General features: G+C 37.3%; 1 protein-coding gene, 2 non-coding genes and 3 pseudogenes across 11 annotated transcripts, besides 4 other annotated features; 1 reads left to right on the forward strand and 5 right to left on the reverse strand.

Annotated features, from left to right (window-relative positions):
• Positions 1 to 29,217: 29,217 nt before the first annotated feature.
• MIR1321 (microRNA 1321) lies at positions 29,218 to 29,296 on the forward strand. Its single transcript, NR_031710.1, has one exon. It is a non-coding gene; the product is annotated as a microRNA 1321 (primary transcript).
• A 13,384-nt stretch (positions 29,297 to 42,680) lies between these two features.
• Positions 42,681 to 43,598, reverse strand: SFR1P2 (SFR1 pseudogene 2; annotated as a pseudogene).
• Positions 54,618 to 240,996, reverse strand: CHM (CHM Rab escort protein). Of its 9 annotated transcripts, none has more exons than XM_047441793.1 (16): positions 240,922 to 240,996; positions 226,229 to 226,312; positions 220,929 to 220,995; positions 175,175 to 175,247; positions 172,205 to 172,329; positions 157,103 to 157,490; positions 152,299 to 152,415; positions 151,293 to 151,413; positions 149,591 to 149,816; positions 104,699 to 104,776; positions 94,522 to 94,626; positions 94,084 to 94,147; positions 87,626 to 87,722; positions 72,403 to 72,501; positions 66,490 to 66,650; positions 54,618 to 58,259 (listed from the first exon to the last, which is right to left on the reverse strand). In XM_047441793.1, the coding sequence occupies exons 6-16, from the start codon at positions 157,358 to 157,360 to the stop codon at positions 58,068 to 58,070; spliced, it is 1,518 nt and encodes a 505-aa protein (XP_047297749.1). In that variant the 5' UTR covers positions 157,361 to 157,490; positions 172,205 to 172,329; positions 175,175 to 175,247; positions 220,929 to 220,995; positions 226,229 to 226,312; positions 240,922 to 240,996; the 3' UTR covers positions 54,618 to 58,067. The 9 variants fall into 9 exon arrangements, with proteins under 9 accessions (XP_047297749.1, XP_047297750.1, NP_000381.1 ...); XM_047441794.1 differs by lacking the exon at positions 240,922 to 240,996 and adding an exon at positions 240,549 to 240,766; NM_000390.4 differs by lacking the exon at positions 226,229 to 226,312.
• Positions 97,074 to 97,145, reverse strand: MIR361 (microRNA 361). Its single transcript, NR_029848.1, has one exon. It is a non-coding gene; the product is annotated as a microRNA 361 (primary transcript).
• Positions 157,309 to 157,509: a silencer, noted in NCBI's record as "peak7401 fragment used in MPRA reporter construct". NCBI's record gives its function as "represses an SCP1 promoter by STARR-seq MPRAs in K562 erythroleukemia cells {active_cell/tissue: K562}" and the evidence as "EXISTENCE:reporter gene assay evidence [ECO:0000049][PMID:32103011]".
• Positions 181,890 to 182,090: a silencer, noted in NCBI's record as "peak7402 fragment used in MPRA reporter construct". NCBI's record gives its function as "represses an SCP1 promoter by STARR-seq MPRAs in K562 erythroleukemia cells {active_cell/tissue: K562}" and the evidence as "EXISTENCE:reporter gene assay evidence [ECO:0000049][PMID:32103011]".
• Positions 195,964 to 196,474: an enhancer, noted in NCBI's record as "NANOG-H3K27ac hESC enhancer chrX:85257530-85258040 (GRCh37/hg19 assembly coordinates)". NCBI's record gives its function as "activates a minimal SCP1, AML or CMV promoter by ChIP-STARR-seq in naive and primed H9 embryonic stem cells {active_cell/tissue: H9 hESC(naive and primed)}" and the evidence as "EXISTENCE:reporter gene assay evidence [ECO:0000049][PMID:30033119]".
• Positions 208,844 to 209,766: an enhancer, noted in NCBI's record as "NANOG-H3K27ac-H3K4me1 hESC enhancer chrX:85270410-85271332 (GRCh37/hg19 assembly coordinates)". NCBI's record gives its function as "activates a minimal SCP1, AML or CMV promoter by ChIP-STARR-seq in primed H9 embryonic stem cells {active_cell/tissue: H9 hESC(primed)}" and the evidence as "EXISTENCE:reporter gene assay evidence [ECO:0000049][PMID:30033119]".
• On the reverse strand, positions 259,665 to 259,906 carry NDUFA5P7 (NADH:ubiquinone oxidoreductase subunit A5 pseudogene 7; annotated as a pseudogene).
• Positions 277,734 to 279,836, reverse strand: STIP1P3 (stress induced phosphoprotein 1 pseudogene 3; annotated as a pseudogene).

Genomic DNA, 286,741 nt, shown 5'->3' on the forward strand with positions numbered 1-286,741 from the left:
CTTGTCTGAAAAGAATCTTATTTCTCCTTCACTTATGAAGCTTAGTTGGGCCTGATATGAGATTCTGGGTTGGAATTTCTTTTCTTTAAAAATGTTGAAAATAGGCCCCAATCTATTCTGGCTTGTAAGGTTTCTTCTGAAAGGTCCACTATTAGTCTGAGGTGCTTCCTTTGTAAGTGACCTGACCTTTCTCTCTAGCTGCCTTTAACATTTTTTCTATCATTTTGACTTTGGAGAATCTGTTGGCTTTGTGTCTTAAGGATGATCTTTTTGTGAAGTATCTTACTTGGGTTCTCTGCATTTCCTGAATTTGAATGTTGGCCTTTCTAGCTAGGTTGGGGAAGTTCTCATGGATGATATTCTTAAATGCTTCTTAAGTTGGTTCCATTCTCCCTATCTCTATCAGGAATAACAATGAGTCCTAGATGTACATAATATCATATTTCTTGGAGGTTCTGTTTGTTCATTTTCATTATTTTTTCTCTATTCATGTCTGACTGTCTTATGTCAGAAAGCCAGTCTTCAGTCTCTGAGATTCTTTACTTAGCTTGGTCTATTCTCCTATTAATACTTGTGATTGCATTGTGAACTTCTGGTAGCATGTTTCTCAGCTCTATGAGGTTGGTTACATTCTTTTTTATACTGGTTATCTTGCCTGTCATCTCCTGTATCATTTTATTGTGATTATTAGCTTTCTTGGATTATGTTTCAACATATTTCTGCATCTCAGTTATCATCATTCCTATCTATATCATGAATTCTATTTCTGTCATTTCAGCCATCTCAGCCCGATTCAGAACCCTTGCTGGAGAGGTGGTGTGGTTGTTTGGAGGAAAGAAGGTATCCTGGCTTTTTGAGTTGTCAGAGTTCTTGTGTCGGTTTTATCATCTTTGTGGGCTGCAGTTTCTTCAATCTTTGAAGTTGTTGAGCTTCAGATTTTTTTCTTTTATCCCGTTTAGTGACCTTGAGGGTTTTATTGTGGTATAAGGTGGATTCGGCCAACTGGCTTCATTTCTGGACAACTTTGAATGGGGTGGGGAGGTGGGGAGGCAATGCTCCACTTCCAACTCCTGGACTGTATTCTTTAATACTGAGAGACTTGTATTGGTCCTCAACTTTGTTCTCTGTCTCTCAAGTTTAGGAAACCACTGTGTTGGAGTGGCCAAGTTGCTCCTGAACCATTAGTCACTACACTCTGATGGGTGTTGTCAGTCAAACCATTTCATAGTGAGGTGGCAGCAAAATCCATCCTCTATTCACATGTGCCAGCAGCAGTGGGAGCGGCAGCCCAGCGGGGGGTATACTCTTCAGCTGCAGGAAGGTGCTATTGGGTGCCAGTGTGACTGCTTCTTTCCCAGAATTCACCATGGTGGCAGAGGCAGCATGGCTTGGGGGTGATGGGGAGGGGCTGCTGTCACGTGTGCACACAGTCACCCTGGTGGTGGTGTTAGCACAGGGGTGAGGCACTGGTGGGCACAGTTCTGTGTGCACTCTCTGTGCCACAGGCAGGGGTGGTTTCTCAGGGTGGGGGAGTGTCTGCTGTTCCCTGTGCCCAGTTTCACTGCCATGGCAGTGTTGATTCAAGGGAGTGGCACTGGAGGGGGCAGGGCTGGCTGGCTCTGTGCCTGCCAAAGCTGTGACTGCAATAATGGTCCAGCCGGGGTAGGGGGAAGTGGAGTGAATCCACCACCGCAGTGGCAAGGGAAGGTGACCACACACATGCATGCTGGTGAGGCAAGGAAGGCAAAACCTGCCTGTGGACACACGCAGCAGCAAAGTGATGTGGGGAATTCCTGTGAGCTCAGAGGAAGCTGTAGTATGGGAAATGAGTGGGCAGGCTGGCATATGGCTGTGGGGGCCACCCTGCTGGAGCTCTTCACTAGTCAAAAACAGTCCACCAGCACAGAAGCTATGATACAGGCCCCGAGGGCACCCAAGGCTTCCCTGCAAGCAGGCCCAGCCAGGCTAGGGCCCAGGGAGAGGCCAGCAGATCAAGGGGTACTCAGGTGGGACCGACCTCACAAGATGGCCCTGAAGAGTTCAGGCGTAACAATTCCCCTAAAGCTAAAGGAGCAAATAGAGCCTAGGGAGATGGGCTTTCCTGGCCTTACACCACTACAGATGCTCCCACACAAAACCCTCTGGGCTCCACCTCAACTGGCATGCTGCCCCTACCACTTCTCTAAGCACCTCTCCCTGCCAACTCAAGTGTTCATGGTGGTTGAGGGGTCTCCTACTGCTGAAATTCCAGAGGCCCATGGCAAGATTGGATTGCTCCTTGCCAGTTCAACTCACCCATTCCCAGGGGTCACTGGGGGCCAGAAACAAGTCCTGGTGTGGGGTAGCCCCATGCAGAGTTCCCAGCTTCCTCCCCCTTCAGACCAGCTGCTATGTCTTCCTTCTATTTATTCTCCATGCCTTCTCTCTGAATATATGTTAGGAGTGTACCAGTCATCTTGGTCTCTTGGTGGCAGCTTTTCCACCTGGCTGTATGTAGTCAGCCATCTCCTATTTCTTTTTTAAAATGACTTATAGCTTTGAATTTTCAATAAGTCTTGGGGCTTCCAACTAATTAGTCTAAACTAGTAGGATATGATTATTCAATAAATCAAGTATCTGTTGAGCAACAACAATGATATTGACTGGATTACAACCCAATTACAAACCCAAACATAATGGCTTCTCCTGGTATTAAAATTCAAGATGTCTAGGCCAGGCATGGTGGCACATGCCTATAATCCTAGCACTATGAGAGACCAAAGCAGGAGAATTGCCTGAGATCAGGAGTCCGAGACCAGCCTGGGAAATATGGTGAAACCCCATCTCTACAAAAATACAAAAATTAGCCAGCCTGTATTTCCACCTACTTGGGGGGCTGAGGCAGGAGGATCATTTGAGTTTGTGAGGTGGAGGCAATGAGCCAAGATCACACCACTGCACTCCAGCCTGGGTCACAAAGTGAGACCCTGTCTCAAAAAAAAAAAAAAAAAAAAAATTCAATGTGTCTAAATAAAAAATGGACATTATTCTGGAACTTTAGTGCACTTAATAATTACCTAAGGTGGTGTAGATTCCTAGCCAACAATCCAGATTCTGCTTCAAGAGGTTTAGGGTAGACCCCAGGAAATTACATTATTAAACAAGCATCCTGAAATAATTCTGATACAGTTTGTCCAAAGACTACAATGAAGAAAGCTTAATATAAGAAAGAAGGCTATTTTCTTTAAAAATGGGCAAACATCCCAGCTATACTTTTACACCAAATATCCAGACAATTATGATTGAAGTTATTTATTTTGGGGTTTGTTACATTCATGTGTGGCCTCATATCATCAGTTTGGAAATGTTGCTGGTAGTCTTTTGTGTTAGCTATAGTTTTGTCTGCTCAACGTGCTCCTCTCCCACCCCATTCCCCCTCTGGTAACCGAAAATTATTGTTGGGCTGACTGCTCTCTGTGACCATAGGAGTAGTAAGATGACTTAGACTTTTCAAATAGGAGTGTCCAATCTTCTTGGACAAAATGTTTAGTCCAGGAATGAGCAAGTGACCTAAGTTTCTCAATGAGGGAAGATTCTAGGACTCTTGTTGGACCTTAATAAATTTCTTCCTATCTTTGCAATTTGAGAGATGTAATGTAAGCCTGTACCTGCTACTACTGTGGGAAGAGATTTTTCCAGAGGATGAAGCACACACAGAGGAAATCAGAATAAAGAAGAGAAAGAGAAAGCCATTCCTTGAGGGTCTGGCATCAATTCTGCTTGAAGCTCTGAACCTTCCAACTCCACAAAACAAGATTTCTGTCTTCTTTAAATAGTCTGAGTTTGTTCATCTTTCATGAAACTGAAATTGTCATAACATAACTTACCTTTGACTAACATTTCTATCTGCTTCACTCACACTACCAGACCTATGCTCCTGGACACACACACACACACGCACACATGCACACACACACACATCCCTTTTAGCAGTTCTGGAAATAGCTTCTATTTAAAAACGCATATTGAATATCCCTTTCTTAGCTCTTAATACAAATTTATAAAAAAATATAATTTTAACAAAAATAAGTTATAACAAGTAATGTCCATATATAATTTATGCAAGATTAAAATTCCACATTTTAATCCAAACCCTACTCTTTTGAACGCTCATTATCTCAACTTTAATAACTGAAAAGTTAGGGAACACATTTGTTTCAGCTCCCCAATGTTCTATACTGTTTCTAGTGTTCCAAACTCTCTAACTTTTCTTAAAGCTCTAGTTGTTTTTGTTTCCAGCAGTCATTTCAGAACCTGAGGATATCCTTCTGAATTCTGGCACATCCTCATCTATTCTGAGTGCCTTAGTTCACACTATGATACTCTGCTTACAATACCTTAACTCTGGAAGAGAAGAAACAAAATTGTAATTTCTTTCTTCTTGTATTGCTTCCTTATTAAAAAGGCATGACTCCTCCCTAATCCCAGAACCTGGGAAGGCTTCTCCCATTCATCCATTAAAAAACCCTCTTAGTGGTAACAAACACGCTGATTACAGAACGAGTGTCCCTTCTTCACCAATCCTAGCTCTTTGCAGTTATACATTTACACACCCATGTGCTTCATTTCATTTCTCTTACTCTCCCTCCATTCTTATAGACACAAAGTTTTAGAAATAAGATGATTTGTCTGTGGGATTCGCTATTTTGCATGTTTACAATAATAGAAAAATAAATGTGATTCAATAGCATTCATTCTCATGTGAATTTCAGTTCATCATACTTCAAATTAATGAGAGCCATCTATGACAAACCCACAACAATCATCATACTGAATAGGCAAAAGCTGGAGGAATTCCTCTTGAAAACTAGCAAAAGACAAGATTGCCCTCTCTCACCAGTCCTATTCAACATAGTACTGGAAGCCCTAGCCAGAGAAATCAGGCAAGAGAAAGAAATAAAACACATCCAAATTGGAATACAGGAAGTCAAAATATCTCTGCAGATTATATGATTATATACTTAGAAAACCCCATAATATCTTCCCAAAAGCTCCTTGATCTAATAAACAAGTTTAGCAAAGTTTCAGGATAGAAAGTTAATGTACAGAAATCAGTAGCACGTCTATATAGCAACAATATCCAAGCTGGGAAAGCCAAATCAAGAACACAATTCCATTCACAAAAGACATAAAAAGGATAAAATACCTAGGAATACAGTTAAACAGGAAAATGAAAAATCTCTATAATGAGAATTAGAAAACACTGCTACAAGAAATCAGAGTTGACACAAATGGAAAACCATTCCCTGCTCATTGGTAAAAGAATCAATATTCTTAAAATGGCCATACTGCCAAAAGCAATCTACAGATTCAATGCTACTTGTATCAAACTACTGATAAAAGACTTAAGAAAAAATTACTTAGGCAGATAGATAGTGAGGGCACAAATGTCCTCAGTAATGTTTTCCTTTTAATGTAAAGCAGCCCCAAATCATTTTCTTTTCTAACAAAGAGCAGCCTGTAAAATCGAGCTGTAGCCATAGATGCCAGCAGCTGTGCTAATCATGTTCAAAATGGTGGCCCCAGCTTCCCTTCTCTTTATCAGCCACGTGTACAGTAAGGAGCAGAATAGATAGCAGTGGTCAATGGGAGAGTTCATTTGCATAATAAGAGTAGGGTGGGGCAGCCAGCCTTCCCCATGCACTATGTAAATGTCATAACTGATCAAACCAATCTGTGAGTCCTATGTAAATCAGACACTACCTCCTCAAACCTAACTATAAGATCCAGCACATCCACTGCCCACTGGTCCTTTCTGCTTGGAGACCTCTCTCTATAGAGAGAGCTGCTTCTCTTTCTCTTCTCTTATGCCTATTAAACCTCTGCTCCTAAACTCCTAATGTGTCTCTGTGTCCTAAATTTTCCTGGTGTGAGACAACAAACCCAGGGTATATACCCCAGACAACATATCCACTTCATACTGGGGGCTCGTCCAGGATATCAAGGTACAACATTCATCGTAACAGTGAGTAGAGGAGTAGACTTCAACTCTGTCTTTTCATTTTGAGATTCTTGGCCTCCATTTTAGAACCAAATCAAACCAAATACTAGTCCCCTTTCAGTCATTTAAAAATGATTAGTGTGGCTGCCAGCCTTACAAGATTTGGGGGACAGGCTTAATGGGGAGAACATGGAGAATTCCCCAGCACCCATGGGTTGCTGGGCATCTTGGCCATGTTTGAACCAGCTTCCTTTCATAGAGGAATTAGCTGTCATGTGGAGCTGGAAGAAGTCCTGAGGTAACTGAGGATTTCTGGCTGAGGCTATCCCCAGTGTTATCCAAAGGCTTCTGGACTGACCCCTGCCTCCAACTGCCTGATGGGATTTTGGCAATAGGATCTCCAACTTTCCTATTGTAATTACCTCCTTTCCTGTTTGCAACTGCCATATCTCTTATCCTCTCTGTGTATGCAATGTGCAGGAAGTTTTAGAGTTCAGGGAAGTAATCTTGTTTGGCAAGATCAGGGAATGTCATAGTAACTGGGGATATAGCTCAAGGGAGGGCACCTTTGTGATTTTCTAGGAACAGAGGGTCCCCACCCACCACAGTGAGCATCACTCTCTGCCCTTGGTCTGGAGAGCACATGGCATTTCAAGGTCAACAGACCCACCTAGTGGAATAGAGATCCTCTCCATGAGGCACATTTTTGGTCCTTTCCTGAAACACTCTAGCTTCCCAATTCTCCCTTTTTTTTTGCCCCTTTACCAGAGACCAGGTTTTATGCTGCTTCTGTGAACAGGAAAACTTTACCTTCAACAATTGGGAGTAAAATGTTCTCTGGAACCAAATTTTACTCTTGATACTGTCCCATCAGCAGGAAAATGGCCATTCAGCCCCTACATTTTTAAAGCATCTATTCTGCCTCCAATTTAAATGGTAATTAATAAATAAGGGCATTTAAAGTTCAGAAGTTAACCAGGACCATTCTCTAAGGGCAAATGCTTTAGCATGGGCCATAAAAGCAGGATATAGAGCTGAAACCAGCACACTTCCTCCAGTAAGGAGGGAAATGCAACTGTCACATAGTCTCTCCTGAGATCCATTTTTCAGGGAGTCAGGCAGGTCACACAAGTCTAAGAAGTCAAACAGAGATCACAGACAGATGACCAGAGCCACATGGGTGAGCATGACTAATCTTAATCACTTAGTTCCTTTGGTTCCATGGCTGGAGTTCATGCCTGCAGCCATGGGCAGCACATTTAACAAGGTGCCAGTACCCAGGAACCGTGGAGGGGAAACAGCAGGGAGGATGCCCCTGCTCTCTTCCTCAACACCCTGGGTCACACCAAAAGGAAGGAGACTAAAAGGACTCCTTTTTCTCACATCTCTTTCAAGATGGGTAACAGACCATCTTCAGCTTGCACTCCTGGAGTGCATTCTGAAGCACAGGAGCTCCTTTGACCCTGAGATTTTGAAGAAAAAGTGGCTCATTTTCTTTTGCACAAGGGCAAGGCCTTCTTACTAGACCTTTGTAAGCATTGCACAATCAACCCAGCTCTTTTAGCAGCCATATCAGGCAGACCTATAAAGAATGATTCACCCAAATTAGAGAAACAACTTCCAGGGGCACCATCTGAGGATCCCCCTTATTTGGGGCCCCATTGAGTTCCCTTCTCATTAAAGGACCTTGTTCAAATAAAGGGAGATTTAGGCCAATTTTCTAATGATGCTGATAAGTATATAGAAGCTTTCCAAAATTTAACTCAGGTTTTTGATCTCTCATGAAGGGACGTTAGGATGCTCCTAAGCCAAACCCTAACTGCAGCTGAAAAACCGGCAGCTCTGCAATCAGGAGAGAATTTTGGAGATGAGCAATATCTCTCCTATAGTAGGCCAAAAGGGAAAAGAAAAAATAGGGAAGGCAAAGAAATAGGAGAAACACATTCCCAATAGGAAGAGAGGCAGTCTTGATGACCCTAATTGAAACCCCCAGACTTTTCTATGGTATTTTTCCTTCTTTCATGGTTTAAAATGGCTTTATCTCCTTTCATAATGCTCTTCCAACCTTGGAAAAGTTAAATTTGCAAACCTTAAAATGCTTGGCTTAGAGTTGAGCTATGGGGAAGGGAACCCAGAAGCCTGACATGCTGGCAAAAGGGTAAAAATTTCTTACCAGTTGGCCTTTTTGTTTCTCTCTCCCTGTGAAAACTGGTAAAAGAAATAATAAGGATCATTGTTTATATTCTTAAGTTTTAATTGATGAAAAAGTATTTGCAAGGTTGTTCTTAAGCTGTAGCCAATCTGGTGTACTTTGTGTGTCTTTCTGTATGGTTCTGTCAAAAGAAAGGATACCTTAGGTTAGGATACAGGCGTAGGACTCCATAAACCTGCTGTTCAAGCCAGCCCAACAAAATAGTCAATAACAAACACGTCAACAGGTCTCCATCTTGTTACATGTTCTTGGCAAAATGACCTGTAACCACGTGGCAATACTTTATTTTAGTCTCTGCCATTTTACAATGGTGGCTGTCTTCTTGTGCTAAGTCAGTTCCTTGGGTGAGGACCATAAAATCAGATAAGCCAGTTTATCAATAGGGGAGGGGCCAGCTAATCCATCAAAGGCAGGGTTTACAAAATACCTTAAGCACTGATCTTGAGAGTAGTTAAGGGAGAGTCAAAATCTTGCAGCCTCCACCTACGTTATTCCTAAGCCACGGTTTCTAATCTTGTGGAGAGTTTCTTGGTCTGTTCCCCAGGCAAAAGGGAAGCTGTCTTAGGAAGGCGTTGTTATCACCTTTGTTTTGGACTATAAACTGTAAACCAGGCTCCTCCCAATGTTGGTTTGGCCTATGTCCAGGGATGGGCAAGCTTGGGGGCTGAAAACAAAATGGAATTGGTTGGGTCGAATCTCTTTCACTTTCTCAGTCACAATTTTGCAATAATGGTTTCAAAAGCTGCTTATCACCCCTTTGAAAATACCTCATACATTCGTGGTTAAGTCATAACCTAATTATGGCTTGTTGGTTTCACCGGTTAGGTTACCTTTTGTGAAGCTCAAAAGCCAAAAATCTTAACTCTCAGCATGGCTAAAGTAGAGTAACAAGGGATTTAAAAGGATTTTCTTAAAGAGTGCTCAGCTTAATTAAAAGTGTATATTCAAGTTGTAGGTATATTTAAAAGGCCTTTATGTTTTTCTCTTCTTGGATCTTGCTTTTCTGGAAAAAGTGTTTTTTTTTAAATTTTCAGTCAATTGAATTATTTTTCTCCATTTTTTGTCTTGCCACTCATAATGCACACAAGAGAGGTCCTAAGATAACTTCTGGTAGCCTGGGACTCCTTGGGAAACAAAACCCTATTTTCCTCATGAAACCCCAGGAATTAGAAGCAGATAATTCATTCTCAAATTTAAAGGCTCTGTTCTGTTTTGCATTGTGTTATCTAACAGTTTTGATAACTAGGTAGGAAATATACCTTAAGCGATGGCTAATAGTAGTTATGGAGGAATACTTAACTCTTTGCACATTTAAATCAGAGAAGCATGCTCTTGGTCACCAGAAGATATGGAAACATCCCTACCCCACACTAAGAGATGAGACTCCCACAGGGGATGGGCTGATTACAAAATAAGCCAAACTGGCTTTGGGTTGCCTTCCAATGAAATGCATGGTAGAAGCACTGCACTGTCTTCTCTCATGGTATCTCCCTCCTTTTGGGGATCCAAGATCCAGTATAGAATAGCACCCTTAATTTTGGGGATCTGTCTTTTGCTTTCAGCTATGCCTGCTTATTAGGCCCTAAAAATGTATGATATTCTGGCCCTGTTCCTCCAAGGGCTACACCCTGAAGCCAGTAATCCAATTAAGAAACTGGCAAATGAAACATCTTACAAGTGCTGAATCTTCTATTTGTGTTGCTATATATGCGTTGTGTGTAATGTCTATAAAAAGAGCTCTAATTGATTGGCTTAAAGAAAAACTAAGTGCTTAAATCAAATATATTTTAGTTCCCATTACTTTAATCTTTAAGAAATAAAAATAGTCTTAAGCATTATTTGTAAAATTCAAGTGTTGTCAAACTGCAAATAGGTGGTCTAAATCATACAACTTAGATACTAGGTTTGCTAAATGTTCCAAGGTTGTATACTGCCTATTTTACAAATAGGTAAGGCCTGGGACATGTGGGGTTAGACGTTGGAAAGAGTCAGACCTTACCTGCACTTCTGTTTGGGTTCTAGACTCCACACCTGGTACATAATTGAAATAGCTTACTAACCAGGTTTTTAATCAAAAGTAAAAGTGGCTAAGAGTTAATAGTGCAACATGTATTTGAGACCACTAAACAGGTTTACATGCAAGGCATATGAAAACAGGAAAATGTGGTTTTTTTAGTAAAAGATTATAAGAAAGCATGGAAATGTAAATTTTTCCAAGGGATGAGGGATTATCTTAGATTTAATAAGATAAAGCTAGAGGCTTAAGCAAGTTACAGAAATATTATAAAAATTAATCTCACAAAATCCCGTTTTTAAACATTAAACTCAAACGGGTATTATATGGTCTTTTCATAAATTGAGTATTGAAATAAAAACACAGCAAGGTTGTCTTAAGATGCTAATCTGCCCTTTAGCAAAAGGGGTTATAATAGGTTTGTAAACATTTCACCTCATGGTCAAATTGGTTAAGATTAGATGGAATTTTCTATGAGGTTTCATTAAAAGTTGGGGTTAACATTAATAAACTAAGGCAAGGATAAAATGTGGCTTTAAGCAGGATTTTTACATAATAGTAAAGCCTAATAAAAGGTTTTTTTTCTCTCAAGTCATCATTTTGGCAAAATAAATAATTTATGGAAATCTGGAATTCTATTTCATAACATCAAGTGTTTTAAACCTCTAACATTTAACAGGCTCCCAAAAATCAAACTTCAAAATTGTCTTTCCTCATGTCTGGCTTTCTAGATTGTTCAGAGGGCCCCTGAAACATCCAGAAAAGAGGTGAACAGGATTATTTGACATGTTATTTACATGGGATTGTCAAAATGATGTCCAAACTTAAGTTATATTTTAGTGAACAATACTAATATATGTTCCAAAATTGTATGGGACTTCTAAAATTCTAATGTCTAAGTATACACTATCAATCATAATTAAGGGTAAAGTTATTGTAAACTCAGAGATAATTAAACTTCTTTGTCTGTCATATTTTTAACTGTAACTATACTGTGAATTTTGTCATTCACATATGATTGTTGTCTCTCTTTGTTCCTTCTCAAAAGATGGTTTATAATCAAGCTGTAAGACTTTAAAGGTGTTCTCAAATGCAGGTTTCTAATAGCTTTGAAGATTGTAACATTGGAATAGAGAAAACATACACGACTCATGAAGAGCTGAAATGTTCACGAATGTAGAGCAAAACAAGAGTTAACTGAATAGACTGCACTCAGAAAGTTAAAGCAACCTCTTTTGACTTTTCATTGGAATATTGCTGATCCTTATTTTGTTTTTCAGAGTCAAGGAAACTTATTTTGAACTATTTAAAGCCTTCAATAATTAAGTAAACTATGCTTATGTGAACAAAATTTGGAGTATGTTTGTTTCGCTCTGCCTAGTTCCTCTAGAATTTGGAAACTATCTGTGAGTATTCTTAACTTATGGCAATATAATTTTTGCATCAGTGCAATAAGAATATATTTTTCTTTTGCAACAGGACACAGTTGGAAAGAGAAACTGGATATTTTACCAAGGCTTTGACTGGAAGTGTGTGTTTCCCTTTAAGGAATCAATCTTGACATGTAGAACCAATAAAATCCCCTTGGGGAAGACTGGCACCATACCTTGTCTACACAGTCCCTGTACAGAGTTTCTGACCTGTGGTCAGTAAAGAATGTCACTTTCTAACAGGTCCAGGAGCTCCAAGTTTATCTTGAGATCTTAAGAGAAAAGGCTCATGCAACTCACAGGTATTTGAGGATACAAACCCATGGCTGAGCTCCACTTTAAAAGGTTTTATCTGAGATTCCTTGTGGAACAGAGTTCCATCAAAGCTAACCCAAAAAACCCATTTAGAGATAATTATTTCTGCTGCACATTATGCAAATAACCAGACCAAGTACAAGACTGAAGTTTATTCTATGAACAACACGGTCCTATCATAATTGTTCTTTTACCAAAAATGAGGACTTGAGAGAGAAATTATGCTCCAAAGATTATCATACATTTGTCATTAAATCCTAGTCTCATTAATTGTTTTTAAGCTTTTTGCCTACATTTTAGACTAACTTTCTTATTCCTGTGAATTAAGTGGTGATCTCCTGCAGCTTGGGAGAAACAAAAAAGGGATGGGTAATGCAAATATCTGGATCAATATGCTAATTCTGAGCAATTATCTTGCAAGTTCTGCCAGGTAATGATGTCACACTCGTGGGAATGGCTATACTCACTCTATTTGCAGTGAGACCATATACTGTTGCATCTTCTAACTGGAATATCAAACAGAGAGTTTCCATTGCTGTAGTATTTTGCTTAATTATCATCTTAATAGCAGGGATAATAGTTACCAACATAAAGGAAGCGTGAAAGTTTTTCTATCACTTAGCCTGCTAGGACTTTTTATTGGGTTTGGTAATATGTCACACCCTGGCTATGCAAAGAAGGTTATAAAGGAAACAGAGTTTATATAAGAAAGAATCTTGTATGGCAGATACTTGCCCCAAACAGAATAGTTGGTTGTTTAAAAAGAAGGTTGTTTAGGACAAGTCGGAAAGTTTAAGCATGTTTGCAATGGTCTATGGAAGTCATGAAGGGATTAATAATTGTAGGAAAGATTTAGCCAAGGTTAATGCTAAAGTTACTTTAGCCACACAAATCCAATGCCACTTGTCCTGAAAGAAATGCTACTTTTATATTAATGTTTCAGCAACATCTGGTGGAGGCACACTAGTGTTACAACTCATTGGAATGGCTGACAGCAATCAAACTCCAAATGGTGCTGCAGACAGAACCACAAATGACCATGCCTTTCTCCTTAGGACCCTTAGATTGACCACAGGAGGAGCCATAGCTGCTGTTCCCCGCATAATGTCTCTTTTCAGCAGGAAGTAGGCAGAAAGAGTTGTCATACAATACCTCTCACAGCAGTAAGGGTTAGCACTCCACAGGGGGCAATGATACAGGAGTTAAGAAGAAATTACTTAGGCAGATACTGAGGGTACGAATGTCCTCATAAGGTTTTCCTCTTAATGAAAAGCAGCCCCAAATCATTCTCCTTTCTAACAAAGAGCGGCCTATAAAATTGAGCTGCAGACATAGATGCTGGCAGCTGTGGTAATCATGTTCAAAATGGTGGTTCCATCTTCCCTTCTCTTTATCAGTCATGTGTACAGTAAGGAGCAGATAAGGTGGTGCCAGTCAATGGGACAGTTCATTTGCATAATAGTATTAGGCTGGAGCAGCCAGCCTTCCCCACATGCTATGTAAATGTCATACCTGATCAAATCAATCTGTGAATCCTATATAAATCAGACACCACCTCCTCAAACCTGACTATAAAATCCAGTGCATCCACTGTCTGCCGGTCCTTTCCACTTGGAGACCCCCTCTCTCTAGAAAGAGCTGTTTATCATTCTCTTCTCTTCTGCTTATTAAACCTCTGCTCCTAAACTCCTCGTGCATTTCTGTGTCTTAAGTTTTCCTGGCACGAGACAACGAACTCCATGGTATACACCCTAGAAAATGTAACCACTTTACTACCAATGACATTATTCACAGAATTAGAAAAAAACTATGTTAAAATTCATATAGAATCAAAAGACAGTCAGAATAGCCAAGGGAATAATCCTAGGTAAAAAGAACAAATCTGAAGGCATTGCATTACTCAACTTCAAACTATACTACAAGGCTTCAGTAACCGAAACAACATAGTATGGTACTGGTACAAAAACAGGCACATAGACCAATGGAATAGAATAGAGAGGCCAGAAATAATTCCATACACCTACAGTCATCTTTCCTTTGACAAAATTAACAAAAGCAAGCAATGCTTAAAAGATTCTGTATTCAATCAACGGTGTTGGGATAACCGGTGTTAGCCATATGCAGAAAAGTGAAACTGGACCCCTTCCTTATACTATATACAAAAATCAACTCAAAATGAATTAAAGACTTAAATGTAAAACCTAAATCTATAAAACCCTTGGAAGATAACCTAGGAAACACTATTCTGGACATAGGAGCTCTCAAAGATTTCATGATGAAAACCCCAAAGAAAGCAATCACAACAGAAACAAAAATTGACAAGTGAAAGCTAATTACATTAAAAAGCTTCTTCACAGCAAAAGAAACTATCAGCAGAGTAAACAGACAACTTACAGAAAGGGAGAATATATTTGCAAACTATACATCTGACAAAGATCTAATATCAATAATCTATAAGGAACTTTAATATACAAGACAATAGAGTCCTGAAGATCATGACAGACAGGAGGCAGGACTAGATTACAGCTCCTACTCAGATGGAAAGAGCAGCTTATGGAGTCTCACATCATGAACTGTTGCTTCAGGACTACTGCAGGAATAATTCAGGAAAGCCAAGAGAACCCACAGACTCTCTGAAGAAAGTGGATTGCTCCTGCAGGACCTGAGAGATAACCCAAATACTGTGAGTGCCCAAACTATGGAAATAAGAAAGGGGGATTATCTGCCCCTGAACATACACCCTCGCTGGGAAACCTGAAGGTCTAGATCACAGGAGAAGATTCTGACCTTACCTGGAGCTAAGTCAACTTAGATAGCCAAGTGAAATACAAGGGGTAGAGAAACCAGCAGGAAAAGCCCTGTGGGATCTCTGGGTTCCCAGGGAAGCCATTTCTGACTTGTCTCACAGAGTTACCTAGAGAGGGCTGCCAGTGGAACTGGGAAAAGGCTACAAGGAGAAGGAAACCTCCAGCTGAACTTTGTAACAATTCCAACCATACGAGAAGTCTCCTGGCCAGAACTTGGGGGAAGGCATGAATCCGGTGTGCAGTCTCCACTGGCAGGGAAGCACAAAGCCCTACTTTCTTTTGCAGCTGGGAGGCAGGTAGCCTGGGACAAGTTCTCAGCCCTGCTTGCCCACTGCCTGGAAACAGACTCGGTGCTGCTGGGGGGAAGCATGGTGAGACCAGCCTTTGGGTTCTTGTGGGAGCTGGGTGAGACCTGTGACTGTCAGTTTCCCCCCATTTCTCTGACAAGCTGAATGACACAGCAGAGGCAGCCATAATCCTCCTAGAAATATAACTCCATTGACCTCAGAACCACACCCCCATCCCCCACAGCAGCCACACCAAGTCCTGCCCAAGGAGAGTCTGAGCTCAGACATGCCTATCCCTGCCCCAACCTGATGGTCCTTCCCTACCCACTCTGGTAGATGAAGACAAAAGGCATATACTCTTGGGAGTTTTAGGGCCCTGTCCACCATCTAATCCTCCCCATAGTACCACAGCTGATGGTCTCCTGAAAGTGCCACCTCCCAGCAGGAGGCCAAGAAGCACAAAAATAGTGCATTAAGCAACCAAAAACTAAGGACCCTCACAGAGTCAATTTCACCTCCCTGCCACCTCCACTGTAGCAGGTGCTGGTATCTACAGCTGGGAGACCCATAGACAGTTCACATCACAGGACTCTGTGCAGACAACCACCCGTACCAGCCGAGGGCCTGGTAGACCTGCTGGGTGGCTAGATCCTGAATAGAGATAACAATTACTACAGCTCATCTCTCATGAAACCATATCCCTAGGAAAAGGAGAAGAGTACTATATCAAGGGAACACCCCATCGGACAAAAGAATCTGAACAACAGCCTTGAGCCTTATAGTTTTCCTCTGACAGAGTTTCCCCAAATGAGAAGGAACCAGAAAACCAACTCTGGTAATATGACAAAACGATGTTATTTAACACCCCCAAAATGTCACACTAGCTCACAAGCAATGGATCCAAACCAAGAAGAAATCCCTGATTTACCTGAAAGAGAATTCAGAATGTCAGTTATGAAGATAATCAAGGAGGCACCAGAGAAAAGTGAAGCCCAATTTAAGGAAATAAAAAATAATAATACAAGAAATGAGGGGGGAAATCTTAAGTGAAATAAATAGCATAAATTTAAAAAACAATAAAAACTTCAGGAAACAAAGGACATACTTATAGAAATGCAAAATGCTCTGAAAAGCCTCAGTAATAGAATTGAACAAACAGAATAAAGAAATTCAGAGCTTGAAGACAAGGTGTTTGAATTAATCCAATCCAACAAAGACAAATAAAAAAGAATAAGAAAATATGAACAAAGCCTCCAAAAAGGCTGGGATTATATTAAACCACCACACCTAAGAATAATTGGTGTTCCTGAGGAAGAAGAGAAATCTAAAAGTTTGGAAAACATATTTGGGGAAATAATCGAGGAAAACTTCCCTGGCATTGCTAGAGACCTACACATCCAAATACAAGAAGCTCAAAGAACACCTGGGAAATTCATCACAAAAAGATCATCACATAGGCACATTGTTATCAGGTTATCTAAAGTTAAGATAAAGGAAAGAATCTTAAGAGATGTGAGACAAAAGCACCAGGTAACCTATAAGAAAAACCTATCAGATTAGCAGCAGATTTCTCAGCAGAAACATTAAAATCTAGAAGGGATTGGGGCCCTATCTTCAGCCTCCTTAAAAAAAAATTATCAGCCAAGAATTTTGTATCCAGTGAAACTATGTTTTATAAATGAAGGAAAGATACAGTCTTTATCAGACAAACAAATACAGAGAGAATTTGCCACTACCAAGCAAGCACTAAAAGACCTGCTAAAAGGAGCTCTAAATCTTGAAACAAATCTTGGAAACACATTAAAATGGAACCTCTTTCAAGCATAAATCTCACAGGACTTATAAAACAAAAATACAAATTAAAAAACCACACACACAAAAAAACAAGGTATACAGGCAACAAATAGCAGGATGAATGAAATAGTACCTCACATCTCAATACTAACATTGAATGTAAATGTCCTAAATGCTTCACTTAAAACATACAGAATTGCAGAATGAATAAGAATTCATGAACCAACTATCTGCTTCCTTCAAGAGACTCAGCTAACACATAAAGACTCACACAAACTTAAGGTAAAGGGGTGGAAAAAGACATTGCATGCAAATGGACACCAAAATTGAGGAGGAGTAGCTATTCTTATATCAGGTGAAACAAACTTTAAAGCAACAGCAATTAAAAAAAAACAAAGAGGGACATTACATAATGATAAAAGACCTCATCCAACAGCAAAATATCACAATCCTAAATGTATATGCACCTAACACTGGAGCTGTCAAATTTATTAAAAAAATTACTACTAGACCTAAGAAATGAGATAGACAGAAACACAATAATACTGGGGAACTTCGATACCCCACTGACAACACTAGACAGGTAATCAAGACAGAAAGTCAGCAAAGAATCAATGGACTTAAACTATACCCTAGAACAAATGAACATAACAGATATTTACAGAACATTGTACCCAACAACTGCAGAATATACATTCTATCCATCAGTGCATAAAACATTCTCCAAGATAGACCATAAGATAGGCCACAAAACAAGCCTCAATAAATTTAAGAAAATTGAAATTATATCAGGCACTCTCTCAGACCACAGTGGAATAAAACTGGAAATCAACTCCAAAAGGAACCTTCAAAACCACACAAGTACATGGAAAATAAATAACCTGCTCCTGAATGATTATTGGGTCAACAATGAAATGAAGATGAAAATTAAAAAAATTATTTGAACTGAATGGCAATAGTGACACAACCTATCAAAACCTCTGGAATATAGCAAAAGCAGTGCTAACAGGAAAGTTCATAGCCCTAAATGACTACATCAAACAGTCTGAAAGAGCACAAACTATATAAGGTCACACCTCAAGGAACTAGAGAAACAAGAACAAACCAAACCCAACCCTGGCAGAAGAAAGGAAATAACCAAGATCAGAGCAGAACTAAATGAAATTGAAACAAACAAAAAACAACAATGCAAAAAATAAATGAAACAAAAAGCTGGTTCTTGGAAAGGATAAATAAAGTTGATAGAACATTATTAGCAAGATTAACCAAGAAAAGAAGAGAGAAAATCCAAATAACCTCATTAAGAAATGAAACAGGAAATAATACAACTGACACCACTGAGCTACAAAAGAACATTCAAGGCTACTATGAACACCTTTATGCACATAAACTGGAAAACCTAGAGGAGCTGAATAAATTCGTGGAAAGATTTACAACCTTCCCAGCTTAAATCAGAAAGAATTAGATACCCTGAACAGACCAATAATAAGCAGCAAGATTGAAATAGTAATAAAAAAATTACCAAAAAAAAAAAATTCTAGGACCAGCTGGATTCACAGCTGAATTCTACCAGACATTCAAAGAAAATTGGTTCCAATCCTACTGACACTATTCCACAAGATAGAGAAAGAGAGAATCCTCCCTAAATTATTCTATGAAGCCAGTGTTACCTTAATACCAAAACCAAGAAAAGACATAGTCAAAAAGGAGAACTACAGACCAATATCCCTGATGAACATAGATGTAAAAATCCTTAACAAAATACTAGCCAATTGAATCCAACAACATATCAAAAAGATAATCCACCATGATCAAGTGGGTTTCATATCAGGGATGCAGGGATGGTTTAACATACGCAAGTCAATAAATGTGATACACCACATAAACAGAATTTAAAACAAAAATCACATGATCATCTCAATAGATGCAGAAAAAACATTCAGCAGAATCCAACATCCCTTTATGATTAAAACTCTCAGCAAAATCAGAATACAAGGGACATAACTCAATGTAATAAAATCATCTATGACAAACCCACAGCCAACATAATATTGAATGGGGAAGAGTTGAAGCATTCCCTCTGAGAACTGCAACAACACAAAGATGCCCACTCTCACCACTTCTCTTTAACATAGTACCAGAAATCCTAGCCAGAGCAATCAGACAAGAGAAAGAAATAAAGGGCATCCAAATTGGTAAAGAAGAAGTCAAACTTTTGCTGTTTGCTGATGATATGATTGTATACCTAGAAAACCCTAAAGACTCTTCCAAAAAGCTCCTAGAACTGATAAAATAATTTGGCGAAGTTTCCAGATACAAAATTAATGTACACAAATCAGTAGCTCTGCTATACACCAACAGTGACCAAGCGGAGAATCAAATTGAGAACTCAACCTCTTTTACAATAGCTGCAAAAAAAAAACAAAACAAAACAAAACAAAACAAAACTTAGAAATATACTTAGCCAAGGAGATGAAAGACCTCTACAAGGAAAACTACAAAACACTGCTAAAAGAAATCACCAATGACACAAACAAATGGAAACACATTCCGTGCTCATGGATCAGTAGAATCAATATTGTGAAAATGATCATACTGCCAAAAGCAATCTACAAATTCAATGCAATTGTCATCAAAATATCACCATCATTCTTCACAGAACTAGAAAAACCAATCCTAAAAATCATATGGAACCAAATAAGAGCCCACATAGCCAAAGCAAGACTAAGTAAAAAGAACAAATCTGGAGGTATCACATCACCTGATTTCAAACTATACTATAAGGCCATAGTCACAAAAACAGCATGGTACTGATATAAAAATAGGCACATAGACCAATGGAACAGAATAAAGAACCTAGACATAAACCCATATACTTACAGCCAACTGATTTTTGACAAAGCAAACAAAAACATAAAGTGGGGAAAAGACACTCTATTCAACAAATGGTGCTGGGAAAAATTGGCTAGCCACATTTAGGAGAAAAAAACTGGATCCTCATCTCTCACCTTATACAAAAATCAACTCAAGATGGATCAAGGACTTAAATCTAAGACCAGGACCTATAAAAACCCTAGAAGATAACATCAGAAAAACCCTCTAGACATTGGCTTAGGCAAGGATTTCATGACCAAGAACCCAAAAGCAAATGCAATAAAAACAAAGATAAATAGCTGGGACTTGATTAAACTAAAAAGCTTTCGCGTGGCAAAAGCAACAGTCAGCAGAGTAAACAGACAGCCCACAGAGTGAGGGAAAATCTTCACAATCTATACATCTGACAAAAAAACTAATATCCACAACCTACAACTAACTCAAATAAATTAGCAAGAAAAAAAACAAACAATCCTATCAAACAGTGGGCTAAGGATATGAATAGACAATTCTCAAAAGAAAATACACAAATGGCCAACAAGCATATGAAAAAATGCTCAACATCACTAATGACCAGGGAAATGCAAATCAAAACCACCATGCAATACCACCTTACTCCTATAAGAATGGCCATAGTCAAAAAAATCAAAAAATAATAGATGTGGGCATGGACACAGTGATTAGGGAACACTTCTACACTGTTGGTGGGAGTGTAAACTAGTACAGCCACTATGGAAAACAGTGTGGAGATTCTTTAAAGAACTAAAAGTAGAACTACCATTTGATCCAGCAATCCTACTACCGGGTATCTACCCAGAGAAAAATAAGTCATTACACAAAAAAGATACTTGCACACGTGTCCATAGCAGCACAATTCACAATTGCAAAAATGTGGAACCAATACAAATGCCCATCAATTAACGAGTGTATACAGAAACTGCGATATATATGATGGAATACCGCTCAGCCATAAAAAGGAATAAATTAATGGCATTCACAGCAACCTGGGTGAGATTGGAGACTAGTATTCTAAGTGAAGTAACTCAGGAATGGAAAACCAAACATCGCATGTTCTAACTCATAAGTGAGAGCTAAGCTATGAGGATGCAAAGGTATAACAATGACACAGTGGACTTCGGGGACTCAGGGGGAAAGGATGGGAAGGGGTTAAGGAATAGAAGACTATAAATTGAGTCCAGCGTATATACTGCTCGGGTGACGGGTGCACAAAAATCTCACAAATCACCACTAAAGAACTTACTCATGTAACCAAACACCATCTGTTCCCCAATAACCAATGAAAATATAAAAAATTAAAAAAGACAACCCCATTAAAAATGCACAAAGGACATGGACAGACACTTTTCAAAAGAAGACATACATTGGACAACAAGTATATCAAAAACAATATCACTGATCATTAGAGAAATGCAAATCAAAACCACAATGTAATACCATTTCACATCCATCAGAATGTCTATTATTTAAAAGTCAAAAAATAACAGGGGCTGGCGAGGCTGTGGAGAAAAAGGAAGACTTTTATACACTGCTGGTGGGAGTATAAGTTAGTTCAGCAGTTGTGGAAAACAGCGTGGCAATTCCTCAAATACCTAATAACAAAACTACCATTTAACCCAGCAATCCCATTACTGGGTATATAATCAAAGGAACATAAATCACTCTGTCGTAAAGACATATGCACACATACTTTCTTTACAGCACTAATCACAATACCGAAGACATGGAATCAACCTAAATGCCCATCAGTGGTAGACTGGATAAAGAAAATGCAGTACATATATATCCTGGAATATTATGCAGCCATAGAAAGGACGAAATCATGCCCTTGGCAACAACATGGATGCAGGAGAAGGCCATTATTCTAAGCAAACTAACACAGGAACAGAAAATCAAATACTACATGTTTTCACTTAAAGCCTAAACACTGAGTACACATAGACACAAAGAATGGAACAACAGTCACTGGGGCCTACTTGAGGGTGAAGTGCGAAAGAAGGGTGAGGATCAAATATCTACCTATCAGGTACTGTGCTTATTACCAGGGTGGTGACATAATCTGTAAACCAAACCCCCGTGACATGCAATTTGCCTATATAACAAACCTGCACATGTATTTCTGAACCTAAAAGTTAGAAGGAAAAAAATTATAAAACATAAAAAGAATGCCAATTCATTTGAAATATGCATAAAATGAATATTTTTTGAAAAACTTAAAATATGTATTTTAGAGTTGGAAAAATGTTAGTTTGTAAATATGACCTTTTTCAGCACCTGGTCATAAAAGAAAAGTTCACAGCCTTATCAAGCAAGAATATAATGACATTAACATTTACTCTGCTAGCAAATCATGTGCAGAAGTAAAATATATTTTAATAAAATGTCATTTTGTGTTATACTTTGATTGCTTCTGTTTTGATTAAACTCCAAACAAAGCAATGTTTTGTGGGTCAATAAAAGTGACTCAAAAAAATAAATATTAGTGATGGAAGTCGTACTTGTTCTGGGAAACATCTGCTGTTCCATCACGTATTATTACAATATATTTGATTTTCCACACAGAAAATTGTTTGCACCTGTCGTTAGCATTTTTTTCCAGCACATATTCTTGGCTTATCATTAACACTCCCTATTTTCTCTGCTAAACAACACTTCACACTGTGCTGCTATACATGTCAGAAGAAGATTATTTAGCCATTTATCACTGTTCTGGCAGCGCTTATGAACCTGCACGCAGGTATTGCAGTCAAAAGGCATTAGAATGGACTGTTTGCACTTAGTGTTGTCAATCAGGCTATATAATTAAATCAGGCAGAATAAATAATTTAAGTTGCATACTGAGACAATACACTTTCAAGGATACACTGACAGCAATGGCTACATTTTATTGTCACATTATATCTGATTAAAATTTAGAGCCATTTGAAAAACATGATCTTTATACAATTGTTTTGACACCACCAATTAAGCTTGAGCAGTGCCACTTAGCTCAAGTTTTATTTTTTGCTCACTGCCTAGTGTCTTTTAAGAATTGAACAGGGCCATATCTCTTGCATTAGGTGAGGAAGAATATAATCTGTCTTTCACATCTTGGATATAATCCAGTCTCCTTAGCAAACAACTTGGGCCTGATTGATCCAGCTTTCCTGTCAGGGCCCAGTTTTCCTGGGCAAGGTGGCCTGCTTAAGATGAGATTCATTTAATTTTGTTGAAATATTAGACCAGGCATTCATTTATCTGATGGTGTAGTAAACTCTGCACTTCTCTCTGCTAGTGAAAACTATGCCTATAAAACTATTTCTCAGCAGACTACATTATTAGACCGGAAGATTCTAAATATGAAATATGTTACTTTCTCTTAATGGAGGTCAAATAAGAAAACTCTGCCATGGTGAGGTTATAGACGGCCTATCACGGCATTTCTACTCTAAAGTTGTTGGGTAAAAAATTCTACAGAAATTGAGCTACTACAATTGTCCAGTATGTTGTACTTTAAATAAGTGAGAGATTTGCATCAGAATCAAACATTTGGATACTGCTCTCTCTTTTTTAGTTTAACCCCCTAAACTACCATCAAATGAAAGAGACAATGCAAAGTTAGTAGGGGAAAGGGGTCAGGGAATGTCGCTACTATGCATTCAGATTTATTTATTGCTTTTACAAGATCCAAATAACCAAAACCCTACGTGTTTTAATTGCCCTAGCTTTGGAATCAGATTGCTTGGGTTTACACCTTGGCTTTGCCACTGAATATGTGATATTGGGCAATTCATTTAACCTCTCTGTGACTCAGTTTCCTCATCTATAAAAATGAGGATTAATAGTGTCTGCATTCCTGGCTGAACTAATGTACATAAAGCATCTAAAACAATGCCTGTTCCAGAGTATGTGCTATGTGGGTGTTGGCTATTAGCTAATTATTAATTAGTCTTAGTAAATGATAAAATCTAATTAATAAAAGTTAAGCCTGTTTTTTAAACACACACACACTTGCCATTCTAAGAAGTTTCTTTTGCTTGTTGTGCTTTTCCTATTGATCTCATTTATTCAATTGTTCGATATTTCTCCTGACCCCTTTCCTGCTCTCAGATTGAGATGGTCCAGAAAACAAAACTCCCATTTTAACAGGTATCTTGTATCTACCTCTGAGCATGTTAAAGCAGAATGAGAGCAGCATTTGTAACATCCTGCCCTTGACCCATTAACTTGGGTCCATGCTGAAAGCTCCAAGTGCAATTTGGAAGCACTTTTGATGTTCAATTTTAAGCAGCTGTCTTCTTCTTAAAGCCTTTCAGTCTTAACAATACAGCAGAAACAGAAAGCAGAATAAGTAGAAATTTCCTAGCTGACAAAATGTATGAGTTAGAATCGTGTAATTTTCCAAATTGTAAATGCATGTAATATTTTTTTTGCCACCACACCAATCCTGAAACGATTCCTTATCTGAAAAAAGAATATTTTTATTAGTCCTATAATTCTAAGATTTCTTAATCAAAAACCGTTATGCTAGATGTTTCAAATCCAGGCCCCGTATAGCATAAATAAACTTCATTTCTATTCAAACCATTTTAATTTAACAAAATAATTTTTATTTTATTATAATTACTTAATTTTGAACTGAATTCTGAATGCACAATTTAATTACTACCAAATGTGTTTTGTGCTTTAGAGAAAATAATAGAGAATTTTGACCTGCTTTAGGATAATAAAGAAGTCAAAACTGAGAACCTCTCAAGGCTTTTCTCATAGTAGCAGTTTATTTTCCTTAAGTGGCATCTCTATTCTATCACAAAGTCATTTATTGACATATGAATTTGGGTTTGTTCTCATAGCTTGTAGACATTTTCTCTTTCTCATTCCAAGAAAGGAGACAAACTTCTGTATTCTGAGTTCTGAGCAACATTTTTCAGAGAATGGTAGTTTTTAGCTGATTTTGTGTTGCCATGGAAGGAAAATTGTAGAATGCAAGATATTGAAAAAACCTGAAACTGAAGCTTTGCTGAGAAGAGCAGATATATTATTGTAAAACATGCATAACCAAAGACTCAAAAGAACAAAACTCTGAAACTCTGAGATGACCGAGACACAGTTTCTGCTCTCAAATAGCTCACCAGTCTATTAGAGTAACCTGTAAAACTAGTCAGTGCCAATGTTAAGCAATGTAATGAAGGTATGGAGAATGTACCCTAATTTGGCACTTAACCTGGACTGGGGGTAACAAGGAAGGCTTTTGGGAGAGGTGATGGTTGAGAGGTTTTGTTTTTGTTGTTGTTGTTGTTGTTGTTTTGGTTTTGTTTGTTTGCTTGTTCATTTTTGAGACAAGGTTTACTCTGTTGCCCAGGCTGGAGTGCAGTGGTGCAATCATAGCTCACTATAACCTCAAACTCCTGGGCTATAGCAATCTCCCCACCTCAGCCTCCTGAGTAGCTAGGACTACAGGCACATTCCATCATGCTCAGCTAATTTTTTAATTTTAATTTTTTGTAGAGATAGGGCCTCACTGTGTTGCTCAGGCTGAACTCAAACTACTGGCCTCACACAATCCTCCTGCCTTAGCCTCTCAAAGCATTAGGATTACAGGCATGAGTCACCGTGCCTGGCTAACTTGTGAGTGTCTATGTAAGAGATATCCAGGCAGAGAAGGGCATTCAAGAAAGTAAGAATAGCATGTGCAAACACACAGAGGCAAGACAGAGCATGGCATCTTCAATGAACTGCAAATAATTCTAAATAACTGGAGCATAGGCTGCAGTGGGGTAGGGTACCTAGGGTACGGTAGTGGGGTACCCTAGGTGGAGTAGTGATTGAAAAGACATTAAAATATTTTTAGTAGAGAAATGATGTGATTATATTTACATATCTTTTTAAGAAAGATTGTTCTGATTGTACTGTGTTAAAAGGATTATAGGGAACCAAAAGTGGAGGCAAGCAAAGCAGACCAGTTAGCAAGCTATTCTAGGGGTCAAGCTGAGTGATGATAATGTCTTGGACCAGAGAGTTGGGATGGAAATAGGGAGACATATTCAAGAAAAATTTCAGAAGTAGAAATCACAAGGATTTGTTACCAAAAATTGATACAGGGTAGGGAAAGATACAAAGAATGACAGGATGATTCCTAGGATTCTGGTTCTGGTCAATAGGTTGGCTTCAGGTGGGTGTCATTTATTAAAAAATAAGGAGTAACTGAAGGAAGAGAAAATCTGAGAGTAGGAAGCTGTGAGATGTTGCTTTCTATTTTGGATGAGTTAAGTGTGAGTGTTCCCCAGGGACATTTAAGTGGAGATGTTCCATAGACAGTAAAATATGAGTCCTGAGCAAAGAGAGGATACCTGAAGCCATGGGAGAAGATGCAATTACCCCGGGAGAGTGTGTAGATTGAGAAGAGGGCATAGGGAAGAAGAACAGAGATGAAGAGATCTAACATTATGTATAATTGTCACCCTTCTAATTCCTTGTTTGTAGAGTGGGCTGATTTCTGGATTTGTAGGTTAGCCATGGCACTTAAAATTATCTTGGGAAAATATGACTTTTGAAACACTGGTTCTGGTGTAGGCCTGTTACTTACCCAATGAATAATCATATAGGGATTTCAAAAAACTTTCACACATGGTGTCCTATTGTATATTAATACACAATAGTTCCAAGAGACTTAAACACATAACCCTTCACATTAAAATACACATAAAATCTAAATTAAAAGCATTAACTCATTATAGGAAAGATTAAAATGTATGTTTTTACAATGATAAAATTAATAAGACTTATTTTTGATATATGTTAAATGTAAAAAGTATTAGCAAAATGTATCTGTCAATGGATGAGTGGATAAAGATAATGTGGTATATATGTACAATGGAATACTATTTGGCCTTAAAACAGAGGAAATTTTGTCATTTTCAACAACATGTATGAACCTGGAGGACATTATGCTAAGTGAAATGAGCCAGGCACAGAAAGACATATATTGCATGATTCCACTTATATGTGGAATCTAAAGAAGTCAAACTCATAGAAGTAAAAGAGTAGAATGGTGGTTGCCAGGGCCTCAGGAGGTGGGTGAGAGGGGAATGGAGACATGTTGGTGAGAGGGTACAAAGTTTCAGTTAGATAGGAGGACTAAGTTCTTGAGATCTAATGCACAGAATGGCGACAACCGTTATTAATAACATAATGAATATTTCAAAATTGCTAAGAGAATAGATTTTAAATGCTGGCACCATGATATGGTTTGACTGTGTCCCCACAGAGATAATTGAATCATGGGGGCGGTTTCCCTCATCCTGTTCTCCTGATAATGACTTAGTTCTCACGAGATCCGATGGTTTTATAAGGGGATTCCCTGTTCACTGGGCACTCATTTCATTCTCCTTCCTGCAGCCCTGTGAAGAAGGACGTGTTTGCTTCCCCTTTCACCACAACTGTGAGTTTCCTGAGGCCTCCCCAGCCATGCTAAACTGTGAGTCAATTAAACCTCTTTCCTTTATAATTACCCGGTCTTGCATAGTATCTTTGCAGCAACATGAGAATGGACTAATACACACCACAAAAAAAAAAGTTAAGATGAGGTGACAAATATAGGAATCAGCTTGATTTCAACATTGCATAATGTGTGCATATATCAAAACATCACATTGTACTCCGTAAATATATATAATTATTTTTCAATTAAAAATTTTCTAATTAACAAAATAAAAATCACTTCAAATCCTACCTTGAGTTTACTACTTTAATATGTTTCCTATAAGCCTCATTTCCATCAAGTATTTTTTCTTTGCTCATGTGTATGTGAACAAAATCAGGAGATATATACTAATAATTTTTTATTCTGATTTTTTGTATTTAACATTAAAGTATGTACATTGTCATTTTGATTGGCTTTCTTTGATTTGCTTACAGGGAACAATTTGGAAAACAGCACTTACGGACTGTAAAGACTTTTTCCAGGAACAAACAAGACAAGAACTTTGTGCTAATATATTACAATGAACCTAGAAACATTTTTCATATCACCAAAGGAAATTGCAACTGGGGGCAAAGAATACTCAGTATTGGCTACTTTCATGTCACATAATCACTCTTATCTGCATGTGAGACAGCGTCCATAGTAGATGAAGGCAAGGGAGAAGTGGATTCTGAATGGCTTTTGAGTAGTAAATATTCAGTGTCTGTCATATTAGCTCACATGACCTCACAGGCCTTCACTAAAAAAGTGTTTAAGATTTTAAAATACTGGGCCATTGCATTGTCATCTTTATTTATGAACTGTAAGCCTGTCACTTGGGAGCATTTTCAATGAAAACTTCTCATACCTTCAATAAGTTACCCTTCAGTGACTGTTTTTGTTATTGCTTTGTTTTGAAAATTATTTGGGGATAAGGACTACCATTAAATTTTTTCTGTGGTGGGTGTGTTATGTAAAATTAAAGGGTTTAATGCAGTTTATCTCAGTTGGTTTAACTCAACATAGATTGAATCCCTACCAATTGACAAGAACTGTGCAGATCAATCTAGAAATGTACAGTCTAATGTCATTGAGGAGTGCCAAATGATATATTTTCCAAGTAATATAGAGACCACATAGCTTCTAACCTCATTCCACTCACTGAAAATGATGGCTCTAATAATAAAAATTTTCAGGGGTAGACCACTGAAGTTTAGCAACTCCCTAGATTTGGCAGCAGACAGGAAACTGAGAGGGGCACACATTACACTTGAGTTACTTAATTGAAACCTTGCTCCTCCTCCTCCCTCTTCTCCTCCTTTTCTTTTTTCATCCTTTCTCTACACTCTCCCCTTTTTGCTTCTTCTTCTCTATAGAGACCTTGGTTCTAGTGCTTTACTCTCATGTAAAAGTTTGGGAAACTCAAATTTATTTATTAGAACATTATTATTCCAAACACATTTGAGAACATCAAGTTTCTCCCCCAAAATGATAATTCTATTACTTCAAAAATGAACAAGAGAGAAGAAGAGGGGGAGGGAAGAGAGAGAGAGAGAGAGAGAGAGAGAATGTCTGAACATATAGTGGATTAGAATAACTATTTATTTGGAGGAAAAAAGTAGAGTAACGTAATTAAACCCTGAATAATATTTACTGATAGTTTTGTTATATAAATGTTTAAAAATAGAGCCGTGATACCTATTTGGGATTAACAGTAGTTCCAAAGGTAAGAATATATAGACTAATAACATAAATTTCACAAATTGTTGCATTGTGACATTAATAATATATTTCTAAATGGGAACAATTATCAACCACCGATAAACAGTCAAAACAAAGAACCCCAATTTATTCAGAGATGTGTAAAGCTGGGCACACCTCATTCATAGATTTTTTATTTTTAGAATTCTCGACATATTAAATTTTTCTGAGGAAAAAATGTATATTCATTTATTCATACTCATTTTTGAACTAACATTTATTTAAGGTCCACAATATGCTAGATATTTTATATTATTTTTTGATTACTTAATGCAAATATAGCAACATTATGAAGCAAGTATTATTATCCCTGTTTTACAAATAAGGAAATAAACTCAGGGAGGTGAATGTGATCAAAGATAGATATATAGTTAAGAAAGTTAAAGAGACAGGATTCAAGCCTAAGTCTGTCTGACTTCAAATCTCTCTTCTTCCCACTATTTATTGCTCCCTATGAGTTTATATTAATGAAATCTAAAATCCCACTTAAAACCGTATAATGAAGAAATTAAGAAAACCACCTGAGATAGTGATATAATTTTTCTAATCACTAAATATTTTTTTCTTAGCTCTTCTTGTGGAACAATATACAATATGATTCTTGGGATTGGTTGAGCATGTCTGCCTTATTCTAACTCAAATTTATTTAAGATATGTGTTTTATAGTATTCTGCTACTGGAAATATTACAAATACAGTAATAAAATATATCATTTATTAAGTAAAATAATAAGGAACATGAGTAAAACATTTTGCCTATATTATGCCAGCAGCTATGCTATGCACTGGCAACACACACAGGCTTACAATGAACCCAGAGGTGGGAGCATCTATGTCACCAGGAGAAATTTAAGGATGATTTAACATTTAAAAACTATTAATATGGTTTATTACATTAATAGATGAAAGGAGTGAAAAACATGATCAGTGCTTAGCCCATAGTAGGCAGTCAATAAATAGATGCGGAAAAGGCTTTGGTCAAAATTCTAGACCCATTCATGATAAAAGCTCCTTAGCAAACTAGAAATAGAAGTCAGCTCCCTTAACTTAATAAAACCTACAATAAACATACACTAACGGTGAACTGTTTTAACCTTACCTTTTTCACAGCCAGGAAAATTAGAAGTATGTCTAGTATCACCACTTCTGTTTAGCATTGTATTGGAGGTCCTTGGCAGTTCAGTAAGACAAGATAAAGAGTTAAAATGTATAGGATTGAAAAGGAAAAATAAAACTGTCATTGATCACAGATTATATAATTATCAACATAGAAAACTAAAAAGAATTATAGATATATTATTAGTAAGAGAGTTTAGCAAGGTTATTAGCTACAAGATCAACATATAACGTTAATTTTTTTCCTATACATCAACAGCAAATTATTATAAAAGAAAAGTTTAAGAAACAGTATATGATGCCTTGGAATACATAAAAGATGGTCAAGACTTTTTAATTAGTCAGGTAATGTTCGCTATGCTGTGGTAACACATAATCCCTGAAATAGCCATGTTGTAACACAACACCAATTTATTTCTTGCTCCAGTTACAGTTAATGTGAGTCAGGTGGCTCTCTGGCACAGCTTCCCTTTAAGAGCTGACTCAAGATTCCTGGAAGCTTCCAAACTGTGGCAATGCCATCTGGACTACTAGTTAGTTATAGAAAGGAGAAAAAGGAATGCAAGAGGCAAACTGGCTCTTAACTGCCCAGCTACCTGAACTTATCTTCAAAGTAGAGTGGGAAATGCGGATCTGAACATGGATATTTGGTGGACACTATCAGTGTCTGCCAAAAGGTATAATATTATTTAGAAAACATAGTAAAAAATTAAATAAAATGAGTGATATACCCTCCCATTCATGGATGGGAAAGTGAAGTAATATTGAATGCAATTCCAATCAAACTTGCAACAAGGATTTGCGTGTGTATGTGTGTGGAACTTGACAAAATGATTCCGAAATGTATATGAAAGAGCAAAGGGCCAAGCATAACTAAGACAAAAAAAAAAATGAGGCAGAAAGGCTGACTCTACCAGGTATCAATACGTGTTCGAAAGTTACAGTAATTAAAATAACATCATCTTAGTATAGGAATTGACAAAATAGCAATAACATTGAATATAGTCCAGAAACAGATTTCATGTATAAGAATTTAATAATTGATAATGGTAATATTTCAGATTAGTGTGAAAAAGATGATCTCAAAAAATGGCATGAGGAAAATTGGATATTCATATATGAAATTTTATGTTAGATTTCTATCTCACATAAATCCCCCAAATAAATTTCAGGTCAGTTAAAGAGCTAAAAGTTTTCTTTTTTTTTTTTTTAAAGGTATTGTATTAGGGTTCTATAAAGCAACAGAACTATTAGCATATATGCATATGTATATGAAGGGGAGTTTATTAGGAAAATTGATTCACACGATCACAAGGTGCAGTTCCACAATAGGCCATCTGCAAGTTGAGGAGCAAGGAAGTCAGTCGGAGTCCCAAAACCTCAAAAGTAGGGAAGCCGATAGTGCAGCCTTTGGTCTGTGGCCAAAGGCCTGAGAGCCACAAATCACTGGTGTAAGTCCAAGAGCCCAAAAGCTGAAGAACTTGGAGTCTGATGTTCGAGGGCAGGAAGCATCCAGCACAGGAGAAAGATGAAGGCCAGAAGACTCAGCAAGTCTCCTCATTCCACTTTCTTCTGCCTGCTTTATTCTAGCCATGCTGGCAGCTGATTAGATGGTGCCCACCCAGATTGAGGGTGGGTCTGCCTCTCCCAGTCCACTGACTCAAATGTTATTCTCCTTTGGCAACACTCTCACAGACAAACCCAGAAATAATACTCTGCATCCTTCAATCTAATCAAGTTGACACTCAATATTAACCATCACAGGTGTTTTAGCAACATGTGGGACATATTTTCCTACTAATGAATTGAGAAAGACTCTTCTAAACAAGATGCAAAGTCCAGAGCCATAAAAGAAAATATTAAGTGAATTGTCTATATCAAAATTTAAAATTTCTAGGTAATGAATCACACCATAAAAGTTAAAATCTAGAATGAAAAAAAGATTTGCAATATGTGTAATGAAGTATTAATATGAAAATATAAAAAGAATTTTTGCAAGTTATAATAGTGGCAAGGGCATAAACTGAGAAATCATAGAAGAGGTAACTGAAAATTGGCATTGAACATATGTTTCGATGTATAAGGAGGGAAATGCATAGTATAACAATATGATACCATATTTTTTAGCTCATTAGATTGGCAGACATTTAAAAAGTAATAATATCTAGTATCAGTGAGTGGAAATCAGCTTTTTTAAAGTACCATTTGGCAGTCTATCAAAATGTAAAGTGTACATACCCTTTAAACCAGTAATTCAACCACTAAGACTCTATCTACCAGAGATATGCATGTGAACAGAGATATAAGTATGAGATGTTTGTTGAATCATTACTTAAAAGAACAATAAAACTGAAAACAACCAAATATTCATTAATAATTGTTGGATAAATAGATTTCATACCATGGAATGGTACGCAGCAATAAATAAGAGGGACGAACATTTTTATGTGCTATATTTTATGATGTCTAAGATATAGTTGTTGAAATAAGCCAATTACAGAACTATGATGTGAGCCAACTTATGTTTTTAGAAAACATTTAAAAAGACCCTATACCCTTATACTCAGTGTGTGTGTGTGTGTGTGTGTGTGTGTGTGTGTTTGTATACACATGCATAAGTGGAGAAAAATATCTGAAAGAACACACCAAACATCAGTTTTACATCTGGGAAGAAGTTATATTATAAATGGTGGTAAAGGAATATTTCAAAAAATGTAGAAAATTCAAAAGTAGAAAGAAAAAAGACTGTTCACAAATTCCCTCAATTCAAAGCTAACTATTGTTACCCTTCTGTGTACACACACATACATATATGCACGTAGATATCTCTAGCTCTCTTTTACACAACGTGGGATCCCACATACATGCTACTTTCATAACTTGCTTTTTTGTTTAACCATACACTGTGGATTTTTTTCATGACATTAATTGCCTATTTTATTTATTTAACAATAACTTATAGTGCATACTATATTCCAGGCACTTTCCCAAATACCATACATATACATAAATCTGAATTCTTTCAATGCTTTTTAAAGGTATTATTGTTACTGCTATAAAAGCATTATCATTTGTGTACGTAACATCAACATTAATCATTCAGATGAAGGAGAAATAAGGAAAGAGTGCCTATCACTGTAATGGAACTGAGAAAATTTTCAGAGGACCTTCCATGCACAGGTTGAGGCCCTTCTAGAGAATACCTGGAAAATGTTATTTGGATCTGGACCGCAACATGAAGAGAGAAGCAAGTTAATGACTCTTTTTACAAAACTCTATTCATATACACAGCACATTTTTGTTATACATCCAAGTAATTTTTTTAAACCACAAAGAGAATTACCAGTCAAGTAGCTCTGACACAAGCTTCCTTTGATTAGACCTCCCATGCTGGTAGCCACTGCAACTGCTTGGATCTTTTTTTTTTTCAAGACAAGTCCCATTTGCCACAGAGATTTATAGTATTTCCATTTCAGCCTGTATAGCACTAATCACTATTAGAATATGGGCAAAAAGCCTGTTAATAAATATAGTGATGGAATCCATAACAGATGCTTTTCTCACAATAAAAGCTTGAATTTCACACACCTCCTAAATTTCCTGTGTCTCATGACCAAATTTCAGGTATTTGGAAAGTTTGTTTGATAAAGTGTCACTTGGGGATAAGAGATGGGCCATTTCTCTTGGGATTAAACCTGAATATTTAGACTTCATTGCCTCTTTGAATGTACTCTTATAGATGTCACTTTTCAACTTGCAGGTTTAAGTATCTAAAACCACTAACACCAAGTAATGAGAAGGACTCTAGTCTGATTATACTAAACATCTCGGTTCAAGTTCACTAAAAATTCTCCAGCACATCTGCTGTTACAGTCATGGTGGAGAGAAGAGTGGCCTGGTAATTAGAAAACCTGGCTCCTAATCCTGGCTCTGTCCTTAATCATGCAAACAGTAATGCTATCTTTTCTTGAGTTCTATTCTACATGTCAGGTGCTTTGCTGAGTGCTTCACATGGATTTTGACATATTGACTCTTACAAACATCCTATGAAGTAGGTACTATCATTATTCTTGTTTAACAGGCAAGGAAACTGATAACTAGAAAGATTGAAATGATTTGCTAAGAGTTACAGCTAACAGCCCAGCATCACACCCATGAGTGCCCACGCATGTGGACAAGGGGCCTGGGGATCAACCCACTAGCTCAATGCCATCAGTGTCCACCCACATGTTTCAGAAACCTGAGGACAAGCCATTCCAGCCTGCTGGTGCCTATGCACACCAGCTGAGAGCCTGGAGATCAACCAGCCACACCTGCCACAGCCTGCATCCGTGTGCACCATCAGGAGCCTGAGGACAGGCTAGCTCTCCCTGGCACCACCTCCTCTAGTGCCCATATATGTCTTTGGGGGTTCTGGGGATTGGATTGCCTCACCTGCTGCCAGTGGTATCCAGAAACTCTTCCTGGAGGTCTGAGGATGTGCCCACCTGTCCTGCTACCACCACCACTGCCAGCACCTACTTGCATAAACCACCTGGTAACCTGGGGATTGGCCCACCCAGTTTGCAGCTGCCACTGCTGATGTCTGTGCATACCACATGAAGGGCCAAGAGCTGGCCTGCCACAGCTACTGCCACCATTGTCAATTGCTACACACCATCCAGGGACCCAAAGACACACTTGACTTACTGTTACCACTCCACTGCTGGAACATGAACAAGATACCTGGAGGCCCAAGGATCAACCTGCCTTGACCCACTACCACCAGATCTCACACACACTTTCATGGGGGCCCAATGACTGGCATGTTTGGCCCACTGCTGCCACCACTAGGGCCCAAGGATCAGCCCATCTGACATCCCTGTCTCCAGTAAGGCCCTACCACATCCTCCACTAACAACTTCAGCCTAAGCCACTGAAGAACTCACAGACACCATTTATGCTGATTGCAGTCAAATAAATCATACAGAGACTACAGAAAAGCGTGCACCCAGAATCAATGGAAAATCACCCAATCCAACCAGAACTATAGATAAATTTATAAGAAACAGTCTTTACCTACAAAATCCTATCCATAAAATAAGTGACTGCTACATCAGACATGCAAATATCAACATAAGAACACAAGAAACATGAAAAAACAAGGAACTATGACACCTCCAAAGAACATAATTCTCCCGCAATAGATTCCACTGAAAAAGAAATCCATAAAATGCCTGAAAAAATGCAAAATGATATTAGAGAAGCTCAGTGAGATGCAAAAGAACACAGATAAACAATACAAAGAAATCAGAAAAAAAAGATTTATAATCTAAATGAGAAATTCAACACAGATAACTATCATAAAAAAGAATCAAACAGAAGTCTTGGAGCTGAGGAATTCAATGGGTGAAATGAAATAAAACATATAACTGAGTTTCAACAATAGACTAGATCAAGCAAAAGAAGGAATTTTTAAACTTGAAGGCAGGTCTTTTGAAATAACCCAATCAGGCAAAAAAGAGGAAAAATAATTTTAAAAAAGAATAAAGAAAGCCTATGTGGCATATGGAACAACATAAAGCAACCAAATATTGAAATACTATGCAGCCATAAAAAATGATGAGTTCATGTCCTTTGTAGGGACATGGATGAAATTGGAAATCATCATTCTCAGTAAACTATCGCAACAACAAAAACCAAACACCGCATATTCTCACTCATAGGTGGGAATTGAACAATGAGAACACATGGACACAGGAAGGGGAACATCACACTCTGGGGACTGTTGTGGGGTGGGGGGAGGGGGGAGGGATAGCATTGGGAGATATACCTAATGCTAGATGACGAGTTAGTGGGTGCAGCGCACCAGCATGGCACATGTATACATATGTAACTAACCTGCACATTGTGCACATGTACCCTAAAACTTAAAGTATAATAATAATAATAATAATAATAAAGAAAAAAAAAAGAAATTGTGGGTGTTCCAGAAGAAGACATGGGCAAAGGCACAAAAATCTATTTAATGAAATAATAGCTGAAAACTTTGAAGTCTTGCAAGAGATACAGACATCTAGTCACAGGAAGCTCAAAGATCCCCAAAGAGATTCAACCTAGAATGGTCTTTTCCAAGGCATATTATAGCCAAACTGTCAAAAGTCAAAGACAGAGAGAATTCTAAAAACAGTAAGAGAAAAGTGTCAAGTCACATATGAGTGAATCTCCATCAGTGTAAGAATGGATTTCTCAACAGAAACCTTATAGGAAAGGAGAGGATGGGATGAGGTACTCAAAAGTGCTGAAAAGAAAAAAAAAAGAGGCCAGTCAAGGGTAATATAACAAGCAAAGTTCGTCTTCATAAATGGAGATATAAACTCTTTCCTCCACAGGCAAAAACTGAGGGAATTCATCAACACTAGACCAGCCATCCAAGAAATACTTAAGGGAGTCCTACATCTGGAAGCAAAAGGACAATACCTATTATCACAAAAACACACACAAAAGTATAAAGGAGATACACAAATGAGAAAGAGAAACAACTCAAATATTACCATTACAGAAAACCACAAAGCCATAATGATAAATGGATGGAAGGAAGGAAGAAACGAAGGAAGGAAGGAAGGAAGGAAGGAAGGAAGGAAGGAAGGAAGGAAGGAGGGAAGGAAGGAAGGACTCAGACACCACTTATGCTGATTACAGCCAAAGAAATCACACAGAGACTACACAAAAGCATGCACCCAGAATCAAAGCAAAAGTGCCTTACCCAACCAACACTATAGATACATCCATAAGAAACAGTATTTACCTACAAAATCCAATCCATAAAATAAAAGAGGTGACTGTTACATGAGACATGCAGATATCAACATAAGGACAGTTGATATCCTTTGATGAATTTCTCATTGAGATTATAAATCTTTTTTTTCTGATTTCTTTGCATTATTTGTGTTATTTTGCATATTATTGAGCTTCTGTAATATCATTATTTTACATTCTTTTCAGGAATTTTATGGATTTTTCATTGGAATCTATTGCTAGAAAATTATTAAGTTCTTTGGAGCTGTCACAGTTCCTTGCTTTTTCATGTTTCTTATAGGTTGTACAAAACAATCAGAAAATAATTAGCAAAATGACAGAAATAAGTCCTCACCTATCAATAATAACCATGAATGTAAACAAATTAAATTCCCCTAAAAGATATAGACATGTTAAAATGGATTTTTAAAAGTATGACCCAGTTATATGCTACCTACAAGAAACTAAGTTCCCTGTAAAGACATGCATACACTGAAAGTAAAGGGATGGAAAAAGATATTCCATGCAAACAGAAACAAAGGTAAGCAGGAATAGCTATACTTCTATCATATAAAAGAAACTTCAAGTCAAAAATAGTAAATAGAGATAAAGAAGGTCACTATATAATGATAAAGGGATCAATTCATGAAAAGAACATAAGAATTCTAAATATGTTTGCACCAAAACTCAGATAACCCAGATATATATAGCAAACATTTTTAGATATAAAGGGAGAGATTGATGCAAATACAATAATAGTTGGGGACTTCAACACCACACACTCAGGATTGGACAGGTCATCTATAGACAAAATTAACAAGGAAACAATTGTACTTTAGACTAAAATGGACCTAACAAATATTTAAGGAACATTTCATTCAATAACTGCAAGATACACGTTCTTCTCATTAACACATGGAACATTCTCCAAGATAGACCATACATTAGGACACAAAACAAGCCTCAACACATTTTTAAAAATTAAAATCATATCCTGGTCAGGTGCGGTGGCTTATGCCTATAATTCCAGCACTTTGGGAGACGGAGGTGTGATTGCTTGAGGATTGCTTGAAGCCAGGAGTTTGAGAAGAGCCTGGGCAACAAAGCAAGACCCTGTTGCTACACAAAAATTAATAAATAAATCAGTTGTGGCAGCATGCACCTGTAGTCCCAGCTACTTAGGAGGCTGAGGTAGGAAGATTGCTTGAGCCCAGCAGGTTGAGGCTGCAGTGAACCACACTCACACCACTGCTCTCCAGCCTGAGCAACAAAGCAAGACTCCCTTCTCTTTCTCTCTCCCTCAAAAAAAAATATTATGTATCTCCTCAGGCCACGATTACATAAAAGTAGAAATCAATAACAAGAGGAAACACTACAAATACATGGAAATTAAACAACATGTTCTTGAATAACCATTGTGTCAAGGAAGAAATAGAGAAGGAAATCAAAAATGTCTTGAAATAAATGAAAATGGAGGCTAGGTGCAGTGGCTCATGCCTGCAATCCCAGCACTTTGGGAGGCTGAGACAGGAATCTCACTTGAGGCCAGGAGTTTGAGACCATACTAGGCAACATAGTGAGACCTTGTCTCTACAAAAAATATAAAAAATAGACAGGTATGGTGACACATGCCTGTAGTCCTAGCACCTCTGGAGGAAGGAAGGAAGGAAGGAAGGTAGGAAGGAAGGAAGGAAGGAAAGAAGGGAGGGAGGGAGGGAGGGAAAGAAGAAACAATATACAAGCATATCAAAACCTATGGAATACAGCAAAAGCAATGCTAAGAAGGAAGTTTATAGCAATAAACACCATATCAAAAAAGTAGAAAGATTTCAAATAAACAACTTAGCAATGTGTGTCAAGGAACTAGAAAAGCAATAATAAATTAAACCTAAAACTAGCAGATGGAAAAACAAAACAAAGAACAGAGGAGAACTAGGCAAAATTCAGAAGAAAAAAAATACATATATATTTTACATATATACAAATGTATATGTATTACAAAAAATACATATATACTGTGTGTGTGTGTATATATATGTGTATGTATGTATGTGTGTGTATATATATACATATGTGTATATATATATATATATGTGTGTGTGTATATATATATATATATATATATATATGGGACCAACAAGACAAAAAGTTGGTTTTTTGAAAGATAAACAAAATTGCTAAACTGCTAGCTAGACTAACTAAAAAAAGGAGAGAGGACCCAAACAAATAAAATCAGAAATTAAAAATGAGACATTATAACTGATACCACAGAAATACAAAAGCTCATTAGAGACTATTATGAACAACTAACTATATGTTAATAAACTGGAAAACCTCGAGGAAATGAACAAATTCCTGGATACTTACAACCTACCAAGATTGAATGCAGAATAAATAGCAAACCTGAATAGAACAATAATGAATAATGAGATTGAATAAGTAATTAAAAGTCTCGCAATAAAGAAAAGCCCAGGACTGGCTTTACTGCTGAATTCTACCAAAATTACAAAGAAGAACTCACACCATTTATTCTTGAACTATTCCAAAAAACTTAAAAGGTGGGAATTCTTCCTAACTCATTCTACAAGACCAGAAATACCCTATACCAAAACCAGAAAATAATGTAACAAAAAAGAAATTATAGGCCAATATTCCCGATGAAGATGGACACAACATTCTCCACAAAATACTAACAAACTGAATCTAACAGCACATCAAATAGATAATACGCTATGATCAAGTGGGATTTATCCCCAGGATGCAAGGATGTTTCAAGATATGGAAACCAATAAATGTTGATGTAATAATCAACAGAATGAAGAACAAAACAATGTGATTATATACTCCGATGCACAAAAAGCATTTGACAAAATTCAGCATCCCTCCATGGTAAAAACTCACAACAAGCTACACACTGAAGGATCATACCTCAACAGCATAAAGGCCATTTATGACAAAACCACAGCTAACAACATACTGAATGGGGAAAACCTGAAAGCCTTTCCTCTAAAAACGGGAGCAAGACAAGGATACCCACTTTCACCAGTCCTATTCAACATACTACTAGAAGTCCTGGCCAGAGCAATCAGGAAATAGAAAGAAATGAAAGGTATCCAAATAGGAAAAAAAGGAAGTCACACTGTCCCTCTCTGTGGATGACATAATCGTATATATAGCAAAACCTGAAGGTTCCACAAAAAGCTCTTAGGATAGAGAAAGAAACTGAGTAAAATTTCAGATACAGAATAAACATACAAAAACCAACAGCATTTCTACACAACAATAAGAAACTAACTGAAAAAGCAATACCAAAGACAGGCAATAACAAATGCTCAATATCACCAGCAGAACCTGCAGAACAGCAAAGATTGCTATCTGTTCCTTCCTCTGGAAGCTTCGTCCCAGAAAGGCACCCACCAGATGCCAGCTGGAGCTCTCCTGTATATCTGTTGACCGCTGCCAGGAGGTGTCTCCCAGTCAGGAGGCACAGGGGTCAGGGACCCACTTGAGGAGGCAGTCTGTCCCTTAGCAGAGCTCCAGCGCTGTGCTGGGAGATTCACTGCTCTCTTCAGAGCCAGCGGGCAGGAATATTTAAGTCTGCTGAAGCTGTGCGCACAGTTGCCGCTTCCCCCAAGTGCTCTGTCCCAGGGAGATGGGAGTTTTATCTATAAGCCCCTGACTAGCCATACACAAAAAACTGAAACTGGACCCCTTCCTTACATCTTATACAAAAATTAACTCAAGATGGATTAAAGACTTAAATGTAAGACCTAAAACCATAAAAATCCTAAAAGAAAACCTAGGCAATACCATTCAGGACATAGGCATGAACAAATATTTCATGACTAAAACACCAAAAGCAATGGAAACAAAAGCCAAAATTGACAATGGGATCTAATTAAACTAAAGAGCTTCTGCACAGCAAAAGAAACTATCATCAGGGTGAATAGACAACCTAGAGAAAGGGAGAAAAATTTTGCAATCCATCCATCTGACAAAGGGCTTATATCTGGAATCTATAAGGAACTTAAACCAATTTACAAGAAAAAAACAACCCCATCAGAAAGTGGGCGAAGGATATGAACAGACACTTCTCAAAAGAAGACATTTATGTGGCCAACAAACATATGAAAAAAAGCTCATCATCACTGGTCATTAGAGAAATGCAAATCAAAACCACAATGAGATACCATCTCACACCAGTTAGAATGGCGGTCATTAAAAAGTCAGGAAACAATAGATGCTGGAGAGGATGTGGAGAAATAGGAACACTTTTATACTGTTGGTGGGAGTGTAAATTAGTTCAACCATTGTGGAAGACAGTGTGGCAATTCCTCAAGGATCTAGAACCAGAAATACCAATTGATCCAGCCATCCCATTACTGGGTATATACCCAAAGGAATATAAATCATTCTACTATAAAGACACATGCACATGTATGTTTATTGCAGCACTATTCACAATAGCAAAGACTTGCAACCAACTCAAATGCCCATCAATGATAGACTGGATAAAGAAAATATGGCACATATATACCATGGAATACTATGGAATACTATGGAATACTATGCAGCCATAAAAAAGGATGAGTTCATGTTCTTTGCAGGGACATGGATGAAGCTGGAAACCATCACTCTCAGCAAACTGACACAGGAACAGAAAACCCAACATCGCATGTTCTCACTCATAAGTGGCAGTTGAACAATGAGAACGCATGGACACAGGGAGGGGAACATCACACACTGGGGCCTGTCATGGGGAAGCTAAGGGAGGGATAGCATTAAGAAAAATACCTAATGTAGATGACGGGTTGATGGGTGCAGCAAACCACCATGACACATGTATACCTATGTAACAAACCTGCATGTTCTGCACATGTATCCCAGAACTTAAAGTATAATAAAACAAAACACACAAACAAACAAACAAATGATGGCAAGGAGGTGGAGTAAAGGAAACACTCGTATACTGTTGGTGGGAATGTAAATTAGTACAACCACGATGGAGAACAATTTGGAGGTTCCTCAAAACAATAAAAATAGAGCTACCATATGATCCAGCAATCCCATTGCTGGGTATATATCCAAAAACATGGTAATCAGTATATTGAAGAGATATCTGTACTCCCATGTTTATTTTAGCATTATTCACAATAGCCATGATATGGAATCAACCTAAGTGTCCATCAGCAGATAAATGGATAAAGAAAATGTGGTACACAATGGAATATTATTCAGCCATAAAAATAATGAAATCCTGTCATTTGCAGCAACATGGATGGAACTGAAGGTCATTATGTTAACTGAAATTAGCCAGGCACAGAAAGACAAATGTCATATGTTCTCACTTATTTATGAAATCTAAAAATGTAAACAATTGAACTCATGGACATAGAGAGTAGAAAGATGGTTACCAGAGGCTGGGAAGAGTAATGGGGGTGTGGGAAGGAGGTGGGGACAAAAAATAGAATGAATAAGACCTAGTATTTGATAGCACAACAGGGTGACTAGAGTCAATAATAATTTATTTTTATTTTTTAAAAAAATTTGGACATATGAGTTTAATTACCTGCTAGGTCATCAGATGGAAATATGTAGTAGTAAATGGATGGAAAAAAGGTTTATAAACTTAGGAGAGAGGCGGGCATTTTTAGACCACTTGAAATTTAGACATTCACCAGATTGGACAATTTTGGGCATTTAAAATAAATCATTTTGCCACAAAAAACACAAAGCAATGTATTAAAACTGGTTTAGAGAATTGCCCAAATGATTTTTTCAACATGATTTGAATTTTTTTCATATTACATTAAATGTCAAATTTTCTTCGGCAAATCTATCCAAATACTACATTTTCATTCTACAACTTAATTTATATTAATATAGTAGAGTGTCCTAAATTGATGTTCATCAGGATACCTTCCTCTAAGCCCTAATGGTTTCTATCTTCCATTTAAAATGTACAAGTATCTTTTAATTAAGTTGTCATTCTCAAAGATATTCTGGAGAAATGATTAGGAATTAAACACCTATAAATTCTTCTTCACTTCTGTTACAGTGTAGCAATTTATTATCTAATCCATAGTGGTCTATCAATTGAGTAGGTTTACTTTCTTGTTCTCTGCAGACATAGCTGACTACAACTCATAAAGCAACGGCTGGCTACAGCTTCTCTACTTCTTTATTAACAACTGTAACTGAGACGATCAACATTCTTTGATCTATATACATTTGGACAAGATTTCGCCTCCAAAAGAAAGTCTTCTTTCTCCTGAACCTGCTTCACCAATTTTGCTTTTTCTTCGTTTAATTCTTGTTTAGGAAGATTCTAATTCACAAACTCATTTTGGAGAGCACTGAATGACACAGAATCAAGTGACTGAGATTCACTCACATTGATATTCTTGAAGGTATTTTTCAAATATGTGATTTCTTCAAATTCACTTGTCTATGTGTTTAAAATTTTCTTGAAATTCCAAACAGTTTTCCTCTGTGGAATACGCTGGTTTCTCTGAAAAGTTCTGATTGTTTTCTTCATTCTCTACTTTAAGACGTTTTATCACATTGTAACAGGAATTAAATGAAGATCTTGTTTTCCTTAATCTTTCTTTAAGTGTTGCACTCATAGGTTGTTTTCATGAACTAGTTGTACGGGGAGATGATGGATTCACAAAGGCCTGTGGAGTACTAGGCAAAACCACAGCTGAGTCTGACTGACTTTCCATCTTGAAAATGAAATCTTGGTTTACCTCTCTGCTCTCCCCAGCATGAGCAGAAAGCACATGCAGTTGCAGCCATAAATCTATCCTGTGCCCAAGGTGGGGCCATGCGAGAGAGCTATAGTCAATAATAATTTAATTGTACATTTAAAAATAACTCAAGGAGTATAATTGGATTGTTTGTAACACAAAGGATAAATGCCTGAGGAGAAGGATACCCCATTCTCTATTATGCAATTATTATGCATTGCATGCCCGTATCAAAACACCTCATATTCCCCATAAATATATACACCTACTATGTACCTACCAAAATTTTGAAAAAAAGCAATCCCATTTGAAATAGCTACAAAAAGGTACCTGGGAATAAACTTAACTAAGGATTTGAAAGCCCTCTCCAAGGAAAACTAAAAAATTCTAATGACACAAAGTGAAGAGGATGCAAACTAATGAAAAGACATCCCAGGCTCACAGATCAGAAGAATTAACATCATTAAAGTAAGAAGACTGCCCAAAGCAGATTGAGTGCAATACTTATCAAAATGCAAATCTAACTGACGCCTGATGATCAGAGGTGACATTCTTTACAGAAATAGAAATAACAATCCTCAAATCCATATGGAAACACAAAAGACCCTCAATAGGCAAAGCAATCCTGAACAAAAGAACAAAGCTGGAGGCATCATACTACCTAACTTCAAAATATACTGTATCAAGCTATAGAAACCAAAACATCATGTCATTGATATAAAAAGACACATAGACTAATGGAAAAGAACAGGAAACCCAGAAATAAAACCACATATTTACAGCCAACTGATTTTTTGACAAAGGTGACAAGAATATACATAGGGAAAAGGATACCTTCCTCAATAAATGGTGCTGGTGTTTTACTGTCCCTTCTGTATGGAGCTTTGGACCTGAACCTTTTATGACACTTCCTAATCAGTATAAATGTAAATTTGCATAGTACACAAATGCATTCACAGACATACACATATAGACATGCATGAATAATAAGAGAGACCATTGATCAGCATGTTTCATGTTGGCCACTTGTGGACAGTGATTTCATCCAAAAAGAACATACGTTTTAAACATCTGAGTAGTTTAAGTTAGAAAAAAATGATGAAAGGAAAACAAGAAAACAGGATAAGTGTCCTCCAAAGAGCAGTAGCTGATGACCATACGTTGTAAACAGCCTGACTTCGACAGTGAGCGATAGGGGACATGTAATAAAGCCTGGTAGAACCCAAGAAATCCAGTGTGTCCACAGGCAGACAGGTGTATAGTATGGACCGATGTTTCTACAATTTAGGGTGAACCTTTCTGTCCCCAGTTAGTTGTGAAAATAGTTTTTAAAAACAGTTTTAGCCTTTTAAGAGTAATTTTCTAGTCCCTTCTGTGCTTTGAAATGTTAAGGATCAATTTTAGGGGCAAGTTCCCTGTTGGGAGATCCTTGTTTTCAGGATTTGAACATGTGAATGACTTGCACCACATACTGCCGGCAGATGGGGCACTTGCTCATGCGCTTGCTACACTTGGTGCAGGTGATCATGTGCCTGCACTCAAGCAGGTAGAGGAATTTTCAGAGGTTCTAATAAATGACATCTCCCAGAAGTGTGTATTTCGTTTAAACATTTTGTGTGCAAGTGTCAGAAATCCAGTGGTGTTTTCTGAACATCAAAGCAGGAGATTTGATTATAAGGATACAGGAGTGTATCACAAACCCTCAGGGCAGGAATGATACTGGACCTCCAGTATCATTAGAATTAGAAAGCTCTCAGAAACCAATTCTAGGTTCACCTGGCAGTTCTGTGTCTCTCATCTCTGTTTTTTCTTTCTTTACAAACAGATTTTCTCTGCTCTACTGTCCACCTAGTGGAAAATATGGCTGCCTATAGCTAAAGAGGTTTCATGGTACGTATCAGCCACCCAGCAAATTTAAAACTCATTATGGATCTCAATTTCAAAGTGGGTCAGGGGCCTGTCCCCACCCTAGGACGAGTCTACTGTGGCCAGAGGAGCAGGGTTATGCAGGTGATGCATGGCAATGAGTCAGGCATTGTCATGTGCTGAGGACACAAGGATGAATGACAGGGTCCCTGCACTCAAGTTGTTCACTGTCTAGAAGACAGAAACAAAATCAGAAAACTTAGAATCCAACGAAGTAAGTACTTTATGAACAGTACTGTGGGTTCCACAGAGGGAAAAGTAATTTTGCCAAAGTATTAGCAGTCGAAGTAACACTACATCTGGATTTTAAAGACAGAATATAAATTTGTTGTAAGAAAAGGGGTGTGGTAGTAGCAGAGAGAGGTTAGAGGTTAGGGCAGGGGTCCCCAACCACTGGGTCACAGACCTGTACCAGTCTGCGGCCTGTTAGAAACTGGGCAGCACAACAGGAGGTGAGTGGCAGGCAAGCAAGCATTAGTGCCTGAGCTCTGCCACCTGTCAGATCAGCAGCTGCATTAGATTCTTATAGGAGCACAAACCCTATTGTGAATTGGCATGCGTGGGATCTAGGTTGTGCGCTCCTTATGAGAATCTGATTCCTAACGATCAGAGGTGAAACAGTTTCATCCTGAAACCATCCCTGTACTGCTTCCCGTCTGTGGAAAAATTCTCTTCCACAAAACTGGTCCTTGGTGCCAAAATGGTTGAGGACCGCTGAGTTAGGGCATTTTAGAAAAATAAATGATATGTGCAATGGGCCAGAGTCTGAGGATAGTGGGAAGTTCATTGTGATTGAAGAATAGAGTGAGAGGTGAGAAGGGAGGTAGAATGACAGGAGATGAAGCAAGAGAGGAATATTTTGTATTTTGGGGAGGTGAACTCACATGTATACTGAAGAGGTCAGATTGTATTTTATAGGCAGCAGTTTTAAAGGACTGACATGATCAGGGCTCTTATGTGTTTTTAATTTTTAGGTGAAACTCTGCCACTGGTAGGACAGGCAGATGTAGTTCATTATGATGAGAAAGAACAGAATCTTACTATTTACTAGTTCATAAACATGTTTTGATGTGTACCAATTCAGAGGAGCAATCCAAGCCTTTCCAACTATGACCTTGGATGTCATTCTATCTCTCGGCACTTCAGTTTCCTCATCAATGTCCTCATCTATAAAATGGAGGATAATTACTTACAAGTTATTATGAGATTAACAGAAGAGAGCCTAGTACATAGTAGGCACTACAAGTGTTACCTGTAATTTTTTTCCTATCCTCTGAGCTATGCTCAGGGTCCCAAGCTCTATCTTGTCACAGCCACATATGGTGCAGGCTGGGGATACCTACTTAACGGCTTCATTCTTACATATCTGTGGTGTGTTCCTATGCTAAATGACCTCCTTCTCATAATGCGTAAGCAGAAGAAGGAACCAATGAGGTGATTTCTACCTCAATAGGTATTGGAGTAGACAGAAGAGCCTGGTGTCAGGATGACTCATTAGAATAGTCTGAAAGAGAATGATAACAGTGGGTCGTGGGAATAAAGAGGAGGTGGCTGTGATCAGGAAGATATTCTGAGATAAAAAATCAGTAAGATTGTGTGCCCAAATGCATGCGGAAATTGAGGAAAAGTGATGAATTGTAATTTACCATGTGTGTAAGCAAGATGAATAGATCTTTTGACTCTACTGGATCAACTACTTTGATTTTTAAAAATCCTAGATTTCAGTTGGCTTATTCACTTGTTCCATTGGTAGCACAAGTTAGACAAAAATAACTGGCATGATCTCCACTCAGCCCTTAAGAAGAGTAGGAAAAGAAAATTAGCCAGGTGTGATGGCGTGTGCCTGTTTTCTCAGCTACTCAGGAGGCTGAGGTGGGAGGATTGCTTGGGGCTAAGATGTCAAGGCTGCAGTGAGCTATGATTGCGCCATTGAACTCCAGCCTCAGGGACACAGTGAGACCCTGTCTCTAAGAAAAATAAAAATAAATTTAAAAACACAATAGATCTACTGCCCCATCACTGACAATTGTTGAAGGCAACAGCTACTAACAGTGAAACTATATTTATTTCTTCCAGCTTTACTAAGATATAACTGACAAACAAAATTGTACCCAAAGGATTATAAATCATTCTACCATAAAAACACAGGCACATGTATGTTTATTGTGGCACTGTTCACAATAGCAAACACTTGGAACCAACCCAAATGCCCATGAATAATAGACTGGATAAAGAAAATGTGGCATGTATACATCATAGAATACTATGCAGCCGTAAAAAAGGATGAGTTTATGTCCTTTGCAGGGACATGGATGAAGCTGGAAACCATCATTCTCAGCAAACTAACACAAGAACAGAAAACCAAACACCACATGTTCTCACTCATAAGTGGGAGTTGAACAATGAGAACACATGGACACAGGGAGGGGAACATCACACAGCGGGGCCTGTCGGGGGGTGGGGGGCTAGGGGAGGGGGAGCATTAGGAGAAATACCTAATGTAGATGACGGGTTGATGGGTGCAGCAAACCACCATGGCACGTGTATACCTATGTAACAAACCTGCACGTTCTGCACATGTATCCCAGAACTTAAAGTATATTAAAAAAATTAAAAAAAAAACACAATAGATCTACTGTGCCATTACTGACAATTGTTGAAGGCAACAGCTAGTAACAGTGAAACTATATTTATATCCTTCCAGTTTTACTGAGATATAACTGACAAATAAAATTACACATATTTATGGTTTAAGCATTTTGATACATGTATATATTTTGAAATGATCTAATGTACAGCGTGGTGACTATAGTTAATAATACTGTACTGTATATTTGAAATTTGCTAAGAAAGTAGAACTTAAGTGTTCTCACCACAAACATACAAACATAAAGGAAACTGAATAAATGAATATACTAATTATCTTGATTGTGGTAATCATTTCACAATGTATACATATATCATTTCACAATAAATTATATTTTTAATATAGGGCAAAGATTGAATTTTTTACTGGATAATTGGAGCATATATTATACAATATATATTTTCGGCTGTTTCTGAAAAAAATATTCAACAGATTCTCATAGAATAGTGTCACAAGTCCAAATGTGAGGCATCAAAAAGGTTTCATGTGTGGAAATTAGTAGCAGACTCCATGCTGCAACGTCTAAAGACTGCCTAGATAGAAACATTTTAGAGGTTAAAAAGCATTAACAATTTTATCATAGATTGGTGATAATAAAGTAGGCAATCTAAGTCGTAAGATTATAAATTCCCTCCACTCCATGGTACTCAATAATGCCATTTTCATTTTTAAATTTTTAACTAAGGGGAAGAGAGAGGGAGAGGGGCTGACTCTGTAAACATGTTTATTCTTCCTGACCTTGCCCTGTGCCAGTGTTGCTCAGCCACACTACCTCTTTCTCTTTCTTCCTCTGGCCTGGGAAGACATCAATCAAAGGTAATAAATTTAAACAGGTGATTTTTAGAGTCCCTGGTTTCAAAACATTATAAAACAAAGTATATAGGACTGAACTGAATCCTATAGGACCTCCTTTTCAGAAATAGTGGAGGGTAGTTATGTTGTAAAGGAAGAAACAATGTACAGGTAGGTTATTATTATTAACCTATATATTATTATTAACCTTTATCTGTCATTTAAAAAATTTACTATGAAAAATTTTAAACACAATAGAAAATACATAATAGAAACAACTCCCCATATATCATGTATTTAATCATTAATATTTTGTTCTACTTATTTCATCTATTTTTAAAATCTGAGATATCTTTTAAAAATTAAAATTTTCTCATTCAACACTATTAATATGAATTCCTTATATCAACTATCATCCAGTAAATGTTCAATTCCCTCTGATTGTCTCAAAACGGTCTGGATTTTGCTTTAAAAAAAAAAAAAGATGTCAGTCTGGGTGCTGTGGCTAATGCCTGTAATCCCAGCACTTTGGGAGGCTGAGGTGGGCGGATCATTTGAGGTCAGGAGTTCCAGACCAGCCTGACCAACATGATAAAACCCCGTTTCTACTAAAAATACAAAAAAATTAGCTGAAAAAAATTAGCTGGGCATGGTGGCCTGCGTCTGTAATCCCAGCTACTTGGGAGGCTGAGGCAGGAGAATCACTTGAACCCGGGAAGCGGAGGTTGCAATGAGCCCAGATCACATTACTGCACTCCAGCCTGGGCAACAGAGCAGGACTCCATCTTAAAAAAAAAAAAAAAAAAAAAAGATGTCATTTGTTCAAAACAAGGTCAGCATGTTGCAGTTGATATCTCTAAAATCTCCTTTAGTCTGTAATAATGCTTCCTCCATTTTTTTTCCTGTGCCAGTTAATTGTTGATAAAATTGGGTCATTTGTCCTGTAGAATTTTACACGTTGTATCTTCATGATGTCACTTAGCATGCTTTCCTGTCCCCCTCATGCCTGTAAGCTGGTAGTTAAAGCTAAAGGCTTGATTAGATTTAGGTTCATTTTATTTTTTTATTTTGGCAAGAATTCTTCCTAGGCAATGCTGTATACTTTCTATTTCAACACACAAGGAAACTTATAATGTCTGCCTTTCTACTTATAATAATTTTAAGATTGATCAGTAGGTTCGAGTGATGCCTTTCAACTACAGGTTTTAGCAGTCATTGATAATCATTGCCTAGGTATATTATTATACTATATTGAGTTTACAAAACAGTGATTTTTCTAATTCTATCATTCCTCATGCATTTATTAATTGTGATTCTTCTACAAGAACTTTCCTTTAACAACTATTTGGATATCCTGAAATACAGTCTTTACAGGACATATATGATAATTGCTTCCTTCTCTTTATTTATTAGTTTCTAGAACAAAGAGTGCCTTAGCAATCTTCATGGCTGGTCAATGAGGTTCGTTTGCTTTTTGGAGTATCATTATTCACTCTTGATGTTCAAATGGCCTTATCTGTGACCAATGGGAGTTCCTTCACATTGGTTCTTATGTTCTTTTGACATAACACCAGTAGCCTTTGCCAATTTTCTAGCTAGAAAATATATTAGAATGAAGTAACTGCATCTTGAGTGTATATTGATTTTTTTTTGGGGGGGGGTATAATTGAAATCCAAACACTGCACATATTTAATCTGTACAATTTGATGAGTTTGAGCATACGCATACACTGATCTGATTCAAACTAAAGAGCACAGGGTTTTTACTTATCTTTGTTTGTATATTATTTTCTTGTTCTAAATGTTAATAATCCCATCAACATTATCTATCACAATAAATATTAGCACTATCATCAAGTCCACTCAATAAAGTTTAAGATTTCTTTGTGTTCTCTACCCATCTCCATATCTTACAATATATACTTAAATACTATGCTTGTATTAGTCCACTTTTGCATTGCTATAAAGAAATGCCTGAGACTGGGCAATTTATAAAGAAAACGGGTTTTATTGTTTCACAGTTCTGCAGGCTGTACAGGAAGCATGATGCTGGAATCTACTTGGCTTCTGGGAAGGCCTCATGAAACTTACAATCATGGTGAAAGCAGAAGCAAAAGAGAACTTTTAAATGACCAGGTCTCGTGAGAATTCACTCTCTATCATGAGGTGAGTGCCAAGAGGACTGTACTAAACTATTCATGAGAAATATGCCCTTATGATCCAATCACTTCCCACCAGGCCCCATCTCCAACATTAGGAATTACAATTCAACATGAGATTCGGGTGGGGACATAGATCCAAACTATACCAATGCTTTAAAGTCACCTAATTCTACATACAGTTATGCCAACAACTCAATACATGGTTATTAATGGCTTCACATTTTACGGATTGCTTTTGGTTTCAAAGCCAAAACTATAAAACAAGGTACAAAGAGGTCTAGCTTCCATTCCTCCACCCTGCCTCCTCCCTTTCACAATAGATGACTATTTAAATATGTGTTTTGGAATGCCCCTACCTTTCTCACACAAAATGAAGATATACATGCACATTTGTGTATATTCTTCTGTCACTTAAAAGTGTATTCTGGTGATCACATAAGCAGTAGTTTCCTAATTCCATCTTACAACTGCATAGTACTCCATTGTAAGAGATGAATCATAGTTTATGTAACTAGTCACCCGTTGATTATTACCTTTCATATCTGAACTGCACTTTATAAAACATCAATGTAACCCAAAGTCTGAAGTCACTATTTTTGGAGGTCCCACATGCCACCTAAGAACTTGGCGTTGGATTACTAAACAGATTCAAATTTTAAATACAACAATACGTGAATACTTGCTAGTTATAAAAAACTGGAAAACTAAAACAATTATGTAGAATTAGAAGTCTTTTCATTCTCCTCCTACGAATACTAATCTCTTCCCAACATAACCAGTTACCATTTTAGTATGTAACTTCCCAAAAATTTTCTATGATAGGCATATATATGTAATAAACACAGGGTTTTGATTTTTACACATATATACTTACCATTCTGTGACTTGGTTTTTAAACATGTTGGAGATATATTTCATACAGATGCACCTCACTTTTCGCAGCTGCATAGTATTCTATACTATTAAATGCCTATATTAACAATTCAAGCCAGTCTCCATTTAATGAACATATAGGTTATTTCAAAAATTAAATAAAACCATAAAGCTATAGTGTGGAACCTTGTATTTTGTGCACATGTACAAAACATTCTATAAGCTGGGTTTTTAGAAATGAAAGTGTTTGGCCAAAGGCTATCTGTATTTAAAGTTTTGATAGGTTTTGATTTGCATTTCTGATGCCAAATAAATCATTCTACCAAAAAGACACATGCACTCATATATTCATCAATGTGCTATTCACAATAGCAAAGACCTGGAATTAATCCAGGTGCCCATCAATGGCAGACTGGATAAAGAAAATGTGGTACTTACACACCTTGAAATGCTATGCAGCCATTAAAAAAAAAAAAAAAAAAAAAAAAAGAAGACGAGATCATGGCCTTTGCAGCAATGTGGATGGAGATGGAGGCCATAATCCTAAACAAATACAGGAACAGAAAACCCAAATACAGCATGTTCTCACTTGTAAGTGGGAGCTAAACACTGAGCACATGTAGACATAAACATGGTAATAACACAATGCAGCCTACTAGAGGAGGGAGGGAGGGAGGGAGGGAGGGGGACACACATTGTAAAACTACTTACTGGGGTGCAGCACACCAACATGGCACATATATACATACGTAACTAACCTGCACGTTGTGCACACGTACCCTAAAACTTAAAGTATAATAATAATAAAAAAAAAACTACTTACTGGGTACTATGTTATCTGGGTGATGGGATTCATATCCCAAACCTCAGCATCATGCAATATTCCCATGTAATACTCCTTCATATGTACTGCCTGAAGCTAAAAGTGGCACTGAAAAAATTTGTAAATATTAAAAATAATGCCATTTTAATAATCTGCAAAAAAAAGTTTTGACAGGTTCTGCCAAATTGTCCTTTGAATATGCTGTAACCTACTTATGTACTTTCTTACTCACAATGTATGAGTGTCTTTTCCCCTACATCCTTACCACCCTGGCTATTATCAGTATTTGGGATTCTGCCAACTTGATAAACAAAACATATCTCCTGGGTTTGTCTGCATTTCCTTGATTGTTATGAGACTGGATTTTATTATATAGCTTTAAGATGTTAATTTCCAGAACTTTCAGGATGGTATTGACATATTAAAATGTGATTTCAACACAACCTTGGGCAAACTTATTTTACTTTTAAAAATAAGAGAAAAAATGCTATGTTAATAGTACACATAGAGCAGTAGTTTCTAACATATTTTAGAAATGGAAATGGAAAAATTAAGTGCTAGTATTTCACCTTTTCAAGTTCTGGAGAAAATGCTCGGCTAAGTTGGTACACTCATTCTATTTTTTTCCCCACACATAAAAATCCTGAATAGGACAATTCACTGAGGCTTCTAGATCAGTTACAGTGTCCACCTCTAAAGAATGTTTCTTTTAGGAGTCAACTGTCTCATTGACAGGAGGAAGATTTACACATGCAAGTCCTATTAATAGGAGTTACAAGCACAAATCCCCCTTCAACGATAGACCAAAAAGACCCTACAGTCTACCAGGATCCAGGTTCTAATGATTACCTGTCATATTGTCCTAGGAGTCATCATCACCAGAAAGAGCAGACATGGCAACTTATACCACAAGGGTATCTCATTGCAGCCCCAAAGCTAAATTGTGCATCAATGGAAAGAAAAGTAGCCTTCAAAATGTGACTTGGGATACTAAGTGTTAAACCACTTAACCAGTATTTTTAAACAGCCATCATTAAAGAAAATTCAAACATTTGGAACCATTTTTTTTAAAGTGTGAATATTGTATGAGTTTCAAGGTGCTTGAAGGATAATACAGCTATTTATTTAAAAATTCAATTAATCTTATCTTTCTTAAAATTGATTAATTAATAATCTCACAGATAAGCTGCCAGTTTTGAGAGTCCTGTTATCTTTTTAATGTCTCCTTACTGAGGAACTTTAGAAACTACTTGAAATTGACAAAAAGTGTGAGTCTGCTTTAATTATTTGACTCAATAGCAAATCATAGTTTAGTGTATAATTTCTGCATAAAAAGAACATCAGCAGTCTCTTGTCTCTTGCAAATGAGTTGCTGGGGACTCAAACCCCTTAAAGAAAAACATTTCAGGTTCTCATTTACAAAGCAGATATGAAAAACCTTTCAGATTCTCATCATGTAAGTGAGATGTGAAAACAGTCTGTAGGCAATCAATGTACTGTAAATTCACAGCCCATGCCGCACAGCCTCTACAGCACTGATTCCAAACAGAGAAAGGTATCATCCACCTTTGTTTGATATTGGCACTAATGTTGGCATCTAGAACAGTTTGCAAAGTAGCTCATGCCCCTATATTATTTCATTGCCTTTCTCACAAACTTAGCACAGTTGGCAGATGCCTAAAAACAAAACCAAATATACAGCTTGACAATTAAGTATTTACATACTAGACTAATATTAAAACATAAATCAGGTTAAAGGCAATCTTCAAATTCTTGGCATATATAAAAGATGCAAGTATTACAAAATATGACACCATGACTGAAAAGGATTTAAAAGTCTTTATTTCCTCTGAAAACTTACTGGTAAAGTATACAATTTATGAATAATCATATATTCATGCTTTTTGAAATATATCTGAATAAAAGACAAATTATTCAATATCAATAGCAGTAAATAACTTATTTGCAAGAAAATTATTACAATTCCTACTGTAAAGAATCACCAACCACTATTTAGCAATTAAATTTCAACACATTTTTTTTGGAACTCTTTAGGACTTTAGACAAAGGCTACCAAGGCTGACAATCCAGGTAACTATGGCAGTGACAGAAGTCAATCATTAATACTGCCATTATTTTAGACAAAGGGCTGACAATCTCAGAAACTAGTTCTAGAAATTATCATCAATGTGGCCATTTTACTATGGACAAATAAATATGGGAGATAGGGAACTTGTTACTCCATTTTCCTATAGAAAAATATATAAATTGACCTTTTATATATACACAGGTATGTATACACATACAGTATATGTTTTTCTGAGCAGGCACACCAACTAGGAAAAAATACAATAGCAACATAGGATTAGGTATTGCTTCTCATACTGATCACTAAACTAAATGGTATTATCATTTTCGGTTAATAAGAAGCATGCATAACTAAACAGTTTAAATACTTGAATCAAAATTCTTTAATAGCATTTTCTGAAATTTTAAATTAGCTACTGAAAATTTTCCACTATGTACAATATATTTTATTAATATGATTTCAAGCTTAAGGTTTTATAACAAGACTTTTCTTTTTGATTTAAAACTATAAGAACAAATATTTATTTGCAGTAATTAGGATAGCTAAAATCAAAGCTCTAAGAATAATTTCTGTTACATTTTGAGGCAACAGGAAATATATAAAGTTCTTAAAGTCTTTTATCAGTTGTATGATATTTTAATCATCATGAATCATGTTCAGGAACTTTTAAACATTTCAATCATATTTAATAAATGACCTGAAAGAGAGATTCTGATGCTAATGGATGAAACAGGGTACAATAATGGACCACAAACTATCTCCTCCATTGTTCTACATATAGGTGGCTGCAGTAAGGCCAATAGAATTTTTGTGGTTATTCTAGGCCTACCCTGATTGTCTGTTTACATGAATGTGCATGCTGCATTCAAGCGGCTTTAACTCTAAGACCGTAACAGTACAATATCTTTATTGGCACAATTTACTGCAATTGTATTCAGACTCAATCGTCTCATCTACTGGAACCTTTTATAATATATTGCTGATATCCAGGGGCAAGGCCAATATCCGGTACATTAATAAGTATGTATTAGACATTGAGTGCATATGCCCCAGCTGGGTTTCAGGAAACATGATTTGATATAAGAAAAATCGAATCCCTATGACAAAGTAGGTTATAATGTGATCCTACTGTCCCTGATTTGTGTGACATTATAAAAGGGGAAGTGAGGGAAAGGGGACTAAAGAGATGGGGAGGGGCTGTACACTGGGAGGTAGGGATAGGAGCAGCCTGAGAGGCTAGTAAGTTAAGTTCTTCCATTACTCTGGCTTGAACTATATCTGCAGTGGGTAGAAAGGTGAGGCAAGAGCTATATTCCTTGGTTCTTTCCATTTCCCATGAATCTGTGACCTGCCACAGCTGGCTTCCTTTAAGAACATCTCTGAAACCTGGTGAGGTCAGGGACCAGCTGCAGTTGAAGTATGTAAGAACTATGTACTTTACATTGGAGCCATGGCTTCCTGACAGACAATATAGGCCAGATGTTGTGAGAAAAAAAAACAAATAGTTCATTTGTTTGTTTATTTATAGGCAATTATAAGTCTCAACTATTGCTCAAATAAAGTAGACCATCAGAGCTTGGCCATTTGAGAAAATTTAAATATAGGCAACATCACTGCAGCTTAGTTTGCTGCCTATGTACAGCCCCCTTTTTTTTTTTTTGTGAGACAGAGTCTTGCTCTGTCACCCAGGCTGGAGTGCAGTGGCAAAATCTTGGCTCACTGCAACCTCCGCCTCCCTGGTTCAAGTGAGTCTGCTACCTCATCTTCAAAGTAGCTGGGATTACAGGTGCCCACCATAACACCCAGCTAAAATTTTGTATTTTTAGTAGAGACAGGGTTTCGCCATGTTGGCCAGGCTGGTCTCGAACTCCTGACCTCAAGTGATCTACCCACCTCAGCTTCCCAAAGTGCTGGGATTACAGGCAGCCCTAACGTTTTTATGTAGTGTATATTAGGGCTTACCAACTGTCATACACAATTTGGAGTCCTTGGTGGTTGCAGGTTTACCTACCAGAAAAGGAATAAAACAATTTATAGAGTGTTTTCCTTAGTAATATTTCAAAACCACAATTCTACTTGTTACTATTTTTACTGGTCTGTAAGACTATAAAATACTACTTTAAAAAAGAAATTTTCATTTAAAAAGCTTAATGCAATAAAAACACTGTGATCTATTTTGTTTGGAAGTTGACTGACAGCAAGCAATTATTTCCTGCGTGAGACTTTTGAGATTCATCAAGTCAATGGGAAAATTCTAAAACAATTTTCTTCTGGCAAACCGATTCTAAACATGGCATTGCATTGTCTTCATAACCATTCTCATATAGTAGGCATAGTAATACTATTTCCACTTTATATATGGAGAAACGTAGGCTCAGAAGTTAAACAATTTACCAAATATCATCAGTAGGACAGCCAGGATTAAATTAGGTCTGTAGACAATTAGCCTAATACTCTAGTTACTTGACAGACAGAATATTCAAATACCAATGAGCCTATCCACACCTTTCCTTCCATTCTTTCATTTCTTCATTATTGACCTTTCCCAATATGTAAATAATTTACAAACAAATATCACTACTGATACTAAAAAACACTACTGACTTATTCGTAAAAATGTCTAAACACCTTTATATTAGCATTTTCAATGCTTCTCAACATAGAAAGCAAAACAAACCTGTATTCCAAATACAGGCTTCTATCTAGATCATGATACTTTAGTTTTTCTATATGTTTTTATCATTATGTTATGATGCTCTTGTCCATAAAGAAAATAAAATTCAAATAACCAAAGAAAATACATGAGCTGGTTCTGAAAATGTGGCTTTCAAACAAAGATCCAAAGTGGTAAGCAAAATTGTCCTAAGACCATGGAATTATTAACAATGCATAGGATCACTTTCATATCCACAGTTACATTCCTGAGAATCAATTGATTTATAATTTTCATCTGCTAGTCACACAAGTTTGGTATTTAAAATGAGCAAGTCAATGTGCTTTATAAGTGTTGTGTGTTCTTGGAATGTCCTCTATAAGGAAAATCCCCTTTTGGATTTCTATTACCTATTTTGCCTTATAATTGCTGCTGCTTTCTAACATTTCTCAAACAGTCCTTCTATCAAGTAGACTCTGAGACCAGTCAGAATTTCCAAAGTTGGGTATCCAGTTTGGTGTATATCCATTATTCAGAGGACTCCTCTAGGTTTCCAAGGTTTGTGCTTTCCTTGAAAGTCTCCGAGTTAGCCTCTGGTATGGCACTGGATTCTGAAGCCTCTGGCTGTAAACTGTCTCCATCAAGGATAATGTCTTCAGGATTTGGTGGAGGGGGACAGAAATCTTCATTGGGGCAGATTTCCTGGAAAAGTGTTTCAGCCTGGCCAAGGAAGAAAAGATAAAATCGTTTTTGGAAATCGGTTTAAAATGTGTGTGCATTTCTGGCATTAACTAAAAAAAAATAAGTGTTTTATCCTTAAAAATTTGCTTAAACAGGCTACAGTACTTAATCAGAATACATGAACTTCCGTAAGTCTGTTTTCAGAATTCTATGACTTCTCCCTTTAATTCTATACATGTATTGAGGTCCACTCTTCAAGGATGGCAGTACCTCATCAGGTTCATTATCAAGTGTTCAGATTGTTGAGAACTGAAATACATTCATTCTATATATCAATAGAAATACAATTTCCTTAATATTGTTTATATGATTTCTTATAGAGCCTTGATATGGTTTGGTTCTGAGTCCTCACCCAAATCTCATCTCAAATTGTTATCCCCACGTGTTAGGGGGTGACTAGATTATGGGGGCGGCTGTTCCCATGTTGTTCTTGTGATAGTGAGTTCTCAGAATATCTGATGGTTTAAAAGTATTTAGCAGTTCCCCCTTTTCTCTTTCTCCTGCCACCATGTGAGATGTGCCTTGCTTCCCCTTCACCCTCTGCTATGATTGTAACTTTCCTGAGGCCTCCCCAGCCATGTGGCCTTGTGAGTTAAACCTTTTTTGTTTACAAATTACCTAGTCTCAGGTAGTATCTTTATGGCAGTGTAAGAGGCACTAGCATTGAGAATTGGTACCAGGAGTGGGGTACTGCTAAAAGATAACCTGAAAATGTGGAAGTGACTATGGAATTGGGTAACAGGCAGAGGTTAGAACAGTTTGGAGGGCTCAGAAGAAGAGAGGTAAATGTGGGAAAATTTGGAACTTTCTAGAGACTTGTTGAATGGTTTTGGCCAAAATGCTGATAGTGATATGAACAATGATGTCCAGGCTGAGGTGGCCTCAGATGGAGATGAGGAACTTATTGGGAACTGGAGCAAAGGTGACTCTTGCTATGCTTTAGCAAAGAGACTAGTAGCATTTTCTCCCTGCCCTAGAGATCTGTGAAACTTTGAACTTGAGAAAGATGATTTAGGGTATGTGGCAGAAAAAATTTCTAAGCAGCAAAGCATTCAAGAGGTGACCCAGCTGATTCTGAAAGCACTCAGTCATGTGTGTTCACAAAGAGATGCCTTCACATTGGAACTTATGTTTAAAAGGGAAGCAGAGCATAAAGGTTTGGAAAATTTGCAGTCTGACCATGTGGGAGAAAAGAAAAAACCATTTTCTGGGGAGGAATTCAAGCTGGCTATAGCAATTTGCATGAGCAATGATGAGCCAAATGTCAATAGACAAGACAATGGGGAAAATGTCTCCAGGGCATGTCAGAGATCTTCCCTAGGAGGAAAAATGGTTTAGTGGGCTGGGTGGGCCCCACTGCTCTGTGCAGCCCTGGAACATGGTACCCTACATCCCAGCTGCTCCAGCTCCAGCCATGGCTAAAAGGAATAAAGGTACAGCTTGGGCTGTTGCTTCAGAGGGTGCAAGCCCCGAGCGTTGCCAGCTTCCACGTGATGTTGGGCCTGAGGGTGCACAAAAGACAAGAGGTGAGGTTTGGGAGCTTCTGCATAGATTTCAGAGGATGTTAGGAAACGCCTAGATGGCCAGGCAGAAGTCTGCTGCAGGGGTAGAGCCCTCATGGAGAACCTCTGCTAGGGCAGTGCTGAAGGGAAATGTGGGCTTGGAGCCCCCACAAAGAGTCACCACTAGGGAACTGTTTAGTGGAGCTGTAAGAAGAGGGCCACTGTCCTCTAGACCCCAGAATGGTAGCTCCACTGACAGCCTGCACCATGCACCTGGAAAAGTCACAGGCACTCAATGCCAGCCCATGAAAGCAGGCACAGTGCCTATCCCCTGCAGAGCCACAGGGTTGGAACTGCCCAAGGCTGTGGGAGCCTAGCCCTTGTATCAGCATGGCCTGGATGTGAGACATGGAGTCAAAGGAGATTTTGGAGCTTTAAGATTTAATGACTGCCCGGCTGGGTTTTGGACTTGCATGGGGCCTATGGCCCCTTTGTTTTGTCCAATTTCTCCCATTTGGAATGGGGACATTTACCCAATGCCTATACCCCATCGTATCTTGGAAGTAACTAACTTGCTTTTGATTTTACAGGTTCATAGGCAGAAGGGACTTGACTTGTCTCAGATGAGACTTTGGACGTGGACTTTTGAGTTAATGCTGGAATGAGTTTTAAGACTTTGGAGGGCTGTTGGGAAGGGATGATTGGTTTTGAAATGTGAAAAGGACATGAGATTTGGGAAGGGTCGGGGCAGAATGATATGGTTTGGCTCTATGTCCCTACCCAAATCTCATTTGCAATTGTAATCCACAAGTATTAGGGAGGGACTGGTGGGAGATGAATGGATTATGGGGGCACTTTTCCCCATGCTGTCCTCGTGATAGTGACTTCTCACAAGATCTGATGGTTTAAAAGTGTTTGGCAGTTCCCTCTTTGCTTTCTTTGCTCTCCTGCCGCCATGTAAGACATGCCTTGCTTCCCCTTTGCCTTCCACCCTGATTTTACATTTCCTTAGGCCTCCCCAGCTATGAGGAACTGTCAGTCAATTAAACCTCTTTTGTTTATAAATTACAGTCTCAGGTGGTATCTTTATAGCAGTGTGAGGACAGACTAATACAAGCCCACATGTGATACTGGTATAGTCTAATTTAGCATATAGTAATTTTAACAAGTCACTGTTCAAATGAAGAAAACTCTTCACTGTTTGTTCAACTATTTGCTTTTTGATAGAATTTCCATTCCCTGGACTTTAAGGACTATAGCACTTGTTTAAGCTCATGGGTTTTGAAAAGATAGCCTCAGTAAAAATACTGGCTCTACGATTTAGCAGTTATGTGATTTGGGGAATGCTTTCTCAATTTCCGAGCTTTGGCTTCCTTATCTATAAAATATCAGAGATTAAGCCGACATATATGGTAGCTATTTTCATTATTACTAATAATAACATAAGTAAAAATGTCAAGATTTAAGCTGAACTTATTAGTATGACAGGGTAACAGAATAAAAAACCTTCAAGGGTATGTTCTTGGACATGCCAATTACTATAGACAATTTAAGTTTTTAAATACTTAATTGACAAAAAGTATATATATTTAAGGTGTACAAGGTCACTTGATATACACTGTGTAATGATTACCACAATTAAGTTAACACGTCCATCACCACTAATAGTTACCACTGTGTGTGTGTGTGTGTGTGTGTGTGTGTGTGTGTTTGTAGTAAGAATACTTAAAATCTGCTCTCTTGTCAAATTTGAATTGAAGAATCCTGTCATTTATGACAAGATAAATGAACCTGGAGGACATTATGCTAAGTGAAATAAGCCAAGCACAGAAAGACAAATATCACATGATCTCACTTATATGTAGAATCTAAAAAAGTTGAGGGTGGTTGCCAGGGGCTGGGGAGTGTAGAGCTGTTGGTTTAAGGGTATGAACTTTCAGCTATAAGTTCTGGGGATCTAATGTACAGCATGGTAACTATAGCTAACTGCATTTTTTATTATGGCTATTTGGAAATTAAACATTACAGATGCCTGTCTTTGCTCTCCATCCCGGAGACTCACCATACTCCTTTGCTAGAGACACGCAACCCCTGTAGAAGCAGGACCTAGATCAGACAAAGCCATTACCTCATACTTCCGTTCCCCTAATGGTCTTTTTGTCTTACATCTCTGTTTTTACTATCTGTAAAAGTTCTCCCTCCCTTTTATCTTTGGCATGCAAACAATCATCAAATTCTATCAATTTTATCTTCTATCTCTTAACTTCATCTGTTCCTTCCCCACTGACATAGCCCAGACATGCACCATCTTTCAACTAGACAACTACAATAGCCTCAGAATTGGACTGGTCTCCTTGCCTCTAGAGTTCCCCCATATAATCCATCTCCATGCCATCCTCAGATGGGTCAATGGAAAATAAAATTCTGTTTATTCCATTTTTGGCTTAAAATTCTTCAATGACTCCCCATCACCAATAGGATAAAATCCAAGATTCCTACTATAGAAAATAAAACCCTTCAGGCCTACCTTCTCTGATCTTATCATATACCATTTCATCTAGCCTCCATCTCTCAGACTTCTTGATTTACTAATACCTGTTTATTTGTATGAAACAATACACCATGATATTTATCTTTTACATCCTGGACTGGTACCAATGTTATTCTTCACATCCAGAATGTTTCAATTCTACTGTCTTTGATTTAGATGGAGAATTGCTACTCTTCTGTTATACCCCTCTCCGTAAGGTTCTCTGACTCCTAGATTGGGCTCATTTCTCCTTTCTGTTATTTCTAGACTTTGGATATATTAGTACATACGCCACACTACACTGTCATTTGTTTACATGCTTTTCTCCTTTACCTGACAGTGATTCCTCCAGGATGACAAATACTTTTAGTCAACTCTGGATCCTTAGTGCCTTGGCATAAAATAGAATGTCAGTAACATTTAATACAAATATTAAGTATAAATATAATAATTATTATTACTACTAATTCTTTTACTTCTTCTATGCTAGTTCCTCTGTGTTTGACACCTTGTCTCCCTTTTGCCTCCTCCCCATAGAATAGCTTTTACCCTAAACTCCAGTCTCTGTGGCTGGATCCCACACCACATACTTCCATATATCTTGTCATGCACCACCTGCCTCCTAAGATTAGCACCAGTTGCAGGTTGTCACACCACTCTTTCTTGTGTTCTACCTGCTTATGAAACTCCCACCTATAGCCCATCTGCCCTGGCCCTTGTTGATGCCAATTTCCAATAGCCAGACTCCAGCCCTTCCCAAATCTCTCCTCTCTCTAACTGCTGCAACCTCTTAGGGTCAACTGCCATGCTCTGGAAAGTGTATCTAATGCTTCTTGGTCTGCTGCATTTTGTTTGCCAACTAAACCTAGTTCTAAGCACAGAATAGTTGATTGGCAACTTTTCATCCTCTTCACCTTTTTTAAGCCAGAAGTTAGATCAAAGGGTAAAAAATTTCAGGTGGTTAAAACATTGGAAAGGGCTAATTATATTGTGACTTGGTGTGCTCACACTGGCAAGTACAGAGAGAACAAAGTGAATTATTTAAAATATTTCTATGTTTAGTTAACATACATCAACACAAACAAAATTAAACATTTCATCAATATAGTACTTTAATGTTTTTAGGATGTATGCCTACTCATAAGCTGAAAGTAGCATATAACACTGGGTGAGTGTACAAGCACTGGGATCCAAAAGAGTTGAGTTTAATTCTTGGCTCAAGAACTTACTAGCTATGGGGCCTCTGGACAAGTTATTCAGCCCCTTCAGGACTTAGCTTCCTTATCTATAAATGGGTATATCACAAATACTTATCTCATAAGATTGTTTTGAGGACCAAATAAGATAATATATATGAGATGCTAAGGATAGAATCTGACACACAGAAAGTGCTCAAATGAATGGCAGCTACAGAAAATATGACATCTAAAATTGCTCGCTCTCTCTCAAAGGCATGAGAAAACAAATGGCACTACCGTATGTGAACAACCTGATAGTTCAATCTATACAGTTAGCTCTCAACTTAATAATGGGCTGTATATCAAACGTCGTAAGTGACTGGCTAATCTGTCCATAAAACAATGCTCTAAATGGTGGTTAAGTTGCCTGCCCAGCCCAACATCAGCCAATTTAACTCATTTTATACTTGAAGTAAAATACAAAGAGTATGGTACTATTTATTCTTATTCCCATGGTAGTGACATCTCCAAGAGGGTGGGGCTCCTGAAGGAGTGAGCTATCAATGTCTTGGGAATGAGGACTATGGAACTGTCCATCAGTACGTTTGGGTAAATGGTACACAACATCTACCAAGAAAAGAGATATATCAGATGTCAGTTTCAGAAAAATAAAAACAAAACTGAAATACAAAAATGAGCAAGTCATAGAAAGAATCACAACTATCACTTAGGTTGGTATTGCGGTGGCAATAGAGAATGTCTTGGAGGCCAGGAGCACACAATTTGAACTTGTGGGTATTAAAGACAGATCACTTTATGTTTTCGGTGCATCTTCAAATCATAAATGGTTCCCTATGAAAACAAGAGTGTCAAGTTTACATTACTCAACCTCTATACATTTTACAAATAAGAAAAGATGTAAACCTGCCAACTGGTAAAATGAAGTATTTCATTTGCTTTTTAAAAATGAAGAAATCGGGCCGGGTGTGGTGGCTCACGCCTGTAATCCCAGCACTTTGGGAGGCCGAGGTGGGTGGATCTTGAGGTCAGGAGATTGAGACCATCCTGGCTAACATGGTGAAACCCCGTCTCTACTAAAAATACAAAAAATTAGCTGGGCGTGGTGGCAAGCGCCTCCCAGGTACCTGGGAGGCTGAGGCAGGAGAATGGCATGAACCCAGGAGGGGGAGCTTGCAGTGAGCCAAGATTGCGCCACTGCACTCCAGCCTGGGTGACAGAGCAAGACTGTCTCAAAAAAAAAAAAAAAAAAGAAGAAATCTGCATGGGCTTGTGTTGTCAACACAAGCAAAGTCTAGGTGATATTCTGAGAGCTTTTATGGATAATCTTCATTTGGAAAATACCAATCACCAGAAATCACCAATTAGTGACTGACATAATTACAGGCTGATACACAGGAATTAGCATGCAGTTTATCTGAATACACAAGCTATTTATAAACATTGTCAATGTTCTTTAAAGTAGACATTATAATATTTCCCCCAAAATTGATGAGATTAAAAGCTATACAACAAATTTAAAACTGCTTACATTTAATAGCATATATTAATTAGTACCAAAATTAGCACTATACTGTTTTCTACTGTATAGCATGTTACCTCTGAAGATTATATTCTTGAGAAGCAAATTACCTCATGATAAAATTATCCCTCAATTATAATCTTCTAGCATGCAGTTTAGATGTTTAGCTTACATTAGTACTTGTATTATAAGCCCTTACTTAAATTTTTTTGGTTAAAAAATATTAAAAGTTCATTCAGGGATAAAAATGACCTAAGCTACCTTGCTAAAAACTTGTTGGCAATTTCTACTTGCAAAAAATTAGAACATCAAGGTAAAAATGACTTGATCATTTCAAGCTATAAATGCAGATCTTCAGCCATCTTGGGTTCTTACTAAACTAACAGAAGGAATGATGGATGAGAGATGTGACTTCCTATTTTTGTTTGGTGTCACTGGCTGAATATGATTATCCAGGATCACCATCAGGCACTGAAGAAAATACACAAGAATTCTAGAAAAAAACTGCAGATGTCTGTATCCTCATGATAGACATAGCTTTGCTACAATGACTCAAAATTAGATTACAGGCTCAACCAGGACATTTGCTACTATAAGATCCTTGCCACTGGCGGGAATGAAAGTTCCATCTGTGGTCTTAGAACAATGTTAAATTACCCAATTATTGACTTAATGGACAGATGTGCCAGTTCTACCCGTGAAAAGTTTAGAAATGTGTCTCAAAAAATATTTTCTGTTTGTTTTCGTCCTGTCCAGGGCAAAGAAGTATATTTATATATACATATCAATATTCAGCTTAATGGAATCATGGCTCACTTTTAGCAGCTTGTATCAAACTGTGCCTCTTCATAGCCCTGACCGGGATGGCTATCACAAACTTCCACCTTACTTTACAATAGACCTCAGCAGCAGTAATGGTAGCTCCTGGGACAGGAATTTGTGTCAAAACATAAATAGAATCAAGTTAACTATGTAAAACTACGCTATAACTTATTTTCTATGATTAAAAAATGCATTAAGACTACTGTAAAATTAATTTTATAAGCCTTAGTAGTTACAACCTTCTTGACTGTTTACCAAGAAAAATAATTTATGTATTTCAAAATAATATAGCAATCGTCCAACTGTTTAAGTTAGAAACAATGTTTCTTTAAAATATTGGCATTATAAATTCTTATGAAATATGTATTTTTAGCATCTTCTATCGTCATTCCCACGATGGAACTCATAAAAAATCTCTGTAACTCAACATTTTATTCAAGAAAGTGAAAATACCTGATCCTGTATTTAAAGTATATTTAAAGTAGCTTTGTAGGTCATAGAAAAAACTTTTAGGGCAAATTACAGAAATGGTACTACTGAGAGATGCTTTTCTAGACTTCTCTCCTCCCAGAGGAAAAAATATTTCCCAACCACACCAACATCTTAATACAAAACTGAGAAACATCAAGAGCCTTACCTGTTTGACTGCATTATCATTTCCTAAACCACAATCTGGGCCAGAGCAGACATAAACGTTGGATGGTAAATCATTATAACAGCTCCTGCTGATGTCTGACGAATCTCTCATATTGAAGTAAAGAGCCCACAGAATTCTTGGCTTTTCTACTTGTTCATTTTCTAAATATAGAAATAAATTTTATTTACATTCTAAAATACAATATGTTTGTCAATTACTACACTGTGTAGCCTATTACCGATTAAGCCATGACTAGACATAGTAGGAAATCAGAGCTTCGTATGTAAACATTTAGTAAATTTGCATCTACACACTCTATTTTGATTAGTAAGTTAATTAGATTTTACTCCAGTCATGCTCCTTTGGACTTCTATTACTTCTTCTCACTAGTATCAAAGGGTTTATGATCACATTCATCCTAAAATTTTCCCTATAGAGAAGATAACATAAATTGATTTCCTTATGTTTCAAATGGACAAACCAACTTGATAAATTATATAGTTATTCAATAGTATATACACATGAAATATCCAGGATAAGCAGGAAGTGGGTTAGTAGGTTACCTAGGGCTGAAGGAAATTGGGGGCAAATGGGAGGTGATCACTAATTGGTATGACGTTTCTTTTGGGGTGATGGAAATGTTCTAAAACTGATGGTGGTGATGTATGGACAATTCTACAAATATGCTAAGAGACAATGAATTGTACACTTCAAATGGGTGAATCATATGGTATATGAATGATATCTCAATAAAGTTATTATTAAAAAAATAGTAAATACAGGATTAAAACTTTGTTGTCCTAACTCACATCCTAATGCTTTGTCTTATTGGATTAAAAAATTAATGACAACCAACAAATATCAAAAATGAAGTCATAACAGTGAATGCCATTTTGAGCACATGTTCTCTCATTTAAGAGCATGTGTCTTTTATGCGTGTTAGGCATTGAGCTAGGAGCTGGGGATATACACATGAAGTAGACTTAGTTCTTACTCTCCTTCCTTGTTTTTGGTTCCCTAATATAGGGCCTAGCACACGACAGATGCTCAGTAAATAATTTCTGAATTGATGTTATTGTATTTTCAGGTATGATCAAAGTACGATGTGCTTATAAAAAGGTCCAACATTACTAATCTCAATGCATAAAGCCTATTTCTTGCTAATTTGATAATCATTTATTTGCCTCTCTTCTTTAAAACTGTTATAATTAAATTTTCTGTTTGAAAACATAAAATACTGCTGTTGATACATTCATTGACTAGAGAGTTTTCTTTAGCCTGAATCTGAACAAAAGTTCAAATTTTGTACAATAATAATGAATGTTTATGAAGATTGCCCAAGACCATGAGGCACCTCATGAATAACAAAGAAAATGCTAAAGGCATAATTATCTCATTAATTACTATTATTTAATTGGTAATCAATGTAGAGAAATCTTCACCTAATAGCAGTATTCAATTAACAAGAAAGCCCTATTTCCCACATCAGGATAAACAGGATTTTATTATATTTAATTTACAGTATCTCCACTATAAGAACACCAAATAAGTTATTTTCCTAGTTCAACCTGAATAATCCATAATTATTAGTGGAATAGGATGAAGAAACTGAGTGGAAGAAGTGATCTCCTAAGGTGCCCCTTTCTGGTGCTAAGATCTACGAGTCATCTAAGATATTGCTAACTTCATGTAGGAACATATTAGGTGGCTAAATCTATTGACAAAATAAAGGAACATAAGGAATTCATATTTTATAGCTAACATCATATGGCTCTTAGTAAACTGATTAATGAGTTTAGTTACACGAATCTTATGGGAAGATACTTAAATGTATCTCCTATGATTTGGGATACCAGACTTGGGGAGCACTGCTAACAAGTGGGCTAAGGTCTGGAAAGTCTTTAATAGTGCCCAGCCCATTTCTAAGCATATACTAGGAGAGCTTATCTTGTATCTCATTAAACATCCAGCTCAAAGGAACACTTCACTTAATAAACGCTGGAGGAAATGAATAATCCAATAGATTTAAACTAATTTCATAGACGTTGCGCCTTTGAAAAGAAACCATGAGGAAGGTGAAAAACTGACATAGGCTGAAGATAAATGCTCTGGATACTAGGGCATTATCAGGCTTTGACCTTAAAACTTTAAAGAGATATATAATTGCTTCATCTTTCTTTGAGGTCAGCTGGAAGGCAAAGAGATAGCTAGAAAAAGAATATGCAGTTGTGAAGTGCAAAACTGTCAAAAAATATTAAAGTTGCTGAGCTTTGGCTAGGAGTGCATCACAAGTTGCCAGGGGTAGAACTGGTTTTCTGCAGTAGCTCATTTCATTCAACTTGATAGTAAGAAGGACTAAAGATGTAACAGGTAATTTAGAATAGGGTCTTGGGCAAATTAAACTGGAGTAAGTGTAGAATAGGGTAGGTAGAAGAAAAGCAACTATAGCACAACAATAACAAGAAAGCAAGAAATGGTGTCTACAGCTGCATGCCATGTTTAGGGATAGAGTAAACTATGTTAGTAATACCAGCAGAGTGGTGGAGACTGTCATAGCCCTGACTGAGTCTGGATACAGCACACACAGAAAGGAATTAAGACATTTGCTTTCACAGCCCAACAATTACTTAACACACTAGCTATGGACTTTAAACTACACCTATAAGGGAAATTTCTGTTTTTTTAGGCAGTGCTGCTCTTTGAGATAGAAAATGAGTGAGACGCTTCACTGACCATATGATTCTATACCTAGAAAATCCTAAAGATGCCATCAAAAGGCTCCTTGAATTGATAAACGACTTCAGTAAAGTTTTAGGACACAAAAATCAGTAGGATTTCTATACACTAATAACAATCAAGCACAGGGCTAAGTCAAGAATGCAATCCTATTTACAATGCCACAACAAATATTTACAAGTCATGTATCTGATAAGGGATTAATATCCAGAATATGTAAAGAACTCCTACAACTCAACAACAACAAAAAATCCAATTAAAAATGTGCAAAGGAAATGAATAGATATTTCTCCAGAGAAGACAGACAGATGGCCAATAAGTTCTTGAAAAGATGTTGAACATCACTAATCGCTGGGGGAGAAGCAAAGCAAGACTACTATGAGATACTACTTCACACGTACTAGGATGGCTATTATATAGATTTTTTTTAAAAGGTGACTAGGCTGACTTTCACTGAGGATTATGAAGCACAGAGAATGTAGAATTCAAAGACAAACAAAAAGAAAATATGCCCAAATAATGTTATTCCTTTGGTACATGTTTTAAACTAAAATATTTACAATGCAGTAAAGCATAAGGTATTATATGAATGTCAAATAATCAAAACATAATACTAAAAGCCATCAATCTGTGAAAATAGGGGCTTCTCCTACAGAGAAGAATGTGCTTTAATGTATTAGAAGTTCATATTGCTCATAAAGTTCCTTCTTCCTCATTTAGGCAGGAAAATGAATTGAGTTCTCTTCTCCAGGTGACTTTGCCTTTTTGACCTGCTATGGCCCAGTGCTCACTTTATCTGGTGATTCATTTTCAATAACTCCAACAGTATTTGTTCTGACATTTTAATTAAAATATGACCACTACCTCATCCTGATGATAAAAAGGCCTATGTGTCAGTGAAAACTAGCTTTTCAGTGCCTCAGTGCACCTGAGGACCCTTCTGAGCACATAGTTCTTATCAAAGAATTCCTCTCAGGTTCTAAACAATACATCATTTCAAAATGGGATCACTTTAACTATTAAGATTAATGTTTAAAAATCTAAAATGGATAGAGGATGCTAAGTAATGAACATGTAATTTCCCCCAGCTTGATTTTTTTTAAAGAAAATTAAATGCATTTAAAAAGTGAAGAGTAATGACATGATTCATATTTAGTGCATTGAGACTACTACACAATGAAATTACAATATAAGAATTATTTAAAATTTCAGAAATAATTAAGAAACTCAGGGTTTCTACACAAAGTATAGTTGTAGTTAAAGCCAAAAGAAAAAACTATGACTCCATATTAGATTTAGGAATATTATCATGTATTTTACCTTAGCAATCAAATTTTTAATAATCTAAACATTTATATGATACTTTCCAATAAAGAAAATATGTAACTTACAAATTAATAAATTAAAACTAAAATAATTTAATTTGTAAATTAACCCCCAAATTAAAGTGAAGTTTTCAAATACTTCATTTGGGTAGCTCCCAAAAAACATAATTGATATTAGCCTCTGAGAACATAACAGGTTCATTATGTTAAGTGAAATAAGCTAGGCACAGAAAGACAAACTTAATGTGTTCTCACTCATTTGTGGGAGCTAAAAATTAAAACAATGTAATTCATGGAGATAGAGTGTACAACGATGGTTATCAGAGGCTAGGATGGGTAATGGAGAAGGAAGAGGGAAAAGTGGGGATGGTTAAAGGGTGCAGAACATAAATAGAATGAATAAGATCTAGCATTTGATAGCACAACAGGGTGAGTACAGTCATTTACAGTGTACTTTAAAAATAACTAAAAGAGTATAACTGGAATGATTGTAACACTGAGAAATGATAAATGCTTAAAGTGATGGGTATCCCATTTACCATGATGTGATTACTCCACATTGTATGCCTGTATCAATATATCTCATGTACCCAATAAATATATACGCCTAGTATGTACCCATAAAATTAAAAAAAAAATTAAAGAACAGAACAGTTTGTCTTCTTATGTAAATAAACCCCCCTCTATGCACTATCTCTGCATTAAGAAAATAAGCAACCCACATAGGAAATGAGCTGCAAGGAAACAGAACAGGTATGAGTAAATAAATGGTTGCATGAACAAAAGTAACATGCAAAGAAAATAAAGATATATAAATCAATGGAAGAAAATGATCAAGATTCAAGTGCACATGCAAATCCTACAATAAAAATCACCTTCACTTCATATAAAAGAAAATGCAAAAGGCTTCTTTTATCATTTACACAGAAAATATGCCATATTTTCTCCATTCACAGCTGCAAGTGCTACCCTATTATGTAGGGGGAAAGTTTTAAAATGTGTTTCCCCCATGAATAAGTAGCATATACACTTTTGGGAGTTAAATATTAAATCACTAGCACACTATGCATTAAAAGACTATTAGAGGCTGGATGCAGTGGCTCACGCCTTTAATTCCAGCACTTTGGGAAGCGGAGGTGGGCGGATCACCTGAGGTCAGGCGTTCCAGACTACCCTGGCCAACATAGGAAAACCCCGTCTCTATTACAAATACAAAAATCAGCTGGGTGTGGTGGCACTCGCCTGTAGTCCCAGCTACTCAGGAGGCTGAGGCAGGAGAATTGCTTGAACGTGGGAGGTGGAGGCTGCAGTGAGCCGAGATCACGCCACTGCACTCCAACCTGGGCGACAGAGTGAGACTCTGTCTCAAAAAAAAAAAAAGACTATTGGATAGGAAAGGATTTCTACATCTGCCAATTAATATTTTAATCTGTTAGTTGAATCTTTTTTCCTTAAAGGAAGATACATTTCTCTGATAAAGGAATATATGCTTTTTGTACAACACTTGTAAAATAAAGAAAATTATAAGGAAAATTGCCCATAATCCCACCAAAATTAACTGATTTTCTAACAATCCTTTTTCTGTGTAACTATACATATAAATGTATATTTTTGTGCTTAATTATGTTTTTTTGGTGTGTGTATGATGTATATACTTCCTTTAACATTGTAGAGTGAACATTTTCCCACATGTTTAGGCAGACACTGTGCTCAAGCATCTTATCAAAACATGTGAATTGTTGTTGAATACATCCCATTTCAGTTCAGGTTGCAGAAACTTTCATGATATATCTAAGAAGATTATGATGGTTACATTACCTTTCCATCATGAGTTATCAATTATTTTTCTTACCTATCTCCATTTCAGTATATGGAACAAACAATTTCTGCACAACTGATTCTAAATCTTCTCTTGCTGTTTTAGAAGATGTGCAAGTCAAATGAACCAAATCTGTTAAAAAAAAAATATTTGAGTTCCTTGTCATCACAAATCTATTTTACTTATACTTAAGGCATTAAGCTGGTATTATGGATAATAGAGAGCTGAGCAAGTCATGGTGGTTACAACATTTGTTAACTAACAGCTAAAGGAAGTACCCAACAAGTACCCAAGAAGTACCAGTTGATGTTAATTTGATAAAACAGAGTAGAAAATCTTAGACAATCATTTATTCACAGAAAAGAGCTTGTTATACTTATGACATTCCTAAAGAATAACTGGGTAAAAAAAGGCTGAAAGTGAGGTATGTATTTACCTAAGAGAACACACTTCATATACTGCAGACAGAAACACCCATTTATACATGTTTTGCTGATAAGTTAACAACAAATTATCTACTAATTACAGGGTTATCTAAAAACCTTTTGGGAGAACACTGCTGACTTAGAATCACACATATACTTGAAAGCACATAAAACGGCATAGGTTAAAACAGTCTATAATATTTTCAGGAATTTCAAATTATTTTCCTTTTGCATTTACAGAGTTATGGGGCCTGAATCTTGGAGAATGTTTATGTTAGAGAAAATCACGTACAAACAAGGCCCTTCATGGAAGTAAAATATTGTAGCCTAACTCCGTTAAAACTCCTAAAGGCCTGTGCACAAAGGTGAAGAAAGAATAAAGAGTTCTGTGTTTTGCAATAAAGGAGTAAAGGGACCTCCAAATGACAGAAGTTCTTATGGTCCTGTTATTTGGGATGAGATACAATAATGGCAGAAAGAATATATTAGAGAACAGTAAGTACCAGTACCGAGAAATTCCTCCCCCCACTATATTAGTAGGGGGAGAAAGATACACCCACTTCTCTTCCAATAGTTTATTTCAGACTACTAGAATTTTTTTTTTAAACTCCAGGAAGATAGTTCAAATTTTATCATGAAAGCCAACATCAGAATAAGATTCTCATTATCAAAATTTATTCTACATTCAACTACTTTAAAATATATCTAAGCATAAATTGAGGGACTCTAATAACCATGGAACTAAAATCAAATGTTGTAGGTTTTTCCCTCCCAGGTCCACTAAAGGAAGTATATTTTCGGATGGTTCCTGAATTACTTATGGCCTAATAATAGGTCTACCTTATTTAAGCATTGTTTTCACATGAATTTAACAATGATTCTCATTGGTTCTGGGATACTGTAGGATGTATGGTACTAATTATTTCCAAAGATATAATGAGCTTCATAACAAAAATTATTTTGGTTAACTTTTTTCAAATGCTGTATAGCATTAGTTGGGATGAGACTTAATCCTCCTAGATAATTACTGAAGTAAACAGGGTATGCAGTTACAAAGGTCAGCAATCCATAGGAGATAATCTATCCTGTCTCTTATTTCAAAATCTCGTGAAATACCAATGCCCAAAGTTCTCAATTTTCCAGTTTTTTGCTTGTTTGTTAATGTTTATTTGGGAAAAAGCAGATGAACCTGGACATAAATAAGTATATTTTGGAAAATATCTTAATGGGTAAACTATTGGTTCTGTTAAACAGGACATATATTTTAAAGAGATACACTTAAGTTAGTATATCATTATATTTCTTAGCAACATAACAGACAGTTCAGGTTATGCTAGGAAAAATGTCTAGTAGTGAAGTAAGATTATCATCTCATGATTAATGAGTTTTATAACAATTCTTACAAAGACATTCATAAGCTGAATTATAATCCCTATACATTGACTTTGCTTAGAGGCTACATTGTTAATTGATCTATTAATACAAATTTAAGGTATGAATAACTACTTTTTCCCCTTACCGTTCCTGCTTTTCCTGTTACCTAGGTCACCTTCTAGTATAGATTACTGAATTCATTTTGGTTCTCTTCAAATCAGAGATTGCTGATTGTGCTCTTTTTAAAATTCATTGATTCTCAACATTTGTTTATTAATCTTAATATATCTTGTAAGTCCTTTGCAGGGGCAAGCTTTAGAGTCGATTTTTCTCCTTTTTGTTAAATACAACTTTTACTTAGAGTGGGTATTCAATAAATGTTAATTATAATTTGTCTCACTGTCACGGACAAACATCAAGTATTCCTGTGTTTAAATAGATATGCATTCCCATACCAATAGATCTATGTGTACATATTCATGGGGAAATTCTGATTAGTTTCTTGTATAAAATTTGGGAAATTATCTGATTTACCAGGAAAGAGGAAAGGGAAGTACCAATTGATAATCTCAAATTATTTAAATCTGTCTGAGAAATGCTTATAAACACATTAAGATATATCTATAAAATTCTCAAAATACATTTAAGAGAATATCTAGAGTTGACTGTACAAATAACATGCATGTGTTAGACACTATTTTAAGCATGCTACAAGTATCATTTCACTTTACTTGTGCAACAGCAAACTGTTATTCTCATTTTACAGATGAGAAAACAGGGATGGGGGGCTATGCAGATTTCCTAAAGTCATGCAATTAGTAGAAGGAAGGGCTGGGACTCAGAGCTCGAATTGAAGCCCATATGGCCTGCCTGCAGAGTGTCTGCCTTTAGTCACTAAATTATATTATGTGATTCTAATAATCTCCTGCAGAAGGCACAGTCAGTCACTTAAGTCAGCAGCATTCAAACTGGGATGTGTGTGAGGATACAAGAGGACTTTTCACAAGTTATATCACCTACAAGGGGGTTCTCATACAGATGCTCAGCTCCACCTCTCCTACTTCATTCAGTGAAATTTTACTTATTCTGTTTAATATTTATTTACCAAAACTGTAATATATTTATGACAGTTAGATTAATTCTGTAGAAATAATAATTGCATTAATTACTAAATCCAGAAGAAAGTTTTAGATTAGAAGCTTATTGCCCTAGAAAGTTTCAAAAAAATTCTATTTCCATTTATTTTTTTAAATGGGTGATGGGTATCAAATATCCCTGATACTTAGATTCCACTGAATACATTTAAATGACTGATGTTATAATTTTACTATAAGTCAATATTTACGATGTTAGAAATTATATTCTTTGCAATTATTTGACTCTTCTGATGAAAAACTGTGTATGTCAACTTGTAAAGGGTTCAAGGGATAAATGAGCAAAAAGTCTGAAGACCTTAAGGGTATAAGGTAAACTCAAAACCAAACATGTAGAACATGCTATCACATTTCTACTGAAATTCAATTATGTAAAATACTTCTTTGCATCTATGTGACTTTAATTCTTCTCCAAATAATGAACTTGCTCAATACAGGCCAACAACGACCACAAATTAGATCATACAGGGTAAATGCTTTCCTAAAAGTATTACGTTTCATTAGTACCAATTGACAACTATCACTAAGATTGTGGAAGATGCAATACAAGTGGAAACATTTCCCACAGGCACCATGTGAGATAACTGAACAAAAAAAAAATTAATATCTTTTTATAAACTATGCTCCTTTGACTTCATTTAGCAACTGCTTAAAGGCTTAATGAGCTAAAAATGGCCAAAGACTTAATGAAAAAATGTGTTTTCTATCACAATCCCTCTTTTGGCAATACACTTAGATTTGTATTGGCATTAAAGAAATCTTAGTGCAAAATAAGTTTTAATTTAGAAGTGAGAAGTAACAACACAAAACTAGAAATAACAACACACTTTCAGTTCTCCAAAACTGCCTTTGGAATGCTGATCGCTCTTACGAGTTGTTTTGAAACACATGAGAAGTAGGATTTCTGCTCAGAATGTGCACAATAATGAGCACATTTAAAAGTAACAAGTCCAATGTACAGTAGCAGAGTGACATACTATAGGATGATTACGTGGGTCTGGTATTACGTCAGCTCTCTATATCTACTTGGCCAAGTCAGTTTTTCTCTCTGGCTTCAGTGTCCTCATAATTAAAATGAAGGGGTGCAATTAGTCCATCTTTAAGACCTCTTCCGGTCTCAAATTTACGAAGCTAATTCCTTACTCACCAGCTACAATTCTTTCAATGATGACAGATTTTAAATCAAAACGGATGGCATTACAAATGTGAATGTAAAACCTAAGTAAATGCTTGCTGTAAAAGGTAGGAAATCTATTCCTCAAGCTTCTGAGGTTACCACATACAGCAGTCATTCACTCTATACAAGCAGGCAAAATTGTTCCAAATGCATTTAAAGAATCTTTATTTATAGGCTAGTCAGCAAGTAGGCTTTGTTGTGTAACCTAACTAGAAATATGTAATTAATTTACATAGAGATCAATGTGGCTGGTAACATATCTTTCATATAACTATAAAGGCCACATGTACTTTATGTAATATAGCACAAATGAGGATATGACTGTATCAATAAAACAGAGAACCTCAGAGACACACTTTCTCTATGGTAGCAAGTAAGGAACTGAGTTTGATGATATATGACACACAATTTAATTTTTTAATTCAACTATGAAAAAGTCTATAGTCGGCTTATACTTTCTCAGTAGAATTTAAGAACTCCAGAACATCACCTTAAGATCAGGAAGAAAAATTAGTTTACATATAATAAAATCAAATCTTTGTTTTGTGATAATACTAACAATAATAATTTGAAATGTCACATTTTCAAAAAGCAAATGAAAAAGGCACTGATAATTGTTTTAAATCAATATCTAACTCATTTTTATAAAAGGTATATAGCATTTTAAAACTAGGGTCACAAAAGCAGAAAAAGTATATAAACCAGTACCTACATGAAATTCTGGATTATTACATACATCATATATATATTTCACATTATATATTCACAAATATATAATCATATCACAGATAACTAACATCCTGTAACATCAAATCCCAGAATAAAACAGCTGTTATTGCCTGATTAGTATGTACGAAAAAAATTCAAAATGTCTAGTGTATGAGTAAGTACTGCAAAGAACATGAAAATGAATGTCGAATGGAAGGGCTGCAAAGATAATGTTTTGTTCATTTACAAATGACTTTAAAAGAAAGTAAATCTCATATTAAATTCACTTAGGATATAAGATGAATAGAAATAAATATATTGGGTATGTCCTGAAAGATGAACTCTGTGAAAAAAAATATGGCTTGTTTAGCTTTGAAAAACACAATAAACAAATACATTTCAGTTATTTAACAATCCCAGTAACTTGAACCAAATTAGCTGAGGGGAGGAAAATTTAAGTGGACTTATAGATTTTACAAAACATAACTTTACTACTTTAAAAAAAGATGCAATAACGATGCTAACCCAAAGTTGCTTAGAAAAACCCCTGCATTACTGGATAATCATGATTTCCTATCAGTCTATCAAAATATCAGCTTAAGTAACATTGATACTAATAACGGTCCTGAGGCAGATAGTATCATTATTCCTATTTCACAGATAGGAAAGCTGAGGCACATAGAAATTAAGTAACTTGCCTAAGGTTAGTCAAGTAGTTAGTAAAAACTGGGATTTGAACTTAGCCTATGTTCTCCACCACTATAAGGTAGTATGTTAATGAAATGTACCTCCCTTGTTTATTGAACTATTTATTTGCCTTTCAAGAACCTTTCATATATACTATTCCCATATGATGTGAAGGTAAACTTCAGTGGCATACGTATGATTTTACAAATTCTAAATCAAACCAAATTTAAGGCAATGTGACATCTATGAAAAGTCATTAAAGAGAATAAAAAGTATAAGTGAACTCTGAGGTAGTTTTATGTCTTAAGCACATTCTTGAGCACACACTTAAGACTACATACAGTACAGTATTTGCATAGCACAGGATTAAAAATAAAAAGTGTAAAAAGTGTGATTTGTATAAAGAAAAAAGTGGTTGAGAAGTTGAAAACACTGAGAATTATACATTTTATCTTATTACATGACATCTAAAACATTAAGATTTAATGTTTTATATATTATACGCCACTGTGACACAGTAATTAAATAATATTTAATATAAAGTGCCACAATATTAGTCAAACCTGATTAGTCAACACTAAAAATTCACAAATTTCTACCCCATGCTCAATGGGAAGTAAAAGCTTGTGCTGATTTAAGAATGGACGAATTTGAGTAGTAGATACTGAAGAGAAGTAAAGATAAAATGAGTATCAGAATTAGTTAACAAGTGAATACTTAATATGTACTTAAAGACAACAACATAAAACCTTCACTAGTTAAGAGTAGAGTACCCGTGACAAATTTAAACTTCCTCATCTGCTTGGATTTATCTATGTGGGGAAAATACCTTTAAAATCAGTAATATTTTTCAAAGAAAAATACATCTTCACATATAGATTGTTATGGCTAATGAATAATGGACAAACTAGATTAGACATAAATGAAATCCAGTGTTTAAAACTACAAAAAGGCTTAAATTTTTACTGAAGAATTCCCATAATTTCTCTAAAAGCCATAATTTTGTAATAAGTATGTCCAAGTTAATTTGCTCATGAATAATATATCTTTAAAACACATTCTTTGTTAAACAATTGAACTCTAATTAAATCACCAAAGTTTACATCATTTACTTTCTATAAAATTCATTTTATAAACTTTGAGGTATGCGTACAAGTCACAAAGTCTCATTGGTCTATATTTTGATTATATTTGATTTATTCAAGTATAACTAAATCAGTTACAGTACTTGCCAATATTTGTCAAATGATTCTTCCAACAGGAAGAACAATAAGTTTATTTCATGATTTCATTATTACAGCATCAAGTTTTAGGGCAAGGGAAGGCACTTGGTTCCACTCATTTAGCAATACTGATTACATGTCTGTCACTTATACAATGGAACCAAAGTTTAAATGTATAGATGTGTTTGTCCACTTATTTTAAGTAGTTGTTTGAAGGGAAAATAAGTCACAACAAAATCCATTTAGAGTTAATGATTTTTTAAAAATATAAAATTTACATTTAAAATTTATTCTTCTTAAACACGATTTTATTGTTTGATTTCTACAAAACCATGATCAAATGGATGATCACAAACATTTCAACATCATAATTACTACAAATATGAGAATTCCACCACATAGCTAATGTAGACATATATAAATAACAACATTCAGATAGAATGGTAAAAAGCCTTCCACCAAGAATTCTATTTGAAACAAATTGTTCTGAATATACATTTCTTTCCAATTATGAGTAATGTCAAATTCCACACATCCTTCCCCCCAAAAGTGGGATGTTATGGCATAATAAGCATATTTAGCATTTTCAGTTTTTGGTGCTTGACCAGGAAAATAATGAAATTATGTTTCTACATTATTCTGTAAAGAAACAATTATGTGAATTTTAAAACATGTTCTATTGTGCTCAGGATATGCTTTATTCAAAAGGTATAGGAAAGTCAAAACCCTTAAAAGAGATTTGGAAGTAAAAGTAGTTAGGAAAGAGAATGACTGTGTAACATTCTAAACTATATAATTTGCCCATAATTGGGGAGCTTAAAAAGAGAAAAATAAATGAGTTACGAACAGGTTTGGATACATAAAATAAACACAGGGTATATTTGCTTCTTTTTCTTTTTTCTGACTTGAAACAGAAAGAAATCAATAGAAAAGAAAAAGGTGGTTTAAAGCCTTCTATGAGATTATAAGGCTAGTTGTTTCAGAAGACAGACTGAGAACAGAACAACTTGCAACTATTTGTGACGTCAGTGACTCTCAATTAGGGCAGCAGCAAGAAAATATATCATTAAAGTCTTTTAATGTCCAAGTTACAAATTGCTCCTGAATGTCTATGAACAGGCCAAAAGCATTGAAAAAGGAGGAGAAAAAAAGAATTTAAGCTTTAATAAGAACAAGTGAATGATAAAAATATCAGTTTTATCTCAGTGTATTTCTTAAGTCTTGTTATATATTACACATTAACTCTATTATAGCACTACTACAGTAATGAATGTTATTTTAAAAAGAATGCATACTAGATTTTTAAATGAACATTAACTTCTCTTTTTATTGAGAACAAGGCATAGTATAAATAATAAATTGAAACTTAACTTTCTCAGTCAACCTTCCTGGTGTAAGCCTTACTATTAAGACTAAAAAACCCAAACCCAGTCCATTTGTCTAGTTTTGTACTGATAAACTGATTAAACTATGGTGATATGGTTTGGCTGTGTCCCCACTCAAATCTCATCTTGAATTCTCACATGTTGTGGGATGGACCCAGCGGGAGGTAACTGAATAATGGTGACAGGTCTTTCCCATGCTGTTCTTGTGACAGTGAATAAGTCTCATGAGATCTGATGGTTTTACAAGAGGGAGTTTCCCTGCACAAGCTCTCTCTCTTTGCCTGCTGCCATCCATGTAACACATGACTTGCTCCTTGATTCCCACCATGACTGTGAGGCTTCCCCAGCCACGTGGAACTGTAAGTCCATTATAAACCTCTTTCTTTGGTAAATTGCCCGGTTTCTGGTATGTCTTTATCAGCAGCATGAAAATGAACTAATACAGTAAATTGGTACCATTAGAGTGGGGCGCTGCTGAAAATATACCTGAAAACGTGGAAGCGACTTTGGAACTGGGTAACAGGGAGGGGTTGGAACAGTTTGGTGGGTTCAGAAGAAGACAGGAAAATGTGGGAAAGTTTGGAACTCCATAGATAGTTGTTTAATGGCTTTGACCAAAATGTTGATAATGATATGGACAATGAAATCCAGGCTGAGGTGGTCTCAGACGGAGATGAGGAACTTGTTGGGAACTGGAGTAAAGGTGACTCTTGTTATGTTTTAGCAAAGAGACTGGCAGCATTTTGCCCCTGCCCTACAGATCCGTGGAACTCTGAACTTAAGGGAGATGATTTACGGTATCTGGTGGAAGAAATTTCTAAGCAGCAAAGCATTCAAGAGGTGACTTGGGTGCTGTTAAAGGCATCCGGTTTTGAAAGGGAAACAGTGCATAAAAGTTTGGAAAATTTGCAGCCTGACAATGAGATTGAAAAGAAAAACCTATTTCCTGAGGAGAAATTCAAGCTGGTTGTAGAAATTTGTACATGTAATGAGGAGCCAAATGTTAATCACCAAGACAATGGTGAAAATGTCTCTAGGCCATGTCAAGAGACCTTTGCAGCAGCCCCTCCCATCACATGCCTGGAGGCCTAAGAGGAAAAAATGGCTTCATGGGCCAGGCCAGGGCCCCCTGCTGTGTGAAGCCTAAGGATGTGGTGCCCTGCATCCCAGCTGCTCTAGCCATGGCTAAAAGGGGCCAAGGTACAGCTCATAACTCATAACGTTATGAGTTATTAAATGCAAGTTTAAACACAATATTTCAATTTTCAAATTGGCAAAAGAGTTTTGATAAGATAATATTCAGTGCTCTTGAGGCTTTGAAGAAAACAGACATGCTTGTTTATAAACTGCCATTGGATGTGTAAGTCGATATAACTTTGGGGGCACTTTGAGACTTCCACATCCAGAAAGAATAAAAGAGGTTATCCCGGTTTTTCCTGAGTACAGCTAAAAATCTTAGACATAATATATAAAACCAACATAGCAAGACTCTGAAAGCTGGAACGAAGAAAGCAGACTGGCTAGAGAACTTGGGACCAAAGAGCAAAATGGCAGAGTCCCCTGGGTTTTCTTTTTGTATCATATATCTCCAAGTAAGAGCCATAGAAACTGACAACTGGAAACACCAATGGTCTCAGATTTTAAAAACCCCAACAAAAACCTACACGCTCTAGCAAAAGACCATATCTTAGCAAGATAGAAAACTTTGAGACAATAATTGCTCTACTTCTACCAAGCATCACTGAAAAAATTGAGGTCTCACTTCAGTTTAAATGGCATAACCAAAATCACTGAAAATGCTATCACAGACATGCAAAACCATTTTTGTACTACATTTATTTAAAAACATATTATAAAACAGTATATAAAACAATATTGCATTTTATGAAAATGTATGTGCATGCCCATACAAAGAAAAAAGGACAAAGAATCATACACCAAGGGTATTTATCATTATTTGGTAGAGGGATTATAGTAACTTTTCTTTTTCATATCTTCCAAATTATCAACAGTGAACATGAATTATTAGACTGGGGATATTAAAATATGACAAATGGAAAAATAATTTACAAAACAATTTATGAAGACTATTTACAATTTATGACCAAGTCCTCAAAAGCAATTGCAACAAAAACAAAAATTGACAAATGGGACTTCATTAAACTAAAGAGCATGTACCCAGCAAAAGAAATTATCAACAGAGTGAACAAACAAACTATAGAATGGGAGAGAATATTCACAAACTATGCATCCAAAAAACAACTAATATCCAAAATCTATAAAAAACTTAAACCAACAAGAATAAAACCATCCCATTAAAAAGCAGGCAAAGATTTGAACAGATGCTTCTCAAAAGAAGATACATAAGTAGCCAACAAACATATGAAAAAATGCTGAACATCACTAATCAGAGAAATGCAAATCAAACCACAAAGAGACACCATCTCACCCCAGTCAGAACGGCTATTATTAAAAATGCAAAAAATAACAGATGCTGTCCAGGCTGCAGAGAAAAGGGAATGCTTATACACTGTTGGCAGGAATGTGAATTAGTTCAGCCACTGTGGAAAGCAGTTTGGAGATTTCTCTAAAAACTTAGAACAGAGCTACCATTCAACCAAGCAATCCCATTACTGGGTATATATCCAAAAGAAAAGAAATCATTGTACAAAGAAAAAAAAATGCACTCCCATGTTCATCACAGCACTACTCATGATAGCAAAGACATGGAACCTAGGTGCCAATCAACGGTGGACTGGATTAAAAAAATGTGGTACATATACAGCATGGGATACTATGCAGCCATAAAATCAAAGAAAATCATGTCATTTGCAGCAACATGGATGCAGCTGGAGGCCATTATCCTAAGTGAATTAACACAGAAATAGAAATCCAAATATTACATGAACTCACAAGTAGGAGCTAAATCTGGCATACACAAGGAGATACAGATGGGAACAATAGACACTGGAGACTCTAAAAGGAGGGAGGAAGGGAGGAAATGGCTGAAAAACTTCCTATGGGGTACTATGTTCACTATCTGAGTGACAGGATAAATAGAAGACCAAACCTCAGCATCATGCGATATACCCTTGTAATGAACCTGTGCATATACTCCGTGAATCTAAACTAAAAATGGAAATTTGAAAAATAATATTCACAAACATAAAATACAAATTACAAAAACCATAATAGGTGCAGTTTTATTTTATATCTAAGAAGCTAACACAGATAAAAAGACATGAAAAATAGTTAAAGTAATAATAGAAAATAACAACAACTGTCATGGTGAAGATTTTCCTGTAGCACAAATCACTATATGATATGGTTTGGCTGTGTCCACAGCCAAATCTCAACTTGAATTGTATCTCCCAGAATTCCCATGTGTTGTGGGAAGGACCCAGTGGGAGGTAATTGAATCACAGGGGCTGGTCTTTCCCACGCTATTCTCGTGATAGTGAATAAGTCTCAAGAGATCTGATGGGTTTATTAGGGGTTTCTGCTTTTGCTTCTTCCTGATTTTTCTCCTTCTGCTGCCACGTAAGAAGTGCCTTTTGCCTCCTGCCATGATTCTGAAGCATCCTCAGCCTATGGAACTGTAAGTCCAATTAAATCTCTTTTTCTTTCCAGTTTCGGGTATGTCTTTATCAGCAGCATGAAAACAGACGAATACAGTAAATCAGTCCCCGTAGAGTGAGGCATTGTTGAAAAGATACCCGAAAATGTGAAAGCGACTTTGGAATTGGTTAACAGGCAGAGGGTTGGAACAATTTGGAGGGCTCAGAAGAAGACAGGAAAATGTGGGAAAGTTTGGAACCTCCTGGAGACCTGTTGAATGGCATTGACAAAAATGCTGATAGTGATATGAACAGTAAGGTCCAGGCTGAGGTGGTCTCAGATGGAGCTGAGGAACTTGTTGGGAACTCGAGTAAAGGTGACTCTTGTTATGTTTTAGCAAAGAGACTGGCAGCACTTTGGCCCTGCCCTAGAGATTTGTGGAACTTTGAACTTGAGAGAGATTATTTAAGGTATCTGGTGGAAGAAATTTCTAAACAGCAAAGCATTCAAAAGGTGACTTGGGTGCTGTTAAAAGCATTCCATTTTAAAAGGGAAACAGAGCATAAAAGTTCAGAAAATTTGCAGCTTGACGATGCAGTAGAAAACACATTTTTTGAGGAGAAATTCAAGCCTGTTGCAGAAATTTGCATAAGTAGCAAGGAACCTAATGTTAATCCCCAAGCCCATGAGGAAAATGTCTCCAGGCCACGTCAGAGACCTTCACTGCAGCCTCTCTCACCATAGGCCTAGAGGCCCAGGAGGAAAAAGTGGTTTCATGGGCCAGTCCCCCCATATTGTGTGCAGCCTAGGGACTTGGTGCCCTGTGTCCCAGCCACTCCAGCAGTGGCTGAAAGGGCCCAACATAGAGCTCAGGCTGTGGCTTCAGAGGTGCAAGCCCCAAGCCTTGGCAGCTTCCATGTGGTGTTGACCCTGTGAGTGCATAGAAGTTAAGAATTGGGGTTTGGGAACCTCTACCTAGATTTCAGAAGAAGTATGGAAATGCCTGGATGCCCAGGCAAAAGACTGCTGCAGGGGTGGGGCCCCCATGGAGAACCTCTGCTAGGGCACTGTGGAAGGGAAATGTGGGGTTGGAGGCCCCATACAGAGCCCCTATTCTGGCACTGCCTAGTGGAGCTGTGAGAAGAGGGCCACCGTCCTCCAGACCCCAGAATGATGACAGATCCACCAACAGGTTGCGCCAGGAAAAGCTGCAGACACTCAACACCAGCCTGTGAAAGCAGCCGGGAGGCAGGATATACCCTGCAAAGCCACAAGAGTGGAGCTGCCCAAGACCATGGGAACCCACCTCTTGTATCAGTGTGACCTGGATGTGAGACCTGGAGTCAAAGGAGATCATTTTGGAGCTTTAAAATTTGACTGCCCCGCTGGAATTTGGACTTGCATGGGGCCTGTAAACCCTTTGTTTTGGCCAATTTCTCCTATTTGGAATGGCTGTATTTATCCAATACCTGGACCCCCATTGTATCTAGGAAGTTAACTAACTTGCTTTTGATTTTACAGGCTCATAGACAGATGGGACTTGCCTTGTGTCAGATGAGACTTTGGACTGTGGACTTTTGGGTTAATGCTGAAATAAGACTTTGGGGGACTGTTGGGAAGGCATGATTGCTTTTGAAATGTGAGGACATGAGATTTGGAGGGGCCAGGGGCAGAATGATATGGTTTGGCTGTGTCCCCACTGAAATCTCAACTTGAATTGTATCTCCCAGAATTCCCATGTGTTGTGGGAGGGACCCAGGGGGAGGTAACTGAATCATGGGGGCCGGTCTTTCTTGTGCTATTCTCATGATAGTGTGTAAGTCTTACAAGATCTGATGGGTTTATCAGGGGTTTCCGCTTTTGCTTCTTCCTCATTTTTTTCTTGCCACCGCCATGTTAAGAAGTGCCTTTTGCCTCCTGCCATGATTCTGAGACCTCCCTAGCCATGTGGAACTGTGATTCCAATTAAACCTCTTTTCCTTCTCAATTTCGGGTAGGTTTTTACTAACAGCATGAAAAGGGACTAATACACTATAAAAGGAGAAATGGTCCTCTGAGCTACTTTTCCAAAGGAAATTTAGGATTATAGCAATGTTGAAAAGTTTTCTTAACCCTCTCTGCTGGCATCAGACTTCCCACTTTTCTGCCTGACCACATGTTCCCATTTTTAAGTAGTAGCTCTACATTTCCCCACTGAAGTTTTCCTTGTGACTACGCAAAACCATATTAGTTTTTTTGCTTCTCAGAACTCACATAACAATCTGAGTAACACTTACGTTTACTCAAATATTTTTTTACAAAAAATTTTTTTCTAGTTAATGATATTATGTCTCCCTCCTATGAATCCCTAGAGTACACTGTTTGTTGGTACCTCTCATATTTTGCATCTTCCAGCTACTTCTGTGCTTGTTTTATCTGTTCAACTAGACTGTGAATCTCCTATGGTAAGGGAATATCTTATTCATCTTTACGTACCATGAAATGCCTAGCACAATATGTTGTACTTGGTTAATAAATAGTCTTGTTCCATTAGGTGAGCAGTAAGATTATGAGCATTTCAAATCAGGTATCTCACCTTCTGCTTCTAATACTTATAGTACATAGCTTAGGTCTAGACACAGTGATGTATAATGTATACTTATTGACTCCTATTTACTGAAATAGCCTCAAGAAATATGTTGTAGAATGCATGATATCTAATGCTGGAAACAAAAAATTTGAAACAAATAAGTGAAAGAGCAGGTAAAGTAGTCCTTAACTTTAGTCTCATAAATAAACAAAATACATTGAAAATTTATACATGAAAAAAGTTCAGTAATTGGATTTAGAATTTAGAATTCAAGGTGCTATGGTTTCAATGTTTGTGTCTCCCCACAATTCATTTGTTGACATATGCAATACAAAAGTATTACCTCTTAATACCTCAAGTAGACCCACAATGCAAAAGTTATTAAGAGGTAGGGGCTTTGGAAGATGGTTAGATAACAAGAGCTCTGCCCTCATAAATGGGATTAGTGCTCTTAAAAAAGGGTTCAAGGAAGCTTTTTTATCCCCTTGCCTGTATGAGGACACACAGAAGGTGCCACTTATGAGGAAAGGGTCCTCATCAGACACTGAATCTGCTGGCACCTTGATTTTGGACTTTCCAGCCTCTAGAATTGTGAGCAATAAATTTCTATTGTTTATTATAAGTTACCCAGTCTAAGGTATTTTTTCATAGCAGCCCAAATGGACTAAGAAAGTAAAGAAAAAAAATTAACAATAAAAAAAATGTTATGCAACCAGGTTTTCAATAAGCTAAATAAAAATTAGAATTGAAAGTCATAAAATTCCTTAACTGGAGAACTAAAACATCATGCTTGTGAAGATTTAGCCACTGAAATGTTTATAGGTAAGGGGATGGTGTGAAATGACTTACTCTATAACCATCTTTTATATAAACAAAAACTGTGAATAATAAAAAAGTAAGAAAATCTCTACAAATACAACCTTCACAACTGTAATAACTGCCCCCTTTACCCCCTAAACAAACACAAAATACAAATAACCACTCTACTATGCTTACAGGTGCCTTTCATGCATGTCATCGTTGAAGAACATAACTCAATGACCCGAACAGCAAAAGTTCCTGGTTCCTCTGCTGGCACTGTCAAAATGGAAATCTAAAAAGCAAAAATAAAGTATCAGACACAGCTGTTAGATCTCATTTTCATTCTTCTAACATTAAAATGCTGTTAACTTCTAAACTGAGTATCTTTTTCAAACATCATGTCTGAAAAAAATATGGCTTGTAAGGATTTAATTTTGGAACAGAATTTGAAACATATTTATGTATCATTTTCATAATTCTCATAGATAATAACTTTTAAATATCTTTAATATTTATTAAATCCTTACTTACTATAGGTTTCTTACTATAAACTTACTACAGGTTGAGTAACCATTATCTAAATTCCAAAATACTCCAAAATCCAAAATTTAGCACCGACATGATGCTCTAAGGAAATGCTCATTGGAGCATGTTAGATTTTAGATATTCAGATTAGGGACATTCAACTAGTACACTCCAAAATCTGAAAAAATCTGAAATCCCAAACACCTCTGGTTTCAAGCATTTCAGATAAGGGATACTCAATCTGTATTTTTCAAAGGATACAATTATGACTTCTTAGTTCTGAAATATGTGTATTTTGCTGTTTGAAATCAGACCATATTAAATCAATCTTGATTACTCATAATGGCTAAAAACAGCAGTTAGCATTAATAATTAAAGATGTTACCCATTCCAATTATATTGAAGCAAGCAGTCAAACTATATATATATCAAAACATTTGAAAACAATTTTTAAAGACTCCATTAATAAAACTAGAAATTCAGAATCAAAAGTAAAATGTAAAATTATTCTTAAGTACTATTTATTTATATGTAGTATGCTATCCTAGGCATTAATGATACGCTAGATGGCTTTATATTTTAAAACTTTAAATGACCTTCAGGTCAATGTTTTTTTTTGTTTTTTTTTTTTTTTTTGAGATGGAGTCTCACTCTGTTGCCCAGGCTGGTGTACAGTGGTACAATCTCAGCTCACTGCAACCCCCGCCTCCTGGGTTCAAGTGATTCTCATGCCTCAGCCTCCCAAGTAGCTAGGATTACAGGCATGCATTACTACACCTGGCTATTTTTTTTTTTTTTGTATTTTTTGTAGAAATGGGGCTTCACCATGTTGGCCAGGCTGATCTCCAACTCATGACCTCAAGCAATCCAGCCACCTTGGCTTCCCAAAGTATTGAGATTATAGGCGTGAGCCACTGCGCCCGACCCAGGTCAATGTTTCTTTGTAGATCCTAAAGTTTCAATACTAATCCTCAAACTAATATTCATCTGAGGAAATTTTATCCTCTCACATAGAAAATACTTGTCAAAAGGGAAAAGCCCATTTGCACTTTGCCCTATAAGTGCTATGCTACATTTTGACTGAGAATGTCACAGTGATGGCCCAAAGAGGAAACACCTAAAACAAATTTTACATAGAAATTATTTTGATAACCATGACTATCCTACTTTTATGTGCATTTCTAGCCTCAAAATGTCTCAAAAATTTATTTCTCCATGTTCCTCTTAACTCCCTTTGTTCATGATAGAAAATGTACTTTGGCATTAAAGAGATAGAAGCCACTAAGACATTGAATGTTGAACAATAGTTAAATGAGTACAACTAAAAACATGACCATAATTGGAAAAGTACCTTAATGACTGCAATAACATGTAAGGACGTCTTTTGATTTCTACGACTATCACCTTTTTTTTTTTAACTGAGATGCAATTAGTAACCTCCTACTACAGTACCTCCGTCACCTGAACTCTGAGAAGTTAACTGTCTCAAACCTCATAGAGATGATAAAAAACCATCAAAAAAGAATTCCCTCAACCCTCTACTATCACTTCCATAAAATTTACCTGGACCCACACCTATTCTTCCCTCTAAGTCTCATCATTCTATCTATACTGCACAACTCAAAAAAAAAAAAAGAAAAAAAAAAAGAGAGAAGATGAAAGAAGAAAACTCTCTACAGGGAACAAAGAAAGACAATCAGGACACACACTTTAGACTGATCACTCTGAAGGATATGTAGAAGGCAGATTTGAAGTAGACAAGATGAGAGGCAGGGTGACCAATTACAAGTCAGAGGTGATGAGAACCTAACTGAACAGTGAGAAAAGGCAGATCAAAGCAACTTTTAGGAAGTACATTGAAGGACGTGAAGTTGAAGAGATGTCAGAGAGGGAAGGAAGAAGTTGCCATTGAAAGGATGTCAGAACTGTTCCCAGAAGTAGGGAACACTGGATGAGGAGCAGTTTGTGGAGGGAAGATGGTGAGTTCAGTTCTGAGTGTATTCCATTTGACAGATGTCCAGCAGGAAGCTTAGCATGTGGGCCAGACACTCCTGGGAGATACAGAAGTGTCTGTCACCAAGATTTATGCAGAATTGATATCATGAGACTACACAGAGTCATCTAGTGAGTATGCCCAAAGCAAGGCATACTGTGGGCTGAGGGAAAAATACTGAGGAGCCCTGATATTTAAGGACTGGGTAAAGGAACAAGAGCCCACTAAAGAAGTAGAGAGGAAACAGCCAGAGTCATGAGGGGAACCAAAGGGCAGTTTCATGGAAGCCAAGAGTACAAACTTATATAATATATAATTATATAATATATTATATAATACGTATTATATATAGTATATAATATGTATTACATATTATATATAGTATATAATACATACTATATATAATACATAATATGTAATACGTAATACATAATATATAATACATGAAATTAATATATAATACATATAATATATACTATATATTAATTATATAATACATATAATATATAATATATTAATTATATAATAACATAATATATAATACATTACATAATATATTATATATTAATTACATAATATATAATATATATAACAGCATATATGAAGTATATATAATATATAAATAAGTATATATAATATATAGCATATATATCTAATATATATATTATATATATACTATATATTATAAAGTATATATATACCAGCATATATGAAAGTATATACTAGCATATATGAAATAGAAAGTAGTATATATATATATACTAGCATATATGAAATAGAAAATGCTTGTGTGTGCGTGTGTGTGTGTGTGTGTGTGTGTGTGTGTGTGTGTGTCTGTGTCTGTTTAAAAAAAATGTTGCCAGCAGCAGTGGGGAGAGGCTGAAGATACAGGAGAGAGAGCAGGCAATAAAGGGTGGTGTGTGTGCGTGTACAAGAGCACTTGTCAAAAGGGCTGGCTTTGAACAAGGAGGGGAGCCTCCTGATTCATTCCTGGGCTGAAGTACACACGTGGTGGTGGGGCAGGAAGTCAAGGACTACTGCGCGTGGTGGACAGCCTCACTATTTTCAGCGAAGCAAGGTTGGTGGGGGAGGGGCAGCAGGTTGAGAGGAGCAGGGGATAAGCAGGGTGGGTAAAATCAGGAAGACTTGGATTAGGCACTGAGGGAAAAGGGAAAGGGGCTGTCTGAGGCCAGTGGAAGAACTGACTGGTGGTGTGTGCTGAAGGTCCAGCTGAATAACGCTGGCACCCTTGTGTCTGTGGCATGGTTAGTCTGTCTGGTTGCATGGTTTTCTTAAGCAGCCATCAGTGATCCAGATGAAGATTACAGCCTGACTCAGGAATGGGATCTTCCTCTGTGGGTGTAGTGAAAGGACATGACAACATGGGTACTGAGAGTGTCAGACAAAGAGCAATTCAGAAGATTTACTATGGGGTCTAGCACAGGGAAAAGGAAAAGGGCAGAAGGCAGATGATAAACTGAAAAGAAACAGGGAATGAGGAATTGTACGTCTCTTAACAGACTGGGTGGGGGTAAGAGAATGAAAGAGCTGGAAGGATAGGAGCAGATTAATGCCACTATAGATTCATGACCTTCAGACTCAACTGGGCCATTAATATTGCCCAGCAATTTGACCATGAGACAGTACACTCTCCAACTCCTTATGGTGATTATTTTACATCTTTCCTTGAGCTTCTACCCATCCACATTTGCACACCCCCATTCTCAAAAGATGACCTCACCTTGTTTATAATTTAAAGAATAAATGTAACCCATAAGATGTGAATTCCCAAATCTACAAATGCATTCACCCTCTGGTTTCAACGTGTCTCCCATCCCATCCAAGGGCAACATTTTTGCCTGTTCTCTGAATTTTAGCCTCCCCAGCCTTTGCCTGGACCTTGATCTATCAATTATCCTCCTTCTTACTTCGTTATCTTCAACCTCTCCCTCTCTACTGGCTTCATCCCATCAGCTGAAATATATACTAATCTTTTAAAGTAAAGAAACACCCTCTTCATCTCCACATCCCTCTTCAAAGACCAGTTCCTCTCTCTTACTCTTCACAGCTTAGCTTCCTCCAAGAGTTATCTCTATTTGCTCTCTTCACTCTTCTGCCTCCCTGGCACTCTTTGATCCACTCACAAACCTCATAGCTTACTGGGAGATACAGACAATAAACCAGTAATTGTAGGACAGTGGAGTAAGTAATATAATAGCTGCTGTACTATTTCTTCTACCCGCCCATGCTCATACTTGTCACTCTGAACTACAGTTGCTACTTATCAGTATCTGTATTCTCCAGACCGTAAGCTATTTGAGAGCAGAGATGCTATCATAGTGACCACTATCTCCTTAGAACCCAGCAACACTGGCTGGAAGGTAAAAGGCACTCATTGTTTGCTGAATGGCTTAATGAAAGTATTTATGCTTACACATATAACAAGTATATTTGGGGGACTTTTTTGTATATAACGTTCATTTATTAGCAATAAAAATTGTTACAAATGAATTGACTTTATCCACTCACATATTTCTTTTACATAAGAAGCAGCTTTCAACTTAAAGAACTTTAGGAGCCTACTTTTAGCAGTGGCATACAGAACTGAAAGTCACGCCTACTGAGTAAGGTGAGTTTATCAATCACTATAAAATATGGTCAGAAGGAGAACTGGTACCCTGGAATTTAAGAGGTCTGACTGAGGAAAAATCAGAGGCATAATGACATTCCTCTATGGAACTGGGGGTAAGGAGAAAGAAGAGGGTACTGAAATGAACAATGGTGGTAAGTAAATACCATAACCGGGGACATGTGTGGAAATACATTCAAACCAGGCCTAACAGTGGACTTATAGTCATTGCCATAGGGTTGGCTACTGTCTTTTCCTACCAGATTTTTAAATGTATTCTCTGGGGATTCTCTTTTTCTCCCCATAACAATGTATTTTCAATTTCACAGAAATAATCATCAAAATCTAGTATTTAGTCTGATTTTCCTAAAATAAATCTGTTATATAAGATGCAACTATTTGTTCCACTGGATGGAAATCCTTAAGAAACCAATGCCATTACATTATTGCCATCATGTATTTTTTTAAAAACACATTTAAAAAATATGACAAGCTGAGTACCCTAATCCAAAAATCCGAAATCCAAAATGCTCTAAACCCACCCCCCGCCCCAAAAAAACCCCTAAAATCCAAGCACTTATGACCCCAAGCATTTTGGAGAAGGGATACTCAAACTTTAGTACATATAGCTTAATACGCTGTATTTTGCCAGTATTGATTTATACATATTACCATGTAGATTAAGTTAGTAACAATGTTATTAGCACAGGACTGAATGAGGTTTCATCTCACACCTGTTAGGATGGCTATTATTAACAAGACAAGACATAACAAGTGTTGATGAGGATACAGAAAAAAGCAGACCCTTTACACTGTTGGTTGGAATGCAAATCAAATCTATACAAACATTACGGAAAACAGTATGGAGGTTCCACAAAAAAATTAAAAATAGAATTATCCTATGATCCACCACTCCCATGTTCAATGCAGCATTATTCATTGCAGCGAAGATTTGGAAACAACCTAAGTGTTCATCAATGGAAGAATGGGTTTTTTAAAAATGGGGTGTGTGTATGTATAAACAATGGAATATTATTCAATCTTTAAAAAAGAAGAAAGTCCTACCATTTGCAACAACATAGATGAACCTGGAGGACATTATGCTAAGTGAAAGAAGCCAGACACAAAAAGGAAAGTACTGCATGATTGCACTTATATGTGAAATACAAAAAGCTTCAAATTCATAGAAGCAGAGAGTAAAACGGTGCTTGCCAGGAGCTAGGCAAAATGGGGAGACGTTGGTCAAAGGGTACAAACTTTCAGTTACACAAAAAGAATAAGTTTTAGAGATCTAATGTACAGTACAAGACTACAGTTAATAATATGGTATTATATATTTAAAATTTGCTGAAAGTAGATCTTAAGTGTTCTCACCACAAAAAAAGGTAACTATGTAAAGACATATGTTAATTAGCTTGAGTGTAGTGATTAGTTCACCATGTATATATATACCGAAACATCTTCATATATACAACTTTTATTAAAAATATATAGGACTGAATTTACCTGTTGATCTGAATCTGTTTTTAGGACAGATCTATCTGTAATCAGCACTGCCCTGGAGATCTGCCTGTAATGCACAAAACAGTGAAGCAGTAATTCTGATTCCATGGATAAGTTTCGTTTATAGTTATATAACCACCAGAAGGCACGTTTCAAAGATTTAAGTCAGGATAAAAGTGTCACCTCCCAAAACCAAGTCAAGTTCGGCTTTAATCTTTCCTTGGCTCATGAAAGAAGAATGCCTGACCTACAGACAAACCCCAGCTGAAGCAAAGGAGTTGAAATTATGCTAGGCTTCCCTAAAACCAGACCCTGTAAGTGAAGTAAGATATTGAATATATCTTTGGTTTGGCATTTATTTGCATGTTACTTGAAGAACAGAATTACACAGGAATGTCAATAAAATTACCTTCGCTTGCTAATGGGTGGAGGGGGCCTTACCTGTATTGCACACGTGAGCACATGTTCTCAGGAAAGTAACTGTCCTCCACGAGGAAATGCTCAGAGATTATTCTCTGACCAAACTGATCTATAATTGCTTTACATCTATAAAGAAGATAAGCATACCATAAAAGTTCATATTAATGATTAAATAATTGAGAAAATGTAATCGGCTACCAATTTTGAATCTAAAATGAATTTCACGTGAAGACAAGATTTAAAACTTGCCTACAATTCCATGTTTTCTGACACAAAACTGACAGTAAATGACAGAATATATATTCTTGTTGCTATTTTGAGGGCTTTTAAAGTACAAAATGAACATGGAATACAACTTAAACATGTATTTTGAATGCCATTAATAAGAATAAAGTCAGGATAAGAATTATAGTAAACCATAAATTTCCTAATATTTAGGAACATAAAAGCATTCCCTTTGTTTAGAAAACAGGCTTTTTTTTCCCCCCTTCACAGCTCTAAGAAAAGAAAGAGAGAAAAATTGATTAAATACCTTGCTATACCATTCAGAGCCTGTAAAGGCCTTTTACGAGGTTTTTATTTTTCTGTTAAATGTTGGTTTCTCTTTTGTCCAAGAATAGCTATATGGTCACGTGTTGGATAATGTTTGAAACAGAAAAATGTGATAGAGCTTCTTTTAATATCTGTTTCTACTTTACTTCAAAGGATGATCATAGAAAGATTTCTTTGAAGTGTTGTTTCCAAATAAGGAAAACACTTATGCACGGACATTATCAGGTCTCTGTCATCTGATATGTGTTGGAACAATGAATCATATAGAACCCTCCATTGACCTTCTTTCAATGTGTCTAGATAAAAGGATGAAAATTAGAATCCATCTCCTTGCAGTGCCACAAGTTATAAATGTACTTTATAGGGCTCATTATCCAAACTAATGGACTAAGGGCAACATCCTTGAAATGGACTTACCAGCATTGACAAAGCCAGTATGCAATATTTCAGGAACTATATGCAAATGACTGTGTGTTTGCTATATCTTTTGATTATGGAAATATCAATTTATTTGTGTCACAGCTTCTCCTTTGGGGAACAGAATTATTTTATTAGAAATGAACTTATGTGTTGCCCCTCATAAGATGCAAGCAAATTAATTCCAAAAGCATACTGTAAAATATACTGGTATAAGTTAAAATCTGTTCATTCACTTTAAAAATAAGCCATATAAGTGATATTTTCCAGGAATAAAGGCATTAAAAATAAAATGACTAACACTCAAGACCAATAGTGAGAGGAATTTAATTTGTATTTCCTAAAGGCAGATTATAATATGCTGGTATTTTTTAATAAATGGCATCCCACTGTTGTAAGGATAGTCTATGATGTCTAGTGATGTTACATGTACATAATAGATATTTTAACCAATTAACCACCTTTTAATATAACATTTGTAATATTACGTTAATATTTACATGATTTTTTTCCATCTCATCTCCACCTTCTTTCTCTTCTACACTTCTGTTTCTATACATACCTCCTCATATTTCATTGAACTAGAGCTCTTGCCTTATAAAATACTTAAGAAAATAGATCTGAAGTATTTACATCTGATATTCTCCAAAATAATGTTTTAAAAACTGAAAATATAAGTAATTCACTCAGTCTTCTATTTTAAAACACTCATATACCATTTGAAACACAAAGTGCTTCAGGCAATTGAGAAGAGAAATCTGCTGTCATTAAACATCAATCTCTATTTGTCCTGTAAGCACTGACAAATCTTTTTCTTACCTTTAATTCAGAGACTATGTAAAGTCAAGAGGAAATAACTGGGCAGAAAAAAGGGGTTGTTAAATTTCTATATCTTGATAGGGGCTTAGGTTATACAGATTTATCATTTGTTAAAACTCAGTTAAGAAGCACTTAAGATTTGGACCCTTCACTGTATATAAATTTACATCAAAAGAAAAACACTTAACAAATATTGAGCTCCAGGTAATAATATGCAAGCTGGAAGTATTTAGGGGAAATTTTACTGACATCTGCAATTCACAGTCAAATGCATTAAAAAGATGACTCGATACATGGATAGAGGGGTTAATATTTGGGTAGACGTGTGACTGAACAAGTTTATTAAAATGTTATAGAATCCAGGAGGTGGATATACAGGTGTTCTCTTGAAATTCCTTCCATGTCAGTATAAGTTTGAAAATGTTCATCATAAAATGTTAAAATAAAACTGGGGGAGGGGGTCAGTGTTAATATAAATCTCAGACCTGAGTGTAAGTCTTTAAAAAGGGTTCCCATTTAAACTGTATTATTAAACCTGGCCCTCAAGCTTTGTAGGCTTCTAAACATGAACGAGGTTGTTTTGGTGGTAGCCATACCTTTGGTGACAGACATTTGTTTCAAAAGTTATGATATTAGAAAGAACTAATGGAGATCACTCAAAAGGCAAGTATGGGGGTTTGGGAGTTAGGGAGCTCAACCATACCAGGAGAAGATACTAATACATGTGCCTATTTATGCTGATGCTTCTAAAGAAACGGTGATTCTCAGAGCAGGAGGAGGAAAAGGAAGCAAATCAGAATCACACCTGGGGGACTTTTTGAAATTATAAAGTACCCCTGGAGATTCTGATAAGCTCCCAAATCCCAGGAAAAAAATCACTGTCAAGCGTGCCACTGCTACTGTTGTATCTCTTATGTTGTGCTAGGTGGAGAAAAATCAAGGGCTATTGGTACAGATAAAATATTTGTTTCTGCAGAAATTGAGGTGATGGTCACATATGCCCAAGTCTCAGTCTGGTAGATGATAATAACATGACTCACCTGATAATATCACGCTGAAGTACTAAGACTCTAGGCTTAAGCAAAACTGCTCAAATCAAGACATGTTTAAGCAAGTGATAAGATATGTTTTCCTCTCAGACATTTAACTTACTGTCATATATTCAGCATAATTGGGAAAACAATGAATAAAAAAACATTGATTTTAGATCTAAATTTAGTCTTTGTATTATAAAGATTCATATAAAAAATTAGATGACATTTAATTAACAGAAAGCAGCAAAATAAACAGTGCTGCCAGAGTCATGAAAATACCCCTCCCACATAAACCTGAGGAAGGCAGGAAAGATTAAACCACGTAAGATTTAGTTGAGGGCCTTGCTGAGCCTCATAAATAGTAACTTGAGGAGGAACGTAACAGGTGTCTCCAGTTACAGGGACACAATGACCAAGCTGACCATACAAAACACTCAAGCCAGACAGAACATTTCTAGAGCTAAGCTTTCTAAATCAACAAATCACAAGTTATTCAGTTATTGGTTCAACGATATAAGTGTGTAGATAGCAAAATGATGATGAGGAAGAAAATAGTAAGATGAAAACTCAAAATCTGGAATTTGGCCCAGAAGAGGAAAAATAACACTAAAACAAGTATTCAATCTCTGTGATCTTCAGAATGAATATACCAACTAATTTTATGATAAAGAAAGCAGAAATCACATATGGAATAATTTAAAGGAAAATGTACTAAGGAAATTAGAAGATTCTCAATCACTGAAGAAAACAAAATAATTTTCCCTAGTCACTATGCCCTTCTGAGCTTTCTCAAACACATTAGTTCAAATGCTACCTCATCCATAAAACCATTTCAAATGCTTCCCACTCATTTTTCTTGGGTGAAAAACACTCTACTAGTTCTAAACACCATTAGCAGGCAAATAACTTCAAATCTATAGTTTTAGGCTCTGACTTCTGTTAAGTTCTGTATCCATATTTGTAATTGTCTATTATCTACTACTTTCTGGATAGACTCCAAGCTCCCTTTTAATAAATACTTAATTGAAAAACAAAAATTGTATATAGTCAATGTGTATAATGTAATGACTTGATATACACTGTGTAATGATTACCACAAATGAATTAACACATCTATTGCCACCCATCATTACCATCTGTGGGTGTCATGAGGAACTTAATACCTGCTCTTACCAAATCTCAAGGAAATAATATAGTATTATTAGCCAAGCATTTTTTAAAACTAGCATGCTGCAAACTGAGTTTATCATGGCTCCTCACCTGCTCCCACTCCCTTGGAATCCCTATGTCAGGCAATGGCATAATCAGCAGTTTTCCTACCTCAAATCTCTTTTTATATCTAGTCTGCTATAACATTTTGATTCCGCTTTATAAATACTTCCTGAAACTAGCCTCTTCTCTCCGTCTCCACTGATACTGCCTTAGACTCTTACAATGTCTAATATGATAATGACCTGCTAGCAAATTGGTAGTTCATTTGTTCAACATAAATGTATAGCATAACAACCATGTGCCAAGCACTGTTCTAAGAGGTAAGAATAAAAATGTTTTGCCCTAAAGGACAAGATTCAGACAGAGACAATTTTTGAAGATTCAGGCAGAGACAATTTTAAGACAATAGCAAAGTCCAGTGATAAAAGATAAGGATAGGGAATTACACAGTACTAGAAGAGGTACCTAACTCATCTTATGGTGGAGGGGTGGAGTATCAGGGAATGCTCTTTGGAGGAAGTGACACATTTGTTGCTTTTAAAGGATAACATACAGTTAAGCAAGCAAATAAGGATACAGTTATCTCAGGTAGAAGGGCAGAATTTGCGGGGTTACAAAGGCAAGTAAGAGAACAGCAGGTACAGAGACCCATGAACAGATCAGTATTATGTGACAATAAAATGAAAAGCAAGTAGGGAAGAGAGATGAGCCTAGACAGGGAGACAGAGGCCAGATTACAGAGTCTCACCCGTCATATGTCATGTAAAAAGGTCTTACACTTTATTCTGAGATTATATAAAGGCACTGAAGCTTTTTAAATAAGGAGGGGGCCAGATCTGCATACCGAACAGATCTCAATGTGCAATTATCTTATAAATTTAGTTGTTCTGTAATGTCCCCCAGTAGACTGTAAGTTCCTTAGAACAAAGACCCTGATTGTCTTATTCTCTGCTGTATCCCCAGTGCCTGGCAAAAAGAAAACAAATAATACTTGTTGCATGGATGGGTGAATGGATGGATGGTTAATGAAGTATTCCGTACTTTGTGAATAGTGTAGAGACAGGAAAAAAACGATACAGAATCTCTGATTTAGGAGGAAAAGAATCACTTTCCATCACAGTGCTTCTTCCAAATCATTGCCAGAATTACTAACTTAAAGTAGCAAATTTAATCTTGTTACCTCTGATTATAGTCCAAATTCCTTATTAGCATAGCACAGAAGAATCTTCACAATAGGTCTCCCCCACCACTGGATTCCAAGGTCTCCAATTATATTAATAGTTATTGTTAGCTAACATAGCTAGCACTTACAATGTGTAACAAATGGTTCTACAAGTTTTGTCTATTTAGTTAATACTTATAATAACCCTATGAAGTAGGTGTAGTCAATTGTCCAAGTTTCTAGATAAAGAAACTGGGTCACAGAGAGTTAAACAATTGCTCAAGTACACACAGCTAGTGACAAAGTCAGGATCCAAATCCAATCTATCTAACTTTAGAGCTGTACTCTTTACTGAAGTCTCCTTGTATACAAGGGCAAGGTCCATGTTTCATTCACTTCTTTATCCCCATAACAACTAGCACGGGGGTTGGCAGACGTTAAGTATCCAGAATATGACCACTACCATTTTGCAAGCAGGCCATGCTAAAATCAGTGCTTCAGCAATGACAAATGGTATTAACAGTCAGTCACCTCAAACTTGGTCTCACATTCTATTCATTACTAACTTCCAAGTATCTAGAAAAGGCATAGACAGCCGGACGTGGTGGCTCACGCCTGTAATACCAGCACTCTGGGAGGCTGAGGCCGGCTGATCACCTGAGGTCAGGAGTTCGAGACTGCCCTGACAACATGGCAAAACCCGTCTCTACTAAAAATACAAAAATTAGCCAAGCGTGGTCACGGGCCTGTAATCCCAGCTACTAGGGGGGCTGAGGCAGGAGAATCGCTTGAACCTGGGAGGCAGAGGTTGCAGTGAGCTGAGATTGCACCACTGCACTGCAGCCTGGGCAACAAAGCGAGACTCTGTCTCAAAAATAGAAAAAAAGAAAAGAAAAGTCAGAAAAATATATCTGACATCAGAAAATATATATTCCTGACATCAGAAAAATATATTCCTGACATCAAGAAAGAGTCATAGTAGGAAAGCTGGTAAGTGAGACAGGTGAAGTACACAGGAAACAGCAGCTGAAGTAATTAATTACAACTATTGGTTATAGATGTATCTGGTCCTAGTCCAAGGTCATCTCTACCCTACCAATATATCAAATACTATACTACTAAATGGCCAGATCTAATTTACCGGAGTTTTACCTGGTCAGCATAGCTGCAAAGGAAAAGAAAACTGTTCAACTAGAACATTCAGTTTTTCTAAAAACAGTCAACGGAAGCATGCAGTATTAGAATTTAGTGAAAAGGTTTAGAAAAGAACCACTGATGCATACCTACATCCTCTCAAATAAGAAAGCAGAACCAATCAAACAAAAATGAAAAATAAAACCTGGCTGAAAATAGGTATGCATTTGGTTACATATTCCATATACCATGATTTAGTGTGCCTCCTCAATGCCCTATTTCTTCGGTCAAAGTTTGTACAGTGTTTTGATGTATAATCACCACATTAAACTCAATGCTATGATCCCTTATGCCTCTCTCAGTTTTCCTAAATGGAGAGTGCAAAGAAAAGCACAAAAAGGGTTATAGCCAGTCTTTAATCTTTAATCATTTATTTAACTCAAAGTTATTCAGTATAATGGCTACTAGGAACCTGCCTTGGTTCTGGAGATACAACAGTGAGATCCTGCCTTTTCTTATAGAGAACTTATAAAATGATCATACGAGGGGATGTGACAGTGGGGAGTGGAGACTGACAGAGGGTTCTGATGTAGTCTGTGGGATCACAGAATAAACTCAGAACTTTGACTCAAAGTATAAGTAGTTCTTAACTGTCCTAAAGAGGAGAGAGGATGTCAAGTGTTCCATATAGAAAACTAGGAAAAGAAAGGCAAACTGAAACCATAAGGAGACAAATGCAAATCTTTGCAGATTCCTTAGTGAGTACCCTAATTATACTTAGAACATAACAATTGTTTAAGCCAGCCTTGAATCCTTAAAAAGAAATGTATGTTGGATTTGCCTAATACAATGTCAAGGTTTTTCCCTCAAAAAACTATCCCTCACTTTATGTTCAAGTCCTAACAAAATATCTCCTATTACTGGTTATCTCTCTTGTATGTTTGATTTTGAATGGCAAAGCTGTGTTTGGTAAAGATACGCTGACCTGAGCCAACTTCAGTCAATGCTAGCTTTTATTTATAGAGACTATTTGACTTGCTAGTTTAAAGAGGAAAAATTTAATATAAATATGGTAATTATTACTGAAGGTATAAATATGAACTTATACTTTTCAAGTATTGCTTGAGTCTTAAAACTTTTAAAGATCACTTAAGCAATTTAGTATAGTGAGAATATTGTAGATGACAGTAGTACTATGATTACAGGTCAAGTTTTAAAAACTGGCAAGTTACAGAAATAAATAATTATAGCTTAGAATAAATTTTCCAGGAAGAGATTCATATACAGAATCCAAAATCATTGCATTCTGAAAAAACAAGATGGACAAGAAGATGATGTTCACTGGAAAACTGGGGTTCTAGTAATATAACAATATAATTAATAGCACAAGAAGACTGTGTGCTATTTAATTTATATTCATAAAAGCAGGCACATCCAAGTTGTTCAACTTCTTTAAATTTCTCACTGGGACTGAAGATGATGCATTATGTGAGAATGGCTTACATTTGAGCATATAAAATACTTTAAGATAATTTATTTCTAAATAAGGAAAAGCCAAGTACTTTCTAAGAACATTACCAAAGAACTATCTAAGAACTCAACCAAGGCATGTCAAATCTAGAAAGATATCCAGAGATTACTGCAGAGTCCATGTCATTCATCTTACAGATAAAGGATCCGGTCCAGAGGAAAGGATTTGCCCACTGTCATTCATGGCACTAGTGGAAATCCAAGTCTCCTCTCATTCAAGGGCTACACAACCTTTACTCATGCCTTAGAAGTTACAAAACAAGACATGTCTTTCTATGAAGATATTCTTAGAAGCAGTCTGTCTGCTATTTAAAATTCACATTTGATTGTTGGTATATCTGGCAGTTTCATATTGATACGGCCTTAGACTGAATTAAGACCTAGAGCCCCCAGTTTGTGATGGAACACAGTACCCTTTACTAAACCCTCAATTTTACCTTACAGATCAGTGTTATCTAATCTAAGGACTTCCTATACTAGATTCACTTGGGGTTTTCTTTAAAACTGCAAATTACTGCATTCCCCCTAAGCATATTAACCAATTTCACTTTCTGAGGGTGAAGAACAGAAATCTGCATTTTTGCCAAGATTACCTGGTAATTTTTGGGCACATTAAAGTTTGAAAACCACCAATCTAGAGATTCATTTGGTCTCTAGACCATTAGCTTTCAGCTATCTGTTGCAACTGGAATCTGTACCAGATCATAAAAAAGAGCTCCTCTGTTTAGAGCATGTCATAAAAACTAAGTCAAAGGTAAGGAAAAGGTAGCCTTTAGTTCAACAAAGGCAATTACTATACTAGCATACCTTTAAAAAACAAACAAACAAACAAACATGAGCTATGCAAATTATTCATGTCACATGGGACTGAAATGGGACCCCAAGGGTAAAAGAATCTAAGCAAATAAACACCAAATAAGCAATTCATTATCTGGCTTTCTGTCATGGGAACATACTCTTGTAGCAAAATGAATGCACAAAGAAAAATGATTCTAGAAGTCTAAAGACAACTATTCCTTAACTTCAACAGAGTTCTTCATGAATCAAGATGTTAACATCCTGGGCCTTTAGGGATTAATTTTTCTCTGCAAACTATCATGTTTCATTTTGTACTATCCTTCTATAAAAGTGCTAAAGGTACTTTACAAGCCGTTTAAAATACGTATCAATGTTATCTTATACTACAGAATTACTCTTCTAAAGCAAATTTACTATCTAAGCATTACATATTTCCAGAGTTGAGGATTTTCTTCACCATAATTCAAAATACTAGTTTTTTCACTACAACTAGTCTATAAGAAGTTAATAGACATTGTATGCCACTTAAACGATACAAAACTTTTGTAAAATGAAAGAAACAGCTTAAAATTTATATTATTTAAGCTTCCAGTTCAAATATTAAAATGTTTTATAACCTCAAAAATACTATTTAACTATATACTCCTAAAAACAATCATCTAAGAAATACAGGTCAGTAGATTGTTGAGAACATGTAAAAAAAAGAAAAACACATTGCAATTTAGATAGTTTCTAAAACTGGATCTAAAATATTTAAGTTTCAGTGTAGAAGGCAGAAATCAAAGAATATTTTATCCAGTCTAATTCAGACCAGTGATTATAACTGAAATATAAAATACACAGTAAACAGATGGTGTTCAGCTCTTTTAAAGAAAAGGTAAATTCTTATTTCAATCCTAAAGCAGCCTATAGGCCTGATACTATTGTAAAAAATTTATCCTTAGATAAGAGGGCAGCATGGTTTATGACAACAATCTACCTAAAAACTCATTAAAGTCTTTTCTCTTGGAGTGACATGCATTATCAGCAGAGATTAATCTGATGAGTCTTTAGGTGAATTCCATTTTTAAAAATGCAATAACAGAGGGCTTTGTTGTCATCTGATGAAAATCAATTAGAGGAGGTAAGGCCACAAGGAAAACTAACATCACTCATCACCCACCCCCTGGCAGCTGAAATGATTTGTCTTCCAAGCTTGGATGACCAGGAGCTATAGGCATATTGCAGGGAAATTAATTTAGTTTCTATATTCTGAACTCACTATTCTTGTTCTGGAGGACCTAAACACAAATTACTTTTAATCAAGGTTGATATGTTATTAATACCAAGGAGGATCTTTGAAGAATCTTTTTCTTAAAACTGACTTCAGCATTTTTCACTTGTGTTTGGGATATGTGTGTGTGTATATGTATATATATATATATATATATATATATATATATGTATATATATATGAATATATATATGAATATATATATATGAATATATATATATGAATATATATATATATATATATGAAGGTTACTTATATCATCCTTACTTTCTGGATTCTTTGTCCACTACAAGGCACTGTACTGAATGGCGAAGACAATAAATTCCACCAAACACAGCACACATCCTAGAAAGAGAACAGAAAAATAAGAATTAGGGTAATTGGGTTGAAAATAAAGGTAAAAGTATTTTCTTTTAAGTATTTTACACTTCATAACTGGTATTACAGAAAAAACATTTTGATAATGTACTATTTTCTCTATCATAGTATTAAAAATCTCTCAGAGGCAAGATTAGTAATATCTTGACACAGTAGAGGTGTTACTGATAATAATACAATGCTGACACTTAGAACTGTGAGCAAACCAGAAGTGTCCCTAAGCAAGAGCCAATTATCCCCCGAAAATCAGCTCCTGCCTACCTAAGGTACAAAGAACACAAACAGCTTCAAGAGGTAATGCATGTATGACAAACCCAAGAGAAATCACCATTGAGAAGTGTTAAAGAGGAATTAAGCAGGGAAGACTCTGGAAAACTCCTAGATATTTTACTTACAATAAATGTAAACAAAATCTCCAGTAGCCAAAACTAAACTGGGAACTGAAAGCTAGAGCAGTAAACATGAGTAAATGCAGCAGAAGCCCTAGGGAGTGTGTCTATCTCAGTAGTAATCTAAGTGCATAAGTTTTAATGCACACATAAGGAGAGGAGAGGCCTTAAGATCCAAACAAGGCAGTAAGTAGGAAAGGAGATATTTTCTTATAATATCTGGATTATTAAAGAGCTATGCCTCAGTTAAAGGGTAACCAAGAAAAGAAATCCACGTACAAAAAGAGGGAGAAAACAAGCAAAAAAACCCATTTTTCTTTGGGTGGATCCCTGAATGGAGGAAGATTACACTGTGTATTTATTAATATTATCAGTAGTCTGCCCTCATACATGTTAGGGGTTTGAAATTATACCACTATATGATACAAGAAACTCTTAGCCAATAAAATATAAAATATCATGAGAAGTGGTTCTGGGTCAGTGAGTAGACTCCTGGACACTTAGGGGAAGCAATGGCTAAAGCTTTCTGGTGGAATAAGACTAACCAAGGCCACATGAGATTGCCACAGATAGAGTCCCTAGATGATGAGTTTATAATCTAAAATTATACAACACATGAGGAAACACATCTTACTTTGAGTGAGCAGACAAAAGAAATAGGATTAAACTCCCCAAAATGATATTCGGATGGTATAACTATCTGATTGAGATTATAAAATGGGTATGCTTAGGGTGAATGAATCAAAAACACAGGAAAATAATAATGGAATGTCCAGAAAGACGACTATGGTAGGCTGAAAAATGCACTCTCCCATTAAGATGCTCACATTTTAATCTCTGGCTCCTGTGAATATATTACCATATCTGGCAAGAAGGACTTTACAGTGGTGATTAATGCACTGATCTTGAGACTGGGAGATTATTCTGGTGGGTGCAACATAATCACAAGTGTCTTTAAAAGAAAGAAGTGGCCAGGGAGCAGAGGCTCACACCTGTAATCCCAGCACTTTGGGAGGCCGAGGCAGGCGGATCACCTGAGGTCAGGAGTTCTAAGACCAGCCTGGCTAACATGGTGAAACCCCGTCTCTACTAAAAATACAAAATTAGCCAGGTACGGCGGTGCATGCCTGTCATCCCAGCTACACGGGAGGCTGAGGCAGGAGAATTGCTTGAATCTGGGAAGCAGAGATTGCAGTGAGCCAAGATCGTGCCACTGCACTCCAGCCTGGGTGACAGAGTGAGACTCCATCTCAGAAAAAAAAAAAAAAAAAAAAAAAAAGGAAAGAAAGAGGCAGGGCCCACGCCTGTAATCCTAGCACTTTGGGAGGCCAAGGCAGGCAGATCACCAGATGTCAGGAGTTCGAGACCAGCCCGGTGAAACCTTGTCTCTACTAAAAATACAAAAATTAGCTGAGCATGGTGGTGCACACCTGTAATCCCAGCTACTTGGGAGGCTGAGGCAGGAGAATCACTTGAACCTGGAAGGCGGAGGTTGCAGTGAGCTGAGATTGTGCCAGTGCACTCCAGCCTGGGCAACAGAGCAAGACTCTGTCAAAAAAAAAAAAAAAAAAAAAAGAAAGAAAGAAAGAAAGAAAGAAAGAAAGAAAGAAAGAAAGAAAGAAAGAAAAAAGGAAAAGGAAAGGAGAAAGGAGACGGGAGAGGAGACTGGAGGACAGGAGGCAGGAAGGCCAAAGTCAAAGAAGATGATGTGAAGACAGGAGTAGACGTCAGAATGATCCCACTGTTGGAAGTGGGGCACATGCCAAGGAATGCAGGCAGCTTCTATATGCTAGAAAAGACAAGGAACAGATTCTCCCCTAGTGGCCCGAGAAGAAATGCAGCCCTGCCAACCAGTTTTAAACTTCTGACCTCCAGGATGGTAAGATAATAAATTTGTGTTGTTATAAGCTACTAAGTTTGTTATGGCACCAATAGGAAAGTAATAAAAAGATCCATGAATGTATGGAAATGATGACAGAAGTGGCATTACAAAACAGTGGGGAAAGAATGGAACCTTGAAAAAATGATTTGGAAGGAGAAGAGCCAAGATGGCACACTAGACACAGCCAATAAAAGCTTCTCCCACCAAGCGAGACCAGACAATCAAGTAGACAAGCATACTGCGAACAGATCTTCAGGAAGAAGGCACTGAGAGTGGATATACGGAGAAAGAATGCAGGCCCCAGGGCTGAAAAGGGAGGAGGCCGAGAAGACTCCATGGGGTTGCCAAACACCAAAACTTGTTCCTGGCCACTAGCGGCTCCTAAAGAAGGGGTGAGTGAAATAGGCATAGAATGGTTCACCTTTGTCATGGACCTCTGGAATGCTAGATGCAGGAGCCCCTATGAGCCCCATGGACATTTGAGATGGCAAGGAGAATTGCTCGGAGAGTTGGTAGAGACAGAAATCCAGTATACTTGGAGCCCAGAAGGTTTGGCACGGGAAGAGTTGCAGTGGAGCACAACCAAGGGAGCCCATCCCCCAAGGCTCACCATGCTCCTCTAGGTGGTTTTACCCTTTGTGAGCAACTGGACCTGGAGATTGCAAGTCTATCTTACCTGCAGGATTGGGCCGGTGTGATCTAAACAAACCCCCATGTGCTGATATCTCCTCTGGCCACACCTGCTTGCAGCACAGCCTCAGCTGCCCTGACAAAATCCTTGCCAGAGTTCACTGTCATAGATCATTGACTGACAGTCTCCACCTTCCCATCAGAGTATTTTTGAAGACAAACCTCCCCCAGTGAGCATCCACTTGCAGCCTCCCCTCAACGGTGCGCACTCAACTACAGCCTCCCCAAGCCACGCTGCCAGGGCCCACATGCATAAGAATCTACCACCACCACATCAGCGCCCATGCACACACAAACCAACCACAGTCCCACTGACACACTGGGAGCCCTTCCCTCAGCGATACCATTGCTGCAGTCACCCATGGAGCCCAACACTGCCCTGCTAGTATACACTTGCCTGTGCCCCAGCTGCCACAGCACCCATTCTGTGCCTCCCACGCCCAATTGCAGCACTTTTGCTGGCAGCCCCTGTTGAAGAATTGTTGCCATTGGAATGGGAACACCTCACCTTCTCCAGCACAGCAGGTGCTTGACCTCAATAAACCAGAACAAAGTAGCAGGCCTGGTCCCAGCCACCTAGGGTTAGAGCATGCAGCCCAGGACAGGTGAGCTGAGCCTTGGCCACCTGAAAGTACCCAGAAAGGAAGCCAATGAAATAAACCCAACTTATACCACAAACAAACCTTCAAAAAAATAAAAAAATATAAAAGCAAAAAACCCATATAAAAAAAAACCCGGCAACTTCAGAGGTTAAACACCAGCTCACACAGACGAGAAAGAACCACCGTAAGAATTCTGGAAACCCTGGCATCATCCAGATACCAAAACCTGGCAGAGATATAACAGAAGAAGAAAACCTCGGGCCAATATCCTTGATTATTTCAATAGATGTATCAAAGACTTTCAATAAAATTCAAAATCCATTCATGTTTAAAATGCTCAATAAGTTAGGTATTGAAGGAACATGGCTCAAAATAATAAGAGCCATCTATGACACACCCACAGTCAATATCATGCTGAATGGGCAAAAGCTGGAAGCATTCCCCTTGAATACTGGCACAAGACAAGGATGCCCTCTCACCACTCCTATTCAACACAGTATTGGAAATTCTGGCCAGGGCAGTCAGGCAAGAGAAAGAAATAAAGTGCATCAAAATAGAAACAGAGGAAGTCAAACTATCTTGTCTGCAGATGACATGATCCTATATCTAGAAACCCCATAGTCTCAGCCAAAAGTTTCTTAAGCTAATAAACAACTTAAGCAAAGTCTCAGAATACAAAATCAATGTACAAAAATCACTAGCATTCCTATACACCAACAACTGTCAAGCTGAGAGGAAAATCAGGAAAGACCACCATACACAATTGCCACAAAATGAATAAACTACCTAGGAATACAGCTAACTAAGGAGGTGAAAGATCTCTCCAAGGAGAACTACAAACCACTGCTGAAAGAAATCAGAGATGACACAAACAAATGGAAAAACATTCATGCTCATGGATATGAAAAATCAACATTGTTAAAATGGCCATACTGCTCAAAGCAATTTATAGATTCAATGCTATTTCCATTAAACTACCACTGACATTCTTCAAAGGACTACAAAAAAAACTATTTTAAAATTTATATGGAACCGTAAAACAGCCTGAATAGCCAAGGCAATCCTATGCAAAAAGAACTAGGCTGGAGGCATCAGGCTACCTGACCTCAAACTATACTACAGGGTTACAGTAACCAAAGCAGTATGGTACTGGTACAAAAACAGACACATAGACCAATGGAACAGAATACAGAACCCAGAAAAAAGACCACACACCTACAACTATCTGACCTTTGACAAACCTGACAAAAACAAGCAATGGGGAAAGGATTCCCTATTCAATAAATGGTGCTAGGATAACTGGCTTAGCCACATGCAGAAGATCAAAACTGGACCCCTTCCTTACACCATATATATATCTAAATTAACTCAAGATAGATTAACAACTTAAATGTAAAACCCCAAACTATAAAAACCCTGGAAGACAATCTAGGAAATACCATTCTGGACATAGGCATGGGCAAAGATTTCATGACGAAGATGCCAAAAGCAATTTCAACAAAAGCAAACATTGAACAATGGGATCCAATTAAACTAAAGAGCTTCTGCACAGCAAAAGAAACTATCAACAGAGTAGCCAACCTACAGAATGGGAGAGAATTTTTACAATCTATCTATCTAAGGTCTAATATCCAGCATCTATAAGGAACTTAAAGTAATTTAAAAGAAAAAAATCACCCCATTAAAAAAGTGGGCAAAGAATATGAACACACACTTTTCAAAAGAAGACATACATGCAGCCAACAAGCATATGGAAAAAAGTTCAGCATCAGTTATCATTAAAGAAATGTAAATCAAAACCACAATGAGATACCATCTAGCACCAGTCAGAATGGCTATTACTAAAACATCAAAAAATAACAGATGCTGGTAAGGTTGTGGTGAAAAAGGAATGCTTATACACTGTTGGTGGGAGTGCAAATTAGTTCAACCATTATGGATGACTGTGGAGATTCCTCAAGGACCTAAAGACAGAAATACCATTCAACTCAGCAATCCCATCACTGGGTATATACCCAAAGGAATATAAATCATTCTATTGTAAAGACAACATACACATGAATGTTTATTGCAGCACTCTTCACAACGGCAAAGACACAGAATCAACCTAAATGTCCATCAATGACAGAATGGATAAAGAAAATGTGGTACATATACACTGTGGAATACTATGCAGCCATAAAGAAAGATGAGCTCATGTCCTTTGCAGGGACATGGATGGAGCTGGGGGCCATTATCGTTAGCAAACTAACACAGGAACAGAAAACCAAATACTACTTGTTGTCACTTATAAGTGGGAGCTAAATGATGAGAATATGTGGTCATATAGAGGGGAACAACATACACTGGGGCCTATGGGTCAAGGGAGGCTGGGAGGAGGGAGAGGATCAGGAAAAATAACTATAGGGTACTAGGCTTAATACCTGGGTGATGAAATAATCTATGCAACAAATCACCATGACACAAGTTTAGCTATGTAACAAACCTGCAAATGTAGCCCTGAACTTAAAATCAAAGTTTTTTAAAAAAGAAAAAAACAAACAAAATACAATTCTGGCGACCCTAAAAGGCAGAGTGTCTTCTTACCTCCACACAACCACGCTAGCTCTATAGCAGTGGTTCTTAACCAGATTGAAATGGCTGAAATGACAGACATATATTTCAGAACCTGGATGGGAAGAAAGCTCAATGAGATAGAGGAGAAGGTTGAAACGCATCCAAGTAAAGCAGTAAAATGATCCAAGAGTTGAAAGATGACTTAGCCATTTTAAGAAAGAACCAAACAGAACTTCTGGAAATAAAAAAAAATCACTACAGGAATTTCATAATGCAATTGGAAGCATAAATAACAAAATAAACCAATCTGAGGGAAAAAAAAAAAACCTCAGAATTTGAGGAGTGATGCTTCGAATCAACACAGACAAAATTTTTTAAAAGAACTGAAAAACTGAACAAAACCTCTGAGAAATATGGGACTACATAAAGAGACCAAACCTATAACACATCCGCATTCCTGAAAGAGATGGAGATAGAGCAAGCAACTTGGAAAACATATTTGAGGATATCATCCATAAAAATTTCCCCAACCTTGCTAGGGAGGTCAACACACAAATTCAGGAAATTCCAAGAACCCCTGTGAGATAGTATGCAAGATGACAATCCCCAAAACACAGTCATCAGATTCTCCAAGGTCAACTCGAAAGAAAAAGTCTTGAGAGCTGCTAGAGAGAAGGGGGAGATCAGGTACAAAGGGAACCCCATCAGGCTAACAACAGACCTTTCAGCAGAAACATTACAAGCCAGAAGAGATTAGGGGCCTATATACAGCATTCTTAAAAAAAGAAATCCCAACACAAAATTTCATATCTAGCCTAAGTGTCATAAGCAAAGGAGAAATAAAATACTTTTAGACAAGCAAATGCTAAGGGAATTCGTTACCACCACACCTACCTTAAAAGAGATCCTCAAAGGACCTAAATATGGAAAAGAAAGATACTTGCCAGCAGAAAAAACATGCTGAAGTACATAGACCACTGCCACTATAAAGCAACCACACAACCAAGTCTACAAAACAACCAGCTAACAATATGATGACAGGATCAAATCTTCACATATCAATACTGACCTTGAAAGTAAACAAGATAAACGTCCCACTTAAAAGGCACAAAGTGGCAAGTTGGATAAAGAAGCAAGACCCAACAGTATGCTGTCTTCAAGAGGCTCATCTAACATGCTGTGACACCCATAGGCTCAAAGTAAACAGTTGGAAAAAGATTCATCAAGCAAATGGAAATGCTATTCTTATTTCAGACAAAACAGACTTTAAGCCAAAAATCATCAAAAAAGACAAAGAAGGGCATTACATAATGATAAAGGTTTCAATTCAATAAAAAGACTTAACTATCCTAAATGCACCCAACACAGGAGCACCCAGATTCATAAAACAAGTTCTTAGTGACCTACAAAGAGACTTAGATAACCACACAATAATAGTGGGAGACTTCAACACCCCACTGATGGTGTTAGATTACTGAGGCAGAAAAATAACCAAGATATTGAGGACCTGAATTCAGAACACCCTACCCAACAACGACAGAATATACAATATTCTTATCTGCACATAGCAAATACTCTAAAATCGACCACATGTTCAACCATAAAGCATATACACACAGAAAAAGAGCATTAGATAAAACTTCATATTATTGAATCAATTCTCCACTGGAGAAAAATAACTTTTAAATGTCTTTCCACATTACAAGAAATACAAAGGAATAAATTCAGAACCCACTGGAAGCTGTATAAGGTTAAAACTATATACAGGTTAAAAATATATAAAACAATATGCCACAGGCTATTACATTATCAAAAGCCTAAATAATCCACTTAACCAAAATTAAATGTAATTTTCTATAAAGACCTCCTTTTATGAAATAGTATAATGTTTATGAAATATACTATTACTTTATAATATTAAGTATCCTTTTCCTTGAAAATTAATTTTATGAAGTATTTTTAGGCTAAATGGGGCCTCAAATACATTTAAATACAGTTATAGATGCCGAGATACAGGGACATCTATAACTACTTATAGTAAATCATCAAAAAATTACCTGATTTTCAACAATATGATTTATTAACAGTGGATATATACTATATGGAAAAAAAACACAAGAATGTAAAGAATGTTAAGAACTAGTGTGAATGATGGGAAATATTATAGAAGAAGTTTAATAATGAGACAGAATTGTGATAATTCATTTAAATATCCTCTTAATTTTAAATGAGAACATAAGAAGTATTTTGTGCTCTTGGAAAGGTATATGGTTACATGTGCACATACATTTTTCATATTGCTTCTCATTTGTTTTTCCCCCATACCAGTCTTTGTTAGAAAGGGAAGCTATGTGTAGCTCATAATGGCAGCATTTGTTCTCTGTCACCTCTGTATTTTCTTCATGTATCTTATGCCCAAGTGAAAAAAAAAAGTGATTTGTAAGAAGTGCCACACAAAATGAGTATTGATATAAAGACTCCTCTGTATGCTATTCTTATCAGTCATTCCGATAGTCTTTAAAAAAAATAAGTTTTGGTTGGGGGTGTAAGGATTACTTGGTGTCAACGAGCAATAGTGGAAATCTTTTTTGTTTTTGTTATTTTTATTTTTATTTTTTTTTTTGAGATGGAGTCTCGCTCTGTCGCCCAGGCTGGAGTGCAGTGGCGCGATCTCGGCTCACTGCAAGCTCTGCCTCCCTGGTTCACGCCATTCTCCTGCTTCAGCCTCCCGAGTAGCTGGGACTACAGGCGCCCACCACCACACCCAGCTAATTTTTTCTATTTTTTAGTAGAGACGGGGTTTCACCGTGTTAGCCAGGATGGTCTCGATCTCCTGTCCTTGTGATCCGCCCGCCTCAGCTTCCCAAAGTGCTGGGATTACAGGCGTGAGCCACCGTGCCCGGCCCAATAGTGGAAATCTTTTGTAAGTGGGTAAGAAGCACAGTAGTAGGGAGTTCTTGAGAGCTGTATTCAAAACCCAAATAGGAGGCATTTACATGAGAAGTAGGGAATTACATGTGGGGAAATAACTATTGGCTACATACTGTTCTTTGGGGCACACAGCCAACAACAACAACCATACAAATAATAATCACAACTAGCATTGAGTGCTTACTACACAACAGATGTTTTACATGTATTAACACATTGTATCCTACAATAATCCTATAAGCCAGGGTTTCACAGATTTGGAAACTGAGGAAGAGGTCAAGTGACTTGCTTGAGGTCATTTAGGAAATGGTATTGCTGGGGTAAAAATCCAAGTGATTTGGTCTCAGAGGTTTCTCTGTTAACCATCATACCAACCTGCCCCATTGTCAGTATTATCTTTCTTGGGATTATGAAGGAAAGCAACAGAATCAGATGATCAAAGTTACTCTAAGACTTGTTCTAATTCCTGTTGAATTGCAAAAATTATTACAAAGAGTAAAATAATCCCTCAACTTCTACACATTATTTTCTCTCAAGAAAGTACATGTTTATTCTGTCTGTACATGTTAAATGGATTATGTGTGACTTCATTTTAGATAGTGCAAAAACTCAAAGTATAACCATGGGAATAGTGGTCTTCAGAGTACCTAGCAAATTATGACTATCTTGTAATCCATATTTTAAAATGTGATGTATAAAGTATACTGGTAAGCTAGAAATTTTTAAATAAAGAAAAAGCTGTGAGTAGAAGGTAAATACTTTACCATGATTTTGGGGGAGGTAATAAGTTTCCACATGACACGTTTTCTTCCAGTGCATTAAATGGCAGCCTAACAACCCAAAGGTTAACACGTCTTAGTGAAGGACAATTAAGCAACCAAAGATGGCAAACATCTCTGAGATGTCAGGTAGGCTCCATCTTTGGTGCAGTTTACAGAAGCCATCCTAAGGCCTAACATAACACCTGGCAAGACAGCTCTGTACACCTCCCTTCCAAAGGGTAGTATGCAGCCTAGAGGCAAGCAAGTATAAATTTTGCAGGACTTATCTAAAAAAGAAATCTACTAAACACAGTAGGTAGGACTGTCCCCAAAAAAGTCACTACAAAAATACATTTGAACTCTTCATCAAATTCCATTAAAAACAAACCAAACAAAAAGGTCTGTTACAAGAGAAAAATTAGAGTGACCATTGATCATCAATGTGCTTTAGTGACACCCCAGCTAAAACCGTAAACTGAAAAGCAGAAGTTCCATTCCAACAGTAAGTAGGCATGCCTACATGTCACGAGACACTGTAAGACTTCAGTGATTGCATCTATCTACAAAAAGTTCAACTTTGTTTCTTGTAACTATATTCATACATATGCATTTATCATAACACTATATTTAAAACAACATATTGAGTTTTCTGTCATGTTGTAATGTTGACCTGATTGGTGGCTGCCAGTCTGAAAAAATACATGTAGGGAAATCTAAATGCATGTATTTATTTTTATATACACACACACACGGGAAGGGGATCCCAAAAGTCTTTACACACATGTGCATGAACTATAAATGCAGTATTTACACACATGTGCATTTACACACATGTGCATGTGGTATTTACACACATATGCATGAACTATAAATGCAGTTTTTACACAGGATGGTCTTAGTGCTGTTTACACACATGTTCATGCACTATAAATGCAGTTTTACTATATACTGTAGATCAGATAGCATGTTTGTGGGTTACATACTTATATTGCATATTTATATTACTAAATCATGTAGTAGTAATATAAATGATATAAATATGCAATATAAATATGTAACCCACAAACATGTTATATGATCTACAGTATAAAGTAAATTATCAGAGTTTTCACTTATGCTAACATTCCCCCCTTTTTTTTCTTCCTTTCTTGGTATTTGGTATCTTTCTTTGAGCAGGAAGTAGAGGGAAGGAGAATATTTGTATGGTGGGTGTCAGAAGTAAATGCTGTATTTTGCTGTAGTGGGTCTGGCTCCTGGGAAGGCAAAATTGGACGGCATATGCCATAGCATCATCTCTCCCCAAGATCCCTGCTAAGACTCAAGCTATTGGAATCCAACTCAGCATGGACTTCCTATTGGCCTGAAACAGAATGCTTCCTCAAGAGCAGTAGCTAAATACAGATGCTCCTTGCCTTGTAAACTGAAAATATCAATGGGTATAATGGGACACAACTCCATCATAAGTTGAGGAGTGTACTGAATGTGTATCACTTTCATACCATTTTAATGTCAAGAAAACCTTAAATCAAACCAAGTTGGGGATGATCTTTCATAGGCAATGACTCCTGCAGCCTCAGGAAACAGTTACGTTCAAAACAATCCCAAGCCAGGCCTCATCCTCTGCTACAAGCTCTTGAAACTCATTATCTATAAGGTTTTACTCTATTCAGCAAGGCCATCAAAAAAGCCTTCAAATGAGTGTTCCACTACAACATAGCCTCATTCACAATGATCCAGTATTGCCAAAACAGCAAGCGTGACCTGATATGAGTCATGATGACAGAAGTTGAGTGGGCTTGTTTAGCAAGCAGTGATCACCAAAATCAAAATTACTAGGTCACTAGAAGTCAAGTGTATAACTTTAGTAATGATGTGCAAATTGCAAAGAGATCAACTCGTGGGGGTGATTGTGAAATTAATGTGGACATTCTAACTCTTGAGTCAGACTGCCTAGGTTCCTTTCCCGATTCCTCCCACTTACCAGCTGTGTGACAGTGCTTCAGTTCTCAAGACTATAAAATGGGGATAATGATATCTATTGCATAGACTTGCCACAAGGATTAAATGGGTTAATACATGTAAAGTGCTTACTATCTGCCTGGTGCATGGTAAATGTTAAATACATCAACGCTTTTGTTAGCTATCATCTTCCGTAGCAAAGGAGATAATAATTACAGATTGTACCACCAATGTGGGGTTTGTAGGCTACATTGCTCTTATTGACTGTGTGAGAGTCCACCTCCAGGTGTTCAAGCCCTGTAGTTTCTAACAGAATTCAAGCAACTTGGGGACCTGGTCAATTCAACTACCTTCTACAGAGGAACTTGTGACAGTTTTAAGAGAAGTGTTAATGCTGATGGCAACAAGCAACAACATTTATACTTTTATGCACAAATATTTGTAGAACTAGGTCTACTATGTACCAGGTATAATTCTGGGCACTGGGGATACAAAAGTATGCGAGACAAATGCTGTCCCTGCTGTCATATAACTTACCTAGTACAAGAGAGAGACAACAAACAAGAAATAAGAGTAGATAGTGGTAAGTGTTCTGAAGATAATAAAACAGGATAAGGTGAAGGTGATATGGGGGTTGGAACATTAGACAGGGTATTCAGGGACAGTCTCTTTGAGGAACTGGTATCTGAGCTGAGACCTGAATGATCAGAAGAAACTGACCACATGAAAGGGTGGAAGAACATTCCAAGCAGAAAGAAAATGAAATTTCAAAACTTGAAGTGCAAGCTAGCTCAGTGTATTTGAAGAAGAAGAGAGATGGCTAAGGGAGATGGATCACAGTGAATAGGGAGGAATACAGTAGGAAACGAGGACGCATATAGTTGGGGGCCTAATCATGCAAGGCTTTCAAGGCCAGGTTAAAGATCTTAAACTTTACTCTTAAGTACAATGAGTAGTACAACCAGCAAGTTTTGAGCAAGGCAGTGACATGATCAGATTTGTATTATTTTTAAAATGGGTCTGGCTGCTCTGTGGAGAATTCTCAAAGGGGCAAGAGTGAAAGAGGGGAGGCCAGTTATGTCTGCCATAAACCAAGTAAGAGAAGATGGTGACCTAAAGCAAGGTAATGGCAGTGCACATGAAGAAGTGGAGAGGCTGGGGACATATATAAGACATCAAGCTGACAAGAATTGCTAATAGACTGGAGGCAGAAGGGAGGTGTCTTCCTCAGAACAAGTATAAGGTAATGTGCACATTCATGAAAGCAGTCTCCCCCATGAAATGTGAAGCAATCAAATGCAACTGCTCAAGCCTGGTAGTCTTCCTATACAAGTATTGCTGTGAAGGAATACCCAGAAAGCACTCTTACTCCACCTGTGGGGTGATTATTAGAGACAGCAAATTGTTACCAACCTCAAAAACCACTACTATCTCTTGGCCATTCATCAAGATTACAACTTAATACTCTGGGTACTAATTTCTATATAGGAGGGCACAAGGAACAGGTTAGTTTCTGTGCCTTAAGGAGTCATCATGGACCTGGAATAACAGCACTGCTGCTAATTCAAGAAATTATGTAGTACAAGTATCTGAGTCTAGTGGGGCTTCTGGTGTGGATTTCCCACTCAAGGAAAAGGTTGTGGGCAGATGGACTGCCCTTTAGGAACTGCTGTCAATCTTGGAAGGCATAATCATCATGCTTAATCTAGAAAAAGCTGTCAAAAAAAACAACACATAGCCTTCAGAAAACTTGCTCCCAAAAAGTGCCTCCTTTTTATAAATCTTAGCCATTTATCTAGCTTCCTCTATTCTTGATGAGACTGTAGATGATACATTCAATATCTTTCAGTTTTTCCAGCTGTCCTTAAATTTAACCTTCTATAGGACAGTCACAGTAAAACTATGTATTGGATGACAAAAACAGATCTGTATTAGTAATTGTACCAGGGGTCCAGAATAAATTAGCACAAATTATAGACTACAAGTGATCACTCAATCTTTAAAACATAAAGCCTTCTAAAATACTGAGGGTCAACTTATATGTTTGGGTCAAACCCTAGCCTCCATATCTATGTTTCATAAGTACAGTGACCACCTGGTTTGTACAAGGGCCAGAACCACCGAACCAACTCAATGATTCCTCAATATAGCTTATCACAATGATGTCAATGGACATCATTTCAATGGAACTTTTGATGGAAAAGCACTGGTGTTTCCTGACTACTCTTTAAACACATCATAATTTAAACTAAGCTCTTAATAAAATTGCATTTTTCAGTCTGAACACCCATGCTATTTGCCCCATCTTTATTATCTGCCACAGAGATACCTAAGCAAATTCATTCAAAAATAGGTTTTTTAAATTCAAAAGAAAGCCTTTGGTTCAAACTTTTGGGGTGTAGCAAACTAGCCTACAGCAATCCTACTTAGAATCTCTATAAGATTTCTTTTGCTCAATCTCCTTTCTTGGGCTCTTTCTCTGGTTTAATGTCCTGTATGATATATATTCATTTTTGTTTTGAGTAATCCTTATTTAAATCATTGTTCCATTTTGCTGCCCAGTCTTGAAAATTCAAATTGTACAAATAACATAAAGGTAAAGAGACATCCATTTTGAATCCAGAAAGAATATACTTCTTTTACTTCTAATGCTCTTCATGGCTATGTTCAGGATTATGTTGGTTTTTCTGAATGTAGAAACAAAAATATCAAAAGTGAATGTCTTTAGGGAGCCCTACATAACAACTCCTAGATCTCTTTCATGGGTTGAAAAATGTACAGAGACCATCTTCTTAGAAACACGGCCACTCATGTCATTTTCCTGCTTTTTCACAGGGTCCTTGTGAAATAGTCCGTTAGCAAATACTCTTCAGCTTAGCATTTTATTTTACTATCTATAAGCTCTCAGCATCAACAATAAACTGGAAGGTGGGTTGGAAGTGTGTTACGATGCTGACTCTTAAATCATTTATAAAAATGTTAAAAAAAAAACACAAAAAACTAAACATTGATTCTTGGCAAAGCCTACTGTAAAAATCTCCCCATGCAAGTAAGAGCTCATATAAACCACCCCCTTCCTTCCATATTGTGTTTAAACTAGATCTTTATGCATGACTAAACATTATTCCCAACCCCATGGTGGGAGAACATTTATTTTTTAAAGCAGTCTTTGGTATAAAATCTTCTCAGAGGCTGTTTGGAAATTCAAATGTTCACTGGCTCCCCCTTGTTCATACCTTATTTACCCCTCTCAAAGAACTCTGTTAGATGGTTGAGATATAATTACCTCACAAAAACCATGTTCTTCCCTCCTGTGGGTTATATGTTCAAGAATTTCACCCTTTAGCTATTTTTCACAAAATTGACTGTCATGCCACGGTAATAGTTAGCCTTACTTCTCTGTGGTTTCTGGCCTGTTTCTTGAAACTTCAGAAGGAAAAAAAAAGAAAAAAACTATAGAATACTATATATTTCCTCTGATGAGAAAAAATATATATATTTCAATGCACAGCAAAAGATCAGGAAAGATACACCACAAACTGGCAAGAGCTATTACCTTCCGATAGAGGGTTAGGGGGCTAAGGATGAAATTGAGGAGGATAAATGCCTTAAGGGCACTCTGGCCTCATTTGTAATACTTCCATTTTTAATAGAGATTTTTTAATAATTAAAATTTAATTTAAAATAAAAATATCTCTCTCTGAGATGAGAGCCGGTGATAAAAGAAAGTTTAAGCCTTATTCTGAGTTATTCTTACATAGAATGCTCATACGTTTTACATAACAGTTATTTGCCATTTAATACCAAGATAATCTTCATACTTTTCAGAAGTTTTGGAGAGTTCTGAAATTAACACTATGGGAATACTAATTTGAAAAAATGGGCATTTATTTGAAATTAATACCTGTGTCTGACTACTGACCAAGAGTAAAGACAATTTTCCTCACTTGTAAGCATGGTTTTCTTTTGTAAAAAATTAGTTACAAAAAAAGAAAATGTCACTTTCAACTATACAAAATAAATTATACTGCCCAGTAATTTAAAAATTGTTTTCTAAGTTAGTACAGTCTTGGATTTTTTTTAAAAAATAAATTTACTTTAATAGGCTCTGACAAGAGTATAATGTTTGACTGTACAAAGCTGTGGCTGAAACTTGTAGTTAGTATCACCAGCTAGCTTCACGATTCCCATACGATTCCTGTATATGCAACTGTAAAAAAATACAAAACTCAGCAGCAAGGAATTTCCCATTTGTCCCATTTTAATTGAAGTTAAAAAGAATATGGGAATCCATGTAAATAGTTTCTGAGTAATGTGAAGTACTAAGTCTAATGAGATATTTTTCCTGCTTAAGTTTCAATTATTAAACTGCCACTTCAATTACTTGTTTACAAACTCGAGAAACATTCACTAAAGCAACTTAATATCTTTACAGTATATTATTCAGATAATTGCGTATATCTGGAGTATAATCTAATTCTTTGATGTTATTAACCCCAAACAACAGACATTTAAATCAATATAACTCTAATTGAGTATATTATATCCAACGAGTCAGATTTTACTGAAAGAGAGCATACCAACATGTACTGAATTTCAACTTTGCCCTGGTGACATCAAATTGCACTACAGATAAACTAAGAGTTGTCAAAATTTTTGGCTGGTAGCCCCCCTTCTACATATGCTTTACAAAAGCAATTTTGGTTCCTATCAAGGTACAAATCAGCAGTTGTAATTTTCTTAATCATAGCTGCAAAACAGTATGACCCACTAATAGCCGAACTTTTGACAGCACTATTCAAGATGATTTATGAGTTTGTATATAATTTGATTATTCTATTAATTCTTCTGATTACTGCTTCAGCTAATAAAGTGAAGGTCACTTCCAAAATAAATCTTCATTTCACAGAAAGTAACTGCATCCAACTAGTTTTCTTTAATTAAAAACTAATCTGTATAACAAGAAAGAAGACAGGCTTCAGGGTTAGGGAACCTGTTAAGAGAGAAATATACTGTGTGGACACAATGAAAGTGTCTCTTTATTCAGTATCTTTATTGTCAAAACATAAGAACTATTATATACATATGCATTCGTACTAATTTTAAATTATAAAAATAGGGCCGGGCGCGGTGGCTCAGGCCTGTAGTCCCAGCACTTTGGGAGGCCGAGGCAGGCAGATAATCTGAGGTCAGGAGTTTGAGACCATCCTGGCCAACATGGTGAAACCCCATCTCTACTAAAAATACAAAAATTAGCTGGGCATGGTGGCGGGCGCCTGCAGTCCCAGCTACTCGAGAGGCTGAGGCAGGAGAATCTCTTGAACCCAAGAGGCAGAGGTTGCAGTGAGCCGAGATCGCGCCACTGCACTACAGCCTGGCTACAGAGCAAGACTCCGTTTCAAAAAAATAAATAAATAAAATAAAAAATTATAATAACTGAACTGTATTAATGCTTTAGAAACTGAAAACATAAAAGAATCTTTGAAAATAGCTTCCAAATTCATAAGTGCAATATGTAAGGCAATGTTTTCATTTCTAAAATTATGCATGTGGGATTCTATATATGAAAAATGAACAGTAGGTCTTTGCCTTAACCGGAGTTTTTCCTAAAGGTGACAAGAGGCCATTTCTGCCCCTTAAGATAAACACTGGGCACAAGGCCATGACAGGCTGGAGGGAGATCAGAGAAAAAATGTCAAGGGACATTGATATATTATTATTATTTAATCTATTTTTACACACAGAACATTCTGTGTCCTGAATTTAATGCTTCATTTTATTATGTTTTTTAAAGTTCCCCAGCCCTTCAGCTAAGGTTCTATCATCAAAGCTGTTGAGTCATACAACTATATAAAAGCAATAAAGCAAATTAAATATGATGCATATTTTCCAAAAGAAGTAAAAAGTCTCAAACTCAGAAAATCATATACCAAAAGACAGAAAGCTTGAACGTAAGAAATTAGGGAAGCACAGTGATACATCAAAAAAGCAAGCAGCAATGATGTGTATGCTCACCAATGGCCTCCATTGGTATTGTCACAAACACACTCCTGATTAACTCCCTCACTCAACCTTTCCGCATATCAAAAGATCCTCTGACACTCACAGTTCCTTCTGACTAGAGAGCTCTTCCCTCAAATATTCAAAAACTCATCCATTCCCATCATATTCTGGTATCATTACACACTCAAATGCCACCCTCCTTAGTGGCCTTCATTGACCATTATGCCCTCTAAAGAGGAATTCCTCCCTGTTCCTGCCAACTGTCACTCCCTGGCCTGTCTATTACCCTATTTGCTTTTTTTCTTTTCTTCACAGCACATTCATTCTCTCAAATTGTATTTGTCTACTGTCTCTCTGGGAAGAGCCTTCAACATCTTCCACAACCAGAGAGTTTCTGTTTTCAGCAGTGTATTCCAAATGTCTACAAAAGAGCTGGGATCAATACATTCAGTATATATTTACTAAATGAATCCTAATTTTTATTCTAAATACGCATAAGATAAAACAGCCCGAATTTATAGTCAATTCCTCCCTTAACTTTTCATTTAATAAAATATTAGTTTTAGCTCTTTTTATTCTAAATATGCATATGATAAAACAGCCCGAATTTATAGTCAATTCCTCCCTTTTCATTTAATATTAGTTTTAGGTCTTTGGTAAGAAATTCCATAACCAGGCCAGGTGTGGTGGCTCATGCCTGTAATCCCAGCACTTTGGGAGGGCAAGACAGACGGATCACTTGAGGTCAGGAGTTCGAGACCAGCCTGGCCAACATGGTAAAACGCTGTCTCTACTAATAATACAAAAATTAGCCAGGTGTGGTGGCATGCACCTGTAGTCCCAGCTACTTGGGAGGCTGAGGCATAAGAATCCCTTGAACCAGGGAGGCAGAGGTTGCAGTGAGCCGAGATCATGCCATTGCACTCCAGCCTGGGCGACAGAGACTCTGTCTCAAAATAGAAAATAAAAAAAATAAGTTTTTTAAAAAAGAAAGAAATTCCATAACCATTAAACCATACCTAACATGCCTTAAAGTGTGTCTGTGTATGCATACATAGACAAAACTCATATGGCTATCAAAGAATGTTAGAAATTCACTAAGGTACTGGTAGTAACAGACACATGAACCACTCCTACTCTCACGAGGTCCCTCTTGTGACCAAGAGTACGTACTTGCAAGACAGGTTTAGGGCCTCAATCTTTGGACAGGGAAGCAGTCTGTTTTCAAAGAGGACATAGTCAATGGGTAGAAGAAAATTAGATCAAAACTAGTACAAGTCCCCAAGGTCAAAGTTCCTATTTAAATTTCTTTTACAGTTTTGTTTTTAAAAAACCTCTGACGTAGAAAAGGCTGATTTTATTGAAATGTCTAGTTTCTAATTTAACATCATAACTGGCACGCTTTAGTCTTGCAAAAAGTAGCATATAAACATATATACTGTTTTCTATTCCTACATTCTAGGGAAAAATGCCTCAACTTTGATGGATGGGCCTCTGAAATCCACTCTCTTATTCCCAGTCCTCACAGAAACTTTGTGATAATACTATTTTTAAAAAACACACAAAGAGACAGAGAGACGCTTTCCCATAACTTAATTTCTCCAACTTATGGATTCAAGTTTATTATGTCTTGTAACCTTCCCCTCATGAGAAATTCAAGTCTTTATCGAGTTATTTGTAGGAGGATCAGAATTTCTTCCTTTGCCAATAAATCATGTAAATATTAAAAAGGCAAAACATATTTGCAACACTGGAAGCCACAGAAGAGCGAAAAAAGCCTGAGAATTTTCAAACTTTAACAACAAACATGTTTACAAAATGATACCATATTGAGCAATATGAAAGAGCTCTTTTTAGTTTTCAAGTATTCTAGTAGTATTGACACTGCATAAATTAAGGCGGGGATACTAAGTAACAGGATGGTCAAAGTAAAGACAAGCCTATACAAGCCATTTTTAAAACAAACCAAAATGAATCAAGGTAATTCTGATAAAAATAATTATTAATTTAAATTTTATGTTCTTAATACCTTCTTTCCTATCCAAATTCCTAATCATAGGCATGCATTATTTTCATAAGACAAAAATACTTTATTTCAGGGGAAAAAACGGTCAACTTGCTATGAGGCACAACCAAAAACAGAACAGCAGTAAGTTAGGGAAAAAAAATAGCAAAAAAATAAACAGAACGCTATCCTTACCTAATATATGCACTGCCAAAAATAGACCAGTTCGATTTGCTTTATGGAACTAAAAATGCGTAAAAATCCAGACCCACAAAGAGATATAGTTCACATATCTTAGATACTATTTTTTCATCCAAACAAGAAATCTAAAATTGTGTTTTCTTTTTTCCTTAAAACATAAGGAAACACACATATCAGTTGTCAATAAGCCAAATTCCACCTAACAAGATCAATAAAAGCTATCACTCCTAGATGATTTACGGATCTACTATGAATTTCATGCTTCGTTTTATAATATAGTGGTCTTAACCTTGATGGTCTGAGAGGCAGTATTGTACCCCAATCCCATAGGAGAAAAAAATGGTGTCACAGTGGGACCCATGCAGAGACTACAGCCTCTCATCTATGCCAAAGCCTGTAAAAACTCTAGGTACATCCCTGGGAATGAGTCACATGTGAAAACGCATCCACCATGTATGCTGACATATAAATGGGTTTAAAGAACTAATGATTATTTAAGTATTCAATTCTTAGCAGAACAAGAGGGCATCCTGCCAGAGAGGACCTCAAAGTACCTTGCACTATGCTTTTGTGCTTTGCTGCTTTCAGTGTCCTCATTTTTACTAGCTTGATTTCTGATAGTATCTTTTCCTCATGCCATTTCAACATACAAACAATATGCTCCAAACTGACATTAAGGAATTAAACTCAATTTAATCTGGCAAACTTAGCTTTGTATCACTATAGAAAATATCCCTACTTATGGAGATATGTCACCCATAGCTCCTTTGATATCTTCCAGGGGGAGCAAACTGCACAGAAGCTCTAATTTAATCTGCAAGGTTGACAGATTCGTATTTCTTAACCTCACTATATAAGGGTACTTCTAAAACCTTTCCGAATGCAATAGGCCAATTTTATTAGTACATTTCTAGTATTAAGACTATCTCTCTAAAGAATGGCTAAAGTGAACAGCAGAAATATTTGGTTTGTTCAATTGGCTGTGAATATTAACAAGCATCAATGTGTTTATTAGGGCCTTAAAATACCATTTCCAAAGTTTACATGTCCAAGGAAAATTATTTTCTACCCCAGTAACTATTCAGAAATAAAGCAATATTTCTTTTCTCATATAAATTGTGATATTATTAAATCTCTATTATAAAACAGAAACTGCACTGGACATGAGTAGTGCAGTCTCATCGTGGCTAGAATACTGAACATATAAAAACATATGACAAAACACTTCTGAGTCGCACTTGATTTATCTGTACAATACAGTGATTGCCTTAGTTTGCAGACCTTAAAGAGCCCATTTCAAACATTAAAACTTTCATGTCCTAATTGGACATTAAACAGCACTTTTTATTTCTCCTTTTGGAGCACAAAGAAAACTAATGCTTGTTTTCGTCTGTATATTCTAGGAAAGAAGTACATCATAGCATACACTACTGCCCCACCACAATGCATGGAAAGAGTGAGGCCTAACCTCACAAAAAAAGACAAGCAAGAAAGTTAATTCAGTGAGGGACAAGCAGGTGCTACACAAGATATGTGACAGTAGCAGCTCTGCTCTTGGTACATTTACACTTGTTATAGGATCACTACAGCCTGGCAGTTAAGTGTTGATTATGAAAACATCATGGAAGGTAGAAACACTCCAATCAGAAGTCTGTCTCTCAATTTGTTAGGCATTTGAGACCAGCCTACTATACCTAAGAACCTAAACTCAAAGCCAGGCACAGTGGTGTGCTTGTAGTCCCAGTTACTTGGGAGGCTAAGGCAGGAGGATCCCTTGAGCTCAGGAGTTTGAGGCTGCAGTGCACCAAGATCGCACCTCTGAAGAGCCATTGCACTCCAGCATGGGATTTAGTGAGACTCTGTCTCAAAAAATAAAATAAAATAAATAAATAAGAAAAAAAATCTGAATTCATATATTCACAACTTAACACAGTTTGGAAATTATTTTAACTAACAATGGCTCATATAGTGCTGATCATGTGCCAGATATTATTCTAAGAGCTTTGCAAATATCAATTTCCTAATCCTCATAATAACCCCATGATATAGGTACTATTCCTTTTTTATAAAGGAAGAAATTGTAAAACAGAGAGGTTAAACAGTAGGATTCTAACTCAGAAAGTCTGGCTTCAAAGTCTGTGCTCTTGACCACCACACTATGCCTATATACACTTTGCAGACTTTTATAATACAAGAAGTTAAAACACAAAGTTAGGATCAAAGCTAATTATTTGTTCAATAAATGTGTGCTATTTAAAAGGGTTATTTTAGAGTTAATTTCTCCTTTAAATACACCTGAAGAATAAGATTCTATGCAGATAGGACCACAATTAAAGACTGTGGGGATCGAGAAGGAATATTTTACATTCTAATAGAGTGAAAAGAGATTTACTTAAGAAAAACAGCCACACAGAATCATTTTTCTTTTAAAAACTGCAGATGGAAAAGCAAAACATTTAATAGGGATGGCTGTTTACAAACACGTGTGTATCTGCATGGCAAAATTTAATTTCTATGAAATAAATGAAGGATGCATATTATAAAATATAGGTTTATTAAATTCAAGTGTTGTCACTCAGTACATGAATTCAAGATTGCAGGAGTCATTTACAAAATGGTTGAAATTAGCTTTTTTTTTTTTTTTCTTTGAGACGGAGTCTCGCTCTGTTGCCCAGGCTGGAGTGCAGTAGCGCAATCTCGGCTCACTGCAACCTCCGCCTCCTGGGTTCACGCCATTCTCCTGCCTCAGCCTCCTGAGTAGCTGGGACTACAAAGGCCTGCCACTACACCAGTTTAATTTTTTGTATTTTTAGTAGAGACAGGGTTTCACTGTGTTACGCAGGATGGTCTCGATCTCCTGACCTTGTGATCTGCCCACCTTGGCCTCCCAAAGTGCTGGAATTACAGGCATGAGCCACTGCGCTCAGCCTTTTTTTTTTTTTTTTTTTTTTTTTTAGGGCACATGTGCACAATGTGCAGGTTTGTTACATATGTATACATGTGCCATGGTGGTGTGCTGCATCCATCAACACATCGTTTACATTAGGTATTTCTCCTAATGTTATCCCTCCCCCCTCCCCCCACCCCATGACAGGTCCTGGTGTGATGTTCCCCATCCTGTGTCCATCCTGTGTCCAAGTGTTCTCATTGCTCAATTCCCACCTATGAGTGAGAACATGTGGTGTTTGGTTTTCTGTCCTTGCGATAGTTTGCTCAGAATGATGGTTTCCAGCTTCACTGATGTCCCTACAAAGGACATGAACTCATCCTTTTTTATGGCTGCATAGTATTCCACGGTGTATATGTGCCACATTTCCTTAATCCAGTCTATCACTGATGGACATTTGGGTTGGTTCCAAGTTTTGCTATTGTGAATAGTGCCACAATAAACATATGTGTCCATGTGTCTTTATAGCAGCATGATTTATAATCCTTTGGGTATATACCCAGTAATGTTTGGTTTCTTGAGTAGGTATAATAAGAAGGTAATATACCTTCTTGTTCATGGTATTCATTTGATCATCAAACTGTTTACATACAGAGTAGGAGGTAAAAACATTAAAATTGTTATGAATGTTTTGTTATAAATTCTAATTTGGTGAGATTAAAATCAGAGAAGTTTTACCAAATAAAACTGTCTTAGTCTGTTTGCACTGATATAAAGGAATACCTCAGGCTGAGTAATTTATAAAGCAGTTTATTTGGCTCCCAGTTCCACAGGCTGTTCAAGAAACATGGTGCCAGCATCTGCTTCTGGTGAGAGCTTCAGGAAGTTTCCAATAATGGTGGAAGGCAAAGAGGGAGTAGATGTGTCACACAGTAAAAGAGGACGAAGCAAGGGAGGGAGGAGAGGAGGCCAGGTTCTTTAACACTTTCCATGTGAAATAGAGTGAGAACTCACTTACGACCTCAAGGATCGCACCAAGCCATTCATAAGGAATCCACCCCCATGTCCCTAACACTTCCCACTAGGTCCCAACTCCAACACTGGGGGATCAAATTTCAACATGAGATTTGGAGGAGATAAATATCTAAACCATGTCAACAGCCATCCATCGCTTAACAACAGGTCTGAGAAATGCACCATTAGGCAATTTCATTGTTGTGTGACCATCATAGAGTGTACTTAACAAACCTAGCTGACATGACCTATGACATGCCTAGGCTATATGCTATATAGCCTATTGTTCCTAGGCTACAAACCTGTGCAATGTGTGACTGTACTGAATACCATAGACAAACGTAACACAATGGTATTTGTGTATCTGAACATATCTCAACAACATAGAAAAGGTACAGTCAAAATACAGTAATAGAATCTTATAGGAACACCATCATATATGTGGTCTGTTGTTGACTGAAATGTCACTATGCAGCACATGACTGTAAAAATATTTGTCAAAACTTTCATACTATTTTATTATATTAAGCAAGCGTGAATCTACTGCCTAATTTGGAGGGAGGGCAGAGGATGGAGCATGAAGAGATCCAGAAATAAAAACGAGGAAGAGTAAAAGCTACATTAATTATTTCAGTCCTAACAGAGTTCTTTTTACAAATTATTTCTCTAGTACATGAAAGGAAAAGTTTCTGTCCCATAATATTTAATTTCTTTTTATGGTAATTGCTAATTAAATTTTAAAAAGTCAATTTACTAAGCACCTACTATGTGCCTACCAAAGTTCTAGGCAATTAACTGTGTATGAGTAAAACACAGAATTTGATAAGAAAAAATTATGGAGTACCCATTTTGTAGAAGGCAATATGCTCAGAACTATGGGAGAGATGAAGATGACTTTTATAAAGCAAATACATCTATCAACAGACATAAATTATTAGCTAATTTAATTACATAATTAAATGTTAATACCAAATCTAGTTTGTATAAACTGAATCATCTATAATATATAAATTAATCTTTCAGTAATCACCAAAACATTCATTCTAAACATCAAGACCGCAAAGTCATGCAACTTTTATGTAATAATACTCTGCATTAGTGTGGGATAAAATTCAACACTCTTTTCTTTACATTATCACATACAAGTCTCAAAGTAGCCAAAGGTAGGAGGTAAGACTAGATTATGGCCTTTTCCATAATACAGGTAAGACAACTGAGGCTTTGGGAATTTAAATGACATGTTCAAGTCCACCTAAATAACAACATGACAAAGTTAGAATCAAAACCCATTTCTGAGATTGATACTTCTGTAGCACATGGAAAACCTTACAAAGTTCATAAGATGTAACAAAGATTTTATAAAAAGACTCAGTTTTTGAGTATTCCCTTCCAAAGTAGAAGGTAAACTGATGAAGAATCAGAAATAAATAGCTTTGCTACAATTTATACCAATCACATTAATTGGATTATTTTAATCTAGAACAAAAACAAATTTACACTGGGGAATAGTAGAGAACACACGGAAACCCAGCAAGTAAAGCCTTAGATCTGGCTGCCTTTGTTTTGTTTGTTTTTGTTTTGTGTTATACTTTTTATTGAATGGCAATCTTAAATTTAGCTAGCAAATAAACACATTTCACATACTATTTCTATCACAACTGGGTAACAGTATACTGGTTCCAGAGATGGGTCAAGAATTATCTTGAACAATCTTTAAAAAATTAGTCTGTGCAGGCCGGGTGCAGTGGCTCACGCCTGTAATCCCAGCACTTTGGGAGGCTGAGGCAGGTGGATCATGAGGTCAAGAGATCAAGACCATCCTGCCTAACACAGTGAAACCCCGTCTCTACTAAAAATACAAAAAATTAGCCGGGTGTGGTTGCGGGCGCCTGTAGTCCCAGCTACTCAGGAGGCTGAGGCAGGAGAATCACTTGAACCCGGGAGGCGGAGGCTGCAGTGAGCCAAGATTGCGCCACTACACTCCAGCCTGGTGACAGAGTGAGACTCCGTCAAAAAAAAAAAAAAAAAAACAGTCTGTGTAATAATACTATCTTTCAGTTTAATCAAACTAAGATTTCAGCTCCAAACACTTGCCTTAATTCAAATATCAGCCTTGCCCTATTATGAGTCAACCACCTTTTATTCTCATACAAACTATTAAAATTATTTTAAGAGCTGGAATAGTATACATATATAACATACAGAGAAAACTGGACTGGGTAAGTTTTGTATCTACCTATGAGGGTAATCTAGTATCTAAGTTAGTTAGCACTGAAGGGGGCTATTATTAAAATGGAAAATCAGGCTGGGCATGGTGGCTCACGTCTCAAGCCTGTAATCCCACCACTTTGGGAGGCTGAGGTGGGCAGACCACTTGAGGTCAGGAGTGCGAGACCAGCCTGGGCAACATGGTGAAACCCCACCTCCACTAAAAATACAAAAATTAGCATGGTGTGGTAGTGCACACCTGTAATCCCAGCTACTCAGGAAGCTGAGGCAGGAGAATCAGTTGAATCCCTGAGGCAGAGGTTGCAGTGAGTCGAGATCCTGCCACTGCACTGCAGCCTGGGAAACAGAGCAAGACTGTCTCAAAAAAAAAAAAAAAAGGAAATTAAACTGTATCCACACCATAGGAAAGGTTTAAAAAAGAAGGAAATCAAACTCTATAATCTATATAGCCAATGTAATTCCAATATACTCATGAGAGTCACAATAATTCCTCCACAAAATATACTTAAATGTAAGTTTTAAAAGAGGTTATTCCCAAATGGGAAATATTTTTCTGTCAAAACGTAAGGAATAATGCAGGCAAGGACACAAAAGCATTCCATTGCTTTATTAACGACAATGTTCACTGATCTGTGAATAACCTGGAAAAAAATGAAGATTATTGAGTTACTTTACCAATATATCCATCCATCACCAGAGAACAGGTTTCAAAATGATGGATTATCTCACCACCCCCTTCTGTTTATCCCAAGAAACACTCTTTCCTCAAGGGAAAAACAAATAATTGATCATACAAACATAATCATGTATCATCTCCATGCTAATATAAACTATCAACTAGAGAGGAAATTGTCTTTAAAATCATATACAAATTATTCTGAAAATAAAGTATGTTGCTGTGCTTATTTTATCCTCCAAAATTCCATAGTTTATAAGAATTCTATTCAAACAGCAACCTTCAAACTTTTGGGATAGAAGCTTTTTGTCAATCTACTGCACACTACTCTTCTAATTTAGTAAAGACAGTTCTCAATTGAGATAGTATATCTCAGTGGTTCCTAATCTTTTTTTTTTTTTTTTGGTGGTGGGGTTGCAGGGGGCAGTCACACACTCCTCTGAGACACTAATAGAGACACTATGAACTTCCTTCCTAGAAAAATGTAGCTATGCACATTATACGCACAATATTTGGCATGCAATTTCAGGGTATTTACCCCCTAAATTCCTGAAACCCAAGTAACTGATTACAAACATTGCATATCAGTTTAAGGCCTCCTGAATTTAAAGACCTCCTCTTAATCTAGCCAGCCTTCCGTTGCTATTTTAAGCTGATATATGTGTGTGTGTGTGTGTTTTTAATGATGGCTGTAAGTCTGCTTATTCTATAGTTGAAGATGCCCAAATACAAAAAATATTGAGATTATAACCATGCGCCACATAACAATATTTCAGAGAATAATGGACCACATATATGAGGAAAGTCCCATAAGATTCTAATACTGTATTTTTACTGTACCTTTCCTATGCTTACGTATGTTTAGATACACAAATACTTATCATTATGTTACACAATTGCCTACAGTATTCAGTGCAGTCACACGCTGTACAGGTTTGTAGCCAAGAAGCAATAGGCTATATCATACAGTCTAGGCATATAGTAGGTTGTATCATCTAGGTTTGTGTAAGAACACTTTATGATGTTTGCACAACTATGGAATCACCTAATGATGCATTTCTCAGAATGTATCCCTGTTGTTAAGTGATGCACAAAGCTATATACTTTTTTAAATGTGTGGACTAAAAAATGTAGAAGAAAATACACCAAAATATTCAGTGTGCTATTGTTAACAGGTGATGGGATTTCAGTTAATTCTTGTAACAAAAAATAATACTTATGTTATTTTCTAAAATTTCTAGATATGAGATATTTCTTCCATATCAAAGACATAATTTTAATGCTTACACCAACAAGGAAAGTGATTAAATTATGGCATATACATCCTCATACCAGACAATACAGCCATCTAAATTTCTTTAAAGTATGCATATATGTACTCATTTATACACAGTTACCTGTACAAGCATGTAAAATGTAGGAAGACATGCAACCAACTTAACAATGATTAAGGGTGGAATATGAAGGTGTGGAATGGTGCTTCTATTTCTTTATAAAATTGAGGAGGATATGCGTATGTGCACATTATTCCCCCCATATTCTTATTCTTTTTCTAACTACTAAGATATGGTATACAAGAATTTGCTCATCAATGGCTACTCAGTATCTCCTATATGCTTTGGCACCTTGCTAAATAACCCTCACAAATTAGCCCATTGGTTCAAATGCCAACACATCTAAAACTGTCCTGTTCCTTAAATAGATTTTACTTTGTGCCAGACTACAGAATCAAAACATGAGTAATAAGATTCAAAGAAAGGACTGCAAGAAAATTTTATTCCTCCTGCCTCTATTAGTCCATTTTCACACTACTATAAAGAACTACCTGAGACTGGGTAATTTATGAAGGAGTTTTAACTGTCTCACAGTTCTTCAGGCTATACAGAGAGCATGGCTGGGAGGCCTCAGGAAACTTTACAACCATGGCAGAAGGTGATGGGGAACAAGCACGTCTTACCATGACGAAGCAGGAAAGAGAGAGCAAAGGGGGAAGTGCTACACACTTTTAAACACTGTTGTAATGTCTTACAAACTCACTCACTATCACAAGAACAGCAAGGGGGAAATCTGCCCTCATCCAATCACCTCCTACCAGGTCCCTCCCCCAACACTGGGAATTACAATTTGACATGAGATTTGAGTGGGGACACAGAGCCAAACGACATCACTGCCTTTCAACATTGAACTAGTTTGAGGTTACTTGTTAAAGAGAAAGAAAATCATATATTTATCATATTATTGTAAAGACTACAACAATTCAATATATACTGAGTTGGAGCAAACCAGTATTTTTCAAGCGGTTATGGTTCTGCCTCTATAGGGCATTTGGCAATGTTTAGAGACATTTTTGTCTGTCACAAGTGGGTTGGGTGAAGGTAGTGGCATCTAGTGGGTAGAATCCAGGTATGTTGCTAACATTTTACAATGCACAAGACAGCCCTTTCCCCAACACAGAGAAAATTATCCTGGCAAAAAAAAAAAATGTAAATAGTGCTGAGATTGAGAAACTCTGGTCTAAACCATGAGTCTCTGAAACAATTTAGTATCTCAAACATATACGCACCATGTTAAAGATAGGTATGAACAGACTACTGATGGTTATTGGCTTAGAGTGGAGCCCAATCTTGTTGCTCTTTTCTGAGAATGGATGGGTTAACAGTAATCTGAGATTCCTATAACTTCAGCAAAGTAGTCAGCCTACTTTGATTAGTTTCATGTCATAACTGTTTAGGCCCCTTCTGATCATGCATTCATACCTCTACTGAAAATTTTGGAACCCGATAAAATCCATTTTCTAATTCTCTAATTGGTCCATAAGTGCATACCATCTGTCTTTAACTAGATGCTTCTTGACATTGATATCAAGGTCTATGTCATATTCTTTTTCATATACTGTACATCCACTATACCTAGAAGAGTATTATGCAGAGAATAGATGCTTTAAAAAGTTGTTGTTGAATTAAATGGAAAGAAATGAAAAAAATTACATTTACAATAAAGACACAGATGCTTCTTCAAAAGATTTTGGTCATTTTAACTAAACCCTTTCTTTCTTGTTCATTAGAATTAGGCCCAGAGAACAATTCTTGTGATTGCTTCTTCTACAGCAGTGTTCCCTAGACCAGCAGCATGAGCAACACCTGGGAATTTGTTAAAATTTCACATTCTCATGCTCCACCCAGATCTACAAGTAAGAAATGCTGGAGATGGAACTCAGTAATGTTAATTTCTGACACACCTGAAAGCTTGGAAAAACACTGCTCTATCGTTTCCTTAACATACAATTTCCTCAGTTATACATCATCTGCTATTCATTCATTAATCCATCAAATACTTAGTGCATGACTAATATACACTAGGCATTGCATTGAGACATTCCTGTATAATCTCTTAATACTGGGGTTTTTTAAAATTATCAATTTTTGGAAAAAAAGACTATTCAACTGAAGTTGGAAAAACCTGCCACCTATTTTTAGAAATAAATTTTTTAGAATACAGCCATATCCATTTGTTAACATATTGTCTATGGCTACAAAAGGTTTCAATGGAGACCACGCGGCCTGCAATACCTAAACTATGTACTATAATATTTGTCTATTTACGAAAAAAAAAATCGCTGATTCCTAACTTAGATTACTAAATCTAGCTAAGTCTCTAACTGCCTCATATTTTCCCTGCTGGCATTCTGTAACAGCAGCAGCAGCAGCAGCAATGGTTAAAAACAATCACAGTAACAACAGTAATAGTAATAACAGCTAACACTTATCTAGTACTTGGGCAAGCAATATTAAAAGCACTTTCTTCTACATGTTAGCTCATTTTAATCCTCACAACCTATGAGGTATGTACTATTATCCCACCAAAAATGATGAGCACAGAGAAGTTAAATAATTTGCCCAATGATACACAGTTAATAAATAGCAGAATCAGGAGATGATCCCATTGGTCTGGCTCCAAAATATACTTTCTTATTCACTATTCTACACTTATAATATTTCTGTCCCATATGACTAAGGCATAGATATCATCTGCTTGCATGTTATATGAAGAGGTGCCTATATATCATAGTACTAACGGCAACATTTTCCAACTTTTCCCCTTCCCTTAGCCCCCAACCCCCAACCCCCAACCCCAAGTCTTTAAATCCCAGAAGCACTCTTGTATTCACTCTTTAGGACCTCTTCCTTTTATAAGGTCTTAAGGAATGTTTATCTGAGTTTAAAAAAATAATAAAAATTCCTAACAACGGTTCTCAATCCTTGTTTTTAAGTCATGGATGCCTGTGAAATGTGATGAAACTATGGACTTCTTTTATGAAGAAACATAAAACATTTTGTAAATAAATTTCAAGGTCTTATGGATGCTAGATCAAGAACATTTCGCATATCTCAATGCAGTTCTCCTCAGCTGCAGTGCTGCAAAAGGATAGTATGTTGTGATTCAATAATCGAGCTTCACACACACACATCTGGACTAGTCAAATCTACCCATTTGACGCAGGGTCAGTTTCTGCACCTAGATTTAGCTATATCACGTGGCTCTATGACACTGTGGGAGGAAACCAATGGGGATGGGGACATGAAACAGGTCAATGTTTTCTTTTTTTTTTTTATATATATATACTTTAAGTTTTAGGGTACATGTGCACAACATGCAGGTTTGTTGCATATGTATACATGTGCCATGTTGGTGTGCTGCACCCATTAACTCATCATTTAACATTAGGTATATCTCTTAATGCTATCCCTCCCCCCTCCCCTCACCCCTCAACAGGCCCTGGTGTGTGATGTTCCCCTTCCTGTGTCCCTGTGTTCTCATTGTTCAATTCCCACCTATGAGTGAGAACATGCAGTGTTTGGTTTTTTGTCCTTGTGATAGTTTGCTGAGAACGATGGTTTCCAGCTTCATAAATTGACAAATGAGATCTAATTAAACTAAAGAGCTTCTGCACAGCAAAAGAAACTACCATCAGAGTGAACAGGCAACCTACAGAATGGGAGAAAATTTTTGCAATCTACTCATCTGACAAAGGGCTAATATCCAGAATCTACAATGAACTCAAACTACAATGAACTCAAACAAATTTACAAGAAAAAAACAACCCCATCAAAAAGTGGGCAAAGGATATGAACAGACACTTCTCAAAAGAAGACATTTATGCAGCCAAAAGACACATGAAAAAATGCTAACTATTCTAACCGCTACTGGGCTCCTCAGCATTAATGCTTATCGAATGCACAAATTCAAGTTATAGGGGTAAGGAGGAGATAATTTGCTCATGGCTTGTTTTTCCTTTTACCTTTATCAATTAATTAAAATATAGAAAGTTGAAATAAATTCTTTATTTATCTAAACTGGCATTTTGTATTGGGCACAGAATTGGAACATGTTTCTAGAATACTGTAAGAATGCCCCGTATTCTCTCCAACTTTTTCTGGAAGCTGAATATGCATCCATAATGAGAAAATAATTAAGTCATAGCAAATTACAAGTTGTTAAAAATTAAGAAATACCACAAATATAACAAGTTCCAGAAAATAACACAATATTTTTGCAAATTATGTCTTAATTATTTTCAAAAAAGTTGTTTAAAAATATAATAGGTGAGTCAAGAAAAATGCATATTAGAAAATCTGGTTTCTAGCCTCAGCCTTTTTATCTTAACTTTGTTCATTTGTAAAAATTAGACAACCAGTCAAAACAATATAAAAGAGTTCTATCAACTTTAATTTTTTTTGTACTGCTACCAGAATAGTAGGTAGATTTTTACAAGAAAAGAGGTTAAGGAGAATACTATGGAAGAAAAAAAAAATAATGTACTGTTGAAGAATCTACATCTATAATCTAACTCCAACTTGTTAAGGTAGAGGAGCAACAACATCGGGGGCAGACACTAAAATTCCATCTCAATGTTGCTCTGACTTCACATGCAGTTGAATATATAAACTCTTTAAATTTTCCAACAGTATACTCCTTGGCCAATTTTAAGACTTCTCTTGGTTTTCTAATAGGTTGATCCAGGATAGGAAATGTTTCTTAGATTTCTGAAAACTCTCTGTAGAAAAACACAATGGTTATCATAGAATAAAATAAGGTAGTTCCTTTGGTCTAAGAGATGCTTTATCTTATGATTTATCCAAAGAGAACTAAAAAACACTCCGTAAAATGTATTGACTCTGCAATGAAGAAGGGGATTTTTAAAAGCAGGGGGAAAAGAAAAAACAATATAAAATACCTTACAGTCTATATAAATGCACAAATTCCATGGTTATGACAAAATCACAGTAGCATGTTGTCCCATTTTGGGCATAGTCCTGTCATCACTGAATAAGTTCATTAAATGGGAGATTCCTTTTCCATTCCCTCCATGTTGCTCCTATAATTTTGAGCAAGCTGCTTAAAGATACATATATCCATTTATATATTTGTAACTTTTGGCCTTCTCTAAATCTCTTTTTAAAAGCTGTAAGTTAGACAGCTGCTGGTGAGGCTGCAGAGAAAAGGGAAGCTTATACACTGCTGGTGGGTATGTAAATTAGCTCAGCCACTAAGAAAAGCAGTTTGGTGATTTCTCAAAGAACTTAAAACAGAACTACCATATGACCTAGCAATCCCATTATTGGTTACATACACAAAGGAATACAAATCATTCTACCATAAAAACACATGTCCCAGTATGTTCACTGCAGGACTATTTACAATAGCAAAGATATGGAATCAACCCAAATGCTCATCAATGGAAGACCTGACAAGGAAAACGTGGTACATCTACACCATGGAATACTATGCAGCCATAAAAAGGAACGAGATCATGTCCTTTGCAGGAACATGGATGGAGTTGGAGGACATTATCCTTAGCAAACTAACGCAGGAAGAGAAAACCAAATGCCACATGTTCTCACTTATAAGTGGGAGCTAAATGACAGGAACACATGGACACATAGAGGGAAAAAATAGATGCTGGGACGTACCTGAAGGTGCAGGATGGGAGAAGGGTGAGGACTGAGAAACTAGAAAAACTACCTATCAGGTACTATGCTTATTACCTGGCTAACAATATGTACACCAAAGCCCCGTGATATAGTTTACATATTTGTCCCTGTCGAAATCTCAAGTTGAATTGTAATCCCCAGTACTGGTGGTAGGGCCTGGTGGGAAGTGACTGAATCATGAGTGTGGATTTCTCATGAATGGTTTAGCATCATCCTCTTGGTGCTGTTCTCACTATAGTGAGTTCTCACAAGATCTGGTTGTATAAAAATGTGTGGCATCTCCCTCTCTCTCTCTCTCTCGTTCCTGCTCTTGCCATGTGATGTGCCTGCTCCACCTTCAGCTTCTGTCATAATTGTAAGCTTCCTGAGGCCTCCCCAGAAGCCAAGCAGATGACGGCACCATGCTTCCTATGGTGCTGCATCCTTCCTAAAGGCTGCAGAACTGTAAGCCAATTAAACCTCTTATTTTTATAAATAGCCCAGTGTCAGGTATTTCTTTATACGAGTGCAAGAACTGACTAATACAGAAAACTTGTACAGAGGAATGGGGCATTGCTATAAAGATACCTGAAAATACAGAAGCAACTTTAGAACTGCACAATGAGCAAAGGTTGGAAGAAATTAGAGGACCCAGAAGAAGATAGTAAGATGAGGGAAAGTTTAAAATTTCTCAGAGACAGGATAAATGGCTCTGATCAAAATGCTGACAGTTATATGGACAATGAAGTCCAGGCTGAGGAGGACTCAGATGGAAAAGAGGAACTTATTGGGAACTGGAGCAAAGGCCACCCATGTTATGCCTAAGCAAAGACCTTGGCTGCGTTCTGTTCATGTCCGGGGGATCTGTGGAAGCTTGACTTGAGAGTGATGATTTAGGGTATCTGGTTAAAGAAATTTCTAAGCAGCAAAGCATTCCAGATGTGACCTGGCTGCTTCTAATAGCCTATGCTCAATGAGGGAGCAAATAAATGACTTAAGTTGGAACTTATATTTAATGGGAAAGCAGAGTGTAAAAGTTTAGAAAACTTGTAGCCTGGCCGTGTGGTAGAAAAGAAAAGCCCATTTTTAGGAGAAGAATCAAAGTGAGCTGCAAAGCAACCTCTTTCTAGAGAAATGTGCATAACTAAAAAGGAGCCAAGTACTAACAGCCAAGACAATGGGAAAAAGGCTTAGAAGGCATTTCAGAGAACTTCGAGGCAGCCCCTCCCATCACAGGTCCTGTGGGCTAGAAAGAAATGGTTTCGGGAGCCAGGCCCAGGGCCCTGCTTCCCTGCACAACATGCTCCCCATATCCAGGCCACTTCAGCTCCAGCCTCAGCTCAGATGACCTCAGGTTTGGCTCTGGTCGCTACTTCAGAGGGTGTAAGCCATAAGCCTTGGTGGCTTCCATATTGTGTTAAGACTCCAGGCACACAGAGTATAAGAGTGGAAGGGGCTTGGCAGCCTCCACCGGGATTTCAGAGAATATATGGGAAAGCTTGGGTGTCCAGGCAGAAACCCACTGCACAGATGGAACCACCACAGAGAACCTGTATTAGGACAGTACATAGGGAAAATGTGGGGTCGGAGGCCCCATGCAGAGTCCCTACTGAGGCACTGCATAATGGAGCTGTGGGAAGGGAGCCACAATACTCCAGGCCCCAGAATGGTAGAGGCACAGGCAGCTTGCACCCTGCACCTGAAAAAGCCACAGGCACTCAACAACCTGTGAGAGCAGCCACAGGGGCTGAACTCTACAAAGCCACAGGGGCAGAGCTGCCCAAGGCCTTGGGAGCCCACTCCTTACAGGACTTGAATGGGGCCTGTAGCCCCCCTTTTTTGGACAATCTCTCCCTTTTGGAATGGAAATGTTTACCCAATACTTAAACCCCCATTGTATCTTGGAAGTAAATAACTTGTTTTGATTTTATAGGCCCAGAGGTGGAAGGAACTCATTTCCAGAAAAGAATTTGAATTTGAGACTTGGGAATTTTGAGTTAATGCTGGAATGAGTTAAGATTTTGGTGGGGATTATTGAAAAGGGATGCTTGTATTTTGAAACGTGATAAGGAAATGAGATTTGGGAAGGGCCAGGGACAGAATAAGTTTGTACATTTGTCCCTACCCAAATATCATATTGAATTGTAGTTCCCAGTATTGGAGGTGTGAAGCCTATTTGGAGGTGACTGTATCATGGAGGTGAATTTCTCATGAATGGTTTAGCACCATCACCTTGGTGCTGCCCTCATGATAATGAGTGAGTTCTCATGAGTTCTGGCTGTTAAAAAGTGTGTGGCACCTCCCTCTATCTTGCTCCTGCTCTGGTCATGTGACATGTCTGCTGCCCTTTCGCCTTCCATCATGATTGTAAGCTTCTTGAGGCCTTCCCAGAAGTTGAGCAGATGCCAGTACCATGCTCCCTGTAAATCCTGCAGAACCATGAGCCAATTACGCCTCTTTTCATTATAAATTACCCAGTCTCAGGTATTTCTTTATAGAAATGCAAGAATGGCCTACTACACACAGCAATTTATCTATAGAACAAAGAGCCTGCACATCTACCCCTGAAACTAAAAGTTAAAAATAAATAAATAAATGAAAGCTATAAGCTAGAGATCAGCTTGTGTTACACAATTTCCTATAAATCTCACATCTTCAATTTTCCACATACAACAGTCAGGAAAATTTCATCTGAGGTTCAACAATTGGTAAAAACGTGTTTGGTGGTGATAATTTACATGATTTATTTACATACATAAATTTATACCACAAGCTACAAGTGAAACATATTCATCCTTCATCTTTTAGCAATTCTACCACATTAAAGGAAAAAATTAGATCAAATCTAGGCCACAGAATAATGAAAGGCTGAATTATCTAGAAGGTTGACAGTTAAATGCCCTCCTTTAACAAAATTAAGTAACAATCTCTGGGCAGTTCACATCTACACATAAAAAAAAAATGTGAAGTTTGTTCCCACTGATACTGCTCCAATTAACAGGTTATAAATACCTGACGTAGTATATAAAACTTATTCCAAACTAGAATGTAGTTATAAAGGCTACTATGTTACCAACCACACAAATAAACAAATAGGTCAGTTAAGGCTTAAAAAGGACTTCTGTTTGGAAAATATATTGTGAGCGTTTTAAAGTCTATAAACTGCATATATATCCTGTGCAATGTGCCAGAAAATGTATCAACCAATTAATTTACATTAGGGAAAACTGTAAAGCTTGCTAGACTAGAAAAATATATAGGTTTTAATGACTTTTCTTCCAATATGCTCCAATTATTGTATCTTGACATATTAATGGATACTAGGTAGCAACATAAATATGTTTCATTTTCTTTACCAAAAAAAAATCTACCTATTTAAATTGATAAAAGCCTCAAAGGACATTTATTCATGAAAGTTATCTCTAGTAGTTAAAATGTCACATGCAGAAATCATTTAGAATGCAAGGATATGACTTCCAAGTGTCTTTGAATCCTTCACATAAATATGCATGCATACCATTTATAATAGTAGCCTTGATGAGAACATGCTGTAACTGGCTGTGAGAAATGCTTAAGAGGCTTATATTAAAACAGAATATAGAATGGTGGTTAGAAATCACAGAACAGGTGATACCTTATTCTGATAACCTGGTGATAAAAAGTGTAGGCTATGATGTATAGATGGTAATAGTGTTACTACTTTAGGATAAAAATAAAACAATATTTATATGGAATTATAAAGCATTATGAAGAGAATCTAATATAAAACTAAAAGTTAATATCTGTAGGTCAAGGAAATGCATGTTTATTATAATTCACAGACAGACTCTTGTATATAAAATGTAAGAACTCAAGAGAATTACCCAGAAGTTTAATATATTTAACCCCAAAGTGCTGGGATTACAGGCATGAGCCACCGCACCCGGCAGGATGAGGTATAATTTTTATAAAAAACATTCAATCTGAGCCACATGTAGGCTCTGCAGATAATAAAAATATATGTAAGGCTGACAAATCTCAGCCTTAAGGTTACAACCATCTTTGGAGAAAAATGTTTTCTTTGTCTAAGATTCAATACATAAGATCACATTCTGAAATTTTATATCTGTACATGACAAACAAAACTTGTAAATGTCTTTTCCCTTCAAAAGAAATAAAAACAAAATGCATTTTTTAATGTATGAATTAGAAATAGAGGGATTTAGTGGAAAAAAGAGAAATAGGGCTAAACATTCCATTTTTGTAAAACACTAGTAAGGAGGCCAGTGAGCTTTAGATCACTTCCCAGTGATCTGTTCATTCTGTTTCTGTTCCTTACCCTAAGCTCCACAGGAGTGAGTAGCAAGTGGCAACATAAGAGGAAACATGGTGTGTCTCCTTTGAATCAGGCAATGACACAGGAAGAGGGAAAGAGTAACTAAGAAAACCATAGAACTCCCCCGCTTGTATTAAGTTGATAGAAGGACCTTTGGTTCCTGGGGGACATGGCACTCCCCATTTATTCCTACTTTGACAAGTAATCAGAAGAGGAAGAGCTTGTCTAGAAATACACAGATCCATCATATTCGGAAATAAGTGACTTCCAAATTTATAACGTTCCCACCTAAAGTCATAAAATCACATATTTAGGTAATGTAAATTTGAGAATACCTACTTCCAGTAGTAAACTGAACTAGATACTGTGAAGACACTTCCAGTTAATACCAAAACTAGGTCTTGGATGAAATAATTGTTATTGAACCAATGACACTGAAGGAAGGGGAATGTCCATGGGAAACACTGATCCCCATGTACATACAATACAAACCCTAACCTGAAATAAAAGCTTTGAGCAATAAACACTGAAATTAAATATATATATATATATATATATATATATATATCTTGTAATGGTATCACTATGTGGAGGTTGTATTGCATTATTAAGTGACGACCCCCAAAGGGAACTAAAATGATCCTAATTCTGTAGTGCCGTGAGGATGAAGCAAACACAAATAATCCCTGAAGAAAGGCACTCCCAATTTGGGTCCCCAGATTAAAATCAATCAAATATAAACTCTCAGCTAAGGAAAAGCATTGCACACACACACACACACACACAAATCACTGAGATGAATCAGTAGAAACAATACACGGCAATATTATATCGTTATGAAGTTTAAATATTAGAGTTATCAGAAAGAGAATGTAAAATATCTATATATGAAATGAATAAATAATTTCAAAAATGAACAAGTAAAAAAAATCAAGAATGACAGAGAAGATGGTGAGTAGAATTTCTAAAAATGAAAGATAATATTGAAGAAAGAAAATGAATGGGTTACAGGTGAAGAGAATCAATATGCTGGAATACAGATCTTAATTAGGTACCCAGAATGCAGCCAGAAAGACAAGAAGATAGCAAATATGAAAAAGATATTGAGAGATACAGAAGAGAGAATGCTAAGTTCTAAAACTTACCTACTTAGGGTTCCAAAAAGGCGAGAAGAGAAAAGGAAGAAAAAACAATACTTATAAAGATATTGGCTGATAAATTTCCAAAACAATAAACATAAATTTACAGACAGAAAAAGCACAATGTATTTAGTTGAACCATAGGATAATGTAGGTCTAAAATGGTTGAATAATGTTAATTTCATATGGTTCAACCTATACTAAGCAAGATAAAGACAAAGAAATTAACACCTAAGATTCACTGTAGTAAAAATATAGAATACAAAAGACAAACTATATTAAAAACAATGTGAGAGAAAAAAAGATATCTTTGTAACTTGTCATAATAAAAAATGACAAAGTAGGCTGACACTGAACTTTTCAGTGGCAAAAATGGAACACAAATGACAATGGAATAAAATTTTAAAGTATTAACAAAAATTGTCAGCCTAGCATTGTTTACTCAGTAAACTTCCACTCAAGAGAAAAAAGAAGAAAAAGTTATTTTCAGATACACACAACTAGAAAGCATTTGCCACCAGTAGATGTAAACTAGAGGAACTATTCTTAAATGCTTATATTAAAAAATATTTAAAAGATGAATACTTAATTCACGGAACTTCAGCCTAATAATTGCCAAGGGCAGGGGAGGGGAGAGATGATCTAAATATAATCCAGAGAAAGCAAAACAAAGGAGATAATAAAGAGCAGAAAATAATGAATTAGGACACAAAGCTACAACTGAATAAAAAAATCCCAAATTTGATTCCTGAAAAACAGAGAGAGGTCGTAAAACTTGCCCAAAGTTACATGGATAATAAACAGAAAAGTCAGGACTTAAATCTAAGCAGTCTTGTCTCTATACTTCAGGTATACTAAATGACCTCCCAAAAAAAGCTAAGCATAAAAAAAAAAGATTGCTCTATTTGACTATATTAATCTTCATGACCTTTATGTATCATAAAAACCATAAGACAAAATACATCCAACACATATAACTGAAAAAAGATCACTAATCAGAATATATTTTAAAACTCCTACAAATCAATAAGACAACAACCCAATAGACAAATGGGCAAAAGTCAACAATGAGAGGGTGGAGCAAGATGGTCAAATAGATGCCTCTAGTGATCATCCCTCCCACAGGAATGCGGAATTTTAACAACTAACTACACACAAAAAAAGAACCATCATAAGAAGCAAAAATCAGGTAAGCAATCACAGTACCAGGCTGCAACTTCCTATCACTGAAGGAGGCACTGAAGACAGTCTTGAATGGTCAATGCCAACCCTCCCCAATTCCACGGCAGTGGCCACATGGTGTGGAAAGAGAAATCTATGCATTTGAGGGAGTGAGAGCATAGCAACTGGGGGATGTAGCATTGAACTTGGTGCTGCCCTGTCAGTGGAGAGCAAAGCTATGCTAGGCTCAGGTGGCACTGAGAGAACATTTGGACCAGCCCTAGCAAGAAAGGAATGGCCCATCCCAGCAGCTGGAACTCGAGTGTCTCAGCAAGCCTTGTCACAATGGGCTAAAGTGCTCTGGAGTTCTAGGTAAACTTGAAAGGCAATCTAGGACACAAGGACTGTAATTCCCAGGCAAGTGCTAATGCTAGGCTGGGCTTAGAGCCCATGGACTAGGGCAGCACATGACCTAGGGAGAAACAGCCTGGGCAGCTAAGGGAGTGCTTGTGCCACCCCTCCCCAAACCCTAGGCCATGCAGCTCACAGCAACGAAGGTGTCTAATTCCTTCTGCTTGAGAAGAGGAGAGCAAAGAGTAAAAGGACTTTGTCTTTCATCTTGGATAGCAGCTCAGCCACAATAAGATAGGACACCAGGCAGAGTCATGAGGCCACCATTCTAGACCCTAACTCCCAGAAAACATTTCTAGACATACCATGGACGATAAGGGAACCCATTGCCTTCAAAGGAAGGACCCAATCCTGGCAGGGCTCATCACTTGCTAGTTAAAAGCCCTTGGCTACAAAATAATCAACAGTAATACCCAGGTAGTATGCCGTGAGCCTTGGGTGAGATTCTGAGACATGCTGGCTTCAGGTGAGACCCAGTACATTCCCAGCTGTGGTATCTATGGCAAAAGACTTCTGTTTGAGAAAAGCAGAGAGAAAAGTAAAGGGGACTTTGTGTTGTGTGTTAAACACCAACTCAGACACAGGGGTGCAGAGCACCAAGCAGGCTCTTGGGAACTCAAGTCGAGGCCTAGGCTCTTAGAAAGCCTTTCTGGACCTACCCTCGGCCAGAGGGGAGCCCACTGCCATGAAGGGTAAGGCCCAGGCCTGGAAGCATTCAACACAAGCTTACTGAAGGGTACTTGGGGTTTAAGTGAACATCAGGGGTGGCCTGGCAGAACTCCCAGTTGACCAGTGGCTGTGGTGGCCACTGGGAGAGGCTGAGAGAAGTCAAATTATCCTTGTTTGCAGATGATATAATTTTATATTTGGAGAATCCTAAAGACCCCATCAAAAACCTATTAGACTGACAAATTTAGTAAAGTTGCAGGGTATAAAATCAACATACAAAATTAATAGCATTTCTATATGTCAACACTGAAGAATCCAAAAGAGAAATTTTAAAAAGTAATCTCAATTAGAATACCCACAAATGCAATTAAATACCTAGGAATTAGCTTAATCAAAGAAGTGTACGATTCCTACAATGAAATCTATAAAACACTGATGAAAGATATTGAAGAGGACACAAAGAAATGGAAAACTATTCCATGTTCATGAACTGGAAGAATCAATATTGTTAAAATGTCCATACTATGCTAAGCAATCTACAGATTTAATGCAATCTATATCAAAATATCTATGGCATTCTTCAGAGAAATAAAAAAAATCCTAAAATGTATATAGAGACACAAAAGACCCAGAATAGCCAAAGCTATCCTGAGCAAAAATAATAAAACTGGAGGAATCACATTACCTTATTTCAAATTATACTACAGAACTATAGTCACCAAAACAGCATGGTACTGGCATAAAAACAGACACATAAACCAAAAAAACAGAATAGAGAACCCAGAAACAAATCCACACACCTACAGTGAACTCATTTTTGACAAAGGTGCCAAGAATATACACTGGGTAAAAGACAGTCTTTTCCATAAAGGGTGTTGGGGTAACTGGATATCTGTATGCAGAAAAATGAAACTAGACCCCTATCTTTTGCAGTATATAAAAAGCAAATCAAAATGGATTAAAGAATTAAATCTAATGCCTCAAACTTTGAAACTACTACAAGAAAACATCGGAGAAAACCTCCAAGACACTGGTCTGGGCAAAGATTTCTTAAGCAATGCCCCACAAGCACAGGCGACTAAAGCAAAAATGGACAAACGGGAACACATGAAGTTAAAAAGTTTCTGCACAGCAAAAGAAACCATAAACAAAGTGAAAAGACAACCCACAGAATGAAAGAGAATATCTGCAAACTACCCGTCTAACAAGGAATTAATGACCAGAATATATAAGTAGCTCAAACAACTCTACAGGAAAAAAATCTAATGATATGACTAAAAATTGGGCAAAAGATCTGAATAGACATTTTTCAAAAGAAGACATACAAATGACAAGGAGACATATAAAAAGGTGTTCAACATCACTGATCATCAGAGAAATGCACATCAAAATTACAATGAGATATTTTATTACCCCAGTTAAAATAACTTTTATTCAAAAGAAAGACACTAGCAAATGCTGGCAAAGATACGGAGAAAAGGGAACCCTTGAACACTGTGGGTGGGAGTGTTAATTAGTACAACCACTGTGGAGAACAGTTTGGAAGTTCCTCAGAAAAGTAAAAATAGAGCTACCATACGATCTAGCAATCCCACTGCTAGGTATATACCCAAAAGAAAGGAAATCAGTGTATCAAAGGGATATCTACATACCACATTTGTCGCAGCACTGTTCACAATAACCAAGATTTGGAAGCAACCTAAGTGCCCAGCAACAGATAAATGGATAAAGAAAATGTAGTACAGTTACACCTTGGAGTAATACTCAGCCATAAAAAGAACGAGATCCTGGCTGGGCATGGTGGCTCACGCCTGTAATACCAGCACTTTGGGAGGCTGAGATGGGTGGATCACAAAGTCGGGAGTTCAAGACTAGCCTGGCCAAGATGCTGAAACTCCATCACTACTAAAAATACAAAAATTAGCCAGGTGTGGTGGCACGTGCCTGTAATCCCAGCTACTCAGGAGACTGAGGCAGGAGAATCACTTGAACCTGGGTGGCAGAGGTTGCAGTGAGCCGAGATCACACCACTGCACTCCACCCTGGGTGACAGAGCAAGACTCCATCTCCCAAAAAAAAAAAAACAAAAGAATGAGACCCTGACATTTGCAACAACATGACAACATGGATGAAACTGGAGGTCATTATATTAAGTGAAATAAGCCAGCCACAGAAAGACAAACAATGCATATCCTCACTTACTTGCGGGAGCTAAAAATTAAAACAATTAAACATATGGAGACAGAGAGTAAAAGGATGGTTATCAGAGCCTGGGGCGGGTTTTGAGGGGGCAGCGGATAAGTAGGAATGGTTAATAGGTACAAAACGTAGTTAGAAAGAATGAATAAAATCTAGTGTTTGATATTACAACAGAGTGACTACAGTCAATAATGATTTAATTGTACATGTTAAAATGAAGAGTATAATTGGATTGTTTTCAACACAAAGGATAAATGTGTGAAGGGATGGATACTCCATTTACCATGATGGATTACACTTTGCATGCCTGTATTAAACTATCTCATGTACCCCACAAACACATATGCCTCCTATGTACCCACAAAAAATAAAAATTTTTAAAAATGTGTAAAACAAACAAAAAAAGACACAAACAAGTATTCCCTGAAGATAAAACATGAATGGCCAGTAAACATATGAGAAAAGGTTCAACTTCATAGGTAATTAGGGAAATGAAAAATAAAAATCCAATGCAATGATAATTTATGTGAGTTAGGTTGACAAAAAAATTTTAAATGTTGGCAAACATGTAAAGCTTTGGGTATTCTTATGTACGGCTAAAAGGTTATAATTGGTACAGCCCTCTAGAGAAATAACTGAACACGATGTTGTAAAGTGTTAACATTCATGTATCTCAGGACTGGGGAATTCCACCCCTAGATATGTTTCCGAGAGAAATTCTTGAACATACACAACTTGAAACATACACAAGGGTGTTAACCTCAAAAAACTGGAAACATCCTGTGTTCATCAACAGAAAAATGAAAAAATAGATTGTGGTGTATTCACAATAACATACTATATAGTAATAAAAAATTAACTAAAATTATATGCAATGACAATACTTTCCATCATGCTATTGAGTGGAAAAAGGAATTTATAGTATTTTTATCAAGCTCAAAAAGAGGCCACACTGAATATATCACTTAGGTGGGTAGATAGGTAGGTAAATAGATTATAAAAAATAAATAGAATAAAGTATATATTTGCATATACTAAATCTTGAATAAATCTCATTTTTGCCTGCCTAATTTTCATCTGTTATTCAAGTATCACTTTTAGAAGGGACAAGAAAATCAATGGCAAACTTACCTGCAGAAACACTGGGGGAGTTCTCCTTGGCCATATAAAGGAAACAAAAATGGAGTGTTGCCATACCGCCCAAGACAGTGAAGAAAGTTTTTGGTAGCTTTGAGACCATCTATGGTGCTGCTGGCTGTCTCTGATGTCATTGCAATTGAATGCATGACAATATATTGGAGGTTGGGGGTTAATTTTTGAGTCTTTAAATATTCATAAAATGTGATCTCTTCATATCCTATGAAAAGATGAAATTTTATCACTTAAAATCAGAACTAAACTTCTATTTAAAACCACCCCACAAAAAGGAGATGAAGTGTGTTTCACAGACCTCACAAAGGACATAGGTGGTATTACATTTTGGACACTGATGGTTGATCTTAGGAAAAAATGGAAACAATCTCTCTCTCTTATTTGGAGTAATGGCACAATTTTTAGCTTTAAATGATGAATTATGATTGAGCATTTCATGGATTTAAAAAAAACTAGAAAATATTAAATAACTCAATGGGTTGTCATAGTTGGCAATAATCTCACTTTATTATCATGAAACCTGCAGGATAATGCCAATAATGGTACTGAAAATATTAAACAACTATGACAACATGGGAATGTATTGATTTAAAATGATAAATATGTGAGTTTTGTAAAACGTATACTTCTCACTGATACTCAGAAAATAAACTAAAAAATAATGAAATGAATTTCCATGTGGCTACTGGAATCAGTCTTATGGCCACATAATCACATCAAAACATACGGGACCCCCAGAAGTTACTCCTTTAAACCAAGAACAGAATATAATGTAATTGGACTGTTAGTGGTGGGAAATAAATCCCATGATAAAAGACAAAAACTTTACAGAAATAATTTACATAAATAAAAATTATGAAAATTTACTGAGAGAATTGAATTTTACACAGCCACTGTGGATAACAACATGACAGTACCTAGTAGACTTGAAGCTTTAAGAGCAAGGATTAGACTTTCATTATTTCACAGAGGAAAAAAAATATCGCTGCACTTCTCATTGTAACTTTATAAATAAATTATCAATAGTATATTCCAATTTTGGATAACATTTTCAGACCAATGGACTTAAAGTATATAGCTCTGACACTAAAATGGCATATTCAATTTTTAACAGACAATGAAGTAACTGGCCCCAGATCACATAATGAAATAGGTCAAAGCCAAGAATAGAAACCATGCCTTTTCTGAATCCAGTATTTTTCCCCATATACCATCTAGCCTTTTTTTTTCAAACGAAATAGTTCAAGATTCTATGCAAAAGCAATCCTGGAAAATGATAAAATATATAGTATTTTTACTTATGAGAAAAAATAATGGAATCATGAAAACAGATTATCATCTATGAAGAGCCAGTTGACAGTAGTATTTAAATAATAAGAATAAAAATTAAAATCTAGCATGCCACTTCAGCAATGAAAATATCTGCACTGTAGCCACATGGGGCTATGGGAGCCCTTGAAATACAGCTAATAAGACTGAGAAACTGAATTTATTTTATTTTATTTCACTTTAATTAATTTAAATTTAAATAGCTAAATGTTACTAATGGCTAACCTATTGATAGTGCAGAGTTAGAATGCATTTTAAAACAGTAATAAGTGGCTCACTAAATCAGAGCAAGCATATTAAAATAGTAAGAAATGTCAAATAATTGGAGAGCACTACTTAATGAAAAAAATACCTTTATATTCATCAGGATATTTCTCATATTCCATACAAAATGTAAGAAATTTCATTAGCATTCGCTTTTCTACCATAGTAAGTTGTTTGCTATTAAAGACATCTGCTCTGGAACACGGAACCTGAAAAATATTATGATTTTAAGTTAAGAAACTGCTTCCTAATGATATAACTATTCCAAATTACACTTTTTTCCCCTTTACATATAACAGGATTATCGTTTCCACTCTAGCCAGGCTTTTTCACATCACCGTCCATCAGTACTAATGGCATCTCTGCTAACTTCAGAGCTAATTGTGAGCTTTCTTACTTAATTCTGCCAAGTTACTCCCCATGCCATTAAAAGGCCAACGGCATGTCATCCTAACAGAGAAAAATTTAGCAGTGCTATCTAAAACAAACACTGTGGTTCTCCCTATGTACATGTTAGTACATTTTTATGCCTTTTCTCCAATTAATCTGCCTTTGTGAGTTGATTTTTCAGTGAAACTTCAGAGGCTTAAGAGGGAGTGTTTCCCTTGGCCCCTACAGTTTTGGTGCTGTGAGCAGGATAGCAAAGCTCTGCTCTTCTGGAAGCTGCAGTGAAGAACCCAGGATCTGATCAGCTGTCATAAGGGTAAGAATTTTTTCCCAACCAGGCTCCGGGCCTCCTCCTCTGTGTGGAATCTGATCAAGTGGACAGCAAAAATCACCGTTTCTTTCTTTTCCCTCTCCAAAATCTTGATTAATGGGAGAAAAGGATTTGTGTGACTAGTCTTGGGTATAGTAACTCTGGTGTGCTTTTTGGTTTTTTGTGTGCTGCTTGGTACCAACACCAAGCTGCAGAGTAAGCCATGAGAAAATTAGCACTAGAAATTTTAATTAAGCATTTACATTTGTAAATCACCACGGAGGACTGGAATTTACTGCTTTATGAGGAAAATAACAATCTTATTTGCTTATCTTTCCAAAACAAACCATAATAACTTAAGCTGATGCCCAGTTACAATTCTTGATCAGCACAGTACCTGTTCCACTCGTCCTTCTCGAAATGCAAGAATCCTGGTAATATTTTTAAACTCTGCATATCGACTAACATTAGATTTGATTAGAAGATCAATTAGTAATCCTCGAGAATACAGCAGCTGTACAAAGAAAATATTTTACAAGATAAAAGTTGAAATAGTAGAAAAATTGGAAAACAATAAAGATACATAATTTTGCTATATTTTTTATTATTTGTAGAAACAATCATACCTATAAATATTATAATACATAACACAATCTATTACAGGCTCAGAATTGATTAGCTGAAATTCAAAATTCAAAAAACTTTGCAATCCATAAGTTTTTACAAAACATGTTTAGCAGCAAAACCTGATCCATACTGATAAGGCACTCTGGCTTTGTTTGTCCAAATTAACATAAATATTCATATATTTCACTGCAGAAATAATGTGTTTAGTTAGAGTTCCTCCTCAGACCCTGCTAATAATTTAACCTAACATATAACATATCAGTATATGTACTTCATTACTTTCTAAAATATATTTTTTTAATCTTAATGATAGAATACACCAGGCCCTGAGGGTTTTGGATAAGAATCTATAGTCTTACACAAAGCCAGGTAGTTATAAGAAGAAATCAGTCCAGTGAACCTCCCTACCCCATCAAAAAAAGAAAAAAATATTTGTGATGCATTTACACTGAAAAAGTCAAATTATAAGGTACTTCTGTAATTCTAGAAGTCTGGGTTTATATGAGATATGTCTTTCTCAAAAAGTGAAGATGATGATTATTGCTGGCATGTATGGGAGAAATTGATTTAATCTTTCAACATCTCATAAGTAATATCAGAGAGATAAAATCAATAATGTAAACAGTATTATCTAGCATGTTAACCGTATGGTTAAATGCAACAGATTTGACTATTTCCTATATTAAGATACTCTTAATGCCTATAACTCAATAAATATTAAAAATGAATGTTACATCTATAATAAATAAATGGGAAAATTAGCTTTACTATACAAAGAAAAAGGAATCTCAAAAATCAATCTAAACCATTAGTCTGAGCAACTAATAAGTCAGTAAAGACTATCAGTAAATCAATACCATTCAAGTAAAATTTTATAAACTAATAGTTCAGCATTCTGCAAAACAAAATTGACATCACTTTTTTGAAGCTAATCTGATCATCCTGATTAAATATGGCACGTTACTTCATTACCCTCTTCCTAACACACTACATTACTGAAAGAGACCATGTTTTAAAGAATATATTGCCAATTCTTAACTCTATAATAATGATAAAAAATAGTTACTTCAAAAATCACTTGTTTAAAAAGATACACATTTGAGACTCAAGGATCCCTGCATAGCCATAATAATGTCACAAACATTAAGATATAAAATATGAAACTGCATTTTTATTTAATAAGATCCAATAAACCTTAAGGTTTAATGCCAGCTTGAAAAATAATGCATTTAAGATATCACAAGAACAAAAACAAATTTCAATTAAAATTATACTAGATTTTTGTTTCTGAAGCTCACAAATAATAAATGTGTACATATCAGAATCTAAGCCTCTTTTTCTTTTTTTTTTATTGAGACAGAGTCTCTCTGCTGCTCAGGCTGGAGTGCAGTGGCTCAATCTCAGCTCACTGCAACCTCTGTCTCCTAGGTTCAAGCGATTCTCCTGCCTCAGCCTCCCGAGTAGCTGGCATTACAGGAATGCAATGCCACGCCCAGCTAATTTTTTGTATTTTTAGTAGCACACAGGGTTTCACCATGTTGGTCAGGCTGGTCTCGAACTCCTGACCTTAGGTGATCCGCCCGCTTCAGCCTCCCAAAGTGCTGGGATTACAGGACTGAGCCACCACGCTCAGCCTAAGCCTCTTTTTCACTACCCTCTAAGCGATCTACCACAGTGATGAGGGGCTAAAGAGCAGTGCAATTTGATTACAATAATGGAAATTAGATTTATTAATTAACAATTTTTCCTTAGCATGTTGGTTCCATAATTATTAAGAGTATGGACTTACTTAGAAATGAGCTTTCATTTTAAGAATTTCATCTTTGACCTTCTCTATTAGTCTGAGCAGTATGACACTATACGTATTTTATTTAACTAACCTACCTTGAGCTATTACTTTTTAAAAGGCTATATACATGAATGTGTATTGTCAACTGTAAAGCCCCACAGTATTTAATTATATCATGATGTCTTTGAGGTTGAACGCATATAGAAATGTCAACTAGTTTGGAGATACTGAGTTGGACTTTAGAAAAGAGGTAGGTCTTTGGACGAGCACGGTGGCTCACGCCTGTAATCCCAGTACTTTGGAGGGCCAAGGCAGGCAGGTCACGGGGTCAAGAGATCGAGACCATCCTGGCCAACATGGTGAAACCCCATCTCTACTAAAAATACAAAAATTAGCCAGGCATAGTGGCACGCGCCTGTAGTCCTAGCTACTCAGGGGGCTGAGGCAGGAGAATCACTTGAACCCAGGAGACGGAGGTTGCAGTGAGCAGAGATGGCGCCACTGCACTCCAGCCTGGCAACAGAGCAAGACTCTGTCTCAAAAAAAAAAAAAAAAAAAAAAAAGGAGGTAGGGCTTTAGGGCTTTAAGATAGATATTTGGCAATCATCCTAAACTTAGACGTTTATTAACTGCAATTATTAGAACAGATAAAATTTCTAAGGAGTGACCAATTGCCCCAATAACATGGAATACATTGCTTTCCATCTAGCATGCACTGAATATGTATTAAATGACTTAACATTTTAAAAACGGAAAATTAATCTCCTGTATTACTATGGTTATATGTGATTAAGATACTTCTGGTTTTGAAAATGAGTACATTAAATGTTTATTAGTTATTTTGTAGAACGTATGAACCCATGAAACTCTGCAGGACGCAGTCCCAACTGCCTAGTCCACTGCCTCTAGACATGTTTGGTTTTTACTTACCATAAGAGAACTGGTTATTACTAACCATTCAAACCGATGAAAATACCCAGAAGTCTCCTTCAGGGTATCTTCAAATGTGTCAACTTCTAATTCAATTGTCTTTTTCCTCCCACAACCAGCATTCATTTTCTTATACAACTGAATAATTTTCTACACCAATTCCTACAATTGAAACAGCACCGTCTTCTACCATTTCCCTTTGCAAGATATATACTAAATTTCAGCTAACATAAAAGTTACAGACTTTTATGAAATAGCCTTGATTCTTAACCACATTTATATCATCATTTATTTAGGTAAAACATTCCAAATTCCAAGTAATTACTTCAAAATGGAATTGTCACACAAAGCCCATTTGTTATTTGACTTGTTCAGTTTTTATGTTTTGTTTAACCTATTTCATAGAGTACTGCTCATGGGACCAGGAAGGTTATTAGTGAGCTAGGATTAAACTTCCATCCACAGATGAACAGCCAAGGTAATGTGGAAAAAATGCTAGATTTCAAATCATGACAGGGTCAAAGTAGATGGAGGTGGGAGAGATAGTACGGAAGTATGAAGTAGAACCAATGCAATAGCCAACTATGCAAAATCAGACACAGAGTGCTACATGACAGACAGAAAGAAAAATGGGTAGTAAAAAGATATTTATATTTTCAGGCATCAAGTTCAAAGGGAGCAAGAGTATGAGGATATGGGATTTGCAGAAACAACTTGTCAAGGGAAATGTTTTGGTCCCTCTCTGTCCCCTATCACTTGGAACTTGAAGAAAGTACATTAAATTGAAAAGCCTAGTTCTGTGCTAGTTCTGTGGCAAGTCTTGTGCTATTCACTATCCTCTCCTACTTCTTTTCAATTACTTATTGTTAGCTCTCAACTTATAGGATTTAGTCTGTTTTTCTCTACTTTTACCCTGTCCTGTATCATGACCCTTTAAGGCCATAATCCTTTATCTTACTGATTTTCTATTCTTTTGCACTAAAAATAGTCTTGCTTCCTATAAACCAAATGCAATATTGTACGCTTCTAAGATGGAGGGACCTCCTGTGAAGTTACAGTGAACTAACATTCAAGTTAGTTATGTTCAGGAACATAACCGAAGACAATAGCTTTCTTCCCAGCCTTCCTGCCTCCATCACTATTAAATTTTCCTCTGAAGCTTTCAAACCTGAACACATGATTTTTTTGAGACTTTTTTCTTAAATTATACTTTAAGTTCTGGGATACATGTGCAGAAAGTGCAGATTTGTTACATAGGTATACACACGCCATGGTGTTTTGCTGCACCCATCAACCCGTCATCTACATACCCGTCATCTACATACCCATCATCTACATAAGTATTTCTCCTAATGCTATCCCTTCCCTAACCCCCAACCCCGACAGGCCCTGGTGTGTGATGTTCCCCTCGCTGTGTCCATGTGAACACGATTTTTAAAAATTCATTGGTTTATTCTGAGTATTCATCATCATACAGTTGTGAAAATAGTTACTATACATAAAGGCTAAAAGAATCGATGGAAATTGACTGTAAATAACATGGATTTCTAAACAGGTTCATTAGAATTTTTCTTTTGATAGAATTCATAGTGTCCAGAGAATATTAGGTTGTAGTATGTGCTCAAGCACAAAAGTATTCTTCAGGTATAGATTAAAAACATAATTAAAGCATTTTCATGTGAGCACTTTAAATATGTTTTTAATTTGTACTTAAGGAATATTTTAAATGAATTACAAACATCTGGCTACTATCTCTTTACAAAACAAATGTTCTGCATCTCAGAGAATTACAAAAACTGGGTTTATGGGCCCAGATACTGTTTTCAATGCAAAGATGGGTAAAATTAGTACTTACCTTTGATACTAAATCAATATTAAATCTCCTGCCTTCTTTAATAATTTGTGAGTAAGTAATTCTGTTTTTCTTTGGTTGCTCTGTGGTATCTTCTGCTATAGGCACATTTTCACTCATGTCTTCTGCTGAAGTTGATGGCACACAAGTTTTATCATCACAATGGTTTTCTTTTTCCCCTGTCACTTCAGCACCATTTACTTCTAGCGCATTCTCTGGATCGCTGCTTGGAGTTTGTTCTGTGAGCATTTCACAGCTCATAGTGCTTAATGACTCATCCTCCGTAGGCAGGAAGGCAGAATCTGCAGCTTCTGTGGAGTTTGCAGATGTCACAAGAGCATGATTTTTCTGCAGTGCACCAGCTTCTTCGACATCTTCATGCAAATCCTGACTAATAAGAAATATAATAATAAACACCAGGCTTTATATATATATTCCCTTACCCCTTTTATCAAGTTCAGTGTACGTTTTGCTTATGTGACTCAGACATTAAACATTCATCTGTTAATGTTTCAGTAAAATATGAAACAAAATTAAGATTTGAAAGATATAAAGATTTCATGTCACATGCACATTTTTGAGAATTTAAGACAGACAGGGGAACTGTATTGGAAGCAAATTACCACAGTGATGAAGAACACAGTCTTCAGAATAACAGATCTTGGTTCAAACCCTGACCATATGACTAGTAAGCTCTGCGAACTTAGATACTTATGTATCCTCTCTGAGACCACCTAAATTACCCTCAATTTAGGTAATTACCTAAATTACCCTCTCTGAGACCACCTAAATTACCCATCTATGACACAGAGATAATACCACCTACCACAAGGTTGTTTTGAAGATTAAATTAAGTACTGCATGCAAAGAGCCTGACACAGTGCCTGGGACATAGTAAATACTCAACAGTGGTAGTTATCAAAGATGATTATTACTGAGGAATTCCTGACTTGGTGATACGACAGAAGACCTTCAATAAAGGGAAAAATATCTGCCTTGAAAAGATTAAGTTGGCCTATCACAATGTGGTATCTAATAGGACCTTTCTGTATAATTTCCTGCCTATTTTAGTACTGATGTCTATTACTCTAGTCGAAGCCCCATTTCCAAATTTATTATTGGAGCTAACATTCTCAGTCCACCATTGTCTTGATTTATAGAACAGGCTCCCATTCAGTCTGCCTGCTTTATGAATTTCTGTGATATTTTATCCTCCACAGAACCCACTATTTTCACTGAGTTGCCACACTGCTCAATACCTGGCAGAATGCCTTGTATGTGATTGGTCTTGGCAAGTAAAAATCTGCTAGTTGACTAACAGTAGCCCTAACAGTAGCCCTTCCTTATATCAAATACCCCACAAAAAAATCTTCCTTTTCCTGTCTCTAAACCAAACCACCTTCCTTATTTACTAATCTTCTGGTTTCATCTCCACCTACTTTCCAACATGGCATCTCTAACTCCGAATTTATCAATTCTAATTGTCAAATCATGACAGTTTGGTTCATATCATTTGTTTCTTCTGTCCTTTTCTTCCCACTCTGCATAATATCACAATTCTTCCATTCTCAAACATAATCACATACTTTAGCAAACTACTTTAAGAAAAAGTTTAAATTTAACTTCCAATTAGTCTTCCTTACTCCAATTACACTCATCACTCTATTATACCATGCTCCCATAATACACATATGCAGTTTACCTTGCATGTATTTATCCATTCCTTTTTAATAGTCCTTTAGTTTTCCAGTATATCCTTTATCTTCCAAATCAGACTGTAATTCCTTGAGGGAATACCTTAGCACCGCTCCTTCTGTGCCCCTCACGACACCTACCACACTGCTCCATAGATGTGGTATCCAATAAATGCTTAATTAATAATGGTTTATACGTGCAGACTATTTTTGTTTCAAATGCGAAACAAACTTGTTGCAAAAAACACAAAAAATAAGGCCAAGAAAAAAACACGGTATTGTAAATTAGAAAGTCCGAGTTAAGTGAAAAAAAGAAGTGCCTTATTAAAAATAACACAATGAACACTACAAAAAAAAATGAGGGACAATGATAGAATAACACTCAAATGTCAAGAAATAAAATGCCATATTTACTGTTATAGTAATTCTAATAAAATCTAGTGAAGAAACAAATTGATATCATTAATGTTACATGAATATTTTTGAGATCTAGGAAACCAAAGTGAGGAAAACACCCACTTTGTTCTATCCTAGATTTATCACTTAGGAAACACTTGGCAAGTCATTTAATCTCTCTGATTCACCACATATAAAATGGGGATCAGTCCATTTGCCTTACCTTTTATGAAACTGTTGTGAGATAAGGAAGCTAACATATATGAAAAGTAGTTTATAAACTCTAAAAGGTTAATCAAAGATAAGATACTAATCAGGCCGGGCACGGTGGCTTACACCTGTAATCCCAGCACTGTGGTAGGCCGAGGTGGGTGGATCACTTGAGGTCAAGAGTTCAAGACCAGCCTGACCAACATGGTGAAACCTAGTCTCTACTAAAATGCAAAAATTAGCTGGGCGTGGTGATGGGCACCTGTAATCTCAGCTACTTGGGAGGCTGAGGCCAGAGAATCACTTGAACCCAGGAGGCGGAGGTAGCAGTGAGCCAAGATCGTCCCATTGCACTCCAGCCTGGGCAACAAGAGCAAAACTCCGTCTAAAAAAAAAAAAAAAAAACTACTCAAAAATAAGATATTGTTAAACTGCCCACAGCTCAACAGTCAACTCAAAACCTGTATACCTAGGTTTTCTGCATTCACATGACAAAAGCCCATTGGCCATATAAGCACATAATAGCATCGCTATTAACAGCATTAAGAATGAAGAGTCATAATATGAAAGGTGATTTATATATTTTCTACAGAATTGTTCACACTCTTATTCACTTTTATTATCTTGAAAACCAACAAAACTAAAGTGTGTTACATGAGGGATCTAAGGGGACAATTTTCAGCAAAAGTTCCACACCTAATTTTTTGTTTTTCAGTAAAAGTTCCATGCCTAACTCTTAAAGCAAAAGTTCCATGCCTTTAATTTTAAGAAAGGATAATTAATTACACTTTACAGATAAGACAAAATATGGCAACTTCTCTTATTACAGACTATGATGATGACACTGTGAAAACTGAGCATAGCAAATGATCTAGTCAGTGGTTCTCTATTACATTCTGTGATGGGGGCCCTATAGAGTGAATGAAATACATTAACCAGTACTGGACAACCTGGAAGATATAAGTCAAAATACTTAATTAAAGGTATAAGCGAAGAGAAGAAATTATTCTTCGGAAATTTTTTCTACATCAATAAACTATCGTTTTACTGTTCTCAACATTATAATTTGGTGAGATTCCTAGCACTACGGAAAACACAAGCAATAAAAACACAACACTGTCCTCACTTTCCATTAAAAACAACCACAGTATTTTTGGAGTTCTGCCAAGGTTGAAGTTAATACCTAATGAGAAAATATAAAGACACCCAAAAGCTCCTAAAACTCCACTGACATCCTCAGAAAGCAAAATTCTGTTCATCTAAAAGGGTTATCTTTCCCCAAATTTAAAACTTTATACTGTGGTAAAAGACATTTTCTTAAAAAGATATTCAACCTTTCAGAGAAAACCTCAGAATCCAGTAATAGTTCAATTCTACTAATTTAAAAGTGTTTGAAAACTATAAAAACACATTTACCAATTACAAAACAATGTAGCTGCATTATAAGCCTTCAAATGAACCTTGGAGTTCTAAGATATTACAATGATTTTAACATACACAGGTGCTCCTCGACTTATGATGGGGTTACGTCCTGATAAACCCAATATAGTAAGACAAAGTGCATTTAATACCCCAATAAAACCATTACAAAGTTGAAAAATCATTAAGTCGAACCATCTTAAGCTGCAGACTGTTTATCTAAAGGAAAACAATCTGCATCATTAGTTCTTATAAAAATGTTCACTATCAAAATTGATTTCACAAATTAAATTTAGTGTCATTTACATTGCTAGCTTTAATTCCAAAGGTCATTTATAATGTAACAATATTTTTTAGATAATTTTTCTTAATAAAAACTGCTTAACACTGCTTTTTGTAAATGCATTTTTCACTAATTGCCAAAATTCATATACTACTCTGAGAGTTTGGAGGTATATATTCTGATATCATCTAGTACTGCTTCCCAATTAATAGTAATAACAAAGAAACACCTCAAAGTAAATGTGTCTTATGAATACCTTGTAACAGCCTTTTAGAGGAATCAAATGAAAAACTGAGGAACAGGTGTTTAATTTATTCAGCACAGGTGTTCACCATTTATTTTTCAGCCATTTGCACCTTCTCTTACCCAATACGACTTGCTGCAGACATTGTATTCTTTTACTTTGATGTTTATACTTTGTTCTAAGGCCATTTATTTCTGATTTTCACAGTATATATTATACTGCTACCCAGCTGTTTATTCCTAAAATAAATGTTTAATGGCTATTCATAAGAATTACAAAAATCAGACTATTCAGAAATTGTTGTTCTACAAAATAGCAATATAAAAAGTGAAATCAATTTTGAATTGCTGCAATATGATACATTGGTAGATATATATTTCCCAGTTTGTTACCAACCTAAAACGTTAACACATACTATAGAATACAGGTGAAATGTCAACCTCTTGTCATGTTTACCCAAGAACAAAACTTCATAAAATGGTGTGCAGCAGGACTGTTGGTTGTCTACTCAACAACAAATACCCTTTTTCTCTTTGCTTTAAGAGCTCCAATTTTGTTCCAATATTAGAGAGAAGCTGCTCAGTCCTTGGGGATGGATCATGACAGATCAAAACCAATTATGATAATTTTACCTCCCTTTGCTGGTGTTTGATTTAGAAGTGAGTACATTATCCAGTTTCAGCCAATAAGATAATGATGAGTCTGCTGGGGGCCCTTGTTGAAGACTTTCCAGTAAAATAAAAAAGCATAAACATGTTAAGAAAACCTCTTCCCCTTTTCCTCATGTTTAGAAGTTTTTTTCTTATGTGAGAACCTCTTTGAAATCCTGGCAAACATCTTGTAACTCCAAATGGAAGGCTAAGAGAAGTGTGGAGTGCTGCCCCAGGGCTCTGATGGGCTGAAGCAGCACAATTACAAATCCTCTACCTACCCACCCACCCACTTACCTATGGACTTGTTTAAACCACATTTAGTTGGGCAGTGTTTCAATTCTGGCCTAAAACACACTTAACTGTAGACAGTGATGAGTAATTTCCTCTAAACTGTAAAAATTACAGGTGATTTTACATTTTATTTGTATTCGCTTCATCTAAATTAGAAGTATTAGTGTTCGAGAAGCTCCTGTTGCTTGTATAATTTTTAAGTGGAAATTTAAGAATTCAAAATAAATCAGTAGAATTTTAGATTCCTATTGCAAAAAAATCTTTATTTTTGGTATGAATACATTAGAGTTGGTTCATTTGAAGGTAACAAATAAGTTTTCATCCTGCTTTAATATTATACCAGAAAAAGGGAAACAACGTTCAGTACAATGCAGAAAATAGGACAGAAAATGTATAAAGCTATTGTTAATATTTTAGAAAGATAAAATCTCTTCTCACTAAAGAAACTAGATGACTTTATGCAATTAACAAGCAACGATATTTTACCTAAGAATAACTTGAGTTTGTGTGATTTAAGTGTGAATTAATATATTGCACCTTTTTATAGTCTGTTCAAGATCTAAAACTAGAAACAATAGCTACTTTTATTTCCCCACATAAACTATGAAACTATTACATGGTAAGAAAGAAGAACTCTCACACACTGTTGGTAGGAATGCAAATCAGTACAGCCATTATGGAAAACAGTACAGAAGTTCCTCAAAAAATTAAAAATAAATCTATCATATGATCCAGCAATCTTCACCCTCACTACTGGGTATATAGCCAAAGGAAATGAAATCAGTAGGTTGAAGAGACATCTGCACTCCCATGTTTATTGGAGCACTATTCACAATTGCGAAAATATGGAATCAACTTAAATGCCCATCAACAAATGAATTAACAAGGAAAATGTGGCATATATACACAATAGAATACTGCACAGCCATAAAAAAAATTAAATCCTGTCATTTGTGACAACATGGATGAGCCTGGAGAACATTATATTAAGTGAAATAAGCTGAGAACAGAAAGAAAAATACTGAATGATCTCACTCATATGTGAAATCTAAAAAACTTGATAGTGGTTACCAGAGACTGGGGAGAACAGGAGGGAGGGGAAGATGAGGAGAGGTTGGTCAATGGGTATAATGTTACAGTTAGGTAGGAGGAATACATTCTGGTACTCTATCACACAGTAAGGTGAGTATAGCTAACAATAATGCATTGCATATTTCAAATAGCTAAAAGAGATGATTCTGAATGTTCTCACAAAAAATAATAAAGGTTTAAGGTGATGGATATGCTAATTAGCCTAATTTGATCATTCTACAATGTTTATATGTACCAAAACATATTGTATCCCATGAATATATACAATTATTATGTATCAATTTAAAAAATCCCATGGCATATAAACTGGTCTCAACAACTAAAGAATATTGGATTCTTCCCATAGCTTCCTAACACTGGGAGTTAGGCACTTTAATTTCTCATTACAGATATAACTACATTACAATACTATATAGTATTCCAGTAAATTAAAGAAGTAAATGCACTTTCTTAGGTGCTAGTCTTCACAAAGGAAATACTTAATTCACTTGGTGGAACGGTTGGTTCCCTTGATGTGCATACATGTGTTTACCTGATGACTGAAATACAACATGATACACTGGAAATAGCACACGTTTTTGAGTTAGAAAAACACAAGTTCAAATTTGGCTCTGCTATCTCTAGCATTCCTTGAGCTTCTGTTTGTCAGTAAGATGTACCTATAGCTCATGCACATGACTGCTGCACAGAATAAATGAAATTAATATGTAAAGCAACAGGTTACAGCAGTTGCCACAAAGATAATATCCAATAAACACTAGTCCTTTTTCATTTCCCTTCCATAACTCGATTGTGTAATCACAAAAAATCACTTCAATGAAAAACAATCTTTGTGTAGCAAAAATATTTTAGGTCCAAAATATTAAGTAGCCCACTTATTGTAAGGAAGAATCAGGAAAACAAAGCTCTGATAAAACAATCTGGATAGTTCTTTACAGTCTATGATGTTTGAACCTAGCCTATGATAGAATAATTACTACAATTTACATTTTAGTCTTTAGCCTGTTTTGCAATACCCAACGTATTAAATTTAATGTTGAAATGATCATGAAAACCTTTAAGTTGAATAATACTTCAGAATACTTTTTAAATAAGTCATGGTAATCAAAAAATAACTATCCTATATATTTATATTAGAATACATAATATATAAATACACCCTATATATTTATATTAGAATACATATATTAGAATTATATTGCCCAAATACTTTGACGTATTTTCCAAGCAGTGGTAATGGGTTTGCACTAATCCATTTGAATTCTCGCCTAGTCCTCCTTGCAATCAAATGTAAAATATTAGAATGCTATCGGTGTGTCCGGAATTGGTGGGTTCTTGGTCTCACTGACTTAAAGAATGAAGCCGCGGACCCGCGCGGTGAGTGTTACAGCTCTTAAGGTGGCACGTCTGGAGTTTGTTCCTTCTGATGTTCAGATGTGTTCGGAGTTTCTTCCTTCTGGTGGGTTCGTGGTCTCGCTGGCTCAGGAGTGAAGCTGCAGACCTTCGCGGTGAATGTTACAGCTCTTAAGGCAGAGCGTCTGGAGTTGTTCGTTCCTCCCGGTGGGCTTGTGGTCTCGGTGGGCGCAGGAGTGAAGCTGCAGATCTTCGCGGTGAGTGTTACAGCTCATAAAAGCAGCGTGGACCTAAAGACCGAGCAGCAGCAAGATTTATTGCAAAGAGCAAAAGAGCAAAGCCTCCACAGTGTGGAAGGGGACCGGAGCTGGTTGCCACTGCTGGCTGGGCAGCCTGCTTTTATTGTCTTATCTGGCCCCACCCACATCCCGCTGATTGGTAGAGCCAAGTGGTCTGTTTTGACAGGGTGCTGATTGGTGCGTTTACAATCCCTGAGCTAGATATAAAGGTTCTCCACATCCCCATCAGATTAGTTAGATACAGAGTATAGATACAAAGGTTCTCCAAGGCCCCACCAGAGCAGCTAGATACAGAGTGTCGATTGGTGCATTCACAAACCTTGAGCGAAACACAGGGTGCTGATTGGTGTGTTTACAAACCTTGAGCTAGATACAGAGTGCCAATTGGTGTATTTACAATCCCTGAGCTAGACACAAAGGTTCTCCAAGGCCCCACCAGAGCAGCTAGATACAGAGTGTCGATTGGTGCACTCACAAACCTTGAGCTAAACACAGGGTGCTGACTGGTGTGTTTACAATCCCTGAGCTAGACATAAAGGTTCTCCAAGGCCCCACCACAGCAGCTAGATACAGAGTGTCGATTGGTGCACTCACAAACCCTGAGCTAGACACAGGGTGCTGATTGGTGTATTTACAATCCCTGAGCTAGATATAAAGACTCTCCACGTCCCCACCAGACTCAGGAGCCCAGCTGGCTTCACCCAGTGGATCCCGCACCAGGGCTGCAGGTGGAGCTGCCTGCCAGTCCCGCGCCATGCGCTCACACTCCTCAGCCCTTGGGCGGTTGATGGGACTGGGCGCCGTGGAGCAGGGGGCGGCATTTGTCGGGGAGGCTCGGGCTGCACAGGAACCCACGGTGGCGGGGGAAGGCTCAGGCATGGCGGGCTGCAGTCCCGAGGCCTGCCCCGTGGGAAGGCAGCTAAGGCCCGGTGAGAAATTGACCACAGCGCCGGTGGGCTGGCACTGCTGGGGGACCCAGTACACCCTCCGCAGCCACTGGCCCGGGTGCTAAGCCCCTCACTGCCCGGGGCCGGCAGGGCTGGCCGGCCGCTCCGAGTGCGGGGCCCGCCAAGCCCACGCCCACCCGGAACTCCAGCTGGCCCGCAAGCGCCACGCGCAGCCCCAGTTCCCGCTCGTGCCTCTCCCTCGACACCTCCCTGCAAGCTGAGGGAGCCAGCTCTGGCCTTGCCAGCCCAGAAAGGGGCTCCCACAGTGCAGCGGCGGGCCGAAGGGCTCCTCAAGTGCCGCCAAAGTGGGAACCCAGGCAGAGGAGGCGCCGAGAGCAAGCGAGGGCTCTGAGGACTGCCAGCACGCTGTCACCTCTCATCGGTATGGCTATGACATTGTTTATAACCAAGAAATACACATTTTACTCTTCCTTAATGTTAAATAATCAAGTGGCATATATGAAAATCAAACCATAGGCCGGGCGCGGTGGCTCATGCCTGTAATCCCAGCACTTTGGGAGGCCAAGACGTGCAGATCATGAGGTCAAGAGATCGAAACCATCTTGGCCAACATGGTGAAACCCAGTCTCTACTAAAAATACAAAAATTAGCTGCGCATGGTGGCACGTGCCTGTAGTCCCAGCTACTCGGGAGGCTGAGGCAGGAGAATCACCTGAACCCGGGAGGCAGAGGTTGCAATGAACCGAGATCACGCCACTGCACTCCAGTGTGGTGACACAGTGAGACTCTGTCTCGACAAAAAAAAAAAAAAAAAAAAAAAAAAAAAAAGAAAGAAAGAAAGAAATCAAACCATAGATTCTACCCTAATATACACCAACTCTATAAATAAGCTAAGTCATCTGGTCTAAAGTGACAAGACATGTCATAATATTTTAGCCTTCATATCATTATAAAGTAATTTTTACATGATGTTTTGGAAATTTACAAAAACATTTAAAACAATATCCCACATATATAGTGCACCAATGATTCAAGTTTGACTTATATCTATTTACTTGCTTGATACAAGCAAATACAGTAAACTCTTGGCATGAATGATCATTTAAGGGTAATACTTTTGGTAATTTGTCATTTGGCCAGATTATGGATTTGAATTGCATATGCTGAGACACCATGTGCAAGAACAATATATTCAGCAAATGAGAGACATGATTGCCCAGCATTAGCATATAATTAAAATGTCCTCAGGAAGTGATGAGAACTTCCTTTCTGGGAAAAAAGAACAAAGTAGGGCTTATTAAGTGAGCCTAAGGATAAGTAGAAAACACAATTAACCTGTTGCCATATGGCTGTGGATGGAAAACACATGACTCACAAGAGAAAATAGATTCTTAAAAACAAAACCAAACCAACAAACAAAAAAGCAGCCAGTGAAAAGAAAGGCATAAAACTTTTCCTCTTTACTGTACACATAATTATCTAGGTAGAAAATCCCAAGCAATCTACAAAAAAGCTTCCAGAACTGGGAAGTAAATTCAGCAAGATTTCAAGAAATATCCAAAATCAAAACATAAAAGGCAAGTGCATTGCTAGATAGTAGCAATGAATATGTGAAAACCAAAATTAAAAAGACAATACCATTTATAATTGTTCCAAAGAAAATTAAATATTTAGGTATGCAATTAGTAAAACATGTACAGGATCAGTATGCTGAAAATTACAAAATTCTATTGAAGAAAATCAAAGATGAGCTTCATAAGTAGAGAGACATACCATGTTCATAGATTGGAAGACTCAAAATAATAAAGAGGTCAATCCTCCCAAACTATAGTATTAAAGTAATTGTTATCAAAATCTCAGCAAGATTTTTCTTTAGACATAGACAAGCTTATTTAAACATTTATATGGAAAGGCACAAACTCTAGAATATCTAAAACAATCTTGACAAGGAAAAATAAATTGGGAGGAATTTATCTGATAGTAAAGCCTATCACATAGCTTCAGTAATAAAGATAATGTGGTATTGGTGGAGGAAAAAACATATAGATCGAACAGAATAAAGAACCTCAAAATAGACCCATCCAAGTACAATCAACTGATTTTTGACCAAGGTATAAAAGTAATTCAATGGAGGAAGAATAGCCTTTTCAATAAATGGTGTTGAAGCAATTGGATATCCTTAGATCGAAAAACAAAAAAGAACACTGATCTAAACGTACAACATAAAACTATAATTAAAAAAAAAAGAGAAAATCTATACCTATAGGTAGGCAAAAAGTTCTTAGACTTCACACCAAAATAATCAAAATAATCAAAATAATAATAATTGATAAATTAGACCTCATCAAGATTAAAAATATTTGCTCTGCAAAATATCCTATTTAAAGAGGATGAAAAGACAAGCTAGAGTCATGGGGAAAATATTCTCCAACCACATATCTGACAAAGGACACATATTTAGAATGGATTTTTTTTAACTCTGAAAACTCAACAGTAAAAAACTACTCCAATTTTAAAAACAAGCAAAAGACATGAACAGACACTTCACCAAAAATGGTATATGGATGGCAAATAAGAGAACATGAAAAAATATTCAAAATGAGCCATCAAAATGGCTAAAATAAGAAAGTGACAACACCAAATTAAGGTAAGTATGTGGAGAAATTGGATTACTTACACATTTCTGGTGGGAATGTAAAATAGTACAGCTCCTCTGAAACAGCTCTGCAGTTTCTTTTAAAACTAAATATGCAATTACCATATGACCCAGCAATTATACACTTGGGTATTTATCCCAGAGAAATGAAAACTTTTATCCCAGAGAAAGTCACATGAAAACCAATGCACAAAATTGCATAACAGCTTTATTTGTAATAGCAAAAACTAGAAACAGTAAGATGTTTCTCAATGGGTGAATGATTAAACAAACTGTGGTAAACCCATTACTGTGGAATACTATTCAGTGATGAAAAATGAACAAACTACTGATGTACACAACAACCTGGATGAATCTCCAGGGAATTATGCTGAGTAAAAAAAAGCCCATGCCAAAACATTACATACTATACAGTTCCATTTACATAATATTCTTAAAATGACAAGATTATAGAGCTGGAAAACAGATTAGTGATTGTCAGGAGTTATGAATGGTAGGGGTGAGTAAGAAGTAGATCAGATGTGCTTACAGAAAAATAATAGTAGGGGTCCTTGTGGTGATAGAACTGTTCTGCTCTGTAACTTGACTGTGACAGTGAATACATGAACCCACAAATGTGATAAAATTGTATGGAACTAAATACACACAAACTCCATATCTGCAAAATGTAACATTAGCATCACTAACACATATGTTTCAAAAAGCAACGACAAAAAGCCAGAAACCTGTACCATATTTTTCATTATTTACAAAAGGGTATGCATGAAGATTTTGCAATGTATCCTTTAAGAATGTTAAAGATCTACTATATAGTGATACTCTTACTTACTCAAGAGGAAATAAGAGAATTTTCTAGATAACAAAACCTCGTCTCTTAAAAGGGTACAATTTTTATTCTAATCATTTTTAATACTCATCTTTCTAAAACGTACTTCAAATCCTCTACTTTTTCAAGTGGAGGATAAAGAACATTATTTAACTTTTGCCTGAAGACACTGGAATACAACTGTGATCATCAGCTGTTACACTGTACTATAATATAGTGACGGCCTTGAGGGATCTTCTGATATGAAAAGCCACTTACCCATACACTAAATGGCCCAAAGTCTGCTTTCAGCTTGCCGATGCTGTCTTCTCCTTTATTATTCTACCAAGCAGCACTTAAAATAGTAGCATGTTAGAGCCGGGCGCAGTGGCTCACGCCTGTAATCCCAGCACTTTGGGAGGCCGAGGCAGGTGGATCACGAGGTCAGGAGATCGAGACCATCCTGCCTAACACGGTGAAACCCTGTCTCTACTAAAAATACAAAAAATTAGCCGGGTGTGGTGGCAGGCGCCTGCAGTCCCAGCTACTCGGGAGGCTGAGGCAGGAGAATGGCATGAACCTGGGAGGCGGAGCTTGCAGTGAGCAGAGACCACGCACCACTGCACTCCAGCTTGGGTAGCAGAGTGAGACTCCGTCTCAAAAAAAAAAAAATAGTAGCATGTTAGAGCCCAGAGAGACTTCTGAGATCGCCTAGTCCAAACCCTTCCAAACACGTTTCATTAATGGCAAAACATAGACTCAAAATAGAGACATCCCTTGCTCAGTATCACATAGCAAGTCAAGGACTATAACCCTAGTCTCCATGTGGTTCTCAGTTTGCTTGCCTCTAGCAGATACCCCTTTCCTATTTGCTGCTTTAAACTACAATGCTAGGGGGAAAACACACACAAACACACACACACACACACACACACACACACACACACACAGAAAGAAAATGAGGTTGTCAGAAATATGTATTAAATAAATAAGGCTTTTAAGTCAGTGAGTGCTGATGATAACCTCCTGTATAATGTAAAACTTTGTGACAACTATTTTGGCCCTAGCCCCTTTCATATAATTTCAAGTTTGTGAACATGATCCAAAAGATTAAGGATGCCAGTCTTGCTGGGGCTAAGTGAGATATTGTTAGTCCTATTTACCCATGTTGCCAGCACTTACTATAGATAGCCCTTACAAATGGATTTTCTGTACTTTCTCTACTTTCCTGATGTTCTCAAGGCTTTTCCTGCTTACTACTATGACATTAATAACCAGCTAACTTTTCCAAGTGAATTAAGACATATAAAACATTATCCCAGTTCACTTTATGCTCCACGCTCTAACTGGCAAGAGGAACATATAACAGAGTTCTATTTCGTTGTCTTCAAACAAACCTTCCACCAACAACCATTTAGTTTCTCACTTTGAGAAGTTATACAAACGAAACTGAAGAGATCAGGAACTGAAAATGAGATAATTTTCTTTGCACTCAAAATGTATCAACTCAGCCATTAGAAACTATTAACCTCAATTATCATAAAAAGTAATCAGTGGCCTTGAAGTAACAAAAGTATAATACCTCTCAGAAGGCCAGTGTGACTGTCACTATATTGTAGTCAAGTAATATAATATTCATGGGCACACAAAAGCACGTAAGAAAGTTACCAAATATTTATTCCTCATTTCGTTAAAGCATATGTCTTTTCAGTTGAAATCATCTTCCGTTTTAAATCTTTCAGCACTGGCTCTGAAGAATATCTAGTGAGCTGTACCTTTTCATACCAAATGGTATTTAGCATTATACAAATTATAATCTATACCAGACATTTCAAAGGCTGTGCTTTTACAGAAAATCACAGAACACAAACAGTATATTATGGGGAAAGAATGCTACTTACATGGAAGATATGAACATAGGTTAAGAAGTCAAGCACATGTTACCAAACTTTTCACAGGCTCATGCTTAACACTCTGCCACAACAATGATATGTAAGATGACAAAGCGTATCCTGAAGAATCTCTGGTGTATTGAATTTTAAGTTTTAATTACTATTAAAGTGCCTGACAGACTGATGTTCTAAGCCTCTGGACTCTATAACTACTTGAATGGCTTAACTATGTGATTATTACCTTTTAACCTGTCAATCATATATCATTTGAAAAAGTATACTAATCCAATTGTTTTTAAACAGTGAATCTCTCACTCAGAGGGAGATACTTAAAACATTACTTCCAACTGTTCTATCCTAATTTACCAAAATATGTACCCAAATATTATGCCCACAAAATTTACGTATTCAAAAATGATAATCTTCCATTTTGCTACACTGAGTATTATCTAAGAAAGATGATATAGTTGGAAGAACACTGGAGCACTAGGAAAAACTCTGGAATTTAATCTTGAGCTCTACCACTCTGGAGCTTAAGTGTGGCCCTGCCGTTTACCAAGCCACGTGACCTTCTGCAACTACTTAATCTCCTTAAGTTCCATTGAGGATTCTGTAAAAAAAATCCAACTATTAATACTACTATCTGCCCTACCCTAGCAAAGAATTGTTTTAATGATCAAATGAGATAATATATTTAAAACGGCTTGGTAAATTCGGAGGCGTTAAGGTAAAATGTTATCATTATTACCTAAACAGAGACAACTGAAAGTTCCATTTAAAAACAGGCAAAACCAGCATATTAACGTGACTTGTAGCAACCAATGCCACATAAATCTTTATTGTTGGCTTCTTCTAAAGAAGAGTGAAAAAGTCATTAATTTAGTTTACCTGCAGTAAATACTTTTCATACCTGGCATAACAAAATACTTCCACATGTTGAATAGTTTTGTCCTTCCTGCTAAGAGCAATGGCTTCTTCATTTTCAAGGATCTGGTCTTGCCACACTGGACTGTCACTTACAATGTCACTGTTTTCCTAAACAAAACACAGATAAGAAGTTTTAATCAAAGTGGGCAGTGTGAAACATGCAATTTTCTGAGAAAATTTACCTCTTGTCTAAATTCATGCTTATTTCATCTTACCAAAACTCAAAGGATATCACCTCAGAGTCACCAAAGAAAGTCCAACAAGTGTTTCAACTTCAAAGGAAGGGGAGAAAAACAATGTGTAAAATCTGTACTATCAAAAACTAGATCTGATTTACAGATTTCTGTCAGGGTATATGAAATTTTGAAAAAGTCATTCGGACATGGCTGTTTGGACATTGCTTAAGAACTAGGACAACTAACCCTCTATCTGCTGAGAATCAAGTATATCTGTTATATACATTACTTATTAATAAAAACAGGGCCTTTTTTTTAACATTTTTTGGTCAAAACAGCAGAGTCAAAATAACTTCGTTCTATTTATTTTCAGATCTTTGAAGGTTGGTCGCTAGTCATATCAAATTTTGATTACATATAAAAGTACTTCTGAAAAATATTCAGCCCAGTATAACTAAGGGCTTTATAATAATTAGTCCCTGAATACCTTAAAAAACAAGAAAGACAATAAAAAACAAGAATGTGTACTAAAGCATGTAAACTCTCACTAAGGGTTGAAAGTGGTCCGTTAAAATGTTCAGTAATTCCTAATTATATTTTATGGAGTATTTGAATACACAGTATTTTTGAAGGTGTCAAGATATACCTTTTTCAAATGTCAAGGATCAATTTTTAATCTGTTTAAAATTTTAAGCTGTTTAATACACATCTTTCTCAGAGAAAACTTTTTGAAACTGTATTATACATACTGAAGGAACTAGTAGGAAAATAGAATTACAATATCTTTTAAGTAAATTCATCTCAGAAAACTTTTAAACTTACAAATGTCATAAAGGCAATAAATATTTTTAAAAGGCTTTGTTGTCCTGAGTTTAACATTTTAAACTGAAGAAAAGTAGTGACATACAGCTCTTATTATCAAGTATAATATTAGATAGTACTAAACATCCAAACATAAGTAGAAGAGAAGGTGAAATACAAGATTTTTGAATGTGTAGACATGAGGTTACCAGCCTAAGAAAAGAACTGTGGACCAGGGAAAGGGAATGGAGAGACAAAGACAGTGGCAGGGTCAAGATTCTGGAGTAAAACAATCATTAAAATAAACTAAACTTCAAGAAAAACATTTTTATTTGAATAAATAATAAACATTACCAAATGTATTTTTTTTAATTTCCATTCAGACTATTGGGGTATATTTTGTTATTGTTGTTTTGAGAATCTACACTACATTTTCTCATGGAAGTACTAAATATGCCTAAATATAAGGTGACCCTCACATACACTTCCCAAAAATGAGGTGCAAAAAAGAGTTTCTGATCAAAGTAAATACATGAATATTTAAGCACAGACTAAACAGTTAAATATCTACTTATTTACTCTCTTGACTTACACAGTTTGAATTATTATATGAAATGCTACTTTACAAATACTGCTTGTTTCTCTATACTCATTTCATGCAACAATATTCAAACTGAATTTTCACTGCATCTTCAATATCAGTGTCTTTGTCATCATGAGAGGCACTTTTTGAGTCATGTATACTGATTAAGTCATGTACATTGATTAAATCAATCAATCAATGCAATGGTGCTTGGCACATGATAAATGCTTAACAAGTCTTAGCTAACTGAATACAATTTTCTGGACTACATCATCCTCCTTTCCAAACATCTAAATTCTTTTGCGATACAGCAGTTTCTGATCTTCTGTATGATGCTCTCAGCAGAAATTTCATTTCAAGCCACATGTACCAATCTGCATAAGAGTAGGACAGATTTTTTTAAATCTGTCTTATAAAAGTTGGCAAGCTCCATAACTGACTCTCCATATTATGCTATACGTGATCCCTAAACAGTTTCTTTATAATGGTATTCAACAGCTTAGTATTGAGATCCTACTCTTAGAAAAAAAATTACTTAATTCATACTAAATTTCTTTGATTTTTTCTTTTGGCTGATTGTGTCAGGTGACCTCTATAAAATACAAAATCACCACTGAGATCATTTCAAATTAATGTATATTCCCCAAATTGTTAGGTTTTTTCTTTTTTTTCAAAAAAGGTTTTTGTTCAAAATATACTGACTCTAAGAGCAACCAGTAAATGTGAGATTTTATAAGGACTAGGATATTTTTTCTAAAGATGATTTTGGGGAAAAAATTATCATCTTATATTTGGGCACATAAATAATTAGGAAATAGTTATTAAGTACAAACAGTTTACTCTTCAACCAACATTTCTATTTCTATATATATATATAGACACACATATTTTTTTTTTTTTTTTTTTTTGAGACAGAGTCTCACTCTGTTGCCCAGGCTGGAGTGCAAAGGTGCAGTCTCGGCTCACTGCAACCTCCACCTCCCAGGTTCAAGTGATTCTCCTGCCTCAGCCTCCTGAGTAGCTGGGACTACAGGCACGTGCCACCATGCCCAGCTAATTTTTGTATTTTTAGTAGAAATGGGATTTCGCCATGTTGGCCAGGCTGGTCTCGAACTCCTGACATCAGGTGATCCGCCCACCTTGGCCTCCCAAAGCGCTGGAATTACAGGCATGAGCCATCGCACCCGAGCTCTATTTATATTTAAAAAGGGATAAAGACATTGGGAAAATATTAGCTAAAAAGGTGACTTTACATATTTTTTGTAAAATAAGTGAATAAAAATAAAGAATCAATCCTGTGTTACAGGTGAAGCTTAGGGTTTTCTTCAGTGCAGGGTTACTATGTAACATACAATAAAACAAAGCAAATTAAAAGGTCAGATACAAACTTTACCTGGTATTCCTTTAGCCAGGACAATAGTCCTGAAAAGCTAAAACTGGCCCAGTTTCCTCCATAGTAGCTTCTTCTGTAACAATTAAAAAAAAAAAAAAAAGTAAAGAAAATGGTATAAAAATCAATTCACTGATCTTCATCAACAAACCATCTTTAACCCTTAAACTTACTTCACTTTTTAATATTACTGCCTCAAGAGTTCAAAAGTACACATAATTGGAAGGCTCACATAAGTGGAAGTGGTAGGCTAAAAGTAGGCCTCTCAGATCCCAAAAGAAATGTTTCATCACATAAGGAGTTAAAAAACATCTTTGGCTCCCTTAAAGCTTTCTCCACTGATTATGTGAACCGCCTGACATGGGCATTTAGCAGGTAACATGAATATATATGACTCTTGGGTTAACAAATGTGGCAAGGAAGAAAACCTTGATAGATCTCAAAGAAAGCTACTGAAAAACTGCTAAGTTTTCTGTAAGTACTTAAATCTCCTCCTCCTCCACCACCACCTCCGCCACCTCCACCACCACCACCACCAAACCCATCTCCAACACAAAACATACACATACACACAGACACACAATTGGCTACTCTAGATAAAGTGGAAGACCCTGTGCTATTCTTAGCCTTTAGGGCCAAAAATAAAAGGAGATACTGGGAAACAGTTATTCACATCACATCAAGATATTTGCAATAAGTATAATAGAAACAAAACTATCACTAATAACCGGGTGAGCTATTATTCTTCATTACTCAGTCCTGTGAAGATCGCTGTTTTGGACAACCCAGAGGTCTCCTAAATAGGTCAGGTAAACCTTGTAGACATTAGATCATTAAGTGGGGATTTTTTGCAACCAGAACTCTTTAATTCTTCACTGCATATTGGGGCTCCGGATCCTTGTAAAACGATTTGCACTTACTGACTCTGTATGATGAGCCCCCAAGTACACTTGATCCCACCTACAACACCCATTCTGGTTCTGGTTGGGAGGGATTCTTGGTTTTGTTTCCATTTTCATTTTTGCTTCTCTGTTTCTCTAATAAAATAAAAATCCATGAAAGGTTTTTAAACAATTAAACAAAAAATAAAACCTATAATGTGATATCTAAAATTACTCTTCCAGCCAGGCACAGTGGCACACACCTGTAATCCCAGCTACTTGGGAGGCTGAAGAGAGAGGAGTCCTTGAGCCCAGAAGTTCAATACCAGCCTGTGCAAAATAGCAAGACCCTATCATAAAATAAAATAATGAAATGAAATAAAATATAAAATAACTCTTCCATAATGCTACTGGAGATCATCTCCCAATTCTGATTCATGTTTCCTAAATCAACTGTCAACACAGGTCTGAAAAGTAAGCAGATTTTAGGCTCAAGCATTTTACCAAACAAATACTGCTTTTCTCTAACAGAGAAAAGGGTTAAATAAAATGCCTGTGAAAGTAGCTTTATTAATATAGATCATATCGTACTTACATCTGATGGTCTCTTCGGAAATAATGTAAATTCATGCACTGTCCAGAATCTCCAATGGTCTTTAAAATTTAGCTAGAATTTCAGCTATAGTAGCAATTCTAGATGGTCACCCTTTACCAAAATGTTGGAATCAGGAAACCTACAAGCAGTGACCCCTTGCATCAGAGAGAACAGTGAAAGGAAGGAGAAGGTGGGTGATGGCAGGTATAGAGAAGACAGAGGAATGTTAGAATTTGAGGTTTTCCCATAGCAATTTATACTTCCATCCCTTTTGCCTGAGAAGAATACAATTCTGCTATCTCTTCCCATCCTCCAAATATAATACTCAACAAAACTAGAAAATATCCTAGGTTTTGAAGGAGGGGAAAAAAACCTGAAACTACTGACACTATATTTATTTGTTGAGATATTTAGATTTATTTGCAATCAACATAAAGTCTTAAGTGAGCAGCACTGGCTAATGGGTGAAAGCTTCAAGATCAAAGTAAAATTTATTTGAATGGATATACCAATATATAAGTAATAAATATATATCAAAAATCTAACATTGGGGACAGACAAAAGTTTCTTCGGACACAAAAAGCAATTAAAACTATTGATAAATTAGGTTTCCTCAAAATGAAAAACTTCCCTAAAAAATAAATTATTTTAATAAATGAATGGGCCAGACACAAATATTCACAAAACATATCTAATAAAGGCTTGGTATTGATCGGGCACGGTGGTTCATGCCTGTAATCCTAGCACTTTGGGAGGCCGAGGTGGGCGGATCACCTGAGGTGAGGAGGTCGAGACTAGACTGGCCAAAATGGTGAAACCCCGTCTCTACTAAACAGAAAAAAATTAGCCGGGCGTAGTGGCACACACCTGTAGTCCCAGCTACTCAGGAGGCTGAGGTAGAAGAATTGCTTGAACCCAGGAGGCAGAGGCTGCAGTGAACCGAGATCGTGCCACTGCACTCCAGCCTGGGTGACAAGAGCAAAACTCTGTCTCAAAAAAAAATAAAAAATAAAAAATAAAAATAAAACTTGTTATCCAGAATATATAAAGAACTCTTTCAACTTAATAAGACAGATATTAAAAGGTAAAAATGGGCAAAGGGTTTGAAGAGACACTTCACAAAAGAACATGGTTAATGAGCACATGAAAAAGTACGCAATATCATTAGGTAAGTGCATATTATAATAGCATTACAAATGAGCATATGAGATACCAGTACGTAGCCACCAAAATAATTAAAAAGATTGTCAATACCTGGTATTGATGTGGATGGCCAGAATGCTCATATATTTTGGTGAACATACAAAATGGTACAAGCACTTTCTAATATCTGGTAGTTTTTTAATAAATAAATATATACCCACCTTATGATCGAGTAATTTCAATTTCTAGGAAATTACACATGAGAAAAGCATATACTGACAAAAATACTTGTACAAGTCTTTCCACAGCAGCTTTATTAATAGCCCCAAACTGATAATAATCCAAGTATCCATCAACAGGAGAATGAATAAACAAACTGTCGTATATCCATAAAATGGGATACTATTCACCAATAGAAAGGAATAATCACCTGCTATATACAACATAAATGCATCTCAAAAGCATTATGCTGAGTGAAAGCCTTGGCCAAAGAGTACATACTATATGATACCATTTATATAAAATTATGGAAAAAGTTAATCTATGATGAAAAATATCACAAGACTGGGAGTGGGGTCAGGACTTGACTGTGACTTTCCAGGCAACCTGGCTAAAGAAGCTGCGACTCCAAAGAAGTGGGAGGTTAGACCCCCATACATACCCCTAGGAAAGGGGCTGAATTCAGAGGACTGGGCAGCAACAATCTGCAGGCCCCACTTCCATGGCACCTCACAGGATAAGAACCACTGGCTTGGAAGTCTAGCCAGCCAAAGGGAGCCGCATTGCACACCTCTCTGAGACAGAGCTCCCAGCGGGAGAGGTGGGCTGCCATTTTTGCTATTTGAGCAACTTAGTCTTTCCAGCCTTTGGACTTTGGAGACTCCAAGCCATCGCAGGTCAGACCCAGTCCCCCAAGCCCAGCACAGCGGCTCTACAAAAACGTGACCAGACTGCTTTTATAAGTGGTCCCCGATTCCATTCCTCCTCACTGGGTGGGATGTCCCAACTGGGACCAGCAGCCCCTGCCAGTGTTCTCTGGCCAAAAGAGATTTGAAACCTCCCTGGAAGGAAGCTCCCAGAGGGAGGGGTGGGCCACCATCTTTGCTCTTTGGATGACATAGCCATTCCAGCCTTCAGGCTTCGGAGAGTCCAAGCCAACCAGGGACGGAAGCGGTCCACCAGCACATCACAGCTACTCTACAAAAAGATGGCCAGACAGCATTTCTTAAGTGGAACCTCAATCCCATTCCTCCTCATGAGGCAGGACCTCCCAACCAAAGTCTCCAGCCATATTCTACAGGTGCCTTAAGGCTGGCAACAAGTCCACATCTTCCTCGGATGGATCTCCCAGAGGGAGGGGCAGGCCATCATCTTTGCTGCTTCACAACCTTCTATGTTGATACTTTGAGGTACTGGAAAATCCAAGGTCATTAGCAACTGGAGCAGGCACCCAGTATACCATAGCAGCCCTACAGAAAAGCAGCCAGACTGTTACATGGGAGCCTGTTCCCATAACTCCACACCAGGCAGGTCCTCCAGTCCTGGGTCACCAGCTACCCTCACCAGAGCTATTTAAGCCAGTAGCAGCTCGGCAACTCCCTGGACAGAGCCCCCAGGAGCAACTGAAAGCCTCTCTGCCACTGCCTCTGCAGCAGACTTCCCTTGCTACCCTTGGACTAACGAAGAAGCAAAGACCCTAAGTGCCTTACCCAAACCTCCAACTAACTGTAGTCAACAGAAAAAGGGGTCAGTCCATTTCCCATAGGTCACACCCACCCCCGACTGCTCGCCACTAGAGAACACCCAGGTTGGGCCCAGAGCACAGATCCTGAATCCTGGACTGCTCTCACTGAGCAACTGCTGACCTGCATCTCTCTGGGGTGGAGCCCCCAGGATACAAGTAAAAGACCCTTGGCCAAAATCACTACTAAGGTCCGTTACTCTGCTGCCTCCAAGTTGTGGAAAAAACATAAATGCTGAGATCACCCCAGAGTTTCAGTGGGCAGCCCAGGAGCACCAAGCTATGGTCTACAGCCAGCACTCAAAGGGGAGAGGAACCCACACTTTCAGAGCATTGATAGGGAACATGGCTGCAACTGTGAGGAAACATAGCGGAGGCACACAACCAAGCAAGAATCTATCAACTAACCAGTACACTTAAATGCCACCTACTGGATGACACGCCAAAGCTTCAAGACCAAAAATACTCACTAACATACGTACCTCTCTTAAACCAAAGACAAGAAGTCAGCTTCCAATAAAGACCCTGTACGAAGCCTCGGTCCTGTGAAAATAACCAGAAAAGAAGTCTACTGACTGTACTCACTCTACACTTTAGTTAAAGGAATACCCACAGGCAGATATGGGAAAGAATCAATGCACGAACTCGGGTAACTCAAATGGCCAGTGTTGTATGTCCTTCAAACAACCACACCAGTTCTCCAACAAGAGTTCTTGACCAGGCTAAGCCGCCTGAAATGACAGAAATGCAATTCAGAATATGGAAAGAAATGAAAATCTTTGAGATTCAGGAGGATGGAGAAACCCAACCCAAAGAAGCTAAGAATCACAATAAAATAATACAAGAGCTGAAGGATGAAACAGCTGGAAAAAAAAAAAACTAACAAATCTGACAAAGTGGAATAACACAATACAAGGATATCACAATGCAATCACAAGTATTAACAGCAGAATAAACCAACCTGAGGGAAGAATCTCAGAACTTGCACACTGGTTCTCTAAAATAAGACAGACAAAAATAAAAAAGAATAAAAAGATATAAACAATATGACTGAGAGGTATGGGATTCTGTAAACAGGCAAAATCTATAAATCACTGGCATCCCTGAAAGAGACAGGGGAAAAGCAAACAACTTGGAAAACATATTTCAGGATATCTTCCATGATAATTTTCCCAACCTGGCTAGAGAGGCCAACAGTCAAATACAGAAAATACATAAAACCCCTGCAAGATTCTACACAAGAAGATCATCCCCAAAACACATAATCTTCAGATGTTCCAAGGGCAAAATGAAAGAAACAACATTAAGGGCAGCTAGAGAGAAAGGGCACCCCATCAGGCTAAAAGTGGTCCTCTCAGCTGAAACCACCCAAGCAACAAAAGATTGGGAACCCATATTCAACATTCTTAAAGAAAAAGATTTGCAACCAAGAATGTCAATGAAGACAGGAAAAACTATTCAAAACATCCATGAATCCAGGAGTTGGCTTTTTGAAAAAATTAATAAGATAGATAGGATGTTAGCTAGACTTAAAGAAGAGAAGAAAGAAGACACAAATAAACACAATTACAAATGACGAAGGGAATGTTGCCACTGACCCCACAGGAATATAAATAACCATCAGAAGCTACTATTAACACCACTATGCATACAAACTAGAAAACATAAAAGAAATGGATAAATTCCTGGACACATACACCCTCCCAAGACTGAACTAGGAATAAACTGATTCTCTGAACAGACCAATAACAAGCTTTGAAATGGAATCAGAAATAAATAGCCTATCAACCAAAAAGGCCCAGGACCAGATGGATTCACAGCCGAATTCTACCAGATGCACAAAAGAAGAGCTGGTACCATTCCTACTGAAACTATTCCAAAAAAATGAGGGACTCCTCCCCAACTCATTCTATGAGGCCAGCATCATCCTGAAACAAAAACCTCGCAGGGATATAACAGAAAAAGAAAACTTCGGGCCAGTATCCTTGATTGAATATTGATGCAAAAATCCTCAACAAAATACTTGCAAACGGAATCCAGCAGCAAATCAAAAGGCTAATTCACCACGATCAAGAAGGCTTCATCCCCGGGATGCAAGGTTACTTCAACATACATAAATCAATAAATGTGATTCATCACATAAACAGAACTGAAGACAAAAACCATGTTTATCTCAATAGATGCAGGAAAGACTTTTGATAAAATTCAACACTCATTCATGTTAAAAACTCTCAGCACACTAAGTATTAAAGGAATACATCTCAAAATAATAAGAACAATCTATGACAAACCCACAGACAACATCATGCTGAATGGGCTAAAGCTAGGATTCACCTTGAAAACTGGCACAAGACAAGAATGCCCTCTCTCACCACTCCTATTCAACGTAGTATTGGAAGTCCTAGCCAGATCAATTAGGCAAGAGAAAGAGATAATGGGCATCCAAAAGAAAAAGAGGAAGTCAAACCGTCTTGGTTTGCAGACTACATGATTCTATATCTAGAAAACCCCAGTCTGGGCCCAAAAGCTCCTTCAGCTGATAAACAACTTCAGCAAAGTTTCAGGATACAAAACCAATGTTCAAAAATCCCTACCATTCCCATGCATCGATAATAGGCAAGCTAAGAGCCAAATCAGAAAGCCAATCTCATTCACAATTACCACAAAAAGAATAAAACACCTAGGAATACAGCTAACCAGGGAAGTAAAAGTTCTCTACAATAAGAATTAGAAACCACTGCTCAGAGAAATCAAAAGACACAAATAAAATGTAAAAACATCCCATGCTCATGAATAGGAAGAATCAAAATTATTAAAATGGCCATACTGCCCAAAGCGATTTACAGATTAAATGCAATCCCTATCAAACTACCAACAACACTGTTTACAGAACTAGAAAAGACTACTTTAAAATTTATATGTAACCAAAAAATACCCAAATAGCCAAGGCAATCCTAAGCAAAAAGAACAAAGCTGGAGGCATCACGTTACCAGATTTCAAACTATACTACAAGGCTACAGTGACCAAAACAGTATGGTACTGGTACAAAACCAGGTACATAGACCAATGGAACTGAATAGAGAGCCCAGAAATAAGGTTGCCCACCTATGACCACCTGATCTTCGACAAAGCTGACAAAAAGAAGCAATGGGGAAAAGACTCCCTATTCAATAAATGGTGCTGGGATAACAGGCTAGCCATATGTAGAAGACTGTATCTGGAGCCCTTCCTTACACCATATACAAAAATCAACTCAAGATGGATTAAAGACTTAAATGCAAAACCCAAAACTATTAAATTGTTGGAAGACTACCTAGGCAATACCATCCTGGACATAGGAATGGGCAAAGATTTCATAACAAAGATACCAAAAGCAATCACAACAAAAGCAAAAATTGACAAGTGGAATCTAATTAAACTTCAGAGTTTCTGCACAGCAAAAGAAACTGTCAACAGAGTAAACACACAACCTACAGAATGGGAGAAAATTTTTGCAAACCATGCATCTGACAAGGGTCTAATATCCAACATCTAAAAAGAACTTCAACAAATTTACAAGAGAAAAACAATCCCATTAAAAAGTGGACAAAGTACATGAACACTTTTCAAAAGAAAACATACATGTAGTCAATAGCATATGGAAAAAAAACTCAATATTACTAATCATTAGAGAAATGAAAATCAAAACCACAATGAGATACCATCTCACACTAGTCAAAATGGCCATTACTAAAAAGTGAAAAAATAACAGATGCTGGCAAGGTTGCAGAGAAAAGGGAACACTTGTACACTGTTGGTGGAAGTGTAAATTTAACCACTGTGGAAAGCATTATGGCAATTCTTCAAAGAGCTAAAAGCAGAGCTACCATCCAATCCAGCAATCCCAGTAGTGGGTATATACCCAAAGGAATATAAATAATTCTACCATAAAGACACATGCATGCAAATGTTCACTGTAGCACTATTCCCAATAGCTAAGACATAGAATCAACTTAAATGTGCATCAATGACGGACTGGATAAAGAAAATGTGGTGCATATACACCATGGAATACTATGCAGCCATAAAAAAGAACAAGATTGTGTCTTTTGTGGGAACACAGATGGAGCTGGAGGTTATTATCCTTAGCAAACTAACGCAGGAACAGAAAACCAAATACCAAGTGTTTTCACTTATAAGTGGGAGCTAAATCATGAGAACTTATGAACACAAAGAAGGCAAGAGCAAACACTGGAGTCTACTTGAGGGTGAGAGGAGGAAGAGAAGCAGAAAATATAACTTTTGGATACTGCGCTTAATACCTGGTTGCTGAGATAATGAGTACAACGAACCCCCATCACACGAGTTTACCTATGTAACAAACCTTCACATGTACCTGCAGACATAAAAGTTTTAAAAAAATTGTAGAAAACATGGTTGTAATCTTTTGAAAGCTTCGCATAGCTTATTCAGAGTGCCACCTAAGGTTTTCCAGAAACAATAAGGAAATAAGTTATACAACCCTCTCTTAACACTAATCAAGAAGATAATAGAAAAAAATAGTACTGAAACTAAATCAAGATCTTTCTCATCCTTCATATGGTGTTTAATGTTAAAGCAATATCAGTTTGCTTAACATCTCTTAACAGAAAAGCAATACTACAGGTAGACTCAAAGAAAGTTGAACTATATGAGAAGGCTGAGCATTAAACCCATTAACTGGAGCTTATTAATTAAATCCTAACAATCTTCTTTTCCATTGTGCATCATAATTACAATTCAGTGTTGAATATTCAGCAGCAGGCATAGCTAAATGCTACTAAACTACATATTGTATTGTGAAATGGCTTCTGTAAGCAAGTCCAAGAACAGTAACAAAAGATGAAGCTACTGACATTCAAGCATATTCATCTGGGAACCATTCTAATTATTAAGAAATTAGGAGTTGAAAATGTTTTCAGGCAGGTAGCTAATGGGATCCAAGGTTGCTCGATGGGAACAAGAGCAGCATAGCTCAACCTCAGACTGTCCTAGTATTCATTCACTGCTCTTACAATTCCTTTTCCTAGAGTAGTAGTAATACCATCTTCCATTGACAGCAGTTTTAATTTCCCAACTTGTTTTTACAACTATTCTCTCATAGATTCTTCTGGCAATCTTGTGAGGCAGATAGAAAGGGTGTTATTTCATAGATGAGGACACTATGACTTGTCTGTGTAGAGTTTAGTCACTAGTCAGGGCCACACAGTTACAATTTGCAGAACTGCAATTGAAACTCAGTTCTCCTGAACTCTAATCCTGTCCATTACAACCTACAAATTCCCAAACTTTTAAGCTGGCTAGCACCATTTAGTCCACAAGATATATTGGTAGCTGTGGTTCAATGAAGTCAAACACTTAATTGAGTAGTGCCTGGTCCTGATTACTAAATTAACCTTTTCTAAAATGTACCCCATCAAAATGAGCTATTATTAATAGGTCTCCCAAGAAAAAACAATGCACAGTGACAAAATAAACTTGGAAAATGCTAGGTTGAAAAATTTAAACAACACCAACAAAAAAAGATTTGTTTATATGATGGCTTCTCAGCACGATTAAATATGTTAATGTCTGTTATAGCTCTCCAAGAGGGAATTATAGCAGTAGGCAGAATTTCTCAAATTCAGTTAACCAACAAACATGTTTTTTTTTTTAAAGTATATTAAAGGATTAGGGCTTAATAGAGCATCTGTTGAGAAACGCTGGCTTAATCCATGTTAAGTAGAACAACAAAAATAGGTTACTAAATACGTTGAGTTTGGCATTTTATATTCACTATTCTCACAAGAATCCAGAGACTGGTGCTACAATTATCCCCGTTTTACAATTAGGGAGAAAACAACAACAACTGTGAAGCTGAATATTGTCTAACTCTCTCAGCTAGGAAATGGCAAAACCCAGATTTAAGACCAGGGACAATCAGGCACCAAAGCCTCTGCTCTTTCCACTAAATACACTGTCTCCTATAATTTACAAGATTAGAATATTTAAATTATAAACATAAGCATATAATACAAATCCTGGAATCTGACATACTATAAGTAAAGACAGTGGCATCTATTCACAAACAGCAGATGGAATGAAATCTAGTTTTTATTTTGTTACCCCAATTCATCTGGATAATAATTCCATGGCTATGATTACTCTAATGTCAGAGCTGGGGAAACTATTCATTTCTAGGACCTAAAATACAACCAATTTTATTGCTTATCTCACATTTAATGTGCACAAATATCTTCACACATATGATAAGAATAGGAAAATAATAGTCTGGCATGTCTACTAGTATTGATTTGCCAGATATTATTGAGTACAATATACTATGGACATTAAAAGAGGCTCTATTTCATTTAAATTTGGTTGAAGTACTACAAAGAGTCATGACATCTCCCTGGTGACAAATAATAGAATAGGCTAGAAAATATACTGGACTTACTCCCTACACAAATTCTCATTTACTGTAAGTTCCACATACTTGCTACACAAGAAAGCTGAGCTCCTTTCACCATCTCCTCATTCCAAGACCAAGGAAAGTGGGCCTCTATGACAAGGTATGCAGAAGCAATTCTAATGTCAGAGAGGAAGACCAGGATCTTATTTGCTTTTATTAATTGACAAGCAAAAAGTGTATATATATTTCTCACGTACAACATGTTGTTTTGAAATGTTACTTGGTTTTAAGAGAGCCCTATGAATCTACAAGAAGTTGCTTTGGCAATCAGATCAGCCTGCCAGAAAGAAATACCAGATCGTGTTCGCAGTCATTAGGGCTGGAGAGAGATTTTCCTGTGTTTGAGTTATTACTCATTCCACATTAGTCCACCCATTCAAATCCGTTTATAGACAACCAAGGCAGGTAGATGAACAAATAATACACAAAGGTTGCCCTCAATTTTTGTTTCCCTCTGTGATCTCATCTGTTTTCACTGATTCAATTATCACTTCTCTGTTGATGACTCACTAATTGGTATCTCCAATCTGGGCCCCTCTGGTGAGCTCCAGACTCAAATCTACTTCTAGTTGGTTGAAAACACAGATCATGACTCATGAGCTTATTGGACACCTCCTTTCACTAAAAGTCCCAGATGTACTTTAATCTCTACATGTCCAAAAGACAAATTTATTATCTGTCCCACACCCCCAATTTGGTCATCCATTCAGTTTCCCTATCTCAATAAATGGCAACACCATCCTTACAGCCTCCTATCCTGAGAAAAAAAAAATCTTAAACTCATTCATCATTCCTTCCTCACATATCCATTCTAGTTAATTTCTTAAGCCCCTTCTATCCTTGCTATCCCTACCACTGCTGCATTATTTCAGGCCCTCACTCCCTCTTATCTATCTATTGCATTAGTCTTATCAAAGGTTTCCCTGCCTGTAGTTTCTTCCCCTTCCAATTCAATCTTCACACTACTGCCATTGTGATCAGGTGTTGGCAAACAGTATTATGCCATTCCTGGCTTAAAGATGTTTAATGGCTCACTAATGTTTCTATAGTAGAGTCCAAAATTCTTAGCATTGCTATAAGACCCTTCAAAACTTAGTGCCAACCTAACTCCCCAGTCTTATCTCTGGACATTGCCTTTCTCTGCCATGCATCAGCCACAACTGCACACTCAACATTGTTTGAGTGAGCCAAGGGCCTGCATATCTCTCTGCTTTTATTAGTGCTATTGCCTATGCCCCAAATGCTATTCCACCATAAAACTAATGATGGAACTAGTAAAAAAAGACAGAACTACTCAAATTCAGTATCATCTCTTCTGTGAAGCCTTCAACTCTTCAAAAAGAACCGATCCCTGTGCTTCCACAGCTTTGCACATACTTCCATTAGAGTTTTGTCATGCTGTCTTATAATCAGATTACATGAATGCTTCCTGTGACTAGACTGAGAGCAACTTAAGGGCAAGGACAGTAGCTTAGTCATCTCTGAATCCTTAATGCATAATAATTATAGTTAACTAAGGGAATTATTACGATTAATGCAATGATATTAATCAAGCCTTTGGCACCAGACAAATCTGGATTCAAATTGTAGTTGTGCCTTTTACTAGCAGCATGACCTCAGTCAGTAATTTTACAGAAGTTACTCTAAAACTCATTTTCTTTACCTGTAACATAGAAATGAAAGTATTTGAAGCAATGCCTAGCACATAGTAAGTTATCAACAGCATCATCACCATCCTCCGCTCCTTGCAAAATGTGAACACAGAAGAACGTACCCACAGCCAGCACACTTCTGCAAGCAATTAACACAGTCCAGTGCCAGTCAGGCATTGCTACATTCACTGACAACCCTGGGAAGGAAGAAGACAAACAGAAACAAGAATGGGGACACAGATGAGAGGACAGAAATGACAGATCAAAGGGTTAAGGACTGCTGATTCCCTCTTCCTTTCTCCCTATCCTCTACTTCAGAATATTCATGGTTCCTTAAATTTAACCCTTCCTTTGTCTTGGAAGGGAAAATTAAACTCTATTTTCATTAATAGGAAAAATAGCAAAATTAGAATGTCAGAAAAAAGCTTAAAGCTTTATTGCTGCAGAGCACACTTTCAGCTGTGAAACTGACTGACATTCTTCAACTACCACCCCCACCCAATGGTTGTAGGGATAGTTGCCATTTCAAAGTCAAAGCAAGCCAACAAAACAATAAAACTAAAACCAAACAAAAAAATAAGGAGGAAAAATATAAGAGAAAAAGCTTTCTCTTTATTTTTGAAAGAGGAAGGATAGTAAAGAAATTGCTCAAGGGGAGAAGAGAGTTGTATGTAGAAGCAGTACATTTCAATTATCTTTGCTTGTATTTTTCTAGTCATATAAAAGCTGTCCTAATTCAAATCCACTGAATAAACAAGTCAAAGTAGTATGTAGAGAGAAGCTGATGTTTCACAATTTCTACATTAAGAGCTGTCTCAATCTAGCCTCTGTTTGAGCTCTATGGGAAAAAAATTCTCTCCTCATGTAAAAACTATAATATCATTTGCAAATGAAGCTCCTGAAATTTGCAAATGTCAATACGGATTTCAGTGACCTAAAAATATAATGACATTTGGTTTAAGACCATACAAATACATAAATTACTTTTAAATATTTTTCCCATTCTGCCCTCCAAAGTAAAGGGTGAAAACATTCCTTATTACTTAAAAAAAAAAAAAAAAAAAAAAAAAAAGTTTTTGTGGAACCTGCTACATTTTATTATCAGGCCTTGGCAGCCACACTTCAACTTTTTACAGGTAACTCGCTGGACCCTCACAGTGACTCTTCAAATGAGGTTTTGCACTAGACCCATTTCACAGTTGAGGAAAACAAGACAAGTCACATAACTAATCAGTGAGAGTCATAACTTGAACCAGATCTCCTGACCATCAAACCCAGTATTTGTGTCTTTTCCAACCCTACAGCTTATCTTAGAGAAAAGAGCACAAGCTTTGTTGTCAAATGGACCTAGATTTAAAACCTGGTTCTTTCCCTTAATACGCATGTGACATTGGACAAGTTATTTCAATTCTCTGAGTTTGTTTCCTCATCTGCAAAAGGAGGGAAATCATACTTATTTTAGAGAAATGTAATAATTAAATGTTAAAACACTTGTAAAATACCTAGTAGAGCACCAAGTAACTGTTCAGTAAATGGTAGCTATTATTACATGTTGGCTTCAACAGCTTACATCTTGAATACTAGATTAGTTTGAACAAATGACAATCACTTTCATTCATAAATTAGTTCCACAGACATCATAAAATCTGTCTTCAACATGGGGGAAAAAGGAAAGGAGAAAACTAGGGTAACACTGATTCTTTGATACTTGTTCATTTTTCTCACTCTTACAGGGTTGCACTGTTTTATTTATCTAAAGAGACAATTTCTTCTAAGTGAAGTTACGTTTACTTTATTCTCCTATCCCTTTATGGTAGTCTTGAATCTAAAACCTTTAAAATACTTATCTCTGAGTTACCTTATTCACATATATATGATTATTTTGGTAGAAGAGAAAGAGCCATTTTATTTTACTTTTGCTGTAAAGAAAATATAAACTAACCAACCTTAATTTCCAAACAAGCCACTAAAAAGAAACCTCACATGAATAGCTGTTGAATCAATATTGTTTTCTTAAGAGCAAATAATAATTGAGCATCTATACAAAGTATTTTTGTCCTTTCATTACTGAAGCAGAGCATCACAACTAAATTTCTCACCCAATTCTACATATGTACAGTTAATTTCCAAGGCAGAAAAAATAGCATAAAATTGACTTGACGAATATAGATGCAATTTCTGAAATAAGTCCATGAGGTAGAGCTTTTTCAAGCCACAAAAATCCGGCTCTACTAAAAAATCAACTATTTCTATAAAAGGATTACGGAGGAAAATAATGCTGGCTCCCTGTGAAAGGAAAATAAATCTTGGGACCCCAAACTCACTAAGCCCAAGGGAAAAGTCAAGCTGGGAACTGGGTCATGCAGATCTGCTTCTCATTTGGTTGCTAAATAAGATGGCTATGAAGATAAAAAGCAACATACCTCCCTCACAATTTGCCCACAAGGAAATTCCTTATATATATAGCTTATCTTCACAGGTGCTGGACAAAGGAAAGAGAACTCAAAGTCACCCTTCTGCTCACCTAAGACAAATGAGTATCTGATTGCTTCCTCCACCCTATTGTCTACACTATCTTATGTAAAAATGCAGATTCACTGAGCCAGATGAAGGTATGAGTGGCTATTTCCTCTATCTACCCAGACTCATATGAAAATTGTGTATTCAGTGAAGGCTGATCAAAGATTCAAAAGGATGCAACCCTTTTGTCTTTTTATCTATCAACACAGTTTTTAAAGATTTTTCTTCCCTCAACATCTGCCCTTTCCCTTTCAAATACTGAAGCCCTCAAAAGCATCTTTGGAGAAAGGCACAGACCTGCCTCCCAGGCACATGTCCTTAATGTTGGCAAATAAACCTAATATGATTAAGACTTGCCTCTGTCATTTTCTTTCATTTGTATTTCAAACATTTTCAGAGTGTCATATCCACAGTGAGAAGTCAATAAGGGATTATTGCATTGCGGCCACTCCAATTCACTCCAACCTCCTACCACCAAATCTAAATGATGCCCCTATTATTCTTTAGTAGTACTCCCCTTTTGCCTTTCATAGTACAGTTTATAATATAAAATTTGAGCATGTTTAATGTCTATACCCCCTAGGGTCCAAGGGCAGGGGTCATAGTCTGTTTTATTGTTCACCTCGATACCCAGGAACTAGAAAAGAACATAACCTCAATCAGTTTTACAACTGCTTTCTAATTATATTATAATTTCTATATTTCTTGAGAAGTGACAATTATTGACAAGTTTTAGGGTATCCCACTTGAGTGCCACAACATAGCCAACAATGACATGTAGGAAAACGGATGCCAATACAATGTCAAGTCAATGCTGAAGAAAAAGTGAGCACAAAAAGCCCCTACTCCACTTTCCCCACCACTACTACCTACCCTACCTTACAAAGCCCTGAAGGAGGAAATTCTAACTCTCCCTTAAAAGTGAAGAAGCTGGCTGGGGGCGGTGGCGGTGGCTCACACCTGTAATCCCAGCACTTTGGCCAATGGGTAAATCACTTGAGATCAGGAGTTTGAGACCAGGCTGGCCAACATGGTGAAATCCCGTCTGTACTAAAAATACAAATTTTAGCCAGGCGTGGTGGCACATGCTTGTAATCCTAGCTACTGGGGAGGCTGAGGCAGGAGAATTGCTTGAACCCAAGAGACAGAGGTTGCAGTGAGCTGAGATGGCGTCACTGCACTCCAGCTTGGGCCATAGAGCGAGACTCCGTCTAAAAAAAAAAGTGAAGAAGCTACAAAAAATCCTGATAATCTTCAGTAGCACAATAGAGATTTCAAGCTACACTTTGAAATGACTGTTGGCCATAGCTCTACAGCTCCCAAGAAATCTATTGGGATGAATTTTCTTTATACATTCCTATATGGTCTCATTTCGTTTTGTAGCTTTTGTCAAATATTTATTTGTAAAAAAAAAATTAATTTTTTATTGTTCTTTCACTATTAGTACTACAGCATACTATTACTAAATAATATTCTCAAATGTGAAAAGAATGAGTAAATACACAGAGGTGATGGTGAGATACTATTATGGCATATTTTCACTACATCAATTCACTTCATTTCATCCTTTCACTCATACTCTCCTTCATCTGTCATGAAACTTTCTCTCTTAAGTCCCCCAGACAGAACATAAAAAACGATAATGAGTCTCTTGGGAGTGGTATGTGGGAAGGATAACACATATTTTTCATTTTTCATGTATACAGATGTGCCTTGACTTATGATATAACATCCTGATGTACCCACAATAAGTTAAAAATATCATAAATCAAAAATGCATTTAATATACTTAGCCTACCTAACACCATAGCTTAGCCTAGCCTACCTTAAACATGTAAGCATACCTTACGTTGGACTACAGTTGGACAAAATCATCAGGCAACACTGTAGAGTATCAGCTACTTACCCTCAAGATCACATGGCTGCCTGGAAGCTGTGACTGGCTGTCACTACCCAGCATCACAGGAGAGTATCCTATCGCATACTGTTTGCCCAAGATCAAATTTTAAAATTTGAGATATGAGTTCTACTGAATGAGTATGGCTTCTGTACCATCATAAAGTTGAAAAACTGTAAGTTAAACCATCAGAAGTTGGGGACAATCTATATTGATGGTCTATTGGGAGTGGTATATGGGAAGGATGACATGTATATCTTACATGTATGTATGCATATATGCTTGTAATATATAGATATATACGTTGCTTGAATTCTTATGACAAGCATATGTATATTTTTATAATTACAGAAAAAAAGGTTTTTTTCAAACCAATAAACAAAAAACAACTACAGAGACAAAGATAATTGGTCATTTTTCTTTATCACAATTCCTAAATAGTCACAACTCCTACCTAGAAAAAAAAAATTCATTTGTCAGGCCAAAGAGAAATCTAGTCCAGGGACTGACAGACATATAACAATGACATCATCAATTCTTAATCTAAGATAATACTATTTAGATGAATATGCTTACTTGGTGAAATTATTAAAACATACCAATGTTTTCACCTTTTAGGAATAATATGGTTATTATATAAGATTTAAAAATCAACAACTGTATTTATGACAATTATTTGGACCCATGACATAAATTCACCAAACACTTGGTATAATGAGATTTAAAGACCCCAAATATTAAGTATTCTCTTTTTAATAATGACTAAGAAAAACTGAATCTAAATGAATTGTTAGCATATATATGAAGGTAGTATATAACAGAACATGAAGACTGATATGAAAAAAATATAAAGCCAAATGACATAAATGATCAGAAAAAAGGATCAGTTGAGGTCATGTAAATGAACAATTATTGGTAGAAGTAGATTTTGTTCAAGTATAAACTTCTGTGCTTACTACACCTCCATTTAACAACTTCGAGTTTAAAGTAAATGCCAATCTCTACATTTAAGAATTGCAAATTGCTCTTTTAAATCACATCTATTCTTTAAATTTCACGTGTCCGCAGCTCATTAATATTTACAGCAATTGTAGGCCTCTGAAAAAAACTAGAGATTTTACATTTACTGAGACAGATAGCTGGCACACAAAAATAGAGCTCCCTCAATTACAATATAGCAGAAGTTAACTTTAGTTTAAAATATGTCTGCAGAAATTTATGGCAACACAACAATGAAGTGACTATTTTGAATAAGATTAGCTGCTCTTGATAATGACAGACACTGTTTATAAATCAACAGAGGTTGTACTTGATATTTATAGCGGGGCACTTCAGAATCATCAACCAATATCACTTGAATAGAATATACATGCAAACAATAGCAAAAGATTACAAGTACTAAGATGATCTTCACAAAGTCATGAATGTAATACACGCACATAAAAAAGTCAAAGTGTATTTTTGTTTGCTGTTAGTCTTACAGTTTTTGTCTCATTTAATATTCAATGTTTCCAAGTAAGAAATATTTAATGAAAATTAGGAAGATAGCCCTACTCAGCAGTTTTATCAGGATGAAATTACATTTCTTGAGTTCAGGTTACTATTCTACTAGCTACCTAACTAAGTAAGTCTTCCTGAAAAAAAAAAAAAAAAAAGTAAATTTCACCTAATTCCTTACTGTAACATTCAGTTTTATTGAGGCACAGAAGTTATACAAGTTCAATAAGTCAAACTGACTTTGTGACAGTTGTTTAAATTAGAGAAAAAGAAAAAGATCAGTAAAGTAGTATAGCCATTATGGAAAACAGTATGGAGGGTCCTCAAAAAACTACAAGTACAACTAGCATATGATCCAGCAATCCCACTACTGGGAATATATTCAAAAAAAAAAAAAAAAAAAAGAGGAAATCAGTATATCAAAGAACTGCAGCACTACTCACAACAGCGAAGATATGGAATCAACTTTAATGTACATTAATGGTTAAATGGATAAAGAAATATTGTATATATACACAATGGAATATTATTCAGCCTGAAAAAGAATTAAGTCCTGTCATTTTCAGCAACATGGGTGGAACTGGAGGTCATTATGTTTAGTGAAATAAGCCAAGCACAAAAAGACAAATATCTCATGTTCTCACTCATATGTCGGAGCTAAAACAGTGGATGTCATGGTGGTAGAGAGTAGAATGATAGTTAACAGAGGCTGGGAAGGAAAGGGGAGCAGAGGGCATGAAGTAAAGTTGGTAAATGGGTATAAAAATACAGGTAGATATAATAAGTTCTGGTATTTGATAGCATAGTAGGGAAATTACAGTTTAAAATAATTATGTATTTCAAAATAGCTAAAAGAGAAGAATTTTAATGTTTCCAACAAAAAGACAAATGTTTAGATGATATATTTCCCAATTAGCTTGACTTGATCATTACACATTGTATACATGTATGAAAATATCACGTATACCCCAAAAATATATACAACTATGGTGTATCAATTGTTTAAAAATACAAATAAATAAGAAAAATATCATAAGTCCATTTTACAAACACAAAAATGTGATAAAGATGTGGGACAATGCCCCTTTTTTAAATATTGGACAGTTATAAATAGAAACGACATGCATATATGAATGTTTACATTTTGTTCATAACAAGAAATCAGGAACAGCTTAATATGCAACAGTAGAGAAATGGCTAAATAAATCATGACATGTTCATCTGCAAAAAAAAAAAAATACTATACTGCCAGTATTAGGGAGTTCTTGCATTGCTATACAGAAATATCTGAGGCTGGGTAATTTATAAAGAAAAGAGGTTTAGTTGGCTCAAGGTTCTGCAGACAGGACAAAAAGTGAGGTGCCAACATCCGCTTCTGGAAAGGGTCTTAGGAAGCTAACAATCACGGCAGAAGGTGAAGGGAAAGCAGGCACCATGCATGATGAGAGTGGAAGCAAAAGAACAAGGGGGAGGTGCCACACACTTTTAAACAACCAGAACTCACGTGAACTGAGTGAGAACTAACTTATCATCAAGGGGATGGTGCTAAATCATTCACGAGGGATGCACTCCCATGATCCAAACATCTCCCACCAGGCCCCACCTACTAAACTAGGGATTACATTTCAACATGAAATTTGGAGGGGACAAATATCCGAGCCACATCACAGCCCATTACAATCAATTGAAAAACAATTTTTTCAAAAAAAAAAGTTGTTGTTAAAGTGTTGTTTAAAAAAACAACAACAACAAGTACATCTTCTGTAAGAAAACTGCATGCAATTAAGCCAGCCCCATGGTGTAATGGTCAACACCCTGGACTCTGAAAATTGCATGCAATTACAAGCAAAGACCACTACCTCTCTACCGAATCTCCCATCTCCCACAGGTGGATATAGACATATGGCAATCAAGCTAGCGATGAGTTTTATAACTCCATAAAACTGTATGTGGATTATGACTAGTTTTTGTCCAGGAACTATGAGCAAAGATGATATATGCCACTCCAGGTCCAGGACTTAAAAGAACAAAAGTCTATCCACTCTCTATCTCCTCTCTGAAAGCTGGAACCTGGGCAAACCTGTGACCCGTTTTAGACTGTGCTAACAAAGAAAACCCTAGGGGGTGGTAAAGAAAATGAGATAAAAGGAACCAGAGTGCTCATGGACTCTTCACATTTGTTTTAACCACAAAATATTTTCAGTTATTGTTTTCAAGCCATTGTGTCTGGGTCTTTTTTTTTTACAGCTTCTTATTCTTTCATTCTAACTAATGTAGTACAACATAGAAAAATGCCATAACTGTTCCAAGATGGCCGAATAGGAACACCTCTGGTCTGCAGCTCCCAGTGTGATCAACGCAGAAGACAGGTGATTTCTGCATTTCCAACTGAGGTACCTGATTCATCTCACTGGGATGGGTTGGACAGCGGGTGCAGCCCACAGAGGGAGAGCTGAACCAGGGCGGGGTGTCGCATCACCTGGGAAGCACAAGGGGTCGGGGTATTTCCCTTTCCTAACCAAGGGAGAACTGCGAGGAGGCAGCCTGGCTGGGGGAGGGGCGTCGCCATTGCTGAAGCATGAGTAGGTAAACAAAGTGGCCAGGAAGCTTGAACTGGGCGGAGCTGACCACAACTCAGCAAGGCCTACTGCCTCTAGACTCCAACTCTGTGGGAAGGGCTTAGCTGAACAAAAGGCAGCAGACAACTTCTGCAGACTTAAACATCCCTGTCTGACAGCTCTGAAGAGAGCAGTCGTTCTCCCAACATGGGGTTTGAGCTCTGAGAACGAACAGACTGCCTCCTTAAGTGGGTCCCTGACCCCCGTGTAGCCTAACTGGGAGACATCTCCCAGTAGGGGCCGACAGACACCTCATATAGGCAGGTGCTCCTCTGGGACAAACCTTACAGAGGAAAGACCAGGCAGCAATATTTGTTGTTCTACAATAATTGCTGTTGTGCAGCCTCCGCTGGTGATACCCAGGCATACAGGGTCTGGAGTGGACCTCCAGCAAACTCCAACAGACCTCCAGCTAAGGGACCTGACTGTTAGAAGGAAAACTGACAAACAGAAAGGAATAGCACCAACATCAACAAAAAGGACATTTACACCAAAACCCCATCTGTAGGTCACCAACATCTAAGACCAAAGGTAGATAAAACCACAAAGATGGGGAGAAAGCAGGGAGAAAAGCTGAAAATTCTAAAAATAACAGTGCCTCTTCTCCTCCAAAGGACTGCAGCTCCTCGCCAGCAATGGAACAAAGCTGGACGGAGAATGATTTTGACGAGTTGACAGAAGTAGGCTTCAGAAGGTCGGTAATAACAAACTTCTCCCAGCTAAAGGAGCATGTTCGAACCCATCGCAAAGAAGCTAAAAACCTTGAAAACAGGTTAGATGAATGGCTAACTAGAATAAACAGTGTAGAGAAGACCTTAAATGACCTGACGGAGCTGCAAACCATGACACGAGAACTTCATGACGCATGCACAAGCTTCAATAACCGATTTGATCAAATGGAAGAAAGGGTATCAGTGACTGAAGATCAAATTAATAAAATAAAGCAAGAAGACAAGGTTAGAGAAAAAAGAGTAAAAAGAAACGAACAAAGCCTCCAAGAAATATGGGGCTATGTGAAAAGACCAAATCTACGTTTGACTGCTGTATCTGAAAGTGATGGGGAGAATGGAAACAAGTTGGAAAACGCTCTTGAGGATATTATCCAGGAGAACTTCCCCAACCTAGAAAGACAGGCCAACATTCAAATTCAGGAAATACAGAGAATGCCACAAAGATAATCCTCAAGAAGAAAAACCCCAAGACATACAATTGTCAGATTCACCAAGGTTGAAATGAAAGAAAAAATGTTAAGGGCAGCCAGAGAGAAAGGTCAAGTTACCCACAAAGGGAAGCCCATCAGACTAACAGCGGATCTCTCGGCACAAACCTTACAAGCCAGAAGAGAGTGGGGGCCAATATTCAACATTCTTAAACGAAAGAATTTTCAAACCAGAATTTCATATCCAGCCAAAGTAACCTTCATAAATGCAGGAGAAATAAAATCCTTTACAGACAAGCAAATGCTGAGAGATTTTGTCACCACCAGGCCTGCCTTACAAGAGCTCCTGAAAGAAGCACTAAACATGGAAAGAAACAACCGGTACCAGCCACTGCAAAAACATGCCAAATTGTAAAGACCATCGATACTATAAAGAAACTGCAACAATTAACGGGCAAAATAACCAGCGAACATCATAATGACAGGATCAAATTCACACATAACAATATTAACCTCAAATGTAAATGGGCTAAATGCCCCAATTAAAAGACACAGACTGGCAAATTGGATAGAGTCAAGACCCATCAGTGTGCTGTATTCAGAAGACCAATCTCACAGGCAAAGACGCACATAGACTCAAAATAAAAGGATGGAGGAAGATCTACCAAGTAAATGGAAAGCATAAAAAAAAGCAGGGTTTGCAATTCTAGTCTCTGATAAAACAGACTTTGAACCAACAAAGATCAAAAGAGACAAAGAAGGCCATTACATAACGGTAAAGGGATCAATTCAACAAGAAGAGCTAACTATCCTAAATATATATGCACCAAACACAGGAGGACCCAGATGTATAAAGCAAGTCCTTAGAGACCTACAAAGAGACTTAGACTCCCACACAATAATAATGGGAGACTTTAACACCCCACTGTCAACATTAGACAGATCAACGAGACAGAAGGTTAACAAGGATATCCAGGAATTGAACTCAGCTCCGCATCAAGGAGACCTAATAGACATCTAAAGAACTCTCCACCCAAAGTCAACAGAATATACATTCTTCTCAGCATCACATCGCACTTATTCCAAAATTGACCACATAATTGGAAGTAAAGCACTCCTCAGCAAATGTAAAAGAACAGAAATCACAACAAACTGTCTCTCAGACCACAGTGCAATCAAACTAGGACTCAGGATTTAAAAACTCACTCAAAACTGCATAACCACATGGAAACTGAACAACTTGCTCCTGAATGACTACTGGGTACATAACAAAATGAAGGCAGAAACAAACATGTTCTTTGAAACCAATGAGAACAAAGACACAACATACCAGAATCTCTGGGACACATTCAAAGCAGTGTGCAGAAGGAAATTTATAGCACTAAATGCCCACAAGAGAAAGCAGGAAAGATCTAAAATTGACACCCTAACATCACAATTTAAATAACTAGAGAAGCAAGAGCAAACATGTTCGAAAGCTAGCAGAAGGCAAGAAATAACTGAGATCAGAGCAGAACTGAAAGAGACAGATCCACAAAAAACCCTTCAAAAAAATCAATGAATCCAGGGGCTGGTTTTTTGAAAAGATCAACAAAATTGATAGAGAGCTAGAAAGACTAATAAAGAAGAAGAAAGAAGAATCAAATAGACGCAATAAAAACTGATAAAGGGGATATCACCACCAATCCCAGAGAAATACAAACTACCTTCAGAGAATACTATAAACACCTCTACGCAAATAAATTAGAAAATCTAGAAGAAATGGATAAATTCCTCGACACATACACTCTCTCAAGACTAAACCGGGAAGAAGTTGAATCTCTGAATAGACCAATAACAGGCTCTGAAATTGAGGCAATAATTAATAGTCTACCAACCAAAAAATGTCCAGGACCAGATGGATTCACAGCCGAATTCTACCAGAGGTACAAAGAGGAGCTGGTAGCAATCCTTCTGAAACTATTCCAATCAATAGAAAAAGATGGAATCCTCCCTAACTCATTTTGTGAGGCCAACATCATCCTGATACCAAAGCCTGGCAGAGACACAACAAGAAAAGAGAATATTAAACCAATATCCCTGATGAACATCGATGAAAAAATCCTCAATAAAATACTGGGAAACCGAATACACCAGCACATCAAAAAGCTTATCCACCACGATCAGGTCGGCTTCATTCCTGGGATGCAAGGCTGGTTCAACATACGCAAATCAATAAATGTAATCCAGCATATAAACAGGACCAACGACAAAAACCACATGATTATCTCAAGAGGTGCAGAAAAGGCCTTTGACAAAATTTAACAGCCCTTCATGCTAAAAACTCTCAATAAACTAGGTATTGATGGAACGATCTCAAAATAATAAGAGCTATTTATGACAAACCCACAGCCAGTGTCATACTGAACGGGCACAAACTGGAAGCATTCCCTTTGAAAACAGGCACAAGACAAAGATGCCCTCTCTCACCATGCCTATTCAACACAGTGCTGGATGTTCTGGTCAGGGCAATCAGGTAAGTGAAAGAAATAAAGGGTATTTAATTAGGAAAAGAAGAAGTCAAATTGTCCCTGTTTGCAGATGATGTGATTGTATATTTAGAAAACCCCATCTTCTCAGCCCAAAATCTCCTTAAGCTGATAAGCAACTTCAGCAAAGTCTCAGGATACAAAATCAATGTGCAAAAATCACAAGCATTCCTATACACCAATAACAGACAGAGAGCCAAATCATGAGTGAACTCCCATTCATAATTGCTACAAAGAGAATAAAATACCTAGGAATACAACTTACAAGGGATGTGAAAGACCTCTTCAAAGAGAACAACAAACCACTGCTCAAGGAAATAAAAGAGGACACAAACAAATGGAAGAACATTCCATTCGCATGGATAGGAATAATCAATATCATAAAAATGGCCATACTGCCCAAGGTAATTTATAGATTCAATGCCATCCCCATCAAGCTACCAATGACTTTCTTCACAGAATTGGAAAAAAGTACTTTAAAGTTCATATGGAACCAAAAAAGAGCCCACTTTGCCAAGTCAATCCTAAGCCAAAAGAACAAACCTGGAGGCATCACGCTACCTGACTTCAAACTATACTACAAGGCTACAGTAACCAAAACAGCATGGCACTGGTACCAAAACAGAGATATAAACCAATGGAACAGAACAGAGCCCTCAGAAATAATGCCACATATCTACAACTATCTGATCTTTGATAAACCTGACAAAAACAAGAAATGGGGAAAGCATTCCCTATTTAATAAATGGTGCTGGGAAAACTGGATAGCCATATGGAGAAAGCTGAAACTGGATCCCTTCCTTACGCCTTATACAAAAATTAATTCAAGATGGATTAAAGACTTACATGTTAGACCTAAAACCATAAAAACCCTAAAAGAAAACCTAGGCAATACCATTCAAGACATAGGCATGGGCAAGGACTTCATGTCTAAAACACCAAAAGCAATGGCAACAAAAGCCAAAATTGACAAATGGGATCTAATTAAACTAAAGAGCTTCTGCACAGCAAAAGAAACTACCATCAGAGTGAACAGGCAACCTACAGAATGGGAGAAAATTTTTGCAATCTACCCATCTGACAAAGGGCTAATATCCAGAATCTACAAAGAACTCAAACAGATTTACAAGAAAAAAACAACCCCATCAAAAAGTGGGCAAAGGATATTAGTAGACACTTCTCAAAAGAAGACATCTATGCAGCCAATAAATACATGAAAAAATGCTCATCATCACTGGTCATCTGAGAAATACAAATCAAAACCACAATGAGGTACCAACTCATACCAGTTAGAATGGCAATCATTAAAAAGTCAGGAAACAACAGAAGCTGGAGAGGATGTGGAGAAACAGGAACGCTTTTACACAGTTGATGGGAGTATAAACTAGTTCAACCATTGTGGAAGTTGGTGTGGCAATTCCTCAGGGATCTAGAACTAGAAATACCATTTGACCCAGCCATCCCATTACTGGGTATATACCCAAAGGATTATAAATCATGCTACTATAAAGACACATGCACACGTATGTTTATTGTGGCACTATTCACAATAGCAAAGACTTGGAACCCACCCAAATGTCCAACAATGACAGACTGGATTAAGAAAATGTGGCACATATACACCATGGAATACTATGCAGCCATAAAAAAGGATGAGTTCATGTCCTTTGTAGGGACATAGATGAAGCTGGAAACCATCATTCTCAGCAAACTATCACAAGGACAGAAAACCAAACATGACATGTTCTCACTCATAGGTGGGAACTGAACAATGAGATCACTTGGACACAGGGCGAGGAATATCACACACCGGGGCCTGTCGGCAGGTGGGGGGCTGGGGGAAGAATAGCATTAGGAGAAATACCTAATGTAAATGATGAGTTGATGGGGGCAGCACACCAACATGGCACATGTATACCCTATGTATCAAACCTGCACGTTGTGTACATGTACCCTAGAACTTAAAGTATAATAAAAAAAACTGCCATGACACATGTTCATGGCACCTATATTTTAAAAAGTGATAGCAGTATGCTTTTTATTGTTGTCTTCATGATCTTGTATACATGTATTATTTTGCAATAAACTTTAAAAGTAGTATTTTAATAAATTTTAAAATATGAATCATTATTTAATTATTCTCTGATCCTTACTTCGCTGTCTTCCCTTAATAAACAGCTATTGTACAGTTAAATATACAATATATGCGTTTATATGGGCTAAAAAAATTTTCTAGTGGAGGGTCAGCAAACATTTTCCATAAAGGATGAGATAGTAAATATTTTAAGCCATATGGTCTCTGTTGGAACTAGTCAACACTGCCATTGTCTAACAAAAGCAGACAGAGGCAATACAAAAATGAATGGACATGTCTGTTTTCCGAAAAACTTTATTCACAAAAGCAACTGTACTGTGGGCCACAGTTTGCCAACCCTTTCAGAACATAGTCCTTATTGTACTATTTTTATAGTTTAGATTGTTTTAAAATATTAAAGAAAATATCAAGTAGCATTCATTCTCCATGAATGGAAAAATCTTTAAAAATTGAAAAGGTGAAAAGCAAATCAAACGAGTTCTGTGAAAACTTTCATATACTAATCCTCATAGAAATGAACAGTAAGCTTTCTTCAACACTACCCTATTACCAAATAGCATTTGTGAAGTGTCTACCCTCATATGGTGCTCTGCCAAGTAACAAAGGTAAGGAAGGTCCTTCATATGACAAGATGATGCCAGGATATGTGCTAACTGCTGTTGTTCTAGATGTGATGGTGAATTGAAAGGGTTAATTTATTTATTGAATCTCCCATATGGTCAATGATATACATCTGGCAAGATGGCCAGGGTTACAAATTCTGACCATGATCATGGAACAATGTAAGTTTCTGGTCCCACCAGTCATATACTATTATATTGAGTCATACATCCAGAAAGTATTTACTGAGTACCTACTATGTGCCAACCATCTCAGAGCAGACAAAGTGTACACTAACACAAGGCTTCCAACATTTCCTTCAAAGCAGCTCTCATGGCTTAAGGGAAAGCTTATGCTAGGGGAAGCCAGGAGAGAGCTTACAGTCGTCCTATATAAACACAAAATGTTTAATTTTCATGGGTCATCCTAACAAAAAAATCTGGTATATTTTGCATCTTATTCCACTGTATATCCATGTTTTAAATAATATTCTTAAATGTATTCTATTTAATTGAAAGTATCAACACAGATTTATGGTTTTTAGTGTTTCAGATCTTGGTTTCTAAATATCACTCTCAAATACATAGAGGCAAGGCTCTTGTAGAAATACCTAATGTAAACCTCTTTCATAGAGGTAAGTGGTTGATTCTATAGCAAGAGCAAGAAAAATATCAGCATAGGAAAACACCACAGTGTATCATGGGGAAGATGATCTGAGACTATTAACAACTAAATGCAAGGTAGTATCCTGGACCAGATCCTGGAACAGAATAACATTTTTTTAAAAATCCATCAATAATAATAATTTTAAAGTCCATCAATGATAGACTGGATAAAGAAAATGTGGCACATATACAACATGGAATACTATGCAGCCATAAAAAGGATGAGTTCATTTCCTTTGCAGGGACATGGATGAAGCTGGAAACCATCATTCTCAGCAAACTATTATAAGGACAGAAAACCAAACACTGCATGTTCTCACTCATAAGTGGGAGTTGAACAATGAGAACACATGGACACAGGGAGGGGAACATCACACACCGGGGCCTGTAGAGGGGTGGGGGGGTAGGGGGGTGGGGGGGGCTGGAGGAGGGATAGTGTTAGGAGAAATACCTAATGTAAATGATGAGTTGATGGGTGCAGCAAACCAACATGGCACATGTATACCTATGTAACAAACCTGCATGTTGCGCACATGTACCCTAGAACTTAAAGGATAATTAAAAAAAAAAAAAAGAAAGAAAAAAATTGGTGAAATTCAAATAAGGTCTGTAGTTAATAGTATTCTACCAATATTAATTCCTGAGTTTTTATAATTATACTATGGATATATAAGATATTAGCATTAGGGAAAGTAAAATTAAATATATTCAAAAACTATCTATACCAATTTCACAACTTTTCTGTAAGTCTAAACTTAGACCAATAAAAACTTTAATGTTTTCAATTTAATAAAACGTATATACCAGGCAGATGCTCCAGTGTTTATCCTGTGGCTTTATATTCCACCACCACCCCACCAAGTGCCAGAATACGACTACAGTTTCTTAGAAGCATGCTTCTAGCCTATTCAAAAGCAGAACTTAATTGAGGAATATCCAAAAATATAAGGTGATGATGTATTTTGTCTATAAATTATAATTAGAGTAATACAAATCATCAACAGCAAAGTTAGTGTGGTATATTTCAAAGAATGCTGGAATAGGAACAAGAAGATCTTAGTTTTGGCACCAGTCCTGCTGTGATCTGTCCATTTGACACTGGGCTCACCTCAACTTTCTCATCAACAGATGACTTCCATCTGAACTACCATAAATTTATAAATCTACAGATGATCAGCAAGGGATCAATGCTTCCTTTATACTAGGCAACTGTACTAGGCAATTGTAAATTACTACCAACAGCACAGTGGCTTGGCACATATACATATTCTTAAACTTTATTCATTTATCAAAGGTTTATTGAGGGATTGTTATATTCCAGGCACTCTTAGGCACTGAGGATATATAGACATATAAGACATGATCCCCCATCTTTAAGAGTCTAATAGGGCCAACAGATCTATAAACAATAATACAGTATGAAAAATGTTATATTACAAAAACATGCATGGTACTTGAAAGCACAAAGAGAAAAATTGATACTACCGGGATTATCAAATAAGCCATCACTAGAAAGCAGTATTTTAGATGGGTCCTGAAGGAGGAGAAAGAATTGTTCACGTACAATGGGGACCAGCATAAAAAAGGCATAAAGGTATGAGAGAATATATATTCAGACAGCAAGGTGCATGGTGTCATGCTGCTGAAGCATGACTGTAGAAGGAGGGGAAATTTTCCTGAGAAGCATATATAACTGTAAACTTGGAGCACAAGTAAATATAGTGCTCTAATTTATACTACTCACATACAACAGGAACCCTCAATTCTAGAAATAAACACAAACATTGCTTTGGCCCAAGGTGGTAGACAATGGCTCCCCAAAGATGCTCAAGTCCTAATACCCAGAAGCTATGAATATATTATCTTATATGGCAAAAAGGATTTTGTTAATGCAATTAAGGATCTTCACACGGGAAGATTATCCTGGATTATCCAGGTAGGCCCTAATGTAATCACAAAGTTCCTTAAAATGGGGAGGCAAAAAATTCAAAGGCAGAAGAAGGAGATGGAATGAGAAGCAGAGTCTGAAGTGATGCACTCTGAAGTTGGAGGAAGGGCCATGAGCCAAAGGATTCAGGTGACCTCTAGAAACTGGAAAAGATAAGGAAACCGATTTTCCCCTGGAACCTCCAAAACTAATGCAGCACCGCCTACACCTTGACTTCGTCCCCGTAAGACTCATTTTGAACTTCTGACCTACAGAACTGTAAAAGAATAAGTCTGTATTGGTTTTAGCCACTACAATTGTGGTAATTTATAACAGCAGTAATAGGAAACTAAGACCACTAGTAATAGCAGTAAGTGATGAGGCAAAAGGAAATGCAAAACCACTCGGCAGAAACATAGGGATCCTCCAGGCAAAGTGCCACTTAAGAGAAATTCAAAATTCAACATTTCAGGGGGAAAAGGAAGGAAAAATACTGACCCTAAAGCTGGAGAGAAAATAACAAATCATATTAAACCCTCCAAAAACATTATATATGAGGAAAGTGAAAATCGCCTGGTGGCAATTGAACAGGCCCTGGAGACAAAAACTCATTATCTGAGGAATTTAAAAGGGAGCAAAGACCACCTGGTGGCCATCAAACAGGCCATTTGGAGGATAAACTCCTTATCTAGGGAATTTAGAAATAATTAAACTTCCCTGGTATATAAAGTTGACATCTGATTCCAGGCCTCTTTCAACTTTTATAAGTAACTAAAATTTCTATACATCTCTGGAATGCCATGTTGAAACTCATTTTACAACCCTAAGCTCCCACTTTAAGGTCCATAAATAGCCCTAAGGAAAAAGCCAAGGCTGAATGCTCAGTCCTCTCATTGAGGCACCCCGCTGGAACCTTTTGCAGAGTTCTTCCTAATAAACTCCTTTTTCAAACCTATACTGTTGTTGGCAAATTCTTTTTACCAACCCAGAAGTTGACCACTTCCCAGTGCCAGGGCTCTGATACCTCACCTGGCAATATAATAGAAATATGTGAAAGAGGCTACTGATAGTGGCAGGAGGCAGACAAAGGCCTAGGCAGACAGTGGCAGGTCTACAGTGAAACCCCACCTCCAAGCTGAAGACAGTTTAAAGCCTGAAAGCCAAGCTAGAAGTCAAATCCACAGATCGGATTGAAAACCTGTGTTCCTGTCTGGCATGCTTTCTCTGACTGATCCCCACCCTTCACCTATTTTACTTATATCTACCCTTTCCTAATTGCTTTTCTACACTGCTATGCCCAACTTTGAGTGGTGCCTTTGCTTTAGCCTTTCTTTGCATACTCAGCAATCAGCACACACTCCCCTATTCTGAGCCCATAAAAAACCCCGGACACAGCCATACTGACAGAGAGAGAGAAACCACCTGGAGTCCCCTTTCCTCTTCCATCGCTCAATAAAATTCTTCTCTGCCCATCCAGACCCTTCTAATTGTCAGTGTATCCTCATTCTTCCTGAACACAGGAAAAGAGCTCGGGGAACCACCAAACTCGAGTACAATCTGCAACACAGGCTGAGTGGGCGGGTCACCTCCAGTGGAAGGCCCAGGACCAGGTGAGGTCCAGGCGTGGGGATGTTGCTGGCTGTGGAGGTCCCTGGTTGGCAAAGTGGCCAAGAAAAATCCTGCGTCACTATAAAACAAGTATGCTTTACATGTTTTAAAACAATGAAATAGGCCAGGGACGGTGGCTCATGCCTGTAATCCCAGCAATTTGGGTGGCCGAGACAGGCGGATCATGAGGTCAGGAGTTTTGAGACCACCCTGGCCAAGATGTTTTGAAACCCCGTCTCTACTAAAAATACAAAAATTAGCTAGGCATGGTGGCATGTGCCTGTAGTCCCAGCTACTCGGGAGGCTGAGGCAGGAGAACTGCCTGAACCCGGGAGGCAGAGGTTGCAGTGAGCCGAGATTGTGCCACTGCACTCCAGCCTGGCAATGGAACAAGACTTCGTCTCAAAAAAAAAAAAGAAAAGAAAAACAATGTAATAAATTGAAACACAAAGAACATGACAGCTTTAAAAAACATAACCAAACAGAACTTCTAGAAGCCATTGAGATAAAAATGATAGCTAAGTTAAAATCAGACACATCTTAAGGAAGAAGGGGAGAACCGGCAAAGAGGTCTGCAAGCAATGTTTATAAAGGGCCAGAGAGTAAATATTTTAGGCTTTGCAGGCCACACAGCCTCTGTTGCAGTTACTGAATTCTGCCTTTGTAGTGTGAAACCTGCCATAGTTAATGTGTAAATATGCGTTCCAATAAGATTTTACTTACAAAACCAAGTGGCCAGTGGGCCATAGTTTGCAAACTCAAAACCAGAAGATAAAGCTGAGGAAATTACTCAGAATACAGCATCGAAAAGAAAAAGACAAGAAATGGGAAAGAGATGTTATGAGGAATAAAAGAATGAGAAGATCCAATATATTTCTAAGAATTTCCAAAAGGAAGAATAAGAGACAGGCAACATTAAAAAAACTATATCGGCACTTTCCTCCCAATAAAAGGCATAAAATATCTGATTTCAAGTGGCAAAACAAGTCCTGAGCAGGATAAATAAAAACAAAGCCCAAATCTAGACAGCTAAGAGCAAGACTGCCTGACTATAAACACAAACAAGAGAATGTTAAAGTTACCAGAAGGAAAAGAGAATTCATCTACAAAAGAATGACAGACTAACAGCAGACTTCTCAAAAGCAATAAAAGAAGCCAGAGGACAAAGTGCTGATGGAAAACACTATGAATTACAGAACTAACTAAACTGTAATTTGAAACTGAAGGTGAAATCAAGACACTGCCAGGACCAGGCGAGGCCCAGGCAGTGGGGGTGTCCCCGGCTGTGGAGGTCTCTGGTTGGCAAAGTGGCCAAGAAAAATCCTGCATCACTATATAACAAGTATGCTTTACATGTTTTAAAACAATGAAATAGGCCAGGCACGGTGGCTCACACCTGTAATTGCAGCACTTTGTGTGGCCAAGGCGGGCGGATCACAAAGACAGAGTGTGAAACAACAGACTCAGGGTGAAAGAACTTCAGGAAGCAGGACATTAGTGCCAGAATGAAGAGCAAGCAAAGAAACTGGTACAAAAAGGCAAATCTAGATAAGCATTGACTTACAAAATCAAACATAATAACAATAAGGATTAAAAAAATAAGGATTATAAAGTCAAAGTGTCACCAAAATGCTACATAACAAAAAACATGAGAGGGGTGGGCCTTGCATTGCTTGAGAAAACACTTTGATTAGCTTAGAAGTTCAGTTTCAATATATACATGAAAAAGTTATTTTTTTTTTTATTCTAAAGGAATAGAAACTTCTTCATGTGTCACTCTGATGTGGTTTGACAGTGTCCCCACTCAAATCTCATCTTGAATTCCCATGTGTTGTGGGAGGGACCCGGTGGGAGGTAACTGAATCATGGGGGCGGGTTTTACCCGTGCTGTCCTTGTGATAGTGAATAATCTCACAAGATCTGATGGTTTTATCAGGGGTTTCCGCTTTTGTATCTTCCTCATTTTCTCTTGCTGCTGCCATGTAAGAAGTGCCTTTCACCTCCCACCATGATTTTGAGGCCTCCCCAGCCATGTGGAACTGTAAGTCCAATTAAACATCTTTTTCATCTCAATCTCGGGTATGACTTTATCAGTAGCGTGAAAACAGACCGATACAGTAAATTGGTACCAGTAGAGTGGGGTGTTGCTGAAAGATACTCGAAAATGTGGAAGTGACTTTGGAACAGGGTAACAGGCAGAGGTTGGAACAGTTTGGAGGGCTCAGAAAAAGACAGGAAAATGTGGGAAAGTTTGGAACTTCTTAGAGATTTGTTGAATGACTTTGATCAAAAGCCTGATAGTGATATGGACAATAAGGTCTGGGCGGAGGTGGCCTCAGATGGAGATGAGGAACTTGTTGGGAACTGGAACAAAAGTGACTCTTGTTATGTTTTAGCAAAGAGACTGGTGGCATTTTGCCCATGCCCTAGAGATCTGTGGAACTTTGAACTTGAGAAACATGATTTAGGGTATCTGGAAGAAGAAATGTCTAAGCGGCAAAGCATTCAAGAGGTGACTTGGGGCCGGGCGGGGTGGCTCACGCCTGTAATCCCAGCACTTTGGGAGGCCAAGGCAGGTGGATCACCTCAGGTCAGGAGTTTGAGGCCAGCCTGGCCAACATGGTGAAACCCCGTCTCTACTGAAAATACAAAAATTGGCCAGGCATGGTGGCGGGCACCTCTAATCCTATCTACTCAGGAGGCTAAGGCACAAGAACCACTTGAACCCGAGAGGCAGAGTTTGCAGTGAGCCGAGATCGCACCACTGCACTCTGGCCTAGGAGACACAGTGAGCCTTTGTCTCAAAAAATAAAAATTAAAAAAAAGGTGACTCACGTGCCGTTAAAGGCATTCAGTTTTATAAGGGAAGCAGGGCATAAAAGTTCAGAAAATTTGCAGCCTGACAATGTGATAGAAAAAAAAAAATTCTGAAGAAAAACTCAAGCCAGCTGCAGGAATTTGCATAAGTAACTAGGAGCCCAATGTTAATCCCCAAGACAATGGGGAAAATGTCTCCAGGGCATGTAGGAAGTCTTCACAGCAGCCCCACCCATCACAGGCCTGCAGGCCTAGGAGAAAATGGTTTCTTGGGCCAAGCCGGGGATCCCCCAGCTGTATGCAGCCTAGGGGCTTGGTGCCCTGAGCCCCAGCAGCTCCAGCCTTGGCTGAAAGGGGCCAATGTAAAGCTCAGGCCGTGGCTTCAGAGGGTGCAAGCCCAAAGCCTTGGCAGCTTCCACATGTTGCTGAGCCTGCAAGTGTACAGAAGTCAAAAATTGGGGTTTAGGAACCTCCACCTATATTTCAGAGGATGTATGGAAATGCCGGGATACCCAGACAGAAGTTTTCTGCAGGGGCGGGGTGCTCATGGAGAACCTCTGCTAGGGCAGTGCAGAGGGGAAATGTGGGGTCAGAGCCCCCACACAGAGTCCCTACTGGGGTACTGCCTAGTGGAGCTGTGAGAAGAGGGCCACTGTCCTCCAGACCCTAGAATGGTAGATCCACGGACAGCTTGCACGTTCACCTGGAAAAGCTGCAGACACTCAACACCAGCTCATAAAAGCAGCCAGGAGGGAGGCTGTACCCTGCAGAGTTACAGGGGCGGAGCTGCCCAAGACCATGGAAACCCAACTCTTGCATCAGGGTGACCTGGATGTCAAAGGACCTGGAGTCAAAGGAGATCATTCTGGAGCTTTAAAATTTGACTGCTCCACTAGATTTCGGACTTGCATGGGCCCTATAGCCATTTTGCTATGGCACATTTCTCCCATTTGGAATGGCTTTATTTACACAATACCTGTACCCCTATTGTATCTAGGAAGTAACTAGCTTGCTTTTGATTTTACAGGCTCATAGGTAGAAGGGACTTGCCTTGTCTCAGATGAGACTTTGCACTGTGGACTTTTGGATTAATGCTGAAATGAGTTAAGACTTTGGGAGACTGTTGGGAAGGCATGACTGCTTTTGAAATGGGAAGACATGAGATTTGGAGGGGCCAAGGGCGGAATGATATGGTTTGGCTCTGTGTCCCCACCCAAATCTCATCTTGAATTGTATTCCCATAATTCCTATATGTTGTGGGAGGGACCCAGTGGGAAATAATTTGAATTATGGGGATGGTTTCCCCCATACTGTTCTCATGGTAGTGAATAAGTCTCACGAGATCTGATGGTTTTAGCAGGCGTTTCCACTTTTGCATCTTCCTCATTTTCTCCTGCTGCCACCATATAAGAAGTGCATTTTGCCTCCCGCCATGATTCTGAGGCTTCCCCTGCCATGCGGAACTGTAAGTCCAATTAAACCTCTTTTTCTTCCCAGTCTCAGGTATGTCTTTATCAGCAGTGTGAAAACAGACTAATACAACAAGGAAACCTAATGTCATTACATTAACATCACACAAAATAGTCTTTAAAGAAAAAAGCTACGAAAAAGCTAGAAAAAAGAAAAAATCTAGGCAAATGGAGTAATTACACAAGGATATCACAATTCTAAACCTGTATGCCCCTATCTATACTCAGAACATATAAAGCAAAAATTGGAATTGCAAGGAAAAATAAGAATTCCACAATCAGGATAGGAGATTTTAATATACTCTTCAATTAATAGATAACATAAATTTCAAACAATAACATTAACAAATTTGATCTAACATATAAAGCTCTAACAATTAGAGAAAACACAACAAGCCACATGAAGCCATATACTTCCAAACCATGAAGCAATTCTAAAAAATGCCAAATAATTGATGTCATGCAGAGCTCATTCTCTGACAATAGTGTAATTAAATTGGAAACCATTTATGAAAAGAAAAACTAAAGTTAAAAATGTATTTGGTTAGAAGGCATAAAGAACTCAAAACCCAACAGTAAAACAAACAATCCAATTAGAAAACAGTCAAAATACATTAAGACATTTTATCATAAAAGATATACAGATGGCAAATAACCACGTGAAAAATGTTCAAGATCATTAGCCAGTAAGAAAATGTGAATTAAAATAAGGAGATATCACTACACACCTATCAGAATTACCAAAAATACAAAAAAAGGTGACAACATCAAATTCTGGCAAAGATGCAGAGGAATTGGATCACTCATACACTGTTAATGGGAAATAGTATAGGAACTCTGCAAAATAGCTTGGCAATTTCTTAAAAAGCTAAATATATATAATTACCATATGACCCAGCAATTGTACTCCTAGAAATTTATCCCAGAGAAATAAAAACTTACATTCACACACACCAAAACAACTATATAAATGTTCCCATAGCAATTTTATCTGTAATAACCAAAAAATAGAATCACTCCAGGTACCCTTCAACAGAGGAATACTTATACAAACTGTGATACATACATAATAGGAAATATCATTCAGCAATAAAAATAAATGAACTACTGATACATGCAACAACCTGGATGGATCTCTGGGGAAACAGGCTGAGTGAAAAAGGCCAATGCCAAAAGTTTACAAACTGTACAGTTCTATACATGAAATGACAAAATAATAGAGATGAAAAACAGACTAGTGGTCACTGGGGTTAGGAACTGAAGGCAGGGGAGTGGCAGAGGAGGGAGGTAGATACAGTTATAAAAAGGCAACATGAGAGATCCTTGATGTTAACTGCTCAGTATCTTATAATTTTTCTATACCAAATCTAACATACACATTATAAATACATATTTTTCTGTAACTTACGTCTCTGGAGAATGTATAAAAGGTAACAGTAGCTGCTTCTGGGAGGTGGGACAGGGGACAGAGTGGGTGGGGTGCAGGCAGGAAGAGGAGGCACACTTGAACTTTTTTACTTTGTGTCATTTGCATGTTCTGTCATGAGTGTTGGAATTTAAAAGTCAATAAAGATGTTGAAATTTAAAAATATATTTCGAAATTTAAAACAATAACCTCTAAATAACCAATAGAGCAAAGAAGAAATCATAACAGCTATTAGAAAATACATAGAACTCATGGGAGAGAACTAATGTGGTCCTTAAGGGAAACCATATAGTCATAAATGATTATATTAAGCAAAAAAGAAGGCTTAAAAATAAAGAGCTAAGAATTTAATTCAAAAAGTTAGAAAAAGCACAAGAGGGATTCCAAGCCAAAGAAAGGAAATAAAGATAAAAGTACATATTAAAGATAACACTGAAGGAGTCAACAAAGCTAAAGCTGGTTATTTGAAAAGTCTAATAAAACAAACAAATATCTGGCAAGAGAGATCAAGGAGAAAGAAACAGAGAAGAGGCATAAATAATATTAACAATGAAAAAATGTCCAGAGGCTGGTCCAAGTGCAGTGGTATTTACAACTAATTGATCATAATCAGTTACAGATTTATTTGTTCCTTCTCCTTTTCAACTCCCACTGCTTCACTTGACTAGCCTAAAAAAATAAAATAAAAAATGAGTGCATAGTTACAGCAATAGCACAGTATAGTAAGCAAGAAAGAGAATATAAATGATGCAGTTAGAAATGGGGAAAAGGCCAAAAATTGGGGTAGTAGTAGAAACAGAAAGATCAATAAGGAGGTTATCAGAGTAGTCCAATGGCAATGACGGTGAGGAAGAGTGGAGACAGAGAAAACAGATTTAAACTGTTTTTGGAAGTAGAGGTGACAGGATATGCTGAAGCATGAAATATGAGTTTGAAGGAAAGACAGATGAGATTAAAGATAATTATTAAAGACAAAAATCAGTACTTCCTACCTCAGCATACAAGGTCCTCAGAATGATTCCAGTTTAATTCTTCTAATTTCAACTCTCATGAACCCAATTCACTTAGCTTACCTTCCAGTCCTACTAAAATTCTCACCATTCACCTAGCATCCCACGCTCTTTCAGTATGTTCCCTCTTTCTGAAATGCTCCAATTCCTCATTAAATCCCAATCATCTTTCAAGACTCAGCTGAAATGTCACCTCTGTGAAGCTTTCCACAAATCTCACAGGCATAATTAGTCACGCCTTTAATCTGGCTTCCTACTATTCTTATCTAATAGTAGCAGTAGTATTAGTACCTGTTGAGCATCTCAAATTAGAAAATCCGAAATCTGAAATGCTTCAAAATCTAAAACCTTTTGAGTGCCAATATGATGCTCAAAAGAAATGCTCCTTGGAGCATTTCAGATTTTCAGATTAGAGACATGCAGCTAGTAAGTATACTGCAAATATTACATATATATATATATACATAGCAAATATTACTATATATATTGCAAACATTACAAAATATACATATTACAAATATATATTACAAATATTACTATATATTGCAAATATTACAAAAATTTATATATGATATACATCTGATATATATCTCCGATATATATGAAATACATATGATATATATCTCCGATATATACATCTGATATATACATCTGATATATATCTCCGATATCCGAAACACTTCTGGTCCCAAGCATTTCAGATAAGGGCTATTCATTCACCTGTAGCGGCAGAAGCAGCATTTAAATATATAAGAGCAGTAGATGCTCTTATATATATCTCTGATATGTGATACATCATATATATCATATTTATATATATTTATCATATATATCTGATATATATGATAGATACATACATCTGATATATATATCTTATATATCAGAGATATATATCATTATCTATCAGAGATATATGTGTGTATATATACATCTGAATCCCAGATGTGTGTATATATATATATTTACACATATATACACACACATATATATACACATATATACACACATATATATACACATATATATACACACATATATATACACATATATATACGTATATATATGTGTATATACGTATATATATATATATATATATATATATATATACACGTATATATATGTGTATATATATATATATATGAAATCCGAAGCACTTCGGGTCCCAAGCATTTCAGATAAGGGCTATTCACCTGTAGTGGCAGAAACAGCATTGTTAAGAGTAGTAGATGCTAACATTACTGAGGGCTTACTATGAAGCACTGTTATAAATCCATTACATAGATTAGTTGATTTAATCCCATCAACAATCTTAGATATTAAATATTATTATGCCCTTTTTTCTTTTGCAAACATTGGTACCAATATTATGTCATTTTTATAAAGAAACTAAGGTACAGAAAGATTAAATAACTTGCCAAAGGTTACACACCTAGTAAGTGGAGAAACCAAGATCTGAACACAGGCACTCTGGCTTAAAAGCTCACATACAACTTCCCAATAAAGCCAAAGAATAGGAAGTTGGTGGGAATGTGAAACAGTATAGCCACTATGCAAAACAGTATGGCACTTCCTAAAAAATTAAGAGTGGAACTACTATATGGTCCAGCAATCCCACTTTAATTTATCCAAAAAAACAGAAATCAGGATCTTGAAAAAACATTTGCACAGCCATGTTCATAGCAGCATTATTCACAATAGCCAAGAAGTGGAAGCAGCTCAAATATCTATCAACAGATGAAGAGATAAACAAAATGTGGCATACACACACAGTGGGATATTATCCAGGCCTAGAAAGGAAGGAAATCCTGCAGTATGCAACAAAATGGATAAGCCTTGAGGACACTGTACTAAGTGAAATAAGCCAGTCACAAAAAAGACAAATATAGTGCTGCATAAGTACACTTATATGAATGAGGCATCCAGAGTAGTCAAAATCATAGACAGAAAGTGGAGTAGTGGTTGCTAGTGGCTGGAAGAGCAGTAGAAAATAGGGAATTATTGTTGAATGGGTACACAGTTTCAGTTCTGCAAGATCAAAAGAGCTCTGGAGATCTGTTGCACAACAATGTGAACATACTGAACACTGCTGAATTCTATGCTTAAAAATGGTTATGATGGTAAACTTTGCATGTTTAAATGACAATTTTTAAAAAATTATTTTTAGAAAAGCAAATAAAGGCATGTCCACAGAACACAGATATATGGTATAATTTTACATGTAAAGCAGACATGACAGATAGAGCTGGGGAAGTAGACTGAACCTGATGAAGAGTCTTAAATGCTAAAATGAATTTTAAATGATAAAATATTTAATCCTGGCCCAGAGCAGGAAAACATTACATAAATGTTCCTTTCCTTCAGACTTTCTCCTCTATGGGTAGAGAGACACTAAGGTTTTCAAGGAGTGAAGTCGCCATATATGAAAATCTACACCCTCCTGCTTTTCTTCTCAACCTCTGATTGTTTCCTTTCAATCTCCTTTGATGGCTTTTCTCCTTTTACCCATGCCTTAAAAGTTGCTCTTGCCCAGGTTTCTATACTTGCCTGTTTTGTGTTTCACTATATGCATTTTCAGGATGATTCTATTCACTTCTTTGGTTTTAACAGCCATTTATTCACAAATAATGCCCAAATCTCTTATCTCCAGCTCTAGATCTTCCACTCAGGCTCCTTATACACATACCCACATACACATACACATCCCTAGGTGAATGGATCTCTTCACCAAGGTATGTCACTGGTACCTCAAACTCAACATCTTCAATTCTGAACACATTATCTTCCCTTCCCCAGTTCTATCCCTAAGTCTGAACATTCTCTTGAATTCCTTGCATAAGTAAATGAAATTGTCACCACCATCCACCAAACGGCTCAAACCAGAATCTTTGGTGTCATCTGTAATTCCTTCCATTCCCTCACCTACTTTATCTGATCCACCACCAAAAATTCTTGCTATAACCTCAAATCCTTCTACCTTTTATTCATTCTGATTGCCAATAGCTTCTTCAGTTCATCATCCATAAACTAGACCATTGCAAACAGCCACCTAGCAAGTCTGCCTACCTTTCTCCAACCAACCATCTACTGTGTAGTACTAAAACACACATCTGATCATTTAATTCCTCTGCTTAAGAGCATTTAATAGCTCTTTAATATCTATAAGATAAAGTAATTCTTTGACCTGAGCCCTACCTTTGTACCCTCAACTTTCCACCCCAACCTGTACTTAATTGTATATTCTCTGCACCTGTCATACTCAACTACGTGTAGTTTCCCAAACTTGTCACTCTCTTTCATCTCTCAAATCTTTGTACATGTTGCTCCATCTGTCCAAAATGTTACTCCCAGCTCCAACCCCTACTAGTACATCTCATCCGATGAAATCCTACCTGTCCTTAGAACCTTAGATAAGGTACCTACTCCTATGGGAAGCCCTCTCACTGAGTTAGTTGTCCCCCTATAGCACCTTATATATACCTCCATCAAATAGCATAGCATGTGTGTCTATTTCTTTACTTCCCTTACTAGATTGTGAGTCAGTGTATTTTTATTTATCTTTGCATTCTTAACATCTAGCACAATTCCTTGCACAAAGATTCTCAATAAAAATGAATGGTGATAGTTTAAAAACTTGATGACACTAAAAGTCAAGGTTACTGACTGCATACTTTAATTTTTAGCCACAGATTACATCTCTAACAACGGCTATTTATCCAAAATGTGTGTGACATAAAGATTATACAACACCAAACTAACCATTAACAAAAAAAAAAATCATACACACAAATATGTATTAGTACTTATCCACCCATCAAATATCTAATGTATACCAGCAACTGTGCTAGGTGCTGGAGATACAAAGATGAATAAGACCTATGATGTAAGGGCTTAAAGGGTAGTGGGGAAGACAGGGAAGTGAATGATTAAGAGTATGATAAATGCCATGGCACTCTTATACAGTATTACAAAAACCTGGGCATAGTTGTGACACATAGCCAGTGGGGTTTAAGGAAGTGGGACTTCCCTGAGGAGGTGGTATGTAAGCTAAACATTGAAAGACAAATAGAAGTTAGCCAGGCTGAGGGGTAGAGACAGGCAATCCAGGCTGAGGGGATACCTTATGTAAATCCCAGACAAAAAGTGGGAAGATGAAGTAAAGACTACAATATGTTCAGCTACTGCAAATTTCAGCATTGCTGGTGTCTACACCTAAAGATTGAAGTGGCAAGAGATGAGGCTGAAGGTGTTTTAAGCAAGGCCACATCATAGATGGCACTGTATGACATACAGAAAATTTGGACTTTCTCCTAAAATCCAGTTATATCTACACTGACCCAGACCCACTCATTTCAACCACAGCAGCTCTGCTTTCATCTTTTCAAGTTGTTTCGGTTCCCTCACTAAGTCTTTCTTTTAAACTTGGAAAATCACTAACATAGGCAGCAGAGAAACACTGAAGGATTTCATGCAGCAGAGTGATGTGACTGGTGGCAGTGTGATAAATAAACTAGAGAGCTGGAGATAAAGTCAGGAGGTTATGAGCTCATTCAGTTGAGAAATGACAAAGGTTTGAACTAGGGAAATGACAGTGGCATAAAGAAAAAGAGATATGGAGAGCTATTAAAGTTAGGGGATATAAGTGAAATTATGTTTTCAAAGTATGTATCATAGTACCTAGAAGAGATCAATAAATGTGTTCTATTATTATCAAAATCATCTGAATAAATCTGGAGGATAAAGCAAGAAAATCAACAGAAGTATACAAGTTTCGTTAAGTTGAGAAACTGGGTAGACGGTGTTATCATTCCAAAAGACTGGGAGCAGGATGCTGTTTTTTGGGTTCTGTACATTTTGAGGTGAGAATGGGGAGGATGAATTCATGGCTTAATATTAGCCATGTTAAGGTGCCTGTGGAACATCTAGATGAAGATATCAGATGATAGGCTATATGAAACTGGGGCTCAGAACAGATTCAGATCAGGAGATATCATCAGTATGCAGACAACCACTACCCTCAGATAATGGTGCCAAAGAAGCCCCAAATCTAAGCTTAAGATGTGGGAGAATCAATACCTAGATGTATCTAAACTTTCAAAAGCCACCAAGTCTGAGGATGTACAAGAGAAGAAGAAAAGTTTCGTCACTTTGAAATGCCATTTTTATTATACTATAATGTCTTAAGACAACCATATTATCAAGCTTTTCTAATTGATTCACTGCTTGTCAAAGTAAGACCTAGGTTCTTATATTTTTAATCAAACTTTATTTTTGGAATATGAGTAAACCCAATTTGATTTGTAAAATAGTCTTCATTCTGGGAAGACCTCATGTTCTGGAATAAGAAAACACAAAATAGGCCAGGTACGGTAGTTCATGCCTGTAATCCCAGCATTTTGGGAGGATCGTTTGAGGCCAAGAGTTCAAGACCAGCCTGGGTAGCATAGCGAGATTCCATCTCTAAAGAAAATGTTCAAAGTTAGCTGGGTGCAACGGCATGCACCTGTAGTCCTAGTTACCCAGGAGGCTGAGGCAGGAGGATAACTTGAGCCCAGGAGTTTGAGGTTACAGTGAGCTATTACCATGCCACTGTACTATAGTCTAGGCAACAGAGTGAGATCCTGTGTCAAAAAAAAAAAAAGAAAGAAAGAAAGAAAAAGAAAAAGGAAAAGAAAAAGAAAAAAAAAACACATACCTACACACAAAGTAAATCTGAAACTAAAATTATACATGTTAGGAAGGTAAATTTCGAAAAATTACTTAATGTCTCTATGTCCCACATTCCCCATTTGTCAAATTGGGATAACACCACCTACCTTACTTGGCTGTGATGAGAATTAAGTTACATAACATGTGTAAAGAAACTAATATGTTGACTAGCACGTAGTGCAAGCTCAACAAACAATAACTTTTACTATCATTCTACCTTTGAGAAATGAGAAGCAAGAATTTTACTTTTAATTTTAGGTTAAATAAGGTCATGAAAAACATATCTGAATTAATATTTTAAAGTATACTGTCTCAGTACCTGGGCTTTCAAGGTAGCAGATTTTCTTTTTTTTTTTTTTTTTTTTTTTTTTTTTTTTTTTTTGAGACTGTCTTTCTCTGTCACCCAGGTTGTAGTGCAGTAGTGCAATCTCGGCTTACTGCAACCTCCACCACCGGACCAAGTTCAAGCAATTCTCCTGCCTCAGCCTCCCAAGAAGCTGGGATTACAAGCATGCACCACCACGCCCAGCTAAGTTTTGTATTTTTAGTAGAGATGGAGTTTCATCATGTTGGCCAGGCTGGTCTCAAACTTCTGACTTCCTGACCTCAAGTGATCCGCCCACCTCAGCCTCCCAAAGTGCTGGGTTACAGGCATGAGCCACCACACCTGGCCCAAGGCAGCAGATTTTCTAACATGTAAACCCATGATATGTCAAAAAGACTGAATTGAGAGATTAACACAAGCAGTCGTGCATACAATAGTGAAATAGTAAAAGCAAATTACAAAGGCAGGACGTGTATGAAAACTGAATCCAATTTAGAAATTTCATCCAGTTGCTCCCAAATCTTAGCTATTATAACAGAATATGCTTTCAAAATGAATTTAGAACAGGTTAAAAGAAGATTAACTCATGTTACTTTTTGGATTCCTACATATTTACAATGAGATAACATATGGGAAGACACTATAAGCTATGACAAATCTAATTTTTTTTATATTGTAGCATTCTGAAAAACACTGTAGTTAATATCTAACAGAAAATAAAAAGTGTGTTTCTTCTTTCTATTCCTATTCAATGAAGAATTAAAGTGCCAAGATCTAACAGTCAAAAGCACTTAATAGGTGGGAGATTAGGGGTTTGTTTTGGGCGGATATAGAAATGGAGAGATTTAACCTATGCTTTATCTTAAACTTGAGTTTTCCATCAACCTCCTGCTTATCATCACATTTAAGAAAAAAAGGGAAAAACATAATTGTAGATATTTTTCCTAGTTAAGACTTCCTAAGTTTAAATTTTGATGAAGTTTAAGAAAATAATGCTCAAAATCTATTGGCTGACTTTTACAACCATCAAATATGAAGCCTAAAATACAATAGCATATATAGGTTGTATATACCCACACACATATGTAGGAAAAGGGGCAGGCATGAGGTTTCCAAGCCTCTTGGAGAATTACTTGTTATTTTAAACAAAATCACTCATGAGAAAAATAAAATGATGCATTTGGTTTATTCTCAAAGATCACTATTTCACAAAATAGTAAAACTTGTATGCTATATATTTCACATATTAGTGGTTAAAATTAAACAACTCCGATCTTTCTTCTAACTTAAGTTTATGTATGATATACACATACATGTACATACGTACAGACATATATGTGTTTATGTAAATTTTAATCCTGTATAGAGATATTTAGGAAATATTAAATGCTATCGTTGATAAACTTACGAATCAACATGCAGAACTCTCCGGCCACTTCTTGAACATGCAGCTGCAATGATGGATTCAGGCAAACCTACAAAAACACACACCCGTATCATTTAGAATGTAGAAATATATATATTTTACATAAAATGTTCAATACATGCCATTGCTGTATAGAACAGTTTAACCACCAAAGAGACCCATCCTTGCTTGTATTCAGAATTATAAAGTTTATATTAATTATACTGTAAGATGTTTCTTAAACATATACCACTCATACTGAAAATTTTATTATGTGGAAGACATTTTTTTTTTTTGAGACGGAGTCTCACTCTGTCACCAGCTGGAGTACAGTGGCGCGATCTCGGCTCACTGCAACCTCCGACTCCCTGGTTCAAATGATTCTCCTGCCTCAGCCTCCCGAGTAGCTGGGATTACAGGCATGCGCCGCACACCCAGCTAATTTTTGTATTTTTAGTAGAGACAGGGTTTCACCATGTTGGCCAGGATGGTCTCAATGTCCTGACCTTGTGATCCGCCCACCTCGGCCTCCCAAAGTGCTGAGATTATAGGCGTGAGCCACTGTGCCCGGCCAGATATATTTTTTAAAAAGCAGTTCTGCTTAATTTGGCAAGAAAAAATAATTTTTAAAAGTACTTACAATCTTTTTGTATGTAAATTACCATCAATGAGCAACTGTAACTACTATATATTGTTCAGTTAAAAACCATGTTCACACACTAGCTCATCTGAGTCTCCCAATTGCACTGAGAGATAACCATATGCATATGCATTTTAGAGAAGAAGAAAAAGAACCAGGACATGAATATCTTAACTTTCTGCCCAATGCTTAGAACAAACAAAAAAAAGTTCTAGAGTTGAAATTTAAACCCAGATATAACTCCGAAGCCACAATGCCTCTGAGGGGGAATGGCACACACTTTTTAGCTTAAGAAATATGTCAGCTAGTTTAGAAAGGGGCTGCTTACAAGATACATTATTTTGCTTTTGACCAATATAGCAGTATAAAAACAAAACATTTATGCTTTAGAATCAAACTTAATCATACCATAAAGCTGATTATCATAAAAAGACATATATATATTATTTCTACCAGCACCAACCAAAAATTAAAAATTGCCAAAGATAATGATGTTTTATGATTTTAAAAATTCAAGTTTTCTATTTGATAGTTAATACCCTGTAAGTTCCAGACTCTTCAAAAATTTTTGTCATATGATCTACCATGTTGATAGAAGCTAGTATTTTTTATATTAGTTATAAAAATAAAGCATGCTTTAAAAGTTTAGTGCAATTCTATAGTGCTACTACGAACTCCTTCACCATGATGAAACATCCTGATCCTCTCGTGTTTTTACTTAGTGGAAAAAAAAACAGCACCAGTCTTTTGGCAAGGGTTTAAACTACACACTAAGCATCAAGGATTTCAGGAAAGGGGAAAGTCATCTTCTGTATATAAAAAGCAATATGCATATGGAAACAATTGATACAGTCAATCTCTAGCTAAAATCCATATTAAACACAAGCTCCAGCCTGCCTTCACAGAGGAACTAGTTTTCCAGTGTTGAACATTTTGTGGGAATATAATGCTTGGTTCAAAACAAAAGAAGTTCTAACAAATGTACTGAAAATAACCATTAAATATCAATCATCGAAAACAAGCCATCATAAAGTTCCAAGCTTAACTTTAGATATAATTCAAGTAAACAAAATAAGAATTTCTGGAGTAGAGGGAAATAGGAGAAAGTTTTAAATAGCTAAATGCAGTTTTTAAGTTAAAACCCTTATTGAAATCAAAAGACCATCTGAACTTTTTGCTACACTTAAAGAAATAATGTTCCTTTTTAGTGAAATGCAGTCATTATGGTACTTTAAAAGCTGATAAGCAGCTTAGTTAAAAGGATAATGGCAAAGAAATACTCAGGAAGCAGAATTAGTAGTTAAAGATTAATGCTCTTATGTGTAATAATCACAGCATTAATAACAATGCCACCAAATATTAGTATAGGGTTTTATCCTCCAAACTGTATTTTCACATACATCATCTTATTTATTCCTCATTATAATCCTAGGAGGCAGGCAGTATTATCTATGTGAGGAAATAGGTTAAGAAAGGTTAAATAACTTGCCAAATACCAAGTAATTTGGTAATTCCATATCCCCAATTCAAATTACCATGATAATTCACTATCTCCAACTTGGATGCAAGTTTGAAAATGAAGATTCAAGGACAATACAGCAACAAAATGAAACAGGCATGGTCTCAATCAGACAGACTTAGACTTGAATCTTGGTTTTGCTACTCACCTAGCTGCACAACCTCAGATAAGTCACTTGACTTCTCTGAGCCTTTGTTTCCTCATCTATCAATGAGAATATCATGATCTACCTCACAGAATTCAGTTCTGTTGTTAGCAAGGGTACTTGCCCTATGAACACTATCTACTCTTATTATCCTTCAGAATGATATTTTAGAAGCATTATTTCCATCTAACACTACCCCAAACATAAACCTATTTTCACCAGATGCCAGCTCCAATGGTGAACAATAATAAAATTACTCGCCTCCATTTGGCCCAAAAATAACTCTTACTTAGGGTAGGCAGTTATACACGTGGTTATTTCCATGGCTGTGATCAACAATGTCAGAAGTCAAATCTCTGCTATTAAAGCAAAGCCAAGAATGGATTTCAATACTGAACATGATTTGAGTCCAAATTACATAAAGCCAAAATGACTATCATTTGTGTTTTTCCTTAATACTTCCATCCAAACATTCCCATAAGTTTGTGAAATTCATAAGCTGTTCTAATGTTAAATGGCAAGGGCCTATTATCTTCATGCTTAGAATGACTAAAATAGCAAACTAATAATACAGTTAACAATGTCTTCTTGGCCAAGATTTCATATTTCTTCCCACCCATTCAATAAACAGAATTTCCAGGATACAGGAGGCATGTAGTAGGTTCTCCATAGATATTTGCTGAAGAAAAGAAAAAGAAAATGGGGAAAGGGGAGAGGAAGGGAGAGAGAGAACAAACTGTGCTAGGTAGTGAGAGGTTGCCATACGTTTTTTGCAAGATAATCCCTAGCCTGTTAGAGCTCAGAGTCTATGTAACAAGAATTTAAAGAGATTAAAATAATAAGTGTATTTAAAACTGTGATAGAAACACAATGGAAAGAAACACTCCCTCTGTAGAGGGAGTCATGGAAAGCTCCAAAGAACAGGAGAAATTAGCTGGGTCTTTCAGGGTCTCTAACAACCCTAACTGAGGAGTGCAGAAGACGGAAAAAGGAAAGTGGAAAGGAGCATTCCTGGCAAAGTTAAAGGAAGGGAGAACCAAAAAGTGATCCTTTAAAAAAAGTGTTTGGACTGGCCTACTTCACTTAGCATAAAGTTTTCAAGGGTTATCCATGTTGCAGCATGGATCAGTACTTCATTACTTTTTTTTTTAATAACCACGTAATATTCCCTTATATGGATATATCACATTTCTCTATCCATTCTTCTGTTGATGGACATTTAGGTTGTTTTCACATGTTACCCATTGTGAACACTGCTGCAACAAACATAAAGCCAGTGACAGAAGGACAAATGCCACATGATTCCACCTATATGAGGTATTTAAAAATAGGCAAATTCACAGAATCAAAAAGTGGAATGGTGGTTGCCATGGGTTTGGGGGAGAGGGAAATGGGGAGTTGCTAATCAACTAGCATGAAGTATCAGTTATGAAAGAAGAATAATTTCTAAAGAGCTGCTCTACATCATTGTACCTATAGTAAACAACACTGTATTGCACACTTAAAAATTTGTTAAGAGCAGGGATCTCATGTCAAGTCTTCTTACCAACATAAAACAAAATTTAAAAAAATTTCCAAGAGGTTGAAGCCAAATTATAGTATCTGAACTTGAGCCTCTGAGGAATAGGGAGTCTTGAAAGGACTTTAGCCAGATCATGGTCAAATCAGGGTTTCAAAAAATAAAAATAAAAACTGTAGTCAAAGCAAGGAGGATAAACTTGTATAAAACTGGAGCTTTATGCTTCATGGTTTTTAAAAATTATTTAGCGCTGGGCACGGTGGCTCACACCTGTAATCCCAGCACTTTGGGAGGCCGAGGTGGGCAGATCACCTGAGGTCGGGAGTTCGAGACCAGCCTGACCAACATGTAGAAACCCCATCTCTACTAAAAATGCAAAATTAGCCAGGCGCGGTGGCGCATGCCCATAATCCCAGCTACTCGGGAGGCTGAGGCAGGAGAATCGCTTGAACCCGGAAGGCAAAGGTTGCGGTGAGCCAAGATCGCACCATTGCACTCCAGCCTGGGCAACAAGAGAAAAACTCCGTCTCAAAAAAAAAAAATTTATTTAGGAAAAGTTAACATACTTAAAACTTTTTGGTCTTATTGCTAATTTGGTAAAATAATAAAATGACTGCTTGTTTTGTTTAAATTAATATTTCTAAGTGCATACTTAAAAGTTTTTGGTCTTATTGCTAATTTAGTAAAATAATGACTGTTTTGTTTAAATTAATATTTCTAAGCTCAATTTTAATGGCACTTAAACTCTTGATTAATTTCAAAATAACACCTGTTCAAATTCAATGCTTAAAAAAGTGAACTACTACTCAAGTTCACACAATATATTTGTGAGGCATTTAGATGAAACATGTACGTGCTTATTTTGAACTATACAGTCTCTCCCACAAAGAAAAGCCCGACATGAGTTAGAAACAGATAACCTAGATGAGGGTCAAATCCTACAGCATTCCACTGGAAACACTCTGTAAAATGTGTGAGCACAAATATACAAGTACAACGTTTTCAACTGTAAGATGAGGTTAATAATACATCTCATATGGGTGCAGGGAGAACAGGTACAAAACGGTATCAAACACTATACACAGTGGCTGTTGGCATGTCACTGGCATTCAGTAAATGTTGCTTCTCTTCCCTCCTCTTCCTTTCCCCTTCAATAAGATTAGTTATTTGAAGGAAAAAAAAAAGGCATCACTTGCTTACTATTTACTTAAGTTACCCTCAAAGATCTAGCAACTTAAAATCATTTTTTAAAAAGTCCAATAACCTTTTCTTTATGTAAACTATAGAGGTTCATCAAACATTTAATATCATTTAAACATTTCACATTATTGAATATAATTATTACATTCATTAGAGAGGTTGTACCAAACAACTTGCTCTGCCACAGTATTATAAGCAAGCATGTGTAATTCTGATGCAAGACAACAACTTTGGCAAGTCATTTTTATTAAACACAGGTAAATATTAGGTATTAAGTTACCATTTCATAACAGTTGTAGTGGGGGAAACTGAGGTTTCCTCCATCATGACTTTCACAGTTGAGGTTCTGTTACAAAGGTGGCAGCTAGAAAAAAAATTAGAAGCTTATGGAATGTTATATCATCATACACTAATATGTATGGTACCAGCTTTCTGCAATTTTCTAAAAACCTGTCTAGATGAAATAGAGATGTTTCATTATCAAATGAAGGAGCTAGGCTAAAATCAGGACCCAAGAACCTCACCTAAGATATTTTACAGAGATAAAACCATTATCTATTCATTTTTCAAAATCCCCCTTTAATCCAAATTCTTAATGTCAAATCTCATCATTTACAACTATAACATTTAGGTTAGTTCCCCATGATATATTCTTAAAATGTATTAGTATCTGGGATTGATTTTTCCTAACACTATGCTTACACGAGATAAACATAAAATAAAGTACTTACACCACTCCCAGCATATCGAACAATAAATAATAGATTCCCCTGACAGGACTTTGATGACCTGGCAAAGCCCAAGTACTTTCAGCTCAAATCATATGAAACCATAAATCACTCTTTATTTTATAGAACATTTCAAAATGGATTTCTGCTTTCTACCTTGAAAGTCATTCCATGTGTTATTTATAACCAGTGAAGACCAGAATGGAAAGAAAATTACATAGAACTAGAAAATTTACTGTGACTGCTTTAATAAAGAGTAAGTTCTTTTTTAGGAAAAACAGAATTGCTGGCAAGGAAAACTTGATTGAGCAATGAATGCAAAGGTGAAACTACATACTTAATTCATGCAGCCACTCAAAATAATGACATCACAAAATTAAGCAGAAACTGAATTTCAACCCAGGTTTAAGTAGTTTTGTTGATTCCTATCTTAAATTCTATAATAAATATTTACATCTTAAGTCTACTTTTTAGTGGCTACCATAAAAAGGGAAAAATTGCAAATGAAGTAGCCTAGGGAACTACCACAACATAAAGATAAAAATATCATTTTTAAATTGACAATTATTTTTATTCACTCTAACCTCCCCACAAAATACTAAATATTAGTAAATGTAATTTAAAATCTCTGAACTTCTTCCTCGTGGAACAAAATGTGTATTTATAGCCATGTAATTTTTAGAATTTTTTGAAAAATATACTACCCATTAAAACATTAACTTGGAAAATTTATTTTAATTTTTAAAAATTCACTATGGTGTGAGCCTTTAGGGATGGCTAATAAAAAGAGTTTCAGTATTCAAGAGTACTGAATTAAGAATCAGAAGGACTGGCTTCCTGTTTTTAGGTGGATACTAAATAGCTGTGACCTCACGAAAGTCACTTAACCTCTGGAATTCAGATTCCTTATAGATATCCTTATTAGATAAAATAAAGGGCTTGGAATAAGTGACCCAAAGGTTTGTTTCAAGTTCTGAAAAGTGAATGTTTATGCTAGGTCAACAACTTGACCTCTATTCTTGAGCAAATGATAAAGTGAAAGATAAAAAGAGGCTTCTGTAAAGATGGCAGCAGTTGTTGAATCTCCCCCATAACTCCCATAAAAACAGACAGTACAATCAGGATACCCAAACCAAACTCCCAGGGACAACATCCATAACAAAGCAAGGTGATACAATATCATCATGAACCCCAAAATAGAAATGGGTAGTTACAAGCCACCAATAGCTGTAACACCCACATGGTATTAGAAAGTGTGCAGGCTGGGTGTGGTGGCTCACACCTGTAATCCCAGCACTTTGGGAGGCTGAGGTGGGCAGATCACCTGAGGTCAGAAGTTCGAGACTAGCCTGGCCAACATAGTGAAACCCTGTCTCTACTAAAAATACAAAAATAGCCAGGCATGGTGGCAGGCGCCTGTAATCCCAGGTACTCGGGAGGCTGAGGCAGGAGGATCGCTTGAACCTGGCAGGCAGAGGTTGTAGTGAGCCGAGATCACGCCATTGCACTCCAGCCTGGGCGACAAAAGCAAGACTTTGTCTCAAAACAAAACAAAACAAAAAAAAAGAAAGTGTGCAAAAGGAAATGAAGAGAAGATCAAAAAAACTGTTACAGCCCTGAGAGCCAGAAAACCCCAAAAGTGCTATCAGGCACTCACTGGAAGCTTGGCAGACCATTCTGAGAACAGCAGCAGAAACTGGGAAGGGGTTTTGCAGACTTCACCTTGTGAATGAGGGGATAGTCCCACACTGAGGAGTAACTGCTGGGAACCTAATCCAAATTCAGCAGGGAAAATAGAGGCAAAGGAAAGAGAAGGTCTAGACAAAACTAGGGGAGGGTAACAGAGCCAGCAGATTTCAGGCTACATGTTTGATTACCTCCTGAAAACAAAGAAGAGAGGTCTACAGCAAAACAGTTCGAATAGTTTTACTGGCCCCTCCTTCCTATTGAAAACAAAAGGAAAACATTTTTCACTTAAAAATGAGCAACGCAAAAGGATTTCAGTTGAATCACATTCAATGTACATTGGAAAAAAGGGAATAAGGAACAAAATAATATCCCAATAGACAATAAAAGAATGTCAACCTCACAAATTAGATGAAAAACGTAGCTAATTATGGTATTATGTGCTAAAAGAAATTAACAAAATGGTGGCAGCTCTGAGAGAACAACATGAATCAAAATTAGAAAAACTCAAAAGTAAGGTGATTAGAGAACAGGAACATTTTGAAAAAATGGAGTTAAAAAATTAAAGAAAAAATCATTTCAGATAAGAAAACTAAACTAGGAAGAGCACAAGACCAAAGAAACAAAATGGATAGATGCCTTAGAAAAAACTGAAGATACAAAGGAGGGCACGTGATGTAAGTGTTAAGCACATGTTAAACAAAACAGTAGTTATGTTTAAAAAGGAGAGCCCTACACTTTTTGATATATGTTGGAATATATACAGATAGAATGATACGATATTTAGGATTTGCTTCAAAATAACAGGGTTGGATGGTGAAATGAGAGAAACAGTGGAAGATACTGTCGACGAAAAGAGTTCATTTTTTTTTTTTTTTTTTTTTTTTGAGATGGAGCCTCGCTCTGTTGCCCAGGCTGGAGTGCAGTAGCGCGATCTCGGCTCACTGCAACCTCCGCCTCCCGGGTTCACGCCATTCTTCTGCCTCAGCCTCCCAAGAAGCTGGGACTACAGGTATCCGCCACCATGCCCGGCTAATTTTTTGTATTTTTAGTAAAGACGGGGTTTCACCGTGTTAACCAGGATGGCCTGGATCTCCTAACCTCATGATCCGCCCGCCTCGGCCTCCCAAAGTGCTGAGATTACAGGCGTGAGACACCATGCCCAGCCAACTCTGTAAAATATTTGAAGAGATTTATTCTGAGCCAAATATAAGTGACCACAGCCCGTGACACAGCCCTCAGGAGGTCCTGAGAACATGTGCCCAAGGTGGTTGGGGTACAGCTTGGTTTTATATATTTTAGGGAGGCATGAGACATCAATCAAATACATTTAAGAAATACATTGGTTTGGTTCAGAAAGGCGAGACAACTCAAAGCTGGTGGGGGGGGAAGTGCTTCCAGGCTATAGGTAAATTTAAACATTTTCTGGCTGACAATTTGTTGAGTTTATCTCAAGACCTGAGATTAATGGAAAGGAAAGTTCAGGTTAAAATAAAGGATTGTGGGGACCAAATTTTATTGTGCAGAGGAATCTTTCAGGTAGCAGACCTCAGAGACAGAGCAGGTTGTAAAATGTTTCCTATTGGACCTAAAAGGGTGCCTGGCTCTTAGTTGATTACCTCCTGGATCTGGAAAGAAAGGAAGCAAAATAAAGGGGGGAGGGTATTCTCTATAGAATGTGGATTTTTCCCACAAGAGACTTTGCAGGGCAATTTCAAGGTATGGCAAGGAAATATATTTTGGGGCTAAATATCTTTTCCTTGTCTCATAATGTTAATGCCAGAGTCAGACTGAAAAATAAGTCACAATATATAGGGTCAAATAAAACCCATCTGATGAGAATTTATGGTTTGTAGGGCATGACTCCCTAGACCCCTTAGGTAGGAATTTGGGCAAGATAAAAAATCAGAGCTTAGTCCTCATTACAGAGAAAACAAGACTGGCCATGAGTTGATAACTGTTGAAACTGGGAGTCTGGTATGTGGAGGGTTACTTTATTCTACTTTTTTATGTTTGAAATTTTCCATTGTAAAAAGCTTAAAAATGGACGTAGCATCCTGTTTTTTATCTAAATGGAGAAAACTACATCAACTCAAAATCTCTTGAAGTTTTGTTAAATAAATATAAATGTTTGCTGAAGACCTTATCCTTGCCAGGAAATAATCTCCACTACAACTAATTTTTCCTTTTTTTTTTTTTTTTTTTTTTTGAGACAGAGTTTCACTCTTGTCACCCAGGCTGGGGTACAGTGGCACAGTCTCGGCTCACTGCAACCTCCGCCTCCCGGGTTCAAGCGATTCTCCTGCCTCAGCTTCCCAAGGAGCTGGGATTACAGGCTCCTGCCACTACGCCTGGATAATTTTTGTATTTTTAGTACAGACAGGGTTTCACTGTGTTGGTTGGGCTGGTCTTGAACTCCTGACCTCAGGTGATCCACTTGCCTAGGCCTCCCAAAGTCCTGGAATTACAGGTGTGAGCCACTGTGCCCAGCCTAATTTTTACTTAATTTTCTTAACACAAATATTTCTATTGTAATTTAAGTGACCAAAATGATCTTTTCACAGCAAAGTATACCCCAGGCCAGTGCTCTTCAAACTTAACATAAAATTTAATTTGTGATAAGGAGAATAGTTTCTGTGTTCAGAACATATTTTACTAATGTGCCACATGACCTTTACTGCATTACTCATAAAACTGTGAGTCTAAAATAGATGATGAAAGAGAATAAGTATTCATTTCAAAAATGTTATAAAAATGATACAAAAAACCCTTCCCCTTTATATAAAATCCTATCATGAAAATCATTTTACAAAAAATAGAAATAAAAACTTTTCAGCTTTATAAACTATTTTTTTTAATGAGCGGGACCTTGGACCAAAAAAGGTATTATCATATCCATCCTATCAATTAAGATGCATGATGTATCCATTGTAAGCACTAACAGTTGTTGAAGACTGTAGGAAACAAAAGAATAGTCAACCAAAAGAAAAAAAGCTCCATAAACAGGACAATGAGTCCCATATTTGATCTTGAAAATTTAATTTGGAAGAACACTAAAAAAGACACAAAATGGCAAACCCCAGCACATGCACAAGTATTTCAGTGGGAAATTATGTACCTTGGGATTGTGAAAGGAAAACAAATCTCCCCAAAATCACTAAACCAAAAGGAAAAGTCAAGTTGGGAATTGTGTTGGGCAAACCTCTCTCCCTTTCTATTCCTAAATAAGATCACTACAAAGATTTTTAAAAAGCTACATACCTCCCTCACAATTTGCCCATAAGGAAATTCCTTGTGGACAACCAAAGGACAGGCAGAACTCAAAGTCATTCCTCTGTTCCCATGAGACAAATGCGTATCTGATGGCTTCCTCCGCCCTACTGTTTCACTACAGACTAAGGCATAAGTGACTATTCCTCATTTGTCTCTTAACTAACTATGACCCAGAAGCCTCCTCCCCACTTCGAGTTGTCTGGCCTTTCCTGATGGAACCAATGAATTATACATCTTACAAACGTTGATTAATGTTTCATGTCTCCCTAAAACATGTAAAATCAAGCTGTGCCCCTACCGCCTGGGGCACGTCATCAGGACCTGAGGCTGTGCCACAGGTGCATCCTTAACCTTGGTAAAATAAACTTTCTAAATTAATTTGGTAATCTAAATTATTTTGGTTTACAGGATCAATGAAGAATTCCTACTGAAGCAAATCATTTCTTAAAATGTAACTGTAATCTCTGATCCCATTTCTGGCCATTGCTTTAGTGGTTGATTCTCTCTTCAGTTTTAAGGGATAAACACAACCAGGTCATTCCGTTCACCTTCATCAAAAGAAGGTTTGCAAGCTGACACAGATGTCATGATGCTGTCAATAATAAGAAGCTGACATCATGAGGTTACTGCTGGAATCAGGATTTTAATGTCAACAATGATAACTCTCCAAAATAAAACAACTGCCAACCACAAACCCAGGTTAAAATAATCTCATCTTGATACTATGAGCTATTTTTTCAATTGAAAGATTCTAGCAAACTTAATCTAATACCTCAACCTTAGTCAGAAAAACTTTCGTCTTAACTGTTTCACCTACATCAAACTTAGCTGAGCCTCAGGCTTCACATTTGAAAAATGGAGATGATATAGTATCTACTGCAGGGTTACTGTGAAAATGAGACAATGCATTGTAGGGGCTTATCACCGTGCTTGGCATATAACAAATGTTAGACAATATTTTTCATGTGTTTGACAGTGTGTTGTAGGTACTAAAAACAATTTTCTAATTATCATTGATTTTGCTTACATAGCTTAAACCAAAGTAACACAGGTGTAGAAAATAAGGATTTGAACTCACAGCTCAGCATCTTCTTAATATGCCTCATATCCATGTGTAAAACTTTTTCTCTATACTTTAGCTTGTGTAAATTTTCTCATGATGATTTTAAATCCACATAAATAAGACTAGTTTAACAAATGTGCAAAGTCAGATCACAGAAACATGATTCAAAACATTTCAAAGCAATATAAAATGATTAAAACCACCATTAACTAGTAGCCATAATAACTCAATGAGAACACTGGCCTAGACCAAAAAAAAAAAAAAAAAAAAGACAGGTGAGAATACTCAAAAGAAAGAGTAGAAGTTAGTGAGTGACAGGGACAGGAGGCAGGGAAATTCTAGGCAGAAAAGGGCAGGTCCCTGAGAAAACCCCACCCTCAAGCCTGAAACCATGACGCAAAGTGAGAACTTATATCCCCATTTTCCCGTGCGAATGTTGCCTTTTCCGAAACCACTTACGGCCCACCCCACACCCCATCCTGTGTACATAAAAACCCCAGGCTCAGCCAGCAGAGAGAAGAGAAGCAGTTGGACATTAGAGACTACAGCTGGACATCAGAGAGAAGTGGCTCGACTTCAGAGGGACACCTTGACAGCGTAACTTCGAAGAAGAATCTGGCCAGAGACAGCTGGCATTCAGGGGAAGACTACCTTCCTGCCCTTTGCAGCTCCCCTTCCCACTAAGAGCCATCTCCATCAGCAATAAGATCCCCTACATTTACCATCCTTCAATTCATTCATGTGACCTCATTTCTCCTGGATGCCGGACAAGAGCTCGGGAACGATGAGTGTGGACACAAAAAGGCTGTCACACTTGCCCTTTGCCCTCACTGGTAGAAGGCAGCCGATTAACACAAAAAGGCAGAGGGCCCACTGAGCTGTTAACCCTTAAGCCGTCTGCGGACAGCAGAGCTAAAAGAGCACTGTAACATTCCCTCTGGAGCTTCAGGGGTTGCAGGCACCACCCCCGGAGATGCTACCACAGGGCCAGCACAGAGTTGACTCCTGCCAGTGCCCAAAAGCACTCGCCCCGGCTCCTGCACCCACTCAACTGCACATCCCCTCTTGTGAGGGGTGAAACACAGCAGGTCCGAGTGAGTGGAGTTCATTCCTCCTGGCACAAGAGCGGCAGGCTGACTCCAGCACTCATGTATTCCAGTTCCTGCCTTGTTCACTCACGTGCTCCCTCCTATGAGGAGTTGAAAGCGGTGGGCTGAGTAAACAGGGTGCTCCCTTCACAAGTCCCATGAAGGGGTCAGGAAAATATCCTGCTTCACCAGTACTTTTTAAAATGTGATAAAAACCAAATCAGTCAAGGAATACATTACCAACTTCAGCTCCTGATAAAATCCAGTATGAGATGAAACACTTATTTAAGCACCATACTGGCCAAGCTGCCTCTGGTCTCTTCTCCTGTCTGTTTGCAAACTGTTCTTTTCAAAAACACCCTCAATATGATAACATGCTAGCTCTCATAATCATGCTCTAAAAAAGCAGTATCTGTGATAAATTATCAACTCTTTTTACACCAAACCTTAAATGAAATTATTAGAAAAGCAAAAACAAAACATCAACCTTTCAATGTATCCCTATTTTGCTGGCCACAACTAAACGCCCCCAAAATGTTTCCAATGAGCACCAACAGTGATTTTTAGCCTATTTTACTTTTAAATATATTTATATACAGAACAGGCACAGACTAACTTTTTAGTTAAAGAATGCACTGAGACTGAATAGCAGATGATTTAGCATGAGTTAACAGGTCAATTATATGGAATTATAATTGTTTCTGTGCATTGGGATTTTATGTTAAACATGAGAATGTAATGGTGGGCTGCCATATTTGAATTTAATTACTGTAGCCTGTTATCCAAAACATCATGAAAACACTGGAGAAAATGAGAAAAATGACATGAGGCATGGGAGATGAAAATGATGCTGCAGAGGAAATTATGGCAACAGATGTGGCTCTCTCTGAGGTATTGGCTCAAATTCATGATTTACAGAGAAGGGTAAGCATCTCCCAGAGAGTCTTCTCCAGAGTTAGATAACTCTTTACTTTTCTAGGTATTGGAAGCAAACAAAAACATACTTTTCCATCAATAAATGCCTGAAGAAGTGCAAAGCATTTTTCAGAACAGCAAAATCTGCAGGCTATCTTTCACTCCTATAGCATCTCTTACGCTGACAACGGAGTGTTTCATACTATACCTCAAATAAGACCGATACTAAATCTGTTCCAAAAACTATGAGGAAAACAAATGATAAATAATGCAAGCTGGTGAACAAAAGAGAAGACAACAAAGAAAGGACTTTTGAAATACCATTTCACTCCTACTCACTATGTCATTCAGCTGATCAATATACTCTATGCTTTAAATTTTTTGAACCTGCCCTCCCCAAAAACATATGTGTGTATGTGTGTTTATGTATATATATATATATGTTATATATATGGTGTGTGTGTATATATATATATATATATATATATATATATACATATATATATAAAAAACAACATTCATCCTTACTACATGCATTCTGATATATTCTACCTCATTTTTATAATGCTGGAATTCACTCCATGATCCACTAATAGGTGGCATCTTACAATTTTTAAAAATCCACTGTAGACAATAGATGTGAAGATTTTGGAAGTACACAGGGAGGACTATGGACATCCTGTGATGTGAGAACCACATTCAGGCATCCTGGGAGAAGATTAAGTTAGAAATATAGGAAATCACTTGTGTTAAGGCTGGCACAAACAGATATTTGGTAAATATCAGTTTTCACAACTCCTCCTGCAATATTACTATCCCCCAAGGCTTACAGAAGTGATGCTATTCCAACATCATCATAAGTCAATGAGCTGCCAGTCAAGGTTAACTACCTTAATGTTTAAATTCACCAACATCAAGGAATGGGACTGGAACATCCCAACATCAAGGAAAGGCTACTTAAGTGACCTTTTCTGAAAAAAGCAGCCTATCATTTTTAAGAAAATGCCTTTTCTAATCAGTCACTGTATTAGGCTGTTCCTGTGTTGCCATAAAGGAATGCCTGAAACTGGGTAATTTATAAAGAAAAGAGGTTTAATTGGCTCAGGGTTCTGCAGGCTGTACAAGCATGGTACAGGCATCTGCTCGGCTTCTAGGGAGGCCTGAGGGAGCTTTTAGTCATAGCAGAAGGCAAAGGGGAAGCAGGCATCTCCCTTGGTGAGAGGCAAGGCAAGCAAGTGTGGGGAGATGCCACACACTTTTAAACAACCAGTCGACCAGGCACAGTGGCTCCCATCTGTAATCCCAGCAATTTGGGCCACCAAGGCAGGTAGATTGCTTGAGTTCAGAAGTGCAAAACCAGCCTGGGCAACATAGGCAGACCCCATCTCTACAAAAATAAAAAAAAAAAAATTAGCCAGGCATGGTGATGCATGTCTGTAATCTCAGCTACTCAGGAGTCTGAGGTGGGAGGATTGCTTGGGCCCAGGAGGTTAAGGCTGCAGTGGGCCATGATTGTGCCACTGCACTCCAACTAGGGTGACAGAGCAAGACCCTGTCTCAAAAAAAAAATTAAAAAATAAACCACCAGATCCTGCAAGAACGAATTCACTATTACAAGAAGAGTACCAAGCCATGAGGGATCCACTCCCATGACCCAAACACATCCCATCAGGCCCCACCTCCGACAACGAGGATAACATTTCAACATGAGATTTGGGCAGGACAAATATCTAAACCCTATCAGCCATTTTTATAGGAAAATTTCTGAAGTATATGAAACACTGACTTTCCTTCTTAAAAAGACTACACAGAACAGAATTTAGCCTTTTCTCAAGGACATGGTGTCATAAATAGATATATACAATGGTAATTTTAGGGCTGGTAGATCCCTACCTTGGAGATCATCTATTGAAATTTCTCACTTTACAGATGAACTAAATGATGTCACAAGAAATTCTGTAATTTTCCCAAAATCACACAATAGGATGGTCATGTGATTATCATACACCATGCTGCCACATCTACTACTGTATGGTGCTAAACACTATCTAGCAAGATAATCAGGATTTAGGGGCAGTACTCCTTATAATTTCCATGTTTATCTTTGCTATCCCTTCTCTTTCCCCATAATCTTTAGCAATAAAACTTTTTTTTTTTTTTGAGATAGGGTCTTGCTCTGTTGCCCAGGCTGAAGTGCAGTGACACAACTATAGCTCACTGCAGCCTCAAACTCCCAGTTTCAGGCAATCCTCCCACCTCAGCCTTCCAAGTAGCTGGGACTACAGGCACGTGTCACCATACCCAATTAATTTTTGTATTTTTTTTGTAGAAATACAGTTTTGCTGTGTCACCCATTTCAGCTACTTGGGAGGCTGAGGTTTCAAACTCCTGAGCTCAAGCAATCCACCTGCCTCGGCTTCCCCAAGTGCTGGGATTACAGGCCTGAGCCACTGCACCTGGCCAATGAAACTTTTTTTTTTTTTTGAGACAGTCTCACTCTGTTTCTCTGACTAGAGTGCAGTGGTGCCATCTAAGCTCACTGCAACCTCCGCCTTCCAGGATCAAGGGATGCCTGTGCCTTAGCCTATAGAGTAATGGGGATTACAGGCCCGTGCCACCATGCTTGGCTAACAATAAAACTCTTAAATCAAAAGAATATATGTGTTTATCCTATGCAGTAGAAAAATTAAGCTAACCTACTCTGCAGCCCATCTTAGGGGAAGAACTCCAAAAGATGTGAGCAGTGTGCTTTTAAAAAGAAAAAATGCAGGCTGAATGTCTACATGGTCTTCAAAAAGAAAGAAGGATGCAATGAAAAGCCTACATTGTCTTAAGAACAGCTTTGGGGATATGACTGTTAGGAAGGCCAGAACGTTCCTGAGAATAGGCAATACAGTAAACTTCACAAGGGAAGGGACTAGGTTCTCAGTAAATGTGGGTTGAATGACCTGAAAAATGAGTATTTGTCACTACACTAAATGTTATCAGGCCTTTGTGATGTTTGATGTAAGTTTGCATTTTAGGTGTTTTTCTCTTCCCTTTCCTATACAAACTGTCATTTGTATGTCTAATAGCAACCCCACCAAACATAGTCTTTGCAGAAGTTGATAACATTCCTTGTATCTTCTAAGGGGGTGGTTCTAATATGCTGAGCTTGCTAGAATTATTTTTAAAATGAGGATGAATATGTTCTAAGTGATGATCTCAGGGATTCCCCTATGTATGAAGCATGTCAATATTATCATATAGATCTTATAACTTCCATCTTGACTGCTCTTCTGTTGAGTTCTTGGCTCTGCTGTGCTGCAGATTACACAGGCTTCCAGATAAGTCACCTCCAGTGAGATGTAATGTTACTGGGACGACTTTTAACGTTCAACCAATGGTACTTGTCTATAATCCACAAAACTGTCATTTAAATGACTTTTTAAATGGCAAAATACCCTGAAAATGACAATTCTGTACCCAAGCTGAAGAGCACCTTCTAGACCCTTACCACATATATCTATTTTTATCCTCTCCCTTGAGACTCCAGTTGGCCCTCCTTCTTTATTCCATTTTCTTCTATTTTTTCCGCAATTCCACTTTAGCTTACTCTTCTGTCTTTGGATGTTCAAGAGATATTTACTGTATTTTCTAATCAGAAGGAAATGGGCTTAACTAAGAAAATACAAAGTTTATTTTTTTCCATAATCTCTCGAAAATATGATCTTAAGGAACAATTTCCATCTTGCATTACAGAAAATGATAATGCAAGTTAATCAAGGTGAAAGGGATTATAAAATATTATCTTCCATGATTATACTTGATGAAGCAATTGTTCCTTTATGACATTTTAACTAGGACTAAATCTGCTAAAAAGTATATCTAATAGCCTATTTCTTCATGTTTCTGATGCATGCATTATTGCTTCTACTTTTATTAATACAACTGAATCTATGAAACACTGCTTTTTCTATGATTTGCTCAATGTAATACATTTAATAAAGCAAACATTTTAAAGGCTACTTTCAGCAAACTATTTCACAAGAGAAATATCCCAAGCACACTAAAAAATAAATCAAATTAAATCATGATTGGAATTGTTGGAATCATTTATTTGGGGAATGACTCTTTTATTCAATTTTTACACTTTTGATGTACCTAAAAGCAAAATTACATATCATAAATTTAAGCAATGTGCTTGATAAAACCTAGAATGTGTCACCAATAAACAATATGAAAAATTTAAGTTTTAAGATTAACTTCAAATAAGTTCTTCCCAAACACTGAAAAATAACATTGCACTCACTGGGATAAGTATAAAATGAGTATTTTTCCAAATATAAGCGATGTCACCTGATGCAATTCTCTGGCTCACTCACTGTAACTTCCTACCTCTACCATAACAGACTCCATCAGGATGGATGTCTTCCAATTCTGAACTGTACAGAAGGCAAAATATTTATGAAAAACATTAGCATCATTCATAAGAATTAACATTCATCAATTAAAATTTGAACCCAGACCTGAAAAAAAAAATTGTTGATTAAAAAAATTGTTAAAAACACCTCAAGTTCCTACACAAAAAAAGCAAGATTATAAAACTCAAGTATGGTATAACAACTATTCCAAAATGGATGCTGTTCTCAGTTTTAGTATAGACTTAAAAGAAAAAATGAATAGTCCATTGGCTCTTTCCAGCTCTCATCCAACATCTGTTCATAGCAGCTACAACCAGGTTATTTGCAGCCATGCAGTTATTTTCAGGCTAAGAATAAACCTGTCCATGCTGTTCTGAGAACTGTTACCCAGGCATTTTTTGTTAGACAACATAAAGACCATCTATTTTACCTTCCTTATATTCAAAAACAAGGAAACTGAGGCTCAGAGAGATTTAGTGCCTGGCCCTCCCAATTCAAGCAATTCATACTAGCACTAAGCAAGACCTAAAACCAAGTTTTCTCAATTGTTTCTACGAATATGGGTCAACTCTGAGGATCAGAACCACTGACTGTTTTCCTGGGATGGAATGGGCCTTTGGAAATTTACCAGCTGTGTGATCCTGAGCAAATTACAACTTTTCCAAGTCCCCTTTTCCTCTTCTACAAAATGCAGAGAGTACCTACTACTCTAACAAGGTTGTGAGGATTATGTTCGGCTTGTAAAGTGCTTAGCACAGTGATTAGGAAATTTTAAGCATTCGAAAACAGGTAGCTATTATTTTTACTCCCAACCTGAAAACATGGCTGCTCCTAATCATGGCTGTATGAGAAGACAACGAACTGAATTCATTAACACAATGGACAGGGTCCCATCCACCAGAGCTTCTCTGGCCTACCACATTCTACAAACAGTAAAAAACCCCATCAAACAACCTATTTCATTCCATCTAAAATGATCATCCCTTACACTATTAAAAAAAATTGAAATTGCTGCCATATGTGTTCTGCTACGTGTTGTACACTGAATATGTCAACTAGAAACTGCAGAGGAGTTTCTGGTTCCACCCAAAACATGAAGAACAAACGACGGGAAAACAAGAGTTAGATAAGGTCACACACCTGAACTGGAACTCAGGACCTTATTCTCAGCACATTTAGTTATTGATGGTAGAAAGCAAGATGCTTTAAGCACCATAAAGCAGGAATAATGGCTACCTCAACAAAATAAAATTCCCTAGGTTTCTCAACAAAATAGAATCCGTTTACTTTCCCTAGTAAATTCATACGCACATGGGCAATAATTGAGCATCTTTCTTGTAAAACTGAGGATTAAGCTGTGTCTGAGCTGCGATGTATGCTAAGATCATACAAATCTATGAAAAAGTCCTATGAAATGGCGAGACAAAATGATGGGGAATATCACCTTGAAATCAATAAGGAAGGAATCATAATGTCTTGCCAAAGTCGTCTCCGTTGATAAAATCCCGACCCTCCATTTCATGACACTGCACATCCACTTCCCTCTAAGGAAATTAACAGGAATCACCGCAGCAACCAACCTCAGCAATCAGCATCGACCAGATCAACCCCTACTCAAATGGCGATAAGCACTGCGGGTCCCAGCCCCTCCCTGTAACTGCCAACTCCCGCGCTGACTCCGGACTACCTCACTTCCTTTCAGTTCTCCCTCCCACTCTCGACCCACGATGTTTGTCCCAAAACTCGCCACTGACAGAAAAAACAGAAACAAGACAGTCTTCCTAAACTTTGTCCAGGAAGCACCAGGCTACACATACCCGTCCCTATTACGATCACATCAAACTCCGAAGGGAGAGTATCCGCCATCTTGACGGGAAACGTGTCATGTGACTATTACTTGTGGAAATGAGATCAAGTTAGGCATTCCCTCCGTGGAAGGCGGAAAAGAAAACAGTGCATTCTGGGTGTTGTAGTTCTTGGGTGGAAGGTCCAGGCAGGCGACTACAGTATTATATTTAAAATGTTTACACGTAAGTTAAAAGCTCGACTCATTTTCCAGGCTGAATGCTGTAGCTCATTTAGCCTGGAGGGTTGAAGTAGGAAAGAAATGTAGATTTTTATTCCGTTAGCTAGGATGAATGTGGGAGACTTGGATACCCCTTGACAATACTGAAGCAAAATTGTTAGGAGACACGGAGAGCGGAGTGAAATTGAAGGCGGTTTGCTCTGTGAACAAAGGAGACTTTCATTCCAGCCTAAAAAACTGTTTCCCGCCATCGTTTCTGTACTTTCGTGTTGGCCCTCGAGGCATGGTTTTTCACACCAATACTTTCAGAATATATTCCATATCTTTTTCGTTTCCATGTCTCCTCGATGAAAACCCACAAAAAACCTCTCACCCTAGTTTCGCCAGAATGGAACTCCCACCGCGTCCGTATTTGTTCCAGTTAGTCCAGACAGCCACTCGGGCAATAAATTAGCCTTGCTTTACAGGAGGGAAAAAATATATGAAAGCATGGTTGCGCTGGATAAGCGTCTGTTGAGTCTGAATTCGATTTTCCGCACCAACTAGATAAGTTCATGTAAGATTCTCCTTAGTTTACATTTAGTTTCCAATCTATTAGTTTCCATAAGCTACCGTAGAAATAATTAAGGTAAAATGGTCTTTATATTAAAGTGATTGTATCTGATGAGGGGCTTTAGGTCGTCTATGTCTAACAGCTAACATAGCTCTCATAAGTATCTTCAAGGTCTGTCGCCTCCCACCGCTTCCCTCCAACCGCCCCCCACCCTGCCCCCGATTATTTAATACTCCGCTGTCTGACAACACCAAAGCAAAAGGGGAAGGATGCTGGGAATGAAGGAGGATACTTTTTTGACGACAGAAATTTCTTGTGTAGTTATTTTACAAGAGTTTCAAAATAAATCAAAGATAATGTGCAGTAGTGGGCCTTCCCTGACACCACCTATCCGCTAAGATGCTTGTGGTTCCCCAGACATTGTTTTCTTTCCAGTCTCTGACCACGCTCATGCTGTTCTTTCAGCATGGAATGATCTTCCCATTCTCTAGCTAACAGTTATTCCCAGGATGTCGCTGGGCTTCCACCTCCTCCTCCTTTCGTCTCCGTGTGTGGGCTGTTTCCCTACATGGTGCTAGACTTTGTCTTAACCCGCCATACTGCATTTATGACGATTCCTATAGAGTACACATATCCCCATATATCCACACAAAAATACACACCCAGACATGCAATACCATAATTATAAACCCCTGTACAGCATGACAGACACCAAGTCTCATTTATCTTTTTCACTCCTGCACCTAACCTAAGCCCGGTGCATAGTAGGAATTTAATAAATGTTTGCTAAACCAAACTTGATTTTGACTCCCCTAATAGATGGATGAGACGAGTCCCTGTCCTCATAGTGCTTACCATCTTTGCCTTTATATCTGCCCACCACTATCATGTGTCTTATATTTAGAAGATGTTCAGTGTCCATTAATTGTAAATATTTACATGAAAATGCTTTAAAATGTATTTTGATACGCTTTTTACTGCATTTCTCTTGCATTTTACCATAATCATTAGCAACATTGTACATGTTTCATTACTTTCTTTTATAGATCATCCAGTTGTATTACACAACTCTCTTAAGATATGGTCTTTGATTAGTATTTTCTGTAAAACAGATTCCCCTGAGAAGTATAATGTACTGTTCAGTAAACCACTTTGTCATTTGCCTTGGTATGTAAAGCAAGTTTTTAGTATTATCAGAAGTGAAACAGATATTATTTGTGAGACTCTTGATAAGACAGTAGAAAATGGAAACAAATGGATTTCTCAGAGTAAACACAGAAAACTTTCCAAAATCTTCTCTAATAATGAGAAGCCACAGATGGATGGTTAAAAACCTGATAAATAAAAGTATTTCTACCATACTTTGGATATATATTTATATACATTTGTTCATGTATACGAGATATATAAACTACATACATATACTTTTCAATATGAGTATCACTGACCTTCTAGGGATTCAGAAATTTTCTGACAATCACACCATGAAGATGCAATTCATTAATTTGTTTATTCCTCAAATATTCATTCAGCACCTACTATGTGCAAGACACTATTTTGGATGCTGAGATTAGAGCAATGAACAAAACAGACAACAACCCCTGTCTTCATGAAGTTTACATTTAGTAGGGTAAAACAAAATAAACAAGTAATTACTCTGTAGCATAGATTTTCCAATCTGTGCTGCCCTTAGTTTGAAACCTTCTTTTTTTCCCCTAAGGATAGAAAGCACAATCCTCAGAAGGATAATATTACCAACTTATATTTTGCTGTTCTTTCTCTAAAGTTATTATGGGACTTATTCATGCCCTTTTCTGGGCATGGAAAAGATTACTACATTAGGAAAATTTCAATCTTGTGCATGGAGAAAATGCTCCAAATACCTTTTATTTCAAATGTATTTTTGTAGACTTTATGCAAAGTAAAGATGAATATAGGAGTTAATAATTGCAGTAAAAAAAGCGTAAAGCAAAACAGCTGAATTGCATCTATTCTGTTATTCTAAGGACATCTTTTTTTTTTTTTTTTTTTTTTTTTGAGACGGAGTCTCTCTCTGTCGCCCAGGCTGGAGTGCAGTGGCGCCATCTCCGCTCACTGCAAGCTCCGCCTCCCGGGTTCACGCCATTCTCCTGCCTCAGCCTCCCGAGTTGCGGGGACTACAGGCGCCCGCCACCACACACGGCTAATTTTTTGTATTTTTAGTAGAGACGGGGTTTCACCATGTTAGCCAAGATGGTCTCCATCTCCTGACCTCGTGATCCGCCCGCCTTGACCTCCCAAAGTGCTGGGATTACAGGCGTGAGCCACCCCACTGGGCCAAAGACTATGTACATTGGAGATAGTCATCTTGCATAATATGTCTCAGAGATTCTCTGAATTTCTTGAATTTGCATGTCGACCTCTCTTGCAAGGTTGGGGAATTTTTCATGTATTATATCCTGAAATATGTTTTTCAACTTGCTTACTGTCACTTCTTTTCTCTCAGGAATGCCAATGAGTTGTAGGTTTGATCATTTTACATAATCCCATATCTCTCCGAGGCTTCATTCATTTTTTGAAACTCCTTTTTCTTTTTCTTTGTCTGTGTAGGTTGATTAGAATAACCAGTCTTCAAGCACCAAAATTCTTTCCTCTGCTTTGTCTAGTCTGTTGTTAAGGCATTCAACTGTATTTTGAAATTCCTATAGTGAATTTTCCAATTTCAGAAGTTCAGTTTGGTTATTTATTAATATGACTGCTTCATCTGTCAAGTCTTGGATCGTTTTTCTGGCTTCCTTGGATTGAATTTCAAGGATGCTTACTGAGCATCCTTGACATCCAGTTTCTGAATTCTTTGTCTCATTTCAGACATTTCAATTGAAAAGAGATTCTTAGAAAATAGTTGTGTTTGTATGAATGTGTATCTCTTAACACTATGAAAAATAAGCAATAATAATTCAGGAAGTAGATTATTACATCTTATTATAAGTTCCAGACTTATAAAGAATTTTTTTCAATTCAGAACTAGTATTAAAGCTAATTTTGAATTAAAAAATGTGTCTCCAAGCCTGTAGTTGTAGTGGTGGTAAAAATTTACCAGTACCAATACTCTGGACAATAAAACAGAGCTAAAAGTAAAGAAAGTCCAGTCTACTGGAGAATATCCTCAAATTACATGAACTAGTGCTGTTGTGAGTATACAACCCCCTTGAGGAGTTTCACAATATATCCAGATGAAGTTAACTTAAAGTTTTCCATTTCAAATGTGTATAAATACTATTCTATCATACCATTTTTGTTTATAAAATTGAGGTCTTTGAGTTCATGTTCAATTCCATCTTTAAAAGATAATCAATGTCATGACAGCAATTATTTCCATATATTAGAAATATTTTTTAAGTGTTAGTTTTAGTAACAAAATGATTATTTGTACTAACTATTGTATTTGTCAGCTTCTTCAATACAGAAATATTCAGAACACATTTACATTTTTCATAGTCCCTGCAAAACAAAACAAAACGAAACAAAACAAAGAGGCTGAATAATTTTGTGGGAATTTCATCAACCTTTATAGAAAGTCTTGCTATTCTTCTTTTAGCTGTTTAATTGTAATGTCATAGTAACAGAAAGCAGCATACCCAATTTTGCATGGATGAATAAACACATTCAATAAGGAAGATTTAACAGAGTAAATCAAACACTGGATTAAACATTTTCTGCATAACAGACCACAAAATGGGCATTCATTTTACCAATGGATCCTTGGCATTAGAAGCAAATAGAAGTGCATACCAACATAATTAAACTGAATATTCAGTGGCCTGATTGCAAAGTTTCCCAATATTTTATCAAACGATCTTCCAGTTAATTAAAATTGCCTATACATATTCAAGCACACACATAGAAAAGATTAAGTATAGATACTACTCATTTAAATTTATAATTCAATAGATTAACTTGTTTTCTTCTATTTTTTATCCCCAAAGTTTGAATATAGTAAATCTTCAGTATGATCGCACAAATGAAAAGTTCAAACACATTGAAATTGGCAATATTGTGTTGTTTTGCATTTAATTGTATTTAATTTTTCATTTTTGATATAAGAATATTATTTAAAGACATATTTTAATCTCCAAGGGTGAGCTATTTCCACTAAATTTGCTGACAAAACTTCACCCCAGAATTTATTACATGGCTATTCATAGTCAAATTTTAAAATAGTTTACTATTTTTGTACAAGTAGTTTCTCCTATTATTTATGTCTTATTATTTCAGTTTGTTTTTACTGTAATGTTTTATTTCAATGCAAAAGCATTTTTACATTTATTTTTATCAAGAAATGGCTGAATAACCCAAGATTCAGGGCTTTCTATTCTCTCTAATCCTCAGAAATAATGTTTTATTAATTCTATATATGACTCAAAGCATTAAGAATAAGAAGAACCACTTCATATTTGGACTAACTTTGTGATAATTTTGAATATAATGAGGTCACTTCAACTGTATTTTTTATTCTACATAGGTATTAAATAGGAGTTTGTAAAGAAATAGATGACATGCCTACTAAAAACAGGGATTGTCTCTGTATTTCTGTAATATCAATGTCTACCATTGCCACAATACCTTCTTACAGCCATGCCAAAAGGAGAGCAAAAAAGAAAGCTGATCCAAGGGAGTCCATGGCTTGTCCAAATTTATGCCTAGACTTGTGGCCTGTTTTAAAAAGATAACCTGGGCCAATCAGATTTCCTTTCCAGGAAATTCTTTAAAAATGATGTAGATAAAAGATGCAGTATAACAGAAGCTGAAAGAAATGAATTGAGATTTGTCTTGATGTAAAGTAGGGTAGAGCAGCCATTATATGCAGCATCCATCTGGTGTATGGGCCACAGTCAAGATGACTACCAGAGAAAGTCAATTGGTAGAGAGAAAGGATAATACAGTAGACCTGCAGGGACATGTATAATTGTCATGGGTGCAAAAGCAAGTTTATACTTGTGAAAAAAAGAGTTGTGGTCTCAGTTCATGAAATCTGCTTGTGTTTTATTTTCTGTGCTTTAATTCGTGCAAACTCTGAGTGTCCTTATAACAGCACCTCCTTTTCTTAGGTAGCCAGGGTGAGCATTGCAAGCAAAGTAATTTTGATTAAAAGATTTTAAAACATGCATATAGCCGGGCACACAGATGATTCTCTACAAACTGTTGCTCTACCTAAAAATTAAAACTGTAAAAGATTTTAAGAAATTGCTATTCAAACACTAGAAATATTGATTCAAATCCAAATATTTATCTGGAAATCATAGGTTGAGGACAGATTTTTTTTAAATTATACTTTAAGTTCTAGGGTACATGTGCACAACGTGCAGGTTTGTTACATATGTATACATGTGCCATGTTGGTGTGCTGCACCCATTAACTCGTCATTTACATTAGATATATCTCTTAATGCTATCCCTCCCCCAGGCCCCCACCCACGACAGGCCCTGGTGTGTGATGTTCCCCATTCTGTGTCCAAGTGTTCTCATTGTTCAATTCCCACCTATGAGTGAGAACATGCGGTGTTTGGTTTTCTGTCCTTGCAATAGTTTGCTGAGAATGATGGTTTCCAGCTTCATCCATGTCCCGACAAAGGACATGAACTCACCCTTTTTTATGGCTGCATAGTATTCCATGGTGTATATGTGCCACATTTTCTTAATCCAGTCTATCATTGATGGACATTTGGGTTGGCTCTAAGTCTTTGCTATTGGGAATAGTGCCACAATAAACATACGTGTGCATGTGTCTTTATAGCAGCATGATTTATAATCCTTTGGGTATACACCCAGTAATGGGATGGCTGGGTCAAATGGTATTTCTAGTTCTAGATCCTTGAGGGATCGCCACACTGTCTTCCACAATGACTGAACTAGTTTACAGTCCCACCAACAGTGTAAAGGTGTTCCTATTTCTCCACATCCTCTCCAGCTTCTGTTGTTTCCTGACTTTTTAATGATTGCCATTCTAACTGGCGTGAGGTGGTATCTCATTGTGGTTTTGATTTGCATTTCTCTGATGACCAGTGACGATGAGCATTTGCTCAGCTATGCCCTGCCCCCAGAAGTGGAGTCTACAGAGGCAGGCAGGCCTTCTTGAGCTGCGGTTGGCTCCACCCAGTTTGAGCTTCCAGCCTGCTTTGTTTACCTACTCAAGCCTCAGCAATGGTGGATGCCCCTCCCCCAGCCTCGCTGCCACCTTGCTGTTCAATCTCAGACTGCTGTGCTAGCAGTGAGCCAGGTTCCATGGGTGTGGGACCCTCCAAGCAAGGGGCAGGATATAATCTCCTCGTGTGCCGTTTGCTAAGACAGTTGTAAAAGCACAGTATTAGGGTGGGAGTGTCCCGATTTTCCAGGTACCGTCTGTCACGGCTTCCCTTGGCTAGGAAAGGGAATTCCCTGACCCCTTGCGCTTCCCAGGTGAGGTGATGCCCTGCCCTGCTTTGGCTCACGCTCCAAGGGCTGCACCCACTGTCCGACAATCCCCATTGAAATGAACCCTGTACCTCAGTTGGAAATGCAGAAATCACCCATCTTCTGCATCGCTCATGCTGGGAGCTGTAGACTGGAGCTCTTCCTATTTGGCCATCTTGGAACCTCCTCGAGGACAGATCTTAAGAAGTGATCTGTCTATACCTTGCCTTCAGTCCATTTCATAGCCAAATTATTCCAGGCAGTTAGAAAAATCTATCTTATTTTGAAGACCTCTGGAGAAGTATATTTTATTCTGTTTTGCCCATTTCTTCACTGTTAGGAAACTCTACCACTGAAATATTGGTTTCTATAATTTTTATTATTAAATGTAGAGTTCTAAGTGACACATTAGTATTATATTAATATTGCATCATGAAATTAAAAATTATGCTATCATAAGGAGTCAACTAAGGAGGAATCATGGGCTCCCTTGGCTTTGCAGAGAGGAAAAGAAAATGTCAATGTGAGAAATATTATAGGAGTATCAAAACACGTGAAAACACAAAACACATTAATAGTAAAACCTCAGTTGTAGTCTTAATTTCCCTACAGCAGTATATGAATTAGAAATTCTCATTAAGATAGAAAAATAGAAACTGTGACAGCCAGTGTCCATGGTCCACACATCCTGGCATTAATGCCTTTACATAGTCCCTTCCCATATCAAACCAGCTGACCTGTGTACAAATAGGATTTTATGGAAATGATGGAGTGAGCCTTCAGAGGGCATGTAACTTAAGACATTGCAGTTTCCACCTTGCTCATTCTGGGACCATTTGCTCTGGAAAAAGCCAGCTGCCAGTTCATGAGGACACTGAAGTAACTCTTCAGAGAGGTTTGTGTGGCAAGACCTTCTATCTACATGCAGCAAAGAACCAAGGCTTTCTGCCAACAGCCAGACATGTGAGCCATCTTGGAAGCAGATCGTCCAGCCACAGTTAAGCCTTCAGATGATTGCAGCTTTAGCCGACATCTTGGCTGTAACTTCATGAGAGACCGTAAGACAGAACCATTCAGCTGAGTTGCTCCTAAATTTCTGACCCACATAAACTGAGATAATAAATGTTTATTATTTTAAGACACTAAGTTTTAGAATGATTTCTTATTCAGCAACAGATAACTTGTAGAAAAATAAAACCATTATAATCCATCTGAAGCAGACATTCCAATCATGTTGTTTCAAGTAGAGAATAGCCACTGCCATATCCAAGAAATCTATGTCCCTACATCATCTCAACTGTTTTAATTAAGTCAAAGCTTAATCTCACCTTTCCAGCTTTATTTACAACTACTACTCCCCTACCTATACTCTATGGTCCAGCAAAACTGAGCTTTCACCATTCCCTGATCATTTGTATGTCTCCATGTCTTTGTTCAAATTGTTTCTTCTGACTGAAAAGCATTCTTTTCCGTGCAAAAATCATATACTTCCTTCAAAATCCCCCTTAGCTGCCATTTTTTTATGCGAGCTTTACTGATCTCCCAAACTGTATATTTCTTCTTCATTTTAAGCCCATTATTTGCTAGGACTATTTTCACTGCAAGTGACAATCCCAACTCAAACTAGTTCAAACAAAAAGGGAATTTATTTTATTGGATCACGTAATTGGGATATCCAGGTGTGGAGATGGCTTAAGCCTGACTGCATTCTGAGTCTCAAACATTGTCTTCATCTCATAGGCTTCATCCTATAGGCTTCATTCCATAGGCAGTCTCTCTATTTGTCAGAGAAAATAGCTGCTAGAAATACACACTACAGTTTGTTGTTCAATAACTAGAGAGCCTCTCTTTCCAGGTCCATATATCAGGGAACACTAATTGACCCTATCAGGGTCCCAGCAGGAATTGAGGGCACACTCAACCTGAGTAATTTGTTGGCAGAGTTTGGGGAATCCAACAGAGAGTTGTGCATCAATAACAACAAAAGAGAACTGTTATCACCCCTAGGCCAGAAGGGGAAGGGGTGGAAACACTTATCTGAGCCCAGAGAGGGTAGCTTTGTGGAGGAGGAGGCCACCTGATAGGTGTTGTGACTTCAGTAAAAGGGCATAACCAATTTACAGCAGCTGTGCAAGAAAATAACTGCAGGAATAAATTACCTGGCCTTATTGTCCTCCCTTCTTTTATTCTCTCTCCAAGGCTCCCCATTGGCCAAACCCAACAAGAAAGCAGAGAAAAGGAACCCACTGATGTATTTTGTAAAGGCCAGCCTCCCAGAGATCAGAGTAGAAAAGGTTAGGTAATAGATCTGGAAGAACAAAGATGAGAAGTGACAATGGAAAAGATGGACACACAGAGATGTTTTATAATACCAGAAATAAAATGAGTATGATAAAACATATAAATAAAATAGTATGAGTCTACAGAATAAAAAGTGATTTATTCTGCCAAAAAGGATAGGAGAAGGCATCTAGGAGATAGTGGCATTTGGGCTGTAACACATAGGCTAAATGCATGGTACAATAATGTCTAATTTTGAATGTACATTAATTTTTAAAACTAAATGCAATGAAGTATATTAATAATATTATAATTGACACCATTTCTTAGGGGGTTATTGTGTTAGACACTATGTTAGGTATTTTAAATATATTATCACTAATCCTTTGAACAACTTTGCAAGAAAAAATCTTCATTTTACAGATTAGGTAGTTGAGATTCAGAGAGGTCCAAAGACATTTGAAATATGTTTTCTATATTGAACTCCATCACATATAACTAACGTTTAAAAGGTTGTTTATTTACTACCCACCCCATCTGTACAGTTTGAATATATTTTGGCCTCCCAAAACATTTGACACAAAACTCAACCCTTGCACTGGCTTTCACAGAATTCCAATTATACCACACATATCATTGTTGTTTGTCTTTGTTTACGTTTTTGGTTTTGAATTTTACTGTGCATTTATGGAAACACAGGAAGGTTCACATTATACATTGCATAACATTTAGTGACAAAAATCCCCAGTGGGCACGTGTCTCCTTACAAGTTTCCCTGGTTGCACTATCAATGTGTGTGCATGTGGGGAGGGAAGCATGGGGTGGGGGAGTGTTCTTATATTCCCTCTTTCCATCTCACTTTCAGTCTTTCTTCTTAGTGTCTACTCTTACTGACTTGGACCTCCTTCGATCCGAGATCTTTAGCCTTGGACCTGTAAATCTCACTCCTTTCTTAAGCAGTACGTCTGAAGTCAGCTTCAGTTCTTCCAAACTTTTGCAACAGATATAAGCTGCATTGTCCCAAAAGTCAGGTATGAAACTTCAAAACTTTTATTTTACTATAACTCAAATTAGCTCATGAGCCACATTTTTTCACCTGGCAAAAAAACTGAAACCAGTCAATTCGATGTAACTCAATCACCACTAGTTTGTAAATGTGATCAGTGTAAGATTTGAACTTATCACTTTCTCCTTCCCCTTTTGTCTTCAAAACTGATTCCATTAGCATTGTCTTGACACCTTCTTGGGGGTTCTGGAGCACTTACTTAGCTGCTTTCCATGCACCATGTTGAGGTATGCATGACATATTCAGACTACCTTGAGGTCCGCCTTCCTAAATATCTCCCACTGCCACTGCTAATCTGCCAAGGTACATCCCTATGAGACTTAGTTTTCAGGATAGCACACCTTGGGAAGCTAGACAGTGGTCTCCTGTACTCTGGGTCCTACCCTCCAAAAAGTCCCTTACTTAATGGTTGAAGATACAAACTTATGTTCTCAGCTTTGGTTTCATATAGAAATTTTAGAATTCCAAGAAAACTTATTATCTTCAGCAATCATACTTGGCTCTTATAAATTGAAATGCATAGACCCTGAGATTATTGTGTCTGCTATGTTTTAAAATCCATTCAGCAACTCAGTTGACTTCTTTGTTCTAAAATAAGGCCAACCTGCAAGCAAAGGCAGGGCATGTAGACATATAGAAAGCTATTTCTGTTGCCGGGTTATTGGGAAAGAGTAATGAATAAAGAAAGAGGGGCAGTGAAGATGAAACATCTCAAAATATTAGCTCACAATATTTTACATGCACATACTCAGGAGCTCAACAAATAAACATCCCTAAGTTCAGTATTCACCCTCCCTAGAAAGGAGTGGAAAATTAGAAAAAATAATCATCATTCTTGTTTACACAATAATATAATAATAATATTGAGACATAACTTGAAGTGATATTTATTTACTGGAGAAAACAAAAATTATATGTGTGGAAATGCATGTACATTTCCATATGTGTTCCATTGAAACTCTCTATATTTGCCCACTTTTATGAACAAGGCCTTGAGAAACATTAGTATAAATTGTGTTGCCTATTCTATGCTCCTAGAATGTAAGCTCCATGAGGGCAAATATTTTGTCTGGTTTTTTTTCACTGTTTTTAATCCTTGTTGATTAGATTAGGGTCTGGAAATAGTAAGAAGTCAATAAATATTTGTTGCATGCGTTAATACTGGAATTTAAATTGATAGCTAATAACCTGGATTATATTTTGTTTGCCCCACACAGTTTAGACAACAACAGCGACACTACCACTACCAACGACAAAAGAGTAGTTGCCAATAATATTAAATTTGGGTATTTCATGTAAAAATATAGATTTTGTTGCCTTATTGAAAACTGGGGCGCATATGGCAACACTGGATCTATATTCCCATGTGACATCTGAATTGAATAGCATATTTGCTTTCCAGTTCATCACAGTCTCCTGTGGTCCTTTGTCTCAAATAGCCCACTTCCTTCATTTACATTACCTGACAGACCTCTGTAGTGTTTGAGTTTATAATTTCTTCTTTACACACACACACATACACGCAAACCTTATGTTGAGATAGCTATCTATTCTTTGACAGAATGAAACAAATAGCTCATCAAGAAATGTACATTTTATCTATTTTGTGATTATTTTTGAAATTTGGAGGTACAAAACTTGTCTCCAAAATGCAAAAATAAACCTCTCACATAGGTTTATAAAATTCACAAAAATATTCTCTATTATTTACCAATAGGACTTCCTAATTGTTTGAATCCTTCCCAAAGTGCTTTGCTTTCCAAAATCTTCAAGAAAGAGGAAAACATGATGTCCACTTACCTCCCCTGAAAATTTTCCTCAGAAGAAGAGTCATTTTTCACTTGCCCCTAATTTCTTTCAGCTCTTAAATCTGTCAGTTTATTTATTCAGCATGTTCTGTGGAGACATCTTATTTGGTTCTGCACACTTTACTGAGTGCCCTTGTAGTTTTCTAGGACTCTTCCTTCAGAACATTATGTTGAAAAAGAAAAAGAACATTATGGTGAATGGAGTGAGATGTAAGCTCACAACTTACTATTCCTCACAGACTTTATGATGATGCATTTCTATCAGACAGAAAATCAAACTCAGACTCCTTGAAGTCTAAAGGAGAATTTATTGACTTGTATAACCAAATCAATGTCAACGTCATTAGAAGTCCACAAACAATGTCATTAGAAGTCCACTTCACTCTATTTTTCACCTCTACCTTCTGCTGTGTCCACTCCTTTTCAGTCTGTGGTGGCCCCCAGTAATTCTAGGCTCTCCCCTTCTATTGGTGAGATGGTTGGAGCAGCTTGACCCTCTCAGGCAAACAAACTTCCAACAGGGTGGCTTACTTGCTTTTCTTCCAATCAACTCAGTGAATCTTACTAGCTCTAACTGGGTCATGTGCCCATCTCTGAACTGATTACTGTGGAGATGTAAAGTTCTGGATGGCAAGGATCAAGTGGCATAAGTCTCTTCCCCTGGAGTTTGATATAGGCTTAACTCCACCCTAAGCACATAAACTGAGAGTAGAATAAAGGATAGTTCCCCAAGAGAAATTATTGTACATTTTGTCACAAACCAAGTGTTGAATGATTCTTCAGCAACATAAGTAATAGATATCCACTAAAACATTTTGATAGTAGGAAAATATTTTGGGTTACATTTTTATCATTACTTTAAAGTTACATATAATCTCTTTCACATCTCAAAATTCAAGGCCTTTATTAATTTACATTATTTTTGTGGTTTCTGATGATTTAGAAAGAACCTTGTTTTCTTTTTTCTCAGTTCTTTATATTCATACTTTCTGTGACATATTTTCTATACTCCTGTGGTAGACCTGGATAGGATAAAGGAAGGAGCCCCTGGGAAGGGCCTTTCCCAGGAAGAAGGCCTAGGACTTAGTGCTTAAATAACATGACAAATAAGAAAGTCATAATTGGAGATTGGCTTCTTATATTTTACTATTTCTACAGCTGCCTTAGGGTACACTTTTAAAGCCTACATTTTGCTTTAGAGTTTCTCAAAGCTAAAATCATACCTAAACCACATTTTTATGGTGTTTGTGAGAAAAAGTAGAAAACAGGAAAAAAAATACTATCATGCTTATCATTTAAATTTTCCATATCTTTGAGCCTGAAACCAAAATATGTGGGGCTTAGGCAGAAAGCTTACTGGAGGGCTACTGGAGAAAGAGTTACAACTGAGCTAGGATGACTAACATTGCTCTCCTGGGTATGGGTAACTGGTTCCAACTCTGCTAGAATCTGTATCTAATTCTCAAGTGTTCTATTTGTGGTTGTAGGCCAGGATGCTAGTTTCTTCAGAAAAGTGGAATAAGATTCAGAAAAAGAGGCAGACACCAAGTCAAACTGAAATTACATGTGGATTTAAGAGAAAAAGAATGCAGCTGATAAAATGAAAATGCAGGTACCTATGAATCTTGCTTCAGGCCTACTGAACTCCGGTTTTAGGGTAAGAGTGCTCAAGCTTAAGCACACATCAAAATCACCTGAAGAACTTGTTAAAACAAAGATTCCTTCTATAAAGAAAATGCGGTATGTATACACAGTGGAATACTATTCAGCCATGAAAAAGAATGAAATTCTGTCATTTGTGGCAACGTGGAAGAGTTTGGAGGATATTATGTTAAATGAAATAAGTCAGGAACAGAAAGATATAAATAGTGCATGCTCTCACTCATATCTGGGAGCTAAAAAATTTGAGCTCATAGAAGTAAAGAGTAGAATAGAATTCTGGTTATTAGAGGCTGGGAAGGGTAAAGGGGAAAAGAGGATAGGGAGAAGTTGGTTAATGTATACAAAATTACAATAATTTATTGTCTATTTCAAATAGCTAGAAGGGAGGATTTTGAACGTTCACAATACAAAGAAATGATAAATGTTTCAGGTGATGGATTGCTAATTACTCTGATTTGATCATTACGTATTGCATACACGTGTTGAAATATCACTCTATACTCCATAAATATGTGCAATTATTATATGTGAATTTAAAAATTACTAAATTAAAAAATGCATAAAGATTCCTCATTTGGTAAATCTGGGGTGGGGACTAATAATTTGCCTGAAATTTTTTCTACAAAGTTCCCAAGTAACATTGATGCTGCTGTTCTTGGGTCTTCACTTTGAGAACTAATAGACTATGGCAACAAGAGTAGTTACAAACTCCCATCTTCTGGTAGAAATAGAGCCCCCGGTAAAATGCCAGGCTTGGATTCCCCCTCCTGTTTTAGGAGGGGGAGAGATTAAATCTACAGTTTGAAGGTCACAAAATCTAAAACTTGATAGGGCAGAGTAAGTGGAACTGACACCTGAGCAGTGGTGTGCTGCAGCCTGCTCATACTAGCTTTCATGAGCCAATATCCACATCTCTTCCCAGCTCCAAGTTCAGTGATATCAAGTGGGTAACTTGAATTCAGCCTTGGTGGGAGATTTAAACCACACTTATTTACCAGCACACCGCTGCCTACAAGTGATATTGAGTGCTGATAGGTGCATAAGATACTCTACATACCCTAAAACCCACAGACCCCATCTTTTAAGAACGTACATTCCAAATACAATTATAGTCATCCCAGGAAAATTATGCGGTATTATTCATTCAATAACTATTTTTTAAGTACTTGCTGTATATCAAGAACTGTGACAGATGCAGGGGATACAGCGGTGAACCAGAAAAACACATTCCTTGCCTTCTTGGAGCTTACACAATTTTAAATAAAAGAAGTAACTGTAATGTGAATAATTTAACTTAAGTGATTCTGTAAATACATTAGCAGCAAATATCATAATTGTTTTAAAAACTCAAATAATGAAAAAATCCTAATAATTATCTTTATAAGCCCTGGAGCACAGTGGACTATTGTAATTATCAAAATTATTTATATCTGTTGACATTTACTATATATTTAATATGTTTACTGCAAGTATTTAGTGTGGTTATAATTACTGTCTATCTGGCTCTCTCCTATACCATATGTCTTCAAATTTAGAAATAGCGTGGGCATGTACTGCTCCTTAGGTTAATGTTTCCTCATTTCTGGATACGGAGTTCATTGGCTTCACTTTGTGTGTGTTTTTAAAGAAGAAAACTTGTGCCATCTGGGAGAAAACAGACTTCAAGGAAAGAGGTCAAAAGGTGCTTAAAATATTTACATTTTAGCAGAAAGAGTAAATACATGTTAATGTCAAGAAGAAAGCTTTTTAACATAGCTTAGTTTAGTCAATTATCCTGGTTTCTTTTATACAGAGTGACACATTTTAAAGAAGCAACTATTTAATCAGCAATTAGCCTTAGATATAGTAGGTATTTTGGAAGTAGGCAATGGAGATGAGGATGAATGGGATTTTAAGGAAGCTTGACATGAACATCAATGTTGCCTCTGGGCTGTAACCAAGGCACCTCTCTGTCTCCACTCTCTTGTCTGCCAGCACTTGCCAGGTTCCAACAGGGATGTGGGAATGGGCAAGAGTCTGTGCGTTTTAGATGGTGGGTGGGTGAGGACATGTAACAGTAATATCCTTTTGTTAGTGGTGGAAGGTATCCAGGTTACCAGTGGCGAATCCGTATGGGTCTGTAGCAACCTCAATTCTTGCCTCCTCAGAAGAAAGAATTCAACTGAGGGGCGTAAGGCAGAAAAACAGACTGAGGCAAGTTTCAGAGCAGGAGTGGAAATTTATTAAAAAGCTTTAGAATTTTCAGTTTTTCTGTTCTGTTTTTCCCCATCTTTGCAGTTTTATCTATCTTTGGTCTTTCATGGCACATGTATACATATGTAACAAACCTGCACGTTTTGCACATGTACCCTAGAACTTAAAGCATAATAAAAATATATATATAAGTCATGAAACATATTCAAAAAAGGAAAAAAAAGCTTTACAGCAGGAAAGAAAGGAAAGTACACTTGGATGAGACCCAAGCGGGCATCTTGGAAGTCATGTGCGGTGTTTGACCTTTGACTTACAGTTTTATGTGTTGGCATACTTCCAGGGTCCTGCATCCCTTTTCCTTGATTCTTTCCTTACGGTGACCTGCCTGCATGTGCGGTGGCTTTCTAGCACTTGGGAGATGAGCATGCACAGTGGGTTTACTGGAGTCATATGCATGCTCACCTGAGGCGTTTTTCCCTTTTCTGGTGGAGTGCCCCATGCTCAAGCCCACTCACCTAATTCCTGAGGTCTTATTGAGAAGCTATCGATCACCAACTTCAGGTGTTTTCTATCTACAGAGATACTACCTTTTCCTGGTGCTGGCTGCAACCAATGATTATTTTAGAGAGGCAGTGTGACAACTGCCTGATCATCACCTGATGATCTCCTGACTTTCCTGGTGGGGTGTGGTGGGGAGCCCTCTCCTACCCTGCTCATGGCTGACTAGCGACCTACCGTAACAATTTTACACTCTTCTCAGGGTCTTATTACTAATTTTTAAACTGCATAATTTACATTACTTCCTCTAAGTTCTTGCCATTATATTATAGGACTACTCACAGTAAGGTCTCCAAACTGTTCCTGGTCTAAGTACAGAAACTTACTGTAAACATTTAGAAACTTTTATAGCAATTTAACAGAGTAATTTTATGTATGTTGAATACAATAATAAAACCTGGAACTTGACCAACGTCTTCCCATTTCCCCCACCCCTTAACTCCTGGCAACCACCATTCTTCTCTGTGCTTCTGTGGGTTCTATTTTAGATTCCATATTTAAGTGAGATCATACAGTATTTGTCTTTCTGTGTCTGACTTATTTCACTTGGTATAATGTCCTTCATTTTCATCCATGCTGTGGCAAATGGCAGGATTTCCTTCTTTTTTAAGGTTGAATTACATTCCATTATATATGTAATGGACTATTCTAAGTTTTGAGTAGTCTTAGAAGATAATGGCGTATATACATATATAACATTTTCCTTTTCCATTCATCTGTCAATGGAAATTTAAGATATTTCCGTATCTTGCCTATTATAAATAATGCTGCAATGAATGTGGGAACACAAATCTCTTTGAGATACTGATTTCATTTCCTACTTTCAGTTATCTAAGACAAGTACATGTGGAAGATCTAATATATGACGTAGTAGCTACAGTTAACAATACCATATTGTATACTTGCAATTTGCTAAGAGAGTAGATCCTGTGTTCTTACCAAAAAACAAAAGCAAAACCCAAATGGTAACTGTGTGAGTTAGTTGATGGATATGTTAATTAGCTTGATGGTGGTGATCATTTCACAATGTATACATGTATCAAAAAATGAAGTTATATATCTTAAATATATACAATTCTTATTTGTCAGTTATACCTTAATAGAGCTAAAATAAACAAAAACAAAAAAACTGGAGCCTGTATTTTATGTCTTTTTTCATTTTTCTAGTAATCAATCTTATTACTTTATTACACTTTATTACTTTTATTTTATACTTTTATTACACTTTACAAAGTATCAGTCTGCAATTGGTTCCAAAATTTTAAAAAAGTTATTTCATAACAGATGGCTTGAGAATCACTGGTCTAAGTGATATTTAGACCACCTTTAAAAGTGTTGATAAGGTGCTACTTTGGAGGACAAAGCTCAAGCAAAAGTAACCACTTACCCTGCTTCCTCTGTAGCCATACTTCTACTTTGGGGCAATTGTGGGATAGTAAGAGGCCAGTAAAGAAAAGGATATTGATTGCTACAAATGCTTGTCCTTCTCCTGCCATTCATTTCCCCCACAAAATGATTGATGCCTATGGCACACTGAATGCTGACAGCTAGAATACTCTGTGACACCTACATAGCCCTGCTCTAGAAGTTCTGTATTTACCAAGAGTCAGTTGTATTTGTTTCCAATTTCACTCTTGTCGTCCAGGCTGGAGTGCAGTGGCACGATCTCAGCTCACTGCAACCTCTGCCTCCCAGTTCAAGCGATTCTCCTGCCTCAGCCTCCTGAGTAGCTGGGATTACAGGCATGTGCCACCATGCCCGGCTAATTTTTTTGTATTTTCAGTAGAGACAGTGTTTCCCCATGTTGGCCAGACTGGTCTCAAACTCCTGACCTCAGGTGATCCGCCCGCCTTAGCCTCCCAAAGTGCTGGGATTACAGGTATGAGCCACTGTGCCAGGCCCAAAATATTTTTAATATAACAGAACATTTAATTACATCAGTTTCCCATCAACCCACCACGGTCATTTAATGACGATGATTTTGTCTATTTCCAGTAATTGTCAGGAGGCTCTTCCATTAACAGTGCCCATAGTTACCTTTGCATAATTTTTCTCACCAGGCTTAGTTCATCTTCAGACTGAAAAAATCACCTCTTTTATTTGGCCACCCTGAAGTCATCAAATATTGGTCTTCTATATGTGGCATTTTTAGGCATTTTCTCAGGAACATCAAAAATCTTTGTGTACAATATTCTTAACCTCTCTTGTGAACTCTCACATACAGCCAATAATTCTTTTACTAATTTTTAAAAGTAAATTCTCAAGTATGGTTTCTAATCACATTTTTAAAGACAGCTTCTACAGTATAGACAAAAAGCACAAAAGGTGTTCAGAGAAGGGAGAGACCATTTTGCACTGGAATGGCAGATAATACGTTATAAAGGACTTTGGGACACCCTGAAAGATAGGTAATATTGAAAGGTATGAGAGTTCAGGGAGAGCTGTAGGAGAAAAGGCATCAAGAGAGGAAGGCATGAGCCTATTAACGGAGGAAACAGTGGTGCCTGGTCCACCTTAGAGGAAGGTTAATACTGGCAATCACGGACTGTTAGATTAGCTACGAGAAAGTTTATGACCTTAAAGCAGCCATTCTGGTTGAATGCTCTCAGCTGGGCTCTAGGAACAGTTGCTTTCAGACATTTTTTTTTGGCAGCATTACACAGTAAGAAATGGATTTTAAATAGCAACACAATACACACATGATGTATTATGTCTACATTTCAAGAAACGCGCTTACTCTAATTACAATCTAAGTGCTCTGATACTTTCTATTGAATTCAATTTCATTTAAAAATGCTGTTACCCACTGAACTTATTGCAGTACCCGATACCCCAGTAACCGGTGTGACCTTCAGTTGGAAAAATATTGTCCACGGAAGTGGTTCTTAAAAAGAGGTGATTTTGCCCCCCAGTGGACATTTGGCACTGTCTAGAAGCATTTTTCATTCTCACAAATGGTGGGGGCTGGGGTGGGGGAGGGCGGAGAGCTACTGGCATCTAGTGGGCAGAGGCCATGGATGCTATTAAACCTCAATGCACAAGTCAGCCCATGTCTCCTCCACCCCCCAACATCAAAAAATCATCCAGACCTAGTTATCAATAGTCCCAGGTTAAGAAAGTCTGTCCTATTCAACATAGTATTGGAAGTTCTGGCCAGGGAAATCAGGCAAGAGAAAGAAATAAAGGTACTCAAATAGGAAGAGAAGACGTCAGACTATCTTTGTTTGCAGATGACATGATCCTATATCCACAAAACCCCATCATCTCGGCCCAAAAGCTTTTTAAGCTGATAAGCAACTTCAGCAGTCTCAGGATACAAAATCATTGTGCAGAAATTGCTAGCATTCCTATACACCAACAACAGGCAAGCTAGAGCCAAATCAGAATGATCTCCCTTTCACAATTGCCACAAAAAGAATAAAGTGCCTAGGAATACAGCTAACAAGGGAAGTGAAGGAGGACCTCTTCAAGGAGAACTATAAACCGCTGTTCAATCAAATCAGAGATGACACAAACAAATAGAAAAAACATTCCATGCTCATGGATGCAAAGAATCAATATCATGAAAATGGCCATACTGCCCAAAGCAACTTATAGATTCAATGCTATTCCCTTTAAACTACCATTGACATTCTTCACATAACCAGGAAAAAAAAAAAACTATTTTAAAATTCGTATTGAACAAGAAAAACAAGCCTGAATAGCCAAGACAGTCCTAAGCAAAAGAACAAAGCTGGAGGCATTATGCTACCTAACTTCAAACTATATACTATATGGCCACAGTAACCAAAATAGCAATGGTCCTGGTACAAGAACAGACACATAGACCAATGGAACAGAATACAGAACCCAGAAATAAGACTGCACACCTACAACCATCTGACCTTCGACAAACATGATAAAACAAGCAATGGGGAAAGGATTCCTTGTGTAATAAATGGTGCTGGGAGAACCGGCTAGCTATATGCAGAAAACTGAAACTGGACCCCTTCCTTACACTGTATACAAAAATTAACTCAAGATGGATTAAAGACTTAAATGTGTAAAAAAAAAAAGTAAAGTAGAAGTTCCTCTTCAAAGACTTTCCTCCCCGTCTAGGAATAAATAGTAACTTCTCTTAGAAGCAAAATTTATTCAAAGACCAGTGCTAACATTTTTTTTTTTTTTGAGACGGAGTCTTGCTCTGTCACCCAGGTTGGAGTGCAGTGGCATGATCTCTGCTCACTGCAAGCTCCACCTCCTGGGTTCACACCATTCTCCTGCCTCAGCCTCCCAAGTAGCTGGGACTACAGGCGCCCCCCACCACACTCAGCTAATTTTTTTTGTATTTTTAGTAGAGACAGGGTTTCACTGTGTCAGCCAGGATGGTCTCAATCTCCTGACCTCATGATCCACCCGCCTCAGCCTCCCAAAGTGCTGGGATTACAGGCCTGAGCCACCGTGCCCAGCGACCTGTGCTAACATTCTTAAATATCTGCTAGCCGTAATAAAGAAATCAACATACTTTATGTTCTTTGCCCCCACAATTTAGCCTAAATATTTGCCCTGGAATGCTTATACTGGTCCAAGCAAGCATTAGGTCATAGCTTGTTCCTCTTCCTTATTTGAAGGTGTTTTTACCTTTCTCAGCATTCCACAAGTTACTTTCTCCTTCCTTTGTTCTCCTCTGCCTATGCCTCTTTTAAAACATTCTAAGTTGCTAGCCAATCGGGACAAATACAGAATGTGAGGTCCTGTTCAAGCCAATGGAAACTGGACACAGCAGTAGGATGGACGTGTCAGGTTATAAATGACCTTGTCTCCTTTGTTTGGTGTACTCTTGTGGCAAAACAGTTGGTGAGTGTACCCTTTCTGCAGAAAGTATAAAAATGGCCTTGCTGAGGAAATTAAATTTATGTTCAAGTGCTATTTCTTTACGGCACTGGGGAACAAGCATTTCAAACAAATGCAAAACCCCAAACTATAAAAAACCCAGAAGAAAATCTAGGCAATGCCATTCAGGACATAGACATGGGCAAATATTTCATAATGAAGATGCCAAAAGCAATTGCAAGAAAAGCAAACATTAACAAATGGGATCTAATTAAACTAAAGAGCACAGCAAAAGAAACTATCATCAGAGTGAACAGACAACATAGAGAATGGGAGAAAATTTTTGCAATCTATCCATCTGACAAAGGGCTAATATCCAGGATCTACAAGGAACTTAAATTTACAAGAAAAAAACCAAACAACTCCATTAAAAAGTGGGCAAAGGACATGAACAGACACTTCTCAAAAGAAGATATACATGTAGCCAACAAACATGTGAAAAAAATCTCAACATCATTGATCATTAGAGAAATGCACATCAAAACCATAATGAGATACCATCTCACACCAGTCAGAATGGCGATTATTAAAAAGTAAAGAAACAAAAGATGCTGGCAAGGTTGTGGAGAAAAAGGAATGCTTTTACACTGTTGGTGGGAGTGTAAATTAGTTCAACCATTGTCAAAGACAGTGTGGCAATTCCTCAAAGACGTAGAGGCAGAAATACCATTTGATCCAGCAATCCCTTTACTGGGTATATACTCAAAGGAATATGAATTATTCTATTATAAAGATACATGGACACGTGTGTTCATTGCAGGTCTATTTCTAATAGCAAAGACATGGAATCAACCTAAATGCCCATCAATGATAGACTGGATAAAGAAAATGTGGTACGTATACACCATGGAATACTATGTAGCCATAAAAAAGAATAAGATCATGTCCTTTCTAGGGACATGGATAGAGCTGGAAGCCATTATCCTCAGCAAACTAATGAAGAAACAGAAAACCAAATACCACATGTTCTCACTTATAAGTGAGAGCTGAATGTTGAGAACACATGGACACATGGTGGGGAACAACACACACTGAGGCCTGTTGGAGGGTTGGGCTGGGAAGAAGGAGAGCATCAAGAAGAATAGCTAATGGATACTGGGTTTAATACCTAGGTGATGGGATGATCTGTACAGCAAACCACCACGGCACATATTTACCTATGTAACAAACCTGCCCATCCTGCACAGGTACCCCTGAACTTAAAGTAAAAGTTCGAAATTAAAAAAATAGAAATTCTGTTAAAGAGAACCCATTAATAGAATGGAGGGGTTAGCTCCAGAAATTGTATTTCTATTTTTCCTTAGCAACCAAGATTCAAGTACCTTTGTATTGCCATTCCGCAACTTCCAATGAGTAGAGCTGGATAAGAATTTACCACCTTTTTTTAAATTGCTAGGTGCCCTTAGTTCTCCTCCATAACACAAATGTACAAAGACAAGAAGTCAAAAATCCTGGAGCTGTTAATTCAAATACCACTTCCTATATTATTCTTAGAAATATATCCTAAGATGGTTAAGCTATCACTGTACAAATTCTAAACTTCATGAACTGGCTATACAATGGTTAGCTATGTGTAGTTTACATTTTTTAAAAATTCCCCATTGGTGTTCTATTTGGATGGCTTTGCACATGCCAGTATGCCCTTCCTGAGGCCATGAGTAACACTAAACATGTTAACTGCTATAAATTTTGTGACATTGTAGAACCATGAAGTTAACACTGGAGGGTGGAACAGGGAAATGGATGTAATAAAGAAAATGCCATGGTTTCTTCTATTGAGGAATTTACAATATGGAAAGACAAAAATTTGGAAAGTCAAAATACATTCAAAGGAAATAATTCATTCACAGAGCAGCATATGAAGAAGTGCTCATTAAGTACTTCTCTCTTTCTCTCTCCCTCCCCTTGCACTTGAGAAAGCAAGCTAACATATTATGAATAGCCTTTAGAGAGGCACATGTAGGAAGAAACCAATGTTTTTAGTGACCTACAGCCATCGAAGAGACCTAAGGCCTACCAATAGCCACATGAGTGAACTTTGACCTGGAACTTCTAATGCCTGTCAACAGCCACATGAGTGAGCTTAGAACTGGATCTTCTTCCAGTGAAACATTATGACAACTGTAGCCCCAAGCAATACCTTGAGTGCAGCCTTATGAGAGACCCAGAGCCAGAGGATCTGGTTAAGTTGGGCCTAGAAACTGAAATAAATGTTTGTGGTTTTAAGTCAATTATTGTGAGGTAATTTGTTACATAGAATAGATAACTAATACAGACTATTAAATTCTCCAACTATGCTTGTGGAATTATCTATTTTGCCATTAATTTTTGTCAACTACTGCCTCATGTATTTTGAAGCTCTCTCGTGGGACACACATTTATGATTGTTACATCTTCCTGACGAATTTTTATCATTATGAAATGTTCTTCTTTATCTCTTGTAATATATTTCATCTTGAAATCTCTTTCATCTGATCAATATGACCATTCTCATCTTCTTATGCTTATTATTTGTAAAGTATATTTTTATATCCATTTACTTTCAACCTATACCTTTTTTTAAAGTGCATCTCTTTTAGACGGTATACAGTTGAGTCTTGTTTTCTTTTTACCCGTTTTGACAATTTATTTGGAATATTTAGGTAAGTAATTTTTAAGGTAAAATTATTGACATATGTTTGAGTCCATCAATTTTTTGTGTGTTTTTAGTTTGCATCCTCTGCTTTTTGTTCCTCTTTTCTTCCTTTCTTGCCTTTTATTGACTTATTTGATTTTATTAGAATTACATTATTATTTCCTGATAAATGTTTACTTAAAATTCTTTGCATTTTATTTATTTTTATTTTCTTTTGTTTGTTTGTTTGTTTATCTATTTATTTATAGAGATGAGGTCTCACTCTGTTACCCAGGTCAGGCTGGAATGCAGTGGTGAAATAATAGCTCACTGCAGCCTCTACCTCCTGGGTTCACATGATCCTCCCACCTCAGCTCCCAAGTAGCTGGGACTACAGGTGCATGCTACCACACACTGCTAATTTTTTTTTTTTTTTGTAGAGATGGGGTTCTCACTTTGTTGCCCATGCTGGTTTTGCAGTCCCTTAAGTTCTCACCTTGGCCTCCCAGAAGTGTTGGGATTACTGGTGTGAGCCACTGTGACCTGCCTGCATTTTATTTCTTAATTATTTCCCTAGAGCTTATGTTATTAATCCCTAATTCTATAGTCTGTTTATAATTAATAATGTATTCTCTGCTATCGTTGTCATGTGTATTATATCTATATACATTACAATACAAGACGTTATTTTGCACTGAACAGTTATGTGGTTTATAAAGCAATTAAGAAGAAAAGAGCAAATTTTTTAAAAAAAATAGTCCTTGTATTTAGCCAGATAGTTACTGTTCTGATGCAGTTTATTCTTTTCTAATGATCTAAATTTCCATCTGGAATTATTTCCCTTTAACCTGAAGAACTACCTTTAGCATTTCTTGTAATGCAGACCTGGCATTATCTTTGTTTCCTTTTACCTGAAAATGTCTTTATTTTCCTTTCATTTTTAAAGAGTTGTTTTGCTGAATATAGAACTATAGGTTTATAGTTTTATTTTAACATTTAAATATTTCTGCTTCATTATCTTGTGGCCTCCCTTGTTTCTGATGAAATTGGGTGTTAAGTAGATCTGTCCCCCATTGTCTCTGTCCCCCACCCCCACTGTCTCCCATCCCCAGCAGCCCCTGCCCCTGTTTCTTCCCATTACATCTTGCTCTTCCTGCTTTTAAGATTTGCTCTTCATCTTTGAATTTCTTTTTTTCTTTCCAACTCATATTTTAGGTGCAGGGGGTACATATGCAGGATTATCATGTGGGTAAATTGGGTGTTGTAAAGGCTTGGTGTACAGATTACTTTGCCACCCAGGTAATAAGCATAGTACTTGATAGGTAGATTTTCGATTCTCACCCTTTTCCCACCTTCACCATCAAGTAGGCCCCAGTGTCTGTTGTTCCCCGTCTTTGTGTCCATGTGTTCTCATTGTTTAGCTCCCACTTATACGTGAGAACACACGGTATTTGTTTTTTGTTCCTGTGTTAGTTCTCTTAAGATGATGGACTCCACCTCATTCATATTGCTGCAAAGAACATGATCTCATTCTTTTTTTAATGGCTACATAGTATTCCTAGAAACATCTTTGACTTTCAATAGTTTGACTGTGATACTCCTTGGCATGAACTTCTTTTTTGTTTACTCTGCATGGTATTCATTGAGTATCTCAAATCTTCCAATTTCTGTTTTTCATCAAATTTGGAAAATTTTGAGCTACTATCTCTGAAAATTTTTTCTGCCCCATTCTTTCTCATCATCTTTAGATATTCCATCTACACATATGTCAAATCATTTGATAACACCTAAGAGTTATCTGAGTCTCAGTCTATTGTTTTTCTCTCTGCATGTCACATAAGGCTTCTTTTTTGAAAGGGAGTTTCGCTCTTGTTGCCCAGACTGGAGTGCAATGGTGCAATCTTGGCTCGCTGCAACCTCTGCCTCCCAGGTTCAAGCGATTCTTCTGCCTCAGCCTCCCGAGTAGCTGGAATTTTAGGCACACGCTACCACGCTAATTTTGTATTTTCAGTAGAGACGGGGTTTCTCCTTGTTGGTCAGGTTGGTCTCAAACTCCTGACCTCAGGTGATCTGCTCGCCTCGGCCTCCCAAAGTGCTGGGAATACAGGCATGAGCCACCATGCCTGGGCTCACGTAAGGTTATTTTAATTGATCTGTCTTCAAGTATATTTACTTGTTCCTCTGTCGTTTCATTTGGCTTAGTCTCTTGTGAACTTTTAATTTCAGAAAGTATATCTTTTAATTTTAGAATTTCCATTTAGTTTGATTTTATTGTTTCTCCTTCTCTATTGAGATTTCTTATATTTTTGCTGAGACTTTTACTTATTAAAACCATATTTTGTTTATTTCATTGAGGGTGGTCATTATAGCCACTTTAAAATATTTGTTTAATAATTCCAACAACTGCTTTATCTTGGGGTCAGGCTCAACTGATTATTTTTTCTCTTTAGGCTATGTTCTATTTTCTTAGTTCTTTTTTTTTTATTATACTTTAAGTTTTAGGGTACATGTGCACAATGTGCAGGTTAGTTACATATGTATACATGTGCCATGCTGGTGTGCTGCACCCATTAACTCGTCATTTAGCATTAGGTATATCTCCTAATGCTATCCCTCCCCCCTCCCCCCACCCCACAACAGTCCCCGTAGTATGATGTCCCCTTCCTGTGTCCATGCGTTCTCCTTGTTCAATTCCCACCTATGAGTGAGAACATGTGGTGTTTGGTTTTTTGTCCTTGTGATAGTTTACTGAGAATGATGATTTCCAACTTCATCCATGTCCCTACAAAGGAAACGAACTCATCATTTTTTATGGCTGCATAGTATTCCATGGTGTATATGTGCCACATTTTCTTAATCCAGTCTATCATTGTTGGACATTTGGATTGGTTCCAAGTCTTTGCTATTGTGAATAGTGCTGCAATAAACATACGTGTACGTGTGTCTTTATAGCAGCATGATTTATAGTCCTTTGGGTATATACCCAGTAATGGGATGGCTGGGTCAAATGGTATTTCTAGTTCTAGATCCCTGAGGAATTGCCACACTGACTTCCACAATGTTTGAACTAGTTTACAGTCCCACCAACAGTGTAAAAGTGTTCCTATTTCTCCACATCCTCTCCAGCTTCTGTTGTTTCCTGACTTTTTAATGATTGCCATTCTAACTGGTGTGAGATGGTATCTCATTGTGGTTTTGATTTGCATTTCTCTGATGGCCAGTGATGGTGAGCATTTTTTCATGTGTTTTTTGGCTGCATAAATGTCTTCTTTTGAGAAGTGTCTGTTCATGTCCTTTGCCCACTTTTTGATGGGGTTGTTTGTTTTTTTCTTGTAAATTTGTTTGAGTTCATTGTAGATTCTGGATATTAGCCCTTTGTCAGATGAGTAGGTTGCGAAAATTTTCTCCCATTTTGTAGGTTGCCTGTTCACTCTGATGGTAGTTTCTTTTGCTGTGCAGAAGCTCTTTAGTTTAATTAGATCCCATTTGTCAATTTTGGCTTTTGTTGCCATTGCTTTTGGTGTTTAAGACATGAAGTCCTTGCCCATGCCTAGGTCCTGAATGGTAATGCCTAGGTTTTCTTCTAGGGTTTTTATGGTTTTAGGTCTAACATTTAAGTCTTTAATCCATCTTGAATTAATTTTTGTATAAGGTGTAAGGAAGGGATCCAGTTTCAGCTTTCTACATATGGCTAGCCCGTTTTCCCAGCACCATTTATTAAATAGGGAATCCTTTCCCCATTGCTTGTTTTTCTCAGGTTTGTCAAAGATCAGATAGTTGTAGATATGCGGTGTCATTTCTGAGGGCTCTGTTCTGTTCCATTGATCTATATCTCTCTTTTGGTACCAGTACCATGCTGTTTTGGTTACTGTAGCCTTGTAGTATAGTTTGAAGTCAGGTAGTGTGATGCCTCCAGCTTTGTTCTTTTGGCTTAGGATTGACTTGGTGATGCGGGCTCTTTGTTGGTTCCCTATGAACTTTAAAGTAGTTTTTTCCAATTCTTGAAGAAAGTCATTGGTAGCTTGATGGGGATGGCATTGAATCTGTAAATTACCTTGGGCAGTATGGCCAACAAAGCCAGGCAGAGACACAACCAAAAAAGAGAATTTTAGACCAATATCCTTGATGAACACTGATGCAAAAATCCTCAATAAAATACTGGCAAACCGTATCCAGCAGCACATCAAAAAGCTTATCCACCATGATCAAGTGGGCTTCATCCCTGGGATGCAAGGCTGGTTCAATATACGCAAATCAATAAATGTAATCCAGCATGTAAACAGAACCAAAGACAAAAACCACATGATTATCTCAATAGATGCAGAAAAGGCCTTTGACAAAATTCAACAACACTTCATGCTAAACACTCTCAATAAATTAGGTATTGATGGGACGTATCTCAACATAATAAGAGCTATCTATGACAAACCCACAGACAATATCATACTGAATGGGCAAAAACTGGAAGCATTCCCTTTGAAAACTGGCACAAGACAGGGATGCCCTCTCTCACCACTCCTATTCAATATAGTGTTGGAAGTTCTGGCCAGGGCAATTAGGCAGGAGAAGGAAATAAAGGGTATTCAATTAGGAAAAGAGGAAGTCAAATTGTCCCTGTTTGCAGACGACATGATTGTATATCTAGAAAACCCCATTGTCTCAGCCCAAAATCTCCTTAAGCTGATAAGCAACTTCAGCAAAGTCTCAGGATACAAAATCAATGTGCAAAAATCACAAGCATTCTTATACACCAATAACAGAGAAACAGAGAGCCAAATCATGAGTGAACTACCATTCACAATTGCTTCAAAGGGAATAAAATACTTAGGAATCCAACTTACAAGGGACGTGAAGGACCTCTTCAAGGAGAAGTGCAAACCACTCCTCAATGAAATAAAAGAGGATACAAACAAATGGAAGAACATTCTATTTTCTTAGTTCTTTATATGCCTAGCAATTTTCTGCTATATCCTGGATACAATGAATGTTAAATTATGAAGATTTGGGATTCTCTTATTTTTCTCTGATGAACGTTGTTTCTTTTGTTTTAGCAGGTGATTTTTTTCGGTGGGAGGTGGGGCTGGGCTTGAACTTCAAAAGTTACTTTTTGGGCAGCATCTCCATTATCTGTTCAGATTGACTTTAAATATGTCTGTGTGCAGGAATTACCCATGAGTTGTCAGTTTGCAACCTCTATATTAGAATGTTATGGTCTTTAATTGAGATGCCTTTAGTCTGTTCTATAAATGCCTGATTCAGAGATCACTAAAAAATGTGGGTAGACAGAATTTGGATATGTATTCTCTGGTTCTTTCTCAGGTAGGATTCTCCCCATGGCTTCAGCATTCAGTTTATTGGATTCAATTTTTTGGTTTCACAAATCAGAAGACAAATCCCAGCCAATTCATATACCAAACCTGAGCCACACAGAATTTACCCATGTAACAAACCTGCACATGGACTGCCTGAACTTAAAATAAAAGTAGGGAAAAAAAGTAGGGAACAAACTACCAAAATAAAATAAAACATTCAGAACACACGCAAGAAGGAAAGTGATCACATCTGTCATGCATCAACTTATGCTTTCCCTTTGAAACTTTGCATACATTGATTACAGAGCATACCTATCTGGTTGGCTCAGGAGAGGAAGGTTGGGCTGAATTAGTCTTTTCCAGACAGAGGCATGAAAGTCTCTTTCTCTCTTGTGAAGCAGACATCAACCCAACTGCATATGAGAAGAGGGCATAGAGGGAGCCAAGTTGGGGAGATCTGACTGTCTTCTCCTGTTCTGGCCTATGATCTTTACCTCACACGTTTACCCACTGGTAATCTCTATTATGGAATAGGAACCATAGCATGGCACAGATAGCAATCCTTGTGCACCAGGAACTAATTCAAGTGGATCAGAAAAGCCCAGGGATATGGGGATTGTGCTAAAAGGAGCAGCGGTGGCATTCCTGAACACTGAGAAGAGTGTTTCCAACATCTGAAGAGATGCTACATTTTCCAGCCTACTAGGCTGAAAGATAAAAACAACTTTTGTTGACTCCTCTGAAAACTTGAGAATTTAACTGAAATATGTAAATGAAATTTTGAATACATATGAAATGTGAAGCCTTCTGATATTTGGTCCATAAATTATGTTTCACCAGAGTTTAGATCATAAAATTTTTCCATTGCAGACAAACTACTGGTCTTTCTGTTCCTATACATTATAAACCCAAGATGTGTCACATTATGTAATGAAAACCAAATAGAAATTTGTTCTTTAAGGAATTTCATAATAAAAAACAAAACAAAACAAACAAACAAATGAGCCAAGCATGGTGTGCACACCTGTATTCCTGGCTACTTGAGAGGCTGAGGTGGGATAATTGCTTGAGCCCAAGAGCTATGATCATGCCACTGGACTCCAGCCTTGGTGACAGAGCAAGACCCCATCTCTGAAAGAAAAAAAAAGTATAATGAACACATGAGTCCCTCTATTCAGCATAAAAAAATTACCATAACTTCCCAATTATGTTCCGTTTTTCTTTTTTTTTTTTACTGGAATATTTCTAGAGAAATCCAAGCTATCGTATCACTTTATTCTAAATACTTTAGACTCCTATATGTGTCTATAACCAATAAACATTTTTTCTTGTTTATCTTACTATTTATCCATTATTACAAATAAATAAATTAATAATTATTCCCTGTCATCATTTAATATCTGTTCTATATTCTAAGTTTCCTACACTGTATCAAAAATAGCTTTTAATTGTTGTGTTTGTTTCAGGATCCAAACAAAGTCCACTTCTGACTTTCAGAGATTCTACCACAAAAATATCTTATTTCTACAATTGCCACCTTCCCTCACCTAGTTTTCATATCATTTCATTAAGGTATTGGAGAAATTAGATCAATTGACTTGTAGAATGTCCTACACTGTTGACTTGGTATCATCTAACTTGTTTCTGTATCCGCCATATTTCCTATTAAACTGAAAGTCAGATCCAGAGGCTTGCTTAAATTCAGCTTGAATTCCTTGGGCATGATGCTTCAGAGGGAGTGCTGTGTATTTCCTCTGCGTTGTGCTGTGATATCTCGTCGTCCCCTGTTAATGATGGTCATTAAGATTGATGAGTGAGTTCCTGTGTTATCAGTCCAATTCATCCATTGCGTAATCCCCATAGCCTTTCTCCTAATGGTTTTAGCATCCACTGATGATTGTTACCAAGATCCATTATCTCACTAGATGTTGCAAAATGAAACATAATAAAACAAAACAAAATGATTTCTTAATTCTGTCATTCTTCTTCTTTTAAAAGCTTGTATTTGTCTACAAAGAAGGAATTTCTCCAGTCAACTATTTGTGTTCCCTGAAATAAGGTTTATTCAGAAAAAAAAAGTGTTTTTTTGAATATCAATTTTCAGAATAAAAGATTGGTAGTCGAGTCAGAAAAATCTAAGTGTGGAGTGCACTTAGCTGCTGACTAACAATTGCAGAGATGGGAATGTACTTATCTACCTTCCACCAAGTAAACGTGTACTTCCCATCCAACAGACACTTCTGACCACTCTCCACTACATTCAAGTATTCACTTTTTGTTTCATGCCTGAGTTTTATATTTGTTTTCTTCAGTGGGATGGAGGAGAGAGTTGTCAGGTAGGGTAATAATATACCATACCTAGAACTGAAATTCTCTGTAGTTTAAATTTTTTAAATGAATACTTCCAAACATAAACAAAAATAGAAAATTGTACAATGGACCCACATATACCAATCACCAGACTCAGTCATTATCAAGATTTGCCTCACTTGCCACATCTATCTCTTTTTGTTCTTTCTCATTTTTCATAAGTATTTAAGACAAGTCTCAGACATCACATAATTTCACCTCTACATACAATCATGGATACTCTGTTACATAACCCTTATTTATGGTTAGTGAGAATGTGAATGAGTACAGTCATTATGGAAAACAGTATGGAAGGCTCTCTAAAACTAAAAATAGAATTACCATACAATACAGTACTTCACCCACATTTGTTGCAGCAGTATTCCCATGGCCAAGATATGGAATTAATTTAAGTGTCCATCAATATATGAATGGATAAAGAAAATTTTGTATACATACTCTGTAATCTATTCAGCCATTAGAAAACAATGAAATCCTGTCATTTGCAGCAATATTGATGGAACTAGAGGTCATTATGTTAAGTAAAATAAGCCAGGAATAAAAAGACAAATATCACACATTTGCACTCATATGTGGGAGCTAGAAAAGTTGATCTCATGGAGTTAGAATGTAGAGTGATAGTTGTCACAGGCTGGGAAGGGTAGGGTAGATGAAAAAAGGTTGGTTAATGGGTACAAACATACAGTTAGATAAAAGGAATACATTCCAACTTTTAACAGCACAGCAGGATTACTATCATTGATAATAATTTATTGTATATTTCAAAACAGCTAGAAGAGAAGATTTAAGTGTTCCCAACACAAAAAAATGATAAATGTTTGAGGTGATGGATAGCATAAATACCCTGATTTGATCATTACATATTGTATGCATGTATCAAAATATCACATATACCTCACAAATATGTATTATTATTTTGTATCAATAAATAATCTAATATCTTGTCTACAAGTAAATATTCCTGGTTATTTAAAAATGTGTGCTCTAATTAGGATTGAAACAAAATTTATAAATTCCACTTAATTGATACCTCTTTGGTCTTTGTGAATCTAGAACAGTATCTTCTCTCACTTTTATTTTCCCTGCCATTGACTAGTTAGAGAAACCACAACAGTTGTTCTTATGGAATATCCCACTTTCTGGATTTGTCTATGTCCTTCTTAGTTTCTCTGTCTTCCTTATTTTTATAAATGAAAGTTAACTCTGGGGACTTAATTACACTCAGCTTCAACTTCCTGGGAACAGTACTTCACAGATGGTGCTGTGTGCCTGACGTCACAATGTCTGGATAACCTAACAATTTTTACATTTCACTCTAAATAAGAAGTCACAAACTGACAACACATAGCCAAATCTTTCACATAAACACATTTGAATTTAAGTGTCAGTTGTTAATTCTTGTTTTTCTTGCACAATTGTTTTTCCTATAGTAATTGAAAGGAAAATAAAAAATAATAACTTTCTGTAGCTGTATCTCAGTCAAAAGCAGGAAAATGGAAGATCACTTTCATAGTAGTCCAGTTTCATGCTGCTGATAAAGACATACCCGAGACTGGGAAGAAAAAGAGGTTTAATTGGACTTACAGTTCCACATGGCTGGGGAAGCCTCAGAATCATGGTGAGAGGCAAAAGGCACTTCTTACATGGTAGCAGCAAGAGAAAATGAGAGGAATGCAAATGCAGAAACCCCTGAAAAAACCATCAGATTTCAAGAGACTTATTCACTACCATGAGAATAGTATGAGAGAAACTGCCCCCATGATTCAAATTATCTCCTGCCAGGCCCCTCCCATAACACATGACAATTATGGGAGTACAATTCAAGATGAGATTTGAGTGGGGACACAGAGCCAAACCATATCATTCCAACCCTGGCCCCTCCAAATCTCATGTCCTTACGTTACAAAAGCAATCATGCTTTCCCAACAGTGCCCTAAAGTCTTATTTCAGCATTAACCCAAAAGTCCACAGTCCAAAGTCTCATCTGAAACAAGGCAAGTCACTTCCACCTATGAGCCTGTAAAATCAAAAGCAAGCTAGCTACCTCCTAGATACAATGGGGGTACTGGCATTAGGTAAATAAAGCCATTCCAAAGGGGAGAAATTGGCCAAAACAATGGGTTTACAGGGCTCACGGAAGTCCAAAATCCAGTGGGGCAGTCAAATTTTAAAGCTCCAAAATGATCTCCTTTGACACCAGGTCTCATGTCCAGGTCACGCTGATGTAAGAAGTGGATTCCCATGGTCTTGGGAAGCTCTGCCCCTGTGGCTTTGCAGAGTATATCCCCCCTCCTGGCTGCTTTCATGGGCTGGTGTTGATTGTCTGAGGCTTTTTCAGGTGCACAGTGCAAGCTGTCGATGGATCTACCATTCTGGGTCTGGAGGATGGTGGCCCTCTTCTCACAGCTTCGCTAAGTGGTGCTCCAATAGGGGCACTGTGTCAGGGCTCTGATCCCACATTTCCCTTCTGCACTGCCCTAGCAGAGGTTCTCCATGAGGGCTCCGCCCCTGCAGCAAACTTTTGCCTGGGCATCCAGGCATTTCCATACATCTTCTGAATTCCAGGCGGAGGTTCCCAAACCTCAATTCTTGACTTCTGTGCACCCATAGACTCAACACCACATGGACACTGCCACGGTTTGGGGCTTCCACCCTCTGAAGCAACAGACCTAGCTGTACCTTGGCCCCTTTTCGTCATGGCTGGAGTGACCGGGACACAGGACACCAAGTTGCTAGACTGCACACAGCATGGGGACCCTGGGCCCGGCCCATGAAACCATTTTCTCCTAGGTCTCCAGGCCTGTGATGGGAGGGGCTGCCATGAAGATCTCTGACATGCCCTAGAGACATTTTCCCCATTGACTTGGGGATTAACATTTGGCTCCTCATGACATGCAAATTTCTGCAGCCAGCTTGAATTTCTTTTCAGAAAATGGGTTTTTATTTTCTATCACATTGTCAGGCTGCAAATTTTCTGAACTTTTATGCTCTGCTTCCCTTTTAAAACTGAATGCCTTTAACAGCACCTAAGTCACCTCTTGAATGCATTGCTGCTTAGAAATTTCTTCTGCCAGACACCCTAAATCATCTCTCTCAAGTTCAAAGTTCCACAAATCTCTAGGGCAGAGGCAAAAAGCCACCAGTCTCCTTGCTAAAACATAACAAGAGTCACCTTTGTTCCAGTTCCCAACAAGTTCCTCATCTCCATCTGAGACACCTCAACCTGGACCTTTTTGCCCATATTGCTACAGGATTTTGGGCAAAGCTATTCAACAAGTCTCTATAGACATTCCAAACTTTCCCACATTTTCCTGTCTTCTTCTGAGCCCTCCAAACTGTTTCAACCTCTGCTTGCTACCCAGTTTCAAAGTCACTTCCACATTCTTGGATGTCTTTTCAGCAGCGCCCCACTCTACTAATACAAATTTACTCTATTAGTCCATTTTCACACTGCTGATAAAGACATATCCAAGACTGGGAAGAAAAAGAGGTTTCATTGGACTTACAGTTCCACATGACTGGAGAGGCCTCAGAATCATGGCAGAAAGTGAAAGGCACTTCTTACATGGTGGTGGCAAGAGAAAACAAGAGGAATTCATAAGCAGAAACCCCTGAAAAACCATCAAACATCATGAGACTTATTCACTACCATGAGAACAGTATGGGGGAAACTGCCCCCGTGATTCAAATGATCTCCCACTAGATCCCTCCCACAACATGTGGAAATTATGGGATTACAATTCAAGATGAGATTTGGGTGGGGACACAGAGCCAAACCATATCAAGTATTGTTTCCCATGTCAAAATATTTCTTCTTACATCAGACAACTTCACTCATTTATATTACCTGCCAGGTACCTGTGAGAACATGAGTTTGTGACTTCTGCTGTATATATATAGATATATTCTCCAACCTATCATAGCAGGTATACCAGAAATCTGATCACTAGTGTTAAACCCACCCTTGGTAGTCAATTCTCATTTACCCAATCAACATGCAATTACTTTTGATGTGTTGAAAGCTTTGTGTCAGTGCACAGCTCAGCTCCAATTTAAAGCTTACATTGTCTGTAGTCTGTAGTTGTTTTTGTCTTTTTTTTTTTTCAGAGTCTCACTCTGTTGCCAGGCTGGAGTGCAGTGGTGCCATCTCTGCTCACTGCATCCTCCGCCTCCCAGGCTCAAGTGATTCTCTTGCCTCAGCCTCCCAAGTAGCTGGGACTACAGGCATATGCCACCACGCCCGGCTAATTTTTGTATTTTTAGTAGAGATGGGGTTTCACCATGTTGGCCAGGATGGTCTCAATCTCTTGATCTTGTGATCCACCCACCTCGGCCTCCCAAAGTGCTGGGATTACAGGTGTGAGCCACCATGCCCAGCGTTTTTGTCTTTTTTTTCTTCCCAAATAACTTTTATGTTAAGAGGTACATGTGCAGGTTTGTTATACAGGTAAATTCAGTGTTACAGGGTCTTAGGAGTACACATTATTTCATCACCAGGTAATAAGCAGGGTACCCTGATATGATTTGGCTGTGACCCCAGCCAAAATCTCATCTTGAATTATAATTCCCATAATCCTCACACGGACCGGACCAAGTAGAGGTAATTGGATTATGAGGGCAGTTTCCTCCATGCTGTTCTCATGATAGTGAGTGAGTCTTAGGAGATCTGATGGTTTTATAAGCATTTAGTATTTCCCCTGCTTGCACTCACTCTGTCCTGCTGCCTTGTAAAGAACGTTCCTGCTTCTGCTTTGCCTTCTGCTATGGTTGTTAGTTTCCTGAAGCCTTCCCAGCAATGCAGAATTGTAAGCCAATTAAAGCTCTTTTCTTTATAAGTTACCCAGTCTCTGGTATTTCTTTCTTTCTTTCTTTCTTTCTTTTTTTTTAATAACCTTGCCCAACTGGCTTGTTTTATTGGAGAAGGGGACGCGGAATAAACAACGTGAGACAGCTGGGACCTGAGGCTGGGAAGAACCCCCTCCCCTCCCTATACATGCCCACTGCCCCAAATAAAAAATAACCAACTATGGGAGAGCAACTGAGACAGCCACTGGGGGCAGGGAAAGGAGACACTGAACTCAAGGGCAGCTGTGAAGAGACCATGTATGTGCTGAGAGGGCCCAGAGGCAGCGGCAGCACGAACAGCGCAGGTACAAATCTCCGTGTTTTCCCTGGGCTTACGTATAAATACAGAGAGGTGAGGCCTTCTCTCCCCCTGCTCTCCCTTCCGCTCCGTGCTGCTTGCCGCGGTCCCCGCTCCTCTTTCCGCATGAGGGCGAAGGGAAGCGGGGATGGACAAGTCATTGTCGAATTGCAATCAGACCCACATCCATCAGCTTCTGGATCTTCTTTGCGATTACAGGATTCTTTAAGTGTTCGCTGAGTGCCTGGGGGGTCCTTCTGCATCTGCTCCAGGATAAGGTGCATGGCTATGTCACTCATGATCTGCTGCACCTCGGGGTCGGCCATGGCTCGTCGCTTCACATCTTCGGGGCTGTGGTGCCGGTTGTACTGCGCCATCATACAGCGCTGGTAGCCGTCTGCCGCCTCCTTACAGCTGGAGTCCGGGTCTAGCGCCTTCCGGTACACATCCATGACTTTGGTGTAGTCCTTCATCGCTTCCAGGGCAACGGCTTTCCGTGTATAACCCTTGATGAAGGTCGGTTCTAGCTGGATACATTCTTCACAGTCCTTGAGTGCCAGCTGGAATCCAGGAGTTTGGTGTAACAGGCAGCTCGATTGCTGTATAATTTGGCATCTTTCGGGTTCCTTTTGATGGCTTCCGTATAATGCTTCATGGCGTGGGGATAGTCCCCTTTCTGAAAACACTCGTTGCCTTTGTTCTTCTCTTCTAAAGCCAGGTCGGGGTTTATGTAGGCCAGCCGTTCTTGCTCCTTCAGGATTTTCTCTGCCTGCTGGCATTTCTTGAGCACATCTGGAGTTCGGTGCTCTGCCAGAGACTTGTTATAGAAATGGATGGCATCCTTGTACTTTTCTTCTTTGAAGTAGGAGTTGCCAATTCGAGCACACACTTTGGCAATCTGTAGATAGTCTTCTCTGTTTTCTCTCCCCACTTCAATGGACTTCTCACAAAGCTCCCAACACTTATTGTAGTCGCCCTTTTCAAAGTATACCGCTGCTTGATTGGTAATGTAAGTCATGTTGCTGGGGTCCAGCTCCTTGGCTTTGTCGTAATGCTTCAAGGCTGTCAGTCTTTCTTCTTGTAGGCATCGTTCCTCAGCTCTTTTTCTTTCAGTGCCTGCTTCTTATTCTCTGGAAGATCTTCTTCCACTGGCTCTGGCTTGGTCTCCTTTTTGGGAAGGGGTGGTGGTGAAGGTGTTGCAACCTGTTCCTCCTCATCCATACTGCCCCGATCGACCTCAAGGAGGACACTGAGAGTGGTCAGGATCCGGGGATCTCGTAGTTTTGTGCCCAGATCAGAAGGCTTGTTTTATAGTTGCTCTATCAGCTCCCGGTAGGTAGGATCACTGAGCAGTGTCCTTGTCCTGGGATCACTCTCCAACTTCTGTTACAGATTGGGCATGTTGAAAGCATTCATACATTTTCTCTCTGCCAACCTGGCCTCCATATTCTGTAAACCCTCTTTCAGTTGAGGGTTATCTGCCTCGTGTTTTAAGCTCTCCTCGTAGGTTCACTTGGCTTCTTCAAATCGGTTTAAGAACTCTAGAGCTGCTGCTTTTCGTGAATATCCCTTGCCCCAGTCAAACTTTTAGGTCGACGGTCTTGCAGCCGTCCTTGTAAGCCTTCTGGTAGTCTCCTTTCTTGGCATAGGTGGCAGAACAGTTGCTGTAGAGCACGTGGTTGTGGGGATCCAGCTTAATGGCTTCAGAGTAGCACTGTAAGGCATTGTCGATGTTTTCCACGCCCAGGGCCTTGTTGCCCTTCTCTTTCAGCTCATTGACCTGCTTCATAGCACAGCGCGGCCCGGAACCCCGCTGAATCGAATCTGTCCGCTCTGCGTTCCCAACCCAGTCTCTGGTATTTCTTCATAGCAGTGTGAGAAGGAACTAATACAGTAAATTGGTTCTGAGGTAGTGGGGTGCTGCTATATGGATACCCGAAATGTGGAAGCAACTTTGCAAGCGGGTAACAAGCAGAGATTGGAACAGTTTGGAGGGCTCAGAAGACAGGAAAGTGCGGGAAAGTTTGGAACTTCCTAGAGACTTGGAGGGCTCCAAAGACAGGAAGATGTGGGAAAGTTTGGAACTTCCCAGAAATTTGTTGAATGGCTTTAACCAAAATGCTGATAGTGATATGGACAATTAAGTCCAAGCTGAATTGGTCTCAGATGGAGATGAGGAACTTATGGGAAACTGGAGTAAAGGTCACTCTTGCTATGCTTTAGCAAAGAGACTGGTGGCATTTTGCCCCTGCTCTAGAGATCTGTGGAACTTTGAACTTGAAAGAGATGATTTAGGGTATTGGTGAAAGAAATGTCTAAGTGGTAAAGCATTCAAGAGGAAGAAGAACATATAAGCTTGAAAAATTTGCAGCCTGACAATGCAACAGAAAAGAAAAACCCCTGCAGATCACGAGGTCAGCAGATAAAGACCATGCTAGCCAAAATGGTGAAACCCCGTCTTTACTAAAAATACAAACATTAGCCGGGCATGGTGGTTTGCTCTTGTAGTCCCAGCTACTTGGGAGGCTGAGGCAGGAGAATTGCTTGAACCTGGGAGGCGGAGGCTGCAGTGAGCCAAGATCATGCCACTGCACTCCAGCCTGGGTGACAGAGCAAGACTCTGTCTCAATAATAATAATAATAATAAAATAATAATAATAATAATAATAATAATGTAGTAATAATAAATAATAATTTAATAATAATAAATTCCTGGAAATAGATAAACCAAGAAGAAATAGAAACTCTGAACAGACCAATAACAAGCAGCGAGATTGAAATTGTAATTAAAATAAACTGCCAAAAAAAAATCCAGGACCAGATGCATTCCCAGCTGCAGTCTATCAGACATTCAATTAAAGATTGGTACCAATAGTACTGAAACCATTTCAAAAGATACAGATTTACGGAGTTCTCTCCAAATCATTCTATGAAGCCAGTTATCACCCTAATACCAAAACCAGGAAAGACATAACAAAGAAAGGAAACTATAGACCAATATCTCTGATAAACATAGATGCAGAAATCCTCAACAAAATACTAGCTAACTGATTCCAACAGCGTATCCAAAATATATTCCACCATAATCAAGTGGGTTTTACACTAGGGATGCAGGAATGGTTTAAAATACAAAAGCCAGTAAATGTGATAAACCACATAGACAGAGTTAAAACAAATATCATATAATCATCTCAACATATGCAGAAAATGCATCTGACAAAATCCAGCATCGCTTTATGCTTAAAACCCTCAGCAAAATTGGCATAGAAGGGACATACCTTAAAGTAATAAAAGCCACCTGTGGTAAAGCCACCTTTGGTAAACCCACAGCCAACATTATACTGAATGGGGAAAAGTTGAAAGCATCCCCTGTGAGAACTGGAACAAGACAAGAATGCCCACTTTCACCACTTATATTTAACATAGTACTGGGATTCCTCAGACAAAAGAAAGAAATAAAGGGCATCCAAAATGGTAAAGAGATAAACTGTCACTGTTTGCTGATGATATGATCATATACCTGAAAAACCCTAAAGACTCATCCAAAAAGCTTCTAGGTGTGATAAATGAATTCAATAAAGTTTCAGGATACAAAATCAATGTACACAAATTACTAGCACTGCTATACACCAATAGCGACCAAGCCGAGAATCAAATCAAGAACTAACTCCCTTTTACAATAGCTGCAAAAAATATATAAAATACTTAGGAATACACCTAGCCAAGGAGGTGAAAGATTTCTGCAAGGAAAACTGCAAAACACTGCTGAAAGAAATCATAGATGACATAAACAAATGGAAACACATCCCATGCTCATGAATGGGCAGAATCAATGCTGTGAAAATAACTATACTGCCAAAAGCAATCTATAAACTTAATGCAATTTCCATCAAAATACCATCATCATTCTTCACAGAACTAGAAAAAAATCCTAAAATACGTATGGAACCAAAAAAAGAGCCTGCATAGCCAAAGCAAGGCTAAGCACTGAGAACAAATCTGGAGGCATCACATTACCTGACTTCAAACTATGCTACAAAGCTCTAGTCACCAAAAAACATGGTATTGGTATAAAAATAGGCACATAGACCAATGGAACAGAACAGAGAATCCAGAAATAAAGCCAAATACTTACAGACAACTGATCTTTGACAAAGCAAACCAAAGCATAAAGTGGGAAAAGGACTACCCTTCCAACAAATGATGCTGGGATAATTGGCAAGCCACATGTAGGAGAATGAAACTGCAGGGTCATCTCTCACCTTATTAAAAACAACAACTCAAGATGTATTAAAGACTCAAATCTGCGACCTCAAACCATCTAAATTCTAGAATATAACATAGAAAAAACTCTTCTAGACATTCGTTTAGGCAGAGAGTTCATGACCAAGAACCCAAAAGCAAATGCAACCAAAACAAAGATAAATAGATAAGACCTTATTAAATTAAAAAGCTTCTTCACAGCAAAAGAAATAATCAACAGAGTAAACAGACAACCCACAGAGTGGGAGAAATTATTCACAAAGTATGCATCTGACAAAGGACTAATAATATCCAGAATCTACAAGGAAGTCAAATGAGCAAGAAAAATAATAATCACATCAAAAAGTGGGCTGAGGACATGAATAGACAATTCTCAAAAGAGGATATACAAATGGCCAACAAAGATATAAAAAATGCTTAACATTACTAATGATCAGGAAAATGCACATCAGAACCACAATGTGATACCACCTTACTCCTGTAAGAATGGCCATAATTGAAAAATAAAAAAAAATAGATGTTGGTATGGATGTGGTGAAAAGGGAACACTTTTACACTGCTGATGGGAATGTAAACTAGTGCAACCACTATGGAAAACAGTATCAACATTCCTTAAAGAACTAAAAGTAGATCTACAGTTTGATCCAGCAATCCCACTACTGGGTATCTACCCAGAGAAAAAGAAGCCATTATATGAAAAAGCCACTTGCACGTGCATGTTTATAGTAGCACAATTTGCAATTGCAAAAATTCGGAACCAGCCCAAATTCCCGTCATTCAATGAGTGGATAAAGAAATTGTGATATATATATATATACAATACTATATATATATATGTATATACACACACCATACTATATATATATATACACACACACACACACACACCATACCATATACATATATATACACCATACCATATATATATACACACACACACACACACACACACAGACACCATGGAATACTACTCAGCCATAAAGAGGAAAGAAATAATAGCATTCACAGCAACCTGGATGGGGTTGGAGACCATTATTCTAAGTGAAGTAACTCAGATTGGAAAACCAAATATTGTATGTTCTCACTTATAGATGGGAGCTAAGCTATGAGGACGCAAAGGCATAAGAATAATGCAATAGATGTTGGGGACTTGGGGGAAAGTGTGGAAGGGGTGTATTAGTCTGTTCTCACACTGCTATAAAGAACTGCCTGAGACTGGGTAATTTATAAAGAAAAGAAGTTTAATTGACTCTCAGTTCCACATGACTGGGGAGGCCTCAGGAAACTTACAATCAGGGTGGAAGGGGAAGCAGGCACATCTTATGTGGCAGCAGGCAAGAGAGAGAGAGAGAGTATGTGAGAGAGAGCAGGGAAAACTGCCTTATAAACCATCAGATCTCCTGAGAACTTACTTGCGATCATGAGAACAGCATTGGGGAAACTGCCCTTATGATTCAATCAACCCCCTCCCTGGACACATGGGGATTACATGTCCCTTGCTCAACATCTGGGGATTACAATTTGAAATGAGATTTGGGTGGGGACACAGACCCAAGACAATCAAGGGGGCCGAGGGATAAAATGCTACACATTGGGTACAGTGTACACTGCTTGGGTGATGGGTACACCAAAGTCTCAGAAATCACCACTAAAGAATTATCTATGTAACCAAACACCGCCTATTCTTCAAAAATGATAGAAATAATATTTTTTAAAAATTAAATAGGCCGGGCATGGTGGCTCATGCCTGTAATCCCAGCACTTTGGGAGGCTGAGGTGGGCAGATCACCTGAAGTCAGGAGTTTGAGACTAGCCTGGCCAACATGGTGAAACCCTGTGTCTACCAAAAGTACAAAAATTAGCTGGGCATGGTGGTGGGCGCCTGTAATCCCAGCTACTTGGGAGGCTGAGGCAGAAGAATCACTTGAACCCAGGAGGCGGAGGTTGCAGTGAGCTGATATTGCACCATTGCACTCCAGCCTGGGTGACAAGAGTGAAACTCTGTCTCAAATAATACTAATACTAATACTACTACTACTACTACTAATAATAATAATAAATCATTCAATAAACTTGTGATTGCATTTTGAAGTTATTGTAGTGAGTTTTTCAGCTCTGTCAGATCAGTTTGGCTCATTCTCAAAATGGCTATTTCATCTTTCAGCTTCTGTATCATTTTATTGGATTCCTTAGAATTCTTGTATTGGGTTTTGACTTTCTCCTAACTCTCGATGATCTTTGTTCCTATGCAGATTGTAAGTTCTATGTCTTTCATGTCAGCCATTTCGGCCTGGTTAAGAACTATTGTTGGGGACCAGTGTGGTCATTTGGAGGTAAGAAGACACTCTGGATTTTTGAGTTGCCAGAGGTCTTGTGCTGGATCATTGTCATCTGTGTGGGGTGATGTTCCTTTAATCTTTGAAGGTGCTCTCCTTTGGATGGTGTTTTTTGGTTTTATCTTCTTTGCTGCCCTTGAGGGTTTGATTGTGGTATAAGGTGGATTCAGTCAACTGGCTTTATTTTTTTTTTGAAGATTTCAGGGGCCCAAGGCCCAGCTCAGCAGTCCTGGCCTTCATGTTGTAACCCTGGGCAGGTTACAACTGGGCCCCTGGCTTTGTTCTCTGGCCCCTAAAGATTAGGAACCTGCTGTGCTGGAAGGGCCTAGGTGTTCCTGGTCCACTGGCAAGAACACTCTGATGGGGTAATGGCAGAGAGTTTCATCCTTGCTTGTGCATATCAGCAGCAGTGGTGTTGGCTCTGTTTTCTAAGACATGAAAAAATTAGGGGGAATTTGTTTAATAATACAACCTTTCTATAATCTTGAAAATTAAAACTAAAATTAACAAAAAGAATTGATAATTTCCAAACTTCTAAAATTAGCAAAACTCCTTTAGGAATTTTACCATACATTTTATCACAATGTTTCATAAAGCTAAAGCATTAATGTCTCCCAAATGCAATATTTTAACTTGGACTTTTTAAAGAGAAACAACTTTTAAAAAGCCATAAAGACATCATATGAACTCAGCTCTTACAAATGTGGATTGTTGAAGACGATACTTACTTTAAACTCATAAGGGATATAAATAAATATAAAACTTTAGTACCCAGGACATGAAAACCAGAATGATGATAAACGTAGGTTCCATATTAAACATCATGTTTCCAGTTCTTTCAGGAACAATATATTTATCTAGTTTCTAAATTGAGAAAAGGAAGTAAAAAGGAGAGGTGAATTATGAAAAAAGCATGTTATCAGTGTTCTCCTTTAGATTGTTTTTGAAAGCTTTTAAACACTGGGTGTGTAAGTTAAAGCTGCTTTTAGCACTTCCTCAACAGATCACCTTAGATTTTGCTAAACTTGGCACCATTATAGGGGTCATATTTTCACACGGATGCACTCTTCCTGAACAGAATGTATTTGACAGAAACAAGTTTTTCTTTCATTCCAGGCATTTGTGTGTTTGCTTTTTATAACAAACAGTAAGACAAAGCTCACCATTTTGGACTCTCTCCCAATATTTCCAATTTAGCTATGAAAACAAGATTTTTATTTCATGGTTTGGAGAAGTGCACTTTAAAAGTTAACTCTTTAAGAGCACACAGGATTTTTTCCTCAAAATTCATTTTATATTCTTTGATTTGAATTTTGTTTGCACTTCTTTGGATATCACAAAGTCTAGCCTCTCATCACATGAGTTGGTAAGGGAGATATTTTCATAAGTAGTCTTTTTTTTAACCTTACATGATTTAACGTTTTACTATAGTTCTTTTTTTAATATATATTTTTGTTTGAGATGCTAAATCTGGTCTCCATAATCAGATTTGGGAGCAGCCTTTATTTTGTTGTTAGGTTTTTGGCAGAGTCTAGAAGTCCCCAAGCTGCCAAAGTTTTGTCTGAAAGCCTTTTGAGTTCAGCAGTTTTCATACTCTATCCTGTCATAATGAGCAGCATCTGCCCCCCAAAAAAGGCCAAGTTATTATGACAGGTTAGAATCTTAATAGTATTAGGAAAAAATCTTGCAAGGTTATATCTAGAATATGTATTCAAATGAACCACAAGCCTAATTCCAGTGGTTGCAAGGACAGCACGTCATGCAGCCTGTATTCCCAGTCTTCCATAGAAGTCAAAGCATCCAGTGAAAATTCTGACACTGAAAGAATGTCTATTGAATTCTTCATTCTGAAGCAGGTTATAAGAAGGAGATTTGCTGGGCATGGTGGCTTACACCTGTAATCCCAGCACTTTGGGAGGCCGAGGTGGGTGAATTGCTTGAGCCCAGGAGTTCAAGACCAGTCTAGGCAACATGGAAAAACGCTGTCTCTACAAAGCATACAAAATTAGCCAGGCACAGTGGTATACACCTGTAGTCCCAGCCAATTGGGAAGCTGAGGTGGAAGGATCAACTGAGCCCAGCAGTTCAAGACTGTAGTGAGCCATGATCACGCCACCGCACTCCAACCTGGGTGACAGAATGAGACCCTGTCT

The sequence above is a fragment of the Homo sapiens genome, chromosome X (assembly GCF_000001405.40).
Source record: "Homo sapiens chromosome X, GRCh38.p14 Primary Assembly".
Classification (NCBI taxonomy): domain Eukaryota; kingdom Metazoa; phylum Chordata; class Mammalia; order Primates; family Hominidae; genus Homo; species Homo sapiens.

What these genes read in the sequence shown, in the direction of transcription:
- CHM (NM_000390.4), bottom strand. Translation starts at nt 240,970, where the DNA reads ATGGCGGATACTCTCCCTTCGGAGTTTGATGTGATCGTAATAGGGACG. An exon ending in GAGAAGGACGAGTGGAACAG is followed by an intron (nt 151,414 to 152,298) that starts GTACTGTGCTGA and finishes AATATTTTTCAG; the next exon opens with GTTCCGTGTTCCAGAGCAGA. An exon ending in GTGGACAAAGAATCCAGAAA is followed by an intron (nt 94,627 to 104,698) that starts GTAAGGATGATA and finishes TCTTCTTTATAG; the next exon opens with ATGTAAAGCAATTATAGATC.